The following is a 288,358-nucleotide window of genomic DNA, read 5'->3' on the forward strand; positions in this document are numbered from 1 at the left end:
TGGCTCAAACTAATGTTGGAAATATGTATTCATATTCATTTATCACTGAACATCAAAACATGTATCTTTGCAACACCTATAGGAATACTATTGGGACATGTAGTATCAAAGGATGGAATAAAATTTGATATGACAAAGATCAAAGTGATTTTAGATTTGAAACCCCCTATTAACTAGAAGCAAATAAAAATATTCTTGGGGCATATCAGATACTATAGAAGGTTCATAAGGCATTTCTCTAATATCACATTTCCTATAGATGAACTTCTAAATAAATATGTACCATTTATCCGGTTAAAGGAGTGCGACGAGTTGTTCCAGCTGCTAAAAAGGAAATTAGTCGATGCACCCATACTTAAGTTTCCCGATTGGTCGTAGTAGTTCCATGTACATTTGACACATAAAATGTGGCAAACAGTGTAGTTCTAGTGCAACCTGAGAATGAGTCAATAGGTCATCTTAATGCATACATCACTCGAAAGCTTCATAAAGCTAAAAGGAATTATTCGACAACTAAAAGAGAAGTTATAGCCATGATCTTTGCATTGCAGAAAATATGACATTATCTTCTAGAAAATCCATTCGTATTCTACATTGATCATCAATCATTGAATTACCTCGTTAATAAACCGATTCATCAAGGATGCATCTATCGATGGTTATTGTTATTTCAAGAATTAAAATTTGAAGTTATAGTCTACTTTGGCAAGAAGAATATCGATCCTGACCATCTGTCCTAATTGGAATCTAGAGAAGAACTGACATATTTTGAAGATAGCCTTCCACATGCACACTTGTTCAGAGTCGAAGTAATCCCTATAGAGCTTGTTGAAATAGAAAAAAGTTTACACATGGGAAAAGCACCTGAGGGATTATCTGAAAAGAAGAAAAATATTCTCACTAACAAAGCAACTTCATTCACATTAATAAATGGACAATTGTACAAACTTGGCATTGATGAGGTACTTCGACGATGTGTTTTAGCGCATGAAAGTGAAGATATTATCGATGAGGCACATAAGGGGGATTTGAAGGACATTATCACAATGACACGACCCCAAGGAAGATTCCACAAGCTGGATTATTGTGGCCGACAATATTTTGAGACTTTTGATTACAAGTACACAAATATGATATATGCCAAAGGCTTAGGCAACCATTACCTAAACACCACATGCCATTACATTCCATTGTTTCGTCATTTCCTTTTGATATTTTTGCAATCAACTTTGTCGGTCCCTTTCTAAAGAGATCTAAACATACAGAAGCGAAATACATCACAACAACAGTGGAATATCTGACGAAGTGGGCGAAAGCAGAATGGGTCAAATCATGTACAAAAGAATTAATGTACAAAAGAATTAGCAACAAAGTTCATGTATGAAAACATAGTAACATGATTTGATTGTCTTGTGGTCATCATCAGTGATAGAGGAACTCATTTTGTAAATGCCATAATTCAAACACTAATGAATAATTTCATGATTGAGCATAGGAAGACCACTTCCTATCTTCCACAAGCAAATGGAATTATTGAATCATTTAATAAAACACTACCTAAAGGACTAACAAATATTTGTAATCTCCAAAGAGACGACTGGGATGATAAAGTACCAACCATCCTTTGGGCCTATCGCACAATGTATAAACAATTGACTAAATTGACACCTTTTGAGTTGGTCTACGGGCAGGAAACAATCATCACACTTCAATGTCTAACAAATGCATTAAATGTGTAGACTATATTAAAATACAACAGAAAACTGCAGAATGAACAACTCTATCAATTAAAACATTTAGAAGAAGACTGACTACACACACTCCATCATCAACAAGCTAGTAAATACCAACAAAAGGCATGGCATGACCAAAATACACGAACAAAGAATTTGAAATTTGGTGATTTGGTTCTATTATATGACAGTTGAGTGAAGGGAAAACCAAGAAAACTTTAAATTACATGGCTAGGACCTTCATTATGGAAGACATGTGTGCTTCTGGAGTTGTATATTTGAATACATTGCAAGAGCACTTGCTCAAGTCAGTTGTCAATGGTGTTCGACTCAAGAAGTACATCTCTTATTAACAATGGCATGTTCCTAGTGAAAATATTTTCGAGGTGCCAGGGACATGGGTTAGCTTGAAAACCACCCTGTGGTGGGTTATCTGATCAAACTATTTGTGAAATTAGCAATTTTATTCTCTAATTAGAATTTAGCAAGTTTATTACAAAAAAGTAGTTATATATTAGAAATAAAGTAACTGAAATATCAATTAGAGATTTATTAAAAAGGGGAAACATAAATCAAGCAAAGAAATATGATATAATTATGGAGCAAGAAGTAGATTTGTGTAATCTCTTAAATAACAGAGCTCAAAATAACATGGATCAACATCATTTTAAGGATGAAAGAAGACAAGAACACATTGAAATATTTAGATATTTTTATAAAAGGACTGACATAACAGACAGACTCAACGAACAAGGCAAAAGTCGCTTTGAAGAAAGAAAAATACACTCAACTAAACGAGGCCATAATGAACACTTTGAAAAGATAGGTGATAGGGAGACGAGCATCGACCACACATCATAAAGCAATATCAGAAAAGAAGTTTGTGGTAAATATCATTCACACAAGTTTGACAAGACAACTTATAAAAGGAAAAAAATAGAGTTTAAAAATCAAGGTACTCGAATGCATTAATCAACTCCTAATACACCACATACTCAACGAGTTTCATCACCATTAAAAGCACGTCATCCATCAACTCAAATAATTATGAAATCATTTAATTATATGCAAAGGAGGTGGTGATCAGGTGGCTTGCACGTGCTTCGTGAAGTTGGAAAATCAATTCACAATTCGATGAGACAATTGGCGGAAGAGGAAGTAAGCGAGAATGATGGAGCATTCAATTCAAATTCCATAAAAATGGATGAAATTTTGGGGACACCTTCCATTCTTCCAAAAATATCATTAAGTGTCAATTGCAATCTTGATGATATACCAAACCTCTCGAGCCCTATAATTTCTGACTCTGACTTGTTAGATTGTCTTAGAACATGGGAGTTTCAAGGGGATTTAACGATGCTGAAGAGGAAAGTTCATTTTGAAGATGAGGAAATCATAGTCGAGTCACGAAAAAAAGCAAGGTTTGACCTTGCAAGAAAAACAGAGCTCAAATCGAGAATTCATTACATAAAGTAGGCATTAGATAAAAAGTTGGAGTAGGAAATGGAAACTTATGCATAGTTGATGTAGAATGAGTGCCAATGTCTTAGAGAAGGGAAGAAAGCACATATGGAAGCAAGTAATGCTTCAAAGTTCTTACAAGGAATTCTCATTCAGGTACAACAGTTAGAATAGGTAAAGCCTCTTGACCAAATATTATCAGAAGAAATTCCATTGGAAGAGAGAGTTGAACTTCTTACAGACCTTAAAGAAATGGATGCACAAGTGAGGTTGGTATTCCGTGAATGGTCAATATGTGATGAACACCTTCGACTGCTCGCACCAATTATTTATCAAAGACTTTCCCGAACATGCCAACACCACCGCCAATTGATTCTTCACCGCCTAAACCGTCACATCACACCCATCAATTCTTTGAACCCAATGTTTCAACATATGTTTCTGCTTCAGAATAGCAACCTCATGATGTCGATGTGGATCAAGTAGCACATCAGTCGATAGAGACAATCCATGAAGCACCCACCAAGCATCCATAAGCACCTGTCGAAGAAATTGAAATTCCATACAAGTTTTATATTTTGTTATTTTTTCTCATGTTCTCATCATTTTGTATCAAATTTTGTGATATTTTCAAAAGCTCTTTGAGAGCCAGCAAGGCGAACAAGAAAAATGTAAAATTCAAATGATTTATATTGTAAATTTTTGTATAAATGTTTTTTTTTTGGTTCTCCAAATCTCCCCTTCTTTGAGACGAAGAAGGCTTTAAGAGTGGGGGAGATGTTGGAGCGGCTAGTCGACTATGGAAGAAGGCTTTAAGAATGGGGGAGATGTTGGAGGGGCTAGTCGACTATGTCGACTAGCCCAGTCAAGTTCTCGTCGACATAGTTGACTAGCCCAGTCAAGTTCTAAAAATCATGTTGTAAGTTGGTTAACAAACTTGTTAAGTAGACGACTAAGTCAGATTAATTTAATTATGTTCAAACAGTCAATTGTTGTAAATGTATCGACATAGTATAAATATTTGTCAATGTATGAATGTATTAGTCCCATTTGGGTTTTAAAAGATATAATACAAAGTTTTCTTTTGTTGGTTCTCCACTACTTGTGTTTCTTCTTTCTCTATTTACTTATGTGCTTTGCTATGTGAATGATCTATGTCCTTACTACTGGTAACTATGCATAATTATCCCTAGATTACAACATCTAACATCAAGCAAGGTTCAAGAATGAAGATTTGAAGAATCTAATAATGTGCCTTCTTGCGATTTGATTCTCCAATAGTGAATCGTGAGAAGGAAGATTCCTATTTTAATTAAGAAACTGAGATATCCAATTTTTATTCTAATTTCCAACCATAAGACTCTTAATCTAGTTATGTTGTAAACTATATAAAATGCTTCACCTGGAAGCGAATAGATAACTATAAAGTTGATTTATCATTGCACAGGCTATTGTATTGAAAATTTGGTTTACGCACTTCGATAATAAAAAACTCTTTTATGGTGCTTTCATAATCCTTTGTGGTCTATTTAAGTTCATGTTCTAAATTTTAAAGACACTCTTGCATCTTAGGAGGGTCCCCTGCAGAAGCACGAGATACCGTAATTTAGTTTCTATTCATAATTTATTTAATTTCATTACGCTTTGTTTTCATTCATAGCTTTAGATAAATCCTATGTTCCATTTAAGCAATATAGTTTTCATTTGTAGCTTTAGTTTTTATCCTTTTCTTACTAGTTTTGTTTCCTTTGCACAAGTCAAGCGCTTGAGTAAATTGAAAAATAATAAAAAATATTTCAATTGTTTCTTATTTTGCATAGTCTCAAATTTATAGATATTCATTAGTCATGAATGATTCTAATATGAAACGCACACATCGGTAAACTAAAATTGTTTTGACAAACAAAATTTCATTCCATTCATTTGCTTATTGCTTTAGAATAGAATGCCTTTGTTTTCCTAGTATAAAAATTTATTGCTTTCCTAGAGTTAGAATTTATCGCTTTCATAGAACTAGAATTATTGCCTTCCTAGAAGTAAGATAAGATTTATTTCTTTCTAAAGTTAGAATTCATTGCTTCTAGACTAGATTTATCAACGCTCTTATAATAGACTCTACAATTTCCACAACATAATTCATTAGATTAAGAACTTAGCATAGAATTGTGTTATTTTTCCTAGAATAGAACTGTCATTCCAATTCGATAGATGAAAGGTTCCATTTCTCTCTTGTTCAAAATTTATTGATATCGCTCCTTGAGAAAGAAAGTGTGTGTGCTCATTTGGATCTCTGAAGAATAGGATTTCATTTTAAGTCTTGTAATTTCATCTTTGATAGGTAAGATTGATTTTCATCAAAAAGTTAGTTGCCTAGCATATACTGTGCAAGTGTGCTTCATAAGAATACAAAACTTGTATTTATAATTTAATTCAAGTAATTTAACCAACAATTAAATTACCCAAAAATTAATATCGTATATGTGTTTTTGAAAGGTTTGAAAAAAGGAAGGATGGGCCACTTAGATAAACAAAATGCCCTTGCGACATAAGTTCTCATATTCATATATTTCATGTGACAATATTATTGAGCTTGGAATACACTTTTTGTTAATGCAATGAGTTTATTTAGGGTTTAGTGAAGGATGATATTATTCATAAAGTTAAGCCAAAATAGCTTTATAAAAAGCATGTGGTAAAATGATGAACTTGATATATGAATCTCTAGGTCTTATGAGATCACGACTAAGAAAATTGAATTGACTGTTAGGTTCATGTGGAGGGCATTACATGAGAATGGTTCCCTACCTTTAGGTGGGACAATTAAGTATCCCATGTCATAGTAATACATAATAAATAGAATCCAAGTGTTTAATTTTATGTTCTATTGTCATTTTACGTTTGGAATTCTCACACCTCCAAATTATTAGAGATGTGACATGATGGGGTGTATTTTGAATTTTTATGGGTTTGCAAGAAGTGGATGTCAAGTCCAAGTTTCAAATCCAAATAAAATTTAATATAACTATAATCATGTATTCATCTAGAGTATATGAAGTTTTCATGCCCCAAATCAATTAAATTAACAATTTGCACAAAAAAGAAAGACATGGGGAAAGGCAAATAAGACATAGGGAATGACGTCAAGTCTCACTAATACAATTGGTTGAGGATGGGCCTCGTTAGCAAGGTGACTCGGGATCAAACCTCACAGGGGGTGGTTGTGCCCTGTGCTAGGGGGAGGATAAATGCTGGGTTGGTTTGGCCCTAGATGAGTGTGATCCCCAAGTGACTTTAACGGCTTAGGTGCCCCTAGGTCACGGCTCCTCAAGCCACAGGTCAAGCCTGGATAATCACAGACAAAAAAAAGATACAGGGAATGACAAAAATAAATAAAAGATAATTAGGACAAATGGATTCTTGGGATCGAGTCCTTTATGATGGAAGGACTCTATATAATAAAGGGGGAAGTAAGAAAATGGGCATCTTTTGGGCAAGAGGAAATACTTTGTGAAGTCTGGAAATAGTAGATCGAGGCAGTAATAGCCCTGGTTAAAGATCCATGTAATAAAGTTAATAAAGGAAAAATAATAACTAAGGTCATGGGACGCATATTCCAAGTTGAATGTTGGGAAAAAAAAATAGTGATAGGGATCACATGTGATTAACTAATGGCTATGGTAATCGGCAAAGGCAATGGAAAAGGTTTTGGAAAGGCATGAGGCATTTATTGGCCTTTTATTTATGAAAATAATGGAAAATAGGAGAAAAGGAAGGTGAAAGGTCACAGGTGGCATGTGAGGAGGAAAATGGAGGAAAATAATGGAAAATGAAGAAAATAGAGGCCTCAATGATAAAAAGGCTTCTGAGGATCAATTCATAAATTTTTGTCAGTTTTAGCTTGGAGCTCTCTCTTTTATCTCTCTCTCTCTCATACTCTTGGATACTTAGATTTTTCTTGGAGCACTCTTGGAGAAGTGTGGCATACTTGGGATTTAGAGCAAGAAGGAAAAATAAGAGTAGGAAATCACAAGAGGGCATCTGGATCAGTAGCAACAACAAGTTTTGTTTGCAGGTATCGAGTTGTATGATTCCCTTACTAGTTTTGGCATGCATGGCACATGCATGTGGTTTCTTGTTTATGATCTATCGTTGGCATGGAGGATTGCCTAGATTGACAATGTTCTTTCCTAGCCTTGCCATTTCGTGGATAGCCATAATGTTGTCGGTTTCTTTCCTTTTTTCTTCTGGTTGTTTCTCATGTTCTTTATGGTTGTGGATTGAGTTACTAGTTCCTAGAGCCTTGGTTGGACAAACTCTCTGGAAACCTTGTAACAACTTGGGTTGAGTTACTAGTCCTAGAAGCCTTGGTTGGACAAATTCTCTAGATACCTTTGTGGGTTGAGTTACTAGTCCTCGAAGCCCTGGTTGGACAAACGCTCAGGATCCCGGCTATAGTTGTCGGTTGAGTTACTAGTCTTGGAAGCCTTGGTTGGAAAAAACGCTCTGGAACCCTAGACATCTTGGGTAGAGACCAATATAGTGATGGTTATTGATGTTTGGCTGTGAGGTGGAATCACTGGTTGAAGGTTGAGGTGGTTTGGCCTCTAAAAGCCCTGGTTTGGTTTCATTTGATTTGTTTCATGAGATCCCACATTCATACTTGGAATATGGCGTCGAGGTGGTTGGATGAAAGAGAGATTTGGTTTAGCCCAATCTATGGTCAGGTGGTGCGTGGAAGTCCCTGACTTGGTTGGATTTGCATATGTTAATAAGAGCTCATTTTTCCTTTGGTATTTTCATGAGAAAATGTGCTTATCAGTATGCGGCTTTAATAGTCTTTTTATCATTCATATATCTTTGGTTATTTGTTGGTTATGATCATGTTTTATGATAATATTGGTGTATGGCTATCATCATGTTTTGGTTGGTAGATAAATTAATAATGAATTAATGACCTAATAGATAAAAATACAGTTATTTGGAGGAGATATCAATCCTCCTTGACGATTCTCATATAAGTATGAGATCCCTCAGGTTCAGATCTGTTGTTATGACCTATAGATTTCATGTTTACGATATGTTTGATGAAATGCCTGTCATGGATAGTAGAGTTCAGATCAATTCATTGGTCAATTGTTGCATTAGTAACCTTATTTCCGTGTTAATTATCTTTTCTGGAAGTTTCATGACGTTCTGGGCGTTGGCATGAGTCCTGGCCCTAAAAAAGTGGCACAAAATTTGGGGTCGCTCACACAAAAATGTCTGAAAAAGGCCATAGTTGCATGCATGCATTGTTGTGGGAGTGACTGGAGGGTCTCAGTCACATACATGGCTTTTCATGGGAGCGGCTAGGGGTCTAGATCAACAAAACGTCAAGTTGTCACAGGGGTTTGGCACTTGGAAGGGTTGGCTGTCTCCTAAGCGCTCTGTAGCTCCTAAGGAAGGTCATGTTGGTCTTGTCTTGTCAATTCCACTTCCTTAATTGTACTTGGGGACTTGAATCATATCACAGTAACTCTTTGTCACATGTTTACCCCAGTGGGCCGGTTAGCTTGGGTAAATGTGGGAGGAGGGGGGTTTAAGAGTGGTATCATAGCATGGTTCCATTCTCCTTAGGTGATGTTTGGTTTTCATTCTCCTTAGATGAATGTGTTGTCATGTGTACATGTTGGTTGCATGTGTGTCCTTATGCTTATGGTCTATGTGCTTGTTGTGTATGCATGGTGGTGGTCATGGTTTCCATTGTGATGCCATGCAGAGGTTGATGGTGTTGTTGTCAGGATGTGTTCATTATGAATGCATGTCAGTGTTTATATGTATTATTTATGCATGCGTTGCCTCATCTCCTTCTACAATCTGTACTTGGTAGTATCTTTGCCTTAAGTCCAACTTTGAGAAAACTTTTCCCTTAGCCAAATTGTCAAGACAATCCACTTCCAAAGGTAAGAAGTACTAGTTCTTTATGATTTGCTTGTTCAGTTCATGACATTCTAAACATAATCTCAACTCTAGTGCGTTCTTTGTATTTTTGAAGAGAATTGGTGTGTCATATGATGACATGGAAGGCTTGATGAAGCCATATTGATGAGCCTCATTAATTGCTACCTCAATTCTTCCATTTCTAGTCCAAAAAGTTGACAGGGAGCCCTAGCCAAATGTTGTAACCTTGATTCAAGTTCAAAACAATGATTAACAACATGCTTTAGTGAAAGCAATTTTGGCAAAGACTCAAGCATCTAATCCACAAAAACATCCAACACAACAAGTGTCGTGGGAATAAGTGTCCCACTTCTTCAATAAATAGATCACACAACAAATGTCCAAATTGTTCTCCATGCCAAACCTAAACTTAGCACATTATATAACTCCTTACCCACTTTTGAATGAATGGTCCATAATGAATTATTTTGCATAATGGCCACGTCTCTTTTTATAAGTGGAAGGTTCCTTATTGTTTCCTTTTTCCAATGTGCCTTACACCATGCTCTGCACCAAAGTGGACCCAAATGTGTAATATACTCCATCCATTTGGCAAAACTTTGAACTAGGTCCACATGTTTAACCAGATCGAGGATTCTTGCCAAAGGCATCTCAATCTTGTACAAAAGAAACTCTTGAATAGTTCACCACTCTATCCAATGTATGACACACATTGTCTAGACTTGTTGCTTGCTACTGCAATCTGTTACATCAATGTTAGTTGATCAAGTAGGGGTGCTTATTATTGTCCACAAGCCCTAGAACTGAAGTTTCCAACTTATATAAACATGCCAACAATTTAAAATAAAATCATTAATCTAATTGAAACATATCCACTCTCTAGTTTCATCAAAGTATATTTCCATCATCACCTTGAAATTCACTTTTATCATTCTCAAAATATACCTTGCTATCAATATCATATTAAATAAAAAATGTATAAATATATTGCCTAATCCATCCTTTTACTTTGTAACTTTATTATAAATAATTATAAATTTACCATAATATTTTTTCCTAGTCATTCATGCTATAAATATTAACATAAAATAAATTATTTTATAGATATTTGAAAAATTGATATGAAATTTAATGTATATAAACATTGTATAAGTACTAAGTACGTAGGGATTAAGAAAAAACCTTGATATTTGGAAATGCGAAAATATATTAATCAACTTTTAATCTTATTAGCTAATATATATAATAATTTAAATTTATTTTTAATGTTCAATATAATAAGCCGTTTCTTAATTTCTTTTAACTTTGAGATTCATATCAACATTTGGATCCTACCCTTGGGATTAATTTTCTCATCGAGGGCTCTCTCACGTAGCGTTGCATTGTTACATCAAAAAAGTTGTTATCGCCAACAACTTCTGATAAAACGTTTAATGGGGATTTGAATGGAATTAAATTAAATTGTTACGTCAAAAAGTTATTATCACCAACAACTTTTGATAAAACAAAGTTATTATCGCCAAGAACTTTTGATAAAGCGTTTAATGGGGATTTGAATTGAATTAAATTGAATGGTTTTTAATTACGTTTATATGATTTTATCATTTTATGGTGTAAGGGATTGTCAACTATCAATTTAAATCATATTTTAAAAAAAAATCATGTTGATTTTGTTTTTATGGATCTCGAGTAAGAAATTCGCTATTTTGTTAAGTTTTGTCTTTTCAAAAAGTTTGATGAGATTGTTTACCCTTAGACTGTTATCAAATTGACTGTTATCAAATTGACTGATGACGAATATTTTCATGCGATTTAAATATCTCTCATAGTTAAAAATATAATATCAAACAAAAACGACAAATACCTTCATATGATTTAAATACATCTCATAGTTAAAAATATAATATCAAACAAAGAACATATAGAATATAGAATTTAATTAACACAATTTAAATGAAGGTTCAATTTAATTTTAATTGTTTTATCTTTTTTTGTTTGTTTGGGAATTTGTTTTTTTGTTTTTGTTTTTGTTTTTGTTTTTTTTTTTTTTGACAAGGGAATCAGCCACTGGGACAGCGTCGCAACTCGCATAACACGAGGTCGATTCGGGCCGCCACCACTATAACCCCTAGGAACTGCCCCTGCCCGCTATAACATAGCTCTAGGTAAGTCTGGGGATTTGAACTCGTGACCTCAAATATAGAGTCCGCTTTACAGACGAACTACACCGTAGCGCGATTACCAACTCGCCTACCCCATGGGGCTATTTGAGAATTTGTTAATATAAACTTTTAGTGAGATTATAAATGTTAATTGTTTAAAATGTATTATTAAATGTATAAATGGATTCAATGTTTTTTAGACTACAAAGCTCAAATTTGTGTTTCCAACAAATCCCTACCAAAATTTGAGCAAAATTGATAAGAAAAATGATTAAATCATAGAAGAATTAAACTACTTATTATATTATTGTTAGTTTTAATAAACATTATCACATGGTATAACTTGAGAGGAAGAAAAAGTGTAATAATGTCAATAGTAGGCGTGATAATGATAAAATGTGGCAACAATATATGACAATAACGTGAAACTGTGACAATAATAGGCGACGATGATGACAATATTGGTAATTAAGATTTCTAATTAATGAAACCCACTACGATTGATGTTCCTCATAAACAATGTGTTGGAAAATTTCCTTAATTATTATTATTTTCCACAATTTTCCTTTTAATGATGATAATGATGGTGATTAACGTTCGTAGTTGTCCATATGTGAGACCTTTTGGAGTTTCCAACAAATTTCTGTACGGAATCTGGTGAAAAAAATTGTGGTTAAATCTTGATTTGTGTTGTTTAAACTTGTTTTTTGACTACATATACGGATTCAACGCCCTCAAAACCTCTTGGGGCACTTCTATTGTGAAGGGTTCACCCGTCAAACTTGTGATTTCAATAAATCCCTGCAAGATTCTAGACAAATTAGATTGGAAAATAAACCAAAAAACTTTTCAAAAAATCTCACTAAGACCAAAATGGTCTATCAGTATTACTCATAGTTCTTTAGCATTTTATTTCTATGTTAAAAAGGAATGAAGAGAAGTGTTCCAAGATCACCATGGTTTTTTTGTCTTAAAAGGTAAATAAGGTTGCTAGTGTGACAAATATTTTGAAATTTATATCTAATACGAGTATAAGCTAGACAATTTAACAAAGTGTTTTTCATCTTCAACCTTCTTGGTGTCGCAAAAGTGACATACTCTTTCATCCCATGGTGTTTTGTAAATTGGCCAATGTCCAATTTCATTATGAAGCTCATTTGAATTTATTCTTATTTTTTAAATATTTATTTTCTTCTTTATGCTTAATCAAAACAAAGAGATATTTTAGATATTTTTTATTTCGATATTTCAATGGAGCACCTCCTTATAATATCTTAGTTTCCTTTTCCTCTTTAACTCTTTAACACCCCACATTTTCTCCTTAAATTTTGATGTAATAACATTTTTAATATTATCCTTATGGCACAGTCTAATTAATATACAAAATGGTTTTTTCCTCTAGAATCCAACAATAGAATTTCAGGCGAGATTGTGATTTCTTGTTGTTTAAAATGCATTTTTGAATGCATAAATGGATTCAACACCTTGAAAAACCCTAGGGCACTTGAAATTTGCAAATTAAACAACTTAAAACTTATTATTCTTAAAAATATCTACTAGATTTTCCCCGATCGGGGTGTGGAGAAAAGCAGGTGAGGGTGGCAAGAAGAATTATAATTATGGCAGGATAGAGGAACTAATTCCTATATGTGACGCCGCCCTTTCAGCTAGGGCAGTGTACTGCATGTCAGCGCACATCTCAAAAAATTGGAGTGTAGGAGGTGGAGTGAAGGCAGTAAGCAGTAGTGGTGGCGGTAGTGGAAGAGGGAGTGGGACAGAGGTATTATATCATATGAAGGTGGTGAAGGGTAGAAGGAAGGGCAAGCTACGCTGGGAGGGAGAGGAGCAGAGCGTAACGCAAACAGAAGGAGCATCCAAGGAAACTAGCGATTACGGGTATGTTAATTCTGGTCCCCCTCAGTCTCATTCTTTGTCATGAATGGTATAATGGATGAAACCAAAATATTTGAAGCCTCTGAGGAAGTAAAGAGCAGGCCTGAAGCAGCCCTTTACTTAGTAATGCATTGTGAGGGTGAAATGGGACAGAACCAGGGAAGGGTTCTAAACGAGTGGAGAAAATATTACCAAGCTGATAGTCTGGGAATAAACAGGGAGGGCCGAATCACCCAACCCACAACGAAGGATAAGAGGGAGGCTAAGGGGAGTGACATGAAAACCATGCACCTAGCCCAGCAATTGATTCGTATGACTGAAGACCTTCTTAATTTCCTGCATCCCGATAACAACAAGCATTGTAAAACCCAACCAAATGGAGGTGGCTGTAGCAGGGGAGGAGAGATAAACAACAAGAAAATTGAGGAGGAAGACAGTTATGTTAAACTTCAAAATCTGACCCCTGTGAATGAAAATTGTCAATAGGAAAAGGTAAAAAGAAGGATGGCGCGCCCGGGTCGTGGCAGGGGATGTGGAGGCAGAAGTCGTCCGAGACAAAGGAATCTAGAGGTTCGGCCAACAGTTGCTCCGGATAGCTAACACAGAGGGAGAAGCTCTACTTTGACAGCAGTCGAGGAGGCTACCAGATCTTATAGGGAAGGCACGGATGAGGATATTCGTCAGGTTATTCAAGAAATGGAAGCTAATGTGAGGGAGGAATAGTCTGATTTCGAGATAGAAGAATGAGTAGAAGTTATCAGAGATCCGGGAAATACTCGACGAAGGTTGACACTATATCGGCAAACTCTTCACATATACTGGGTGTTAAAACGCCTTCTTGCGAAGGCTCTGGAGCAGGTAGTGGGGGAAATGGCTGAAATCACACAAAGTATACCAAACCTGCAAAAAGAAATGAAAAATTTTCAGGCAATCATGATAATGCAAAATAATAAGCTAGAGGAGATGCAACAAAAGCTAACCAAGATGCCTCAGACGACTCCAAACCAGGCAAAACCCATGGATACCCCTATTGATACAGATCCGAATACTGGAGATCGAAAGGAATGATCCTTCTTTGTCTCTTAGATTTTTAGTGAACTTCCTTGCTTTTGTTGTCTTATGCTTGCTCGTAGCTTACTAAGTATTTTTAATTGTTTAATGCACATTGCCAGGATGGAAAGACTTGTCAAATTTTGTTTTTGGAATGCTTATAGAAAACTTAGGTGGCCAATAGACCTGGTTTCCCTTTGGGGCAGGTTGAGGCCACCAAAACGATGTATCTGGTCTCATTGGTTACTATAAATAGAAAATGAAGGCACTACCTACACTTATATATATATATATATATATATCTACTAGATTTTGGCAAAATTGACTGGAAAAAAAATGCCCGGAAAGGTTGATTTTGTCTATTAGTTAGACTATACTTTATCCTTATTTAGAAAATGATCTCCTCCTTTATCCCCCATTGGTTTAGCCAAGATTGAGCATTCTTATGTCATCCTTACCTGAGTCAAATGTGGTGGTTTTGACTAGAGTTAGAAGTAATTTTAGGAAACCTATTGTTTTCCAAGTTGTTAAAATTCTTCTTATACATAAAATACGTATTCATAACTATGTTTTCAATGGGGGAAAGACATGCTTCGATCAATGGGATAGATAGGGTGTATTTCCTTTAATCTCAAGATTGTGTGTTATAGACTACTTTCGAGGCTACTCTATCCTTCTTTATGGTTCTTTGGAGATACCACAACCCTGAATGTCACATCAATATAAAATAATAGAAGTGGCAAGAGTTTCAAAGAGGAGTTCTCTTGCATCCTATATCTAATTATTTGTCAACTTACTGTAGAAAATCTACTATAGGTTAACCCGATAATGCAATATAAGTCAAAGCAGAATACTATACCCTACTTCTACTATCAATTTGTGGAAGCTTAAAGATCAAGCTGAACAATATAACCATAATAAGAAGAATCAATGGCACAATACATGGTGGAAATACATAGGAATTATACAAAGCCTTAACTCACACAACTAGCCAGCTTTCAGTACAATCCTCACAGATGCTCACAGGCAATCTTGGCTTCTCTCCAGCCTTCCTCTTTGCCCTCCAAGCTCCTATTTCCTTGCGTTGTTCCTTGTGGATGATTTTCCTTTACCAAGTGGAAAACCAATCTTCAAAACTGCGAAATCCTCAAGGATAAATCCTTGACTGCATGCATGAGTTTTCTCCATGAGAAAACACATGCAACTGATAGTACATTGTCCTTGAACATTAATCTCAAATGGGTCTTTCTCAAAATAGACATGCATGATTTTCTGATGAGGGAATCTTCAGTTAACTGGTGTAGCATTAGTTGAGTGCGTTAATGCATCAACTGACTGTTAACTCACTATTAGTTCCTCAAACAATTTGGAACTAATTTAACTAGACTTAACTAAGTGAACTGAGTTAACTAATTACAACTCAAATATAACTCAATCTTATCTCCTTAATTTAAGGGATAACTCTTGCATGACTTCGAAAGACTTCTAACTTGAATTTCTCCAACTAATTAATTTAAAATAAATTAATTAATTATTTCCAAGTAGCTGTTAAGACTAAATTTGATTTCGGGCCTGGAGTATGCCCTAAAACTGCTTCTGCTTGGCTAAGAGCTCGTCTTCCTCGGACGTAAGGAAACAGGTTAACGGCCCAAGACCCAGAGGCATCTGGCAGGAGTGAAAGTCTGCTCCCTTACGGACCACCAGCGGGTTATTTCAGGTGGCGTGGTTTTCCTTGATAACAGTGATGTGTCAACTGACATTCGCGGATAGCAGCCAGAGATGGTTGTCCTCAATGTTGGTTTGACAAACTGAGTTTGATAGGTTTTTCCACCTTTTGAAAAAAAAAAAAAAAAAAAAAAAAAAAAAAAAAAAAAGACTAAATTTGATTTTAATTCACAATTTAATTCAAGGACAAATTAAATTGGAATATTCTTGTTGCCATATTTCAACACTCCCTCTCAACAAGAAAGGGATTATCTGCCACCCCGATCCTGTCTCTATGGAACTCGAATTTACACTTTGACAATGCCTTTGTCAAAATGTCAGCATCTTACTCCTCTGTCAAAATATATTGTAGCAACATGATCCTCTTGACCTGTGAAAAGCCACGGGCAACAAATCTTGCCTTATGCTTCTCCACACTACCATCAGCAGCTTGCTTTACCTTGTAAAGCCAACGAGAACTCACAACTGACTTGTTCTCCGATCTCGGAACCACGTCCCAAACACTGTTACGAACTATGGAGTCATACTCCTCCACCATAGCATCAAACCAAATCAGCTGCTGCACTGCTTCCTCAAAGGAAGATGGCTCGGTCTCAACACATTCCCTAGCAAGGGCCATGTATCCAGTGTACCTCTCAGGTGACCTCTTCTGTCTGCGCTGAGAAGATGGTGCTCCCACGTTCTCTCTCGCATCCTCCAACAATCTGTCAGCTTCTCTTGTGCGCTTCCGTCCATCTCTGGAAGACTCTGCTTGAGTGGATGTCTCCACTCCTGGAACCTCTACATGCAGCTACTCCGCATCAGTCTGAGGCTCTTCCTCCTTAGGAACCAACAGTTCCTCCACAGCCTGTAGTTGGAGCTCCCTCTCAAGGGAAACTTGCATGGCCTTCTACTCAACAAACTTGAGATCTTTGTGAACCACTGTCCTCCGACTAGTAGGCAAGTACTCCCGATAGTTATGAGGTGTATCAATGTACCCCACAAATATCCCCAACTCTGCTATCGACTCAAGCTTCTTTTGTGCATCTTTTGTCACATGGCAATATACCAATGAGCCAAAGATCCTGAAGTGACCCACATTTGGTCTCTTACCAGAGCAAGCTTCCTTTGGTGTCTTCATCCCAAGTATGCGATGCGGGATTCTATTATGAAAATATACACTGTGTTGCATGCCTCAGCCCAAAAGTGAAGTGGTAGGCCATGGTCATGCAGCATTTCCCGTGCTGTCCCTACAATAGTTCTGTTCTTCCTCTCGGGCACCCCATTCTGTTGTGGGTTATGAGGTGCCGTCAACTATCGTTTAATTCTTTCCGTTGCACAGAAGTTCTTAAACTCTTGAGAGACATATTCTCCACTGTTGTCGCTTCTCAAGGCCTTGATCTTCTTCCCTGACTCTTTCTCGACCAACGCTTTGAACTCACAAAACTTTGTGAAGGTTTGGTCCTTCTTCTGCATGAAATAAATCAAGCATTTACGAGAATAGTCATCAATGAAAATCACATAATACCTTTGCTTCACTGTGGATGCCGTTGAGAATGGTCCACACAAATCAATATGAAATCGCTCTAAGATAGCCTCTGCTCGAATGTCTCGATCATGAAAGGAAGACTTGGTATACTTTCCCAAGGTACAACCTTTGCATGTGTCAACTTGCTCAAGTTTACCTTTGGGAAGCCCTGTAGATATCTGCTGCATTATCTTCAAAGCCCCATGATGCAAATGGCCCAACCACCTGTGCCACAACTCACCAATGTCTTGGCTTTGCACCAATTCTGCTTTCGTACTCAATTATGCACAATCATCTACCTATAGTTTATAGAGATTCTTCACCCGAATCCCTATCCTCTTGGTCTAACCCGTGCTATGTGTCTTAGGAACGCCTTTCCTTTACTGAATACAACATCGTAGCCTTTATCCTCCAACATCATGACCGATACCAAGTTCTTCTTCAGTCCAGGCACATACATCACATATGTCAAGGTGAGAGAAGCTCCATGCTCCCTCTGAAAAGCAACCGTGCACACTCCTGAAACATTATACCTTCCGTCGTCACGCATCTCTATGCACATCTTGAGGTCTTTCTCCTCCAAGGCACTGAATAAATATTTATCACCGGTCATGTGGAATGAGGCTCCATTGTCAAGATACCAGACACAACCCATCATCCATGACACCATGCATGCGATGAGGGTAAAGTCCATTTCAAACTGAGAGGCTAATGCCTCACCTTCCAAGGATCTCTTCTTGGATTTCTTCGATGGGCAATTAGACGCATAATGTCCCATCTTGTGACAATTAAAGCATCTTACTTTAGACATGTCGCCCTTCTTCCCTCCATGAGAAGAATGCGATTTGAAATGGGAAGCCTTCCCCTTCCATTTCCTTGGCTTACTTGCTAAGGCCAGATTTTCTTCATCATCATTCTTGGATGAAGAACCATCTCGTGTGCTCCTCCTGATCTCCTCTTGCATAAGATCCAACCACAGTCATTCCCAATCTGACAGTTTCTCCCTTCCATTCACAGAGTCTTGGTAGCTATTCCAACTCTTTGGAAGGCCAAGGAGAGCGAGGTTCACCATATCATCATTGGCAGTAGTTATTCCCGCACTGCCAAGCTCATCTCTGCAGGTGGTGAGCTTGTTCAGATATGTGGAAATAGTATCGCCCTTCTCCATCTTGATTCTTCGAAGCTTATCCTTGAGCGCCAATTTCCTCTGGTCACTACTGTTCTGGTAGAGGTCTTTCAATGTCTTCCACATTGAAAATGGAGTATCCTTCCCATGGAGACTCAAGACAATATGGTATCGAACTCCCTCAAGGATGATCCGTCTCACCTTTGCCACACACTTCTTCCACTCATCCAACTCTTGTGCATTAGTTGAAGTTGGCTTTGAGATTTCTTGATCAATGAATTCCTTCAAGCCATTGTCTTCTAATACAACCTTCATTCTATATTTCCATGCTATGTAATTCGAGCTACCTTCCAAGGCATACTCGAGTCTCAAGCCATAGAACGCCATTGACCAACCTTGAAGTATGATATGAATTCGATTTGCACCTACAACCCTGAACTTCAAACTTCGAATTCTTTTCTCAGTATACTGTTCACAACTCTGATACCATGTAGAAAATCTGCTATAGGTTAACCCGATAATGCAATATAAACCTACTTCTACTATCAATTTGTGGAAGCTTAAATATTGAGCTGAACAATATAACCAGAAGAAGAAGAATCAATGGCACAATACACATGAAAAGACTTTGGGGAAAGCCTCAACTAAAAACCCCACACTATTGTATTATCATACATGGTGGAAATACATAGGAATTATACAAAGCCTTAGCTCTCACAGCTAGCCAGCTCTCAGTACAATCGTCACAGATGCTCACAGGCAATCTTGGCTTCTCTCCAACCTTCCTCTATGCCCTCCAAGCTCCTATTTCCTTGCGCTGTTCCTTTTGGATGATTTGCCTTTACCAAGTGGAAAACCAATCTTCAAAACTGCACAATCCTCAAGGATAAATCCTTGACTGCATGCATGAGTTTTCTCCATGAGAAAACACATGCAACTGATAGTACACTGTCCTTGAACATTAATCTCAACTGGGTTTTTCTCATAATAGACATGCATGAGATTCTGATGAGGGAATCTTCAGTTAACTGGAGTAGCACTAGTTGAGTGCATTAATGCATCAACTGACTGTTAACTCACTATTAATTCCTCAAACGGTTTGGAACTAATTTAACTGGACTTAACTCAGTAAACCGAGTTAACTAATTACAACTCAAATATAACTCAATCTTATCTCCTTAATTTAAGGGATAACTCTTGCATGACTTCAGAAAGACTTCTAACTTGAATTTCTCCAACTAATTAATTTAAAATAAATTAATTAATTATTTCCAAGTAGTTGTTAAGATTAAATTCGATTTTAATTCACAATTTAATTCAAGGACAAATTAAATTGGAATATTCTTGTTGCCATATTTCAACACTTACAATTGTTTTCAAGTGTATAATAAGTTTTTCATCGTTCATTTATTCTTTTCTAAAAGTTATAATTCTAACCGAGCTTATGATGGATATTGATTCCAACATATTTGTATGAAGAAACTTCCTCCAAGTTCTTGTTGTCATATATGAAAGTATTATATGCGATCTTTTTGGATTTAATTATCATGACTTTTGTTTTTCACTATCAATCTTAGAACAATAATCTTGGAGGATTCTTAGTTTCTTGCCAAGATTGTAATGACTCCTCGCCAAAAGAACAATATTGTTAGCATAAATGAGAAGTGTTATGCCTATACAAATGAGTGTGGGGCCAAAACAACTTGCATCTTCCAAACACTCTTCTAGCTTATCAATGTAAATGACAAAAATGATCGACAACAAGGGACACCCTTGCTTGAGTCCAATATTGTAGTTAATTTCTTCTGCTCAACCTTTGGTGGTCCTAAGCTCAACAATAACATTCTCATACAACCTTATTACAACAACCCTTGACTAGAGAGGAACCATTATCTCTTCCAAGCTCTTCCACGAGTTTGTTTTGGGGAACGGTGTCAAAAGTGTTTCCAAAGCTAACGAAACAAGAGAAAATATCAATTTTATTATTGCAAGCCTTCTCTATAATAATCTTGAGAGCAACAAAATTGTTCACAATTAAATGATATATTATAACCCGAGCTTAACTTATGAGAGCTTAACTTATAATATTTATATCGTGATTTTTTGCAATTTTTTTTTAAATAATTTCATATGACTTAACTAAAATAAAACATCATTAATCATAATAATCCTATATAAGGAATGTTTTTATAAACAAGATCCACATGGTGGCAATGTCACTGTCCTTGTTTTTTTTGGACATTGCCTCCATGTGGTTTGTTGTTTAGAAGACGTGTTATTGAATATATATAAAAGCTAATTCCAATGCATGCAATGTTGTTGTGGGATGTGTTATAAAGCAAATAAAATTAAAGAGGTCTTTGAAAACATAACAAAATTTATTTATGTAATAATTGTGCTATTATTAATAGTAATTTGAAATCTACATTGTGATAGCATTATGTTCATTAAGGACGAATAAAAGTATATTGTCTGATTTCTAATATCAACAATGAGTTTTGATTTTGCAAAGTGTGAATGCCTATGAAGCAACCTTGTACAAGTTAGCGTCCTTTGCAGTAAAAAATGTTGGAAGAAAGTATTTGCTTGCAGGAAAAAAAAAAAAACTAACGCCTTAGCTAGATGAGTATTGATATCACAACACTCCTCCTTTTGCATAGCACCTACACAAGCAAACCACAAATAAAAAGTTCCATTAAAACATTGTAGTTATTGAAGACAATAGGATACGAATGCATTTCTTTTCTAGGATCTTTTCATATGAAAATGAGCAATAGTTAATGTGAAAGGCAAGGAACAGGGGAAAGCAACAACAATTCCAAATAGTATTTACTATTTACATTTCAAAAAAACTAGCAAAAACACTGACCTGTGTAGTGGAGGAAACATGTCCCAAACTGAACTCGCTCTACTAAATGTGAAATTCATAATTACTTAGGCCAGTCCATTTCCTTCTTCCATGTTAAGAATTTTGTTTTTGGAAAGTGCTTCCTTCAAAATCAAGAAACAACACAATTGTCATGAATACACAAGGCACCACAAGGAGCCCCATTTTACAGGTGAAATGACATGTGAATCATTTATCATGATCACATTTGTTTAATTAACATGTCAGAATAAAGGATAACCTTATGTAAAAACCACCCGGGAATGTAAGGAAAAAGCATGTGGTGACAATGTACTAATTCTAGTTACCTTGGAACTGGATGGTTTCAAGTAATAATCGATCCATATTTGAATCACGCCTTTACATAAGGAATTTTGCCTCATGAAACATGAAATGCCTCAAAAGTTGCTCCCCAATGGAAGAATATGCATAAGAGGAGCTTTTAAAGCAACATCCATTGTGATATCATGGTTTCTTAGCCTTGGCGCCCAAGTCTTCACACTTCGTTAGACAGTAACAAGTAATTCATACTTGACAAAAGCCATCTAGCAAATGTAGAAACATCATCAACTTTTGGCTGTTAGACTAACCAAACCAGTAATTTTAAACAGATTAAAAATTGAAATGAAATGAAAAACTCTTCAAAGTTATTCATACCTAATATTAGACATAGAAAAGTATGTATGATAAGCAAATGTGAAAGTAAATGCCTTGCTATCAATATTTCTGATTATGGATATCAAAGTAAGATCTCCACCAGGGGCCAAAACGACACGTAGGCGAAACTCAAAACTACGTGCTTAGGAGCTTTCATTGGTCCAATAGTAAAACAAAATCAACACAAAACACTAAAATAGCCCTGAACCACATTGACAAACAATATTACTTTCATACACAATACATTTTAATTGCTCTATCACTTTGGATAATTTTATGGGTGGGACCTAACCTTGGACCTGCCCTATTCATTCAAGATGTTCTTTTCCTAGACCCAAGGCTACTACTCTAGGTCGTTGGGCAACCGACTGGGCCTTTTGCTAACCTGGTTCCAATTCTTTTTTGTCTAAACATTATTTGTATTTAATATTTATTCATTTGCTTTGCTCGGGTACAATAGGAACAATTATTTTCTGCTTCCATTAAGACCCTTTTAATCCATTGAAAAAAAATCTTGTTAGTTGATATCTCCTGGCATGTGAATCATTTATCATAATCACAATCACTTTTGTTTAATTAACATGTTAGAATAAAGGATAACCTTTTGTAAAAACCACCCGAGAATGTAGGGAAAAAGCATGTGGTGACAATGTACTAATTCTAGTTACCTTGGAACTGGATGGTTTCAAGTAATAATAGGTCCATATTTGAATCACGCCTTTAAATATGGAATTTTGCCTCATGAAACATGAAATGCCTCAAAAGGTGCTCCCCAATGGAAGAATATGCATCATATTAATATGTAGGAGGAGCTTCTAAAGCAACATCCAATATGATATCATGGTTTTTTAGCCTTGGCGCCAAAGTCTTCACACCTTGTTAGACGGTAACAAGTAATTCATACTTCACAAAAGCCATCTAGCAAATGTAGAAACATCATCAACTTTTGGTGGTTAGGCTAACCAAACCAGTGATTTTAAACAGATTAAAAATTGAAATGAAATGAAAAACTCTTCAAAATGATTCATACCTGATATCGGACACAAAAAAATATATGATAAGCAAATGACTTGCTATCAATATTTCTAATTATGGATATCAAAATAAGATCTGCACCAGGGGCCAAAACTACACGTAGGCGAAACTCAAAACTACATGCTTAGGAGCTTTCATTGGTCCAATAGTAAAACAAAATCAACACTAAACACTAAAATAGCTCTGAACCACATTGACAAACAATATTGCTTTCATACAATATACATCAATCAAAATTGTTGGTTGGTACCTGTGGGGCCAAATCTTAACATCTTCATTAGATGGCTTAAGAATTAGTTTGACTGCAACCTTGTTATTCGATGTGTTTGTATGAAAGGCCAGAGGATTTTTGTCAATACTCAGAAACCTATTCCTTGCAAAAGCATGTTGCTCTAGTTCAAGTGAACTACTGCGGCCAAACTGTTACATACAAGAGATATCAACTAACAAGATTGTTTTTCACTAGGTTAAAAGTGTCTTAATGGAAGCAGAAAATCACCGTTCCTAGTGTATACACTGGATTAAAAGTGTCTTAGTGGAAGCAGAAAATAGCTGTTCCTAGTGTACCTGAGCAAAGCAAATGAATAAATATTAAATACAAATAACTTTCAGACCAAAAAAGAAGAAGAAGGGAAGCCTGGTTTGCGAATTTGTTTTGGCCAATGATAGACCGTCAAACTAATTTGAAAATTAACTGATCGCGAGCACTTAAAGCTGCGCCGTGATAATGACGAAAGGATACAGCTCAATTATGGGGAGAAGTAAGGTTGGATTTCTCTCGGCGTTAATATTACACTTTGAAACCTACTTAATCACAGATCTCGGGCTGGTAGACTGCCAGCTCGCCTGATATCTAACGATGGAGATTGACTGGAAAAGTCCGGGAGGTCTGCCCTCCCGGATCATTTTTTACATCTTGTCTGAAAGAGGAGACTCTTGCAATTTGCGATAACTTTGTTACTAAAATTTTGGGGGTTTTTCGTCGGTTCATATTTGTACTTATATGAAGGGTTGATGCAAGATGACCAAGAGCTGAAGGACACCACATCACACCCATTAATTTAACGTCGGTTTCAGGTATGCCGAGATTCCTGGCTCCTCTTGGTTACGCACGCCTGCTTCAATTTTGACTTTAGCTATCCAAAGCCAGCCTACAAATTTCTACAAATAGTATTTTTAATTTTTGGATTTTTTCGTACCCTTTGGTCTGTCTGGCTTGATTCTAGGGGTTTTTGAACTCGGTTACCCTGCATTCAGGGTTTCTTTAACCATTTAGTGCCCTTTTTTATTGCATGAACTGATAAAAGTTGAAGGGCCTAATTATCCATCAGTAATATGATTTTGGTACACTGCGCTGTCTCATCATCTGACAGGAAGAGCGGTTTCCTTGTTTTAAACCTCAATTTGGCTCGAGTAAATGTTAGATTTTTTTTCAAACCTTGGTGAATTGGTAACGAGTCAGCGTTAAATTCTTTGTTGCATGCTAAGTTATTTTGCTAATAGAACGCTGAATGTTTGAGTCTCTTTTAGGTCATACATATAACTTAGGGTTTTAGGTTCACGTGGTTTATTTTTAAGCTGATTTATGCATAGCATGGTCTATCAAGGGTTTAATTGTTAAGAAACAGAGCAAGCACAATAGAATGAAAAAATTGGCGGAAAAGGCTTTAAGCCATATTCAACACACATATTCATACATTGATATCAATATATGGTACATGTATGGTGTATCTGACTACATCTAAATCTAGATTTTTTTGACAACTCATTAGTTGATAATAACAACACCTCATCTATGCACATGGATGACAACTCTTAAGAAGGTGATCTTAGACTTTGTGATTCACATTTAACATCCCCTATCACAAGTTTGAATAATTATACTAATAAGGCAACAATGGCTAGTGCATAAACTGGTATCATTTCAATCTTCAATCTGAAACTTCTAAATTGATCTTCAGTGAAGATATGCCTGAAAAATTGTGATATTGATGCCAAATGGTTCATCTGAAATGAATTTTGAAAGAGAGCAGAAAGTTTGGAAGTGAACAGTTGCCATATTTGCACTTTGAACATTCCCTTGCTATTTTGTGAACAAATAGGACCACCATTCTACTATCAGTGAACAAATAAGATCTCCAAAGTGCTCTCTAAATGTAGACACAATTAGGTGCTGAGCAACATCCTAATGAATTGTTGAAGAGCAACGAGAGGATTCTAGATTCCATTCTAGATCTTCCCAATTTTGCTGATTTGAAGGGATTGATGGAAGTTGATTTAATAGTCGATATCTTGTTGAAGAGACTAATGTTTTTTTACGGTAATGAAAATATTTGTATTAATTTCAAATTTGTGCCTGGATCACAGTTGTACATCATGAGCTCCATTATGATTTTCTTCTATCTTCAGTATCATCTAAAGACTCCTAGACCAAAATTATCCTCCAAAGAGGCATACAACCGATACTAAGCATATATGGGTCTTTAGAGGTGAATACTTTCCAATAGAGCCCAAAAATTAAACAAAACTTGCAGTTCATATAGCCTACTTCAAAATATAATCCTTGATTACAACATATTTTAATGGATCCACTTTGACTAGCAGGCCTCCCCCAATTTTTTGATATTTGAACATAGGATTCGTTCTTAATCCACTAAGGGATGGAGGATGGTCTTAATTGACCATTAACTATCAACTCTCCAAACTTCAAGTTGCGACCTTGGTTGGCACATTGATCTTCTTTTTAATTATTATCCTTTAGAATGTGCCTCAAACTCATCTTTGGGATAACTTTTGATACCTTCTTAATCTGATTTAGGAGATTGTCTAGAACTTTATCTCTAGGGGAAGATCCTTTGACAGAATACTGAATTATTAAAAGGGAGTCACCCAACAAAATGAGAGAATAGACCTGAAATTCTTTGGGTGAGAAGGATGCCTTGGAGTAAACCATAGGCTCCTGCCTGGTTATTTGTCATCTTCCCCAAGCCCCATGATTACTTTACAACTTTGATTTCTCTGGGGCCATAAAGGACTTCTCCCCCTCTTGCCACCCCTTTTTTGAAGACACTAGTTGCCATTGCTGGAATTCCCAAATTTTGATTGAATTTTGGTTGAGAAGACTTTGAAACTTGAAGTTTGATTATCGTTATTGATATTGTTGGAAATATTGAGAGGGGGGGTGAATCAATGTTTCTTTTTCTGACTATTGTTTTACCAGTTAAAACATATATATTCAGAACACAAGATGAACAACAAGAATAAATGCTTTTATTAATATAAATTGTGCAGTAAAATAGATACAATATATAGATGGTTGCAATCAGTTGCCAAGCTCCAACTTGAACTTTGGTGAGGCTCCAACCTCTAGAGCACTAACTCTATTTCGCCAAGACATCAATCTTGGACTTAGGAGCACCAACTCCCAAGGACTTCAATCCTTTTAGTTCCTGAGACACCAGTCCCAAAGACTCCAATCCCTCTTACTTCTGAGGCATCAACCCCAAAGATTCCTATCCTTCTTACTTCTGAGGCACGAGCCCCAAGGACTCCAATCCTACTTACTTTTGAGGCACCAGCCCCAAGGCTTCTGACCCAATCTTGTCAAAGCACATTTGATAGTAATGTTCTGCTCCCAGAACTCTTCTCTACTGAGTTCTGTCTATTTATAGCTTCAATGTAGTCTCCATGCTACAACATCAATGACAGCCAGTATTCTTATGAAGTAGTCTTCCCAATTATTCATACTGCCCACACAGAGTGTCCAGTACCCTTCATGACTTCTGATTAGGCAGTCTACTGTTAGCTGCACTAAGCTCTGCATAAAGAGCAACTTTCTGTTCAAGTTTATGTTCTCTGCTGGCTACTTCTCCCCTTCGACTGTCTGCTGTCTTGTTGGCCCTTCGGCCTTTTTGTTCTGCTGGATCCTCTCGCTGCCTCTGTCTCCTCCAACTTATTTTCCACAGCGTTCAACAGGCTTCAACAACATTCCACATGCCTCTGTCTATTAGTTTCCTCTTTTCACTGGCTTCTTGGCTTCCTCCTCGCTTGCTTTCGTTTCCTCTGACTCGCTTGATCTTTTGGCTTCCCTCCTTGGTCGCTGTGGCTTCCTCTTTGGTCTCTGTGGTTTCCTTTGTCTCTTCGTGCTTCACCAACACTTTTGAGACACGTTGATTCAAAAAGCGAGGACTGAGTCATACGCAGAGGACACATATTCCAAAACTATAACAACGCTCCTGTTTTCTCATGATAGCAGGCATACACAGGGATTGTTTCGTTTAACGGAACTGCCACGTCCTGATCGCAATTGCCATCGACATTAGTTCAGCCTCTTGAACTATCGGGAGTGTTATTGTATTGCATTTCTGCCTCAAAGGCCCGCGCACGACAAATATCAGAGAGATTCTTTTTTTCTTTTCAAATTCACGAGTCGTGAACTGTTATTTCTTAGTAATATAGATGCCCGAGATGAATCCACTAAATGAAGCGTCTCAACTCATATATATATATATATATGACTTTTGCAAATCACTAAAGGACACGTTCCTTGGGAGGAGGGGCCGATTCATGAGTTTTTCTCTTTTAAAATATATAACTCGGAGAGTTTTCCATTATAGACTTATTGCTCACGGAACCCATATAAACGTGGTATACCCATGTGGCGGTCCCACATGCCACGTCATCCTTTTATCGCAATCGCCACTTTCGGAGGTTCTTCTACAAGTCAAGCCTAAAGCATTGCCGATGGCCGATACCGGATGCGATATTATATTAAACTATTTATAATAGGTCCGTCAGGTCCACAGTTCTATCGCAATCGGTGCCTTCATGTGACAAGGCTTTACGGCTTGTGATATAGCGACGGATGCGATATTACAATAGGCGCAATATAATAGGATCATTGGGTCCGCAATTGTATATCGCAATCGGAGGTTTCGGGGATGACAAGCCTTCATAACTTGCGATGCAGTATTCCTTAGCGATCCTCCACCGTTGATCTCTTCAGATCTAACGGTCCCGACTTAACTAGGATAACATTGAACGCGGATACACAGAGTCATGACTCTCCACTCTTTGCTTCTCGCTCCTATGGCTTACGATATGTTAACTCCTCCGTTAACATTGTTCTGTTGTGTCCTCCGCTCTTCCTCTATGCTCCTCTGGTCAGTCTTTCTTTGGAGTCCGAACCTTTGGCATATATTACTTCTCCTGTAGTGCCGATAGCTTGTTAATGCATATATAGATGGGTTTTGGCCTTCGATAGCTGTTAATGCACATATAGATGGGTTTTGGCTTCCGATAGCTGTTAATGCATATATAGATGGGTTTTGGCCTTTGATAGCTCCCGATTGTGTAATCTGCTTCCTCTAATGGCTCTGTTTTGGCATATATATATGTTATATATATATGGCTCCTCCGTTTGCTCCTCTTCTTTGGCATATATATATATGCTCTGTTCTACTCGCTCTGTTTGCTCCTGTAGCTTTGAGAACTCAGTTTTGGCATATATATATTACATATATATATGGCTCCTCCTGTAGCTCCTCTTGCTCCAATGTGGCTTGGCTATCTTGATGGCCTTGCTCCTATCTCTTCATGGATCTGCTCTGCTTCCCCTTGGCTTCATATCGTCATCTAGTATCTAGAATATTGCCATATTGACATCAATGACAACCTAGGTCAAAAATCTCCCCCTTTGTTATTGATGGCAATATTCTTCTTCTCTCCCCCTTTGGCATCAATGGCAAAGGAGTGCTCTGGAACTCCCCCTATTAAACTGCTTCTGTTCTTCATGAATGGTAGATCTTCATGGGTCTGTGACTCCCCCTGTCATGGTGCTCTTCTTCTTTTTATTCAAGATAGAAGGATTGATGCTTTATCATCAATTAGCACATTATTCCCTCTTCATGTCTCAGAACTGCTCTATCATGGCTTCCATCAATGCTTAAAGATGCTCTACTTTAATGCTTTAATTCAGATTGCAAATGGCCATACACCAAGTGTCCAAGTCCAGGCTTTTATGCTTCAATACATATTGCTGTCTTCATAGGCAGAATTGAGAGACCTTCATAGTCCGAATCAGGAGAAACTGCCACCGAGATTGTCTATCTTGCTGTCTTTCTTCAGATCTGAGTTCCTTTGTGTCACTGTGCTTCTCCTTGAGTGATTGCCATCTAGTATTCAACTTCATTGCATTTGGATGAAAAGGTGAGAGGTTGTGCCTTACTGTTGCTATATTTTCTTAGTGACTAGTCTTAGCATAAGTTATATTTGACTGCACCACACTCTCCTTTCTATGAGCCATCTTGTCCTTGTGTTCTTGCACACATCTCTGCATGTTATTTCCCTAGCAGATTCAGATATCTAGTCTATGCCTGTCTTTTAAATCCAATTGCTGATTTGCATCTTCATGCAATGCTTCAGTTTTGTTATATGCTGCCAGCTTCTCTTATTTCAATCTTCATTCCAGATGTATCTGTCGGATCTTATTCTTCAATGGAGAACTCCTGAGACATGATCTTCATCAAAGAATGATTGTTAATATAGCTCAACAAGGATTTCATCAGGACCCTTTTCACTAATAGCTTCTGCAATAGTGATCAAGAATTACAGGCTCCCCCTAACTGTATGCATCATCTCCTTTTGGCAGAGTCTTCCCATCAAATGCTTAGATTGTCAAAATTCAGGCCAATGACATATGCTGTTGGCTGGAGAGCTCAAGGGACTTTCGGATTGTATTTGCTTTCTTCTCCATACTTGTGTAACTTTCTTCTTTTGCATGGTTCTAGCTTGTGTAAGAGCCCAAGTTAAGTTACAGTCTTGTGCCATATGACCAGTGTTATGACACTTTAAGCATTCTACATTGTTCATGAATAAGAATTCATGTTTTCTTCCTGCAAAATTGTTTCTTGGAGATTGTTGGGGACTATAATATCTATCTTTATGATATGCTTTACAGTCTTTTGCCATGTGACCAAAGTTTGTACAAGAATAACAATAACCAAAAAATGAACTTTGGTACCTGGGAGATGGAGATTTCCTTGATGTACTTCTGAAGCCTTTCTGCCTTGAGATCCTTTGATGATAACCATTGCCTCTCGCATCTTTGACATCATCTACATTTCTTCTTGGAGCTGGATTTCTTCTTGGAGCAGGATTTCTTCTATTGTAGTCTTGATTTTTCTCCTTGCCTTTGCTGGAACTGGGAGCATCACCATTTCTTTCTGGCTTCTTCACATCCCTTTTGTTTAAAGCCTTTTCATTCTTGTTTGAGGATTCACCTGCATACCAGAGACCTGATTTATCAAAAGGACATCTGTGATAGCTGAGCATGTCATCCAAGGCTTGAGAGCTCTTCAAGATTTTGTTCATCCCTTCAACCTTTGTTCTGAGGAAGATAATCTCTTCTGCCAATTTTTCACACTCATTATTCTTCTTGGCAAGTTGTTTTTCAGTGTCTTCCTTGCTACGAGTAGCTTCATCTGCTACTATTTTAAGGGAGATGATATCTGACTTCATTTTGAAGATGTCTTCATCCTTTGCTTTTAGTTGACAGATCATTGTGTTTCTTTCCTTTCCTGCTTCATCAACCTGTCCTTCTATGACTTCCAATGCTTCCATGGTCTTTTCAGCTCCTTGTGCTTGTTTCCTTGCTTCTTGTAGTTGAGACTTGAGAGAGGAGACCTCCACCTTGTACTGACCAATCTCTTTTTCAAGATTGTTCAAGCTCTTGTGCCTTTGTTCAAGTTGACTTGACAAGGTATCTTCCTGCTTCTTTGCTTTATTCAATTGATTTGTCATGGATATGACTTCTTCATGATGCTTTCTTTTGCTTTGATGAAATTCCTTCTTAAGCTTGGCAAGCTCGTCATCCCTTTCTTGTACTTGAAGCTTGATGATGTCAACTCTTTCTTGTTTGATCTTGGTCACCAAGTAGTGTTATCTTCTTAAGTTCCTCATTTTTCTTCTTCAAATTGTTAATTTCTTCCATGGTAGTTATAAGTTGAGCAAGGAGTTCTTCTACAAAATCTTTTTCATTCTCTTCATCTTCTAGGTCTGCTTTAGCCTTGACATCATCATTCTCATGTTCAGCTTCTATGATGGGTTCTGGATTTCTTTCTAGATTTCCATCATCTTCTTGACTGATGGTCATGGTCAATGCTCCTTTTGAGTGAAGGTCATGAAGTTTGTCCCATATACCCTTTGCTAATGAACATTTTCCTAGATTGTTCTTTATAGAATCAGGTAGCCCTTACAAGATTGCCTTCATTGCTTTTGAATTGTACTCCTTGGATTCCTCATCCATCCTACTATCAACAATCACTGATTTCCAGATTTCAATGCCTTGAGTCTGTAGGAAATTCCTCATTCTTGCTTCCCATATATTAAAGTTCCCATTGAGCCTTGGAGCCTCCTCAAATTGATTGTCTTCTATTTTAGTAGTAGAGGGAGACACATCCTTAGGAGGATTGGAGACTTTCTTCCTTGACTTCGCCATTTGTGTTCTAAAGGTCAACCTTCAAGCTGTTAGGCTTTGAATGAAGGTACTGGCTCTGATACCAATTGTTGGAAATACTGAGGGGGGGTGAATCAATATTTCTTTTTCCGACTATTGTTTTACTAGTTAAAACATATATATTCAGAACACAAGATGAACAACAAGAATAAATGCTTTTATTAATATAAATTGTGCAGTAAAATAGATACAATATATAGATGGTTGCAATCAGTTGCCAAGCTCCAACTCGGACTTTGGTGAGGCTCCAACCTCCAGAGCACCAACTCTATTTCGCCAAGACACCAATATTGGACTTAGGAGCACCAACTCCCAAGGACTTCAATCCTTCCAGTTCCTGAGACACTAGTCCCAAAGACTCCAATCCCTCTTACTTCTGAGGCATCAACCCCAAAGACTCCTATCCTTCTTACTTTTGAGGCACCAGCCCCAAGGTCTCCAATCCTACTTACTTCTGAGGCACCAGCCCCAAGGATTCCAATCCTACTTACTTCTGAGGCACCAGCCCCAAGGGTTCTGACCCAATCTTGTCAAAGCACATTTGATAGTAATGTTCTGCTCCCAGAACTCCTCTACTGAGTTCTGTCTGTTTATAGCTTCACTGTAGTCTCCATGCTACAACATCAATGACAACGAGTATTCTTATGAAGTAGTCTTCCCAATTCTTCATACTGCCCACACAGAGTGTCCAGTACCCTTCATGACTTCTGATAATGTCTTCACACAACTTTAGTTAGTCTACTGGTAGCTGCACTAAGCTCTGCATAAAGAACAACTTTTTGTTCAAGCTTATGTTCTCTGCTGGCTACTTCTCCCCTTCGACTGTCTGCTGTCCTGTTGGCCCTTCGGCCCTCTTTGTGTTCTGCTGGATCCTCTTGCTACCTCTGTCTCCTCCAGCTTATTTTCCACAACGTTCAACAACCTTCAACAACATTCCACATACCTCTGTCTATTAGTTTCCTCTTTTCACTGGCTTTTTGGCTTCCTCCTCGCTCACTTCCGTTTCCTTTGACTCGCTTGATCTTTTGGCTTCCCTCCTTGGTTGTTGTGGCTTCCTCTTTGGTCTCTGTGGTTTCCTTTGTCTCTTCGTGCTTCACAAGCACTTCTGGGACACGTTGATTCAAAAAGCGAGGACCGAGTCATACGTAGAGGATACATATTCCAAAACTGTAACAACGCTCCCGTTTTCTCATGATAGCAGGCATGCACAGGGATTGTTTCGTTTAACGGACCTGCCACGTCCTGATCGCAATTGCCATTGACATTAGTTCAGCCTCTTGAACTATCGGGAGCGTTATTGTATTGCATTTCTGCCTCAAAGGCCCGTGCACGGCAAATATCAGAGAGATTCTTTTTTTCTTTTCAAATTCACGAGTCGTGAACTGTTATTTCTTCGTAATATAGATGCCCGAGATGAATCCACTAAATGAAGCGTCTTAGCTCATATATATATATATATATATATATATGATTTTTGCAAATCACCAAAGACACGTTCCTTGGGAGGAGGGGCCGACTTATGAGTTTTTCTCATTAAAAATATTTAACTCGGAGAGTCTTCCATTATAGACTTATTGCTCACAGAACCCATATAAACGTGGTATACCCATATGGCGGTCCCACATGCCATGTCATCCTTTTATCGCAATCGCCACTTTCGGAGGTTCTTCTACAAGTTGAGCCTAAAGCATTGCCGATGGCCGATGGCTGATACTGGATGTGATATTATATTAAACTGTTTATAATAGGTCCGTCGGGTCCACAGTTTTATCGCAATCGGTGCCTTCATGTGGCAAGGCTTTACAGCTTGCGATATAGCGACGAACGCGATATTACAATAGGCGCGATATAATAGGATCATTGGGTCCGCAATTGTATATCGCAATCAGAGGTTTCGGGGATGATAGCCCTTCATAACTTGCGATGCGGTATTCCTTAGCAATCCTCCACCATTGATCTCTTCAGATCTAACGGTCCCGACTTAACCCAGTTAACATTGAACGCGGATACACAGAGTCATGACTCTCCACTCTTTGCTTCTCGCTCCTATGGCTTACGATATGTTAACTCCTCCGTTAACACTGTTCTGCTGTGTCCTCCACTCTTCCTCTATGCTCCTTTGATCGGTCTTCCTTTGGAGTCCGAACCTTTGGCATATATTACTTCTCCTGTAGCGCCGATAGCTTGTTAATGCATATATAGATGGGTTTTGGCCTCCGATAGCTCCCGATTGTGTAATTTGCTTCCTCTGATGGCTCTGTTTTGGCATATATATATATATATGGCTCCTCCGTTTGCTCTATTTGCTCCTCTTCTTTGGCATATATATGGCATATATATATGCTCTGTTCTGCTCCTTCTGTTTGCTCCTGTAGCTCTGAGAACTCAGTTTTGGCATATATATATTACACAGTGTTGTGAAAAGCGCGATCGAGATTTTATCGGCGCGGGGAACAAATCGGAAAAAAGCGGGAAAAAATCGTTTGGTACAAAAATATTCATTTTTTTCAATTTTTTTTTTAAATCTAAACCATCTACAACATAAAATAAATACATTGACACATAAATATGATAAAAAAACTAATATATAAGATGTGTAATATCATTTCTAGCACTAAAATCACACATAACATTGAATCATGTCCTGACTCCTGAGTGTCAACTCAGCCTCAAAATATCAACAAAAAATATGATAATGTATCTCATCATGTCATAATGTCATATACAATAAAATGAAAGTCTAATCCTATTGATTTCCTCCGCCCCTCTTGCGAGAAAATGCCATAGCTTTCCCTTTCCCTCTAGATGTAGACGCTGGTGCCCGTGCTGGTGGAAATGGCAGTGGAGTCTGATGTGCTCTAGAAGCTGAAGAACTAGAAGTAGGAGCTATAGGAGGTAGACCACGTCCTCTTACTGGTGGCAGTGGTAGCCCGGGTAGGCAGTGTCACCTCCTCCTCCTGTTCTTCCTGCTGCTCCTCCTCCTCCTCCTCCTCCACCTGCTCCTTCGCCTGCTCCTCCTCCTCCCCCCCCTCCACTACATCCTGCACTAACCAATCATCAGTAGAATCCATGAGAGGCCTCTCGGCCTCAACCCTCCATGCAGCAGTGGTGTCAATCCCATCCAATGAGATGGCATCCACATTAGGTGTCCTCTCAAGTTGTCTCACCCACATTCGAAGATTGTAGTAAGCGTAGACCATGTCATTAAGTCACTGGGACTCCAACCTATACAAAGATCATGAAATAATAATTAATAATTAATATTATAAAAAAAATATTGTTTAATGAATTCAAAAATTTATTTGGAAATTTGCAATATTTTAAATGTTTAAGTGTTAACCTGTTGCGCTTCTTGTTGTGTATTTTTTCAAATACACTCCAGTTGCGCTCACATCCCGAGGAGCTGCATGTTTGGCTGAGGATGCGAATGGCAAGCTTTTGCAAAAGGGGTACCCTGCCACCATACATTTTCCACCATGCATCTACAACAAAATTACAAATAAAATTTTAAATAAACATAAGAAAAAAATGGAATTTGAAGAGACAATGAAATCTGAAACTAAGTTACAAACTAAAAAATACCTGGCATTTTAATCGTCCTATCAGTGATAGCCATCTCAAAGCCAAATGTGCCACCTGTCATCTTATATGTCTCAATTTGTTTAGAGATCTCTATACGTTGTTCTGGAGATCGCACCATCTTCTGGACACAGGATAAGAATCCATCCATGATCTCAACATCAAAATCAAACCCACATGCATAAGAAAATGCAGGGTTTAGGAAAAGCCCAGCAGCATGAATGGGACGATGGAGTGTGTTGTTCCATCGCTCATCAATCACTCCCCATAGAAGGAGTTGTTTCTGAAACCCATCATCTCCCTTATCATCATAGTAGGCCCGAATGGCTTCTTTGGCCTTGTCCATGGCTTCATACAAATAGCCCATTGCGGGCTTCTCACCATCAACCAACCGAAGAACCTTTACCAAAGGTTCAGTAACGGCGCACACCTCCTGCACTCCCGCCCAGAAGTCTTCCTGGTATGAAACTAGTCTGCATACGGCCTCTCCTTCTGGTTTGCGGCTCATTGACAAAGCACGCTACTCCTCTGAAAGAAACATTCTCTTCACATCCCACATAGAATTCAAGAGGGATTGAAGAGATATGAAACTCGTGGCAAACCGTGTAATGGCGGGGCACACCAACTCTTTGTTGTTGGTGAATCTTCTCATCAAGCTAAGCACAGATGTATGATTATATATAAATTTTGTGATGTTTTTTGATGAGTCAACAATATCTTTGACAAAGGGAATTTTCCCTATGTCCTCTAACATCAAATCAATACAATGGGCAGCACAAGGTGTCCAAAATAAAGTAGGATGCCTGTCCATAAGCATTCTACCAGCAGCAACATAATTTGCAGCATTGTCCGTTATGACTTGGACAACATGTTGTTCACCCACCTCCAAAATAAACACATCCAGCGAATCACATAAAGTTCTTGCATCTTTGATTTGATGAGATGCATCAACAGATTTGATAAACATAGTCCCCTTGGGACAACTAACCAAGAAGTTTATAAGGGTTCTCCCCTTTTGGTCAGTCCAACCATCTGACATAACAGTGCATCCTGTTTGTGCCCATGATGCCCTAAAATCCTCCAATCTTTGGGTGCAGTCACGCTTTTCATTTTGAAGAATCCGGCCTCTGAAATCATGATAAGAAGGGATTTTGTACCCCGGGCCAACATTGGCAATAACATCAACAGTGGGTTGGAAAAATGGATTATTCCTTACAACACTGAAAGGAATATCACTCCAGAGGAGAAATTTTGCCATCAACCTTTCAGCTTGTTCTTTATCAGTTCTTTTTAGCATTGAACCGATAGATGGTTGTGAACCAGGTGTGGTTCGAGGAACAAAAAATGATGATGCAGCTACCGGATTGAATGATGCTGCAGTAGAACCAGTGCCAGTTGGCCCACTTCCTTCAGCTGACCTTTTTAGTTGCCTTTTGAGTTCTTCTTTGGCCTATCTAGTGTGCTCTAATTCTTCCAATGCTCTCATGGCTCTTTGGATAATTTCAGGATTTGTATTTATACAGGGCCCCACATCATGTCCAGGGATTTGTGCAAGGTGAAACTTCAACCTGTACACCCCCCCGTATATCTCCTTTCCACACAACTTGCAACTCAAGTTTTGTCTATCATTCGGAGCTTTAGGTTCACCATATTCCCATAAAGGATCCAATTTCCTTGGCATGTTTGTTTTTGAACTTTGAATTTGCAAACTTGAAGTCTTGAATGGTGTTTTGGTGCAGTTGTGAACCTATGGGAAAATAAGGATTAGGATTACAATTTAGCATTTACAAAATTACAAGTTACAAATTTACAAATTACAATTTAGTAATTTAATTTTTATTTTTTACATTGATGATTGTACAATGAAAATCCAAGTTACCCATAACCCAACCTAAAACAACCATTCCAATGTTCAAAGTTTCAAACACAAATTACCCAACCATTCCAGAATCCAAACCCAACTTACCCAACCAAATGGCAAATGCCAAAAACAATGAAAAAAACATAAACAATGTTTAAAAAAAATGAAAAAAAAAAAAATGGTTCCCATAGTCATACCAAGTTACCCATCCCAAATCAATGAAGAAATACAATTTTTTTTTTAAAACAAAAGAAAAATGGTGCCCATACCAAGTTTCCCAACCAAAAACAATGAAAAACATACAAAAACAATGTTTTTAAGCAATGAAAACAAAAAAAAATTAATCCTCATACCGTTTCTATGGAGAAATCGGTGGTCTCCTCTTGATTTTCTCCTCTAAGCACTTAGATTTGGCTGAAAACCCTCTTCAATGGTCTCCAAGAGCTCCTCCTCCCTCCACGCGCGCGACTGTCCAAATGACCAAATGAAGAACCAATTTTTTTTTATAAAATCGTGCTGTCCTGCGCCCCCGCGATATTTTCGTTAAAAATTGTGGTTTTTTAGAAAAAAGCGCGATTTTTTGAAAAAAACGCGATTTTTTCAATAAAAATTGGCAAAAAAAAATTAGGCGATTTTTTCGTATAAAAATCGCGATTTTTTCATTAAATTGTGATTTAATCGCGCTTTTCACAACACTGATATTACATATATATATGGCTCCTCCTGTAGCTCCTCTTGCTCCAATATGGCTTGGCTATCTTGATGGCCTTGCTCCTGTCTCTTCATGGATCTGCTTTGCTTCCCCTTGGCTTCATATCGTCATCTAGTATCTAGAATATTGCCATATTGACATCAATGACAACCTAGGTCAACAATTCCCCCCCACCCCCTAAGGTACAAGGTGAGAATTATGTGGAAGGGATCAAAGCTTGAGTGTTGGATTCTTCAATAGTTCTCTTGTCACTGTATTTGCTGGTTTTGATTGATCACTAACCATGTTCACAATATACTCTCCCCCCTTGAAAGTGAAAGAAAGTTCAATTTTGTCTTCATTAGTGTGCTCCCCCCTTTGAGTGCAAGAGAGTACCTTTCTCATTTCATTTGTGTACTTACCTTAAGGTAGAAAGGAGTACCATTTGGAGTTATGGACTCAATTTTCAATTTTTTTAGAATAGGCCTTGGTACTACAAAATCTAGCAGCCTAATGCAAAGGCTCACTAGCTACTCTTGGTCTTGGGAAACAATGAAATCAAACAACACTGTAACCTTAGTGGTTGTTCTTCTACTTTTTTGGTGGATGGATGTTATCCTCACAAGGGAGGCTTCCCCAACAGGGCTCAAAGATTAAGTAACCCAAAAAATCCTAGCCTAATTACCCTCCTAGGAACCTGTTAAATTAATACCCTAGAATGATGTTCAAATATGAAGGGTTTAAGGTGAAAAAGAGACGACGAGTTTGAAGAACCTATCGTTAAATCTAAAGGGCTAAGATAAGTCTTTAAGATGCTCAAATAGATTCCACATACGTTCCACCATTCAATTTAAGGATTTCTCTTATAAGTTAGGGTTTTAGTTGTACTTTTACATCTTGGAAATTTATGATAGCAATATGAAAACAACCCCCAAAAAATTATGATCTATAATAAAATTTCAAAGGCTATTTTAAAGAGTTGAAAATGCACAAAACAACTAGCAAAACTTGGATGTTAGCCCTAAAATTGTGGCTGAAAAATGCATACAAATGATATTTTTCCTTTTCTAATTTATGATATGCAAGCCTTAAGCCTAGGATAATATTATATAGGTAAATTTTAGCTTTTAAGTGCATATTTTGCCAAAGCCTAACCCTAGTTTACCATGTAAAAGAGAAAAAGATAATTTTATTTTAAAGGATTGACACATAAAATTCTAGTGCCTTATCCACCTTGGGTATATGGAGTTAAGAAGGGCAAGATTAAAAGCAAAGGACCTTGGTTGAAGCGAGCTAGAGAGAGTATACTCTCAATCAAGCCCTAGCAATTTTCAATTTCAATGGAGATTTAAGATCAAGGAATGCAACTCTAGTTTCCTTGATTGATGCTATGTGAAATTTTTTACAAAGGAGATTTTAGAACCATAAAATAATCAACATAACATGAAAACTTCATAGAAACCCTAATTCTACAACTTTGCAAAATGGAAGAAGATATTCACAATAAACTTGCACAGTTCGCCATAAGATCACTTTATTAATCCAAGAAAATAATTCCAAGCCAATTTTGTCCTCCCCAAGGCAAGTCACTATCCTTTAGTGATTTGTTGCATCCAAGAAGACAAGACTATTAGTGTGCATTCTTTCACAAGAGGAAATAAGAGAGTGTGTGTTAATGATCCTCTCCAAATCAACTAGGGTAACCAAGTTGATTTGGCACAAAAGACACTAAAAGCCCTAAAATAATAACTTTTAAGCATTTACAAGTTAAGTAGGTCATAAGCCGACTTGAAAGATAACTCTCATAATGATAAAACATAAGAAATAACCTCTTTTTATCCTACATGTGTGAGTAAAAGGCTCTCCAAGCATGACATCATCCTCCAAAGGTGAAGATCTCCCTCAAGCAAGGTGCTAGAAATGGTCAAAGAGTGCTCCTCACTCCAAGCCATCTGCTCAACATCAAAGGTTCATTCTTAAGCCATATATCTCTTGAACCACAAGTCATCTTCAATGAGCCCCACATCACCACCTTAGGACATCCAAGGGTGATGTCACAAGCCTAGGGCATAACATCATCATCAAGAAGTGTACTATCCCTCCAAAGGGATCACAAGTCAACATCATCATCAAGAGGGTCTAGGAACAAGGCAACGCCCATTAAGAAGGTGCAAGGCCAATGTGGGGGTGTCCTAGGTAACTGGGGTATATCATCATTCTTGGTAATGTCCTGGCTTTATTTTGCAGTGTTTCAACTTTTGGAGAGGGAGAAGGTGACAAACATCAGTGTTGGATCCATCTCATAGTCAATGCTCATCTCAAGGTTGTTAACGTTTTGACTTCAAGGCCCTGAAGTGCCATCACGTTGGGATATATATCCTCATCAAAGTGTTGAAGAAGTGTCAAGTCATCCCTTCAGGGACATCAAATGTACATGGGAAGAAACATTTGAAACATACCCTCAAAATCAAGTGAAATCATCATCATAGGTTTAGTAACCATAATAATATCATAGTGGACAAAATATAATGCAAAAGGCACAAGAGTGCTTCAAACAAGCATTGTCTTCAAATGTCCTTCGAGCTGATGATTTGTGAACAAGTTACCATGGGAGGGTTATCCAAAGGCCCTGTTAGGTGCTTCCAACCCTAAGGGGACGTTCAATTTTTAGGCTGACCCATCAATCAAGAGCTGCATGTGAGAAGCGGACATGGAAGGGGTTAATTTCATCGAAGATGCCCCAGTCTTGGTACCAAATTTTGTAGTTCCAACATCTTGAGTGTAATGATGTGAAGAGGGAGCAATCGTGGGACTTGAGTTACCCCTTTCTCAGCCTTATTTTTACTACCCGCCTTGTGTGCCTTTTTTGTCAATGATTTTCTTTTTCTTTTCATGCATAGCTTGGGTTACAAGCTCATTTTCAAATACCTCTTAAAATTGTAGCTGTTTATTTCTCATTGGGGTTGGGACATTCAAAGTTCCTTTTATGCAGATAGATTATGATATGTCAGGAATTGGGTGAGTACTAATGAGGGGGGTAGAGCTCAGGTTAGGCTCTTGTTCATGCACTATAAATTCGTCCCAACCATCTTTTGCATTTTAACATTTTCTTTCTTGTGTGGCCATATATGCTTTAAACTTTCTTTGAGTAGCATCAACCTCTTAAGGGAAAAATTTCCAAGCCCTTGCTCAACGCTGAGGATAGAAGGGAGATAACAATCAACTCGAAGAAGGGAGGTGGATAAAAGAGATATGCAGAAAGTGTTAATTATAGATTATTATGTCCGCGATATATCAATTAGTGCCTCTTATTTGTGCCCCTCCTAGATAGTGGAAAGAAAGGCCTCAAGGAAGGTTACACTAGACTAGGGGCAGGGGATAACCACCATCTTGAAGTGTGGAAACAAGGATACAACAAGAGCAGCCAGTCATCCAACTCAAACTATGATCCATACTAGAATGCTCTTAACATTAAATGAAAGCACATGATTATAGAAATGGTTAATGTACTTGATATTAAATGACACACCTTCATTCAAGAAGTTAGCTAGATAATGAAAATAATTGACCAAAGAATGGTTGGAGGCTTCGAGGCATATCTATCCATAAATCATCTTAGGGTTGTTGGTTGGCAAGCTGAACAAATAGGAGAAAAGTTTTGTCTTATGGGTAACCCACTTGGGTGGGTAACATATGCCCTAGTGATGCCCAAAATCAACATAAGGAATGACTGATTCAAATGCTTTTGCAATTTCACCATTCAAATGTGTCTTTACTTGTGTTGGAACTAGATGGTAGGACTTATGCAAAACTGTTAATTTTAGGTATGTTCTATGCTTAGAGCAATTTATTTCAATTTTCATAGTTAGCTCCATATCTTTTCCAGATTAGCAATCACATCAGCATTAAAGTAAACTGCAGATAGAACATAAACATAAATCGCAGAAGACAAGCCAAGACAAGAGGACACAAGATGTGGCGCTAGCCAGGGACAAACCCCAATGTGGGGAAACCCTTGATCAATTCTTCTTATATGTTCTTCAATGGTTCAACAGAGAGAGAGAGAGAGATAGTACGTTTACAACAGAAGTCAACACTTTGACTTATCTAGATAAGAGCATATATCATCTCTAAGAAGATGATACATGAGATCAGTTGAAGACATGCTGCTTCAACTAATTCTCCAAGGTGACTCCTTCACCTATCGTTGTGTTGCATTTCATCATCATGCTGCACCTCACCGCGCTGCACCATGCTGCACCCATCATCACTATGCTGCATCTCATCACGCTTCATTAATCATGACTGTACCCATCACTATACTGCATTATGTGCCATTGCTGCACCATGTTGCCATCTTGACCTATGTGTTGGCTGCACCTTGCTTGCTTGTTGTCCCTAGCATGCTTGTTGTCCTTAGCATGCTTGTTGTTGCATGTTAGTTGTCCCTTGCATGCTAGCTATAACATTGCATGCTTGGTGTATTTGCTGCTAAGTACCATACAACTGTCCCAATGTTAGTTAGTTGTCCCTTGCATGCTGCTCTCCTTTGGAGATAGATGCTCTAGCTGCTTCGGCAGTTCCCGACAGTTTTGGCTGTTCCGGCAGTTCCGGTTGTTCCCGGCAGTTCCGGCAGTTCCGGTTGTTCCCGACAGTTTCAGCAGTTCCGGCTTTTTCGGCAGTTCCGGCTTTTCCGGCAATTCTGGCATTTCCAGCTTTTTCGGCATTTCTGGAAGTTCCGGCGTTTCTGGCAGTTTCGACTTTTCTAGCTTTTCTGGCAGTTCCGACTTTTCCGGCTTTTGCGGCAATTTCGGCTTTTCCGACAATTCCGGCTTTTTCGGCAGTTCTGGCTTTCTGGCCTTCGGCGTTTCCGACAGTTCCGGCTTTTTCGGCAGTTCTGGCTTTTTGGCCTCTGGATCAGGGTAATATTATTCCTTAGGATCTCTCCTACTACTAAAACCCAAAGACAAGTAGAGAGAGGAAGAGATCCCAAGTGTGTTGAAATGACTTGAAGACCACCTCTATTTATACTAAAACGTTGAGCACATGTGGGGTTTATTTGGTTGCTAGCCGACCTTGACGAATTGTCTTATAACGCAAATAAATTCATAACTCCATGAATACTTATCAGAATCGGATGATCTTTAGATCAATCCTACACCTCTCGATGAGAGGGATCCAAGAAAAATATCAGCTGCCATAAATAAGATGACCCACATGGAATTTGGCCCTAGTTGTCAATTTTAACAAAAACCTTGACTTGTAGATTCCATTGTCAAGAACTCATTCAACCCTAATGAACTGCCAGCTTTTAAATTTCTTCTTCTTTGACATTTTTCTTGAGAGATGATTTGTCTTCCCATAATGAAGATAAGGATGGAGATCAAAACATTGATGCTTCATGTGACCAACTCAATGACAATATTGGCACTTAGCATTCTGATGTTGAACTGAAATAGATGAAGTGGAATCTCCTCAAAGGTATCCTTACTGTAGAAGTTGACTGGTTTGGAATCATAGGCAATATGAACGGTAACTTCCTTATCATATTTGAGTCCTGTTGCATGTTTGTTGTCGCATAATTCTTCTTAAGGTTTGATGATAGGCTTGAAAGATTGTAATGTTCCCCATTGATTAATGGCCCAAGGGAGGTCAAAGTAGCCTATCCAACCCTATAGGCTATAGTCAGTGATAAAGGGGGAAACACATTATCCAATGTTTTGTGGCAACATGGCGTAAATTTGGGGTATCAGGGGCAAAAAGCCAAAATTGGGGGCTAAACTTGTAACCCCCTCACACTAAAATAAGGAGGGGCCCCATAAGGAATCTATAAATAGGAGAGAGATGGAATCATTTTATCATCATTGATTTGGATTGGAATATCTCTATTTGCCTTGAGCTAAGGTAAGGCTCAGAGGGTTTTAAGACCCCTTTTTCCCTTGATTAGTTTCGGTGGAGATGATCTCACCCTAGCTAATCCCTTCTCTAATCCTCTAAACTGTTTGACAAGATTCTTTGAGGCACTTCCTTATCTATTTGTGGCAAGCAAGGAGAGTTTTTGTCGATCAATTGACATGAGCAAGCTATTTGAGACATACCAACTACCTGCGACAAAACAAAGGGTTTTGGAACAGGGGACTTCTATGGTTTTATAAGGGAAATTTAGAGTATCTTTGATTGCGTTGGACTATAGAAGATCATCATAAAAGGAGTGAGGGCTAGCACCCCCAGGTAGGCTGAAATCCCTATTTAGACCTGCAACTAACCCTGAAAAGAATCATCCATGATACGAAGTTAATTGTGGCAGCAACGACCTAGTTGATCATCCATTCACTTATTAGTCAGTCATCCGGTGGTAGCAAGATTGAAACTAGGACCATTTGAAGCAGTGAGGATCCTCTTCGGGCTGCACTGGCAATTGCTTGAGCTATTTGTGTGGCCGTCAAGCAGTGTAGGAGGCTCCTGAGGTCCCTCTGGGTTGCGGCTCAGCCATAAGTGGCAACAAATATCCTCCAACTCACCATGGTCCTTCCAAAGCTTAGAGTTAAGGCAACAATCTTGCCTTTAAGGCAATTTTGTGGCAACTAGTGTTGATTTTTGGGTAGTTGGGGGAGGTATTCCCCAAATACACAAGTTAAAAGAAAGAAAAATTAAATTTTAAATTAAAAGAAAGAAAATTAAATTAAATTTGTAAAGAGACTTACCTCTTTGTGTGCCCTAATAACACGATAAAAAGACACTTGAACTTCTCATTTACTCACTCACTCATCACTCACATTTTTCTCTCTCTCTCACACGTGAGAAGTAATCTGAGGAAGAGGCCGAAGTTTCCAAGGAGTCGAATTTCTGAGACAGTGAATATTTGACCAGTTGAATTTTCTGAGTGTAATTACTTAATGATGTTCTGGAGTGTGTTAAAGTAATATTATATATCATTGGAAGTAATTACTAGACTTTAGTTGTAGAAAATTGTACTTATATACTTAGCACTAGAAAACCAACATGGTATCAAAGCATAAATTATGGTGGGTAGTGTAAATCTTCCGGGTTGTTACAATCTTTATGTACAACGTATTTACTTTTACTCCTACCTAAATTTATGCAAAAAATTACATAAATTATGGTGGGCAGTAATTCCTGGTAAATATGTTTAATTACCGAAATATAATGAATGTACTACATATTTACTTCTACCTAAATTTATGCAAAGAATTGCATAAATTATGGAGGAACAATTTAACAAAGTCAAACACTATGTGGGTGGATTATAGCCTAATTCCAATGGAGTAAAATATAAATTTTAATATGAGGAGAGATTTATCTTCATAGCACCAATGTGTGATGTCCCCAATTTTTATTTTCCGCATTAGAGGCAATTTTGGAAAGAGGAGACATTTCTAGTTTAGGGACTTAGGAGAAAAAAAGGGAAAATTGCAGCTCTAGTGGAATGTGGGGGCCACAAGAAAGAGAAATTCAACTCAAGGAGGGAACTTGCACTCTTGGAGGAGAGAGAAAAGAAACAGAAGTGTGAATTAGGGGAGAGAGAGAGAGAGAGTGGGGACCACAAGGGGAGAAGAGGCCAACAAATTATAAATAGAGCTTGAGGGCCTCACTTTTGGCATCTTTGGTCATTTTACAATTCAAACCTTAGTTCTCTTGAGTTGTTTAGCCAAGACAACCGTGTTGTTTAGCACAAGGAATTTCCAAGCGGAAATTCCAACTCTTCCTTCGGTGAACTTCGAGTGTCACCCTAGGAGAGAATTTGGGGAGTTGATTCTGAATCATTGAGGAGCTATTTTACAAGTTTCTTTCAGCTGGTGCTTGCTACTCCAAGGGCACAGGAGGATTTCGTAGGGGCTGAAAGAAGCTAGTAATCAATGGAGTATTGGCTGGAGTATTTGCAGAGAGTTATCCTGAGGGAAAACGAGTTTTTCCTTGGTGATTGGTAAGGGTGAGAGTGTTGCATCTTAGAGGGTCGATTTTGTCTATTCCAGGGCCTGCGCAGGGGTTTACTAGCAGCTTCTGTGCACTTGTAGAGATTCAGAATTTAGGGAGCATTCGAGTTGGGATCTGCTTGGTGATTGAGGGGAGAAATTCGCAGGATTTAGGGAGGATTTCTTTGAGGGAGATTTGGTCCTAATTCAACAATATCTGAACTGTGGGGCGTTTTCTGGCCAAATTGAGCAATTTGCACTTGTTGAGGGTCATCGGGGGTCGGTGGATTCAACCCAAACCGTTTCTAGGTTTTTGTGGGTTTGGTGAGAGGAGGATAGGATTAATTTTATAGAATTCTCTGAGTGCTTTTGAGAGCAGAATTGCTAGTTCCATTCAATAGGCAGCAATAGAAATGGTTGGAGGATGGCGCAATTTACCCCAGGACCATTTCCACCACTTGGGTTTGTGAGATATTTTTGGGTTTGGTTGAGCTGGTGGAGTAGTGCCTGTGGTTAATTTCTTAGAATTTTTGGAGCAGTTTGGAGGGATAAATCAGCAGGGCCTTCCGAGTGGCGGTAGTAGTTTTTCTAGGTGGATGCAGATTTGGTAGTAGAGCCATTTCCAACATTTGGGTACCATCATATTCCCTTGGGATCTTACCTTGCTTGTTGTAGCAAGCCCAAGTTCTATCCTTCTTATCATCTGATGTACTCAGTTCTCCACATTAATAAAATGGCTTAGTTATTTGCCCTATTTCTTGTGTTTTATTAAATGGTGTATGTGTAGTAAAATTTATTTGCTATAACCTAGTTCGTGTGTCTATTATTAGTTATAAAGTTCAATTTGGAACATTACAGTGGTATCAGAGCATGATCTTGGCTAGCTGTGGGGGAGCTAGCAAGATCATGGAGGTTTTGGCCATGCATGCATAGTGACTGGTGAATTTATGGGCACTCCCTACAAGAAGCTCGACTGAATTTCATGACATCAAGGAAAGAAAGTGATCAAGCAGCTGAAGGACCCACGAAGAAGAAGTTGCTGATGAAAAGAAGAGTCCCTAATTAAGATGGAGCTTGGGCAAGTCCCTGGTCAAAGGGAACTTGGGTACATTCCTTTACAGGAATGGGCATATCTTCCCTAGTTGAGAGGGAGAGATATACACAACATTCTTGTCTTCACTTGGGAAGAAAGGATGGAGGATTGGGTAATCATCTGGCATCCGATGCTCTTTGAGGATGTGTAGGGAGTGTTGGGAACCCAAGACAAGAATAGTCCTAGAAGGTCATACTCAGTGAACACCCGGGTGGGTATGTACCTTGAGAGACAATGATGAAGGTGTCTATAGTCATTGGTCTCGCCAACATTGTGCTCTGATCTAATGAGAGATAGAGTTGTCAGTCAAGGCCTTGCTGTGAAGACAATGTTGGTTACTATGATGCTATAACAGATGGATTGCCAATTCGATTTCTCTTATGTGAATTCTTCAGATTGAAAATGTCCAAACACCTTGTAATGATTTATGAATACCTCCCTAGTTAAGAGGGAGTGTTGAAGAAAGTGTAACTAGGTTTGGTCTTCATAAATGTAATTTTGATCTTTGTACTTGTAAAAGAAAATAATTATTATTTTTGTAATTATCAAGAATGGGTTTCTTGCCCATTTGATAGGTCAAGCACATGTTTAAGTGCTTCTAGGAAAGTCAAAGAGTCAATGTAATAGTTGAAGACCCATGTGGGCATGTTACACCATGTAAATCTATGTATTAGAGTCAAAGAATGACCTCCAAGCAAAGTCATAAGCCTCCTCCTTATGTCGGCCTCAACAAAAGAAGTAATTCGATATCTTAAGGTCAAGTCGGCCCAAATAGGAGGGATAGACTCCTATATATAAGGCAACTCGGCCTCACAAAAGGAGCAAGAAGTGATCTCTGAAATCAGCGAAGAAGAGGGCTAGAAAGAGGTGCGAAAAAGCAAGAGAAGGGTCTCTATTTCAACGAGTAAGGAGGAGCATCCTAGCCGTGGTTGAAGGACTGATCTTGAGACAAATTTCTATCACACGTGCGAAGAGGAAGGGTTCATTCTGCTGCCATATTAGATCAGCTACTACAATCATAAGAAGAAGCTTGGTTGGGGTGGGAAAAGGCTACTAATTAGGCCTCCTCCTCAAGAGAAGGAAGAGACATCTAAAGTGAAGGAAAAGAGCAAGCAAATCATCAATCCGTGAAGGTATTCTCCCACACGTGCGAAAGAAAGAAGATCATACTGTTGTCATCTCAGATCTGTGATTGTAGTAAGGAAAAGAGCTCGGATAAGTCAGAAATAAGGGCTTCTCCCCAATCAATGAAGGCTCCACCTCAAGCGAAGAAGGAAAGGAAGAATGTCTCTCCTAGTTTATGCATGACTAGGGTTTCTGCAGTAAAGCTATCAGTTGAAGAAGGACGAAGGAAGAGGTCAAGGTACAACAAGAGGAATTGATCTTGGATTAAAGGAAAAATGCTTGACTTGTGCTTGGAGGATCTTCTTGTCAAGGGTCTAGGGTTTGGCATTTGTCAATTGAAGCTTCAATAAGAGAAATTTGCAGAAGGGTTTTCCTCTCTAGGAGAGAGAGGTTTTGCCCTGGCTGAGAGCCAACATCTTGTGTTCTTGTCTCTTTTGTTTTGGTAACTGTTTGATGAAGTAAGAGAACACACACTAATAATAATAAGAGAAGATTGTGCTAATAAGAAAAAGTAAAAAGTACCTCACAAATAGTTATCATCGTCAGAAGAATCTCATCCTACTTAGATGCCCTAGATTCTTCAACATGGGTGAGACATTCTCAGGTGTCTCAAGAGCATCTACCGCAGTTGGTGGACCATATTTGTAGGCGGATGTTTAGACTCTAGGCAGTATTGCGGAGCGCTTCCAGGAGGCAGGACGACAGATTCCACTGTGTGGTATGGCTGGCATAGGGAAATTTCACATGCACTAGATTGGTTTGTGATGTATGGAGTACATATATTGATTGCATGCAAGGGCCTGAGATGTGGTACAAGTTGGTGCCAACAACTGTCAGGACTATGCCACAACCGTTCTGGCTGTGGGATCTAGGGACTTGGTTGGTTGATTGGACACTTTGTTTCATGATGAGCGGGATCAGGACAGAGGATGACCCAACTCACACTTGGTTTGACATGCAGGGGAGCGTTGAGGCCTTTGTCGCATGGCAAGGCTGGTTTTCCTTGTTGCTGCTACGGATCAGGGTGATTGTTGGATGGGCAGGTTGTGACATCATGGAGATGCTTGGGCTAGATGCGTTAGGACTCTATAGATATTTTGCCATTAGGTCCCAGGAGAGGAGGATATAACTTGTGCGTGATGGGCAGACCGTCATGATCAAAGTGGCACAATGACAACATGGTGGCACCCTTTTCAGATTACCTTGGGATCCGAGCATCATAGGACTTGGCAGTACAACTACCCTTGGGGATGAGTTGATTTCTACAGGGGAAGATCATTCAGATCTTCCATTGGGCTTTAGTGACTCACTGATGGCTAGGGGAACTTCACCAACATGGCAGGTTGGTCGGTAGGAGGATATCAGGGGAAGCCCATGCAGGAGAGATTTCACCCCTACGGGGATCGGGTTGTATCTTTAGGAGTTTAACCTTGGAGTGCAAGAGGTGAACTACTCGGTAGGGCAATTTCATGTGGAGTTGTACAAAGTCCTACGTTCTCATGATGCTCTACTTATTGATGGTATGTTGTGGGCTTCTGGTACCTATACCTGGCAGGACAATGAGCAGAGCATGGGGTGCTTCACATTGATCAGGTTGGCTTGGGATCCTGTTATTGAGAGATTCCTTGATGATAGGACAGTGCAAAGGTCAGAGATCACTAAGTGGCACATCTGGGACCCTGGTATTATTGGCGGTGGCAGTGGTGGTCAACAGTGAGAGAGGGCACTTGTTCAGGCATTGCTTGAGGACAAGCAATTTTTTGCGGGGAGTATTGTGATATCCCCAATTTTTATTTTCCGCATTAGAGGCAATTTTGGAAAGAAGGGGATTTCTGGTTTTGAGACTTAGGAGAAAAAAAGGGAAAATTGCAGCTCTAGTGGAATATGGGGGCCACAAGAAAGAGAAATTCGACCCAAGGAGGGAACTCGCACTCTTGGAGGAGAGAGAAAAGAAAAGGAAGTGCGAATTAGGGGAGAGAGAGAGAGTGGGGACCACAAGGGGAGAAGAGGCCAACAAATTATAAATAGAGCTTGAGGGCCTCACTTTTGGCATCTTTGGTCATTTTACAATTCAAATCTTAGTTGCTGTTTAGCCAAAGACAACTGTGCTGTTTAGCATAAGGAATTTCCAAGTGGAAATTTCGACTCTTCCTTCGGTGAACTTCGAGTGTCACCCTAGGAGAGAATTTGGGGAGTTGATTTTGAATCATTGAGGAGCTATTTTACAAGTTTCTTTTAGCTGGTGCTTGCTATTCCAAGGGCACAAAAGGATTTCGTGCGGGCTGAAAGAAGCTAGCAATCAGTGGAGTATTTGCTGGAGAATTTGCAGAGAATTATCCTGAGGCAAAACAAGTTTTTCCTTGGTGATTGGTAGCGTGAGAGTGTTGCATTTTAGAGGGCCGATTTGTTCTATTCCAGGGCCTGCGCAGGTTTTTATTGGCAGTTTCTGTGCACTTGTAGAGATTCAGAATTTGGGGAGCATTCAAGTTGGGATCTGCTTGGTGATTGAGGGGAGAAATTCGCAGGAGTTAGGAAGGATTTCTTGGAGGGAGATTTGGGCCTAATTAAGCAATATTTGAACCACGGGGCATTTTTCAGCCAAATTGAGCAATTTGCACTTGTTGGGGGTCACTAGGGGTCTATTGATTCAACCCAAACACATTTTGGGTTTTTGTGGGTTTGGTGAGAGGAGGCTAGGATTAATTTTATAGAATTTTCTGAGCACTTATGAGGGCAAATTTCCTAGTTCCATTCAACAACCAATAGTAGAAATGGTTGGAGGAGGGCGCAGTTTACCCCTGGACCATTTCCACCAGTTGGGTCCATGAGATATTTTTGGGTTTGGTTGAGCTGGTGGAGTAGTGCCCGTGGTTTATTTCTCATAATTTTTGGAGCAGTTTTGGAGGGATAAATCAACAGTTCCTTACTGGCGGCAACAACAATTTTTCTTAGTGGATGCAGATTTGGTAGTAGAGCCATTTCTAGCATTTGTCTACCATCATATTCCCTTGGGATCTTACCTTGCTTGTTGTAACAAGCCCAGGTGCTATCCTGCTTATCATCTGATGTACTCAGTTCTCCACATTAATAAAATGGCTTAATTATTTGCCCTATTTCTTGTGTTTTATGTACTGGTGCATGTGTAGTGAAATTTATTTGCTATAGCCTAGTTCATGTGTCTATTATTAGTTGTAAATTTCAATTTGGAACATTTCACAATGAATAAACGGTTAGAGAATATGTGTGGGGTAAATAATGACATAGATCCACTAGTGTTCATAAGAAATTAACTTAGGAGATTTAAAGGGCATCTCAGAGGATTCTTCTAGGATCGAGTGTAAACTTAGCAAGAGTGATTTGTGTTCGAGAGGGAGAAATTGTACAAACATCTAGAACCATGCCAGATGACCGAAAGAACTTCTAGTTCAGAGGGAGCAGATAGTCAGGTAGAATGGAAGGATGCAACCTACTAGAGATCCAAAGGGTCTCTCATGATGATGAGGAGCAGGAGGCTCCCAAGGATGTGGGTTCAGGTCCTTCTGTACTTGTGGAACATCCTTTAGATCATCAGGAAGACCTAGAAGGGCCCATTGAGCCAGTGGACCCACTTAGGGTTGTTGTTCTAGAATCCAAGAAGAGGTCGACATGGCTTTGAAGTACATTGAAGGATGCAGAGAGGCATGCAACTCCCTGTGGCACCTTCGGGAAAGTAAACGTCCTAAGAAGTACTTAGGATATGCAACACTGATGAGTCACATCATTGATTCCGAGCCATCCAACTATAAGGAGGCAATAGGCCAACAAGTTTGGAAGGATGCCATGATGGAGGAATATCAATCCATCATGAAGAATGATGTGTGGGAAAATGTGCTGAAACCTGAGGGGAAGTCAATGGTGACGTCTAAGTGGATTTATAAGATCAAGCATGGGATAGATGGAAACTTAGAGAAGTACAAAATGAGATTTGTGGTAAGAGGGTTCTCCTAGAAAGAGGGAGAGGACTATTAAGGACATTTTTTCCAGTCGCCAGATTGAAGAAAGATTTGTATGGACTCAAGTATGCATCTCGGGCTTGGTATTCTCGGATTAATGGATACCTGATGAGTCATGGTTTCACCAAGAGATGCCGATCCTAATATTTACTACAAGGTTGTTAAAGAAGTATGACAGACACTAGGTGAGACCTTCCTTGGTCAAGGGATGTATGTTGTTACAATCCTTCAAAGATTGGGGATGATGGATTGTAAGTTTGGTGCGAATTGTAGAGCAATTAGCAGAAGAAACTTTAGGAGAGCATAACTTCTTCAGTTTTTGGCCAAATTGAGCCCAACAAGAGTCTAGCTAGGGGTTTTTGACAGTTCTGAAGCGATTGAAGACATAATATTTACATTCTAAGCATTATAAATCCATGTAAACACAAATTTGTGCACTTAATGAAAGAGGCTTATCATTGGAAGCTAGACCAGGAGATGTAGCCCTAGAGAGGGGTGAACTCCTTTATCATTTTTGCTGTTATGTGTTTTTGATATGGTAGAATGTCTCTGTTATTGCTGTTAACTAAGTTTAAAAACCATAATTTTATGTGTTTTGCAAAGTGATCCATTGCGTACAATACAAAAATTTTTTACTTGCAATTTTACCATCACCTTCAAGTTTACATTACAAATCATTTTGGTATCGAAGCTCAAGGTTATTGTGAAGGTTTGATTTTGTTTGCAAGTGTTTTTATGATGCTTACAAGGTTGAAGCTTAAAAGAGGAGAAGGAGAATTTGTGGAGCCAAGATCTCAAATTGTTTCAAGGAGAACAAACACACCTCAAGCTTCAATAGTCATGGCACATGAAGAAGGCCTTAAAGGGATGTCTAAAGATGAAAGAACTTTCAGAAAATCTTTCTTGAGATGTCTGAAATGGTAAAGGTTCTTTATGAAGAGAGGAATTCAGGGTTGTATAGAGAGAGCTCAAAACCTCCAAAAGGAGATGGAGGAAAAGGAGACAAGCCTCCAAAAGGGAATGGAGGGAATGGTGACAAACCACCACCTTCACCTCCATCCTCATCCTCATCTTCATCCTCATCTTCTTCCACTTCTTCTACCCTTTCACAAACACCTCCAAATTCTCCAAAAGGACATGGTAAAACTCCTTTGTTAAAGCTTGACATTAAGTTTGAATTGCCTATGTATGATGGAGAGGTAAATGCTGAGAAATTAGATAATTGGATTCGTTAGATTGAAGTGTATTGCAAGATACAAAGAATCAAGGATGATGAGACCAAAATTCAACTTGCTTCTCTTAGGTTGGAAGGTGCAACACTTATTTGGTGGGAGGCCAAAACTCAAGAGGACATGAAGAAACATGGTAAGGTTTTATCCTCTTGGAATGATTTTGTTGTTGCAATAAGAAGACAATTTTATCCATTAGCATACATGCAAAAAACTATAATGGATTGGCAAAACTTTAGGCAAGCTAAGGGTCAAAATGTGCAAAGCTATACTCAAGAATTTAGAAAAAGAGCTTTGATTTTGGGTATATATTTGTCCTCCCAAGATACTCTACTCAAATACATTGGAGGATTGCATAGTTATTTAAGACACACTATTCTCATGTTTAACCCTACAAAACTAGATGAAGTTTGTGTACAAGCAACTCATTTAGAGGCAAGAGGGAAGAATGTTTTTGAAGAAATTAGTGAGAAGTCATTCAAGTTTGGAGAAAATGGAAAAGGGAAGTTCAAAGACAAGGATAAAAAGAATGCTTCAGTGAAGAAAGAAGGAGAAAAACTCACATGTAAACACTGTTCTAAAGAAGGCCATGATGAAGATCACTGTTGGAAACTTCATCCTAAGATGAGACCCAAAAAGTTTAATAACAAGGAGAAAGAAAAGATTGCTGCAACTACACAACAAGATCTAGGATCTGATTCCAGATATGAAACAAAAATAATAGCCATGGGATTGAAAGGTAAGGATTCAATTGCAAGTACTAGTTCTTCTAACAAGACCATTGAAACTCAAAATGAAAGAGAAAGAATAGAGCCGTTCCATATTAGAGTCATCACAAAACATAACAAAGTAGACACTTTGTTTGATAGTGGATCACAAGCAAACCTCATTTCTGAAGACATTGTCAAGAAACTAAATATGGAAACCATTCCTCATACTAAACTTTATCCTTTGGGTTGGGTATGTGAGAATGCCAAGTTGCAAGTGACAAGAAAATGCCTACTTAGATTTGCCATCATTGCAAATTTTATTGATGAGGTAGAACTTGATGTGGTACCACTTGACATTTGTGGGATTGTTTTGGGAAGCCCATACTTATATGACAGGAAATCCATCTTTCATCGCCATGAGAACAAGTATCACTTGTTTAAAGATGGGATTGAGTACATTGTTAGAGCACATAGCAAGAAGTTGAATTTGTCTCTTGTGAATGCTAGACAAATGAAGAGGTTTGTAAATGCTAGTCAGAATTTTGCATTGTTGATGATTAAACATAAAGATGTTGATGAATTTGAAGCCTTCCAAGAATGTGATGCAACATTAAAATCTGATTTAGTTGAAGTTGCTAATACATATGATAAGATGTTTCAGGAATCTAATGTGTTGCCTCCTAAAAGAGGAAAACAACATGAAGTTCATTTGCAGCAGGATGATTCACTTTTGAACATTGGTTTGAACAAGATGCTAGTGTTAGAGAATGTAGGAATCAAGAAGCAGATGCAAGAGCTACTTGACAAAGGGAACATTAGTTCTAATACATCTTCTTGTGGGTCTCCTAGTGTTTTGGCTTTGAAGAATGATGGTGCATGGCAATGGCGAACACATTTGGTAAAGAGTCAAGCCAAAAACAAGGCTAGACATGATAAGCTTCATGTTGACCACAATTTTCAGGTTGGAGATGAAGTAAAGCTTTGCATCAGCAAAGAAAAACTTCGAGGTGAAAAGAACTTGAAATTGGGTAAGCCTCCTTTGATTGAAGATGTAGGAGAGAATGTTCAGATTTCTTTAACAAAATTTTTCTCTTCTAAATATCTTGAAGAATTGCAGCAAGATCCTATCCTTGACAAAGAAACAAGAACTTCAAGAAGAAGGAACGGGAAGCACCTTCATATGAGGATCAAAGGTACAAAACCAGAGAAAGCCAAATGGATTGAAAAGGGTGAGGGAACTGTACCCTCATCTATTTGTTGGCTGGAAATAGTCTTTTGGAGGTCCAAAAGCTTCTAGTTGGGAATGAGTGATCCAGGGGATCAATAAAGTGCTCAAAATTCAAAGTGTTAAAAAATGCTCGAAACCTGTACCAGAGCGTAGATCTCGACGACCTGAATCCAACACAACTTGAATCGCTCAAAACTGATATCATATGCTCAAGACATCGCGTTTTGATCGTTTTCCCAAACAAGTAAAAAAATTGCAGGTTGTATGCAGGACTGCTGACTGGGCAGGGTGACTGGATAGTTGACAGTGTTTGTAAGGGCCAATGGTATTTCACCAAGTGTCCTCATCTTATTGGTCGAAATTTCATTGAGTTTTGATTGGTTGCTAGCTGTGGTGAGGTGGTCCAATGGTTGGAAGCCACGTGGGCCAATGGTTGGCTGCCACGTGGCCTCCCAACGACATATTAAAATTTGTTTAAGGGTCGAATGGACCGCAACAGGATCGAACACCAAACCTCCCACCAAGCAGCAAGGCGCCTTATTGCCACACTATGCGTTGTGACTTAACCATATAAGCTCTAATGTTAAATTTATGTTTGGCGCAATTTGTGTTTGGAGGTTGGGCCGAGGCTGAGCCCTAACCCTGGTCCCCGCGCCCATAGAACCATGGGGCAAGACCATGGGCTAGGGCTTAGCCCCAACCCCAAGTCGCGAGCCCTGTCAACATACGACCATGGCGGAGGCTTCGTGGAGGGGCCAACCTCAGGGCACATGGCTTGTATGTGACCACAACCCTCCAGATTTTGGCGCGCGCGCAAAAATAGGCACCAACACTGGTTTTATGGGGTGTGATGCATCCAAGTGCTAATTCGTTGGGGACAGGGCGATGGGGGTAGGTGCTTAGCCCCAGCCCTTGGGCACGTGGCTCCCATACGACCGAGATTTTCAGAAAATGGGGGTTATAGGACATTTAAAGCGTCTGACAATTTGCACCGATGGGTGGGATTGTAGGCGGAATTTCTGTGTCGGTTCCAGGTTTTGGGCACTGAGCAAGGTTTGGTGCGAATTGTAGAGCAGTGAGTAGAAGAAATTTTGAGAGAGCATAACTTCTTCGGTTTTTGGCCAAATTGAGCCCAACAAGAGCCCAACTAGGGGTTTTTGACAGTTCTGAAGCCACTGAAGACATTATATTTACATTATGGGCATTGTAAATCCATGTAAATACAAATTTGAGCACTTAATGAAAGAGGTCCATCATTGAAAGTTGGACCAGGAGATGTAGCCCAGGAGGGGTGAAATCCTTTATCATTTTTGTTGTTATGTGTTTTGGATATGGTATATTGTCTCTGTTATTGCTGTTAACTAAGTTTAAAAACCATAATTTTATGTGTTTTGCAAAGTGATCAATTGCCTACAATACATAAAATTTTTACTTGCAATTTTGCCATCATTTTAAAGTTTACATTACAGATCACTTGACCTGGCAACAACAACATCAATAGCAACACTTTCTTCAACCCAACAACTTCGACCTTGCTTTGGAGACTTTGATCTTTACTGAAAGAACTTCAATCTTGGCCCAATACAACTTTCTGAAGCAACAACACCTAGCGACAACAACCACGACTTATACTTTGATCTGGTAGCAGCAACATGCAACAACTGGTTACGACATCAACAAGAGAACTTCGATCTTCCAAACCAGCGCACGAGAGAGAGAGATAAATGCACCAAAATTTTGATCTTCCTCCCTTCCTTCTCCTAGACCAAACTCACACTTCCTTTTCTTCCTCTATTTTGCAATTTTTCCAGCTTCAAGAGATATCGAACTAGCTTGTGAGTGAGTGCTTCAAATGGAATTCGAATTGCTTCATTTATAGTCCTTTGGTGAGGTCGAATAGCCCTCTTTGAGGCCGACTTGGTGTGGAGGCAACATAATTCATATTTGACTCAATATTTAACCTTTTTACATGATTCAAAAGCCCAAGAAGGGCTTTTTAAAAGTATAATGACTCTATTAACTCAGAATAAATCCTAGAAGTCCTCAATGGGGACTTTGACCTAAAACATGATGACCCAAGCATGAAACACATGCTTTAATAAGTCATAATAATAATAATAATGATAATAATTCTTTTGACAAGTACATTTCATGATGACTCAAATACATCAATGAAGACCGAACCTAGTTACATTTTCCAACAGAATTTTGGATCACCTCTGAAGTAGAATTCGATCATTTGAGATAGAAAGGAAAGGACGAATTTGAGGCAAAAGACAAGACGAATCCAAGGCTTGTCGAAGGAAGAATCAGAAGCTTAAGTGTAGGACTGAATCTCTGATAACAACATATCTAAATCTCTGTGGAAGGGCCGAATCCTTGAACTCTATGAAAGGGCAGCATGATTGAGTTTCTTCAGACATAGTATAAGGCTGAAATTTTGTCCTAGCAGAATTAACCAGATCTAATTTAGTGGACAAAATTAAGACTTGACTAGAAGGTAGTTGGACCAGGTTTGACCAAGCTTTCTTTGTTGGTTAGTTTGACCTGGTGGTTGACTAGATGATCTAGGTGTCTCTTGTTGAATTGAAGAATTTCTCTAAGGAAAAGGTTGCTAGGTTTCCCCCCTATGTGGGTTTTCCCAGGGTAAATGCTTGTGTTCTTGATTTGACTGTCTCTTTATGATGCTAATGTCTATTGTCGAAGATCTTCTGTGTAATTGCTTAATGATTAATTTGAATATAAAAAATATAAAGTGAATATCATTAGAAGTAATTATTAGAATAGACGACCTACGAAAAATCAACAATTGTTGATTTTTAATGTACCTTGGACAAGTGGTTTCCCATGCGTTAGTCTCTACCTAGGGAAAAGTGTCCAAAATAATTCTTTTACTAAGTGTGACTCTATAAAGTGAAAAGTGACTTTGTAAGTGGTAAAGTCAATGTTAAATTATAAAGTGAAAAATGACTTTAGACATAAATTACAATGTGGGTACTCTATTTAATGGGTGAATTAAAAAATAGAAATTGAGAATTAAATGCACATTTATTCCCATCCCTTGATCTAAATGAATCTGAGCCATTAGATCTTAGGGTTGCCCAAAAGTCATTTAGGGAAACAAAAGGGGGAAAAGAAAAGAAAGATTACATTCATTCTTCATGAGCAGATTGAAGAAAGGAGGTTGAGAGCTGGAGAAAAGTTCCGAAGGAGAAATTTGTTGCAGCAAGCTGAAGGAGTGATTTCTGGGGCAAAGCTGAGCATGAAAATCAAGGTTTAGAAGACAATAGAAGGTACAGTACGAACAACATTGAATGTTGTGAGCTGCACGCCGTTCGAGAGGAGTTTTTGAAAAAAATATATCCGTACAGTCCGTACAGTCAATATCCATACAATACATATTTTCAGCTTCAAGCGGGCGTGAAAATCAAGTCAAAGTGGGCACAATTTTCAAGGAGTTTTGGGCTGAAGAGATAAGTTGTATTTTGTTGTTTTGTTTTGTCTGCAAATGTATTTTTCCTGAACTTGAAAGATAAATAAATTTGAAGAGCTCTCTAACAGGTTTTCCTTGGAGAAGATTAAAGGGGTTTTGCATGGGTCTAAGTTGACCAAAAATCTGTGTATTTTTGTGTGTTGCTGGTTTGGTTATGTCCATATTTATTTTCAGCATGTGTTGACAGTCTCATGTGTAATAATCTGAAAATTTCATTTCTAGAATTTTATATGTTGAATGTATGTTTATGGGAAAGGGCATTTAACTGAATGGGGTTGATAAGGTGAAATTAAAACCGGGTTGGGATTGTTGGAAACTTTTTTTGAGTCATCAAATTTCAATATGGTATCGGAGCTACAGGCTGAAAATTACAGTTTGAACAACAGACAATAGTTTGGGACAACAAACAGCGGTTTGGACAACAAACTGAATTTTTGGATAGCAAACTGATATTTTGGGACAACAAGGTGAAATTTCACACAGATTGAATTTTTGGGATAGCAAGGTGCGCTGGAAAGTTCATTTCTCCATTTTCTTGGTTTTGTAAATTTTGGACAGTAGTCATGGCCATGTTCTTAAGGATAGAGGACAGATTGGATGGGATATCCAACTATGTCGTTTGGAAGGACAAAATTCAGGCAGTGTTTGAGGACGCAGCAGTTTGGGACATAGTGCAGCGAGTGGTTGTACCTTCCACTGCTGTAGATGATCTTGCTGAATTCACAAAAAATTAGTAAAGGCAAAAATGATTTTGATGGACAGTCTGAAGGATCATGTGGTTCCTCAGGTGAGAGGAAACACATATGCATATCAGATGTGGACAACTCTAACCACTCTCTATTAGAGTACCAATGAGAGCAGGAAGATGGTACTCAAAGAACAATTGAAGAACATCAGGATGACAAACGCTGAAAGTGTAGTTCATTATCTTGGCAGGGTCAAACAGGTACATGATGATTTGACTACTATTGGTGAGACAATTGCACCCACAGAGTTAGTCAGGATAGTTGTAGCGGGACTTTCTAAGTCTTGGGAGGTCTTTGGAGATGCTGTTACCTCTAGGGAGAATCTTCCCAATTGGGACATATTCTGGGATGATTGTGTGTAGCATGAGATATGAAAGACTGACAGTGGTGGGGTGAAGATAGCAGATGAGGAGGATGTAGCCTTCACAGCTAGGGGGAAGAACAAAGGGAAGGCCAAGAAAGGGGCCTCATCAGATGGGGCTAAGGCAAAGGAGAAGAAGAAGAAGAAAGATACAGATATGTCTAAAGTCAAATGTTGGGCATGTCAGAAGATGGGACACTATGCTGCTACGTGTCCTGAGAGAAAGAACAAGGGGAAGAAGGGTACTGCAACTTCAACAAAGGTGTAGCAGTTTGCCTCACAGTTTGACCAGGACTTTGCATTTATTACTTATACATCTAGTAGGAGTACATCATCCGATGTGTGGTACATAGACAGCGGGGCTTTCTGCCATATGACAGGTGCACGAGAGTTCTTTTCAGAGCTTGCAGAGAGGGCACTTGATATTGAGATTGTACTAGGAGATGACCGCACTGTGAGAGTTGTTGGTGTGGGGACAATGACCTTTGAGAGGGAGTCTTTGTTTCCTTTGAAGGTCATGGATGTTTTGTATGTTCCAGGGATGAAGAAGAACTTGATTTCAGTGTCTGCTATGGAGAAGGGGTTTGATGCCAATTTCTCAGGAGGGTAGATATTGATGCATCCCAGGGGAGCTTCCATCACTTCGGCCAAATTGATTGGAGTCCACTCTAGGAAACTATACATGTTCAGTTTTCAGTCGATAAGGAGCATTGGTGAGTAGCACATCTGGTAGCGCTCACACTAGAACCACCTGTAATAGAGACTTGTGCGAGTTATGGCACCAGAGGATGGTGCATATGCATCATGAAGTTTTGAGAGTACTGAGGGAGATCACTACTGGAGTTTCTGATTTCAGTGTCGAGCATTATGAGGTCTGCAGAGCATGTGCTTTGGGCAAGTACAACAAGTTACCATTCCCAGCGAGCGACAACAGAGCTACTGGTATACTAGACTTGATTCATACTGATGTTAGTGGCTGTATGTCTCATGTGTCTTTGGGTGGTTATGAGTATTATGTTATATTCATTGATGACTACTTTAGGAGGACTTGGATATAATTCCTGAAGACCAAGGGTGAGGTCTTCAGTCGCTTTAAAGAGTTTAAAGCTCTTGCAGAAAAGTAGACAGGTAGGAAGATTCGGGTCTTGAGGTTAGACAATGGTGGTGAGTACACTGATGGTGGGTTTTCTGACTTCTGTGCACAAGAGGGCATTAGGAGAGAGTTCACGGTTCCTTACAATCCCCAACATAATGGGGTGTCTGAAAGGAAGAACAGAGCTATTGTTGGGGCTGCTAGAGCGATGATTCATGATCAGGGGTTGCCTTTGTTTTTGTGGGTTGAGGCCTGCAATACTATTGTTTATCTTCAGAACATGAGTCCTCACAGAGTATTGGGGAATATGACTCTGGAGGAGGCTTTCACTGGAGAGAAGCCTCATGTGGGACATCTTCGTATCTTTGGATGTCTCACATATTCTTATATCCCCAAGGAGCAGAGGATGAAGCTAGAACCCATGGCAGAGAAGGGTATCTTTATGGGTTACAACGAGACTTTGAAGGCCTATCAGATCTTCATTCCTTCTAAACGGAGAGTGGTGATTAGGAGGGATGTGAAGTTCGAGGAGGAGAGGGCCTATCAGAGATCATGGGAGTATGATGAGAGAGAGTCACAAACTTCTCCTCAGTAGGGAGGTCAGGTACAGGGAGCAGGACCTCAAGGTTTTGGATCGACTGGTACAGGAGGTACTTTAGTGTCAATGACATCTGGGGCACTAGTGGCAAGTTCACCGAGCACTTCTTTAGGGAGTCCACTGGTACAGAGTTCACATGGCACTTCAGCTGACACAGGCACAGGTGCCAGTATAGGTTCTTCGAGGACAGGTGCTGGTACAGGCACACCAGGGTCAGTTGGCAGACCTTTAGGTTCACCAGACTGGGGGGAAGAGGATGAGGTTCCCTATGGGGAAGCTTCTTCAGGGAAGAGGAGGCCCAAGTGGCTTCAAGACACCTTGAAGGAAGCAGAGTCCGTTGGTCCTCCGAAGAGGGTGAACAGGGAGAGTGTGCCACCTGAGCGGTTTTGCAGTTATGTAGCCAAGGCTACCAGCATTGTTGACTCTGAGCCTACTAGCTATGAGGAGGCTGCCAGCCAGGAGGTATGGAGAGAGGCTATGGTGGAGGAGTATGCCTCTATCATTAAGAACAATGTCTGGGAAGTGGTGCCTAGGCTTGAGGGCAAGTCAGTTGTGACTTCCAGGTGGCTCTACAAGATCAAGCATGTTGCGGATGACAACATTGAGAAGTTCAAGGCGAGGTTTGTGGCTAGAGGGTTCTCACAGATAGAGGGAGTTGACTATGATGAGACCTTCGCTCCCGTAGCTCGGTACACTTCTATCCGGTCCCTTATTTCTATTGTTGCAAAAATGGGTTGGCAGATCCATCAGATGGATGTGAAGACCGCATTTCTGAATGGAGTTATAGAGGAGGAGGTGTATGTTGAGCAACCATAGGGATTTGAGGTACTTGGGCGGGAGACCCATGTATGCCGGTTGAGGCGAGCACTCTACGGACTTAAGCAAGCTCCGAGAGCTTGGTATTCGAGGATTGATACTTACTTGCAGCAGATGGGTTTCACGAAGAGTGATGCAGATTCGAACCTATACTACATTGTTGTAGGGGATGATCCGCTCATTCTTGTGTTGTATGTTGATGACTTGTTCATTACTGGGGTAGAGAGACTGATTAGTGGTTGCAAGGAGGATCTTGTTATGGAGTTCGAGATGAAGGACGTTCGACTAATGCATTACTTTTTGGGGCTTGAGGTGTGGCAGGAGGAGGGGCATATCTTTCTGGGGTAGGGGCAGTATGCTGTGGATGTGTTGAGTAGATTTTACATGGCAGACGGTAGACCCATGTCTACACCTATGATCACCAATTGGAAGAAGCTTCATTCATGATCACCTCACCCAATCACTGATTTCCCTCCTTTAGAATTGATTTTAGTTGACTTTGATAACATCCTTATTCAATTTGAGGCCTGTCTTTATGACAATTTGCACAAAGGGTTTGCGATTCCAACCTCTTTATAATTCAATGACTCAACTTTGTGCTTTAGTTTCAATTACTCAACAAACTTATGATCCAAAAGGCACTTAAACTATCTTGTCATGGATCAATTGAAGCATATTTTGCATGGACCACAAATGCTTATGAACTTTGAATTTTTGACAATGCTCAATGAAGATTTGAGGGGTAAATAACTCTTAATTATCTTTGTTACAAGATTTGAATGGACAAGATTTTATGCCTTGTTACTTTGTGTGTATGGCATTTAATAAAAAATACAACTATAATTTAAGTGTCAAAACTAGACATAAATCATCATAAGCATCCAATAAAATATCCACCATCCATGAGCACAAATGTCCTTAGACCCCCTTATTCAAATTTCAAGATAGGTCTAAGACAAGGGTCAAAAGAAATTGATTCTTTTATAAGTATTCTTTTTCTATTACAATGATGTTCCCAAATACACTGAAAACGCTTCATTGGTCTTCCTACCCCAAGTTGTGTTGTGTTTTTCATGCTCTTACTTTATATTTTGAGAAAAAATCAAGAATGCATCTAATCAACATCAACCATTTGCATCTAGTCAACTATGTCACAAGTTGTATCAACCCATGTTCTCAATTTATTGCTCCTTAAGAATTAATTTTAGTTGAAGTGGTTCAATCAATTTGTTTGTGAAGATTAAGAACCAAATTATCCAAATCATATAAGAAGTCTTGTAATTCTTTTCTTTTTTAATTAGCTTTTTGCAAATGTTTTCTTCCTTTACCCATTTTAGATTTTTCACTTGTCATGCTCACTTGTACTCATCTTAGATTTTTTGCTTGTCATGCTCGCGGTACTCATCTCCAAAAACTTTAGGGTGTTGGATATTATTGATATGCACCCAAAGTGATCTTTCACAATGAGTTGACTTTGATAACCTTCTTATTCAATTTCAAGTTTGTCTTTATGAAAATTTGCACAAAGGGTTTGTGACTCCAACATTTTTATAATTCAATGACTCAATCTTATCCTTCAATTTCAATTACTCAATAGACTTATGACCCAAATGTTGGAAAATGTAACTAGGTTCGGTCTTCATTAAATGTATTTGAGTCATTATGTAATGTACTTGTCAAAAGAATAAAGATTTTTTTTTTTACTATGACTTATTAAAGCACGGGTTTCATGCTTGGCTCATCATGTTTTAGGTCAAAGTCTTCATTGAGGACTTCTAGGATTTATTCTGAGTTAATAGAGTCATTGTAATTTTAAAGAGACCCTTCTTGGGTTTTTGAATCATGTAAAAAGGTTAAGTATTGAGTCGAAAATGAATTATGTTGCCTCCACACCAAGTCGGCCTTAAGATGATCAAGTCAGCCTCAAAGAGGGCTATTCGACCTCACCAAAGGACTATAAATGAAGCAGTTCGAATTCCATTTGAAGCACGCTCTCAACAAGCTAGTTTGATATCTCTTGATACTAGGAAAAAGTGCAAAGTGGAGGAAAGAAGGAAAAAGCAATGCGAGTTTGGTCTAAGAGAAGGAAGGAAGGAAAATCAAAATTTTGGTGCATCTATCTCTCTCTCTCGTGCCTTGGTTTGGAAGATCGAAGTTCTCTAGTTGATGTCGTAGCCTGTTGCTGCTGTTGCTGCTGCTACAGGTCGAAGTCGTTAGTGCTGGAAGCTGCTACCTCAAAAAGCTGTATTGGGTCAAGATTGAAGTTTTCGAGTGAAGATCGAATTCTTTCAGTGAAGATTGAAGTCTCCAAAGCTAGGTCGAAATTCCAGGGTTGAAGAAAGTGCTGCTACTGTTGCTGCTACTGCCAGGTCAAGTAGAAAGAGGAAGAAGGTTGACTTGGTGTGGAGGAAAGTTTGTGTCAAGGTCTAGAGTCTTGGAATATCTCACAAAAACTATTGAAGGAAGAATTACTGACTGGGTTTTCTCCTAGAGAGGGGTTTTGCCCTGGATGTGAGCCTATATTTGGTGTCCATTGATTTATGTGCTATTGCCTTGGGTTTTGCTTGATGAACTAAAGGAAAGAAGATATAAAGAAACATAATAAGAAATCAAGAACATCACAAGTAATGATCAAGTATAAGAAAATCTTTTTGCCTTTCTAATTTCCTAACATGGTATCTGAGCTTTTGGTAAAGAAAGAAGCTAAAGGTAGTCATAAGCACTTGATCAATGGATCATTCAAAATGATTATTTCAAGGAAGAAGTCTACTATATTCAAGGAAGATGTCTAACACAATCAAGGCAAAGAATAAACTTGAAGGAGCCTTAAACTACAGATCTTGGAAGAAGAGGATCGACCTCATCCTTGTAAAGAACAAGGTACTGGACTTGGTGAAAGGAAAAGTAAAGAAACCTACAAAAGACTCCAATGATGTCGATAAAGCAAAGTTCAAAGATTTGGAATTAGTGGCTATGAACCTAATGGTAGAAGGAATAAAGGACAACCTTTGTCCCATTCATAGCTAACATTGACCATGCTCAAGAAATGTATGAGGCGTTGTCAAAGCTATTCACTATTAAGAACATTGGTAATGGTCAAATAGCAAGCCTGAAGTTTGAACTAAGGACCACAAAGATGACTAAAGAAGATACAGTGGCCTCCTTCTTTGTGAAGATAGCAAGAATCAAAGACGATCTTTTGGCCATTGATGAAATTGTTCCAGACAAAGAACTTGTGATCTCTGCTTTACTAGGATTACCACCTACTTGGTGTGCATTTGCTGCAGTACTCAATAGTTGGAAGGAAGCTCCCACTTTTGAAGAACTATGGACCGCTTGCAGTGAAGAATTAAGAATTTCATTAGTTACCAACCCTGAAGGGGTGTCAAATGCCTATGCTGCTCAATGCAGAGGAAATGTCAAGAAAGGACCAAAGAGGAAGGTTGACATGTCCAAAGAAGAATGCTATCAATGTCATAAGAAGGGTCACTATAGGAGTGACTGTCCCGACAATCCAAGAAACAAGAAAAGAGAAAGAGATCAAGCCAATGTTGCCGAACAAGAAGATCTAAAGAAAGCCAAACTCGAAGAATCTGATATAAGAGACTTACACTACTAAGTCCTTTGCTTCTAGTCTTAGATATTCTATTTTGTATTTTTTTGATGTTTAGAATTTATAGGTTTTAACATATTTTGGAAAAGACATTTTCTTTTGTTTACATAAGTTTATAGGTATACCTCAAGCTTTGGAGGGAGCCCTCAACATCTTCCAAAGATAAGTATCTCATTTCCTTTCAGTTTTTGGTTTCATGTGCTCATTTAAGTTTTGATTATATTAAATACTAATCACCATTCTCCCTCTATTGTCTTGATTAGGGAAACATCTGCTATATCCTCAAGGAGTATGAAAGAGAGCCTCCCAAGACAAGGTTTGTCAAGAAACAAAGGTATGCCTCAAAACTACAAAACATTGATTTCTTTATAATAAATGTTCATTCATTTGACAATCTATTACTAACATCGTTATGTCTAGCTATATTGAATCTTAATGATTCTTGTTTTGGGTGATTCATCACTTGATAAATCTACCCCCTCCTCATATTCTTAATTGATCTTATAGAACCCTAGACAGGTTCTCTAGAAAACCCTAACCTAAGGGTATGCTAATGTTAATGTCTGAAACCCTAAAATTGCTTAGGATTATTGGGAAATGCTATTTGAAGTTTTTGTTGATGATGTCATGTTTGGGATTTCGGTATGATCATGAAAACCTAACTTGTTAGGGTTGAAATGATGTCTGAAATCCCGAACCTTTGAAATTTTGATATAGTAGAATTTGCTTTGCTATGTTATGAAACCCTAGATCTTTAGGGTTTGGTTGGGCCTATAAGCAAATTCCTTGTTAGGTATTTAAAGTCCTAGGAATGAAACCCTAGGTTTATATATGTGTCCATGTAGTTGAAACCCTAGCTTGGTCTAGGTCGATATATGTCTAATATGTTGCCTAACATATGATATGCTTATGCATGATGATGATGAATTCCTAGATATATGTGTTGACCTAATTATTAATGGTCATAAGTCTTAGGGTTTAATATAAGTCCTTGTCTGAGTTTGATATTCTAGGATGATGCTGAAATGAGAAAATCTAGGGTTTGTAGCTAACCCTAGTGGATGCTAGTCATGTTGTTGATTGAAGTTGTAATTGGTTCTTGGTTGTTAAAGGCTTATATATGATATCTAAGGTTTTGTATGAAATCCTAGTACGAAGTCTAGCATATGAGGTTTGAAAGTTGTTAAATACTTTGTAGATCTATATTTGTTTGAATTGTTTCTAGGGTTTGTAATATGTTGTAGTAGGGTATATCATACCATTGGTAGAAACACTGAAACCCTAGATGTAATGAAAGGTGTTGATGAAGTAGTTTAGGGTTTATGACAAAATCCCTAGCAATATGTTGAAGAGTATGTATCTCTCGTTTGGGTATCTGATATATATAAAGTTGAAATGCTTCCATGATTCTGATATGGCTAACTTCATGCTTCTATAGATTTGGTTGTACTTGCTATCTAATTTGTGCAGGGACCTAATCTTCAAGATAGTGAAGACAATTGCAAGTAAAGTTGATGTGAAAGATGATAATGATGATAACTCTGATGAGATGGATGGAAGCCACTAAAGATTCTCTGATGTCGAAAAGAAGAAGAGATCTCCCTGAGATTAAGAGGGAGCTTGGATAGAGAAAATCTCCCTGGTTGAGAGGGAGAGCATAGTTTTGATTGGAGAATTAAGTTTGAACGATATGTTGTTGTATGAAAAGAAAAGTATCAAAGATTCGGTTGATGGTCTTATCATGTTTGAGAAGCAACATCAGGAAAACCTCGAAGGTTTGTGTTTATTTATGAATATGTGAAAGTATATTATTGATTGGCGTTGTGTTTATATCTCTCGAAGGTTTTGATATCATGCTAGTTACCGATCAGTTTGATCAGGAGAGATTTGTTGTCCTTGATCTGCTGGATCAAGGAGAGGCTTTGTGAGTGAAGCATTGCCTGGGAGGACATCTGGTCGAGACTTTGTGTTGATGTCCAGGTCCCAAAGTTGGAAAGGTGGTGTTGATTGTAGAGTTCTGATTTCGGATACACACCTGGATCCCTAGGTTGATGGTTAGCAAGCCTGATGGTACCTAGAGAGGCAGAAAGCTTGAGTCCATCTTAGTCCCACTTGGATAGATTGCCTTGGTCAGGAATCTAGTCCATGGCATTGCGGTGCCTAAATTGTTGAGAGACCAATGGATAGATTGCCCGAGTCAGGAATCTAGTCCATGGCATTGCGGTGCCTAAACTTCTTCTTGGTTCATATAGTTGAGATCTTCCTTGTACTTGTATATAATGAATACCTTCCTAGATAAGAATTAGTGTTGGAAAATGTAACTAGGTTCGGTCTTCATTAAATGTATTTGAGTCATTATGTAATGTACTTGTCAAAAGAATAAAGAAAATAATTCTTTATTATGACTTATTAAAGCATGGATTTCATGCTTGGGTCATCATGTTTTAAGTCAAAGTCCCCATTGAGGACTTCTAGGATTTATTTTGAGTTATTAGAGTCATTGTACTTCAAAAGAGACCCTTATTGGGCTTTTGAATCATGTAAAAGGGTTCAGTATTGAGTCAAAAATGAATTATGTTGCCTCCACACCAAGTCCACCTCAAAGAGGGCTTTTCGATGTCACTAAAGGACTATAAATGAAGCAATTCGAATTCCATTTGAAGCACACTCTCAACAAGCTAGTTCGATATCTCTTGACGTTGGGAAAAAGTGCAAAGTGGAGGAAAGAAGGAAAAAGGAGTGCGAGTTTGGTCTAAGAGAAGGAAGGAAGGAAAATCGAAATTTTGGTGCATCTATCTCTTTCTCTCGTGCGTTGGTTTGGAAGATCGAAGTTCTCTAATTGATGCCGTAGCCTGTCACTGCATGTTGCTGCTACTATAGGTCGAAGTTGCTGGTGTTGGAAGCTGATACCTCAAAAGCTGTATTGGGTCAAGATCGAAGTTTCTGAGTGAAGATCGAAGTCTTTTAGTGAAGATCGAAGTCTCCAAAGCTAGGTCGAAATTGCTGTGTTGAAGGAAGTGCTGCTATTGTTGCTGTTGCTGCCAGGTCAAGTAGAAAGTGGAAGAAGGTTGACTTGGTATGGAGGAAAGTTTGTGTCAAGGTCTAGAGTCTTGGAATATCTCAGATATTGGACATGTTTTAGGTCGTATTTCATGTCCGACACGTGAAATACGGTACATGTGACCCTGAGGGACGTGTCCAGTGACTTAGTTTCCTAAGTCTAAACTTAGGAAAATGGGTTAATTAATCAGAGTTAATTGAGATAAGGTGTGAATCATCTAGAAAATCACACAGATTGACTCCGATATGATCTTAGCCCTTGATTAAGTTTTAATCTTGGTCGTTGGAGGTCCAACAGAAGATTATTAGAAGAAGTCGATGGGTTGATGGAGAACACACACAAAGTTCGATTTTCCAGAGAGCAAGAGTCAGTTGCAGGAAGAGTTCGAGCTTTAGAAGGGATGCAGAGACAGAGAGCGGCAAGGACAATTAAGCGGGAGGAAGTTTTCTAGATCCGGTGAAGTACATTGCAGAGAGGCAGAGATAGCCATAGAGAGGTTGCGCAGAAGCCTCTAAGAGGTAATTCGATTATGCTGGGGAGAAGCAGAGTTTCAATTCCAGAGGCCAGGAGAGATAGTTTCTCAGTGAACAGCAGGCTAGACGGCTTGAGGAGTAGCTGATTCTGGTAGAGCTTGGAAGGGACTAAGCAAGGGTAACGCAGGCCTGCGCAAAGGCTGTTTGGATGGCTCACTTGAAGCTGCAATCAAAGGCCAAATTGCTTGTGGGGGTGAGGAGAATTCCTCACTAGATTTTTGCCAGTATTTTCTCTGCAGGATTGTACATAGATAATTTCACTGCTGGATAATAAATAAAACCCCCAGCTGTTGCCTCGATTTTCCCGCATTGGGTTTTTTCGGGGACATTTGGCCAAAAATAAATGTGTCAATTTCTATGTGTGTGTGCTAGCATATTTCTCAGTTTCTAGCGCTATTATTTTCCGTAGTATTTTTGTGAAGATTGCAGTGTGTTTATTTCGTTGTTGCCGTAGCAATAAACTGCTAATTTAATTAACAATTAGAAGAAATAATACTAGTTGCTGTAATAGGATTTCAGACTTAAATTTTCACAGAAATTATTATCACCACCATGATAGATGCTTAGTTGGTTCTCAATACAAAACTTATCCACGATTGCAAGTACATATTGTTCTAGATTTATTAAATAGAAAATCACATAGGAAACACTTTTGCACAAAGTGAATAAGAGATTTGCAGCACAACACTTCCACAAAAAATGAATAAGAGATTTGGAGCACAATGTAGCGCTACAAAAAGTATGTTGTTCATTATTATTTGTAAGATTTAAAAGGCTAAAAAATGCAAGTGTAACAACAAGGCATTAGTATTGCACAACATCAATGTGATCATGTATAACAAGATATTAATGTGAGCATGCGAAAAAACAAGGCATAACTATGAGCGCCCTTAATAATATAATCTAAAACAAGGGAAAGGGACATGCTAGTAATTGCTATGTCACAAAAGATAATTTGATACTAGTAAAAATGTCTGAAGTAAAGGTTATTACTAACATCCCACCATAATGTTTACTTCGCGAGGAGGAGAACATTGCAGTTGGAACAACAAGCGAATTGGGAACAAAAAGCCCAAAATCTTGAGTTTAGCCAAAATCAGACTAGAATCAGCCATAAAATTGGGTTGAAGAACCGATTGATTAATAAATACATAAAGTATTTACATTTTAATCAAATACAAAATCTTTATGTACATCCATTTAAATCCATACCATAGACACCAAATATACAAATTATGCTAATGTTAATAGAACGTAAGGGTGAATGTAGCAAAATGCCATAGAGATATAAGATTTTCAATACATATTATTGAAGTTTAGAATGAAAATACATAAACAATGAGGTTCTAAATGGACTATAGACTCCAAAATAATCATATTACATGGTGCAACTATGAACAAATCAATATATATCAAGAAAATTATCCCATAGATGGGGATCCTCATAAACATCCTTTGCATGGGTATCATCAATGCCTCAACTTGATCCTTTAGGAGCAATGCTAGTGATTGGAACTTCTCATGGTGGAAGTGGCTTTAAGTCCATCCAGCTTAAGTCATGTTTTGCAAATGTTGCTTGATAGCCCTCCACGATCCACTTTGAGGAGGGATCTATCTCCTCCAAGACAATGGGATTTGCATTAGGCTTTTTGTTTAGATACTTGATCCACATCAGTCAAAGTTTGTATTGCATGTAGATCAATTCATTCAACCATTGTTTCAAGCAATTTCTCTTCTCAATGTGTATCTGCTCAATCGCACTATAGGTTGGCTCACAACCAAAAGCACTACATCCTTAGCTTAGGCTTTGAACTACAAACTTTTGTAGTTCAAGGCATTGGTTGCCAAACTAAGTTCGACCAATACATTGCAACAAATATTAAAGACACAATTTTCAAGAAATGATTTGAAAGTTTGACTAGAATTTTTCCATTAAAAACTTTGAAATTGCTTATTAGGTTGGTTCTTGTTTTTTTTTTCTCTAATAGCCAAGGTTTTGCCAAAGGTACCTAAAGTTTTGTTGTAATCCGTTTTCTTTTTGTGTTTTTCTACTTGGCCACTCCAATCATGGACCATATACTTTACACATTCTTGCAAGCTATCTTTTACCTCCTCATTTGCTTCAAAGTCTTTTGTGTAATGGTACTCTAGGTTCAAGGAAAAGGTAGTCTTTTTTTCTTTTTTGATAGGTATCTAGAGGAATTGGAAATTGGGTCGGTTTTGTACTTGTGTGACATGGGGTTGATTCTAATCGCTACCACTATAACCTCTAGGTGTTTATGTACACCCCTCATTTGAACCTTGGATCTCATAGTTCACATAATACTTCATAACACAACCATCGCCAATTGAGTTCCCCCCCAAGGGCTTCAAGGAAAGGGTAGTTGCATGTATAGGGTGATGGATTTACTTCTGTTTTTTGTCTTTGTATATTTCCTTTATTTTCTCCTTGGCCTAACCCATGACCTTAGAAGTACAACCCATGGTGGGGTTATCCCCATCCCCCCTCTGCATATATAGAACAAGGGGCTCAATGATTCATACAATCTCATCTTCTATAGTCCAAAAAGAAATCTCATCAACTTTCTAATGGATATCTTTCCCATTGAGCTTGTGACTTCTTTGTGAAAATTCCATTCATCACAAGTAAACATATTCCTCAAGTTGTTTTTTGGATAGTGAGAGATTATGCTATGAGGAAGTTCATTGCAAATCGAGTGATGCCTAGCCTAACAAGCTTGTTTCCCCTTATGTTTTTTTCATAAGGTTCAAAATCCATGTGTGTTGTACATGCATTTGGTAATGCTTTTGGGTTGCACTACAACCCTCTTCACTGAATCAATTTTGCCTATATCCTTAATCATGAAGTCCAAGTAGCATGCAACACATGGCATCTAGAAAACGATGATGTGTTTCTACTCTAAACAACCTATTGGTAGCAACATAGTTGGAGGCATTTTATTAGTGATGACCTCCAGAATTACTTGATTCAAAAGCTAAAATAATCAATGTGCACCCTCACATGAGTGGATGAATCTACATATTTGAGAAATATAGTTCCTTTTTTCTTTTTGCTAAACAAATATCCATGGAAAACCCACCGAATACTTCCCATGGTCCATAGATGGTAAGTGGGTTAAATTGTTGGCCCTTCTATTGATTGAACCGATGACCTCCTCGACTTTGGGGTGAGTATATACGTCTAGCTAAGAAACATAGTTCCTTGTGGGCAAGAAACAAGGAAATTAATTATGGTGCGAGATTTTCCATTAGTCCATCCATTCGACATGATGGTACATCTTTTTTTGCTCCATGAATCTCTAAGTAATGTCAATTCATTATCTATGCATTTAACTTCATTATGCAAAAGTAAACCCCCTTAGCTCATGATGGTTAGGGCCTTTGAAGCTTGAACCACATTCTGTTATGGTATAACTTAAGTCATTGCATTTGTCAAATTTGATCTATAAAACTTGAAATTCTATGCATATGAAGAGAGGTTGCATCAATTCGGTGAAATTCAACCATTAAGTTCGACTATCAACTAGCGGTCTTTTTTTAGAGGGAATCAAAGATAATAGGCATTAAAGATGCACTGAAGTCCCCTCCCATTAAAACCCCTTCTTTTGTCCACCCTCAACTTTCTCTTTTGTCATTTGGTAACATGGGTAGAATGTTTAAAGAATGATAAAACCCTATATTTTTGATGCCTATGAATTTGTAGGTGATTGGAGCCATTTTTTGGAACCCCAAGTTTTCTGAGGAGGGGTTAGGCCCAGGAAAGGGGAAGGACCTCTGTTGACACCCTGGGTAAGGAACCTCGCGCCTTGGGGTGATCAATATCCTCCATTTACCCTTTTAGGGGTACAACCCCCCCACCCCCTTTTTTCTTCTAGTCGGTTAATGTAAAGGTCATGACTTGCCATGTTTAGGAATTAGGAGTAATGATTATCTATATATATATGTTGCAAGAAACGCTGGGCTTGAGCCCGTTTCTAGGCAGAAATGGTACGGAAACGCGAAAATGTGTTTGGTACGGTCTGGAAACGAATTTTAGGCCGTACTGCCACGTTTCACATGGGGGAAACATGGACCAGTATGGCGTGAAACACGTTTCTAGGTTCTACAACCACGTTTCAGTGATAAAGTGACTTCTTTTTTAATTAGTTTTTTTATTTTTTATTTTTCATTTTTCATTTTTTATTTTCGCTCCCTGCCAATTCAAGAGTGATAGAGGGAGCTATTGAAGATTGGAAACAATTTTTTTTGAGTGGGGCAGCCTAATGTTCAAGCCTATGGCCCTAGTGTTGATATGCAGTTCATGGTAATGTTAAATTCTTAAAGTAAAAGTGACATTCTCCTTTATCTTTCATTTTCATCCTTTTACTTAAATTTTTAACATTACCATGTAGTGTTTTCAAAAACGGCCGGCTCGGAACCGACTCGGCCGAGTTGGTCCGAGCCAAACCCCCCAGCTATGACCCGGCCTAGGAAACGGTTCGGCCGGCCGGGTTAATACCGAGCCGGCCGGGTTGTCTAACAACTCGGTCGGCTCAGTATTAACCTGACCGGCTCAGCCGAGTCTGTAATAACTCGACCGGATTGCGTACTGGGCTCTTAACAATTAACACACTCCTAATATATACAATATGTACATATAATTAATAGGAAAAAAGTATGATAGAAGGATTATATGAATATCAATTAGTAGCTAAAAGTGGCTAATGGGATTGTGAAGGTACATTATAATACTACATCTATTTCAGATTCAGCATAGAAGTTAACAGATTAGTGCCTAAATCAGCTATGAGATGATGAAGGATTAGTGCCTAAATCAGCCCAAGCCATCAGTCTTCCTAAAGAGTACATAGTCATACTAATCTCCCAAGATTCTGAAGTGAAAACTTCTTGATACGCAAAGAAATATATATATATATATATATAAATATTTATTAATAATTAATTGACCGAAGATGATTGTTTACAGTGGGGGTTCCTGGCTTATATACCGCCATGGGCACCCTTTGGGGAAAGGGCATGATCTTATGATCGTGCCCTTTCGTCTAATTAACCTAAAATTAAATAATAAACCTAAAATTTAAATAATAAATAATTTTTACATAACATTGCCTTCCTCTCGAAAGAATGCTTTGTCCTCAAAGCATACGTAACGACAGATGTTGTTGACAAAATGATTCATTCTCCCAGGAAGTGTCTTCTTCAGGTAAGTTCTTCCACTTGATCAGATATTCCTTGATCGTACGATGTCGAAGCTTTCTTTCTCTAGTAGATAAAATACCTTCTGGTTCTAGAATGACCCTTCCCTCATCATCCAGAGATGGAAGCGTTGTTTGCGCTGATTGATTGTTGCCTAGTGCCCTTTTAAGGCAGGATACATGGAAGATGTTGTGAACACGACTTGTCTCTGAAGGCTTAAACCATACGCAACTTGGCTAATCTTTTTGTTGATTTGATAAGGTCCCTAGAACTTTGGTGCCAATTTGTTTTTTCCTTTCTGTTTTAAGGATAATTGTTTGTATGGTTGGAGCTTGACAAACACCCATTCTCCGACTTCAAACTCTCTTTCGGTTTTGTTTCGGTCTGCTTGTTGCTTCATACGATTCCTTGCATTATTCAAGTTTTCTTTTAATATTTGGACGATTTTTTGGGTTTCTTCTAGTTGATCTTTAACAACAGGTAGATTTGTCTGGACAACAGCTAGATCCTTCCATTTTGGGGGTTCATACCCATATAAAGCTTGAAATGGCGTCATTTTTGCTGACGTATGATAAGTAGAATTATACCACCACTTAGCGAGATGTAACCATTGAGCCCACTTATTTTGTTTTTCTGTAGCGTAGCAACATAGGTAGGCCTCCAAACATTTATTCACAACCTCTATTTGGCCATCTGTTTGAGGGTGATAAGCGGAACTCATATTTAGGTAGGTTCCTATGTGGTTGAATAACTCCTTCCAGAAATTACCCTTGAATTTGGCATCTCTATCACTCACAATGACTTTCGGAAAACCGTGTAACTTATATATATTTTTGCAAAATATTTCAGCAATTTCTTTTGCTGAGTCTGATTTCTTTATTGCCATAAAGTGAGCATATTTGGTGAGTCTGTTGACTACTACGAAAATCTTGTCCTTGCCTTCAGATACTGGTAATCCTTCGATAAAGTCCATCAAAATTTCTTCCCATTTCTGATTTGGAATGTTTAAAGGGTGAAGTAATCCCGGTGTCGTAATATTTTCACTTTTATTCCTTTGACATGTGTCACATTCTGCTACATACTTTTGAATATCGCGACTCGTTCCCTTCCAAAGTAGGATTGACGTGCATTGTAGTATGTCTTAAAGAATCCTACATGTCGAGCTAACGGTGAGTCATGTGACTCCTTGAGTATCTTAAATTTAAACTTGGAATTTGTATTTAGATAGATTCTTCCCTTGTACCATAGGATATCATTCTTCCACTCAAATTTTGAGTTGTTGGGAAGGTTATTGATTATTGTCGTTATTTCTGGATCCTTGGCGTACTCACTTCGAATTTCGTTAAGCCATTCAAGAACAGCAGCTGAAATTGCAAGTAGTGTTGGTTCTTCATCTTTCTTGGATAGGGCATCTGCTACTACATTGTCTTTTCCTCTTTTATGTAGTATTTCCAAGTCAAAGGCAACGATTTTTTCAATCCATTTTTGTTGTTCTTCGGAAAGTGTTTTTTGTTGAAGGAGGTGCTGGAAACTGTTGTGGTCTGTTCGAATGGAAAACTTACTTCCCAAAAGATATTGCCTCCACTTAGCTAGTGCGTGCATAATAGCAAGCATCTCTTTGTTGTATGTGGATTTGAGGCGTTCTCTTTTGTTGAGCTTCCTACTTTCAAAAGCTATTAGATGCCCTTGTTGCATTAATACTGCACCTCTACCGAATCCGAAAGCATCACACTCAATGATAAATGGTTTAGAAAAATCTGGTGTTGCTGATACGGGAGCATTAGATATAATTTCCTTTAATTTTTCAAAACACCTTCCTGCTTCCTCATCCCATAGAAACGAATTCTTCTTTAAAAGATTTGTCAGAGGTGCAGTTATATGTGCATAGTTTTTAATAAACCTTCGGTAATATCCAGTCAAACCTAAGAACCCTCTTAGCTTGGATATATTGATAGGTTTGGTCCATTCTTTTATAGCCTTGATTTTATTAGGGTCCACCTTTACGCCTTCATGGGATATAATGTGTCCAAGGTATTCTACTTCTTCCTTTCCAAAGGTGCATTTGGATTTTTCTGCATAAAATTGATGTTCTTTTAGTAGTGTAAAAACCTTGTCTAGATGTTGCAAGTGCTCTTTCCAAGTTTTATTGTAAATTAGAATATCGTCAAAGAATACTAATACAAACTTCCTAAGATGTGGACGAAATAATTCGTTCATAGTTGCTTGAAACGTTGCTGGTGCATTGGTTAATCCAAACGACATTACTTTAAATTCATAGTGACCTTCGTGTGTTCGGAATGCCGTTTTTGGTATGTCTTCCAATCTGATTCTGATTTGATAGTACCCTGATCTTAAGTCCAATTTTGAGAAGTACTTTGCGCCATGTAGCTCATCCAACATTTCGTCGATAAAGGGAATTGGGAACTTGTTTTTGATTGTTATTTTGTTTAATCCTCTATAATCAATGCATAGCCTGAATGAACCATCCTTCTTCCTTACCAATACCACTGGAGCAGCGTAAGGACTTTTACTTTTCGAGATGATCCCACACTTTAAAAGGTCTTGGATTAATCTCTCAATTTCCGTTTTTTGGTGATGTGGATATCGGTATGGCTTGATGTTGACGGGGTCTGACCCTGCCTTGACTTCTATTGTATGCTCAATTTCCCTATTAGGTGGCATCTTCATAGGTAGGTCTTGAAATACTTTTTCATGCTTCTGAATTAGATCTTGTATCTCTGGTGACTCTTCACTGATCATATTTGCAGATAACATTTCTAATTGGTGACATTGTACTACATAAGCGGGTGCTCCTTTTCAAATCATCTTCATCATCTGAGATGATGATACAACTTGATTTTCTGGTGCTTGGAATCCGTGTAATTTGTACCTTTGACCTCCCCATTTGAATTTTATGAATTGTACTTGATGGTTGGCGGTATAAGTACCTAAAGTTCGTAGCCATTGGATACCTAAAACTACATCTACTCCTACTAATGGTACCGTGAAGAACGAAGACTTTAAATTGAAGTTTTGAATCTGCAATTTGACCTTATGGCATTTCCCCACCTTTTCAATCTTCTTACCATCAGCTACCATCACCTTCATGTTTGGTAAGGGAAATGAAAAAATATTGAGTCTCTTTGCCATGGTTGCATCTAAAAAATTGTGGGTGCTACCAGAGTCAATGAGAACCACTACGTTGTTCTTCTTTATATGTCCTTTCAACTTTAAAGTTTGAGGTTGTGATATACCTGTCATAGCTGATAGCGACACTTGCAGAATACTTCCGTCGTCTAATTCTGGTGAGAATTCTGGGACATCTTCTGTTTCTTCTATGTCAGAATCTTCACTGTTTGAATCATTAGTTGCTTCACAATTATATAGGTTTTTTGGTTCTTTTCCTTTAGCACATCTATGTTTGGGGTCCCACTTCTCACTACAGCGTTTGCATTTACCTTCTTTTATCCTTTGCATTTTCACATTAGATTTTTCATCTTCACGACAATGTGGTGGAACATATCTTGTATTATTTGAGTCCATATGCTGGGGTATTCTTCGTCTTGAATATGTTTTTTCCGATTTTGACCAAAATATTTGTTTGAATTTCTTTTCGGCCGTTTTTGATTTTCGTGAATGGGTTTTGAGTTCCGAGACGTATGATTGAATTAGACGAGACTCTGATAATCTAGATACTCGTGTTACTAAGGTCTCCCATTCTTGAGTGTATTCGTCCACACTTCCTTTTTGTCGTAATTTGATGAGTTTTGAAAAGAAATCTTCTTCCTTTACACCTTGGAATCTTTTAAAGAATGCATCCTTAAATTTTCTCCAACTAATGACTTGTGTTGTCTTTTTCCACCACATATACCAATTATATGCTTCCCCTTCCATTTTCTTGGATGCGTGCCTGAGCTTTTCGTCATCATCATTGATGTCATATATCTCAAAGTATTTTTCTGCTTTATTTATCCATGCAACATTGTTTTTTTCGTTTCCATCGAATTTGGGCATCTCGACTTTTGCCCTTCGTTGGTATGTCGCTAATGGTTGAGCGAAAAAGGGGTGTTGATTGGTAAAGGTATCCCAGAGTTGCTTATTTGTAAGAGTCGCATTACTCATTTCTTGGTGGGGTGTCGCCGATTTTTTTGGGGATTCAACTTTTCCTTGAGAGTCTGTTGATTTCGTTGAATCTGATGAGTTGTGCTCTTGATTTTCTTCATCTTCTTGTAGTAGTTGTGCGGGTGTAAAATTCATCTTTTTACACATAAGGTTCAGCAATGTTAAGGTCTCTTTTTGATTCACGTCTGATTGGACACGGTGATGCTCCATCTGTATTTCTATTCGATTTGTCGTATCCTGAAGCCTTTTGATATCGTTAGCCTGCCCCTTAAGCTTGTTCTGGAAATCATCTAATTTTTTATTGACCTCATCGGTGTTGTTATTCATCTTATGCTCCGCGTCAACCAATCTTTTTTGGAAATCAGTCATTGTCATTGTCGACATTGAGCGAGTTTGTGGGGGCGTGTATTTATCTGCCAGCTTAAAATTTAATTAATTTTTTTTAATTAATTAAAAAAATTTAATTAATTAAATTAACATTATATATATATAACTTATATATAATTATATTATATATTATATATAAATTAAGGTATCATATACATATATTATAATTAAATTAACGTTATAATTATATTATATATATATCATATACGTCAACTACGAACAGTCACGTCTAATTGTTTGACCGTTCAAAAAAACCAGCAAATATCACCGCAGCCCACCGCAATGAGCAGGGATCACGATTGGCAGCGGATGGAAAGGCGTGTGGGTAGGTTCGTTTGGATGGAGATGGGCCGAGAGGGACGATATAATTTACAAAGGAAAGCAGCGGAACAGAGGCACGATGGGTAACCCGCAACGTCAAGCACTGTGGCCAGTGTTGATCGAGACCCGGAACACTTGGTACTGTGCGGAGGGTGTAGAAGACTGGAAAACTTCTTGATACGCAGAGAAATATATATATATATATATATATATATATATATTAATAATTAATTGACAGAAGATGATTGTTTACAGTGGGGGTTCTTGGCTTATATACTGCCATGGGCACCCTTTGGGGAAAGGGCATGATCTTATGATCGTGCCCTTTCGTCTAATTAACCTAAAATTAAATAATAAACTTAAAATTTAAATAATAAATAATTTTTACATAATAGATTCACTCCAGAATAACTGCAATCTATGGAGAATAATTATAAAAAATAAACAAGCATGAAGCATAGCACCATAGATCATGCTTTGGAATTCAACTTATAGTATCTTTAAATTTGCAATGATTGATTCAATCTAGTTGAACATAATCAACCATTCCCTTGCATTATTGTGACACTTGGAATCTTTGAACGCAATGCAATACAAGAATCAAAGGACATGGCAAGTCTGTGGTTATTAGTCAAATTATGATTAGTTGCTTGTTTAAAGTTTAGTACAGTGCACTGGGTGCCATTTTGATATAATGGATATATTCATGAGCCTACTTTGATCATATGTTGTCTTCTATCTATATTCTAATGCTGTGTGTTTGGAAACATGAATGAAAATCTTTAAAATTATGTTTTTTTATAAAAAAAATAAATATTTAATGTATTTTTTACAGCGACTGAGTCATTGAAATCGAGTTGACCGAGTCAGAGTCGGAGTCATAGTCGACCCTCGACCGAGTCGGAGTTTTAAAACATTGTTACCATGAAATGACTCGAGATGTTTGAGAGTGGTTTCGCCCTCATTGGATTTCATATGGAGAAAGTAGAATTTTAGATCTCACTCAAAATCCAACAGACTTATCATTTTTTCAGGATTTCAGGATTGGGGGGATTGCAATGTTTCCATTAGATTTTGTCATGTACCAGGGTATGAAACTTGTAGTTAATCAAGAGAACCAAGCCCTCTATGTAGGGGAGACTCCCAATAATCAAGAGCACCTAGGGTACTAGGGTATGGAACTTGTATTTAATCAAGAGCACTAAGGCTGTTCGACTATGTAGGAGGAGACTCCCAATCAAGCACGAGACAAGAAATTAGAAATTTCTTGTGGTTGAATTTGGATATTGCTATTTTCATTATGTGATCATTCATGAGTAAATGTGATGTAAATTTAGAGACTTATAGTTTATGCATTGAAATTGGACAATTTAATGTAATCATATAAATTTTGATGTATCATGTATGCTTTTTGATTGCACATATTTCTTAAATGTTCTATATATATATATATATATATTGTGTTTCCCCGTTTCCAAAATTTTGGGGGGTCACGTTTCATACCCGTACCTGTTTCGAAAACTCGTACCCGTTTCCCTGTATTGTGCAACATATATATATATATATATATATATATATAACTGAGTATTGTATATATATATATATATATAGTTGTCAAATTTAGTGGTGAATTTTATCCATTGTATTTTGTATGGTGACATTTTTTTTTTCTTTTTTATTTCCCGAATTCAAGATGAACTTGAACATGAACATGAACTAGGGGACTATGGGTATGACATATGCTGATAATAAGGGGGGTGGCATGGAAATGAAGATTGGAATTGTACCACCATCTAACCATGTATTGGAAAGTTGCATCCTTGTTTTGCTTCTTCCATTGGCTATCATTGGTGGGATGAGAATCAGGGCTTCTGTGGGGTGCATAAAAACCATTGATCTTTTCCCTCTTTGATGTGGTTTATGATTAACTAGAGTTGGGGGAACAGATCTAAAGTGATTTCTAAAAATTAAATGGAGGGTGCTTCATAACTAAGGTTTACACTTTCACTTTCATGCATCAGAATTTCTCTACTTTTCCCTCTCTCATCATTCATTTTGTTTTTCTTGGCTTTATTTACTAGAGCAATTGAATTAGAAGTTCTAGTTTGGCCCTTTATTTCACCTAGGACTTCTAAACATGGTCTAGCTTCTTGTATGCTTGCTAAGTGGCATTTCACTCTATGTTTCACTCTCCTCTTGATTTCCTTTTGACAATGGTTGCATACATATTTCTCCTCAACCATTTCACAACGGTTCCATGCAGGGATACTTTCAAATTCTTGGGAGCAATGAGAATTTCTTTAACAATGAAAGTAAATCTACAAATCAATGTAGTTTGCATTAGCTAAGACTTGTGAATCTTGGTAGATCTTGGTTGGGACGAGTATTGGCCTTAGACTTGCCCTTGAAACCCACCACTTGCTAGACTTATGGGAAACTTGCCATACTCACCACAAACTTGCCATATTTTTTGTGCATAGAATTTACTATATTTTAAGTTGTTTTTGGTATTTCTCATGTCTTTCTAGAGTCATTAAGTCTTGTCAAGTCCCAGGCTAGCAGAGTCTTTGTTTAGTACGAGTGTGACAACATTGCTATAGAAAAATACTCTTATCTATTATCGAAGAGAGACATTAACAAATTATAGAGAAAGACAATGAGGGTTTGAAATGTTTTTTGCATGCCTGCAATTGGGCATTAGAGTTTAGTCTCAAATCATCTCCAAGCTTGTAAATGTAGATCATCCATGTAGATTCTACATCCATTAGAATCAACCCACAAACATCTCTAATCTTAGTCTGAATCAACTCTCTTTGCTACAACTCTCAATTCTCCAACTGCTTTATAGTGAATCTTGGTAGATGAAATTTATAAACTTCAAAATGACAAATGCTTGTAGAGAAACCCTGAAGGTAGGGTAACACAATTCATTACTTCTTATGGAAGGAATCACTCCACACATCATGTTTTTAGTCCTCCATGTACGTTTATACTAGGTGCTTTTCTGGTTCCATCTTGATCCATAGTAAGTCTGTTGATTCTACAGACCTTACCTTGACGACTGTTGTTTCTCATGGTGGCGTGGGTGGCGATGTGCAACAATCTTAGCTATTGTTTTTTATCCTTTGGCTATTCTCCCTTTGGTTACTTTGAGGAATGGTGCTTTGCAAATTCTTCTTCATTTTTATGATTCCCTTGGGGCTCTCCTTCTGGGGCTTTTGTGGACTCTTGTTTTGATTTATCTTCAGATTCTGCATTGGATGTGTTTGTAGGTTTTGCACTTAGTTTCCTTGCAACGATTTCATGTCTCCTTCAAACATAAAGTTGAGGAGTTCTTTTGCTTCATCAAGGTTTCACTGTCAAGAGCAGGCTTTGCAAGTTGGCATGACAAATTTGACAAGTGTGTTATGTGGTAAGGATGAGACAATTCAACATGCATTTGGAAACGTCCCACAGTACTCCCACTAGTAGAGTTTTTGGGGCATGGTTTCAGGCTGAATTTCATTCGTATTTTGTGGCCCAGCTTTAATGGAAGGGACCACTTTTGGTCCCTGTGGGATGCTTGGATGGTTAGGAACAGCTGCAAATTACTATGGCACACAATTTAATTGGTTGCAGTTAGTATTCTGTGGAAACATTAGTGTAAAGTCACATTCAATGGGGATCCTCATCCCATTAGTTTAGGGGAATTGAGGAGCTTTAAGCATGAGTTGGCTTTGTTCCTGAGAGTTAACGCCAGTGCATTTCATTGAGATGTTGAATTCCTTCCCGTGGGGGCCTGGGCTTATATGCTAGCATTTTTAGCTTATGTAGATTGAGACTTCACGGTACCCCTGTTGTCCATATGTAGTAATTACTTTGATTCCTGATGTACTTTTTTTTCTCTAAGTAATATCTGAAGCATTTTCCAAAAAGTAAAAATAAAATTTGCAGATAATCCAAGCATCTTTATTCTTGTTAGTTTTGTCTTCATGGCATACTATCAAATTGTCAATAACGTAGGAGCCATTTTGTATATATAACTTAGTGTCTAGGGGATAATTTTGGGGCATGCTGGTAATAGACATTGATTTTCCCACTAAGTTCTAGTGTGTCAATTTTTGTTGCTGCAACAATAGTAATTCCAAATCTGGGCAATGTTTACAATGGCATTTGTGTATTGCTCAAACTAGTGGTTTGGAATCTGGAGCCTTGGTGAAGCCCAACTCTTCTTTTTGATGAAGGGTCCATATCAAAAGTAGATAGATAACGTTGAAGAAATCTTACCGAACATAAATTTGGAGACTGTTAAGTGCAAGGTATGAAACAGAGAATCTTTTTGAATATTTCACAAATTCCGACAACTGCAGTGTTAGCAGCTGCAAGCTTGAGTACAATGGTTGAATTTTCCCTGATATTGACAGAAGCAGTTTCACGGTTCTACCAAGGAATACTTTTGCAAAATATGTAATCAATATCTTCAAACTCACAGTTGGTAATTGGTGAAAGGGTTGAACATAGGTGCTCACAAGATATCACATATATGAAAATACTACCCTGGAAATCAGATCCACTCATGAAATGAGCTAACATAAATCTAGACAATATATCTTTAACAATATTTAGTCCCGATTCCCTAGAATATTATAACTCTTTCCAGGTATATAGATTCTAGAATCAGATAGTAAACTTTCATTTTTCCACCATAATAGGCAGTGGACTATGCCATATAGCGGACAGCTAACAGCTGTCCAAGGTAGTTCCATACCTTTCACTCCTGTAATAAAGGTGCAAAGTCTTGAATATCCACCAAATACAATATATTTTGAGTTCCAGGAATTTGTTACCTTTGCTCTCAGAGATATGCCAACCTCACTTCAGCTTTTCCAAGCCACATTTTATTGATCAATGCATAGATTTTTGAGAGATGATGTATCAGTGGCACATGGAGTATTTTTTTTCTTACTTTTGTTTTATGGAATTAAATGGTGCATATAATTATTTTGGTCATGTTTACCCTTTTTCTTTTTCATTTATTCTTAGAACACTCAGCTAGTTTGGTGAGTTGTCTGAAACAAATTTTACTGTTTACATGAAGCATGCTATAACTCATAAATTATATGGTGAATTCAAATGATCACGTGTCAACCCGTTTCTTTATGCTTTGGCTTGCAGGTAGACTCTGGGGGAATTCAGTATAATATCTACTTGAAAAGGAAAAATGTCTTCTTTAGGGACTTCCAAAGGGATACTTGAGGTATTCAAGTTTGGGATTTATGTTAGTGTTCCAATTTTCCTCATGTATGCAGTTGCCAACAACCCTGGTAATTTGCAGAAGTTAATGGGGCAGGTAAATGTTTGTTTTGCTTTTTGTTCATCTGTAGAAACCTAAGTTATTGGAAATATTCTATAGTCTCCACCGGGCCATTTCCGGTGGGAACATAATCAAAACGAGAATGCCCAGGAAAAGCAGGGGAAATGCTTGGATATATTTCCCTGAAGTCCTTCCTGGACATTTCCCAGGAAACAGACGTTTCTGAGGTCTTCCCCAAAGGCAGCCATTTCGCAGAGGGCCATATGGGACACTAGGTCTCACAATGGTCCACACAACCTGATTAAAAAATAGAAAAACAGTAAGAATAAAATACAATAAGGCGATAAAAAATGTTAACATCACATAGTTGAGGGAAAAACTTTGGGAAAACTTAATGAATATTTCCATTCAATTTTACATAATGAGCAGTGACTGCAAGCAGTGTGAAAATCTTCTAGCTCATTTGCTTTTGGAGAGTGTAAAGCGTAATTTATGAACTTAGTTATTTTGATCCTGATCATTGATGTAATAGGATGTTATGTAATCCATGGAAGTTATTAGTCGATCATTTTTTTTAATTATGATTTTTCACTTGTCTTCATCAGTAAGCTAATATTCTTAATTTCTTACACATATACACATACATGTTTCAACTTTCTTGGTTTCCTAAATTCTGGTGAGGCCCATTTTTGAAACTTTTTCCATTTCCTTGTTTCACACGACTGGGGTTGAAATTATTTTTTATAAGATTTCTTATTATCAATGTAGTTGGTTGAAAGTTCCATAGGTTCCTTAAAATTTTGGACAAAAAAATAAAAAATGATGTACTTATTTTTGTCATTGTTCAAGTGCTGCTCTACATGAAGTGCTAGTTCTTTATAGATGACTGATATATCAAAACTTTTTGTAACAATGTGAGACTGCATGGTTTTATAGTTAATAATATGAATCCAAAGCACTAAATATTAAATAAAAGTCACAACTTTCTACAATGAACAGAATTTTATTGCTTATAAAATTCAACTTTTGGTGAAGATCTAGTTTGATGGCCAGCCTTATTATTTTCTTTAGAAATTGTAGGGCGTTTATTCTGAATGTTAAAAGGTATGTTATTGAAGGTCTTTAAACTTTGAACTATTTGTTGTTCAAAAGTTAAGAAGTAAATATGTGGGATCTTATTGGGAAACTAATCTTAATGAATAGAGGAGACACTAATTTCTTGAATAAGAGTCATAATATTAAACTAGGGTTAGCTGCTAGATAGACAAATTTCATGGGAGGAATCTCTATAGGTGTAAGAATAATGAGATGGTTTGAACGATTGGTATCCATGCATCGAGATCATGGGTGAGGATTTAAGTGTTCTTACAGAGACTCTATGACAATTTAGAGAAGCCCTTGCCATCTATTACATGATACACCTGGATATGAGCATTGCCATGAGACTAGGAAATTTGGTGGTTTTTGAGGTTTGGAAAGAGTTGCTTGTCTCAACAGTGGTCACATGGAGAGAAGGGATTCTTTGCTTACCTCAAGTTCATTCAAGATTTATATTCATAGATATCAACTGAGGATTCCTCTGCTATGTATATCCATTGCAGTTCACCACTGTCCTACAGTTACCAGTTTGCTACATATAGACATGGAATTGCACGTTGATATGTATTTAAGATTTCATGTAACTCTTCTTAGGGTGATATCATTTTGTGGGGGGATTCTTATTGCTTGGTGTTTCCCACTCACTGTTTGTTAAAAAACACTTTGTTTTATATTGTCATTCTATATTTCCAAGATTTGATGCTTTTCATTACCAACCCCATAAAGGTGGAGGTAATGTTGTTGACTACATACTTATTAAGCTTTCATCATAACCTACATGTACAAACTTTGTGTTTCTTAACAACTTTTTTTTACCCTAAAATGTTCATTGCTATGAGTGATATAGTAATGTACGTTTATTAAGAGCGATGATGTGTTATGAGGATCATGAACACAGGTTCGGATTTTCAGGGTGCTAGGGTATGTACACCTCCGTAGACTTAGTAGTCAAATCAATCCTTGGAGGGTGTTCCTTGTCCTAGAAACAAGGTGGCTTCATATGTCAATTTGGCATTTGGTTAGGCTGTGGCCTTAAATGAGAACATGTAAGTGTAATAATGTGAATTTGTGCATGATTTGCATTTTGTGCCTTGTATATTGGTGAACCAATGTGTTCCCAACATAGATGCATAGTAGTGTCACATTGCAGGAATGAAAAGAGCCCCTAAATATTGAATTGTATCATCACCACTTATTGTGTGTTCTTGGCATTACTTTTTCTGCTCATGTTTATGAAAGAGTTATGAACATCACATGCACACACAATATAACTAAATTTGTTCTTGACTTCCCAAATTGTGTGACTTGGCCAGAGAAATTATGTTCAACATTTGGCCCCATTGTTAGGTTTGGAATTGACAACCTGATTGGTGACAATAGTGAGGCAGCTTGAGCAAAGTATCACACAGGGGATAAGATAAGATAATTATATTAATGTCCAACAAATGACCATAATAGATCAACAGGGCTGTCGGTTACAATGATTACATCATGCCAAGCCGGTGGACCAAACGGTCCCCTTTAACATTTCTTTTAAAAAGCAGAAAATACATCTATAATCTAAGTAAATGTAAATGTAGAAGCTAGAAGCTCTCGGCTTCGAAACAGAGCACTGCGATGAAGCAGAGAAGGAGAAGAAGGAGGAAAAGGAGGAGAAGAAGAAGGAGGAGTCTCTTGCCCAGTGCCTACTCCTAACATCCGAGGTCGAGAGAAGAAAACTGAGAGAAGCTTGTCAAAGTCTGCTGTCCTGTGGGCATACTGGGTTGTCGCTGCTGTTGCTTGGAGGTTCTAGGGCGCCTCCCAGGGGTGGATCCAATCCTGGAGCGCTGGTGCAGTTTGGTAGGTCGCCCCCTCGGGGACCGCACTGATTTGGTCTCAGTGTCTGTGGGTCGGTCAATGGTTCTTTTGGTGCCCTGCGCTGATGGTAGCACACTAGAGAAGTCCGTGATCTTCTGCGTGGTGTCCGATCTGGTGGGGGGCTGGAGAAAACGGGCCCGAAAACTGAAGACCTCTTGGAGATAAAGTGCAAGGCATCTCTGATTTGCAATGCAAAAGAGAGCGAGGTAAGGAAGTGATGAATGCACATAAGGGGTAATGTACTTAGTGATGGTCATGGTGAATAGGTGATGGCCCTAGGACTACTGAAGTCCAGCCAAGGCTTAATGCATATCATTTGGAGGTTATTGTAGCACACCAAAGAAAATTACAAAGAACAATAATTATCTTTTTGTATAGAGACAACATCGTAATAGCACATATTAATTTTCTTATTGCTTATCTAGAAAAGAGAGAATAAGTTATGTGCCAAGAACAGTGCCCCAAGCAAAGAAGAAAGGAGAGAGTAGATGTTTTGCATGTCTTGCAATGAGAACATTATTGCAAGAGCATAGAGAGGTACGAGAGACTTCTTTCTAGGTGTATTGATGAACTAAGAGGATTGGTATAGCAATTATTGAATGTCAGTGAGTTTAGTTCGGAAGAAGAGACAATGGGTGGAAAGAAAGTAATACCTTGCTCTTATATGCATAATTGTGCATGTTTCTAGAATTGAGGAATGACGGGAATGAAGGGATAGGTTTCGAGGATGGATAAAGCACACCTGAATTTCTATTGGATGATATATAGGGATTTAAAAAACATAAAAAATAAAAAGTAAAAAATAGTAAAAAAGTTAAAAAATAATTCCCCCAAAAATATTCATAGGAATTTAAAAAAATTGAAAATGAATGATGAACAAAAACATACTTTTATATTGTAACCCAAATACCATTGCCATTCTTGATTTCATTGACTATTATACTTATTAGGTAGACCTTAAGTTCCAAGGGATGGCTGAATTAGGGTGACTGAAACATTAGAAATTTAAAAATATAAAAATGAAGATTCTAGAACATGGACTATGATACTACTCAATAAAAGAAACAATCCTTAAATAATGTCTAAAAGACGTCGTTTTTGTATATATTAAAATCTTGAAAAAAGAAAACTACATAATAGAACACAAGAACTTACCAAACAAGGGAGCCAAAACTCTTGTTGAGATTATCTACGATTATAGAAACATGTAGTATTTTGACATCTTTAGCATACATAACATTTGCTATGGTACGAATATTGGCCCAGTGAGTAAGAGTGATGGGCACCAAACTTGTCTTGGATGATGGCTTGGGGTATTGACCATTTGCAACTAAGTGTACACTAGAGCATAATGTATCAGACTCTTTCCAACTGTGGCCATTCAAGTGATTGTAAAGTGGGTTCCCATACTTTAGAACTAGATAGAACATTGGGTGTGATAGTTGTGTTGAAAAGATGCATCTTTGAGGATATGTTCTAGAAGTGTACAACGAAACATTGGTTCTTAGGTATTGAAATATGTGTACAATGTGTTGAAGAATGTAACTAGGTTTGGTCTTCATAATTGTACATGAGTCAAAATTGAAATATATTTGTCAAAAGAAAGCAAGAATTTTCTTTTATTAATTAAATTGACTTGTTAAAGCATGGGTTTCATGCTTGGGTCAATTATCATAGGTCAAGCCTCGATTGTAGGCTTTAGGATTTTTATTTAAGTCAAAAATCAATTTTGTTTGGTCAAAAGACTCCTCCATCAAGTCTCCTTGCAAGTCGGCCTTCAAATTAATTGTCAACAAGTCAGCTTCACCAAATAGACTCATGTCGGCTTATTTTAGTGAGAAACTACTATATATATGCGTGTAACCTTTGCTCAACAAAACAGAAAGAAAGTTCGGTGTACCTCAGAGACATAAGTTCGATAATCACAAAGAGAAGAGTTCAGATCAAATTCTGTAATTGAGTTCGGTTAGGAGAAGGTTTGATCTATTGCAGAGAAGCAATTTCGGTTAACTACAGGTAGTGAAGAGACACATATTCAGTGCAATATGATGGGAGGGAGTTCGATGTATTTCAGTGGAAGGAAGTCAGATGAGAAGGCTGTATGACTACAGGCCTAACACAAAACCGAAGTCTAGAATCATTACTAGGATAGTATCATAGAGTTGATGATTGGGCCACCATCAAAAGAACCGAGAGATAACTGTATACAAGATCGTGTTGCTACTTCTACAGGACCAAGCATGTAATCTACTGCAGGATGATGTCATTACATAGAGGACCGAAGTATAACACTGAAACTTGTCAAGGGTGATCATATTGATGCAAGAAAGATGTATTGAGCATAGACTGAAGAATGAAATACTACTCACAAAACTCAGAATTGAAGAATAAACAAGGATGACTTGATGGAGGGAGTTTTTGGTCTAGGTTGTCTCACCTCCCCTTAACCTAGGCTGGGTCCACTTGGTCCCGTTTGGTCCCATACCTTTGACAAGTTAATTCTTCAAGAACCACCTAGGAAGTCAAGTTCAATAGGATTTTAGGGACTGGGAAACTCTTTTACAAGGCATATTCCTTAAACCTAGCCCTTAAATCTTCACCTCCTTCTAGAAAGCTTTGTACCTTGCTTGAAGAGCAAGCAAGCTCCATTCTTAACCTCCTTCTAGGAAAAGTGTCATTAAGGTAACTTCACATCCATTTGTTGATTCATCCTTCACAAGTGACTGTCTATATATTGGGTTTCCTCCCATTGATGAAAGTATGTAAAGAGTAGGGAGTCTTAATTGAGGTGACAGTGGGCTAAGTCTCCATCGTTGCCTTTGACGTAGCAGTTGTCCCTTTAGGAACCCCTTTTAGGTCCCTTGCTAGTTTTAGCAGTAACATGGCTCAAGACACATTTATATTAGGTAAAATTTTCCTTGTCAATTTTGAATTTTATGTACTCTATAGTGTCCACACTACTTGCATGACCATGGCTACCAAAAAGAAATGCAATTCAAGATTGTAGAAGAGACACTTTGTTTTTCAAACAACATGACGAGAAAATATTAATTAATATGAGGGAGCACACAATTAGTAAAGATATAATATCATTTAGTACAAGCACTATTGAGCTTGATGGAGAAACCAAATCAAAATTTGGCGACTCCAATCAAAACTATGCATTGAAAGAAAGGATACTGATGCCAAAAGAATGTTCATAGGATGGTAATGATTTAGACAATGGATTGCTACATTAGAAAATGGAAGTGAATGAATTTTTTTACCATCCTATCTTTATACAACCATTAAGAACCCAAGCAGGGACAATGAGGAAGAGTGTAAAGGGGATCAATTTTCCTATCATAGAGAGTTGACGACGATAAGAATGATGCATTATATGACATGTTATTGAGAGCATTGAGTTCCAAATATTGTTATAGTGAAGGCGTATGGACAAAGCATTGCACAAGGAGGGGCCATGTGTAGAGTAGTGTTGATTGTGTAGAACATAGTACTATGAGGGATGAGCTTGTGGGAACAAGATGGTTAGATCCCATGTGACCACTTTTGAGTCAATGGCTAGATCATGATAGAAATCAAGTTAATTCTATGCCACCTAGAGATACGAATGGGGCAAGGGCCAAAAATAAAGATGCTTATTAATTCAATTCGTTTAGTTGGTGTGGTCACTACCTAAATCAAGAAGTAAAGATAGGTATGTCATGATTAACCCAAAATTAGAGTCACAAAGGAAAGAAAGAAAAATTGGAAATGGTAGAAAACTCTTTTTGTTGAAATTTTTGAACAAAGCAATGGAATTTTTTCCAACAAAGGAAGAAGGTGGAAGGGTTTTTAAACCTTGCAAGACTCCGTAATCACTTAATATCCCAAACAATGTGGGCACCCTCCTAGGTGGTGTAGTGGTCTAACACCCAATGAAGGTGTTGCAATCCCATTGGTGGTGGGGTCCCACTTGGGTAGGTGTTGCTTGATGGGGGTGGTATGGTTCCGCATGGATATGTGTGCTTCTCCTTTTATATTGTGTTGAGAAATCTAGGGGCAACTAGATTAGGTGAGTTCTCTTAATTTGATAACTGCTTGTGATGTATTTTTACTTAACTTGATTAACTTCTTCTTACACTTTATTATTATTAGTGTTATTTATTATCAGACAACTACCAAACAATAAAATCAATGAGACAATAAGACACAAGATGTAGGCGATCAGCCACGGCCAAAACCTCTCCAACTGTGAGGAAAACCCACAAGAATTATTCTCTTCTCATAAAACTTCAATTGACTAATTCCAAGACTTGTGACCCTTGACCAAGACCCTCCAAGAACAAGTCAAACCTTGCTTCCACCAACTTTTGCAATTTTGACTTACCCAACAAATTCTTCTGGAACTTCGATCTTCCCAACAAATTCTTTTGCAATGTCGAATTGCCCGACAAACTCTTCTGCAACTTTGATCTGCCCAACAAATTCTTCTGCAACTTCAACTTGCCCAGCGAATTCTTTTGCCTGACAAATGTAGAAACCCTAACATGAGAGAGAGAGAGAGGTCTGTTACGCACCATTTCGTGGGTGATATCCCTAGGAGAAATTTTCTCTGCAAGATGGTCCTCAACCGGCAGCCAACAGCCCCTTGCAGCCACCAACTAGCTCATTGTTGCATTTCTCCGCCGCCTGAGCCAACCATGTGGTCCCTCACCCATTTGTCATGATCGTACGTTTGAAGGCAGGCCTCTCGAACCTAAAGGTATGATATGTCATTTGGTAATTAAGTATTGTAGTTTGCTTATCATGGACACATTTGGGCATGGATTAATGGAGGGTTTCAGCGGGAAGAGTGGGCTAGGTTTGTGCTCTTGTCCCTAGACCTCTTTTGGATGTTAACCTTGGGCCCTAGTCCCATGGGATCTTTTTTTACTGACCCTTGAGCTTTAGGGATGGTACTACATGGGAAACCTTGGTTTTGGTTGCGTGGTCCCACACCCTCATACACATATATTACTCCCCTTCCACTCATTATAAACCCATTTATCATTTCTCCCACATCCGTCCACATTCCTCCACTGGGTCCACATAGAGTTAGCCTTCCCCTTCCCCTTGCCCACACCTTGGGTCAGGCCTGGAATGATGCCCCAGAGGTTGATGTCGCTGAAAAGAAACGTAAAAGCATAATTTGCCACATCCAACAGGAAAGTGTACCACAAAATGCAAAAGATGGTCGGGACAAACACATTTAGCATGTGGGCAAAAGCCAATACATGAGCTCTACCCAATCATCATGGCCATCACCCTAGTTCCTAGAACCCCTAGATGAGCCTCCTTTATCATTTAGGACCCCATGATTGTCCTAACCCCTAGTGGGCAATGAACCACCCTACCTTAAGGGGGATATCCACTGCTATATCTCACACATCATGCTCTTACCCCTTGAGCCCCGAGCAGTCAATTAAAAAAAAATCATAAAAGGAAAAAGGCATATAAAGAAGAGTGGAAAAACCAACGTCGGGGCACCTCATGTACCACGATTGCTCCCTCCTATACATTATATACCCAAGTGTGGGCTTCCCTTGTACCCCAACATGTGACCTAGAGGTACCCCTTTCATTCCCTACTCCATTCATCTTTCCATCACATGCCACCACCCTTTTAAAGGATGTATCTTGGACATATCCCCTGTAGAAGTAGAAACCACCTAATAGGATACTTGGTTAACCCCACTTGGAGCTTGGAGACATTAGCATTTAGCACATGCCAAAGCCCATTATGGAAGGGCATGCCATTATGAAGTCCCCACTTGTTTTCCATGGTTTGAAAGATCCTTTACTCGATTTCTTTGATGACTTGTTGTACTGGAAGGCTAGGGGATGCATTGGATCTTATGTAGGATTGCAAGTGGTCTCCATCTTGGGTTTGGTCTCCCTATACAGAGTCCTAACCCTGCAGAGGGATACATTGGCACATGTAGGGTGTGTGTTGAGAGCCATGGGCCTCCACATCAGTAGACAACAACACTCAATGGATCCTTAGAGATGTTCAGAGATTGATCAAGATTCACCTATTGGACGAGGAAGATGCACTTGGTTCACCTTTGCCCAGATAGCCCCATAGTTGTACCATGCACTTGGTAGATGAATCGGGACTTGTATGCTGATGTGGCATCACTTACACCATCATCTGAGCCCTTACAGATGGTCTACATGCATCTTCGACTTACTTGGACACCCATGAGGTCACTTGTGTGCCCTCACACCCATTGGGAGCACCACAAGTTTATTATGTGGAGAACAAGGGGCCAACCCCTTGTCCATTACTTTTGGAAGTCCTATTCATCATTATGGCACTTATGGACTTCATCAGGCTTCTTAGAGAGCCCAACGACATGTATTATTGATCACTCGACCTCTTGAGAGGCTTGTTATTTTGTTTATGAGCTAGTTTGGTGGGCTTGTCACCAATAGTTAGTTATCTGCACATTATTTCTATTTTAGGGGTTAATGTAGGCTCAAATAGCTAAGTCGAACTCCTTAGAGGTATATAAATACAAATGATGAGAGTTCATTTCTCATCATCACTTGGTTTGGATTTGTATCTCTCTAGAGATTTTCGCTATTCCTTCTTGGTGGATGAAATTTTGGAGCATGGATGAAATTTGATGTTTGGATTATCCTTTCTTATCTTGGAGCTTCTTGATTGGCAAGTTTATTGATGGTTGGATATATTCTCTTACATGTAAGTAAAAATTTAATGCTATTTCTTCTTTTACTTTGTCACATGCATTGATGATGAGATTTTCACTATACTAGGGCTAATTACTGCATGCATTTACTGTGAAATTGTGGAATTATGTTTCTATGTAGCATCTCTCTATGTATGGGCCATGTATGTTGAATGAATTCTCCTAGGGATAATTTTGTAATTGAATTTTATCTTGAAAAGCCATGTTACCTTGCAAAACGAAGTATAAAAGCTCTTAAGGTCACTCTCCTTTGTCCTAATGACAAGCGAAGTTGATCTTAAAGCCTCCTTGACCTAGAAACGAAGTTCGTTCTCACATTCTTCCTGACTCCAATCTTCCCAAAGGATTAGGCATTAGTCTACCATAAGGTGATCACTTTAAGAACCATTTTTCTTCACCTCTCCTTCTTTATTCTAGGTTTAACCACATTAGGGCTTCTAGGGCATCATTTTCCCGACAAACCACCCATAGAAAAACTTCGATCTCTTGGGCTCTACTGCGCTAATGTCTCTCCTAGGCCTCTTCCAAATTTGAGGAAATTTCGACGGTGGGGTTGTGAGATATCCCAAGCCCTAACTTCGAGAATTGTTTTTGCCCTAGGTTTACCTAGGCTAATTCCTCATAGGGATCATTTTACACCTTTAAGTGAAAATCATTTCTTTGATCCCCTTCTCCTCCTGGTTTAGGTCAAGTTCATCATTGGTTGCTAAATTCACTCCTCTTGACCTAGCCTAGGCCCGCTTGGTCCCATGTGGTACCATACCTCATCAAAATCCACTTGGGAAACCATGTTCTATAAGGATTTTAGGGATTTGGAAGCTTCCTTACAATTCACACTCCTTAAACCTAGCCCTTAAATCCTCATCCCATTTTCCTAGAAAGCCTTGTACCTTGCTTAAGAAGCAAGCAACTCCCATTCTTGAGTCTCCCCTAGGAAAGGGTCCCTGAGATCACTTCACACCCATCTTAGTTGATCTATCCCTCATAAGTGATTCTCTATATATCGGGTCTCCTCCCATCGGTGAAAGTTCGTAAAGAGTAGGAAGCTTCAGCTCTGGTGACAGTCGGATTTAGCTTCATTGTTGCTCTTGACCTAGCAAGTGCCCCTCTAGAATCCTTGCTAGTTTGAGTGGTAACCTTTTGGCGTCGTTGCTGGGGACACGAAATGTGTGTTTTGCTCCCCACACGAGATATTGACATATCATTATTGGCGACTTCGTTGGAAGAACGAAGCCCTAGTTCTTCATTAAGCTTCAAAGTTAATGCTTGTAGGGTGAAGCAAGCATCTATCAAGGCACTTTAATTCACCCTGGTGACTCCATTTTAATCCTAATATGAAAAATCATAGAAAATGGACTATTGTAAAAGAGATATTAATCTTGGTCCCACATTTGCAAAACTCACTGACCAAGACATTCAAGAATTGCAAAAGAATGGGGATAAATATGTAGAATCTTATCAAAATGTATTGGAAGCAGGGTTGCGGGGGAGCGGCTCCCCCCGAACCTGCTCTCCAATCGCGCTCCCTTTGGGAGCGACTAGGGAGCACGCTCCCGAAATCGCTCCCGCATGGGAGTGAATTTCGGGAGCAAATCCAGTAGCGAAATTTTCTCTCCCTAGCCTTTTTTGCAATTTTTTTGTAGTCACATTCCAAATGCAATTTTTTTTCAAAGAAATAAATAATTTTTTAGTGGGGTAGCCTAATTATCAAGCCTATGGCCCTAGTATTGATACGCGATTCATGGTAATGTTAAATTCTTAAATTAAAAGCGACATTCTCCTTAATCTTCATTTTCATCCTTTTACTTAAATTTGTAATATTACCATGAAAGGACTCAAGATGCTTGAGTGGTTCTGACCTCATTGGATTTCATATGGAGAAAGTGGAATTTTAAATCTCGTTCGAAATCCAGCAGACTTATCAGTTTTTCAGGATTTCAAGATTGGGGGGATTGCAATGTTTCCATTGGATTTTGTCATGTATTAGGGTATGGAACTCATATTTAATGAAGAGCACCAATTCCTCTATGTACCTTGATGTTAGTGACATTGGTTGTCGAACTCCTCTATCATGACCCTACTAAAAATGTGACCATCACTCGAACAAAATCTTAACTTGACATGCTATGTTTTTTCTATCTTATGTTAATGATTGTGATACTAAATTATTAATGACAAAGATCTTGATTTTCCAACAAGACTAAAAAATTAGACATTTCTCGCAGCGGCAAGAGACCCAAGCATTAGCAATAGATAATAGATTTACTTGTCTCTTCTAGTTTCTAGTAGTTTTTATAATTGTTGACTCTTTCATATTTATTATGATATTTTTTGTAAACAATATATGACAATTTAAGTTTTAAGTTTGAAGTTGGCAATTATAACTCATTGGTAATGAATTATGAATATGATGCTTCGTGAAAGTTGAAAGTTGTTTCATTTCATTTCATTTTATAACATTTCATTTCTTGTTAGATATTATTTGTTGTAATGGTTACACTTATCTTACAAGTACAACTTTGGTGATCAATAATGATAAATGTTATATATTGAATTTTGAAAGCTTGAAACTTTAAGATTGATGAATCATGATTCATGAGACTCAATATGTTGTATGTTACTAACTTGTGGACGTGGTTGATGAAGATTATAACTTCTAGATGATTGTTGTTATATTGTTCAATCTATGTTTTTTATATTTAATTCATCATTCTACATGTTTTTGTTGACATCTATGCCTCAAAATATAAAAAATTTATATATTATATAAAAAACGCTCCGGGATTCACTCCCAAAGCGGGAGCTTCTGAAAATGTTGCTCTCGCTCCCATTTTCGCTCCTGCTCCCAAGTAACCTTGATTGGAAGGTATGGATATGGAACTCATGCTCAGGTTTTATAGATCACAACAAGTACAACTCAACATGATGAATGACTTCTATGAGAGGGATCCTAGTCTCCTCTTTGACCTGGCTCGCCTAACTTATGCTTTGAATATTCTAACTGACCTAATCAATAACAAATGTTATAGTCAACCAAAGGGTAATCAATTGGATGACATTGAAGAGAGCTCAAGTGCAGGTGAGGATGATGAGCAAGCATCGGTTATAGAATTGGAAGACAATGACAATGAGAAAGGGAATATCTCCTCTGATGATTGCGAAGAGTTGGATCCTGTAAGCCTTCAAATCACGCAAGAGAGAATGGATGAATATAGTAGGTCATGCAAGGGGTTAGTAGGGGAATGTAATTCTAGTGAAGTATTCTTCCATTTACACAAAGAAGAGGTAAAGCTTCATAAGATGAAATGTGAATATAAAGAGAACCCTACTAGTGCTCTCCTCCTAGAAGCATATTACCAAAATCATGTAACAAATACCTTAGCCATTGTTCTTCAAGAGAAAAGGGAAGAAGAAAGGTCCTGCTTGTCAACCAACCAAGATGAAGATAACCTTGAGGATCTCAGTGATGAGCAGGAAGATGAGCCCTAGTTGGGTCCGCAGGATGAGCAGGATGATTTTGAGAGCATGTGTAATGCCGAGACTGACCTTACCTTTCTCGAGGGTATCACTCATGATAACTCTCCTTTTGAAATCCTTGAGGAAGGTGATCCCAGGAGCTCCTTGGAAGATGACATTGTAGTTTATTTCCGCATTGAAAAGGAGAAATGGGAAATTGTTAGGCCTCAATTTGATTGTGCTCCCATTTATGATACCGACAAAGAGGATGGGGCTTAGATTGGTTTTCCCTTTATCCTGGGCATTATTTGCAATGAAATATCCATCAATACCTTTGGGAAGGAGAATTATTATTTTCCCTTGCATGAAGAGGGACAGTTGGAAGTAATCGATTCTCCTTTTAAAGAAAACCCAATCTTTGATGCTTATAATGAAGAAAGCAATGAGGCTCCTACCTATCCTCCTTATGATTATATATTCAAATCACTTGAGCCTTTGGATTATGATTTTGGGGAAGGAAAACCCGTTGAATATGACACTTCACCCTTCCCTTTGCCTTTCCCTCTTGTTCATCATCTTGAGTCTTCCTCAAGTGAGTCCTTCGTCCCTTTTCATATGATCTCAAGTGACCATGAGCCTTTCCCTTCTGAATATGGTGTCAAGGAAAAACCCTTCATGGAATATACCTTATCTCCTTTGACTCATCCCCAGGATTATGATCTCTCTGCAAACTCCCCTCTCCAATGTGACCATCACCGTGGGCAACCTATTTGTTGCACTTCTTTTGTCCCTCGCCTTTCGTTCCCCTCTCATCATGACCTTGTGGCATCTACAAAGCATAATATTATAAGCAATGATTGTGATAGGGAGTTCTTAAGAGTGATCTTTCATTCCATCATTGTGTACTTAGAGGGAAAGCCCCGCACTTCTAGATTGACCTATTCCCCTTCTCTTGGGGCTTCCTTTTACATCAAATGGAGATCATGCTTTCTCACCTCCCACCCACTTCACCCTCCGTGTGATTGTGTCCACATTCACTTCGGGTTTTGTTTCATGAGTAATCATATTGGCAGGCATATGTATAGTGACGTGATGATATGTTGGTTGCAATGGCTTTTTGATTACTCTTAGTATTGCTCTTACCATATGCATGTTAGGGTAGGATGCATTGCATACTGATTTTAGCATTAGAATTAATTTCATATGATATTTCTCATGATAGACTATCTGCATTTTACTTCTATGAGTCGGTTTTATGGGTCTAATCCAAGCATGTGCGATCATGAGACGTCGCGGAAGCATGCTGCCCCGTGTTTTTCATCTATTATATGTGCAAGTAACAAGTCTATGGTAACCAAGAGATTGTTGGAACTCTTGTGACCTCCTGTTCAAGTAGCTTCGTCCACTTCTTCGAGAGATCATGTCCCAGTTGGAGCCAAATGTTATCCACCATTTTGTGGGTGATATCCCGAGGAGATTTTTTTTCTCCAACATAGCCCCTTGTAGCCACCAACTAGCTTGTTGTGCCATTTCTCCACCACCTGAGTCAGCCATGTGGTCTCTCACCCATCTGTCATGATCGTATGTGTGAAGGTGGGCCTCCAAAACCTAAAGGTATGACTTGTCATTTCGTAATTGAGTATTGTAGTTTGTTTATCATGGACACTTCTAGGCATGGATTAATGGGGGTATTCGACGGAAAGAGTGGGCTAGGTCTGTGATCTTGTCCTGTAGACCTCTTTTGGATGTTAACCTTGGACCCTAGTCTCGTGGGATCTTTTTTTACTGACCCTTGGGCTTTAGGGATGGTACTACATGGGAAACCCTGATTTTGGTTGCGTGGTCCCGCTCCCTCATACACATATATTACTCCCCTTCCACTCATTATAACCCTATTCATCATTTCTACCACCTGGGTCCACATTCCTCCACTGGGTCCATATGGGAGTTACCTTTCCCTTCCCCTTGCCCACACCTTGGGTCGGGCCTGGAATGATGCCCCAGAGGTTGATGTAGTTGAAAAGAAAAGTAAAAGCATAATTGACCACATCCAACAGGAAAATGTACCACAAAATGCTAAAGATGGCCGGGACAAACACATTTAGCAAATGGGAAAAAGCCAATACATGAGCTCTACCCTATCATCACGGTCATCGCCCTGGTTCCTACAGGCCCTAGATGAGCCTCCTTTATCATTTAGGAACCCATGATTGCCCCAACTCCTAGTGGGCAATGAACCACCCTACCTTAAAGGGGGTATCCACTGCTATATCTCACACCTCATTCTCTTACCCCTTGAACCCTGAGCAACCAATTAAAGAAAAATCATAAAAGGCAAAAGGCATATAAAAATAAGGGAGGAAAAATCAAGGCCGGGGCACCTCATGTACCGCGATTGCTCCCTCCTATACATTATATACTCAAGTGTGGGCTTCCCTTGTATTGGCTACCTTTGTACCCCATCATGTGACTCAGGGCTGCCCCTTTCATTCCCTACTCCATTCATCTCTCCATCACATGCCACCAACCTTTTAAAGTATGTACTTTGGACATAATATCCCCTTTAGAAGTAGAAACCACCTATTGGGATACTTGGTTAACCCCACTTGGAGCTTGGAGACATTAGCACATGCCAAAGCCCATTATGGAAGGGCATGCCATTATGAAGTCCCCGCCTGTTGTCAATGGTTTGTAAGCGCATTTACTGGATTTCCTTGATGACTTGTTGTACTGGAAGGCTAGGGGAGGCATTGGATCTTATACAGGATTGCAGGGGTTCTCCATCTTGGGTTTGGTCTCCCTATACGGGGTCCTAACCCTCTAGAGGGCTACATTGGCACATATAAGGTGTGTGTTGAGAGCCATGGGCCACCTCAGCGGTAGACAACAATCCATGGATCCCTAGAGAGGTTCAAAGGTTGCTCGAGATTCACCTATCAGACGAGGAAGTTGTAGCTGGTTCACCGTTGCCCAAACAAACCCACAGTTGTACCATGCACTTGGTAGATGACCCAGGACTTGTATGCTGATGTGGCATCACTTACACCATCATCTGAGCCCTTATAGATGATCTATACACATCTTTGACTTACTTGGAGATGCATGAAGTCACTTGTGTGCCCTCACACCTATTGGGAGCACCATAGGTTTATTATGTGGAGAACAAGGGGCCAACCCCTTGTCCATTACTTTTGGAAGTCTTATTCATCATTATGGCACTTATGGACTTCATCAGGGTTCTTAGAGAGCCCAATGATATGTATTATTGATCACTTGACCTCTTGAGAGGCTTGTTACTTTGTTTATGAGCTAGTTTGGTGGGCTTGTCACCAAAAGTTAGTTATTTGCACATTATTTCTATTTTAGGGGCTAATGTAGGCTCAAATAGCTATATCGAACTCCTTAAAGGTATATAAATACAAATGATGAGAGTTCATTTTTCATCATCACTTGGTTTGGACTTGTATCTCTCTAGAGATTTTCGCTATTCCTTCTTGGTGGACGAAATTTTGGAGCGTGGATGAATTTTGATGTTTGGATTATCCTTTCTTATCTTGGAGCTTCTTGATTGGTAAGTTTATTGATGGTTGGATATATTCTATTACATGTAAGTAGAAATTTAATGCTATTTCTTCTTTTACTTTTTCACATGCATCGATGATGAGATTTTCGCTATACTAGGGCTAATTGTTGCATGCATTTACTGCGAAATTGTGGAAATAATCTTTCTTTGTAGCATCTCTCTATGTATGGGCCATGAATGTTGAACGAATTCTACTAGGGATAACCCTATGATTGAATTTATCTTGACAAGCCATGTTACCTTGCAAAACGAAGTGTAAAAGCTTTTAAGGTCATTCTCCTTTGTCCTAATGATAAGCGAAGTTGATCTTAGAGCCTCCTTGACCAAGAAACGAAGTCCCTTCTCATATTCTTCTTGACTCCAATCTCCCCAAAGGATTAGGCATTGGTCTACCATAAGGTGATCACTTAAAGAACCATTTTCTTCACCTCTCCTTTATTCTAGGTCTAGCCACATTAGGGCTCCTAGGGCATCATTTTCCTGACAAACTACCCATAGAAAAACTTCAATCTCTTGCCCTCTACTGCGCTGGTGTCTCTCCTAGGCCTCCTCCAAATTTAAGGAAATTCCGACAGTGGGGTTGTGAGATATCCCAAGCCCTAGCCTTGAGATTGGTTTTTTCCCTAGGTTTCTGTAGTCTAGTTCCTCATAGGGATCATTTTGCACCTTTAAGTGAAAATCATTTCTTTGATCCCCTTCTCCTCATGGTTTAGGTAAAGTTCATCATTGGTTGCTAAATTCCCTTCTGATAGCCTGGGTCCCCTTGATCCCGTGTGGTCCCATACCTCATCAAAATCAATTCTTCAAAAACCACTTGGGAAACCAAGTTCTTTAATGATTTTATGGATTTGGAAGCTTCTTTACAATTCACACTCCTTTAACCTAGCCCTTAAATTGAAACGAATTTGCTATCTTTAGGCCGACTTGTCCCTTCATCTAGGTTGACTTGATGTTTGCACCATGACGATTTCTTGGAGGGTCTTTTGACTCAAATAATATTTCTTTAGAATATGTAACATGTCCAAATGGGTCTTCAATACACGACAATGACTCAATTGATTTTATGACAAACCTAGAAGGACTCAATGGGTGCTTGACCTAAAAATAAATTTCCCTTGAGCATGAAACCCATGCCTCAAGAATGACAATAATAAATTTATTTTTCTCTTTTCATTAAATACATAAAATCATGATTACATATGTCATTATGAACACCGAACCTAGTTACATATTTCAACACTCCCTCTTAACTAGGGAGGTATTCATAATCCATACAAAGTATTTGGACATTCTCAATTTGAAGAATTCTCATAAGTAGAGTCAGATTGGTAACCCATATGTATAGCATCATATCATCCAACATTGTCACATAGCAAGGCCTTGACTAACAACTCTATCTCTCCACAAGATCATAGCACATTGCTGGCGAAACACAATGATTTATAAACACCTTCATCATTGTCTTTCAAGGAACATACCCCACCCGAGTGTTCACAGGGTATGTCCTTCTAGGACTATTCTTATCTTGGATTCTCAGTCCTCAAAGAATATTGGTCCTCTACAACTACTCTTATCTTAGATGCCCTACCACATCCTCAAAGAGTATCGGATGCCAAATGCTTACCCCATCCTCCATTCTTTCTTCCCAAGTGAAGACAAGAATGTTGTGTTTATGTCTGCCTCTCAACTAGGGAGGATATACCCATTCCAATGAAGGAATGTACCCATTCCTATAAAAGGAATGTACACAAGCTCCGTCTTAACTAGGGACTTGTCCAAGCTCCCTATTAGCTTAGGGACTTGCCTCCAAGTTTCTTCTTAATTAGACACTTGCTTCCAGGTGCCTTCTTAACTAGGGACTTGTTTTTAGCAACAACTCTTTTCTCATTGGTGGAGATCATGGGACTTTCAACTACTTGTAGCGTTCCTCCATTTGATGTCATGAATTTCATTTTTAGTGTTATGGAGCCTTCATCTTTGGGACTTCTATGTAGGGCATCAACCATCCTTCACTTTCCTTCTTGAATCAGGGTAGTCAAGTCATTCGTTCTTTCATCGGGGAGTGATCTATTTGACCATATATGGCTTTTCTTCATACAACTACCTTTTCCACATCATGTATCCTTCAGGATCTTCCATCCTTCCACATGAGTATCAGTTGTAGATGACATCCACACTTCTCTTTAGGTAGCTCTATATTAGCCCATCTAGATATTATTCAAAAATCAGAAATGAACATTAAATAAAAAATTACCTTTTGTGATGGCCCTTCATCATGACATCTGCTTGTTGCAACATCAACATCTTGCATTCATATTGACACATCTCCAAGATATTCAATGTCAAGGGTTTCCATTCTTCATTAAAGGCTTCATATCTTTCCCATGGAGATATCATAGTCAATTCTTCTAGTCATTGGATGTTGATTGCCTTCTGCATAGTTGCATCTTTCACGATAATTTTTTTTATTCACATATTACTTCCCAGGAAATTCCAATCATAGTTCCTTCATTTTTTGTCAACCACCTCATATTCCATACGAGGACATATTATGTTGATTTCATCTGGTTAATATGTGAACCATGCCTCCATGCATCCTTTTAATGAAAGAGATCCTTTTCCTTGATCATGCTCATGAGGTAGAGCATGCATCCTTACTATCTGCAACTATATAATGACAGGACTCAATCTTGTCAAATACATGCATACATACCTCATTTCTTCTTTTCGGTCATCTAGACTTGCTTCGACAACTTCCTTGATTGAGAGTACTTCAACCATCTTGACCTGGTGCACTTCTTTGTCATCAGACCATCATCCCATGAATCCCATACAAGATGTAATTCTCAACGAGACACTTGCTTCTTCTAAGAGAGGTGAACCTTCCAATGAAGATTCCAACCAAGGATCTTGATTATCCTCATCCTGCAAATGCTTCTTCCTAATGATGATGATACATGATGAGTTCTTTCTATACTAGATGACTTTTCTTTTCCCATAAGTACTACTTATGTTTTCAATGAGGTTACCAAGAGCTAGTTCGTTTTTATGGTGACTGCTACAATCATGTGGATTTCTACATCAACTATCCTTTCAAGATTTTCTTGTTTTAACGATATGCTTCTAATATGATGCCATCTTCTACTAAGATGCATTCTATCATGCTTCTCATGGCTCCTACCATGCTAGCTGTATTTTACAAAAAGTGAAAAAAAAAAACTAGGTGAAGGAGACTTATCTCAATCATAGTAGAGATCTTTTACTTCTTCCATGGTTTTCTTCTTTTCAGCTTCTTCCACTTACTCGGTGACATGGGCTTCTTCTCTTCCTCTTTTGTTGTTGTCCTTCTTAAGTTTGGGACAATCTCTCTTGTAGTGCCCATGTTCTTGACATCCATAGCATTGAGCCTTTGCCATATTCTTCTTCCTTTTCTGAGGACCAAATTTCCCAAACTTTCCTTTCTTCTTTGCCATGGCAGCATATGCTTGAGTTTGCTCGTTTGATCCTACACCACTTTTTTCCTTCAACCCAGTTTCTTCAATTTTGCATAGTGATCATAGTTCATTGAATGGAGTAGCTTCCTTCTTCCCATAGATGCTTGATGTAAAGTTACCCCATTCCTCCAGTAGTGTATTGAGCACTATAATAGTCATTTCCTTATCATTATTTCTCCCAACTGTTGTAGTTGGTTCCTTATTTCCGATACCCTCATAAAGTATGAGGCTATTCCTTCTTCTTTTGATATCTTCATCTTCTAGAGTTCTTTTCTTAACGAGATCACTTCTCTTGTAGTGCTCACGGAGAATAGTGCTACAAGTTTTGTCATAGATGTTATTTGACTTTTCCAATTTTGCTACATAAGGATGATTTGAGCCCTTATTTCCATTTTCATGTATTCAGCTAGAGTTTGAACTTCTTCCTCTGGAGGTTTAGTGACACAACCCTTAACATGCTCAACGACTTCTTTTTCTATGAGGATCAAATCTATCCTCTTCTTCCATGCAAGAAAGTTTGATGACCCAACCAATTCGTTGCTCTCCTTGCAAAATGAAGTCATTTTGATAGATTCAAATATAGATATAGAGATACTTACTTGTGAAGTGAGGATGATCCTTGATGTTAATATCTTTAACTTGATGCCTTCTTGATTTTGATGATGATAGAGGATGTCTTCCTTCAAAAGTGATCCTTCAACGAGAGGGAGATCACCTTGATTCCTTGATGATGATGATTACGCTTCTTCCTGCTTCTTTAGAATGTAGAGACTTTTAGATGCTTCAGTGTGTAGTTATTGTATGGATGAGCTAGGGTTTTGAGGTCTTTTTACAACTTCAGACTTGGACCCTTCTCCATATTTTCAGCTTGCTGTTGCAGGACTGCAATTTCGGCTTCTCCTGTAGAAACCCTAGGTCACACGTGTGGTTGGAATATGGACAGATTTGCCTCCTTTTGACTTCGCTTGAACCTTGACTCTTGACAATTCGACTTGCTAAATAGTCCTTCTTTAACCCAAACTTTGGCTCCTTTGAGTGTCTGTAATTTTCATATTCTACTGCTACAGGGTGATGCCCTAACCTTTGCATGTGTGGAGGAGATTTAGCCCAAAAACAAATTAGAAAATGCTTTTCTCTTCTTCCTTCTTCCTTCGTTGGATATAAGGCTTCTTTCTCTTTCTTGATCGAAATCTTCTTGATGCTTTACTAGTGCTTCGGTCCTTGAGTGTCCTTCTTTAAGCTACCTTTCATTGTCTTGTCACCTTAGCTCTGATACCATGTTGAGAAATCTAGGGGCAACTAAATTAGGTGATTTCTCTTAATTTGATAACTGCTTGTGACGTAATTTTACTTAACTTGATTAGCTTCTTCTTACACGTGATTATTATTAGTGTTCTTTTTCGTCAAACAACTACCAAACAATAAAATCAGTGAGACAATAGGACACCATAGAAGCCCAACTAGGGCCAAAACCTCTCCAACTGAGAGGAAAACCCACAAGAATTCTTCTCTTCTTATAGAACTTCAATTGATGAATTCCAAGACCTATGACCCTTGACCAAGGCCCTCCAAGACCAAGTCAAACCTTGCTTCCAACAACTTCTACAATTTCGACTTACCCACCAGATTCTTTTGGAACTTCAATCTTTCGAGCAAATTCTTCTACAACTTCGACCTGTCTAACAAACTCTTTTGCAACTTTGATTTGCCCAACAAATTTTTCTGCAACTTTCGACCTGCCCAGCAAATTCTTCTGCCCAACAATTTCTTCTGCCCAACAAATCCTTCTGCCCAACAAATGTAGAAACCATAACACGAGAGAGAGAGAGAGGCCAAAAAATTCAATCTAGTTCTTCTCCTTCTTTTTCATCCTTTTCCAGCTTCTATCTTGAGAAGATTGAACTTTCTTGAGTGAGTCTCCAAACAAGGTCGAGTTCCTTCTTATTTATAGGCTTGTGAGGGGTACAAATTATTATCGTTAGGCTGACTTGCCCTTTCATGTAGGCTGACTTGATCTTTTGCACCATGACGAGGTCTTGGAGGGTCTTTTGACTCAATTTTGACTCAAATAATTTTTTTTTACAATATGTAACATGCCCAAACGGGTCTTCAATACATGACAATGACTCAATTGACTTCATGACAAACCTAGAAGCACTCAATGGGTGCTTGACCTAAAAATAAATTTCCCTTGAACATGAAACCCATGCCTCAAGAATAACAATAATAAATTTATTTCTCTCTTTCCATTAAATACATAAAATCATGATTACATATGTCATTATGAAGACCGAACCTAGTTACATATTTCAACATTGTGAAGCCACTAGGGAAATACAGACCACCCTAGAAGGTGTGGAGTCTGTGGACCCACCTTTTAGGTGCAAACTCACTCGAAGAGGTGCAAACCAACTTGAATGGTGCAAATGCACTTGGTTTGGTGTCTACCTACTTGGGGGATGTGTGGAACCGCTTTATGAAGTTATAACCCACTTCGTTGGTGTTTATCCACTTAGGAAGTGTGAACCCGCCTAGGGAGGTGATAAACCATCCAAGTGGTGTGGTCTAACCCATTAGGTGCAATACCACTCATTTAGGTGCAATCTCAGCTGGGTATGTTTGAACCCACTTAGGGGGTTGTACAAAAGAGAGACAAATGAAAATAAGAAATAAGGAAAAACAAAAATTGTCATTAAAAGTGTTGTAGAACGAGTAAAAGATATATTAAATAGAGAGGAAAGAGATCTTGGGATTTAAAGTGGAGCAATATGTCTTTTGTGACGAGCTCTAAGTTTTGTGTTGAGTTTCCATTTCCATGCACCATTACCAATTTCACAATTTTGTATATTGAGTGCAACTATTTTAACACTAGCATTGTTACCTTCAAAAACAATACTGACACCAACACCTATAGAATGGTCAAGAAAAGACATAAGTTTTCCTTCAAAAGAAACATGATAGATTTTGAAGACGTGGGTGATGCGACACATTTTTAAATGGGGCAAAAGAGGCTAGCCCTAAAATGGTCATTATTGAGTAATATATTTAAATTTTACATAGATGTAATCAAAGTTTTGTTGTATCATGAGGGTCATGTAATATTTGTGATGCATAAAGCAATTAGAACTTAGTGCACCTGTACATGTCATTAGATTGTATTATGCATCATGTACATGGTGAACCAACATACTCCCACCAAAATTTCAGGAGTATGCCACCTCATGGGTGTAAAGAGGTCCCCTAAAAATGAAATTGTATCACCAACATGAAATACTAATATATATATATATATATGGACATTGTGTTAAGTACATTTTTCTAGCAATGCTTTGCATTCATGTGTATGGGTGAGTTATGAATGTTGTACACACGTACCTTTTAATTGTTAGAATTTAGCAACCCAACACTTGGTATTTAATTCCAACCAATAAATTACTAAACAATTACTGCGCGATTCCTAACAAAAATATATAGTAGAAGCAATTAACAATCTGAATCACATGAATCACAAACAAATTTCTGCCCAACAAATCAGTTCATCATTAAAATGACTCATAACCTACTTGGGCTCCCGTCCTAGGATAATGGGCCAAATGAGAAAATACATATTACAATACTCTGGATATGATCTAGCAAATTTGCCCTCTCTTGGAGATTTGGATTTCCAGCCTCTCTACTCTCTCAGACCCAACACACTCACTAAGATGTTCCTCTAAATCTTGTGTTGTTGTTGTGTCTTCTCCTCTCCTCAACCTTGCTTTTATAACTTTACATTGAACTAAAATCCTAACCCTAACCTGAACCCTAATCTCAAAGTGCTTGCTGGCCGAGATTAGATCTCGCCTCACTTGAGATTGATGGCTAAGATTAAAATTTAAAACTTATTCACTCAAGTAAATTACTTTACTTTTCCTAATCTTTATTTGCTCAATTAAGCCAACATATTAATACGTGCTTTTTCTGAAGTTAAAATTAGGCTAAGTTACATTAGCAACCTGCTCAACCTTGAGTAAGTGTTCTAAGGAGATGTGGGTGGCTTCTACACAGCTAGACACAAGGCCTGTGCAAAAGTACTTGCCCGAGCTACAAACTTCAACATTAACTAACTTGGTTTTTGTTGTTTCAACCATTCAACTAGGGTGCATAAATTATGTGCAACGAGCTTCCTTATGATAACCATGGCTAATTATCCTCTAGCTTAGTAGCTTCTATTATCATTCTTGGTTGAGCACCCCTATGCACTTGGTTCTTATGGTGATACACTTTCCTTAATAGGAAATTCCCTAGGTGACATTAACATTGCATAATTACTAGAACATCATTGCAGGGTTGGTTTGGGGGGTGGGGATATTTAGTTGATGATTTATATTTCTTCATTACGGAGAGGGATACCCATCAACCAAGGGTTTCCCTAAGTCTTATTGGTTAATTACTCCTAGATGTGGTGAATTATTTGTGAGGTTTGCTTGCATGGGTTTCAAAGGTTTCACTTAGGTTTCACATAGTTGGTGGATCTTGCACTCATTTTGGATGATGGTGTGAATGGCTATGTGGATCTTTGGCAGTGTGAAAGTGACATGGCATTTTATGATTGGTTGATGTTTAGATTGAGTAGAGCGCTCCCGTTGTTTGCATATTTTCAGACATGTGGGGGCATTTGGACCTAGTTTGCATATGGATCTATACCCTTGCACATTCTCCTAGGGTGCACTTGTTCTCTTGACCATGGTTTGATATGAGTTCACATGATATATGATTTGAGGGCATTTCATGGTTATATTGGAGGGTGATCCACTTCTCTTGCACAATTTCTTAGGATCCATGCATTAGAGATGGCATTTGCACAACGATCTATATGTTGGGCACATTTATTGAGGATGTAACAACCTTGACACATTTTCCTAGTGTGCACCTCTCTCGTTGATCATTTTATATATGGCTTGGTCAATGTGGTCCCATGGCACATTTCCTTATTGAGAAATCAATGCTAGTAGGATTTAGGGTTTAATTCCTCTTTCTTGATAATTACTTGTGAATTATGTTGGCTTCTTTTACTGCTTATTTATTTTATCTTTCATCAAGCAATTACCAAATTATATGTGTATGAAGATCACAAGAACAAGAGACACAAGATGTAGGTGCACAACTAGGCCAAAACCCCTATAAGCTGTGTTTTAAAAACCGACCGGTCTGAATTGCTAACTGGTCAAACCGGTCGGTTAGCTAGCCCACCGGGTCAAATCGGCAGAAAAGGCCGGTTTGACCCTCCATTTCGCCAAAAAAATGAGCAAACCGGTCCTAACCGACCGATTTAGGACGACACCGGTAGGTTTGTGGTCAAATCGGTCGGTTCCGTCCTAAATCCGCTGGTTAGCTGCCACGGTCGCAGAGGACCCACACAATGCTTTTTCCCAAGTGTTTAGGGTGTTTTGGAGGGAAAGTAAGGGTTCTTTCCCTCCAAAAACACCCTCTCCAAGCCTTTAAAAGGCCCTTCTCCCTCTCATTTGTCTCACACATCTCATTTGGAGTATTTGTGAGTTTGATTGGGAGCTTGGAGAGTGTTGAGTTGTTGCTAGAGTAGTCATCTTGGAGGCTTGGAGTTGGAGCTATTTTGGAGATAGTTTGGAGTTGTCAGTGGAGTTGGCGTCTTCAAGAGGAGGCTAAGGAAGCTAGTTTGCATTTCCAGGTAAGGATTTTCACTTGAAAATTCCTCATTTGACTGTTGTCCATGTATTAAATTTTTTTATGTGTTGTAAACCTATAACTTCTATCATATATGCTATCAAATCTCTAGTTCTATGCTATCAAATTTTGTAGGCTACATGTGCATTTGTTTTCCTAAATTTAGCTTTGGTTTTCCATGTTTTTTAGCTACATTTTTTTTCAAATGGCAGATTTCTTTGCAAATTTTAATTATTTCAAGCAAACATGACTCCAAAAGGCAAGGACAGTGCATGGCCTCATTGTGATGTGATTGATGGAAAAATGATATGCAAATTATGCCATAAACCTATTGTAGGTGGGGGTATTCTTAGATTGAAACAACATTTGGCTAGGGTAAGAGGCCAAGTAAAGCCATGTGATGCACCAAATGAAGTGTTAGGTCCTATTAGGGCATAATACCTTTCCAAGCTTGAAAAGTTTCATGAGGATAAGGCTAGGGAGAAGGCCATCCAAGATGACATTGCAAGGAAGAGGGAATTATTAGAAGCCATGAAAGAGAGTGGGTATGATGATTATGAGATTCAAGACTCCTCTTCTATCCCTTCCACCAATGACCCCTTTCACTATGTTCATCCTTCTTTTGGCCAACTATCAAAAGGAACAAAGAGAACAAACATCCAAAGTTATTTCTCATCCTCTACCAACATTGCCTCTTCTAATCCCACTTCCTCCCAGCCAAATCGTCAACCCACTTTGGATCAACATTGGAAAAAACAATGCAAAGAAACTTCTCATCAATACATTGCTAGATGGTGGTATGATGTATATCCCATTTAATGCTGCTCACTCACCTTATTAGCAAACTATGTGGGACTCTGTTATAGCTGCAGGAAAGGGATTCAAAGTTCCTAGTATGCATGAATCGAGGGGAGCTCTTTTTCAAAAAGTGATTTCTTCCATTGATGAGTATTTGGCTGAGTATAAAGATTCATGGCTCAAAACAGTTTGTTCCATCATGTTAGATGGATGGACTGATGGAAAGAACTGCACTATCATTAATTTCCTTATATCTTGCCCTCAAGGAACCATGTTTTTGAGATCAATTGATGCATCTGATAAGGTGAAGGATGCAACCCTTCTATTTGAGATTTTGGATGATATTTTTCAGGAAGTTGGGGAGCATAATGTTGTGCAAGTCATCACCGATAATGCCTCAAACTATGTTCTTGCTGGAAAGATGCTTGAGTCCAAATATAGGACCATATTTTGGACTCCATGTGCTGCACATTGCATAGACTTCATGCTTGAGGACATAGGCAAAGTGGAGTGGGTAAAAAACACTGTAGAGCATGCCAAGTGCATTACAAAATACATTTACAACCACTCATGGGTGTTGAACCTAATGAGGAAAAACACTGGGGGCAAAGAGGTTGTTAGGCCTGCAATTATGAGATTTGCAACTCACTTCCTCACGTTGCAATGTCTCAATGGTTAACATAAAAACCTGTAGAAAATGTTTTCTTCTGATGATTGGACTGAATCTCGGTGGGCTTGTAGACAAGATGGCAAAGACACCAAAAAGAAAGTGTTTGACAATTATTTTTGGAAAAGGTCTGTAGAGCTTGTGAAAATTACTGAGCCCCTTGTTAAGGTGCTAAGGATGGCGGATGGGGAAAACTTGGCCATGGGCTACATTTATGAGGTTATGGATCAGGAAAATGAGCAGATACGGGCAGCTTACAAGGACAGGTAGCTAAATATGGCTGTATATGGGAGATCATTGATAACCGATGGAACAATCAACTCCATCGTCTTATACATGCAACTGGGTATATTTTGAACTCTAAGTATCATTATAAAACTTGGCTAGGAGATCTGCAGGATGGGAAGGTCAGAGCTGGATTGATTGCTTGCTTGGAGTGCATGGTCCATAGCCATGCAGACTAGTTGGAAATACATAGACAACTTACTCTTTTTAGTATGGCAACTGGTACCTTTGGCAAAAACTTGGGAAAGATGGCAAGAGATGTGGATCAACTAGGTAAGCAATTCCAATTTCCAATTTGTTTTTCTTTTCAAGTTAAATTGTTTACAAATTTACAATTCAAATTATCTATAATTACTTGTAATTTGTAAATAAGTAATGAAATGAACTAAGTTATTAATTAATGTCTTTTTCTTTGTAGCACATTGGTGGGAGTCATTTGGCGGCCAGTGTCCTCAATTGCAAAAGTTTGCAATTAGAGTCCTCAGCGAAACTTGCAGTGCTTTAGGTTGTGAGCGCAATTGGTCTGTTTTTGAGTGCATACACACGAAGAAGAGAAACCGTTTGGAACAAAAACGGTTAAATGATCTTGTCTTCATGCAATACAACCTTCGACTAAGGAGGAACCAAATGGTGAACAAAACACTTGATATAGATCCCATTGTGTTGGACGATATTGATCCAACATCAGAAGGGGTGGAGGAGACTGAAGATCCTGTGTTTGATGCTGTTTTTGATATCAACATGGCATTAGCAGGGGATGAAGCAGATTTGGTGGCGCCATCAGAACCAGGATCAATAGTGACATCAAGGAAAGGCTAACAACCAATGGAAGGCACTAGTTGTTAAGCGCGACCAACTCGTGCTTCCATTAGGTCCACTTCTATTGTTATTGGTGGCATTGCTATTGAGGTTGCAGATCAGGCTGAGGCATCCTCGGACTTTGAACTAGATGATGTTTATGTAGCTCCTGATGATGATCCTGTGTCTAGTAGTGGTGATGAATTTTATGATTGATCATGTGTACACTGTAGACTTGTAGTAGGCCAATGGCCTCATAGTTTGCAACATTGTTTTTGGACTTTGTAGGCCATTTAGAGCCTCATTGCTTATGTATTTTGTCGATGATATGTATTGCACGCGGTGCCATTTTGATATATTCACCTTTACATGGTATATAAATGAGCAAACTTTGCATATTTTGTCTCTATTGGCTTGGAATCATGGTTTTAAATCTTAAATATAGTTTTTTCATTAAAAATTAATTATTTAATGTATTTTTTTTAAAACTAGTTTGTTTAGACCTGACCAGCCCTGGTTCGAAACCTGATTCATTAGGTGGACCGGTCCGGTCACCAGTTTCGGTTTTTAAAACATTGCCTATAAGGGGAAAACCCAGTCAATAACTCTTTCTTCAGTAGATTAAATCAAGATGAGACACTTTCAGACTTCTAGACCTAGACAAAGACCTCCTCCAACCACCTAGTCAACCCTCCCTTCTTGTAGATGTCCTTTTCTCAGCCTTTCAAGTGTCAACGCTTCAAGGTGCAACTTCACATCAAAATATCCGCCGCAATAGCAGATTTTTGGTTGCTAGCGTCAGAACTTTGACCCTGTAACAGAGACAGAATTTCGGCCCCAACTTCAGCTTAATATCTTCGCACGTGTGAGAGAAAGGTAGCCCAAAAACTTGATTTTCCTCTTCCCAACTTCTCTCCTTCTCTTGCAACTTTGCACTCTTTTCCAGCTACTGCTTCTTAGAGATTGAACTTGTTGATGATGCTCTCCAAATGAAGTCGAGCTGCTCAATATATAGGCTTCTTGTGAGGTTGAATTGCCCTAATCTAGGCCGACTTGTTGAGGGCAGGGCCGACTTGGTGTGGAGGTGACAAATTACCTTTTTGACTCAAAAATAATTCTTTTTACATGATACACAAGCCCAAGAAGGGTCTAATAATAATGACAATGACTCTAATGACTCAAGACAAAACCTAGGAGTCCTCAATGGGGAATTTGAACCAGAAAACATTGACCCAAGCGTGAAACCCATGATAATGATAATGACTCTAATGATTCAACACAAAACCTAGGAGTCCTCAATGGGGACTTTGAACCAGAAAACATTGACCCAAGCATGAAACCCATGCTTTAATAAGTCATTTTCTTTAATAATAAAATTTTCTTTTGACAAGTACAATTATGAGGACCGAAGCTAGTTACATTCTTCAACACTCCCTCTTAACTAGGGAGCTATTTATAATTTCATATGTATACAATTACATGGAAGATCTTAAAATGATCTTGAACTACAAAGAGTTCTAGCATACTCAATGCTGCAGATTAGATTCTTGACCAGGGTAATCTATTTGGGTGGGACTAAATGGACTAAAGCTTTCAGCCAGTCTAGATACCATCAAGCTTACTAACTAACCATCAACCTAGGGATATAGGTGTGTATCTAAGGTCAAAGCTCCAAGACCAACACCACCCTCCCTCTTGGGGATTTAGACATCAAATACACGTAGCTGACCAGATGTCCTCCCAGGCATCCGCCATAAGATGCTTCATCTCTCTCTATCAACTAACTTTGTAATATCGACCAACCCAAGCATGCTTCTAAAATATTCAAACTTCTTATTTGGAAGAGACTTCGTCAGGACATCAACTACCTATTCATTTGTCAGAATATATTGTAGCTTTATGACCCCATCTTGTACTAGCTCCTAATGTAGTGGTACTTGTTGTTGATATGCTTTGTTCTTGCATGGAATACAGGATCGTCAGACATCTTGATGCTGCTTTGATTATCACAATTTAGTATGGTACAATCCAGAGGCTTTCCAAGCAACTCTGACAAAAGTTTTCTTAACCAAACAATCTCTTTTCCTACTTCACATGCAACAACAGGATCTTGTTTTCTACTCATGCATGAAGTCATTGTGGATCCCATACTAAAACATCCCCTTGTAGTTCTTCTTCCATTAGTCTCACTGCCACCTTGATCAGAATTGGTAGAGCCTGTTAACTTGACTTCTTTTCCATCATATTTTAGGCAGTGATGTATGGTGCCACGTAGATATCTCAAAATATGGTTGGCAGCGATCAAATGGTTGTGACGAGGCTCCAACTGAAATTGACTAGGAACATTTATGACAAAACATATATCAGGTCTTGTATTTACCAGATACATCAGAGAACCCACCAACTTAAAATAGCTAGTAGGATCGACGAGACTAGAGTCAAAGCTTCTCAATTTCTTGAGAATAGTGATCATGGGATTAGTCATAGGTTTGGAATCCATCATATCAAATCTCTGCAATATTTCGATTATTTATTTTCCTTGACCCAAATATATTTCTCTCGGTTTCTGCCAGACTTCCAAACCCAAGTAATAATGCATAAGTCCCAGATCTTTCATTTCGAATTCGACTGCAATCATCTTCTTGCAATTTTTGTATTTTGCGCTCCACACTTGTAATAAACAAATCATCCACATATAGTAGAATATTGACTGGTTCATTGATCACCACCTTGATGTAGAGGTTTGGATCTGTAGAGCTTTTGATGAACCCAATTCTTAAGAGATGCGTCCATCCTTGCATACCATGCCCTAGGAGCTTGCTTCAAGCCATTTAGGGCTTTCTTGAGTCTGCAAACATGTGTGTCCTTGCTATTTATTTCATAGCCTTCCGGTTGTTAAATGTATACTTCTTCATCGATGGTTCCATTAAGAAATGTTGTTTTTACGTCCATTTGAAGGATATCCCATCTCATAGTAGCAGCTAGTGAAACGGAAGATCTTATAGTAGTATACCTAGTAGTAGGAGCAAAGGTTTCTTCATAGTCTATGACTTCCTTTTGTGAGAAACCCCTTGCAATGAATCTAGCTTTGTATTTGTCTATGCTTCCATCAATAACATGTTTGATTATGTAAATCCATTTTGAAGTGACGACCGATTTGTCACTTGGTCTAGGAACGATTTCCCAAACCCCATTCTTCATGATGGATTGATATTCTTCTTGCATCACCTTCTTCCATTCTTCTTGATGAGCAACTTCTTCAAATGTAGTTCGTTCAACTTCTATTAATTTTGTCATATATGCTGCATATGCTGCATATCCTAAATATCTTTTTGGTCTTTTGCTTTCTCTAAAAGTTCCTTTAGTAGCTCCATGTCCTTTGACATCTTCAAGAGTGGCTTTTAACCAATTTGGTCTCTTCCTTGTTTCGGGTATGATCACAGGTTGAATAGGTTCACTTGGTCCTTCTTCTTCTTCTTCTTGGTTTGTAGTTGATTTATCATGGTGCTTTTCTTCTTCAAATAGTGGTATATCTTCGTCATCAGAGTCAATCAGAATATCCTTGGATCTTTTGTAGGCATGATTTTCATCGAATATAACATCCTTGCTTATTTTAATTTGTCTTCCTTCCTCGATGTAGATTCTATATGCCTTTGAAGAAAGACGGTAGCCAACGAAGATCCCTTTAATGCTTGTAGAATCTAATTTCTTTCGCTTGTCCTTTGGGACATGGATGCATGCGGGACACCCAGTGGTTCAGAGATGGTCCACACATGGCTTCTTTCATGTGAATGCTTCTTCAGGTGTCATATTCTCAAGGATTCTATGAGGAATTCTATTTTGTATATATATATATTGCAGTCATTGTTGCTTCTCCCCATAGAAACTTTGGTTGATCTTGATCAAATATCAATGTTCTTATACATTCTTCAGTTGTTCTATTTTTTCTTTCTGCATTCTGCTCGAGATTGTAGAGAACAATGAGCTTCCTCTTAATACCTGCTTCTTTACAATATGCAACTATTTCTTTTGAAGTGTATTCCCCACTATTGTCAGATCTTAGGGTTTTATCTTTCTTTCGGTTAAGGTTTCTGCTTCATATCTAAACTCCTTGAACTCTTCAAATACTTTGTCCTTTGTCTTGAGAAGGTAGAACCATGTCTTTCTAGAGTGATCATCAATGAAGGTCACATAATAAAGATGGCCTCCAAGAGATTTGTTAGACAAAGGCCCACACACATCGGAATGAATGAGGTCTAATATTTCCTTAGACCTTCTATCATTACTTTTAAAGGGTTTCCTTGTATTCTTTCCCAAAGCACATCCCTTACATATTCCTTCACGATCTTCTTTGATATCGGGGATGGCATTTACCATTTGATTAAGAGAGGGGATGACCTTGTAATGTATATGCCCATATCTTCTATGCCATAGTTCGATAGGATTGATCTGGATGTGAATAGGGCTTGAAGAGATGGTGTTATGACTCTATATAACCTTCCTTCATGTACTCCAATAACTTTTGCCTTATCAATGCTTGAATCCTTTACCCACACTAGAACTTTAACATCTACAAAGGCAACCCTATATCCTTTATCTTCTAAACAATAAATTGAAAGTAAATCCTTTTTCAAACCTGGAACGTAGAGTATATTGTTGAGGTGTAGCTTTGCTCCATTTTCCAACTTCAATGATGTAGATCCCAGGCCCTTGACTGCATAACTGTTTTTGTCTCCTAGCTCCATTGCATGAGATGATGGTTCCTTCGATAGAGTATAAAGTTGTTCACTTTCTCCCGTCATGTGCCTTGATGCTCCACTATTAATGATCCATGCATTGTCATCATTGAGAGTACTTGTGAGTGCAGCAAAGAACCCTTCGCTTTTGACTTTATTAGATAAGTTGTAGATGATCCTTCCAATCCAGCTTCATGCAATTCTTATAATATTGAATCCCATCTTCAAGTAACTTGTCACAGAGGGAGTAACCTTTCCTTTCAAGCCAACAAAGTGATCTCCAAACTTCTTTGACCTTAACTCTGATACCATGTTGAGAAGTCAATGCTAGTAGGATTTAGGGTTTGATTCCTCTTTCTTGATAATTACTTATGAATTATGTTGGATTCTTTTACTACTTTTTTAGTTTATCTTTCATCAAGCAATTACCAATTTATATGTGTATGAAGATCACAAGAACAAGAGACACAAGATGTAGGCACACAACCAGGGCAAAACCCCTATAAGGGGAAAACCTAGTCAAGAACTCTTCCTTTAGTAGATTCAAATCAAGATGAGACACTTCTAGACTTCTAGACCTAGACAAAGACCTTCTCCAACCACCAAGTCAACCCTCCCTTCTTGTAGATGTCCTTTTCTTAGACTTCCAAGTGTCAACGCTTCAAGGTGCAACGTCAAATCAAAATTTCGTCCCAAACAACAAATTTTCGGCCCCCAACTTTAGAACTTCGGCCTTGCAATAGAGACAAAATTTCGGCCCCAACTTCAGCGTAATATCTTCACACATGTGAGAGAAGGGTAGCCCAAAAACTCGATTTTCCTCTTCTCAACTTCTCTCATCTTGTGACTTCGCACTCTTTTCCAGCTACAACTTCTTAGAGATCGAACTTGTTGATGATGCTCTCCAAATGAAATCAAGCTGCTCAATATATAGGCTTCTTGTGAGGTCGAATTGCCGTAATCTAGGCCGACTTGTTGAGGGCAGGGCCGACTTGGTGTGGAGGTGACAAATTACCCCCTTTTGACTAAAAAATAATTCTTTTTACATGATACAAAAGCTTAAGAAGGGTCTAATAATAATGAAAATGACTAATGACCCAAGACAAAACCTAGAAGTCCTCAATGGGGACTTTGACCTAGAAAACATTGACCCAAGCATGAAACCCATGTTTTAATAAGTCATTTTGTTTAATAATGAAATTTTCTTTTGACAAGTACAATTATGAAGACCAAAGCTAGTTATATTCTTCAACATTCCCAAGGGCACTTTTATTTGGGAGGTAGTTGGATATGCATGCACATTGATCTATGTTTGGAACACTTATGGAGGAAGATAACTACTATTGGCATAATTCACTAGGGTGCACTCATGAAATATTTTATATTATATGGTCAAGTCAAAGTGGCCTAAATACAACTACCTTGCACAATTCTACAGGGCACACTTCTTGAGTTGTTTGTTTAGTGAAGCACTCCCTTATTTTGTTTTTTGGCACTTTGGTTGTTATGTGGGCACATTTCCACACCAAACCCTAACCATTTATTATTCTTGGTCGTGGTTTATCACCATCCTAGTGGAGTGCTCTCTTCTGTGGACTTTCTATTCTATTTTGGGAGGCGTCTAGGAGCATTCACAATTAGAGGCTTTTGTTTAGCATTTGATGGAGGCTTTTTGTGATACTTTGGAGCCTACTTGACATGGTCTACTGCTTTGGAGGAGATGCATGGCATAACCACTCATTATTTTATTATTGTTTGACTTGTCTCATAGAGTTGGTTATGAGAGAGCATTATTGTATTGTTTTCCTTAGAGAAAATCATCAATCCAAGAAAACAAATCATTGTCTATTCTAAGGAGATGGAGCTCAAATCTATTTAAAGGTAGCTCTCTCCATTGTAATGGGGACGGTGAAGGAGATTGAGGATTGGAGTTTCTCCTCTTGGGGTTCATTGTATATCTCATTAGAAAGCTTAATGGAAAGTTGTAGTATTATTTCTATCATATGCGAGTCCTAAAGCTTTTCATTGTTCTAAATATTGTTGGTTAATTGTAGAAATTCCTTGTAAATAACTTGTTGTGAAGGCCTTGTAATGGAATGTTTGCCATTTGGATGGTTGTAATATGAGGAGGTTTTCTCTCTCTTGTCTTTTGCAGCTGTATTTCAGAATATAATAATCTTGCATCTATCAAATATTTGTTACTGGAATTAATATTTCATTGTAGGACAACACCTTTATAACCTCATTTAAGAGTGGCATTGGTAGAGCTCTCCAAGATTACACTTCTATATTAATTTTCAGCATTATTAAGGATGGTTGTGGCATGCTGTTATCGACTCTTTCTTCTTTAATCATTCGTGAAAATTCTCTCTTTTTATGGATGCTTCTTGACTCCATTTGTTGAATTTTGTAGCTATGGTCGATCTTCATCATTAATATTTTAGCACTTGAAATATATGTAGTGATTAATATAAGACATGTTCTTCATGTCAGTTTTAAAAGAGAAAAAAATTTATTTTTGAATTTTGAATTTTGAATTTTTGGGTCCAAAATTGTCAAGTCAGCCCTCCCTCAAGTCAAGTCGTCCCCAGTTGAAGTGGCACCCATTCAGGGCATCCAAAACACTATATATACTCCACTTGTCCTCCTCCACAAGGCAAAATTCAGATCACACATCAACAAGTTATCTTCTGGACATACAAGTGAAGGAGAAGAAGACAAAAATAACGAAGAAGCATGAAGACATCTGTGGATTTCTCTCTCTCTATCTTGCACGTGTGAAACACTCCTTTTGCAACTTCACACGTGTGGTTTCTAGGCAGTAGGGCCGAGTTTCTAGGAGGCCGAATTTCAGCCTAGGCAGATTAGGCAGGGCCAAGTTTGTTTGGTAGATTGGAGACTTGACAAGAGGGCATTTTGACCAGGTTTGACCAGAGTTGTTTTGCTGGTTAGTTTGACTTTTATATTGGACTAGAAGAATTAGGTGTATCGTTTGTTGAACTGAATAATTTCTCTAAGGAAAAGGTTGTTGTGTTTTTCCCCCAAGTGGGTCTTCCCAGGGTAAATCTTGTGTTATCTTTGTGCATTGTGATATCTATTGTCCTACTGGTTTTATGGTTAAATTTCTGAAGTGTAATTTCTTAATGATAAATTGAAAGTGCTAAAAGAATATCTACATCATTGGAAGTAATTATCAACTTTTAGAAATTAGTGCTTGTATCTATTGCACTTGAAAAATCAACATGGTATCAAAGCTTTGGTGAAGGAAAGGGCATTGAGATCACTCTTGAAGAGACCTACATCTGCAATCTAATTATTTATCTATGACCATGGGTTCCTCTATGAAGTTAGAGAACAAGTTGGAAGGAGCTACAAATTTCAGGGCTTGGAAGACAAGGATTGACCTCATTCTTGCAAAGAATGATGTTTTGGATCTTGTGAAGGGAAATGTTACTAAACCTTCAGATAATGAAGGGAAAACAAAATACAAGAAGGATGGCATCACAACCATGAGTATTATTGTGGATTCTATCAAAGATCATTTGATTCCATATGTCTCAAATCTTGACACTTCAAAGAAGATGTATGATGCCCTAGTTGGATTATATACCATCAACAACATTGGTCAAGCAATGAGTTTGAAGAATGAGCTTCGTGATGTTAAAATGACAAGAAATGATATTGTGGCCTCATATTTCATGAGGATCTCTCAACTAAGAGATCAACTTCAAGTAAGAGAATTTGGTTTCTATTTCATATTTGGAAGATAAAGGATCTAGAGTAGCATTTGTTGATGGTCAAGTCCTTTTATGGCCCAAGGGCTCAAGTATATGCTTTGCCAGAATAATTGGGGTTTGTGAAGGAAGGTTGTATAAACTCTTGGGACAACTAGCTGAAGCATTAATGCGTAATGATATCAATCCATGTGAACTATGGCATAGAAGATATGCTCACCTCCATTATAGAGCTTTGCCAACTTTAAATTAGATGGTTTCAAGTGTTCCAGAATTGCAAATGGAGCATGGAGGAGTATGTAAAGGTTGTGCGTTTGGAAAGAATGTCAAGAAGTCTTTTCCAAGCATTGATAGTAGGTCCAAGGAAATCTTGGATCTAGTTCATTTTGATGTATGTGGTCCAATGTCAGTGAAATCCCTAGGAGGCTCTCTATTATGTAAAGGTTGTGCGTTTGGAAAGAATGTCAAGAAGTCTTTTCCAAGCACTGATAGTAGGTCCAAGGAAATCTTGGATCTAGTTCATTTTGATGTATGTGGTCCAATGTCAGTGAAATCTCTAGGAGGCTCTCTATACTATGTAACTTTTATTGATGATTTCTCTCGCAAGACATGGATTTACTTCATGAAGACCAAGGATGAAGTCTTCAACAAATTTCAAGAATTCAAGGCTGAAGTAGAGAACTTGACAGGAAAGAAAATCAAGATTTTGAGATCAGATAATGGAGGAGAATACACTTCCAAGGAACTCATTGCCTTTTGTAAAGAAACTAAGATTAAGAGGGAGTTGATAGTCCCTTATAATCCACAACAAAATGGAGTTGTTGAAAGAAAGAACAGGTCCATTTGAAGAATCTGTCAAGGAAATGATGCATGATCAAGACTTTCCCATGTTCTTATGGAGCGAAGCATCCATGACAACAATCTATATTCAAAATAAAGTCCTAATCGGATCATGGAAGATAAGACTCCTGAAGAAGTGTTCACTGGAAAGAAACCAAAGGTTGGACATTTGAGAATCTTTGGTTGCCCAACTTACATACATGTACCCAAAGATAAGAGGAAGAAACTAGAGCCTTCAAGAAAGAAAGGAATATTTGTTGGATACAATGAGTCATAAAAGGCCTATATAATTTATGTACCAGGATAATGACATGTTGAACTCAGCAGGGACGTTACCTTTGATGAGAATGTTGCCTCTTGGAAGTCCAAAGTTCACATGGACTCGAATGATGATGAAGAACATGAAGCTCCCAAGGAAGAGGGTTCATGTCATTCAAATTTTACAAAACATCACGTGGATCATCATGAAGAGCCAAAAGGGCCTAGTGAGCAAATGGATCTAGTTGTTGTTGCTCAAATCAAGAAGAGGCTAACTTGGCTTAGATCTACCTTGTAGGAAGCAGAAGGACATGCAACTCCACATGGCACTGTAGGGGAAATTAAGAGACCTAAGAAGTATTCTAGGTATGCAACACTAATGACTAATCTCATTGATTATGAACCTTCCAACAATGAGGAGGTAACTAGCCAACAAGTTTGGATATGATAGAAGAATACCAATCCATTATGGAGAATGATGTACGAGATATTGTGCCAAGACCTGAAGGGAAATCAGTGGTGACCTCCATATGGATATACAAGATTAAGCATGTAGTGGATCACAATATTGACAAGTATAAGGCAAGATTTTTAACTAGAGGATTCTCCCAGAAAGAGGGAGAGGATTACGAAGAGACATTGGCCCTAGTTGCTTGGTACACTACTATTAGATCTATTATTTCTATTGCTTCTTCTATGGGTTGGAATTTACATCAGATGGATGTAAAGACTGCTTTCCTCAATGGTGTGATTGAGGAAGAAGTGTACATAGAACAACCTCAAGGTTTTGAGGTTCATGGGAAGAAGTCTCATGTTTGCAGATTGAAGAAAGCCTTGTATGGACTTAAGCAGGCACCTAGAGCCTGGTATTCTCGAATTGATGGCTACCTGACAAGACTTGGTTTCTCCAAAAGTGATGCTAATCCAAACCTATATATCAAGGTTGAGAAAAATGAACCTGTGATTTTATTATTGTATGTTGATGACTTATTTCTAACAGGTGTAGAGCATCTCATTATTCAGTGTAAGAGGGAGTTGGCCTTTGAATTTGATATGAAGGATCTTGGCTTGATGCACTACTATTTGGGACTAGAAGTATGGCAGAAGCCTGGTGAAATATTCCTTGGTCAAGGAAAGTATATTATCAAGATCCTTCAGAAGTTTGGAATGATGGACTATAAATCTATGGCAACTCCCATGGTGACTAATCTAAGGAAGTTGAGAGACTCTGAGTCAGATTTGGTAGATCCATCCATGTATCGAAAGTTGATTGGCTCCTTGATGTATTTGGTTAATACCGGGCCAAACATTTGCTTTGCAGTGAACACTCTGAACCAGTTCCATGTGGAACCAAGACATGATCATTGGATTGCAGCAAAGCATGTATTGAGATATCTACGTGGTACAATTAATTATGGTTTGAGATATGTCTCAAATGGTGATATGCATCTGCAGGGATATACACATTCTGATTGGGTAGAGAGGGTAGAAGACGGAGAGAGTACATTCAAAGGTTGATTCAGTTTGGGCTCTGCTATGATTTCTTGGATGAGCATGAAGTAGACATCTGTTGCACTCAGCGTTGTTGAGGCTGAGTATATTGCAGCCAGTTTAGCGAGTTTTGAAGTTGTGTGGCTTGGGAAATTACTTGCAAGACTATTTGATCAGGTGTTGGAACCGACTGATATATTGTGACAATCGAACCTATGTGGAGCTTTTAGATAATCTAGTTTTCCATGGCAGGTTGAAGGACATCGAGATCAAGTACCACTTCATTTGTGACGTGGTACAAAAGGGAGCAATGAAGCTCCAATACATCTCTACTAATGAGCAGATAATTGGTATTCTCACAAAGCCCATGTCCAGAGAAAAGTTTGTATACTTTAGGGACAAGCTTGGATTTGTTGAGAATGCCTCCCTCAGTGAAAGGGAGTGTTGATGTGATAGCATCAGGGACAACCATTTTTCTTGGGTCAAGTATGTTGACCATGATTAGGGAGAATGTTTGCCAAAGGATAGTCATTTTTCTTGGGTCAAGTAAGTTGATCAAGATTAGGAAGAATGGTCCTAGAGGCCCAAATCACTCAACCATAGAGTTGAGTGGGTGCCTTTCAACATCAGGCTCATGATTACTCTCCAGATAGGTTGAGTGAGCCCATTTAGCATTGTGGCCTAGAATGAGGCCTTTGGATTTTATATGAGGATTACTCAAATGGATTGAGTACGTCCCTAGGTTTTCACCATGGGTCAAAGAGATTGACTAGGATGATGGTGAACTAGGACTATTATGTATACCATGGGTCAGAGGTGCTGACCAAAATCATGGTGACTAGTTGATTCTAATGATGTAACATGGGTTAGAGATGCTAACCAGAGTTATGGTACCTAGTTGATGCTGCAGATTTTACCATGGGTCAAAGTCGTTGACTAGGATTATGCTAATTAGATGATGCTGATGATGTTTTTTAACATTTTATTGGAGAAATTTGTCAACAAGGGAACATCTGGATAGTAATTATGAATACCTCCCTAGCTAAGAGGAAGTGTTAAATTTTGTAACCTTGGTCGGTCTTCATAATTCATGTTTTAACCCTTAAAATATATGTAATGATTAATATAAGACATGTTCTTCATGTCAGTTTCGAAAGAGAGAAATTTTGATTTTTGAATTTTTGGTTCCAAAGTTGTCAAGTCGGCCCTCCCTCAAGTCAAATTAACCCCAGTTAAAGTGGCATCCATTCAGGCCATCCAAAATACTATATATACTCCACTTGTCCTCCTCCACAAGGCAAAATTCGGTTCACACATCAACAAGTTATCCTTTGGAGATCCAAGCAAAGGAGAAGGCGGCAAGAAGGACGAAGAAGGGCGAAGACATCTCTAGCTTTCTCTCTCTCTATCTCACATGTGTGAAACCCTCTTGCTGCTGCTTTGCACGTGTGAAACCCTCCTCCTGTAGCATCGAATGTGTCGTTTCTGGGTAGCAGGTCGGAAGTTTCTGGGCAGCAGGGCCGAGTTTCTAGGCAATTTCTGGGAGGCCGAATTTCGACCTAGCCAGATCAGGCGGGATCGAGTTTGTTGGGCAAATTGGAGACTTGATAAGAAGGCAGTTTGACCAAGTTTGACCAAAGTTGTTTTGTTGGTTAGTTTGACCTTTGTATTTGACTAGAAGAATTAGGTGTATCTCTTGTTGAACTGAATAATTTCTCTAAGGAAAAGGTTGTTAGGTTTTCCCCCAAGTGGGTTTTCCCATGGTAAATCTTGTGTTATCTTTGTGCATTGTGATCTCTACTATCCTACTAATTTTATGGTTGAATTTTTTAAGTGTATTTTCTTAATGATAAATTGAAAGTGCTGGAAGAATATCTACATCAATTTTCATAAATTAGTGCCTCTATCTATTGCACTTGAAAAATCAACACCATTTTTCCCAAGATTCGATAGGCATTGGTTTTGGTCCTCTATCACCTCACTTTCTCATTCCACTTGAATTTTACTATGCTACATCCATTGTTTTGTTAAGGATGACTCTTCATATCACTTTCTGGCTCCACTTCTTAGTCTTGGCAATACTAACTTAGTGAAGCTTCCCTTGCATTGGAGGAGAGCTAGCCTAAAGTGGGAAAGATTTGCTATGGTAACATTGGGAAGCCTTCTTGATTTGCCTTGTGATGCACTCTGTGTTTTAGGACTTTTCCACTTTGAGAGCAGATTTAGGAGTTAATAGTTTGATGAGAATCTACTTTGTCGAGCAATAAATGAAATCTTTGCAACACTTGGGACTTAGGCTACTGTAATGTACATGATTATACCATCTTGGGTGCATAAAGTTTTTGGCTTGTCATATGAAGGCAAGGAGGTTGAATTGGAAGATTTTGATGTTCCCTTTGAAGTATACTCATAATTTTTATTATTTATTGTGAAGCAATCTTAATGGAGCATTAAGGGTTCAAGTTCAAGAATGTTTAACCTCAAGGATAGGTATCCTTCTTGGGCTTCTAGAAATGGCACCTACCTAGTATTCACTGTAGTTCTATAATAACTTGTGCCCATACAAACACCAAAGGCTTACCAGTATGAGTTGAAAATAGTGGATGGAGACCCTCACAAGCTCATGCCTTTAGTTGGGTCCATTTTACTCTCGACCAATTGGCTAGTCTTGCGCATGATGTCAAGTATTTGGACCCTATTTTCTGTTGAAATTTGTAACTAGGTTCAGTCTTCATTAATGTATTTGAGATGTACTTATCAAAAGAATGAAGAAAATATTTTTATTATTATTATGACTTATTAAAGCATGGGTTTCATGCTTGGGTCATCATGATTTAGGTCAAAGTCCCCATTGAGGACTTCTAGGATTTATTCTGAGTCATTAGAGTAATTGTACATTTAAAGAGACACTTCTTGGGCTTTCGGTTCATGTAAAAAGAATTATTTTTTAGTCAAAAATGAATTTTATTCTCCTCCACATCGAGTCGGCCTTAAGACCAAGTCATTCAACCTCATAGAAAGGCTATAAATACAAGGAGTTCGAATTCGTTTGGAGCATCTCATTCTCTCTCTTATAGTTTGATCCTTGAAGCTAGAAGCTGGAAAAGTGCGAAATAGTTTAAACGCTGGAAAAGAAGCTAGAAAGAAGTACGAGTTTCTAGAGGAAGATAGAAGGGCTCAAAACCAAAATTTTGGGACAAGTCTCACTCCATTTTGAGTTGTATCAAGGGAGATTGAAGTTCTCCAAGGTGGGTCAAAGCTGCTGCTGCTGGGTCAAAGCTGCTACTGGGTCAAAGCTGCTGCTGCTGGGTCGAAGCTGCTGCTGGGTCAAAGCTGCTACTAGGTCGAAGCTGCTACTGGGTCAAAGCTGCTGCTGCTGGGTCGAAGCTGCTACTGGGTCAAAGCTGCTGCTGATGTTGCCAGGTCGAAGTTGCTTGTGAAGGGTTGTAATTTGCAAGAAGGATTGAGGGTTGACTTGGTGTGGAGGGAATCTCTGTTTGGGTCTAGAGTCTTGGATTATCTCGAGAAACTATTGAGGGAAGAATTGTTGACTGGGTTTTCCACTAGATAGGGGTTTTGCCCTGATTGTCCGCCTACCTCTGTTGTCCTTGTGTTATTGTTTTGGTAATTGCTTGATGAACTCAAAGATAAAGAAGAACATAAAGATAAAAGAATCACAAGTAATAATCTATATAAGAAAATCTTTCTGCTTTTCTGACTTTCTAACATGGAATCAAAGTTTTGGTGGACGAGGAAAAAAGGCAGTCTTGAGTATCTACTAGAAGGAATCTAAAGAATTGATCTAGGATCATATAAGGATCTCTTATAAGAGAAGAAGCTAATTATCTTCAAGGACAATGTCTAACACATTAAAAAGTGAGAACAAGTTGGAAGGAGCATCAAACTACAGATCTTGGAAGAAGAGGATTGATCTCATTCTTGAAAAGAACAAGGTCTTGGATGTGGTCAGAGGGAAGGTGAAGAAACCTACCGAAGAATCCAGTGATGTAGACAAGGTGAAGTATAGGGAATTGGAAATATTGGCTATGACTCTGATGGTAGAAAGCATTAAGGACAATCTTGTCCCATACATTTCCAATATAGACCATGCTCAAGAAATGTATGAAGCATTGACAAAATTATTCACTATCAAGAACATAGGTCAAGTAGCAAGCTTGAAGAATGAGTTGAGGACTGCAAAGATGACTAAGGATGATACTGTGGCTTCCTTCTTTGTAAGGATATCAAGGATTAGAGATGAACTTCAAGCCATAGATGAAATAGTGCTAGAGAAGGAGCTAGTAATCACTGCACTATTGGGATTACCACCTACTTGGAGCTCTTTTGCTTCAGGTCTCAATAGTTGGAAAGAAGCTCCCACCTTTGAACAATTATGGAATGCTTGCACCCAAGAAGAAATGAGAATTTCATTAGTATCCAACAACAAAGAAGGAAATGTGTCAAATGCTTACTCTGCCTCTCACAAGAAAGGACACTCCAAGAAGTCAAGAGAGTCAAGGAAGAAGGTTGATATGTCCAATATAGAATTCTACCAATGCCACAAGATGGGTCACTATAGAAGTCACTGCCTCAAGAATCCGAAGAACAAGAAGAGAAGCAGGGATCAAGCCAATTTAGTTGAAGAAGGATCTCGAAAGAAGAGTAAACCCGAAGAACTGGATTTAAGAGACTTACACTACTAAGTCCTTTGATCTAAGCTTTTGTTATTATTTCTTTTTGATTTCTAGTTTTTGTAGGTTTAACATTTTGGAAAAACATTTTTATTTGTTCTTAAGGCTATAGGTATCCCTCAAGCTTGGAGGGAGCCCTCATTTAACCTCCAAAAATAAATATCCTATTACCATTTTCATTCTTAGTTTTCCTTACTAATCTGGTTTTGTTTGCATAAAATACTAATCACATTTCTCCTCTTATTTTCCTTGTCTAGGAAAACTTGTTAAACACTCAAGGAAGAAGGTTTCACAAAACAAAGCATTGAAAGTGCAAGGTTTGTTAAGAGATATGAGGTATGTTTTGATTCACAAGTTTTGCTTCCTCCATATTCATTCTTGATAAGCTATCACTAACATCATTGTGTTTAGCTTCCCTGAATCTTAAAAGATTCTTGATTGGGTGATTCATCATTAGATAAATCTACCCTCCTTATATCTTTGATTTCTCTTGTGGAACCCTAGAAAGGTTCATTGTGAATAACCCTAACCTAAGGGTATGTCGATGATAGTGTGTGAAACCCTAATTTGCTTAGGTTTATTGTTGAAAGAAAATGTTTGATGTTTTGATAAAGTCTAAAGTAATTCACTGATGATGTGTTCTTTGGGGTTTTGGTAGGGTTGAAGGGTAATGTATAAAATCCCGAATCTTTGAAGTATTTAGGGTTTTCTATATTTTTGTGTTGAAACCCTAAATCATTAGGGTTTGGTAGAATGTATAAGAAAGACCCTTATAAAGTCTTAGAAATGATTTCCTTGGGATGTGTGTGTTTGTGCGATCAAGCCCTAGTATGATCAAGTCTGTTATATGTCTAACTCTTATTGATATGTGTAGTTGGGTTTGACTAACACATGTTGTGATATGCTTGTGCATGAAAATGAAATCCTAGATGTATGAGTTGACCTAATTGTTGATGGTCATGAGCTCTAGGGTTTGGAAGTAAGCCCTGGTCAAAGTTTGTTTCTCTAGGATGATAGTATTTGTGAATTCTAGGGTTTTGGTGTTAAACCTTTGTAGAAGTGAAAATCTCTGATGTATGATGACAATCTGATAATTTGAGATTTGTGTAAGATTGTTGAAATCTGAGTTTTAGTTATGATTGATGAGAAAATCTAGGGTTTGCAACAAACCCTAGTGGAAGCTAGTCATGTTGTTGATTAAACTGTGATTTTGATTATTAAATCTCATGTATGAAATCTAGGGTTTGTATGATAACCTAGTGGGAAGTCTAACATATGAATTTTGAAAGTTGTTAGATACTTTGTAGATCTATATTTTTTTGAATTGTTTCTAGGGTTTGCTATATGTTATAGTAGGATATGTCATACCTTTCAAAGAAACATTGAAACCCTAGATGTAATGAAAGATGTTATGAAATGCTCAAAGCCTTGATGAAGTAGTCTAGGGTTTATGGCAAAATCACTTGCAAGAAGTTGAAGAGTATGTGTCTCTTATTTGTAAGTTTGGGCATCTGATATATAAAGTTGAATGCTTTCGTGATTTTGATATGGTTAAACTTCATGTTTCTAGGGATTTGGTTGTACTTGCTATCTAAGTTGTGCAGGTACGTGATCTTCAAGATAGAGAAGATGTTAGTAAAGAAAAGTTGATGTGATAAGCATGATGTGAATGGTGATGGTAATGATAACTCTGATGAGAAGGATGGAAGCCACGAAATCTTCTTTGATATCGTAAAGAAGCAGTAGAACTCCCTAAGTTAAGAGGGAGCTTGAATGAAAGAAATCTCCCTAGATTGTGAAAGAGCATGGATGAAAGGAATCTCCCTAGGATAAGAGGATGGTCGAGAATATTCTTTGTACAAGAATGATTAGATCCTCTTTGATTAAGGGGGAGTGACATATATGGTTCTCTACTTCGTGTGACCAGGATTAACAACCGTAAGTTTTAGTGAAGATCATGAGTGAGAGAAGAAAATTGGAGAATGCATTTTGAAGGGCTGTTGAGATGAGAAAAGCCTGATCAATTTGTGAAATATGTTGTTGCATGGGAAGTAGGAAAGGACGTTGCATGGTTGAGGAATCTTTTGTCAAAGATTCATTGTAAAAGTTCCTAGTCCTACTATGAAAAGTTGAGAAGCAACATCAAGTTGTTTGGAAGACCTCGAAGGTTTGTATTTATGTACATTTGAAAGTTTGTTACTGATTAGGGTTTGTGTTTGTATAGGTAAATCTCTTGGAAGTTTGATGGCATGTTTTCACATGCTTAAGTGTTGTCAATCAGTTTGATTGGAGAGATTTGTTGCCGATCTATTTGATCGGGGAGGACTTGTTACCGATTGGAATAATCGAGAAGTGGAGGCTTTGTGTGTGAGACATTGCCTAGGAGGACATCTGGCTGGCACTTAGTGTTGATGTCTAGTTCCCGAAGTAGGGAGGGTGGCATTGCTCATGGAACTCTGACCTCGGATACGCACCTAGATCCCTGGGTTTATGGTTAGTAAGTAAGGCTTATGGTACCTAGAGAGGCTGAAAGCTTTAGTCCATCTTAGTCCCACTTGGATAGATTTCCCTGGTCAGGAATCTAGTCCATGGCATTGCGGTGCCTAAAACTGTTAGAGGACCTTGGATAGATTTCCCTGGTTAAGAATCTAGTCCATGGCATTGTGGTGCCTAAAATTCTTCATGGTTCATGTGTTATGAGATCTTCCTTGTACTTGTACTGATGAATACCTCCCTAGTTAAGAGGGAGTGTTGAAATTTGTAACTAGGTTCGGTCTTCATTAATGTATTTGAGATGTACTTATCAAAAGAATGAAGAAAATATTTTTATTATTATTATGACTTATTAAAGCATGGGTTTCATGCTTGGGTCATCATGTTTTAGGTCAAAGTCCCCATTGAGGACTTCTAGGATTTATTCTGAGTCATTAGAGTCATTGTACATTTAAAGAGACCCTTCTTGGGCTTTCGGTTCATGTAAAAAGAATTATTTTTGAGTAAAAAATGAATTTATTCTCTTACACACCAAGTTGGCCTCAAGACAAGTAATTCGATCTCATATAAGGGTTATAAATACAAGGAGTTCGAATTCATTTGGAGCATCTCATTCTCTCTCTTATACTTCGATCCCTGAAGTTGGAAGCTGGAAAAGTGCGAAATTGTTTAAGGGTTGGAAAAGAAGCTGGAAAGAAGTGTGAGTTTCTAGAGGAAGATAGAAGGGCTCAAAACCGAAATTTTGGGATAAGTCTCACTCCATTCTGAGGTGTATCAAGGGAGATCAAAGTTCTCCAATGTTGGTCGAAGCTGCTGCTGCTGGGTCGAAGTTGCTACTAGGTCAAAGCTGCTGCTGATGCTACCATGTCGAAGTTGCTTGTGAAGGGTTGTCATTTGCAAGAATGATTGAGGGCTGACTTGGTGTGGAGGGAATCTCTGTCTGGGTCTAGAGTCTTGGATTATCTCGAGAAACTATTGAAGAAAGAATTGTTGACTGGGTTTTCCCCTAGATAGGGATTTTGCCTTGGTTGTCCGCCTATATCTGTTTTCCTTGTGTTATTGTTTTGGTAATTGCTTGATGAACTAAAAGATAAAGAAGGACATAAAGATAAAATAATCATAAGGAATTATCTATATAAGAAAATCTTATTGCCTTTTTGATTTTCTAACATTTTCAGATGCGATGGATCCTTATATCATTACTTTATGATGTTTCCATTGAAGACATTCCCTCATTGAATGATGGCCGCTTGGCATTTGGATGTTACCACTCATTGCGACACCAATGTAGGGTCCTCACTTATTACCAAAGGTGCTACTTATTTGACGATCATTGTGCAAATAACCCAATGAGCCTTTCTAGGTTTTCATATTTTTCCCCTATCAAATGCTTAATGTGTTAAGTCAAAGGTTGTAGAATTATTTATTGAGTGCATAAATTGCTTCTTGTGATTTAATCATTGTTTGTTGTATGTTTTGGTACCATCAATCTGTACTTGAAGTTGCATTAGTATATGAGTTATGAAGAGACTTTTTATGAGTTGGGTAGGCAATACTAGAAGGCTAATGTAGATAATTAGTGCACCAATCATGGGACACAATTTGCATTTGATGATAAGGTTATTGTTAATGGACATTTTGATGATAATGATAACCTAGGGAGCGTTTGTATTCCTCGTTGGATTTTGAAGAATGTTTGAGATGGGATTTGAAAAACATCAATATAGCTAAAATAGTGACAAGTAGGCTTGATTATGTTGGGCCCTGTTACCCACCATTTTGTGGGTGATATCCCTAGAAGAAATTTTTTCTCCAAGATGGTCTTCAGCCGACAGCCCCTTGCAACACTAGCTAGCTCGTTGTGCCATTTCTCCGCCACCTGAGCCAGCCATGTTGTCCCTCGCCCATCTGCCATGATTGTATATTTGAAGGTTGGCCTCTCGAACCTAAAGGTATGCCTTGTCATTTGGAAATTTAGTATTGTAGTTTGCTTATCATGAACACTTCTAGGCATTGATTAATGGGGGGATTTGGCGAAAAGAATGGGCTAGGTCTGTGCTCTTGGCCCCTAGACCCCTTTTGGTTATTAACCTTGGATTCTAGTCTTGTGGGATCTCTTTTACTGACCATTTGGCTCTAGGGATGGTATTTCATGGGAAACCTCGATTTTGGCTGTGTGGTCCCACTCTTTTATCCTTTTATAGTACCCTCTTTCCACTCATTATTACCCCATTCATCATTTCTCCCACCTGGGTCCACATTCCTCCTCTAGGTCCACATAGGGTTACCTTGCCCCTTCCCTTGCCCACACCTTGGGTCATGGCCTGGAATGAAGCCCAGAGGTTGATGCAACTAAAAAGAAAGATAAAAGAATATTTGGGCCACATTCAATAGGAAAATGTACCACAAAATGCAAAAGATTGTCGGGACAAATATATTTAGCACGTTGGCAAAAGCTAATACATGAGCTCTACCCCATCATCATGGCCATCACCCTGGTTCCTACAGGTTATGAACCTCCTTCATCATATAGGAACCCATGATTGTCCCAACCCCTAGTGGACAATGAACTGCCCTACCTTAAAAAAGGGTATTCATTGCTGTTAAGTTATGGTATGTTCTATGCTTATAACAGTTTACTTCTTTTTCTTATTATATTCCACCGATTAGCAATCACATGTACATAAAGTAAAGTGCAGATAGAACATTAAACGATCTACAGAAAACAAGCCAAGACAAGAGACACAAGATGTGGCGGCTAGCCAGGGACAAACCCCACAATGTGTGGGGAAACCCTTTGATCAAATCTTTTTTTATCTTCAATAATTCAGCAGAGAGAAATAATACAATAAATCTGATTCATATCAGCAGTAGCAAACCCTAGATCAGTAGCATCAGCATTAGCGGCTTCATTATCAAACTAGGGCAGACCATATCTCACAAACCGACAGTCGGATTGGCTTCATTCCACCACCAAAAGTTTCGGCTTCCAGAGGAGGTTCAGATGAACCTACAGTGTAGTTCAGATGAGGAGATCTTCTAGGCCACACAAGTCAATCTTTACTTCTGCAGTTGCAGCTTCAGTTTCAGCAGTTTCCAGCTTCAAACTAGGGCAGTTGATATCTTGCAAACTGTTCGTCGGATTGACTTCATTCCACCACCAAAAGTTGCGGCTTTCAAAGGAGGTTCAGATGAACCTACAGCGCAGTTCCAAAGAGGAGATCTTCTAGGCCACGCAAGTCAATCCTTACTTCTGCAGTTGCAGTTTCAAATTCAACAGCTTCCGGCTTCACGTGTGAGAGAGAGACCCATTTCAGCGCAGTAGAGAGAGAGAGATGTGATGAGATGAGTGAGTCTAAATGAGGAAAAGTCCTCTTATATTTATACACAACGTTGATGGGTGAATAGATGCAACTGTTGGGCTTCTGAGCCTACATGAGTTGTAGGTCGGCTTGATAATAATTCCATAATCAAAATAAATTCATATCTCCATGAATACTTATCGGAATTGGATGATCTTTATATCAATCCTACACCTCTCGACGAGAGGAATCTAATAAAAATATTACTAGCCATGAATAAGATGACCCACATGAAGTTTTGCCCTGGTTGCCAATTTTAACACTCCCTCTCAACCATGGAGAACTTCATCTGCAATCTGTCTATTGGTCGTTACCATTCATCCATCAAATGCATTGCCTTGTACAACCTGACCCTTGCCCTGCTCTGCTCTATTTTGCCTGTTCTGCTTTGACTTGTTCTGCCCTACACTGATCTGTACTGTTTTGTTTTGTTCTGCTCTGCTCTTGCATTGTTCTGTTCTACTCTGCTTTTGTCCGAATTATGAAGAAGAAGAAATGATTGAGGATGTATCATACTGAGTCAAAGTCAGTTTCAGAGTATGTACCACTGGTCCCAGACCAGTCTCAACCAACCCAAAGTCAGCGTCATAGTGAGTACAACTCCAATGGTCCCAGACCAATATCATCCTCCACTGACTCAAAGTTAGTCTCAGAGTATGTACCACTGATCCCAGACCAGTCTCAACCGACCCGAAGTCAGCGTCATAGTATGGTACAACTCCTACCACTGGTCCCAGACCAGTATCATTGATCTCAGATCAATGGAGGTCATCCTAGCTTAGGGAGTACGGTAGTTACAACGATGTGTCCATCGGTACTACTATGGTCCCTAACTTCATTTCCCTGCTCATTGATTAGATGAGAGGTACTTCCCATGAGTCCCGGACTGCATGGGTAGGATGCCTCGACAGGAGAACTAATCAATCCTGTCCTCACAGGAGAACACATCAATCCTGCTACAATTGCCATGGAGAACACATCAATCCAGGCCTCACAGGAGAACACATCAATCCTGCTACAATGTCGCCACGGGATGTACGTGTATAAAACCAGGGGATAGTGAATAATCCTGTGGTCATATGCTACTCCAAGAAGCACCCCGCACCCCCCTGGAGCTCTCAGAGCTCAATGCATCATACATGACCCTCATCGGAGGGTCTTTGAACAACTCCAAGTTGTTCACGGAAAGTCAGAAATTTTACTTTCCCAAGGGGTTTTGTCAGAATGTCGGCGACCTGTTCATCTGTATCGATATGATGGAGCCTTATAGCTCCCCGTTGCACCATATCTCGAATATAATGGTATCTGATATCAATATGCTTGGAGTGATCATGGAATACAGGATTCTCTGACAAACGAATCCCACTTTGGCTGTCACAAAGGATCACAGTGGTATCCAATGTGAATCCAAACAACTCACTGAAGAGCTTTCGCAACCAAACTGCCTCACAAGAAGCCATGCTAGCAGCAATATACTCTGCTTCGGCGGTGCTCAAAGCCACCGACTTTTGTTTCCTGCTCATCCAGGATATCGAAGCAGATCCCAAGGAGAAACAACACCCGGAAGTGCTCTTACGGTCCTCCACATTGCCTGCCCAGTCAGCATCTGTGTATCCAAATAGTCTCACATCTCTGGCAATGTATCTTAACCCATAAGTGATAGTGCCACGAAGATATCTCAGCAGATTCTTGGCACCAATCCAGTGTATGTGGTGGGGTTCAACCATATGCTGGCTCAACGTGTTGACTGCAAAGCATATATCTGGACGGGAGTTCACTAAGAACATTAATGCTCCGACGAGTTGCCTATACTCGGTAGCATTTCGTAAAACAGGTCCAGCAGCACTATCGCTTAACTTCTTGAAGTCAAGCTCCATCGGAGTAGTTACAGGCTTGCAGTCCACCATTCCGAATCTTTCCAATATCTTCACCACATATTTTCCTTGAGATAGGAAAATTTCTCCTGGCTTTTGCCACACTTCAAGTCCTAGGAAGTAGTGCATCAGTCCTAGGTCTTTCATTTCAAATTCAGAGGCCAGCGCCCTCTTACATTTGTGAATGAGAGGGTCTGCACCTGTTAGAAAGAGGTCATCCACATACAACACCGGTATGAGAGGCTTGTCATCTTCAACCTTAAAGTAAAGGTTAGGATCGGCTTCACTCCTAGTGAATCCCAACTTTATCAAGTAGCTATCGATCCTCTCATACCATGCTCGGGGTGCTTGCTTCAGCCCATAGAGAGCTTTCTTCAACCTGCATACATGAGATTTTCGATCATAAATCTCAAATCCTTCGGGTTGCTCCACGTAGACCTCTTCTTTGATCCAGCCATGCAAGAACGCAGTCTTGACATCCATCTGATGTAGGTTCCATCCTTGTGAAGCGGCAAGGGCTATGATCGAGCAAATGGTCGTATATCTGGCAACAGGTGCAAATATCTCATCATAGTCTATACCTTTTTTTTGGGAGAAACCTCGAGCAACAAAACGAGCCTTATACTTTTCCGTGCTTCCATCTGCTGCATGCTTTATCTTGTAAAGCCATTTGGAAGTAACAACAGTCTTGTCCTGGGGTCTGGGAACTACTTCCCAAACATCATTCTTTATGATAGACTCATATTCTTCGGTCATAGCATCCTTCCATACTTGATGCTTGACGGCATCTGAGAATGACGAAGGCTCATTTTGTATGATCGTGCTCATGATGGTCAGGTATCCTTGATACCTATTAGGTTTCTTACTTTCACGAAAGGTTCCTCAGGGTGCAGCATGTCCTTCAGCATCATCAAGTAACCCCTTAAGCCATGAAGGCCTCTTCCTAGAAGAGGAAGGCTCATATGGAGGAGGATCAATCGGATCCATGGGTTCTTCTACATCAGGCATTGATTCATCATCCTTTTTTTTCGGTTCCCTGGTGTCGGCTTCTTGAGAGCTCCTCAAAGTCGGAAGATTGATCACCTTGCTGAGAGCCATATCTTCGTCTAAGGTGACATCATGACTAATTATGACTTCCCTTTGACCGGCTACATAGATTCTATAGCCTTTAGTATTTTCACCATAGCCCACGAAAATTCCCTTCTTTCCAGATGCTCCCAATTTATTTCTTTTCTCTTTCGGCACATGAAAGTATACAGGGCTTCCAAAAATTTTAAAATGAGAAACATCAGGTTTCTTACCGGTGAATTTTTCTTCAGGAGTCTTGGAACCCAATGCTTGATGAGGGCATTGATTTTGTACATATACGACAGTGTTTGCAGCTTCAGCCCATAGAAACTTAGGAAGACTTTGATCATGTAGCATGGCCCGGACAACTTCCATAATTGTGCGGTTCTTCCTTTCTGCCACATCATTTTGTTCAGGATTATATGGTGTAGTAGTCTCCCTCTTGATGCCAGCCTCTTTACAAAAATCATGGAACTCATTAGATTCATATTCAGTCCCATTGTTAGTTCTTAAGATCTTGATCTTCTTTTCGGTTTGATTCTCGATTAGGGCTTTGAAGTGTCGGAACCAAGGGAACACTTCATCCTTCTTTTTCAAGAAGTATATCTAGGTCTTTCGAGAATGGTCATCTGTAAAAGTGAGATAATATGAGTATCCTCCCAAGGAGTTCACAGGCATCATACCTGATATGTCTGAGTGAACTAGTTGTAATATATCGGAGGTCTTGCTTTGACTTGAAGGGAATGGTCCCCTTTTGAGCTTTCCTTCAGCACATCCCGGACATACACCTTCTTTCTCTACTTGGAATTCAGGCATCCCTGTTACCATCTGTCTTACATCGGGTAGAGCTTTATAATGAAGGTGGGCAAACCTCCGATGCCAAAGTTCGGACTGAAGCGATGTGTCACAAGACATGACACCTAGCGGACTTCCACCGACTTGATATAAAGAATCAACTCGAAACCCAAGAGTGAAAGCATCTTTAACATTATTTTTCCATATGCGTACCTTACCATCGCTGAAGGTTACCTTATAGCCTTTGTCTTCCATTGCCGAGATGGATACTAGGTTCTTTTTGAGATCAGGTACATAAAATACATCTTGTAAGTGAATCGTATTACCTTGATTCAGTTTAAGAGAAACATTGCCTACACCTTTCACTGGGTATTTCATGTCATCTCCAAGGACAATTTCCAGGTTAGTTTCTTTCTCTACCAGATTATAGAGTACTTCTTTGTAACCAGTGAAGTGTCTTGAGGCACCACTATCAATGAGCCAAATTCCCATTGAGTCCGAAGGAGCGGAGGTAGATAGAGCAGCTGGTAGATAATATTCAGCCTGCTTATCGTCAACAGTGTTAGATTCATACCTGGAATTTCTAGCCTTCTTGAATGGTTGCCCTCTTCCTTGATTTCCCGCATTCCTTTTTCCTTTGTTGTTGAATTTTCCATTCCTTCGATTACCATGAGAGAGATTTTGATCATCGTCACGGTGAGAGTCCTTTCTATCAGGGCATTCCCTTGCATAGTGACCTGCTTTATTGCAAATGAAACATCGTCCTTTTCTTCCACCCTTAAATCTAGCCTTTCTTTTCGATTTAGACCCAGAATTATTTCTTTTCTTAGCATGAGAAGAAAAAGCAGCAGGAGGACCTTTAGGCAAGGGCATTTCCTGCTCTTCTACCCTTGTTTGTTCTTGAATGCATCTAGCCATTAATTCCTCGAAACTAGGAATTACATTATTGTTCAGAAGAGTAGTCCTGAACACATACCATTCAGATGGTAATCCTCCGAGAGTTGTGAGTGCCATTTCTCTGTCAGTAATGGTTTCCCCAATAGATAGGAGATCGTTCTTGATCTCGGTGATTCTTAAGAAGTATGCTTGCATACTTTCATCTTTACCCTTCTTGATTTCCCTCAACTTATTTCTAAGAAACAAAACTTGATTTGCATCATTAACTTTAAATAAACTCACCAGTCTGTCGTAGATTTCCTTGGAGGTGTCTAGATCAGAGATGTAGGCCACCAAGCGCTTGTCGATAGAGTCCCGGATGATCTTCTTTGTTTTGACTTCTCCATTTTTCCATTTGTTCCAGGCAACAGCAGATGCATTTGATGAAGGCTCAACAATATTGCCTCTTACATGGTCCAGCACTCCTTGATCTTCAAGGGTTAGATCGATAGACATCTTCCATCCGTGATAGTCAACTTTCTCACGGAGCTTGTCTTCGGCAGGAAAGAGTGTTGAGGACCCCATAGTTCTTTTAGGATAGCCTTGCCAATCTTCTCTTCAATGATTGCTCTTGCTCTTGCTCGGGCTTTGTCTTCACCTCAGCTCTGATACCATGTTAAGTTATGGTATGTTCTATGCTTATAACAGTTTACTTCTTTTTCTTATTATATTCCACCGATTAGCAATCACATGTACATAAAGTAAAGTGCAGATAGAACATTCAATGATCGACAGAAAACAAGCCAAGACAAGAGACACAAGATGTGGCGGCTAGCCAGGGACAAACCCCACAATGTGTGGGGAAACCCTTTGATCAAATCTTCTTTTATCTTCAATAATTCAGCAGAGAGAAATAGTACAATAAATCTGATTCATATCAGCAGTAGCAAACCCTAGATCAGTAGCATCAACATTAGCGGCTTCATTATCAAACTAGGGCAGACCATATCTCACAAACCGACAGTCGGATTGACTTCATTCCACCACCAAAAGTTTCGGCTTCCAGAGGAGGTTCAGATGAACCTACAGCGCAGTTCAGATGAACCTACAACGCAGTTCAGATGAGGAGATCTTCTAGGCCACGCAAGTCAATCTTTACTTCTGCAGTTGTAGCTTCAGTTTCAGCAGTTTCCGGCTTCAAACTAGGGCAGTCGATATCTTGCAAACCGTTCGTCGGATTGACTTCATTCCACCACCAAAAGTTGCGGCTTTCAAAGGAGGTTCAGATGAACCTACAACGCAGTTCCAAAGAGGAGATCTTCTAGGCCACGCAAGTCAATCTTTACTTCTGCAGTTGTAGCTTCAAATTCAACAGCTTCCGGCTTCACATGTGTGAGAGAGAGAGACCCATTTCAGCGCAGTAGAGAAGAGACTCATATCTGCGCAGTAGAGAGAGAGAGATGTGATGAGATGAGTGAGTCCAAATGAGGAAAAGTCCTCTTATATTTATACACAACGTTGGTGGGTGAATAGATGCGACTGTTGGGCTTCTGAGCCTACATGAGTTGTAGGTCGGCTTGATAATAATTCCATAATCAAAATAAATTCATATCTCCATGAATACTTATCGGAATTGGATGATCTTTATATCAATCCTACACCTCTCGACGAGAGGAATCTAATAAAAATATTATTAGCCATGAATAAGATGACCCACATGAAGTTTTGCCCTGGTTGCCAATTTTAACACCATGTATCACCAAGAAGTAGATTCACCAATCAAAAGTGGCTATCACACATTTGCATGGGTTTGTGCCAATTCCACATTCAACTATTGGTGAAGTTGGCACCTCTTTAGTCCACGAGGCCGTGTTCACAAACAAGAATGCTTCTTATTATTAACGGCTTGCTGAGGTTTCCGCCTACGACCTTGTTGATTGAGCCTCAACTAATGCTAAGTATTGCGATGAGTGCAACACAATGCTCCAAGAGTTGAACTCATTCCTTCAAACTTAGTGAGCTTTGGCCATCCCTAATAGGGTTGTAATGCAGCTGAGGATGCTGCTACACAGAGATATCGATGGGTTATGAAGATTTTAGTTGATGAATTGCTTAGTGTTGAGGATGATGTGGGGTGTTGGGCATATCAACTCCCTACTCTCTAGGCTATACATCACAAATGCAACAACTTGGCATTGCCATGACTTCATGGATGGCCAATTTGGTTGCCAAGATGTAGACCCGTGGTCTAGAAAGTGCATTGATGGATGATTCTACAGAGGCTGAGTTCCAGAGGGATATTGTAGAAGTATGGTGATGGATACACTCACTAGGCTCAAGTGCTCTTCGACACAATGCATTTGCTAGTGCCACCCCCTTACTTGAACAATGTCCTGAAGTTCATGATAACTCCCAACTTACTTCCCTGTGCAGTTTTGCTTCAACTTGGGACCCTACTCACATGTTCCACGGGGACTCATTCCCCAGGATGGGCAGGGCCCGCCCTTGCTCCCCCATGCTTCTGAGCCGGGGAAACTCTTGGGTAAATGTTTCCCCATGTCCCCCTTTTGGGGAAACGCCGGAGGAAACGTTTCCCTGGTGAGGGAACACGTTTCCCTTGTAGGGGGGGCGGGACGATGCAAGGGGGACACCGGTTTTGTACATTGTTGCCAAGGACCCTTTGAACACATTTTTTTTGCAAAAAGGCAATGATTTAGGATAGGGGAAGCCTATTATTTGACCATATTTCCCTACTAATGCTATGCAATTCATGGAAATTTTAAATTTTTAAAGTAAAAGTGACATTCTCCTTTATCTTTCATTTTCATCCTTTTACTCAAATTTTTAACATTACCATGAAATGACTCAGGATGTTGAGAGTGGTTCTGACCTTGTTGGATTTTATATGGAGAAAGTAGAATTTTAGATCTCACACATACTCCAACAAACTTAACAGTTTTCTAGGATTTCGGGATTGGGGGGATTGCAACACTCCATTAGATTTTGTCATGTACGAGGGTATGGAACTAGTATTTAATCAAGAGCACCAAGTCCTCTATGTACCTTGATGTTAGTGGCATTGGTTGTCAATCTTCTCTATCATGAGCCAACTAAAAAAAGTACCCATCGCTCAAACAAAATCTAGATTTGACATGCTATGCTTTTGCTATCTTATTTTAATGCTTTAAGGGTAACATTGATGATGATCCCAATATAGGCAATGATTTTGATGATATGTAGGTATTTGTTGTAGCATGATTTGTTTTTAATGCTAGAGGCCACTTGGAGCTTGTTTGTTGATGTATTTTTGGCTTGGATATGGATTGCACTCGGCGCTATTTTGGCTATGTGCACCCTTACATGTTATATAAATAAGAGCTTTTGCTTATTTGTGTATAAATGGTTTGGATTCATATGGATGCACATGAATATATATATTTTTCTTTAAAATTTCAATATTTTACGTGCTTTTGGTTGACTGGTTTTTTTATTGGTTCGGGTCCGGTTCTGACCGGTTTCTAGTCTAGGGGGTCTACCGGTTCTGATAACATTGTTTTAGACTTCAACATAATGTCATTGTCATATGATGAATTTACTTTTAGATGTGCATTGTATAATTTCAATTGTCAAATAATGAATTTAATTTAGATGTACCTTCCATAATGCCAACTGATGAATTTAGATGGAACATTGCATAATGTCAAATGATGGATTCAATTTACTTTTAGATGTACATTGCGAAAATGAGAATTCATAATAGTCTATAATGTGAAATGAATCAATGGCGAATTTCAATTTAGATGTACATTTCATAATTATTAAGATTTACTATTTAGTTATTGACATATTGTTGGGATTTTATTTCATATTTTTATATATTAAATTTTTAATTTTTATGACTCCGACATCCCCTCGTTTCCTTGAAATTTCCCTAAATTTTGAGGTTGTTTATATGCATGCCCCTTGTGCATATCCCCGCTTCCGCACTTCCCTGTCACGGAAACTTGGTGGAACATTGCTGTTTGTTGAAACACTCTACAGTTCAGTACCATCTAAAGGAGTATCTGTAAACTTCTTGGCTGCTGTTGCACTAGGGTTGATACAAGAGCAGAAGGCCACTAGGGTTTTACGTTGTTTCCAGGACACTCCCATCTCCCTGCCCCTTCTGACCCTACACCCACTGCAGTGTATCTCTGCCAGTTGCTATGAAATGAGGGTTCTACTCTACTTTTTGTATTGACAATGCCAAGGTTCTTCTGGCTTCGATGGTTTTACTGCTTTGGTGATCATTTTGGCAGGGTTGTCTCATGTTCTCAGGTTGTCAGTTTGTAGGTTCCTATTTTGAACAAAATCCTTGGTGATCAACGCCCGTTGCCCTGTGCTCTTTCTGTTACAGCATGGTTGGCCCTGTTTTACAAAGTGGCCTGCTCACCATTGATTCACCATTTTGTCCACCAGTTGCTCACTGTGCTGACATATCAACAGTATCTATTAACACTAGATATTGTGAGGGATGATTCAAGGATGACTTAAACTTCCATGGCTGGATAGTGTTGAGCGCTATTTTGAATAAAGTGCCGTTCTTGAACAGTGCGCCAATACACCAAGCAACTGGCATTTTGGGATCTTCATGTTGCCCAACTGCTGCGCATGTTGGCGCTATTCTGACAGAATCTTCTGATGTACCAATGGTGTGTCTTTAGCTGACTTTTTGGCACATGTCCCTTGCCTCTTGGCTTCGTCTTTTCCATGTTAAGTCAACTATTATGGTTCCATGTATGTTGTATTTATTCTGTTTTCTCTTTTTGTGTCAGGGTAGTGTTTTAGGCACTGGGATTGTATAAAACCGTGCTCATTTTCTGATACGAGCATTTGCCAGAGCTAGGGATGCACTGAGCATTGTATATCTTGCTTATCAGATAGCAAGGTGATTTCTGACCATAGCTCTGGTGTTCATGGTGTGATTGCCACTGCTCTTTCTGCTCTTTGCATGCAGTCATATTTTAGGGTTGTTACGAAGTGTAGATAAGTAAAGAGTGGACTGTAATCAATTTAATTAATCCGTTAAGCATCCAGGTTCTCCTTAGTGCATCAAACGAGACAATCACAACAGAATCACCTAATGGAATTGAACGAGTGCTTTAGTCTTTGAATGAAAAATAATTTAAGTTCTAGTGTTAATTCTTTCTTGCGATGATATTATGCATGCTTCTACCATTTTAACTTCACACATTGATGATTTTTTAATATGGAATCCCTGAAAAGTGTAGTGCCCACTATGGACAAACATTTAAATAAGAGAGACCATCGCTTTCTGTAATAAAAATGGCTTTTGTTGTTTTATAGTTTTGCAGCATACCTATGGTTTATTGACCTATGGTTGACTATGAGGAGAAACCACGAAAATATTTTGATGGTTTCTCTATTATTTTTCTTACTCCTTTATGGTTTCTTTATTATTTCCCTCACCCCCCACCCTTATGATCTATTATTTCTTAGGGTGGGGGATAATTCTAAAAACATAAAAACTATTATTTCCTGGTTTTTTCTCTTGGGGGTGGGCGTGGGGGTGGTGGGGAGTGTAAATAATTGAGAAACAATAAAAACTATTATTTATGAGGTTGTGGGGGTAAGAGAATAATAGAGATCATGAAAATATTTTTATGATTTCGCTATTATTTTGCCTACCCTTGACCCCTATGATCTATTATTTCTGAGTGTGGTGGGGTGGGCAGAATAATAGAAACCATCAAAAAAATATTACTTCCAAGGGTGGGGGTTACGGGGAATAATAGAGAAATCATAAAAATGTTTTCATGGTTTCTCTATTATTCCCCCCGACCCTCTCTGCCACCCTCGCCTAATCCTAATCCTCATGATTTATTATTTCGAAGTGTGGTGGGGTGGGCAGACTAATAGAGAAACCATAAAATAATATTTTTTCTAAGGTGTGGGAGGTAGGGGGGATAATAGAGGAACCATAAAAATTCTTTCATGGTTTCTCTATTACCCCCCCCACTCCACCACCCTCATTATTTAAGGTTGGGAGGTGTGGGGAATAATAGAGAAACCATAAAAAACATTTTTATGGCTTCTCTATTATTTCCCACCCTCAAAAATAATAGATCATGAAGGTGGGGGTGAGCCAAATAATAGAGAAATAAAAACATTTTTATGGCTTCTTTATTATTCCCTCTGTTGGAATTCTAACTAGGGTCGGTCTTCATGATTGTCATTGTACTTGTATCAATATGTATTTTATGTAAAAGCAAAAGAAGAAAAAATATTATTATTTCTAGCATGTTCTTCATGCTTTGTTTTGGTCAAAAGAAAATGTAAAAGAGCATGTTCTGTTGAAGAGTCTAACAATTAGGTGTAGTGTGATTTTTCGTTACTTGATAACAATTTGTGGAGTCTTTTTACTTTTTCTTGTTAGCTTAATCTTCTTCTTATTATTAATGCGTGTGTGTGTACTTCATCAAATTACTACCAAAACATAAGAACAAGAACACAAGATGTTGATTCTCTGCCAGGGCCAAAACCTCTCTTCTCTTGAGAGGAAAACCCTTTAGTAAGCTTCTCTTATTGAAGCTTCTTATTGATCAATGCCAAACCCTAGACCCCTGACTTGAATATCCTCCAAGCACAAGTCAAGTCCTTCCGACACTTTGTTTCTTTGGCACTTCCTCCTTCCGGCACTTCGACCTCCTTCCGGCACTTCGTTCTTCTCCAATTGTTGATAGACCTTGTTGCACTTGCTCTAGAAGATACACCTTTTGATAAGTCCCTTTTCTTGTGATGATCCAGTTGACCAAATGAGCTCTTTCTTCAAGGTGTAGGTGCAGACTTGATATGACTGTCCTGCAACCCTAGATTTTTGCACGTGTGGTGATTTCCTTGATATGGTAAGCTCTTTTCTTCCTTCACTTGAGTGTCCTTCTCCTTCGCTTGATTGGGAGACCTTATAGGTCTAGTTTCCTAGCTCAATTAGAGAGATATGCCAACTGTGAGTTTCTGCTGTTATGACCACAGACAGCCTTCCTTGTCCTCGCACGTGTGACTGTAGGTTTCCCTAGAAACAGTCCTTTAAGCTATGTTACCGGATCCGGCAGAGGCAGGAGGAATATTGTCAGATCCACGGATCTGAACCGGATCCGGATACGATACACCAAAAATAAGTCTAAAATACGTATTTTATAAATATACAGTTTTTGGAAACGGTAAACTTTCCCAGGATACGGATCCCGCTGGTGGCTGCCGGAAACAGTGAAATGGTCGCCGAAAAGTCAGAAAAAGCGGAATTTTTTTAGGTTTCGATTGTCGCTGTAAGTTTAGATATGCGTCCTCAGCCAGCCAAGAACGCTGTCATCAGTCAGCGGTTGTCCCCATGCTGCCGTCAGTCAGTCATTGCCCCAGCCAGCAAGGCTTAGCCATGGTGCTCAGCCACCGCCTCGTTGCTGCCCGTTGTTGCTCAGCGGACAGGTTAAAAAAAAAAATTTCAAACGTCATATAAAATACACAAGAAAATTATAATCGCTTATAACTTCCGAATCCTGGTAACATAGGAAAATTATAATCGCTTATAATACAAGACATTATAAACTTTAATGAACGTGGATGTGACGAAAATTATAATAGACTTATTGTTAATTTAAATATTTAAAGTTTAAAAAGTAAGTTTTTATTTTAATCAATTTTAAAATTTCTCTTCATGTTTAAAAAGTAAGTTTTCTAAAATAAGTTTAATAATTTGCTTAATATAAATATTATAACTAATAATTGATTTTTAAATATTTATAAATGATGCATTAATTTTATTATAATTAAATTAATAATTATTTTAAATATTTATAAATGATGCATTAATTTTATTATAATTAAACTAATAATTATTTTTAAAGTATTACATTGAATTATATATTTAAGAATTCACATATGTTTTTTATTTTTATATAAATTTAATTAATGTTTAATTAATATTAATATTAAAACTTGTACTTGACGTTTCCTTGCCGTTTCTGGATCCTGGCTTTTCAAAAAATTAGCGGATCCGTATCCGAATCCGTATCCGTATCCGGATCCGGATCTGAATCCTGGTAACTTAGCCTTTAAGATTCAATGTTCTTCCTTCCTTCGATGGTGCACTAGAGGCTCCTTTTCTTGTCTCTTTTTCACCCTTTACTTGCTCATTTTCTGTGCTGATTTCAGAGGTAAGTGAGTGCGTTTTGGTGGAGTGGACAGCCTCTATATATAGAGGACTGTCCCTCCTTTTAGGCCAACTAGAAGGCCGACTTGAGGACAGTTTTCTGGCTGACTTGTTGTGCTTGCTTCAAATGGCTTCTTTGGTGGTGTAACATGCTTGAAGGAGCTTCTTTGATGGTGCCTTTGCATAGGAGGGGGCTTGACTTTGCTTGGAGGTATTCTCTTGACCCTAATACATAATCATACATGGTGTAACATGCCTTTAAGGCCTTCAACATTTCCTTTTGACTATTTGACTCACCTATAGCACTTAACATGTGCTAGACCTATTTCAATGAGCAAGAAACTCATTGATATATATTATAAAAATAATATTTCTTTTCTTGAATAAATACAAATATCAAAAGTACATTTATGAAGACCGAACCTAGTTACATTTCCTTCAACATGTTCTTTGTGACCCTTGTAAAAGAAGTAAATTTGAATTTTTGAAAGTGTGATTTTTTTGAAGAATGTAACTAGTGTCGGTCTTCATAATTGTATTTGTCAAAAGAAAGAAAAATATTTTTTTATTGTAAAAGAAAAATGACTTATTAAAGCATGGGTTTCATGCTTGGGTCATTGGTCAATAGGTCAAAGCACCCATTGTGTGCTCTAGGATTTTTGTACTAAGTCAAAGTCAAAATCATTATGTAAAAGACCCTTCTTGGGCTCATTATGACAAAGAAAGAAAATATTTTTATGTCAAAAATTAGGTCTTGTTTCTCCTCCATCAAGTCGGCCTCCTCAATAGTCTAGTCAGCCTCATGAAGGGACACGTCCACCTTGCAGAAGACTATATATAAAGGAGCGTTTGACCTTGTGAATATCACCTACCTATCATCTATTCAATCTGTAATTCCTATTGAAAAAGGAAAGACATAAAAAGGAGAGCTATGAAAGTGTAGGACCAAAGTTTGTCAAGAAGGATTGCAGAACCAAAGTTTGCCAAGAAGGATTGCAGGACCAAAATTTTTGTTAGTATGATTGTAGGAGCCGAGGGTACAGAATGACAGAGAGGGCCGAGTTTCTTAAAGAGCTATTTGATGTTGATTCGTGAAGAAATGAACCATGGGATGTCTGATCTATATGAAAGGTTGACTTGATGGAGGGTAGTCTTGGTTAAAAGGTCTTGGATATGTCTCAACTTGATTTGATTCTACTAAAGGAAGAGTTTGACTGGGTTTTCCCCTTCATATGGGGTTTGCCCTAGCTTGGAGCTTATCTTTGGTGTTTTTGTGATCTTCTTGTTTGACATTTGTCTTGATGATGAAAATAACATAATACTAATAATGAAAATCTAATATAATCACAAGAACTTTTCAAAGTATAAGAGAAATCAAGTTTAGGAAAATCAAATTATACACTACCCTAGATTTCTCAACATGGGATCAGAGCTCAGGGCATTGGCATAAGGGTAATAAGGTCACATAGGCTTCCATACAAGAAAGAAAGGCTAATTCGCTAGGACCGAGCACCTAGAGGAAACAAGAATGAGTTCTGGGCACATTCTATTAGCCCTTACCATAGTCACTAGGCCGCAAGCCTGTGCAAGGAGTGCAAGGGGTTTTGGGGAACCCAGAGGCTCTATTTCAAGAATTTGAAAGGCCAAATCAATAGTCCTAACTAGGCCAAATATCTTGGAGGAAATAATGAAGTCCTGTACGGAGGTGATAAAGTCTGAAATCACCATTAAAAGGGTTTAAATTTTGGTGCCATCTCGGAGACCTAAAAGTTTAGAACCTTGGGCATAATGGTGAATGACCAAACTCCATTTGTGAGGACGAGCATTATTCCTATTGACCAACGAAGTGTTTCTAACAGAGACTGAATTAATTAATGAAGTTGTAGGCCTAGTTGGAAGGGAGCCAAGACTCCTTCTATAAACTTGGGCATAAATATATTTTGGAAGGCCTGAATTGAAGCCTCCCTCACCTACAAAAGTGTCAAAGACCTGTGCACATAAAGGACTCAAGAACAAATCTACAAAATTGATCTATCATCGAGTTTTAGTCCCCATTCTTGGAGTAAAAACACTATTCCATACTAGTGCTGTACATTGGTGTAAAATCCGGGAAGAATGCAGATCATGCATATAAAGGAAGGCCGAATCATCACAGTTTAATAATAGCCGACCCAAGGAATCAAAGGAAATTTTCAGTGGTTGCCTATTCCTGTAATCAAAGTAGTGTTGTAGCAACTTTTACATCCTACAACAAATATTGAGAAGACGCAGTCTATATCAGTATGAGGAAAAAGTTTATTTGAAGACTTGTGGTAGCTCATTCTTGGAAGCCTCTACTACAGTGAAGAAAGGGCATCTAGCACTTCGAGACCAACTTGAAGTCCTCATCTAAATCAAGTAAGTATTACTCTTTATTTTTTAGTCATCTAACAATATGTCTTCATTTTGCAAGGAGAGCAATAAGCTCAATAGAACATCAATCTTTCAATCATGAAAGGCAAAGGTATGTAATCTTGAGGTATGTATAGCATGTCTATTTGTTAAGAGTCTAACCTTTTAGGGTTTAATTGCTTGTATGATCCTAGGGTTTGAAAGTTATTATTGTATCTGGTGATTGTAAACTCTAGATAGTCTATATGAAAACCCTCACCATATTTCTTAGAAACCCTATTCCATAATAGGGCTTGCAAGTCGTCCAAGATATATGGCATCCTTAGCAAGAATGAAATTGAATGGTGTCTAGGTTTTGTACTCAAAATTCATCTTCTAAAAACCTTAGATCATAGTCTTGTACATGTATACTTTTGAAGGTACTTGTCAAGAAAATGTTGCAAGTATATTCTAAAAAGAAGGATTGTGGCTAGATTCAGAGGGAGCCCTTCTATAAAGGAAACCCTACAAGGTTTGTAAAAGAAGCAACTCAAGATATGTTCAAGATCACATGATTTGTAGCTAAGTCTTCTTCATTTAAAAAGTACGATCATTCTGAATTACTAACTCTCATGTCTAGGGTTTTGAATCATCAAGATTCTTATTTAGGGTGATTAATATTTGGATTAAATCAACCCTTACTATACCATTTGTAATATTCCTAGGGAATATTTACAGTAAATAACAAAGCAAACATAGACATAAAAACCATGAAAATCAAACACATGAATCAGTCCATGAAATTGCACCAAAAACTGCTTTGCTGAGCCATTTTATTATAATATGAAGAGGGTACAATGAGGTGCTAGAAAGAGTGCACCTAGGCTTGCTCAAGGCAAGCTAGCTAAGCCCAAATGAACAATAAGAAGTCCCTCCAAAATCTGATGCGGCTCTTTCCTTGCTTTGCGCTGAAACTGCCAAGAAATATGCTGTTGGCTGTGAAGAACTGTTGTTAGGGCCTCCTTTGGTGCTCAGAAAATCCCGGGAAATTAACCCCAAGATCTCCACCAAAAACCCACAAAAACCCACGAAGGAATTGGCTAAATTTTGACCTCTGAATTTTGGCCCAAATTTCCCCTAGCTCCACTTGTTGCTGGTTGAGTTGGGACCCCTGTTTGACCCCACAAATCTGCCCAGAAAATTCTACAATTTTAGATATGAGATCCTTGTCAAAATCCTGGAAAAACCCAGAAAGGGTTTCCCTTGGTTCCAGCCTTCAAAATTTGACCCTTCACAGTTTGGTCCTCCACCAAATTTGAATTTTGTTATTGTGGCTGCTCCTATCAATCTCTGCTCTCCAAACTACAACAATCCTCCTCCAATGGCCCTCCAAATGAAATCCCAACAACTCAACTCCTAAATCCTTCTCTCAAGCCTCCCCACAATCAACTCCACCAATGTCTGTGTAGTCCTGGGAAAAGTCTACATAGGCCCAACCAAATAAATTTGTCTTGCTGAGAAGGGCACTCTCAACTCCCGTAAATTCTCTTCCTTCACCTGCAATTTGGACAAGGAATTGCCCAGTAATGGTATAGCCTCTAATTTTAGTACCCCACTTCACCCAAGAGCTATGTGGTTCTTCTTCTGCATCCAGGCTGAAGCCGAGGCAAGTCGTACCACCTGAGACTGGTCCCCCAAGTCTTAATAAAGTCGTGACAATACCTCCCTAGGGTGGCACTCGTGGTCTACTAAAGAAGAGGGTGAGATTTCCTCTTTGAAACCTATGGTGCTAAACAACACCTGTGACTTAGCTGAACAACTAGAGCAACAATGGGTAAATGTCAAATTATCAAAAGGTTCCCAATGCTTCCTTCAACCCTCTATTTATAATGGTTGCCTCACCTTTCCTTGTGGGTCCCTCATCCAAATATTTCAACCTCCTTTCCACAAAATCGATTTTTCCTCCAAGGTGTGCGTATTCCATGAGGGGTGGCCCCCACATTCCACTAATATTGAAGTTTATGATTTCTCCTAAGTCCCATGTACCAAAAATGTCTCGAATGCTCAGATTACAAAATTGTGCTATGCTTAGCACTTCCCCAATAAACTTAGTTAATCCTGTTAAATAAAAAAATCAAAATTGGGGATATCACACCATCTATCTTTTGTTCACTTTGGTAAAACCCTAGCCTTTAGGGGTCACTGTAAAACCCTAACCTTTTGATGCTTAGGGTATGTTGATGTTAATGATGAAGCCCTAGTCTTCTTAGGGTTTGTTGATAAAGTTTAGATCACATGATGAAATCCTACTCTCTTGATGTTTAAGGTTTTCGTAATGTTATAATAAAATCCTAGTCTTTTAGGGTTTGTTATCGATGTCTAGGATATATGATGAAACCCTAGATTTTTAGGGTTTGCTAAAATAGGGTTTATGATAAAACCCTTGTAGTTAATGTAAAAGCCTAGGAATGAAACCCTAGGTGTATGTATTTCCGCATGATTGAAACCCTAGCTTGGTCAAATTTGTTGAATATCTAACATTGAAATTTTTATGTTTGAATCTAGGGTTTATAGCAAAAACCCTAGTAGAGATTGATATGAGATTCTAGGGCATGATAATGAAACTCTAGATGTAAAATGCTTTCGCTATGATTAAATTTAGTTACTAATATCTAAAGTTTAGTTTTTGTTGAAGAATCTAAGGTTTGTGACAAAACCCTAGCATAAATTGCTGTGAAAGTCTATGGCATGATAAGTGTAGCCCTTGCTGGTAAACCTAACTAGGTTTAGGTTTTGCTTTCTAAAATCTGATTAATTATGCTCCCATTGTATCGACATGCCTATATTGATAAAGTTGACTTCATGCTCTATATTTGTGCTTGGTTGAACTTGTTGAAGATTTGCAGGTACATAGTCTTTAAGGTGTTGAAGATGCTTACCTACCTCACACTTGTTGATGACTTGGTAATGATGATTAAGCATGATGGAAAGAGGGAGCTGTGAGAACCTTAATGACATTAAAGCTTGATAGATGACCTTGTTACCATAATGATAATGTTTTGGAAGGTCTAAGTTCTCCGGTTAAATGATGATATGAAAGAAAGAACCTGTGTGGCTGGAAGAATAAAATTGTTGATGGACTTGTCCCCTAGTTGAGAAGCGATTTGGATAAAGCAAAGTGCATATCTCCCTAGCTGAGAGGGAGCTTGGTTAAAAAGTGAATCTCCTTTAGTTGATAACTTGATGTAAAGACCATAAGGATGTTTGAGATCGAAGAATAGCTAAAGCACTACAAACGGTTATTTATGACTAAAGAAGCTGTGAGCAAGATGATTTGAAGAAGTGTTGAGGCTGAATTTGGTGCTGCTGAAGAAGTTAAAGAAGAAAGCTTTCGACAAGATGTGTTTGATAATATGATGATGATCTAAACAACATCAAAATGATTGAGGATCTCGAAGGTTTGTGCTACACACACACACACACACACACACACACACATATATATATATTGAAAATTTATTACTAATTGGGGTTGTGATCTCTTCATAAGAAGGTTGAATATTTTGAAGCATGCTTGGACTAGTGGATATATCTGATTTAGTTGATAGGGAGAGATGAAGCATCTTGGGGCAACAAGATGCTTGGGAGGACATTTGGCCGGCCTGTGATGATGTCTAGATCCCGAAGTAGGGAGGGTATCATTGGTCTTGTGGAGCTCCAACCTTGGATATGATACCTAGATCCCTGGGTTGGTGTTAGAGTTGAAGCTTGATGGTACCTATAGTGGCTAAAGCTTGGAACACACCTTAGTCCCAACCGATTAGATACCTTGGTCAAGTATCTAATTTGTAGCACTGCGTGTGCTATGACTCTTCGTAGAACATATCATTTTGAGTTCATCTATGTACCTATGTATATATGTAATTATGAATACCTCCCTAGTTAAGAGGGAGTGTTGAAGATGGTAACTAGTGTTGGTTTTCATAATTGTATTTGTCAAAAGAAAGATTTTTTTTTTTTGTTTATTATAAAAGAAAATTGACTTATTAAAGCATGGGTTTCATGCTCGGGTCATTGGTCAATAGGTCAAAGCACCCAATGTGTGCTCTAGGATTTTTATACTAAGTCAAAGTCAAAATCATTATGTAAAAACCCTTCTTGGGCTCATTGTAACAAAGAAAGAAAATATTTTTATGTCAAAAATTAGGTCTTCTTTCTCCTCCATCAAGTGGGCCTTGCCTCATATCAAGTCGACCTCCTCAACAGTGTAGTCGACCTCATGAAGGGACACGCCCACCTTGCAGAAGACTATATATAAAGGAGCATTCGACCATGTGAAGATCACCTACCTATCATCTATTCACTTTGTAATTCCTATTGAAAAAGGAAAGACATAAAAAGGAGATCTATGAAAGTGCAAGACCGAAGTTTGTCAAGAAGGATTGCAGAACCAAAGTTTGCCAAGAAGGATTGTGGGACCAAAATTTTTGCTAGTATGATTGCAGGAGCCGAGGATACAGAATGACAGAGAAGGCCGAGTTTCTTGAAGAGCTATTCGATGTTGATTCGTGAATAAATGAACCATGGGATGTCTGATCTATATGAAAGGTTGACTTGATGGAGGGTAGTCTTGGTCAAAAGGTCTTGGATATGTCTCAACTTGATTTGAGTCTGCTAAAGGAAGAGTTTGACTGGGTTTTCCCCTTCATAGGGGTTTTGTCCTGGCTTGGAGCCTATCTCTGGTTTTTTTGTGATCTTCTTGTTTGGCATTTGTCTTGATGATGAAAAGAACATAATAATAATGATGAAAATCTAATATAATCGCAAGAACTTGTCAAAGTATAAGAGAAATCAAGTTTAGGAAAATCAAATTATATACTCCCCTAAATTTCTCAACACATTTGTCCCTCCAATTTGCCAAGTTGGCCCTCCAAGCATCAAGTCGGATTTTCCCTTAGAGGCACCTTTTCGGATGAGGCAACCACTATATATTGGCATCATTACTGCACCACTTGGCAAGCAATTTGGTGGTCATCTATGGAAGAAGAATTCAGATGTCTGAGGCATATTTTTTGTGGTATACAAGCTTATTGAGGTACTACTTTTCTATGATAATGAGAGTTATAGGAGGACCTTTATCTATGAAGAATGCGAGCTATCTGAGGCAACGAAATTACAGACCCTCAGGAAATGAAATTGCAGACCTTGAGGCAGTGAAATTACAGACCTTGAGGCAATGAAATTGCAGATCCTAAGGCAGCCAAGTTACAGAACATGAGGCAGCGAAGTTACAGACCATGAGGCAACAAAGTTAAAGAATATGAGGCAGGAAGTTTAAGGTCTCTGAGGCAACAAATTAAAGGCTTCTGAAGCAATGAGATTATGGATAGTTTGAGGCACCTTATCTCTGTGGTATAAGATTAAGCATGTGACTTCTTGTGGACTGTTGAAGGCTATTGCCTCATGGAGGGCTGACTTGGCACTTGGATATTTGGTCTACTGGTCTGGTGAGATATGACTTGGATTTCTCTTGTTGGCAAAGATTCTATAAGGATTGTTGGGTTTTCCCCTTGTGGGTTTTGCCCTGGCCACTAGCCTAATTGATGGTGTCTCGTTTTGTGTGTGTATTGTACTTGTATAATTGCTTGATGACCTAATTGGATGAAGTAAATGCTAAATGAAAACATAAATTACGGTCACAAGTAATTATCATGTTCATAAATTCATCATTGTAATTGAATTTCCAACATGGTATTAGAGCTAGTTGAAGAACAAGTTCTATCTAGGCTGAGTTTGAAGAGCTACTGAGTTCCTAAGGAGAAATTCTGGTAAATACTGTGATTAGGCCAAGGTAATCACAGGCCTAGTAGAGAGGGTCGAGACCTTTACGAAGACTAGAAATGCAGGACGAGTCTAGGACAAGAATTCTTGAAGGGCAACGAGGGGTTTACAGAGGCAAAGAAAGGGTATAACCGCAACAAACAAAGTCTATATACTAGATTGAGCTTCGAACCTTACTCTCTGAAGTGTGACCAGTAGTTCAAACCTATTCAAGATATGCAATTCATCCAAGTTCTGTAATGAAAAGTACTGAAGTTTATTATCTCTGTGATTATATGAAGATTTCTTAGTGATCTGAAAATTCTAAGGCTATGGAAGAGGTCCTATTGGAAATCTATAGAAGCCTGACTTTATTGTTGACTTGACACTTTCATACTGCTGGTTTTAACCTATTAAATCAGACTGAATTATGTCTCTGTGGCATTGCTCAAGTATGATGAGGATTATTATTGCAATGATTATTGTAATTTCAGAAAAGATCTCCCTTGAGAGCAATCAAAGAATGATGGGCGACCCAGTTAAGAACCATTAAGAGTCTGCAAATAAAAGGGTCATTACAATGCTTTGGAATCTCAACAAAAGGTCTGCTATATCTGAAGACGTCACTTGTGAAATCTTAAGCTTTGAAGATCAATGTCTCCCTTATTGAAGTCCTACATAACTAAGTGTTGGCATGTTGACGTTGTAAGAGGGTTTCTTAGATCTGTTGAAAAAGTGTAACTAGGTTCGGTCTTCATAATGACATGTAATTATGATTTTATGTAAAGAGATGTAAATAAGAAAAATGAAATTATTATATGGACTTGCTTCATGGGTTTCATGAGCAAGGGATTTTATTTTTGACTCAATACTCCCATTGAGAGTCTTTAGGGTTTATTCATCTAGTCATAAAAGAGTCATTGTCATGTAAATGAAGTCATGTTACACTTGGCAAAAAATCAATATTGTCTATGTGAAGTATCCTCCAAGAACTTGTCACCAAACCCCTTCAAGTCGGCCTACAAACTATAAGGAAGCTGCAAGATGAAGTCGGCCTAAACTCCCGCTGTCAAGTTGGTCTAAAGGGCAGCGAAGAAGGGTATATATATCACTACTCGGCCTCATTTGGAGATACACAATTCGTACAAGCATTCACTGGAAAAGTGCAAAGTAGAAGGTAGAAGAAAGATGACTAAAAGGAGGACGAAGAAGAAGCAGCAAAAGGGTAGGACAAAGATTCTTTTGGGTCATCATCTACTGGGTACAACGAAGATTCTTTTGGGAAGTGTGAAGTCTGGGCAGCAAGATCTTCTGGGAAGTGTGAAGTTTGAGCTATAGAATCTTCTGGGCAGTGTGAAGTCTGGGCAGGAGATTCTTCTGGGAAGTACGATGTTTGGGTAGCAGATTCTTCTGGGGCAACAAGAGAGAAACTCGACTAAGTGATCAAAGTAGAGGCCGAGGTTCTCTCTGGAAGAACTAGAGACTGAGATTCTGTAGGGAAGTAGTGAAGGTGCAGTACAACGAGATAGAGACTGAGTTTCTCTAGGATGAAAGACAGAAAGGGAGAAGCAGATCAAGGTGGGTGACAAGTTTCTTAGAAGGATACTATAGTCAAGGGTTTAATGTCATGGTCTTGGTACTTATCAATTGAAGATCTAGAAGAAGAATTTTATCGGGTTTTCCTCTCAAGAGGTGAGAGGTTTTGGCCCTGGCTGGAGAAGTCAATATTTTGTGTCACTTGTCTTGATGAAAAAGAACACGCTAACAAGCTAACAAAGTGAAAGATCATAAGTAAAAGAAGAACAAGCATATCACAAGCAATTATCAAGCAGAGAAATTTTTAACATTGGATGCCCTAGATTTCTCAACAAGATCATGGCAAACATTGGATGACTATTGAAATCTAAAGTTCAAGATTGAAACCCTAGCTAATCAATTGTAACAAGACAAAATGGATTGAAAAAGAAAACCTAGTAAACCCTTGAATCGATCTGTAGAGAAGCTTGTTGTGATGATCTGGATTATGATCTCTCTGTGAGAAAGGTCGAGTGCTTGTGGGAGACCAAAGATCTGTAACTAACATCTGAGCCCACTATTGTTGTATCTCTATGGTCCGAGTTTGTATATCTGAAGTTTGAAGGTTATTCTACATACAAACACTGAGCCTCCTTGCTGTGTCAAAGCAAGATCTCTGTGGAAAATATAAATAAGAGTCCTATGATCAGAACTAAATCCAAGATCCGTGAACCAAGGCATGGTGTGAATCTATGGCATCCATCTTCTTCTCTAAAAAGGATCAAGTTTGTCTCTATAAGTATAATATGAAATTCTACAACGAGCTAATCTATATCTCTTTGGAGGAGCCTGAAGAAATTGTGATTTGACACCATATTCAAAGGAAGAAAAGGAGGACAGCTAAGGTTGAAGTATTACTTCTCATACTCTGCAATTTAAGAGGTACGCATAATCTTTTTTTTATATCTAGGATAGCAGAAATCTAGAATATAAGTTCATTTCAGAATTCATCAGAAATTAGTCTACTGGATTGTGTCCTCTCGCTCACAAAGACATAATCGATATAGTAGATATTGCTCCTTTACTTGTACATGAAGATTAAGTTTTCAGCTCCATCTCATGAATAGAAGGTATGCCAATGACACAATTCTAGGGTTTGTAGCCAACACATTAGTATGCTTGTAGAACTTGCAAATATGGAATATTCTAGGTTTTGAAGATTTTGGATCTTGAAGCATCTAGGGTTTATAAACCCTAGCAAAAGTATGAACTAAGAAAACCCTAGGATTAATCATTTCCACCGTAAGAAGAATCCCTAGCTCTTGTGAATGACAAAAATGACATCATGTTGATGTGAGGACAAAAATGGTGAAAATTACAAAAGGTCCAAGATTAAGAGGGAGTTGACTCTTTTCAAAAAGATAAGTACTCTGCATCTCCTTTCTTTGATTACTACTGTTGCTATTGTGGATAGTCTCTTGTCTATGTACTTTGCTTAATTGTATTTATTCTTCTATAGCCTCCTAATAAAGTTTGCAGGTCAATGATAAGAGTTGTCTTGGCTTTTGCAACAAGATAAAGGAAATGGAAGAACGTAGTAAATCAAGAGGGTGTTCTTGAATACAGGAGGAGCAGGCAGTTTGAAATATGCAATATATAGCATGCACTAGATGGCAACATGAAAGCAAGAAGGTTCTCCCAGTAAGATGAAGAGGATCATGATAAGATGTTTCTCTCAGTTGGAAGAGTTACCCATGGATTTTGAGAACACCTCACGATTGAAGAAGACCTCGTAGCTAGAGATTAATTGAGAGTAAGAATGATCTTAATGATTTGATTTTTGACGATAGGACTCTTGTGTCAGAGGAAAAGATGTTGCCTTCAGAGGGAGTTGGGAGCAAATCTCAACATGAAGAATCTTGGATTGATACACTACTTGACACTTAAGGATGGCAGCGTTGACGATGAAAGAAGTACTATTGGTTGTTGTCTCTGCTTGGGATTTGCTATGGTTTCTTGGAAAAGGATGAAGCAAGATTATGTTACACTGTGCATTGTAGAGGAAGAAGATATGATAGTCTATGCTGTTAGTTGTGAAGAAGTTTGGCTCCGAAAGATGTTTAATGAACTGTTTGATGGTGTGTTGGATTCGACCGTGATACCTTGTAATAAGTTGTATGAAGATTGACAAAAAAACTTGGTCTCTCATGAAAGGTCAAAGCACATTATGATTCAAGATGTGATGCAGATAGGAATCGATAGATTACAACAGATCTCCACGGTTGAACAGGTAGTTGATGTAAGGGAAGTATCAGTGCATCCAAGACAAACTTGGGCTTGTGGACTTCTCCTCCCAAGTCGAGAGTGAGCGAGGTTGGACACCTAGTCCCCCCTGTGTCATGTACTGTGGCTAGGACTAAAAATTGTAAGTCAAGTACATGGACATGGATAGGGAGAATGGTGGATTGGATAAGCATCTTGGATAGACATTCAAGTCATGCACTGTGGCCAGGACTAACAACCGTAAGTCAAGTACATGGACTCGGTTAAAGAGTGGTCTGATGGGCTGACATTTTCTTGTGACAAGTAGGAAATGGTCCTGTGGAGGACATACTATGGTGAACTTAGGTGGAGTATGTGCCTCAGAGAGGCAGTGTGGTGTCCTATTGAATGCCTCCTAGCATTGTGCTTTGATCTAGTGAAGAAATGGAACTTACTTGTCAAAGCCTTGGTAATTTGACAATTCTGGTTATGATGATGTTATCATCAATTATGCTTATCAATCTGGATCTCTTCTTATAGAAGTCTTCAACTTGAGAATATCGTGATGAGTCATTATGAACACATCCCTAGTTAAGAGGGAGTGTTGGAATTGTAACCATGGTCAGTCTCCATAATTGTTATTGTACTTATATCAATATTTATTATATGTAAAAACAAAAGAAGAAAAATTATTATCATTTTCTAGCATGTTCATGCTTTGTTTTGGTCAAAAGAAGATGTAAAAGGGCATGTTCTTTATGACCCTTGTAAAAGAAGTAAATTTGAATTTTTGAAAGTGTCATTTGTCCCTCCAATTTGCCAAGTCGGCCCTCCAAGGAACAAGTTGGCTCTAGCCTCTGCCCTTAGAGGCACCTTTTCAGATGAGACAACCACTATATATTGGCATCATTACTCCACCATTTGGCAAGCAATTTGGTGGTCATCTGTGGAAGAAGAATTCGGATTTCTGAGGCATATTTTCTGTGGTTACAAGCTTATTGAGGCACTACTTTTCTGTGAGAATGCGAGCTACAGGAAGCCCTTTATCTCTGAAGAATGCGAGTTATCCGAGGCAGCGAAATTGCAGACCCTGAGGCAGTGAAGTTAAAGAATCTGTGGCAGCAAGTTTAAGGTCTCCGAGGCAGCGAATTCACGGCTTCTGAAGCAGTGGGATTATGGACAGTTTGAGGCATCTTATCTCTGTGGTATAAGATCAGGCATGTGACTTCTTGTGGACTGTTGAAGGTGATAGCCTCATGGAGGGCTGACTTGGCACTTGGATATTTTGTGTACTGGTCTGGTGAGATATGACTCGGATTTCTCTTGTTGGCAAAGATTCTATAAGGAAAAGATTGCTGGGTTTTCCTTTTGTGGGTTTTGCCCTGGCCACTGGCCTAATTTGTGGTGTCCCTTGTCTTTTCGTGTATTGTACTTGTATAAATGCTTGATGACCTAATTGGATGAAGTAAATGCTAAATGAAAACATATGTAACAGTCACAAGTCATTATCATGTTCAGAAATTCTTCACTGTAATTGAATTTCCAACACCCTTCACCATTTTTATTGTTTCTCTATTATTTCCCTCACCCCCCAACATTTTTATGGTTTGTCTTTTATTCTCCACCCTCGGAAATAATAGATCAGTGGGGGGTGAGTGAAATAATAGAGAAACCATAAAAACATTTTTATGGTTTCTCTATTATTTCCTCAACTGTTTTTATGGTTTCTCTATTATTCCCCATCCCACTTTAAGGGTGAGGGAATAATAGAGACCATGAAAATATTTTTATGGTTTCTCTATTTTTTTTCTCCCACAGTTTTTATGGTTTCTCTATTATTTCCCTCACCCTCTACCCATCTCTACATTACACCTATGAAATTTTACATGACAACTTTTGATATATTGAACAGTAAACTGCCACCTTCATCTTTGATGGCAACTTTTGAGGTATTGAATAGTAAACTGCCACCTCCATCTTTGATCACTCTTCGCTATGCAGGACAAAAAGACATGACTAATTTTAGACCAAGTCTCTCTTAAGAAACCGACCTGGCACTGCTTATTCATCCTTATGCCATTAACCGTCCTCAGTGTGGGGGAGACTGATATGCAGTTATTTTTGATATTTCATTATCAAGTCTATGCATGTGTGGAGCATTTATAACACTATATGATCATACGTCAATTACATAAATTGTTCTCGTGTTATCGCAATACATTGTTCTTTATAAAATGTTCAAGATGCAGATATTGTTTGTTTGGATTAATGCGAGTAATTTAGAATTTTAATAGAAATTTATTATTCAAATTTAGTTGAAATTACCGTTGATAAAGCGTTTGATCTGATACCAATTTGGTGCTTTCTTCGAGCAGCGCTCTTATGTGGTATATCCACCAGAAGGACCTCGCCCACCTTCTCCGGAAGAGATACGAGAATTGGCACGAAAGAACAAATTTCGCTGAACTTTTATCCTTATCACGATTAAAATATATATATATATATATATTAAACAATTTCTTCTGTATTTATGAAAGAGCTTATTTTTCTCTTTATCACTTCATAAGCACATTGGATTTATTGATAGAATCTTGTCCGAGCTGTTGCTGGTTATATAAAAGTAACTTATAACATTGTAGAGACAAAATAATATATAGGTTAGAATGTGATTGCTGCCTACGATAAGACAATATTTGAGAATTGCTCGTGGTAATAAATGTAATTCAAAATCAGCTCTAGATTGATTTATTTTTTAGTGTTCATTTATGTTGAGATTTGCTCGTGGTAATAAATGTAATTCAAAATCAGCTCTAGATTGATTTATTTTTTAGTGCTTATTTATGATATAGTTTAAGGGTCACATTCAAGTTGATGGTAAAATTTAAATTATGCTGACTTATGAGGTGTAGATCAGTTGGTTTGAGCAGGGTTTAGGTTTCATCAGGGTTCATGTTCAAACCTCATGGGGAGGGGTTGAGGATGGAAGCTATTTTTGGGGGAACAAAACTGTCCCATGGAACGTCCAAGCTCGATTGAGCTTCGAACAATCCTAATGATAGCATCCCACTAGTGGGTAGGTAGTTCTTTCATCCCATAGATGGGTTGGCCACAACCTTAACTCAACCTAATTTAAAAAAAATTATGCTAAGTTATAAATTTTGGAATTTCAATATTGGAATTCCATTTTTTTTATTGGAGTGGTAGCTTGAAATTTGATGTACCTGAAAATATGGTGAGCAATTTTCTTTTGATGATGAATGGAAGTTAAAGAGTGAGTCAATAGTTATATTTAATGCCTAGGTTTTAGAGTTGTAATACTACAATTACATTTATTTTCCTAAAATTAACTTGAAATTTGACACATCTCAATATGGTTGATAGACAATTTTCTTATAATGGTATTGAATGCATTAGTTAGTGTTATCTATATATTAAATTTGAAGATTACAATTTGATTTCTAACAATCTTTTATTGATTTTATTTTTTTTATATAACAATTTGGAATTTTCTTATGGTAAATGTATTTCAGACTAAGATTTGAATTTTTATTTTTTTTTATTTTTCAGTGTTTATATATGATGTAACTCTAGGGTCACATTCAAGTTGGTTAAATTTACATGACACCAAGCCAAATATAATTTTTAAAGTATCAATAGTACTATTTTGTTCTTTCCTAAAGTAGTAACTCAAAATTTGATGTACTTAAATATGGTAGATTTTTTTCTTATAATGCTGATTGGGAGGTAAAGAATGAATTAACAATAGGATCAAGTGCATTTATGTTGCCATTTGTTAGTGTCATCTATGTTTTAATTTCAATTTATTTTAGATTTTACATAAATGTAAATGTGTATGCATAGACACATGTTTGTTCAAAGCTAAAAAATACATTCAAGTTGAGAGATGTGTCTATTATGTAAGCTTTGAAAGATGCAATTAGCATAGCATGCTTTCCTTGTTCTTGATAGAGATTTTACTCCATGTGTGCATGGAAGAGAAATCAAATTCAATTTATTTCTTCAAAATAGAAAATATTCTTATAATGCTGAATCAGAGGTAAAGAATGAATTAACAATAGTATCAACCACATTTATGTTGGCATTTGTTAGTGTCATCTATGTTTTAAATTTCAATTTATTTAGATTTTAAATAAATGTAAATGTGTATGCATAGACACATGCTTGTTGAAAGCTAAAAAAGCCTTTCAAGTTGAGAGGTGTCTATTACGTTATCTTTAAAAGATGCAATTAGCATAACATGCTTTCCTTTTTCTTAATAGAGATTTTACTCCATATGTGTGTGGAAGAGAAATCAAACTCAATTTATTTCTTCAAAATCTCAACCTAATGAGAATAGTTAATGAGTATGATCATTTATTGAATTTTAAAATAAGTGAAGCCATTTTTGAAAAGTTGAATTGCATAACTATTTCAACAAGATTGGATTTTTTTATTAAGATTTGTATTTGATTAAAGATTAATATTTACTATTGGAAATATTGAGGGGGGTGAATCAATATTTCTTAGCTATTAATAACTTATTAATCTTTGGCATCAATTCAAAACATATATAAGCAGTAGACAATAGACACAAGAATTTTTAGATGGAAACCCCTTCTAGGACAAAAACCATCGAATGCTTCTATAATAATTTATGTGTACATCAAATGATTTAGCACCAATGGAAAAGGGAAGCACCAACTCAATAGTACTTAAGAAAAACATTTAATTTTCCAGCGCCAATTGGAAGGACGCTCAAACGTACTATTTTTGTTAGCAAACATTGAAAGGATGCTCCAACACCTTAGCATGTTTCAACTTGCCCTAGCACCACCCTATCACCTTGAAGTGTTTTTAGGCCCCAACTTGAAGGTGACTTCAACCACCTGCCTAGCACCACCCAACCACCCTGAAAAGGAAAATGAATTTTGACAAACTATCTTGGGCTCTTGTACCAAGGATGATGACCCACTTTACGACAAATAGGCTGCTGCAACTATAATGGGCTCCTGTACCAGGGAAAATGGCCCATTTACAATGAATAGCAATGACAAACCTTATAATCAACTTTCAAGACTTTGTTCCAAAAACCCTACTACAAAACCCTTACTGCTAGACATGAAACAAGTTGCCCTTCTAGCCATATTGCTGTCACATAATAATGAGGGTACCTGTATTTGGAGCAACTCTGAGAATGACTAGACAACTGTAAGATAATGAAAAATCATAAAGCCCAAATTGCCTTTGTCCTTATAAATAACATTGAAAATTGTGCTATTGAGGAGACTATTGCACACCTTTGTTGTGCCTTTCAAGTCCTCAAGCCTTTAAATGTTGCTTCAAATAGAGGTATGCTTCAGTAGATGTCCATCCAATATATATATACTTATGTGATGCTTCAGAGGGATGAATGTAGGACTACAGAGGATGTTCTACTCCATAATCTTGCCTCAAGAGTATCCAAAATTCAAATGAGTATTGTGTTACTGAGTGATGACCTAATAAATTTTCGAATTGTGCACATGCTTTTGTATTAGAAATTAGCCCTTGATCATATGGCCTTCATAGTTAGGATATGCTAAGAGTCAAGATCGCAAAGATACAAGGTTGCTATCTCTGTCATTGTTTTGAAGATGAAACAAGGTTTAATATTACATTGTTGTTTCACTGGCCTTTAAACCTCAGAGATAAATAGGCTTCCGATCTTTGACTTATTGATAAGGCCACAAGTATCCTAGATTATTACATGGACTTTTAAGAGCTCAAACCTTTGAAATTTTATGCAAACAATAGGGCAAAAAATAGCTTGTTCAATCTTCGCTGGTCTTGAAGGTTCCTTTCAAAGCTTTGACAAGAAGAAAACGTTCAATGCCATATGTTCTTTAGATCCATAAATCACGAAGGTGACTTAAACATATTTGAAGAAGACATTGCTTCCTTCAAAGCTATGTCTCTTCGAAAAATGACTGATTGTACCTTCATTGTTTCGGAGAAGAGGAACCAAATAAACCTTTTGTTGTCTTTAAAAACCTTAGAAATTGGTGTCCTAATGAGGGTTGAATTAGTGTACTGCGCCTTCAAACTTTTGCAACTTAGAGCCTAGAACTTCCACCTAAAATAGAGCTTTTGCCCAAATGAATTCCAAAACAAGCCAACTCAAAAGAAACCCTAGCCTCTTGTTTGATGAAACCTTTATCCATAGGGTCGAGTTTAATTTCAAAACTTATTCACAAGATATTTTGCAATGAAGTGCATACATTGGAGTATAGGTCAAATGTCTTTTTAGACTTTGGAGGGGCACCATAAGAGGCAACAAGCTCCAATTTTGGAGGGAGACTTCACATTATAAATTCAAATTTTGAAGAGGGAAACCCATTGAGGGTTTTAATTTTGAATTTTACCTTGCCTTCTTAAAGCAAAAACCCTCTCACACCCTTAAGTATAAGAATACATATTCACAAATAATCCTTTTTCCACAAGATATTTTAATTTTTGGTAAGGAGCCCTATGTTTTGATAATTTGCCTTGGCTAACGAAAAGGTGCAACATCATCACACTTTGGGTTTTTACCCACAAGTTGGGATCTTCAACTTCAAATAGGGATATCTCTCAAATTGTGAGGGCTCTTGGGGCGTGCCACATACCAACAGAATCAACTCAACAAGGAGAATTCAACAAAGATGATCTAGACTCGAAAAACCATGATTTGCAACGCGACATCTTTGGTGTTGCTTGGGTTGACATGAATGCTAGCCATATTTCAACAATCTCCCCCTTTGTCATTGATGGCAACACACGTACTCCCCTTGTGATCACTGCTCCCCTTGACTTCATGCCTTTGATCTTCTAGGCCTGCTTTCTCACCCCCTTTGACACCAATGGCAAAGGGTGACTCCCATTGATAGTTTGGAGGCCACTGTGAACCTGTAACCTACCTCTGCTCCCCCTGTTTGCTTGGATGGATAAAATATATTTCAATGTGAACTTTTGAGAATCCCAAGTTTTTGTCCAAGATAATACTCAAATGTCTCACGTGGTAATGGTTTAGTGAAGATGTTAGCTATTTGTTCCTTTGTCCAAATATATTCCACTTTTATATTCCTTTTTGCAGCTTGCTATTGAATAAAGTGATATTTGACAAGAATTTGTTTTTTTTAAATGCATGACATGATTCTTGGAGATGCTTGTGGTGTTGTTGTTGTCACGAAACATTGGAAGGGGCTCATCAAACTTCACTTGAGGATCTTGCAATGTTTGTCTCATCCATAATACTTGAGTACAAGCTGCTGTTGCTATATATTCTGCTTCCGCCGTGAATAAGGAGACTAGTGACTGCTTCTTGCTCAACCACGATATAAGACAACAAACTAGATAGAAAGTCGTTGCACTGGTGCTTTTACAATCATCAACAATGCTTGCCCAATCTACATTGGTATAAGCTGTAATGATTAAGTCATTTCCTTTTGGATACCATAAGCCAAAATCTGTTGTTCCCTGGAGATATCGAAATATTTATTCACTGCAACAATGTGAGACTCTTTTGGTGCTGCTTGGAAACATGATACATGTCTAATTGCCTGCATCACATCTGGCCTGGAAGTTGTCACATACAATAGACTGAAAATCATAGATCTATACAACCTCTGGTCTGCATCTTTGGGTATATCATCTATGCTCAACTTTGGGTGTTGACCAATTTGCAATCTTCCACCTGAAACCTTTTCAACATTTCTTTGATATACTTTGTTTGACAAATGAATATTCCCTTGACTTTCTGAGATATCTGAAGTCCCAAGAAGAAAGTCAACTCTCCAAGTAGTGACATCTCAAACTCACTTCGCATATCTGTTGCAAACTTCTTGCTTAACCTGTCATCATCGCTCCCAAAGATTATGTCATCCACATATACTTCAATAATGGTCAAATTGTCATGTTAAACCTTTACATAAAGGTTGCTATCGACATTCTTATCTCCATCTCGCCCAAAAGATCCTTTCTGAGAAAGATGAGATGTAAACCTATAAAGTGGCGGAAGAAACTTGTTCTAGGTATCTTAACCCCAAATTATTATGTATATCGGGTCCACGAGAGAAGAAGCTATGTAATGAAATTAAGTGATGTTAAAGCTTTTGGCTAACGGTCCAAAGGTTTGATCGAGGCTTATAAACCATGCAACTCAGGGCCCGGGTTGCCCGCCATCCTAATCCGCTGACACATAACCTCAACTCCAACAACATACATGTGAAGGGGTTAACAAAGGCACAGACCCCCGACGTTGAAATGTTAGTGCTCACCCAATGGCCACGATTCATTCCAACACCCAACGAAGGATGCTTTCGATCCATAGTACACTCCGTCTTAACAAGGTGGGTACCTCTTGACAGGTGGTCTTCTCCTATTAGCTCGTTAATGCAGAAGGTATCATGTATTAGGTATCTGGTTAAAAGGTGAATTGGTAAGTAATTGATAAAGTTATGAATAACTCGCCCCTCCCCATAAGCTCATCCTCTATCATCCCAAGCCAATCCGCGACTGTCACGTGTTTCCCTCACCTGCATTCGTCTCCCGCCACCTGGGCATTTATCCTTGTCCTTTGCATAAATCCCTTAAACCCTAAAGCTACCGCCTGACAACGATCTTTCAACCCCAGTCAAAGAACCTCTCGCTTGGACAACAACGCAGGATTCCTCTGTGCACACTCCCAAAGGTCAAGGACGCCCTCCCAAGTCGTTTTCATTCCTCCCTGCGGGCTCTAGGTAACCTGACACCCCGACCTCATTGTTTGATTGCTTTTGTTTTATTCAGAAGGATGAAGCATGCGGTGCCTACAACCCCCAACACCCATGAGGTCAAAATCACTGGTGTCGGGCCTTTAACAGACACCGAAGCCCAAATAGTTGACCCTATTTGTCCCTTTCCACTCGCAGACCTTCGTTACGAAATGTTCGTTGACCATGTGAGGAACGAGGACCCTTTTAGGGTTGTGACTTCTGGGCTGTACTATCAGATTGCCCCTCCAGTCCATCACCTCCCTGAGTTTGTAACTTGGCGGATCGACTCTTATCAAAAGGAGAGAAACCTCTTCATTTCTACTTCAGGGGTGGTAGTCCTCGAGATAACCCCTCTCTTAATCCAAAGAGCTCTTAATTTCCCTGCATCCTTTGCCATTTACACATTCACTGATGCAACCCTAGCCGGTCATTTCACTGCACTCCCAACTCGAGAGCAGCAAGCATTCTTGATGCAGGAGCATAGACTCGGGAAAATACTTTGTATTTTTATTTAAATCTAGGGGTTTCATGTTTTTGAGAAATTATTAATTTTATGTAAATATTTATGAGATTTTGAGTGATTAATTATATTTTTAATTAATTATATGAGAGGATTTGTAATGTTTCCAAATATTTGGAAAACATGAGAGACATTAGCCTTGAGATAATTAAGAATTAATGATGGAGCCTAAATTAGAATTAGTTTCAAGGTTTTAGGGATAAAAATCTAGATTATAGGGGTGTTGAGATATTTGGGGATTTTGTTGAGTGATTAAAGGGATATGAACCAAAATTGGTTCAATTCAATTTGTATAAATTTATGAGCCTCAAAGGCATATTGGAGTAGGTAGAATAGAATAGAGAGGAGAGGTGAGGCTTAGACAACCAAAGTTTATAAGCCTCCGGCAATTGGAAGGCCATTAATGTTGAATATCTGGCAAAGACAAAGTTTGTAAGTATTTTCATTATTAATGTGAAAAGTGTTTTCAAAATTGTGTGTTTCGATTTATTGAGTAGGTGTATATTTTCTGTAATTGGGATTGTATTGAGAATGCATTCTAACACCGAACTGGAAGTAATAACGAAACAAATGTTGGCACAATTACTGGAACTGATTGTAAGTGGAGTCATTGAAAGGTGCAAGTTCTATATGGAATAGAGTTTTTGCAAACATTAGTTGTTAATTAATAGTGAGCCTTCAAGGTCAGTATTGAAATCGACTTTCAGTCTCAAAATGGATGCTGGATATCTGGGTATATCGGTTGAAAACCCATATAATGCAGTAAACTGGGATTTAATTAATAGAGATTAAAACTCTGTTTGGCAGAAGGATGAAATCGACTTATATGTTAGTTTGGGTTTTGGATCTGATGGTATTGTTGAGTGTTGTAGACACAGGTCCTGAGCATTGAACAAGATGGAATGAAGAAAGGGCGTAGAATTTGTTTTCTGTCTATTTTGAATCAATGGAACAATAATCGATAAATGTCGGAGGTGCAGAGTGAAGATTCAAAAGTCGATTTGTGAAATGCCAGAGAGTAGTTGAAATGAACTAAATGCGTTGGATTGGTAAAAGGTAAATGTGTTAAGGACATAGAGGGAGCGGTGTTGCATCAAACGCAGAGCAGGAGTGTTAAATTGCAGCATTGGGAAATTTGTGAACCTGGTCATTTGAAACTGTGTATGGAGCGACATCAGTCAAAGAATTGAGGAAGGGAACGATAAGAATGAGATTAATTCAAACACGGGAAATGTTGAGTTGCAGCGTTAGCGTGAACCTGTTTGTAGCAGATTGAAATCCGACTTCAAGCAATCAGAGGTCATATTGTTTGATAAGCGAACCCGAATGAAGGATGCAGAGAATTGATGGTAGAATCATGAAGTTGCGTGGATGATAACCAAGTATGCGTATCTTGTGAACTTTGGGAAAATTATAACCTGCAGTTGAATGTGCGTGGGACTGCATTACAACTCATGGGATTGGGTTAAATGTTAAATGAAATTAAAACTTCGTGAGCCAGTTTGATGTTTTGAGACTAAACCAAATGTAATATGTTTAATGTCAATTGGCAAACATATGAGAATTGAGCGCATGACTAAATGAGAAGCATTGGGGGTTTTAAATTATAAAAGCCTGGAAATTAAACAATGAAACTGATGGTTGGTTAAAGTCTTTATGAGACTTTTTATAAGGGGTTTTTAATGCTATTTGAAACCTTTGAAAAGGAGATTGTTGGGTTGTGGTTTTTGAACCATATGTTTGACAAGCTTCCGCATATGTTGAACCATTGTGATAGTTGTGAAATTGCCAGATTGGAATTTTATTTTTCAGAGGTTTGGAGAAACATTTATATATGCATAGTCTTGGAGCGAGATTCTGGGTTTATGCAGGGTAGACTTGCATCATTTTTGGTATCAGAGCTGGAATAGCTCTGTGTGAAGAATCGAGTTTTTTATTTTATTTTAAATTGAGTTAATTGCATGTGATGAATGAATGTCAGATTTTGAAACTAATGAAGATTGCAGCACAGGGATGCAGTGCAGTTGAGGAAGGAAGCAAGATCAATAGGATCTTGAAGGTGAGTTGACAAAGTATTATTTAACTCTAGTTTGAAGGTTATGCTTGAATAATTTGGTTTACAGGCATAGTGAAGAAAGTCTCAGCGGGAAGAAGCAGATCACAGCTGTAGAGCAATGATAGAGGAGTCCAACAAAGGATTCTAAGTGAATGTGGTAGAACCTGAAGATTCAACAGAGGTTGAATAAAGTTGCAGATGAGTGAAGCCTGAAGGAGCAGTGGAGAAATGCTCGAAATGTTCCAGCAGAGGACCGGTGATTACCAAAAGACCAGATCCAGAGGAAGGGATTGGTGAGGTAAGTGGCAGTAGAAGAGTTTACTGTCGCAGAGGCTTGGTGCAACTCATGGGTGAGAAATTCATGGCGAAGAAGATGACTACTGAAAGTCATAAAGGAGGGAGCAGAGGTTTAGAAAGAAGCCACAGTAGAAAGAGGGAGAAGGAAGATGCCAAGGCAAATGGCATATTGAAGCAGTTGACTAATGAAGAGTATGAGAAAGAGAAAGCTGAGATAGCAGTTCATCTTGAGTTATTGATGAAACTGTTACAGGAAAATACGAAAGACTAGAGACATGGTTGGACCATGAGGAAGAGAGTGAAGTGGCAGAGGCTACAACAGAAAAGAGATCGACAGATAAACATGCAGTTAACAGAAGAGCTGAAGAAGCTCGAGCAAATGATGAGTATACAGTTGAGTCGTGAAGAACTCAGAGCAGCTGAGTTGAAAGTGGAGGTTTCCATTGGTGAAACAGAGGAGGAGATCATTGATGATTTCTTGAACTATTAGGCAGATCCAGATCAACTGGATAATGTGAACTCTTGTATTTTTATAGCTGACAATTGTGATGTGATTACAGGTTTTACGGAGGAGGATGCGCAACCTTGTGAAGTTGTCATAAGTGTGGAAAAGAAACTTTCAGGAAGGATGTTACATGATGATGAAATGCTGCAACAATGCCACAGAGAAATTGCATTGTTGGAATATTTGTTGGAGAATTCAGAGTATGATAAAGAGATTGCAGCAGAAGGTAGAGTTCATTATAGTGAACGAGAACAGAAAGACATTATGGAGACAGATGGTATGAGAGGAAGACTGGTTGATAGTCTTGAGAGTTCTTCAGAGAATTCTTTGGGAAGAGAGAATCAACATACTGATGTGCTGATTGAGATGGAAAATTTAGAACAACATACTGAGGTGTTGGCAAAGGGAAGTAAGGCACTGATGCCTTATGATTTTTGTTTTAACAAGTGTTTTATGAATGCAGGGATTGTTGCGGGCGCTGAGGAACATTTGACTCAGTTGAGCAGTCAAATGGAGGAAGAAGAAAATTCTATGGAAATTTCAAAACCATGGGATGAGGACGTTATGTTGCTGGAAATGGCGCTGAATCGTCAAAATTCAGTACAGGAAGAATCTCAATTTCAGAGTTGGGAATTGCAGATGCAGAGAGATGAAGATAGCAGAAAGGAGTACATAATGTACCAGTCTAGTAAGTTGCTGATAGGAGGAAGCAGAAAACAAGAGGGCATGGATGATTGGGTGTCAGCAAGAAGTCAACAAGTGACAATAAAAAGAAGTCAACAAGTGACAGTAAAAATTGAATGAGTAAGAACTGAGCAAGCCATCTTAGCTCAACAGACAACAAGAAATCAATAGCTTGAAGATTTATTGGACCAAGAAATTGAATTAATCAGAAGAATCATGTTGAAAGTGTCTCAAAGGAAGACATCAGCAAGAAAGAGAAGAAGCAGCAACAACAAAATGAAGACAGAGACAGGTTGTGAAAGTGCAGCGAGTGGAGCAAGACAACATAAGATATGGAGACCTGGAGAAAAGAAGCAAACAACAGATATAGATGATGAGTTACAAAACAAAATGTGGGATCCAGGCGGACAAAGATTTAAAACGCATGATCTGGAGATCATGATCATTTTCTACCTTGGGAGTCTGATGCAGGAGCATAGACTCGGGAAAATACTTTGTATTTTTATTTAAATCTAGGGGTTTCATGTTTTTGAGAAATTATTAATTTTATGTAAATATTTATGAGATTTTGAGTGATTAATTATATTTTTAGTTAATTATATGAGAGGATTTGTAATTTTTCCAAATAATTTGAAAACATGAGAGAAATTAGCCTTGAGATAATTAAGAATTAATGATGGAGCCTAAATTAGAATTGGTTTCAAGGTTTTAGGGATAAAAATCTAGATTATAGGGGTGTTGAGATATTTGGGGATTTTGTTGAGTGATTAAAGGGATATGAACCAAAATTGGTTCAATTCAATTTGTATAAATTTATGAGCCTCAAAGGCAAATTGGAGTAGGTAGAATAGAATAGAGAGGAGAGGTGAGGCTTGGACAACCAAAGTTTATAAGCCTCCGGCAATTGGAAAGCCATTAATGTTGAATATCTGGCAAAGACAAAGTTTGTAAGTATTTTCATTATTAATGTGAAAAGTGTTTTCAGAATTGCGTGTTTCGATTTATTGAGTAGGTGTATATTTTCTGTAATTGGGATTGTATTGAGAATGCATTCTAACACCGAACTGGAAGTAATAACGAAACAAATGTTGGCACAATTACTAGAACTGATTGTAAGTGGAGTCATTGAAAGGCGCAAGTTCTATATGGAACAGAGTTTTTGCAAACATTAGTTCTTTATTAATAGTGAGCCTTCAAGGTCAGTATTGAAATCGACTTTCAGTCTCAAAATGGATGCTGGATATCTGGGTATATCGGTTGAAAACCCATATAATGCAGTAAACTGGGATTTAATTAATAGATATTAAAACTCTGTTTGTCAGAAGGATGAAATCGACTTATATGTTAGTTTGGGTTTTGGATCTGATGGTATTGTTGAGTGTTGTAGACACAGGTCCTGAGCATTAAACAAGATGGAATGCAGAAAGGGCATAGAATTTGTTTTCTGTCTATTTTGAATCGATGGAATAGTAATCGATAAATGCCGGAGGTGTAGAGTGAAGATTCAAAAGTCGATTTGTGAAATGCCAGAGAGCAGTTGAAATGAACTGAATGCGTTGGAATTGGTAAAAGGTAAATGCGTTAAGGACGCAGAGGGAGCGTTGTTGCATCAAACGCAGACTCGGAGTGTTAAATTGCAGCGTTGGGAAATTTGTGAACCTGGTCATTCGAAACTGTGTATGGAGCGACATCAGTCAAAGAATTGAGGAAGGGAACCATAAGAATGAGATAAATTCAAACACAGGGGAAACGCTGAGTTGCAGTGTTAGCGTGAACCTGTTTGCAGCAGATTGAAATCCGACTTCAAGCAATCAGAGGTCGTATTGTTTGATAAGCGAACCCGAATGAAGGACGCAGAGAATTGATGGTAGAATCATGAAGTTGCGTGGATGATAACCAAGTATGCGTATCTTGTGAACTTTGGGAAAATTATAACCTGCAGTTGAATGTGCGTGGGACTGCATTACATGTCATGTGATTGGTTAAAATGTTAAGTGAAATACCTGCGTTGATGCGTGAGACAGCTTGGTATGCGGAATGGAGAAAGGTGCATATGTATATTGGAACCTTGTGTTTGGAAAATGAATGTAAGCGCTGGGGAGTTTGAGTCGAATGCAAAATGCTGTAATGGTTACCAGATATATGAAAGTGAAGTTTGGATATGCGTTGGGCAATGCAGTGTTAACATTGGTGAAGTTGATGCTATGTCGGTGAATGGGTAAGATGCGTTGAATAGCCACAAGAGCTATAGTTGCTGGTTAATAAAGTGCAATATATATTTTGATGTGTAAGATGCATAGCGATAGAGCATAGATATTTGTTGTTAACATTTAGATGGTGAGAGTTTAGTTGGGAATGGTGAGCCCATTAAAGTCGAAAGATGTGAGTTGGGTTTAATCACATGAAGAAGTGATTGTTGGGAGTATAGTTTTTATGAACCATAAAATTTGTGAACAGATGTTTGAGAAGCTTCCGCAAATGAATGGTGTAGAATTAGCCCGGACTGGGAGTCTTACTTGGGCAGTTATTGAAGGTGCATTTTTATATGCATGAGATTGGGAAAGATTCTGGGTTATGCAGGTTTAACCTGCGTCAATTCTTGGAGCAAATTCTCGCTCCAGAGGTCAAAACCCTGCTCTCTGACAACCAATTTCCATTAACTGTCTTTAAGACATCTGTTCAACCTGTCCTAACTGCTATTGCTTGTCTATTGGGTGAAGACACCACTTTGAAAATAAGTAGGGTTTCCCTAGGGTGTTTACATAAGATGAAGCAGTCCGGGTGTCAACTAAACATCCCAGAATATCTTTCAACTTCCATTTGCTTCCAATTCAACTACTTCAAAGTCTCCTCCTTCTTCCGCTACTACTCATTGTTGTTTTACTTGTTCCTCTATGCCCATATTGAGGAATTCCAATGTCTTCACCTGGATGTGTTTGCTCCCAATAAAGAGAGAAATTCAGTCTTTGATTGGAATATCTCTCTAAGAAAGAGGCCTGGCTTGGGTGGGTACTCTCATTTCCTCTCGTCTTTTATGGCCTTTGCTTACCAAATCATCCATTGGGTCCTGCCTCCTAAAATCTTCCCAGAGCAAAAAGAGTTCCTCCAACTCAATGAGAAAGCTACCATTAGAGACTGATATCTCTATGAGGATCACACAGAAATTTGGGTTTACAGGTGTGAACTCCCTCCTTATCACCTACCAATGTTTCTGCCAATGAGGATATTTGCCCTCAAGTTCATCAGGCAAATCCTGAGTGTTGACTTACTCCACTTTGTACCAGCAAAGAAAGGTTACATTTTTAAAATGGGACCACTGGTAGGTCCTTTTGTGATACCAGACAAGCCTTCAAAAATGGTTGAGGCCCTACTCAAAGCCATGGAGTTTGAGAAAGGAAAAATTTGGCATTATGATCCCCGAGGCATCCTTGCTTGGAGAAGGGAAAAGATTAAAGCCTCAACTTATGTGCATGATCCTAAGCCCGAGGTTGAATGGAAAGCTAACTTTGATTCCTGGCCTCTTAATACAGAAATGGAGACCGAGTCCCCAGTTAGCACGGACAAAGCACAAGAGGACTGTTGACACTTCAGGGACAACTGACATGGAAGAAGGACCGGTTCATAAAAGGGCAAGAAGTCAAGGGCTAGAACAGGAACATGAATAGGAGGAGGAAGAACAATGTATCCAGCTTGAAGCACAAGTGTTTGATAACCCGGGTTTTCAGATCAACTTGGAAATACCACTAGTTGCCTCATCAACATCCTCGACTGAGGTAGCTGTCCCAGAATCCGAGGAAAGCCTTTATGCTGCAGGAATAGGTTGGTCACAAGATAAGGCCATCCAAGTGAGAAACATGAGAGAAAAAGAAAAGTTGCACCAAGAAATGGCCTCCAAGATCACTCCTCGACACACCAGGGTACTAGCTGCGATGGACTTAGAGAAAGAGGAGATGAAAATAAGATTGAAGCATCCCTCCATCCAAACCTGCCTTCTGGCTCCTAGTTCTAGGATTTGGATGTGTCTTTGGATTTGACTAGTGTCCCTTTAGCAGACAAAGTCAATTTACACAGGAAGGTGGGAGAGATGTTGTACAACGACATCAACAAGCACTAGATGACCATTGATCGGGCTCAAGTCTATATAGAGAAAATCTTTGAAAAGGTAAAGACAGAGAAGATCAAGTCCCGTGCTATTTTTCAACAGAAGGAAGTATATAAAGAACTGATCATGAAGATGGGGATGGACCTCGAAGATAAGGCAACAGTGGCAACTATCTTACAGGCCACTCAGAAAGAGAATTTGGAGTTGAGACGACAATTAAAGATGCCTGGGGGTGAGCACATTCAAACTCTTGAGTTGATCCCAAGCGAAAAGGAGAAAGAGGTTTTAATGTAGGATCTGAACGAAAACAAGAATAGAGTTACTGCCTTAGAGCTGACAGTAACAAATTTATAGAATATAATCACTTCGCATGTTTGCACGGTAGTTGTCCCTAATGATCCTCAAAACCCCACTGATTGCCTTACCCAGGCATTAACCGAGCTGAAACTATCTGAAAATGAGTTAATGAAAGCTCAAAGTGACTTAGATGCAGCCAAAGTTCAAGTAGCCCAGAAAGAGAAGCTACTCCAAGCTTCGAATGAAAACACAAACAAGCTCACGAGGGATCTACAAAGTGCCACTCAAGAAAACAAAGAACTAAAGACTTAACTCAAAGGAAATCTGGCTCTCATTGAAACTAGGTAGTTGGTCTGGGACAAGATCATTTATGAGATCAACCAAAGCTGGGAACAAATAACCTTGATACAAGATCAAAAGACTCTCAGTGTTGAATGTTCCCCTTCTCTCCTAAATGGAAAGCAAGCTAGCATCACCAACTCTCAGTATGCTAAGAAATATATTCAGTTCCTGACTGAGAGATCAATTGAGGAGCTAAGGCCACTTGATATAGCTGACAGAATGGATGCAGTGGCAGAGATTTCAAAGGTTATTTTGAAAGAAGAAGCTAAAGCTAAAGCAGAACAAATCTTAGCAAAGCTACAAAAGGAGGTGGCAGCCTTTGATGGTAAGTTCAATCAACTCCTTGAAGCCAGGTTACCTAACTTGTGGGGAGCCAATGGAGAGTTGTTCACACAGGAGTTATACACCCAAAAAATGACTGAGATTAAAAGCAGGACTAGAGCAGCTCTCGAGAAAACATTGGTCCTTAAAGGAACAACCATAATGAACTTCCTTGAGAAATAATTTCACCTTCTCGAGATGGTTAGAGGTATCTTTTAGCGGAAACTGGATTATGCAGGGGTGATCAATCTTAGGCTTCATTATAGATAGTTCAACTCTATCCCTTCGCCTCCTCCAACCATGTGGCAGCGACGCAAACAATTTTCCAACCCCCCACTACTTCAGATGGTTCATCCTCGAGTTTCAACTACTTCTCACCAAGCATCAACATCATCTCGTTGTCCCTGAAAGATCATGCTTATTGTGCCAGTTATGGCCTTTTATTTCACTTTCTAGTTATTTTTACTCTATGTTTTACTATGCTTTTGACAAGACATTTTATTATGATTAGAAGGGTTGTGCCCTTGTGCATGTTATAATTTTGATACATGATTTTTTGCAATGATGGCAAAGATCAAGAAAGAATATTTCTTTAATGACCTATGTTTTAAGGTCTTTGTATATATATATATATATATATATATATATATATATATATATATATATATATATATATATATGCTCTCGACAAAGGAAAATAGGTTCAGAATTTTGGAAAGAAAACTCTATGTTATTTTTTAGAACGTCTCTACTCTTTTGAAGTATGTATCACTCAGATTATTAATGAAAATCATGGTGACTCCTTTGTTCGGGGATTACAATATGTCTTGTCTCTGTTACAATTTCATAATGTTCATGTTCTTCTTAGATTCCACATTATGTAGCTGCCATATATGTTTCCTGCTTTCTTACAGATTCATTTGAATTAAGATATTAGCACAAATGCCTATATGAGTCTTTGGAAACTAAATCTTTAATTGTGCTCCGTGAATCTTTGCATTCATTCCTTCTGCATATCCATCATGTCTTTCCTAACTCAGATAAGTGTAGAATTCTCGATATTTCGAGCTCTACGTGTTGGTTTATTTCCTTCTTTTTGTCTGCTTTCATACTACTGCTAAAGTAATTGATCTGTAATTCCTTGATTTGTTTGGCCTTCTCGATTTATCATTTATGTTTCTAAGTAGCATATATATGTGAATGTACAAAGAGATCGTGGACTATGCCTTTCTTTGATGATTGAACCAATTAAATTCTCTGTGTAAGAAAAGTTATAAGTGATGTCTCTATTCTTTGAGGAACTACTGGAGACACATCAGATCTAGATGTTCTAGGCATATGTCTTGTAGCAATCAGAGGTTGTATCTAGAATCGAGAACATACACTTCCTCTCTTAAACCCTTGTTTATGCAAGTATCTGTCAAGATGAGCATACCAAGCTCTAGGATCTTGTTGGAGACCATATAATGCTTTCTTCAACCTGCAAACATAATGCTTCTTGTCAGAGAGCAGAAATCCCTCAGGTTGTTCTATATAGACTTCTTCTTTTAATTCTCCATTCAGAAATGATGATTTTACATCCATCTGATACACCTTGATCTTCGTCCAACATGCATCGGTCAAGAACATTCTAATGGCTTCCATCCTGCTGACGAGTGCAAATGTCTCTTCAAAATCTATTCCTTCAACCTGTGCATACCCTTTGCAGACCAATCTTGCCTTGTTCCTGGTAACATGTCCATCCTCATTCAACTTGTTCCTGAAAACCCACTTTGTGCTAATGACATTTTTGGCCTTTGGTCGTGGAACCAATTTGCAAGTATCATTCTTTTCAATTTGATCCAACTCTTCGTTCATAATTGCTACCCAATGTTCATCATGACTAGCTTCTTCAAAGCTGCTAGGCTCAAATGTAGCCAAGAGCACAAGATGGGCTTGTTTTGGCATGCGTAGCTGTCGGTTTCTTTTGGTACCTATGCTTGCATTGATGTCCCCAATGATCTGATATGAAAGATGGCTCTTTTGATACCATTTCACGGGAGTCTTCGAAGGTGTCTATTGTTCATTTCTTGATTCTTCTTGGTTGACAATTGTTTCCTCATTTGATTGCACTTGATCTAGGGCTTCCTCTTTGACATTTTCTAGTTTTGCCTTTTATGTCTCTGGTTCACCTGAATATAAGCTTCCTTGTTCAATTTTTGGTCCACAAGCTTCATCAAATATTACATTGATGCTTTCAACTATCTGGTTGAGTCTTTGATTATAACATTTGTATGCTTTTCTTTTGCGTGAGTAACCAACAAAGATGCCTTCATCTACTCGAGAGTCAATTTTCATGTCTTCTAGTCTTCCCTTTTAATGTAGCATTTGCTTCCAAAGACTCGAAAATGTTTGAAATTCGTTGGTCTTCCCCTCCATAGTTCATATGGAGTCTTATCACAATTGCTTCTAAGCAATCCTCTGTTCAAAATGTACATTGTTGTATCAACTGCTTAAACCCAAAATTTGTTGTCCAATTTTGAATCATTCAACATTGTTCTGGCCATTTCTTCTATTGTTCTATTTTTCCTTTTGATGACTCTGTTTTGTTGTGGTTTCCTAGATGCCGAGAACTGTCTCTTTTTTCCATGTTCCTCACAGAAGTGTTGAAATGCTTTAAAGGTGAATTCTCCAATGTTATCTGATCTCAAACATTCGATCTTCAAATCTGTTTCATTTTCAACCATTTCCTTGTAGATTTTGAAACATTCAAATGCTTCAAAGTTTTTCTTCAAAAAGCTGACTGCTATCATCCTGGTATAGTTGTCAATCATTAGCATGAAGTATTGTTCATCATCTAGTCCTTTAGTCTTCATTGGTCCACATAGACGCGTATCAATTCCAATGGTTTTGATGTAGAGTGTTCCTTGGTCTTGAATTCAACTCTTGTTTGTTTTCCACATATGCAATGTTTACAAATAGCGATGGTTGGTTTTAATATCTACAACATTTCTCTCACATCCTCCTTTTTACTGATTTTGACACGGTTATCAAAATTTATATGTCCCATCCATCTGTGCTAGAGCCAACTTTCATCTTCTTTTGCCAAGAAACTATCTTCGTCAATAGTTTCATCCAAAGTATATAAGTCGTTTGGAGTCCTACTTGCAGTAGCCACTAGCTTGCTAGATTTTTCTCTCTTTATTTCACATTTCTTTGAATCAAAGAGCAACGTGTTTCCCTGATCACACATTTGACTTACACTCAACATACTATGATTCATATTTTCAATGAGAAGCACATCCTCTGCTATATCATCCTTGCCTCCAAGCTTGACTGTGCTTGTTCTTATAACGTTTGTAGATTCGTCATTTCCAAAAGACAATGTTCCATCCTTTCCTTCTTTTAGAGATATAAATCTATTCATATCTCTGTTCATATGCATTGAGCAACCACTATCAACATACCACATATTCTTCTTCTTTTGAGCTTTTAGGGCATGTGCACATCTCTCAGTTTTCTTCGTCCAGACTTGAGCATTTTGATTATGTTGTGATTCCCTTGGGGGAGGGGTTAGTCTATAGCCTTTAGCCAAATGTCCAAAGTTGTTGCATTTATGGCAGAGTACTTCATTTCTTAAATATTCAATCCTGTTATAGTTTTCACTGTAGTCATCTCAAGAATTTATGGGATAATAATTCTTGAATGACCACCTAAAATTTCCTTTGTTCCTATCATAGGCCTCTTATGGCTTTATGTCCAAAATTTCCACAAGAATAACAAACACCAAGAAAGATGGTTTGATACTTGAGAGGGGGAGACCCCCTTCGTGAAACTGTTCTCCAAGAGTCTTCTTACTAATTTTGTGTATCTCGATCCTTTTGTTCTATTAGATAATCTATCTTCTTCTTGATATATCCTCTAGTAATTTCTTCATAAGATTTTTGTCCATCTCCTTTTTTTGTCATAGAGGAGGTAGAGTCTTTTACAAATGTTTCCCTGTCGCCCAATCATGTCTTCTCATTGTACGACCTTTCACTATTGATAAGTTCATCCAATGCTTTGGAGCTATTTGCAAAGTTCCATTGAACATTTCTTCTTTACTTTCGTAGAGATACTATCTATGCTTCTAGGTCTTCCCGTGCCTTGTTGCTTTCTTCCAATTCTTTCCTGAGTGATTCTTCAATTTTTCTAGCCTCTTGCAATTGTACTTTAAGGCTAATGATGGTTTCATTCGATTCTTCATTCTTCATGTTGAGGCTTCTAGCATGTTCTTCTACTTCTTTCAATTCCGCTTCCAGAGATTTGATGTTTCCTCTTTCAACCTTGAGATCCTTTATAACTTTGACCATCTCATTTTGAAATTCGATCTCGTCCATCTCTTCTCCTTCTTCTTCTTTAGGTGCTTCCTTCCTGTTGTCCCTAGCCATGTATAGCACTCTTCCTGTGTCGTATTATTCATCAGTATCACTTTCTTCTTCAAATGAGGAGCTACCTTCTTTAGAGAAAAATATTTTCTTAAAGCCTTTCTTCTTACCTTGCTTGCTGAATCTTCTTTGACCATTCTTCTCTTTCCTGGGTGCTTCATCTTCGTTTTCATAGTTCTTATGAGGACATTTGGCTGCAAAGTGACCAATCTCACCATAATTGAAGTATATTAATGGAAGTTTACCTTTGAACTTATTTGTTCCTCTTTTTAACTTTCTCACAAAGTTAGCAATTTCTTCATCTGAGTATTCTTATTCTCTGTAGCAACTGGAGCTTGGACTTGATTCTTGTTTGTTTTTCTGGGTCTTCTTGGATCTTATGAATGCTACTTCGTAGTTAGATGGACCATCTTGTTCTTTCCTCATTTCATATGTTGTAAGTATTCAATGCAAATAGTCCATGCTGAGCTTTTCCAAATCATCTCTTTCTTCTAGCACAAAGACTTTAGCAACGAATCTTTCTGGTAGAGATCTTAGAACCTTTTAGGCAACTAACTTGCTTTTAATTGGTTCTCCCAATGCTTCTATAACATTCATTATTTCATCAACACGAAGGAATTAAGCAACAATGTTTTCCTCTTCATTCATTTTTAGTTGCTTAAATTGACTTCAGTGGATCTGGAGCTTGGCCTCATTTACCTTCTTGTCTCCTTCATATGTATTTTGAAGCTTGTCCCAAAATTATTTTGCTGATTTGCAATGCATTGTTTTGACATATATAGAATCTGTCACACTAGTGATGAGGGCATTTTTAGCTTTACCATGGATTTCGTAAACCCTTCAGCCATTACCATTTGAGGGAGGTGTTGTAGGTTCTGTGTATTCAATCAACACAACATTCCAAACATCAAATCCTTGTGATTGGAGATATGCCTTCATCTCTCCCATCTATAAAGCATAGTTGTTCCCATTGGGTATTGTAATTCCCGGCTTATTCCACTCCATGATCTCTTCTAGTTGTTAAACTGCTAGTGAAAGACCCTGGCTCTGATATCAATTGCTGGAAATACTAGGAGGGGAGTGAATCGATATTTCTTAGCAATTATTATCTTATTAATCTTTTCAAAGAATTAATTAATATTTGGCATCAATTCAAAACATAAATAAGTCGTAGACAGTAGGCACAAGAATTTTAAGGTGGAAACCCCCTCTGGGACAAAACCACTGAACGCTTCTCTAATAATTTATGAGTACATCAAATGCTTCAGCTCCAACTGAAAAGGGAAGCCCCAACGCCCTAGTTTTATTAGAAAATGCTGAAAGGATGCTCCAACACCCTATTAAGCTTCAACTTGTCCTAGCACCACCCTACCACCTTGAGGTGTTTTCAGGCTCCAACCTGAAGGTGACTTCAACCACCTGCCTAAAACCACCAAACCACCCTGAAAATGAAAATGAATTTGGACAAACTATCATGGGCTCCAGTACTAGGGATAATGACCCACTTTACAACAAATAGACTACTGCAACTATATTGGGCTTCCATACTAGGAAAAATGGCCCATTTACAGTGAATAGCAATGACAACTCTTATAATCAACCTTCAAGACTTTGTTTCAAAAATCCTACTACAAAACCCTTACTACTAGAAATGAAACAAGTTACCTTTCCTGCCAGACTGTTGTAACATAATAATGAGTGTACCTGTATTTGGGGCAACTTTGAGAATGACTAGACGACTGTAAGATAATGAAAAATGATAAAGTCCAAACTGCCTCTGTCCTTATAAACAACACTGAAGATTGTGCTAGTGAGGAGACGGTTGCACACATATGTTACACATTTCAAGTCCTCAAGCCTTCAAATGTTGCTTCAAATAGAGGTCAGCTTCAGTAGATGTCCATCTAATATATATACTTATGTGATGCTTTAGAGGGATGAATGTAGGGCCATAGAGGATGTTATAGGCCGCAAGCTTGCCTCAAGACTATCTAAAATTCAAATGAGTATTGTGTCACTGAGTGATGCTATAATAAAAGTCCAAACTATTCACATGCTTTTGTATTATAAATTAGCCCCTATCATATATCCTTCATAGTTAGGATATGCTAAGAGTCAAGACCACAAAGATACAAGCTTGCTATCTCTGTCATTGTTCTAAAGATGAAACAAGGTTTAATATTATAGTGCCCTTGTGCTAGCCTTCTAAGCCTCATAGATTAGTAGTCTTCCTATCGGTCTCTGACTTATTGATAAGGCTGCAAGTATACCAGATAATTACATGGATTTTTAAGAGTTCAGACCTCAAAATTTTTATGCATATAATAGGGTCGAAAAACCCTTGTTCAATCCTTGCTGGTCTTGAAGGTTCCTTTCAAAACTTTAACAAGAAGAAAAAGTTCAATACTATTGGTTCTTTAGATTTGCAAATCACAAAGGTGACTTAAACATATCATAAGAATACATTGCTTCCTTCAAAGCTCGGTCTTTTCCAAAAATGACTGATTGTATCTTCTATATTTCAAAGAAGAGCCAAATAAGCATTTTCTTGTATTTCAAAAACTTAGAAATTGGTGCCCTAATGAGGGTTGAATTAGTGTGTTGCTCCTTCCACCTTTGGTAGCCTAGAACCTCGGACTTCCCCTTGCAACAGAGCTTTCCCAAAAGAATCCCAAAACAAACCAACAAAAAATAGACCCTAGCCTCTCGTTTGATGGAACCTTTCTCCGTAGGGCTGAGTTTAATTTCAAAACTTATTCACAAGATATTTTGCAATGAAGTGCATACATTGGAGTATAGGTCAAGTGCCTTTTTATAGAATTTAGAGGGGCACCATAAGAGGCAACGATATCCAATTTTAGAGGGAGACTTCACATTTTAAATTCAAATTTTGAAGAGGGAAGCCCCTTTAGGGTTTTAATTTTGAATTTTAGCTTGACTTCTTAAAGCAAAAACCCTCTCATGCTCTAAATTATAAGAATAAATATTCACAATCCTTTTGCCACAAGATATATTATTTTAATTTATTGTAAGGAGCCTAAGGTGCCACATCATCACCCTTTGGGGTTGTCACCCACATGTTAGGATCTTCTACTTCAAATAGGGATATATCTCAAACTGTGAGGGCTCTCGGGGCATGCCACATGCCATCAGAATCAACTTGACAAGGAGAATCCAACAAAGATGACCTGGACTCGAAAAACCATGATTTGCCCTGTCATTTTGGTCGAAAAAAAGGCAAGGCATCTTTGGTGTTGCTTGGGTTGACATCCATGGCAACCATATTTCAACATTTACAATGTACCTTGAGACACTTTATATATATATATATATGATATTTTACAAAAAAATCGTTACTAATGAGTAACTATTTTGTCAAAATATCCTGAAGCTCACCCATATTTGTAAATAACCCAATTTGGGTATTCATTTTCACTATGCCAAAGTATCAGTATCCCATTTCTATTTTTTGATAATTGACACCAAATTTGCATGCTTAATGCAAGACAATTCTTATTATATGTGCATTAACTCCTAGAGTCACAAGCTTCAACATTGCTGAATTTTCGTAATGGCATTCTTCTGGGATGTTGCAATGTATGTTGTACAAACATATCAACCTCAACTTCAAGAATTGTAGGAGGAAATCTTAAATAACCAAAAAGTTTTTACTTTTTATGATGAGAATATTTGTTGTTGGGAAGAAGAGGCTAGATTTGTTTTATTTCTGCAGCTTTAACTTAATCTCCACACTTATGTGAATACACATAACTTCAACAATGATGACTTTGTGAATCTTGCATCTTGAACCACCTTTAATAATGATTTGGTATTTACACCCATGATTTATGTAGCTTTAGAGGATTGCCATATACATAATCATTCTCTCATGGTTAACACTATATATATATATATATATATATTTTGTAGAAATCCGTGTCTTTCCAACTTTCTACAAATTGAGGTTGTACATTAAATTTGTGTAAAATTTGTTGTATTAAATTTTTGTAGTGCTTTACAAACTAATTTTCATGCAAAATATCAATCCAATGAGATTTAGGATGAAAATTAAGTTAACAATTGTATCTCTATTTTAATATTTATTATTAAACCTAATTAATCATTACCTTAAATTTTACATTGAAAGTTAAATTAGGACCTATTGATGGCGCTGGTACCTGCCAACATACAGGGATCTCCCCGACATGATGTCCAAATTAGATCTCACACCATTTGGTGTAGGAGTCCCATCTAGAAATATGACCCAACTACCATTTAATTAGATATTTGCCTTGGCTTAAGCAATTATCATGAGAGAGTAGCACACATGTTTTTTTGAATGAGCAAGAGAGTTTTCCTTGTGGACTGTTCAATTGTAAATGTATCAAGGTTATTTCATTGCAAGGAAGAAAAGCGAGTCCCTAAAAGAGAATTAATAGTACTAATCTAGTAAAGACGCACACACATAAACATGAAATAATCGTTAAACATCAAGTGGAACAATTCACATAGATGAAACAATCCTTAGATTCATCACAACACATTTCCAACAAGTTTAGCACCAAAGTCACCGAAATAGTTCAATTAATTTAGTAAATATGAAAGCCAACATAAACCACAAACATTAGAAGAATAGTCTCAAAACATCCACAATTCATGCATGAGAATGTGCTGGCCGAACAGATTCAAGCATTAAGCAAAAGTTCCAAGATACATGAATACAATGAACATCACTAGCTTGAATAGTGAAGCATTAGAGCCACTACTTGCTCCTCAAAAGTACCATCTCTATCTCTCTAATGCTTTGTGAGAGAAGCCAAGGCGATTTTGTTTTTATTGAGTAATAAGGCTCCTTTTATAACTCGAGTCATGATATTTCATATCCTCATGACTCTTGAGTTTCTCTTATGACTTTTCAACTTCTATTGACCTTTGGACTTCTATAACTCTTGAACTTCCAAATGACTTTTGGAATTACATATGAATTTTGGAATTACATGTCTTTTGGACTTCTTTACATGGCTCTTTTGTCCATACATGACTCTTGGACTTCTACTTCTTTGTCTTTACAATAATTACATGATTACATCATGATTGCCACATCATCATGACAAGTCACTAACATTGATGACTTGGACTCATGGTGACTGATGACATGGAATTTCTCTATAGGTGACAACATTGCCACTTGTATCTCTGATCTTGCATGCAGCTCCCGTGTTGTTGATGTCTTCACCCTCCAAAGGATCTTTGATCATATGGATTCTTTTGGGTTGATTCAATCATCAAGATTTCAATGTTCTTCATTTGTGAGACCACACATTCTTTGTTCTTGAATGCTTCCTTTGATTGCCCTCTTTACCTGATCTCTTCATGCATCTTTTCCATGCTGTTATGGAATACGTGCAACTGAAATCACTCATGGAAAGAAAACATCAGTCTAAAAAATGTCCTATTCTAACAAGTCTTATGAATTTTTTTTGTTCATGGCTTAACAGTGCACTTGGGAAGAACAAGGGAAACTTTTGGGCGCAGGGCGCACATCCAAGGAGGGAAGGATGAGTTCTTCGAGGCTTCAGGGTGCACTTGTGCGTTCAACTGGAGAGAGGAGGCTTAAGAGAGGGTGTGGGTCACAAGTCTGAAGGGGAAAGGAAGGCCATTGAGGCTTTGGAAGTGCACTACACGCTCAAAGAAAACAAGGAGGGCATAGGGCGCACTGCTAAACGCTGAAGGGATGAAGCTTCGACCTTCCCAAGTGCACTATGCGCTCAAGATAAACCAGGAGGGTGTGGGGCACAAGTTTGCAGGTTGAAGGGGTTAGTATTTGGCCTTACCAAGTGCACTATGTGCTCAAGGGAGCCAAGGAGGGCGTAGGGCACAAGTTTTAAGGACGAAGGGATGATGATGTTGCTTTGATGGTGCGCCATGCACTCAGAAAGGAGGAAGGATTTCTTTAAGGGCGCAGTTCAGAACAAGGAAGGGGAATGATGCTTGGGAGTGTACTATGCGCTCTTGAGGGGTGCAAGGTACACTTCAGAAAAAGGAAGGGATCTCGACTAAGGCTTAAGAGTGTGCCATGCACTCTCCTAGCCTTAGTGGGATAACTTGTGCAACCAAAATTTGTCTAAGATTGAAAGATAAAACAAGGGGTGAACACAATGAGTTTTAGACGTAAAATCAAGTGCAACATATAACAACTCATCAAAAGACTTATACAGGTGAACAATGAGAACTACACATTAAAACACTAGTTTACAAACACTCTCCAAGTACAATGAACAAAGTGTGTGATTGCAACCAAAAGTGTTGTTTTACAATGAACAAAGGTGTTACAACCTTGAAGTGCAGTAGAGATGTTCTAAACATTGCAACAACACTTAGGAATTATCAAGAACACTTGAAACATGTGGAATGAATTGAAATGACACTTGACGACCAAAGCGACACTTGATACGATAGTTTGGTAGGCTCCAAAATTTGAATGTAGTAAAGTTTTGGAGGGTGTTGTGGCAGTGAAAACATGACCTCAATTTCAAAATGTTTGGTAAGGAATTAAACCCATAAGATAGTCACATGAAAAATATAAATTGAAATGCTTTTTAAAATAAAAATAAAAATCCGGGGAAGGCAGGAGTGGGGAAGGGGGGAGGGAGGTATTGTTTAGTCCCGATGAAAAATTTGTGTATTATTTTCCTTGGGGTCTTTCTCATGCATCCAATAATCAAGTGAAGTTTCTTGCTCCATGGAAAGGTATAGAAACAACTTTGGCAAAGGAAGTTTTTAAACTAATGGTTTTTGGCAATTCTCAACTTTTTATTCGACAAGTGATAAAGGCCTCAAAGGTTCCATGCTCAGATCATCCTCCAATTATCCAAAGGATATGCTTAATTGTCTCTCAGTTCGAGCATTTGGATTTTTTTCATGTCTATAGACATCTAAATTCAGTCATAGACTCCTTAGCAAAAAAAAGTTCAACTATGGAGCAAGACAAAATGGAGATGGATAATGGAATTTTCAAAATTTCCCCAATTCCTTAGTCATGTCAGGAACTCCTAGCCTTTTAATCAATTAGGAAATGACAGGAAATTTGAATTGTGTTGGGGATGGATCATCTAATTTCAATGTTGTTCGGCCTTGGCTCGCATATTAAGAGTAATCGGCATTGGGATTAGATGCCCTCATATTTCTCAACATTGGTCCATAAAGACTCTCTCCAACTGTCCTATGATTTTTATTAAGTGTCAACTAATCCACCCTCCCCTTTTCTCAATGTGGTACAAACATTTATATCACTTAAGGTGGGAGTGGCTAGAGCTCGTCGTGACCATGGATCTTCATGCATCGAGCAGTGAGTTAGTTTTAATTTCGTCGTCCTCCGTTTTCTCTCAACAGTCACTACAATATACTCCCGAGGATTTTGGTTTAGTTATGGAAATTTTGATTTATATTGGCTCGTGTTAGGGTCATAGTCATTATAATTTAAAGGTGTATATGGTCTCTCTGTATTTACATGCGAAGCCTTTGCTTGTTGGACTTGAAGAGTGGATTAAGTTTTCTATTTTATTAGTCAATCGTGTGCAATGGTTTTTTCTTGAAATGGTAGATCCTCTGCCAAATTCAGAGAGCCTGGAAGTTGTCTCGTTGTTAGATAGGTTTCTAGATTCCATGGAAGCGTTACAGGTCACCAAGCAACAACATGATGACATGGTTGAAAGGAAAACACAATCTTCTCTCCTTCTATTGGAAGCCAAGTTTCTTCACCTCCTTTGTAGTTTGGAGCTTTCATTGAGTGGTTTGCATGAGGAATTCCCCTCTCTCAATGCTCAAATTTTAGCCTTGGAGGATCTTATGGCCGATGAATCTTAGCCTGATATGACAGGCAATGGTTCCAGCATCACCTTTGGGAAGAAGAAACATTGTTGTCAACAGGGATTGATCCCCCTAGTTATGGAAGTTGTTGATGGTTTGGTTCACTGTTAGGTCGTCCTATTTTTTTGTTATCACCTTTGAAGTTTAATGATACACTATAAATATCTCTTGCTTCCTGGGTATTTTTGGTGAATTATAGGGATACATGTTTTTAGTATAAGAAGAATATGTAGCTTAAGAACTAACATGATCTGAAATCACTCGTGAATGGTCTCAGCTAATTAATGAAGGTATTACAGACCCATGTGCTGGGATGTGCCTATGTTATTTTAAGCAACAGATCGATAAGATTGTGAAATACATAGGCACTTGAAATAGTAAGAGAAACACAGTAAGCAAATACAAAAAACAACAAATTTAATAAGGAGTTCACCCAATCCTCCTGGGCTACGTCTCCTGGTCCAGCCTTTAGTGGTGGCCTTTTCTATTGTGTCTTAAAGCAGATATTTTACAATAAGGAGCTCAATTTGAGTCTCACTTAACAGAGAATGATCAGTAGGATTGTACTTGGATCCCCCAAGTCTCTAGAGTACACAGACTCCCCCTTACTGAATCTCGACCTCACTGGTCTCAGTGATATGAGTCCAATTTGGTACTCAATACCTGACAGGTCTACATAGAGGAGTTGCTTGAACCTCTCAAGCGTTCTCTAGAGTTCATAGACTCTCGGATTCCCTCTGTTCTATCTGCTCGATGTTGCCTTTGCTCTGCAGGTCAGCTCGACTTCTCTGTTCTCTGCAATTCACTTCTTTCTCTTTACTTCTGCTTCCTTCTTACTCTTTGTTTGTTCATGGCTTAAAGCCAATTTGCTCCCTGACTGTTCGTTTCTACTTCCCGACTCTCTGGATCGCTTGCCTCTATCCACTGGAATTCCCCTGCTCTGCGTCATCATCACTGTGTAACGCTTCGCAAAGAGGTGGCCACATGTTTCCTCACGAATTGAGTCTCAGTTCTTTCTGACGGTCGTTATTTCTATTGCTCCAAGATTTCCCGCGAAACTGTTCCTCTTCCAACTCATCGGACCTCAAATCTCATGTACCTTAGTCTATTTCCTCGTCAAATCCGGTCTTCCATCGGGTTGATTCTTTGCCGTTGATCTGGAGCCTCCAGATCCTACGGTCTTCGTTTATATTGCGCGGGTAAGTTGTTCAACCGTTACTCACGTGATGTAAGTGGTTTTCTCTCACATCTGCTAGACGTGTGTCACTCGGTGTGTGGCATCGCGCTGAACTTAGCCAAACCCGCTTACCGCTTAAAGTGCACGCGATATCCCGCCGGTTTTGGGCACGGGAGCTGCCTTCTAACGATTTCCGCGTGGTTTCCTGTTTTCCTCGTGACCGAGCGCTTGGGGCTTTCCTTCACTGAGAGTTTTGCCCTGCGAATTGCGTATCAGAAACTACCTCTATTTTTGGATCTGGGCTTCCGATTTCCAATTTGCATCCATGCGCGGTCTCCATGGGCCAACGGTCAGCGTGCTTTGACTGAGGGTCCTCGTTGTCTCATGCTGGCCACAAATTTCCATTGTCTAGAGGTCATTTCTAATAAGCTCGTCATTCATAAGATTTTGAAGCCTGACATAATTTGAAACAATCATGGAGATGTTTTAAGGATCCAATTCGGATCACGGCCTTCCCACTGAAAAAGCTTTTGGACCACCAAAAGTTGGTTTTCAAGCATCGACTAAGTGAGGGTATAGTTGTCTCACTTGTCCAATCTCTATCCATTTTGCACTGCTTGGCTTTGAACCCTTGAGTCCAATCTTGAGGTACTCAACATCTCCCCTGCGCGTCGTCCTCACCTTCCTGTCCAGAACTGTATCTTCCTACAATTCATTGAGATATTCAGGTAACAGATCATCAATAGAAGGCAATTGACTTTGCACTTCGGGATCTTCAATAATGAAGGTTCAAATAGTCTCAAGCTGTCTGCATTAATGACTAAGTAGATCTACATGTAAGCTGGTAAATCAAGGCAAAAAGCATTCTCACCAATTTTCTCAAGTATCTTGAAAGGTCCATACCTTATTGGATTTAGCTTTTTACCTTCACCTTGCATTATGTCTTTGCTGATATACAACCAGACTTGATCACCAACTTGGAAACTATGCTCCATCCGATGCTTGTCATGCCTTGCCTTGTATTTGGCTTGGCTTTTTTCCAGTTGTTCATGTACTGCCTGGTGAATCTCTTGGATTTGTTCAATGAACTTGGTTGCCTTGTCCACATAACTGTGTCCATCAACTTCTATGTCTTTACCAAAGACAAAATCCAAGGGAGACCTTGATGTGAAACCAAAACATGTCTCGAAAGGAGATCTTTGTGTAGAAGAATGTTTTGCTCCGTTGTAAGCATGCTGCACATAACACAAATGTTCATCCCAAAGTTTGGGATGCTTGTTGCAATAGCCTTTGAGCAACTGGATCACTGTCCTGTTGACCACTTATGTCTGGCCATCTGTTTGTGGATGAAAGGCTGTGCTTTTCTTTAGTTTGGTGTCCATAAGTTCCCACTGACTCGACCAAAACTTCCCAAAAATTCGGGTGTCTCGATCAGATATAATGGAAGTGGGTAATCCAAAATGAACCCATACATGCTAAAAGAACAACTTTGCAGTTTGTTCAGCTGTAATCTGTTTATTACAAGGTATTAAAATACACATTTTGCTGAACCTATCCACAACAACATATAAATAGTCAGGACCTTTCCTAGATTTAGACAGTCCTCCAACAAAATCCATGGAAACACTTTCCCAAGGATGAGAAGGAATTGGCAGTGGAGTGTACAAGCCTAGTTTTCTATTGCTGGGCTTGATTTTAGCACACATGGTACACCCTCTTACATATCTAGAAACTGTCTCATTCATTTTTGGCCAATAACAAAATCTTTGCAGCTGTGCAACTGTTTTACTTACACCAAAGTGACCTGGTATTAAAGAAGTGTGTGCTTCCCAAATTATCTTTACTCTTTCAGTTTGTGGAAACCATAACTTCCCACAATGATGCAAGAGTTGGTCCTTAATGTGATAATCCAAGTCTTCTACTCATTTGCCTTGACTTAAAGTTGCATACATATCTTTAAAATCTATATCTTGAGCATATTGTTCAATGTAGCTCTCATGCAATACTGAATTATGCTTAAGTATAGTAGATGCATTTATAATCGGTCTAGATAACATATCTGCAACTTTATTGTGTATGCCCTTTTTATATCTGATGACTAAATGAAACTGTTGTAGCAAAACCCATCCATCTATAGTGTCTTGATTGTTGCAACTTAGTTTGGGAGTGTAGATATTGAAGGGGTTGATGATCAGTATGTATAACTGTCTCTTTGCCCATTAATTAATGTTTCCACTTTTTCACACTCTGTACTAATGCATACAATTCTTTATCATATGTGGGATAGTTAACTACCGCGGAATTAAATGTCTCAGAATGATAACATATGGGTTTACCGTGCTGTATCAACACTGCTCCCATGGCATAGTCATGGCATCCATTTGGATCTCGAATGGTCTTTGAAGATTAGGCAGTGCTAGTACTGGTGTTGTACTAATCTTTTCTTTCAAGGTGTCGAAGGCTTTCTGCTGTTTTCCTCCCCACTGAAACACCTTGTTCAATCCTGTTAAAGCATGTAAGGGAGCTGCAATTAAGGAAATGAACTTTCTCCAATATTGTGCTGCTCCTAAGAAGCTTCTGACTTCTGTAGCAGATTTGGGTTTAGGCCAGTTTAAAATGACGCCACCTTAGAGGGATCTATCTTCAATTCACCACCCCCTACTATATGACTCAAATAATTCAAAGATGTTTTGCCAAATTCACATTTTGAGAGTTTAACATAAAGTTTTTCTCTTTTCAAAACATCTAGTGTCTGCTTAACATGCTTTAAATGTTCTTCACACGTTTTTCTAAATATAAGAATGTCATCCAGATATACAATAACAAAATCATCAAGAAAAGGTCCGAGTACATCATTCATTATTCTCATGAAAGTAGCAGGAGCATTAGTCAAGCCAAAAGGCATAACCAACCACTCATACAATCCTTGCTTTGTTTTGAAAGAAGTCTTCCATGCATCTTGTTTTGCAACTCTGACCTGATGATATCCACTATGCAAGTCTAACTTGGAAAAATAAACAACGTCTTTCAATTGATCTAATAGATCATCTATGCGAGGAAGGGGATAACATTTTTTGATTGTTATCTTATTCAGTGCTCGGTAATCAATGCACATTCTCCATGAGCCATCTTTCTTTCTCACCAAAACGATTGGAGACCCACATGGTGAGGTCTGATGAACCCCTTCTCGAGCAACTCCTGCACCTGCTTCTTGATTTTTGCATTCTCTAAAGCGGACAACCTTTTATACCTATGGCTGCAATGGTTGTTTCATCTCTTGATTCCGACCCCAAATCTTTCTGAATAGCTGCAGCAGTATTCTTCTTCTTGCCCTCAAAATTCTTAGGTCTCAGCTCCGGATGCAGAATCCAACAGTGCTCATCATCATGCCCATCCTTCTTACAGTGAGTGCATGAAGACTTGCTTTTCTGTGCAGTGTTGGCCTTCCTCTCTTTCCATTTCTGTTTTTTTTCTCCTTATTCTTGCTTGCAATGGGCTTGGATGATCCTCCAACTTCTGAGTTCCCATTCTTTCCTCTAGCTTCTAGATGTGTACCTTGAACAGATACCTCATCTATACTAGTGGGATTAAATATGAGGATAGTGTGCCTCATCTAGCTGTGTAGACCACCTATGTACTTCAACAGAGTCTAATGAAATTCCTAGAATCAAAGCTCTTTTCCTAAATTCTTAGGTGTAACCTTGTACAGTTTGCCCTTTCAATTGGCGAAGAGTTTGCCAGCTCATCATGGCTTGCTGCATGTAAGCTAGTGGATAGAGCTGCTTTTTGATTGCAGAAACAAATTCACTCTAGACAAAAAGAATCTTACCATGTTTCTTCATGTCAGCTTGTGTCCTGCCTTCCCACCATACCAAGGCAGTGCCTCTGAGGCGTAGGCTGGCCAGTTGAATCTTACTCTTGTCTGAGTCGATACTCTGCACTCTGCAATAAACATCAATTTCTTTGATCCAATTATCCAGCTTCTCTGCATTCAACTCTCCCTCATATATTGGTAAGTAAAATTTAATATCTAATTTAATCAAAGATGTCTTCTTTTTATGTTCAGGGCTATTAGGAGGTGTGAGAAAGTTTTCTTCTCTCCCTTTGCCTTTTGAGTGGTCATGGAGGAGAGATTCTTCTTCTCCTTTCTCTTTGGAGCGTGATGAATCTTCATCTTTATCTTTCTTAAACTCCCTGTACATTTCCTCTACCATGGACCTCATGGCCAGGAAACTATCTATGAATTGGGGGTCTGGTCCCAAGGGACTTTCTTCTGACATTTTCTTCTTAGGACATACTTTTCCAATTTCCAGGTTAGTTTTGACCAACTCTCCTTCTTTTAATTTAAGCTTTGATCTAGTTAGCATTCAACAACAAAATCCAACACAAGCTTGTCTAACCTTAAACAACCTAGATGCTCTGATACCACTTGATCTGAAATCACTCGTGAATGATCTCAGTTAATTAATCAAGGTATTACAGACCCATGTTCTGGGGTGTGCCTATGTTATTTTAAGCAACAGATCGATAAGATTGCGAAATACACAGGCACTTGAAACAGTAAGAGAAACATAGTAAGCAAATACAAAACACAATAAATTTAATAAGGAGTTCACCCAATCCTCCTGGGCTACGTCTCCTGGTCCAGCCTTCGGTGGTGGCCTTTTCTATTGTGTCTTAAAGCAGATATTTTACAATAAGGAGCTCAATTTGAGTCTCACTTAACAGAGAATGATTAGTAGGATTGTACTTGGATCCCCCAAGTCTCTAGAGTACATAGACTCCCCCTTACTAAATCTCGACTCACTAGTCTCAGTGGTATGAGTCCAATTTGGTACTCAATACCTGACAGGTCTACACAGAGGAGTTGCTTGAACCTCTCAAGCCTTATCTGGAGTTCATAGACTCTCGGATTCCCTCTGTTCTGTCTGCTCGATGCTGCCTTTGCTCTGCAGGTCAGCTCGGCTTCTCTGTTCTCTGCAATTCACTTCTTTCTGTCTACTTCTGCTCCCTTCTTACTCTTTGTTTGTTCGTGGCTTAAAGCCAATCTTCTCCTTGACTGTTCGTTTTTGCTTCCTGGCTCTCTGGATCGCCTGCCTCTGTCCGCTGGAATTCCCCTGCTCTGCATCATCATCGCTGTGTAACGCTTCACAGAGAGGTGGCCACCTGTTTCCTCATGAACTGAGTGTCAATTCTTTTCGATGATCGTTATTTCCGTTTTTCCAAGATTGCCCGCGAAACTGTTCCTCTGCCAACTCATCGGACCTCAAATCTCATGTACCTCAGTTTATTTCCCCGTCAAATCCGGTCTTCCATCGGGTTGATTCTCCGCCGTTGATCTGGAGCCTCTAGATCCTACGGTCTTCGTCTATATCACGCGGGTAAGTTGCTTGACCGTTACTCACGCGATGTAAGCAGTTTTCTCTCACATCCGCTGGACGCGTGTCACCCGGTGTGTGGCATCACATTGAACTTCGCCAAACCCGCTTACTTCTCGAAGTGCACGCGATATCCCACCGGTTTTGCGTGCGGGACCCGCCTTTTGACGGTTTTCGCACGGTTTCTTGTTTTCCTCGTGACCGAGTGCTCGGGACTTTCCTTCACTGAGAGTTTTGCCTTGCGATATGCGATTAGCGCTTTGCTAATCTCGTTTCAGAAATTGCCTCTGTTTTTGGATCTGGGTTTCCGATTGCCAATTTGCGTCCATGCACGGTCTCCATGGGTCAACGGTCAACGCACTTTGACCGAGGGTCCTCAGTGTCCCATGCTGTTCACAAATTGCCATTGTCCAGAGGTCATTTCTAATAAGTTCGTCCTTCAAAAGATTTTGAAGCCTGACATAATTTGAAACAGTCATGGAGATGTTTTAAGGATCCAATTTGGATCATAGCACCACTTTTGTATGGACTAATGAACTTTCTATTGTCAAAAGCTAGAAAGATTTTATAACGGTTCTGGATCATAATCCAGTGTTTATTAATACAAACCCTTACTCGTTTTTTAAAAATAAAAAATAAAAATAAAAAAATTAATAACTATTATCTCAACATTTATTTAAAACGAAATCATCCAACACGGCCTTTTGCACTTATTGAATTGGGAATATATGAATTTTATATTTTAAATTAAGAAATTAACTTTAAAATCAAACTTGACCTCTAATAAGAGTAAGGTTACTTGATTTTCCTCTCCACCTTTAAAGATATGAGACTTTCATCTCTATTAAGAATTTCTTTCTCCTAAAAAACCTAATACTTGACATTTCAAAGTCAATGTTATTTTGTTTATAGAAGTTAAATTTGAAATTACCTACTTGAAGATACCTTGATTGATGTAGAAATCAAGGTTTATGTGGGAAATCTTTTTGATGAAAATTCACTGAATGTATGATAAAATTTATGTCAACAATTGTATTTTACTTTTAGTATTTGATCCTTGTTAAATTCATTAACTTATATGCCAACAATATAAAATTTAAAGATAAACTTTCATTTCAAGATGTTTTTTTGGTGAGTTAAATCCATAAGAGCTCACGTGGAGTATGTGTTTTTAAGCTTTGAATACGATTAGTAGCCTTTTTGGCATTTCAAAATTTATGTAACTAAACCATATAACATTGAATTTTGTTGAATTGGTAATTAAAGGAATTTGATACTTACAGTTACGAAATTAACTTTAACTTGAATTATAGGTCATCAACTTCAACAATTCTTTGAAGAAGTTTGAGTTCTTATTCTCAAAAGCTAACGCTAGACATATCATTGCGAGTGTTATGTTTTGTAGAGTCGAATTTTCAATGAACCACTTGAGGTTATCTTGATTGTGGTGCAAGACAATGATTGAAAGAAAAAGTGTATTATGAGAAAGTAGCATTCAACTATAGACTCCGTGACTTTTAATGTTCTCACTTGGTAGTTTTTTATTTAAAAATGAAGTATGCAAGTGTAGAGATTGAAAATGGCTTCAATAATATTGCTAAAAGACAAAACCTAGAATTGTAAACCAAATTGGGGAAAAGCTATCGAGGAGTAGCAAATTTTAATATGAGTGGGTTCCACCAATATAGTGTAACCTAAACATGAAGAAGAATCTTGTAACAACAAATCCTTCATAGGAGATGTGGCTAATGGAGAGTAAGGATGCCTTGAAAGGAGTTTGTCAGAGTTATTGTTACTTACACTGGGCTATGAGAAAACTTAATTTCAAGGCTTAGAATTTCTAAAAAATAGAAGTACTATTAATAATTTCTCTATCTAAAAACTAATGTTGCATCAATATTGAACATATATATAGGCCATTAAATATTTAATAATCCTCAATACTCTTAGGTAAAGTAGAGAGGGAACTTGAGTGGCATAAACCCCACAAGGTATAAACCAATATTGTGTGGCATCTTGAAATGATTCATGTTGGTATTGTAACATGCATACCTTGATTTACCTACTATAATGATCATGGTGGCTTCTTCAAGCTATAAAGGTTTGTTTCCTTTGTATGAGACAATTACCATGAAATTAGCTTGATTATTTTGTTTTACTGCTTTTATTACCTTTTCTTCCATATATGTTTCTATAATTTATATTAATCTCTAAGGTATTATATGTTCATTACTTTTCGTCATTCATAATCCTCTAGACACTTGTTTGTACTGGTTAACTCCATATAAATAATGCAACAACACATATGAACCTCAATTCACTAAGTTGATTCAACTCCATGGTCAACACATTTAGTTGAAGCTCATGGATTGGAATAAATAATATTCTTAGTATGTACAAAAAAATACAACTATTGTAGATACAAAAAGTAATTTTGGTTTCATGGAAACCCTTATACAAGCACTATTAATGAAATTATCCCTCAATCCTTGTTTACAAATGTTATACAATAATTTAAGGTAGAAATAACTAATACTAGTATAGGCATTACACCTATGATCTTCATTCATTAAAAAAATCATAATGCCACCATTGGGTTTTTAATGGACACAACTATCTACATATTTTAGAATGAATTCCCTTTTTGAATATGAGCTGTCACTGGATATGTAGTCAACATTCTAGATGTAGTTGTTCCCAATTGATAGGAAGCTTGTTGATGCCAGTTGAAAGAAACCTAGATAGACATTCCTGTTGCACCATCTAACTCAATTACAACATGGCCTTTGTAGGATGAGATCACATTGCATATTCCATCCATGTGTGTGGAATTAAATGAGTAAGAATACAATAATAAGTTTACTATGTGGCAACTATTGGACAATTTTTTCTTTAATTACATAAACCTTCTTCACTAATTGCAATTTGCATCAATGAATTAAGTTTCCTATTATGGGACAAAATATTATACCATATGGTGATATATATCATGTATAATGAAATGAAAGGTGGGAATATAAATGGAAACAAAGACACACACATAAATGTTGTAGAAGCACAATAATATAATAAGACCGAGATTCTATTAGTGAAGAAATTGGAAGCATTGTAAAATGCGAAGAAATACAAACTAACTAGAATGGTGGTAGCTTATCTCTAAAGAGAAAGGTGTTGGCTATGATAATTTACAATATGCATTACAAGAGGTTGAAAATGGCCTTTTAACATAAAGTATTAACCATAAGAGGCAAAATCCCTAACCCTAAGAGATGAAGGCCAAAAAGATTATGGGCGTCAAGGTCGTTAGTCAATATGTCAACTTCTAAAGGGCACAAATTTTGCATATAATATTTATTTGGGGCACACAGTAGCTCAATGGAAAGATCTAAATGAGAAGTAAAAAGATTTAGGCCTAGGTAGGCTTGTAGTGAACTTAGGTCCCCTAACTGTAAAAAAACATTGTTCAAGGCCCTAAAATGACCCTAGAAGTTTAAGACTAAAAAATATGTAGATAAAAAAAATGTCAAGATGGAGAACTGTGTTGAGTTAGTGGAAGAGGTGGGTGGAACCTATTTCCATTTGGATCAATCCTCCCCCTTTATGAGAAATGGTTTCTATCACATCAAGTTCCCTCATTAGATAGGGAAACTTCTATTGAATTTGAATCTAGGTGAGCTACTTGCTTTGGTAAGGAAGTTGTCTTGTTTTTATAAGTCGATAAAGTTGTATGTTTTATTGGTGGGTGCCCTTTGTCTTGGTGTCCATGATTTGATCCATTGTAGGTTGCTTAATGCATTCGAAATTGAGTTATAAAGGGGCCAAATACTTAGTAATCTTTGAGATATCTAGTAGAGGTGAGAAATATGGTTGATGTATCTCCACATTAAATACTGGGTATAAGCCAAGGAAAGGGGGAATATTTAGTTCAAAAACATTTTCACACACAACCTTCGTGATGGTGTAAGTCCTATATTAGAGTGACTTAGAATTTTTGTGGGGATTTATGAGGTGATATTTTTGCAAATGTACCACACCTTATCACTAAATTGAAACTTGTGTGGAAACCTATGTTGATTATATCATTGCTTGTACTTGGCATTGGATTTTTCTATGATATCATGAACCTATTGTTGGAGGTGTTTGATCCATTCAAAAAATGTGACTGCTTTATTTGTCATATGTAAAGCATGGGAGGACTCTTACTTAGAAGATCTAATGGGTAGAGCTATATCAATGTGTACCAATCGTTGGAACCCCAAGCACATGCAAAATATTATATGGCCAATAGAGCCATATATGGCTCTATTTTAACTATGTTGAACATATACGGAGATTTTTAGTTGTACATGCATATGATATGCATTATCGTCATATTGGATTCTTTTGTTTTCCCTGTTTGGGAATGGAATGTAGTTGAATTGTTGAACTTTTATTCCATAGGATACCACAAGCTGGACCAGACAATATTGAGTAACTAATGGTCTATGATAGTCGAAAATGAATCGAAACTATTAGTAGAATTTTTTAGAGAAATTGAGCGAAAAATATTCTTTTAAGCTATTGGTGACAAATAACCCTAATAACGATAGATAACATGTAACTTAGTGTTCTTTAGATCTGAAAAACAATTGTTAGAAACCATGCCAAAGACAACATGCAAAACATAAAGAGATATAATAATGAACAATGCAGTAGAAACCCAATGGAAATATATTGATTTGAATTTTTATTATTAAAGTAAAATAGATTACACCTGGTGAGGAGAATAAGAAGACTTGGATCTACAACATTCCCCTTCGTGGGATGAGTTATTTATGACCTTGTGCTTTAGTTACATCTATCTCTCTCTCAATGGATGCAACGAGAATAAAGGAAAAATGGTGGCTTGAACTCAATGATGGGAGCTTAGAAGCTATAGGATGATAATGACGATGATGAAATGGTCATGTGTAGAGAGTGAGGAGAAAACCCCTTTATTTATAATAAACTATTAGGATAGATCTAGACCTAGAAAAAAAAAAAAATCTTAGACCAAATCAAGATCTTGCCGTTAGGAATATTTTATTATATTTTCGAGAGAGAAAAATTATTTGAAATGATCAAATATATTTATTTATAAACTAACTCTAAAAATAATGATTTATTGAGTTAATTTAGAAAATTGTTAAAGTAATTAACAAATAAAAATGATTTATTAATTACTTTAAGAAGATATGGTCAAAGTGAGTTAGAGATATTTACTAAATAATGATTTAATAATTATCTCATGAGAGAAATAAGGGATAAATAAGGAATAATAAATAAATAATGATTTATTTAATTATTCCTAGATGATTTAATCAAAATGGTTTAGAAATAATCATTAAATAATGTTTTAATAATTATTTTGAAAGAATAATAAATAAATAATAATTTATTTAATTATTCTTATAGGTTATTTGGGTTTTAATAGGAGATAATCTAGGAAAATGTTTTCTAAATTATTTCTTAAGGTGAATGTGGGTTTTAATGTGTAAAACCCATGCTAGATGGTGTATTTTGATCATCTTAGTAGAAGATGGCTAGGTGATCACTTTTTAGGTGATAACACAAATACACTCAAAAAATAACTCACTAGTGGCTTCTAGTGTGATATTCTTCTCACATGGTGCCAACATGGCCACTTAGAGAACTCTTCGACAACCACAAAGACATAGTCATTACCTTGCTTGGTGCAGGGAAAACCTGAAATGTGAACCATGGACACTAACTTCGAGGAATTGTTTGGGGTAGGTAGAGGAGTGTACAACCCTTGCTTCTTAATAACAAGTTTAGCGATAGCATGAGCAGTGCAAAATTCAAGATAGTAACTAATGTCCTACTAAACTTTTGGCCAATAAAAATACTTCTTAAATATGCTGTTGTCTTCTCCACACTGAAGTGTGTAGAAATTTTGAATAATTTAACACATATTCAACAGAGATTATCCTGATCATGTACTATTGCGGAATACATACACAATACATAAGCTCCTCTACGTTGATCATCAATATAGCAGCATCAATAACAATAAAACATCAAGAGCATTCACACATTAACACAGTATGTAACCCGGGGAAAGCATCTCGCTAAAAACCCCAACTATATGTATATTAATGATTGAGAACATGTAACATTACAAAGTACAATGCTTATCACAAGAAATCCAGTACCAGCTCCACCTGTTACACACAATACAGCTAAGATCTGATCTCCAAATCTATTCCACTGCTTGCCCGCCTCCACTGCTCAATACCTGCTCAAGAATGAATGAGAATGGTCTACCAAACTCGTATTTTACCTCTAAAGAATCACTCACAATGTGTAAGACGTGAGCATAAGCTACAAACTGGGCAAATACATGAGCAAACTCATTGGCATACTCAATCCCTTGATTGTGCAAGATCTGGTGCACAACTATAGTCACAACTGATAGCAATCTGATTCTCTACCACCTGTCCCTGTTGAACTGAACATGCACTGACATGCAACTGAGTTAACTGATGTATTCATTAGTTGCATCATGAGTTAATAATTAGTTTAACAACTCATCATTAGTCTATTTGCAGTTAGACTAATTACAACTAGTTTAACCAAGTCAAACTGAACACAACTCCATCAACTCCACAATCAACTCCATCAAACTCAACTGATTGAGTTCTAACTGAAGTCATGCATGCAACAACTCAACTGACTCATAAGAAAAGCGTATTTCCTTTTGACAGCTGCATATGCCACCTCTGTAGCTCAAACTGAAGTGCTCCAAGAGAATAAGATCAAGTTTATAGTCCAAATATTATTATGAGACAATAATATTTGACTTTTCTATTTTTGACAACCAGCCTAAAAATAGACTTTGATCACTCACACTGTGATCACTCACATTTTGATAAAAAATAGAAGTCCATCTATTTTCTCCAACTTGACCAATCATCCATAAACAGCAACCTGCAATCCATAGACATGATCCATATGTCTAAAAATAGACATAGTCTAAAAATAGACTTGCGCCAAAAATAGCCTGCGGGCCCACTTAGTGAAGGCGACTCTTTTCACTAAGCTCCATCATCTTGTTGCAATCTCAACACTCCCTCTCGACAAGATATGGATTATCAGCAACCCCTATCCTGCCTCGGTGGTACTCGAATTTGCTCCTGGTGAGAGCCTTCGTCAGAATATCAGCATCCTGATCCTCCGTTGGAATGTACGAAAGTAACATGATCCTCCGCTGCACACAATCTCTGATATGATGGTACCTGATGTCAATATGTTTAGATCTATCATGAAATACAGGATTAGCCGAGAGTTTAATGCAACTCTGGTTATCACAGTAAATCACAGTAGGATCCAAATGAGAACCGAACAAACCAACCAGGATCTTCCTCATCCATATAGCCTCGCATGCAGCCAAACTTGCTGCCATATACTCGGCCTCTGCTGAACTGAGTGCCACGGATCTCTGCTTCCTGCTGTACCAAGAAACTGCTGTCGATCTGATACTGAAGACCCCTCCTGATGTGCTCTTTCTGTCCGTTGGGCTCCCTGCCCAATCTGCATCCGTGAAGCCACATAGCTTCACCTCATCCTCCTGTCTGTACCACAAACCATATCCCGATGTGCCTCTCAAGTAGCGCAATACATGCTTGCCCGCCTTCCAGAAGAGCTTGGTAGGCTTAACCATAGCTTGTGAAAGCTGGTTAACTGCATAGCATATATCAGGTCGTGTATTGACCAAATACATCAACGACCCCACCAACTGTCGATAAACAGTGGCATCCACTTCTTCTCCTGAAGTGGCATCCTCCTTCCTCCAACCTCCAGGAAGAGGAGTATCAACAGGCTTGCAGCCATGCATGTTGAACTTCTCCAGTATCTCCCGAGCATACTTGCCCCGAGAAACAAACAGTCCACCACTGCACTGCCATATTTCCAATCCTAGGAAATAGTGAAGGAGGCACAAGTCCTTCATCTCAAACTCTGTAGAAAGATCCTTCTTGCATGACAGTATCAACAGCTCATCACCCGTTAGAATCAAATCATCAACATACAGTACAATGATAAGCAACTTACCCTCCACCACAATCTGGTATAGGTTAGGATCCGCCTCGCTCTTGGAGAATCCAAGTCCTGTGAAATAGCTGTCTATCCGTGTGTACCAAGCACGTGGTGCTTGCTTCAACCCATACAGTGCTCTCTTGAGCCTGCACACATGCGACTCGCTGCTGAAGACCTCAAAGCCTTCGGGTTGCTCAATGTACACCTCCTCCTCAATGACTCCGTTGAGGAATGCAGTCTTCACATCCATCTGATGAATGTGCCATCCCATCTGCGCTGAGAGAGCAAGAATCGTCCGTATGGAAGAATACCTTGTGACAGGTGCAAAGGTCTCCTCATAATCGATCCCCTCTATTTGTGAAAAGCCTCGGGCAACAAATCTTGCCTTGTACTTCTCCACACTCCCGTCAGCTGCCTGCTTGACCTTGTAGATCCATCTCGAACCCACCACTGATTTCCCTTCCGGTCTAGGAACAATCTCCCATGCACTGTTTCTGACAATAGAATCATACTCTTCCACCATGGCGTCTACCCATGCGGGATCCTCCACAGCTTCCTCGAAAGAGGATGGCTCAGTCACAACACACTTGCTCATCAGAGCCATGTATCCAGTGTACTGATCAGGTGACTGTCTCTGCCTGCGTTGGGCTGTAGGTGGTCCTACAACTTTCTCTACATCTTGAGCCAGTCGCTCAACTTCTGTCAAGCGCTTTCGCCCTCTGATGGTTGGCGCTGCATGAGTGGTCTCTTCCACTCCATGAACCTCGTCCTGTGGCTGATCCACATCCTGAAGCTCATCCTTAGGAACTAATAGCTCCTCATCTGCATGCAAGTGTAGCTCCCTCTCAAGCGAACACTTCATGGCTTTCTCCTCCTGAAATTTTATATCCCGTCGCACAACAGTTTTACCACTGTCTGGAAAATACACACGATAGTTGTGGGGCGTATCAGTGTACCCCACAAATATCCCAACCTTTGCGGTCGGCTCCAACTTCTTCCTGGCATCCTTCGTCACATGCATGTAAACGTTAGCACCAAAAATCCTCAAATGAGAAAGATCAGGCTTCTTACCAGAATAAGTCTCCTCAGGTGTACTCATGCCAAGTATCCTATGAGGACAACGGTTCTGCACATAAACTGCTGTATTGCATGCTTCCGCCCACAAGTGAAGGGGTAGGCCCTGATCATGCAACATTGCCCGTGTAGCACCCACAATCGTTCTGTTCTTTCGCTCAGCTACCCCGTTCTGCTGTGGGTTATGGGGAGCTATGAGCTCTCTACGAATCCCTTCTGCCTTGCAGAAATCCTTGAATTCGTCCAAGATGTATTCACCACCATTATCGCTCCTAAGAGCCTTCACCTTCTTCCCTGACTCCTTCTCGACCAGTGCTTTGAATTCACAGAACTTTGAATATGTCTCGCTCTTCTTCTGCATGAAGAAGATCCAGCACTTACGAGAGAAATCATCAACAAAAATCACATAATACCTGTGTTTTGCTGTCGAAGCAACTGAGAAAGGTCCACACACGTCTGTGTGAATTCTCTCAAGGATCGTCGTGGCGCGACTATCCTTCTCGTGAAAGGTGGCTTTCACAAACTTCCCCAAAGTACACCCCTTGCACTGATTTGACTGCGCAAGTGTGCCTTTAGGAAGCCCTCTAGTGATCTGCTGCAGTATCTTCAAGGCTCCATGGTGAAGGTGACCCAATCTCCTGTGCCACAACTCGCCATCATCCCGGCTCACCAATCCTTCTGCCTTGCCCGCCATTGCTGCGCATCCATCTACATGCAACTGATAAAGGTTCCTCACTCGAACCCCTATCTTCCGGGTCTCACCGGTTGTCTTGCTGCACAGGAAGGCCTTTCCCTCGCTGAAAACAACATCATACCCCTTGTCTTTTAACATCGCCACTGAGATAAGATTCTTCTTCAATCCTGGAACATGCATGACTTCCTTCAATACGAAGGGTTTACCAGACTCCCTCTCAAAGGAAATGGTACCGATACCGGTCGCACTATATCTACCATCATCGCCCATCTCGATGTGCACTCCAAGATCTTTGTCCTCCAGATCAGAGAACAAATCTTTATCTCCCGTCATGTGAAAAGACGCACCACTGTCCAAGAACCACACTGATCCCATCACACTTGAAACCAAGCATGCGATCAATGAAAAATCAAGCTCAAACTGTGAGGCTAGAGCCTCTCCTGCTGAAGATCCAGCAGCCTTCTTGTTCTTCTTCTTCTGCGGACAATTAGTGGCATAGTGTCCGTGCTGGTGACAGTGAAAACACTTCACCTTGGACATATCCTACTTCTTGCCTTTCACACAGGAATGAGAAGCTTTCTTGTTCTTCCCCTTCGTTGCTTTGGCAGCCAAAGCACAATTCTCTTCATCAGATACCTTTGATGAAGATCCATTCTCACCTTTATTGTTTCTGAGTTTATCCTTGAGCGCCAGGTCGCTCTTGCTTTGGAATAACATTTGCAATCCGTTGAAAGACATTTTCAACAACACTGCTGCAAATTCGAATTCCACCAGCTACCAACTCAACCGCTTCCGATCTAAGATTCGTGAGAACACAATATTTCTCGTACAGAGATTGACTGTATGGGCATTCACCGGATATCTCACCTTCCAAAGGAAGGATGAATCCAGAGGCTACCTGGCCCGATTACAGACTCTGCCTGAAGAAATAGAATGTAAACACTTCCTGAATAGTAGATCTGATGATCAATCCTCGCTTGATATCCTGTAAAAATCTCTTCTACAAATCAAGCAGCTCTGATACCATGTAGAAACTTTTTCTACAATTATCTAGCTCGCTCCGATACCATGTAGAAATTTTGAATAATTTAACACATATTCAACAGAGATTATCCTGATCATGTACTATTGCGGAATACATACACAATACATAAGCTCCTCTACGTTGATCATCAATATAGCAGCATCAATAACAATAAAACATCAAGAGCATTCACACATTAACACAGTATGTAACCCGGGGAAAGCATCTCGCTAAAAACCCCAACTATCTGTATATTAATGATTGAGAACATGTAACATTACAAAGTACAATGCTTATCACAAGCAATCCAGTACCAGCGCCTCCTGTTACACACAATACAACTAAGATCTGATCTCCAAATCTATTCCACTGCTTGCCTGCCTCCACTGCTCAATACCTGCTCAAGAATGAATGAGAATGGTCTACCAAACTCATATTTTACCTCTAAAGAATCACTCACAATGTGTAAGATGTGAGCAGAAGCTACAAACTAGGCAAATACATGAGAAAACTCATTGGCATACTCAATCCCTTGATTGTGCAAGATCTGGTGCACAACTATAGTCACAACTGATAGCAATCTGATTCTCTACCACCTGTCCCTGTTGAACTGAACATGCACTGACATGCAACTGAGTTAACTGATGTATTCATTAGTTTCATCATGAGTTAATAATTAGTTTAACAACTCATCATTAGTCTATTTGCAGTTAGACTAATTACAACTAGTTTAACCAAGTCAAACTGAACACAACTCCATCAACTCCACAATCAACTCCACCAAACTCAACTGATTGAGTTCTAACTGAAGTCATGCATGCAACAACTCAACTGACTCATAAGAAAAGCGTATTTCCTTCTGACAGCTGCATGTGCCACCTCTGTAGCTCAAACTGAAGTGTTCCAAGAGAATAAGATCAAGTTTATAGTCCAAATATTATTATGATACAATAGTATTTGACTTTTCTATTTTTGACAACCAGTCTAAAAATAGACTTTGATCACTCACACTGTGATCACTCACATTTTGATCAAAAATAGAAGTCCATCTATTTTTTCCAACTTGACCAATCATCCATAAACAGCAACCTGCAATCCATAGACATGATCCATATGTCTAAAAATAGACTTGCGCCAAAAATAGCCCGCAGGCCCACTTAGTGAAGGCGAATCTTTTCACTAAGTTCCATCATCTTGTTGCAATCTCAACAAAGTGTCTTTCTAACCTATTGTAATGTGCCTCCCAAATTATCTTTGCACACTCACTTGAAGTAGCACAAAGATGACCTATATTTCACAAAGGTGCATCATTGAGGTGAAAGTTTGGAACTTGTTTACCTAAAACCAATGTCTCATATGTAGTAATGAAGTTGGGGTCTTTGTCTTATAATTGGGGCCACTTGGAGGTATTGTACCCATACGAGTCAAGAACTGTGGTTATAAACACAACTAGGGGTTAATTGAGGTAGTATGCAACCCAACTTGTGCTTCCATTATTGTACTCAATTTTCAAGTGGAATTGTTGCAAGAACATGGACCACTTTTGATGGCAATGATTCTGTCAATTTACCTATGTTTGAATGAATTGTAGCAATTTATAATCAATGTTAAAATATAATGCTTCCATTTTTTACATTCCTACAGAATGGAGTACATCTCTTTATCACAAGTGGGATGTATGCAAACAAAATTAGATATTGTTTTGTTGTGATAGGCCACTGGATGTCCATGTTGAGTGAAAATTGCATTGATATTATAATAAGAGGAATTTGTCTCAATCTTGAATGACTATTGCAATTCTGGAAGAGTAAGGATTGGTGTAGAGTAGAGACAATGCTTTAGATCCTAAAATGATTTCGAATGTGACTCAGACTAAGGAAACTTGGATTTAGTTATGCCCTTGGTTATTTGACTTAAGGGACAATAAATATGAGAGAATCCTAAGACAAACTAATGGTAGAAATTGGTAAGGCCCAAGAAACTTTAGAGCTTTGTCAAAGTCATTGAGGTTGGCCAATTGCAAATGAGTTGGATCTTGTTTGGATCCACATGCACCCCATGTTCATCCATGATATATCCCAAAAACTAATTTCTTTGCATTCTAAGTGAACATTTCTCCATATTAGCATATAACTTATGTTGTTTCATGGTGCTCAACATTAGCTAAATGTGCTACAAATGTTCTTCCTAGTTTCTACTTAATATAAAACCACAAAACAGTTCATGAACGATCATAAGATATCATCCATCATCCTCGTGAATGTTGTTGAAGCATTAGTTGAGTTAGAAGGCTTGACCAACCACTCAAAAAGGCCATTTTTAGACTTGGAGGATATCTTCCATACATTAGTTTGTTTAATTTGAACCTAGTGGTAGCATGGCTTTAAATCAATCTCAATAAAGGACCAGACACCCTTGAATTGATCAAGAATATCATCAATATAAGGAAGTATGTATAGATTATTGACCATGATTTTGGTTACTACTTTATAGTCAATACACATTCATCATTTCCCATCCTCCTTTTGCACCAACACAATGTTGAAAAATGTAACTAGGTTCGATCTTCATAATGACATATGTAATGTTGGTTTTATGTATTCAATGAAAAGAGAAAAAATAGTTTTATTATTATTGTTCTTGAGGCATGGGTTTCATGCTCAAGGGAAATTTATTTTAGGTCAATCTCCCATTGAGAGCTTCTAGGATTTGTCATTGAGTCTATAAAGTCAAAAGAGTCATTGTCATGTATGAATAACCCTTCTTTGACATGTTACATATTTATTTGAGTCAATAGAATCTAAAATTGTAAAGGAAACCCCTCCAAGATCAAGGATGCAAGCCACAAGTCAACTCGGCCTAGATACCTCATCAAGTCAGTGTGCCAAGATAATTCGGCCTATTTTGGAGCCTAACAACGCCTATATAAAGGAGGACTCAACCTCTCTCAATGGACACATTCAAGGGAACACAAAAGTTTGATATAGTGACAAAAGGAGTCTCATACTATAGCAAAGAAAGGATAAGCAAGGGAAGAACGAAAATCAGAATTGTTTAGGATTGTTTTGAGACATATTTTTTCACATGTGTGATCTACAACTAGGGCGCACTTTCAACTTTCAAAGGAAGAAGATTACAGTCACCATAGAAGCACGAACTTAGGTAGAAAAGGACTTATCTTGAAGGCCGAGTGGTTGAATAAAAGTATCTCACCAAGAGAACAAGAAAGGAAGGCAATTTCTCCATTATCTTGATCACATGTATGGTCTAGGGTTTCTGTAGTTAGGCCGAATTACAGACAGAAAGTGACAAGTCCGAAAAAGAGGTCGAAAGAGAAGCTATTGTCATTGGAAGGCTTGTTTGACTAAAGCTGACTTTGTGGAAGAAAAAGGTTCATTAAGGAAAGACATTGAATTGATCTTGGAGGGGTTGTGGTCATGGGTATAGGTCTTGGAATTCGTCAATTGAAGATTCTATAAGAAGAATAATTTGTTTGGGATTTCCTCTCAATATTGGAGAGGTTTTGGCCTTGGTTGATCGCCTACATCTTGTTTCCTATTGTCTCATTGTTTTATTGTTTCGGTAGCTGGTTTATGACAGAATAACATTAATAATAATAAAAAGAGTAAGCTAACCAAATAAAGTAAAAATACATCACAATCAATTATCATATCAAGAGAAATCATCCTTATACTACTGCCCTAGATTTATCAACATGGTATCAGAGCTAAGGTGACAAGTCAAGAAAGGGCAGCTCAATAAAGGATACTCAAGGACCTAGAAGATTATCAAAGGAATCAAGAAGGACCACTCATTTCAAGAAGCACCTCAAGGACACAGATCATATCATTATCTTAAAGGAAGTCAAAACCCTAATTTGCTCAAACAAGGACTCTTCACTTAAAAGCATTCTTGGGAACTGTTGTACCTTAAGAAACCAATTTCCTGGATGTGTAGAAATTTTTCTTAAGACATTAATGTTTATAGTTATTGTCACTTAATTGTATGTTATGTTCTTAAATGAAAGACCTGCAAGACTTGGTTTTTAACCCTCAATACTTAAGTGACCAGAAAATATCAGAATTCCATTTGATTGTTGAATATAAATGATGAATGAAGAAAGCTTGAATAAGTCAAAGACAATATGCTGTTTTACACAGGACCTACTGTCTGTGACACTTGGAGAAGCTATAGATGATATGCTGCCTTACATAGAAACTACTTTCTGTAACTTAGAAGAATTGTAGAGGTGTGAACTTTAAGTATAGGAGTGCTCTTTTAAGGGATTTTAACTTCATTTACATAAGCAAATAAATACCTACAACGTCATTACCATACTTAAAGGAAGAAAACATAAGATGACACATAACAGAGAAGTCACAAAATCATACCCAACAATGTATGGAAAACTTTTGATTCTTTAATTAATCAACAGTTGTATCGGGAATTCAGTGGCCAAGTATCCAGGTTCTCCCAAAATTCGAACCCTTTATTTCTAAATTTTCCTCTTTTTATACACTATGAAACAGTTGGTGGTCTCCAAAACTGTTAAACTACTTAACTATTTCCCTAACTGTCTAAGTAAAAACTATTACAGAATATTACACAGAGGGTAAAAGACACCTCATTCTAAAGAACATAAAATAACAGGAAATAACGGAATTTAAAAGATGATGATCGTTCTTTGTTTGAAACTGTAACTTGAGCCTTAACCGAGCAGTGGATGAAGGGCGGAAGGCTTTGGGAGCACCGCGGGGGTTAAAGAGTGTGTGAGAGCATCAACGAGGTTGAACCCCCATAATGATTTCTGGCCACACATTCCGGTCAGCCGTGCTAACGTCACGATCAACTGTGGAGGTCGAGCTCTGATTATCCCTCGTGCTCATTACTTCCCCGCAGTGCACCTTAAAGAGCTTATCAAACTATCACCTGATCGCGCTTGTCGAACTTGTATGACATTTAAACGATGGTGGGCCCACAGAACTTAAAAAGAATTAACACTGGTTCATAGAACCTATCGCATTCACCTTTTCAACGCGCCTTTGACTCCCTTATGGACTCGATAAGACGTAAAACTGTATTTAATAATTCATCAGGTCCGATATTAAGGACTGAACTTGATGAATTCGCCGACCCGATATCCGGACCCGATAGGACATAAACTAAAATTTAATGATTCATCAGCTTCGAGATTAAAGACAGAACCCAATGACTTTTCCGACCCGATCTTTGAACCCGACAGGAAATAAAAATGAATTTGATGATTTATCGGGTCCGATCAAAAGATGAAAATTGATCACTTTTCGACCTGATATTGCGACCCGATATCTGACGGATCCTGCCTCTTCCGATGGACGACTGAGATTAACCTGGACTTCAACAAATTTAAACTGTGTTTGATACACCGTCGTGTCCGATCTCCGAAATGAACCCATTCTTAGTTAACTATGCGATTGCCGTTGGATGTGTGGCTTGTTGATCGGACGACCTAGATCTTCTCACAAGTTTATTACTTTCAAAGCCCTTGAAAATATATAATCAACCATTTCTTTCATGTTTTTGATTTTTCTCTCATTTTGTAATAGACTGAAAATAAGACTTAAATAACAATGGACAATGAGTGTTACAACACGAACCTCGCTCTATCATCACTTCGAAGAGGGATACCTCAAAGAACCTATCTATACTCAAATAAAGGACTAAAAATCAAATCATCTTCAATTCTACTCATCCAAAGGGAATCTAGAAGAAAGGTGTTGTCATCATCAAGAATACAAGGTGATCTACCCTCTTGGGAGGATCATCTTTTGAAGGAAGAAATATCCATCAAGAAGACATCTCCATAAAGAAGTCATCAAAATCAAGAAGGAAAAATATTGAAGATATTGTAATCAAGGAGTATATTTGCAAGTAAGTACATTTATATCTACATTTGAATTAGTCAAAAGGTATTTTTGGAAGGAGAGAAATAAGTTGGTTGGGTCAGTTAAATTTCTAGCATGGAAGAAGAGGACCAATTTGATCCTCATAGAAAATGAAGTTGTGGAACATGTTAAGGGCTCAATAACTAAACCTCCAAAGGAAGAATCTAAAGCACTTTAAAAGTACATGAAAGGGGACGTAAGTGCTCAAAGGATTCTCATTGAGTCCATCAAGGATCCCCTCATACACTATGTATCAAAGTTGGAAGCAACTAAAGAGATATATGACAAGGTGGTGGAACTATTCTCCGTGAGTACTGCTGGAGAAGTAATATCACTAAGACAAGAACTCTACAAAATGAAGATATCCAAGGAAGAAGGAATAACCTCATATTTTATGAGGGTGTCAGAAATAAGAGACCAACTCCAAGAGTTGGGAGAAATAATGTCTGATAGGGAAATGACTACCATAGTGATCAATGCACTACCAGAGGAATGGGGCAACTTCACATCAAGCATATATGGAAAGAAGGAAGCTACTCCATTCAATGAACTATGGTCATTGTGAAAAATCGAAGAAACTAGGTTGAAGGCAAAAATCAATGTAGGATCAAGTGAACAAGCACAAGCATTTTCTACCATGACTAAAAGAAAAGGGAAGTCTGGGAAGGTTGGTCCTTAGAAAAAGAAGAAGAATATGGCCAAGGTTCAATGTTATGGCTATCATGAGTATGGGCACTATAAAAGAGATTGTCCAAAATTCAAGAAGGACAACAACAAAAGAGGAAGGGAAGAAGCCCATATCACTGAAGAAGTAGAAGAAGATGAAAAGAAGAAATCCAAGAAGGAGGAAGTAAAAGATATCTACTATGATTGAGATAATCTTCCTCATCTATTTATTTTCAAGTTTCTGCTTCAACTTTTTTGTTGTAAAGTATAACTATCATGGTAGGAATCATTAGAAGGATGATAGGATGCATCATGGCATCATATAAACATATGATTGAAAGCAAGATCTTGTGACATCATCATAAAAGAATCATGAAAGATAGTTGAAATAGAATTCTATGACTGTCACCTATAGAGGGATGTAGCTCTTGGTAATGTCATTAGAAGCATAAGTTGTACTTATGGGAAAAAGAAAGTCATCTAGTATAGCAATCATCATACATCATTCAAAAGGGAGAATTTGCAAAATTAGGATGATCAAGATCCTCCGTTGGAACCTTCATCAGAAGGTTCACCTATTGGAAGAAACAAGTGTCTTGCCAAGAATTCCACCTTATATGGGATTCATGGAATGAGTGTATGATGTCAAAAAAAGTGAAGCAGGTCAAGGTGATTGAATTTCTTTCAATCAAGGAAGAAACTGAAGGAAGTATAGATGACCAAAATGAAGAGATGAGGTATGTATGATTGTATTTGATAAAATTGAGTCATGTCATATAGTTGCAGATAACATGGATAAATGATCCACCTCATAAGCATGATTAAGAGAAAGGGGCCTCCTCCTTTGGAAAGATGCATAAAGGAAGAGTTCACATATTAACTAGATGAAATCAACATAATAAGTCCTAATATGGAATATGAGGTGGTTGATAAAAATGAAGGAACTATGAATGGAAGTTCTTGATAAGAAATATGTGAATAAATTAAGGAGAGATCGTGAAAGGTGCAACTATGGTCACATATAAAATGAAATCAACATCTAATGAACTAGAAGAATTGACCATGACATCTCCAGGCAAAAGGTATGAAGACTCTGATGAAGTTTGAAAGGGAAAATGGCCCTTGACACATAATATATTTTTGGAGATGTATCAATATGAATTAAGGATGTTAATACAACAAGCAGATGTCATGATGTAAGACCATCACTAAGGTAATTAGATGGTTTTATTTTTTATTTTTGAACAATATCTAGATGGACTAATGTATGGATTCCAAAGGAAGAGTTGTAGATTTCATCTACAACTGATACTCATGTGGTGGGATGATAAAATCTATAAAACCCCAAAAGTTAAAAATTTCAAAAAATCTAGCACACCTTAGTGTTCCGATTAAAAATAAACTATCATCAAGAAAAAGAACACAAGGGATTTGAAAACGTAGCCATTTTATTTAATTAATAACTGAAAATAATACATGCCATAATGATTAACATAGAAACTCTTGCCAGCGGCATGCAAGACTGCTCATCAATAGACTCAACCAACTGAACTGTGAAGCACACTTGTGGACCCTGGATGGATCCAACAGAAAAATTCACCCACGGGGTTTTCGTCCCTGGGATCAGATTAGAACTAGATTCGCCTAGTTCTCCATAAAGACAAAATAGATAGATAACTCAGGATGCTCCCACTGTCAAGTTCCTATCCCCTTTTATAGTCTTGATGGACTCTCTAGAAACTTTGTTTTATTGTTTTCCCTCGAAAAATGAAGGAAAATACCATGGGTCGATATCATGGGAAAATACCACGGTTAATACCATGGGCATATTCTGTCCACTTCGACCATATAAAAAAAGGGAATATTACAAATCCTCCAGCCCAAAGATTGCTTTCCCTTAAGCAATCCCATTCTATCCATAATAGAGGCATTTTTACATTGATACGAGGATCCCATACAAATGAGTGTGCTATCTCATGCTTCCATGCTAAATGATCCTGAATGGCTCCTCCGATACCTAGATCCTAGACAATCCTCCAGCCAATCCTGCCCTCAATAGATCGACCCAGATCCCAATGCCATCTAAGTCTTGGGACTTGTGGGTTAGGATACAACCTCAACCCTCCAACACTGCATGTGCCTAAGGGCCCCTGCTGTGATATTCCCTTATCTGAGAGTATCCTCCTAAGAATCATCCCATCAATGGAGTACCAACTCATAATCTCTTTCCAATCCATGCTGTGGGAAAGATGAATTCCTGCACACGGAAAAAATCTACTATGGTGATGTTTTTGATGCCCCACTCATGCTGCTCCACCTAGTCACTCAACATGATCCATTTGGATAACTTTGCCTTGCTCTCCCCAATGTATAAAGGTGGGTTGGTAACGCTGCAAGCCTTATCTATGTATTCTTGTAGAGGGCTACTCTAGAACTCCCAACTGTGTTCTTCCTGTTGCCTTGTGAGGGACTTGAGACATTCCTCTACACTAGATAGTTTGGCTACTGACTCGGCACATACCCTTATGAGCTCCTCAAATTTTCTATTCTCATGTAAGGTAGTGTCTCGGGTTGTCCCGACTCTTTGTTTTAACATCATAATATTTGTCTTGAAATGTGTGATCTTTCCCTCAAAATCCTCTATTAGTGATTTTGGTGCCCTGCTAAATATCTTTGTACTTGTCTGTACTAATGCCCTACGACCACCACTTCAACTTGAGCCTTTGACTGACTCTCTAGGAATGGTTCATCCTGCACGTTATGTCTGTCATGCTTCCCTTCATGATCATGTTCATCATGCTGGTTTACCATTACTGGCTCCTCATTTAAGTCTCCTTGAATGTATTCTTCCTGGCCTTCTCCACCTGTGGGTATAATTTGTTATCCATCCTCTTTGGTTTTCAAACATGGATGCACCAATGGATTCTTATTTACACTTGATTTCTCATACTCTTCATGGATGAACGCAAGTCTACAAGAGTCTACCACATCATTAGGAATAATTACCTTCTTCCTTTTCCCATGTATTTTATCAAGTTGACTGATTATCATCGGCTTGTCCTGCAAGTCTCTCTGAATAACATTGTGTTGTTGCTCACCATTTGTACTTGGTTGCTCGGCTCCTTCAGATGAAAGATTATGGTTCGAAGGAATCTCTTTTTGTTTTGTCCTTGTTTCCTCCTTCCTTTCACCTGTACATGAATGGTTAAGTGCCCAATATCCCTTGCAGATAAATCATAGTCCTCTCCTTCTTAGTTCATTCTTCATACAAGTTTTATTTTCTTTGTTCTTTCTTCCTTCTTCAATCCTCTTTAGATCCTTCCTGGTCAACACTCTTCTGAGAAAATGAATGTTTTGCATGACCAACTTCTTGACTAGATCATAGGCGACTGGTGATACCATTGGTTCCTTCCTCCAAATGGTCAACAATTTGGATCTTAGTATCTTGCATACATCAACATCTCCTTTTAAGAACATGGACACAATATTTTGCATGCATTTCTTGACATGGTCTGAATGAGCTGATCTAATACTGGTGTAAAAGTTTTGGAACACTTGAAATATTAAGTCTTCACATTCCAAATTTAGCATGAAAGTGCCAAAGCTGAACTTTGCCATGATTTCTAAGATTCTACACCGCTTTTGAAAGGTAAGAAGCATGATATTGTTCAACCCATGAAGGGACATTATGGCTTGGCATTAATGGCAAGCAAGTCGTGATTGGAGTGTACTCAACCTTCTAGTGTAATGATAATGTAGTGACATTGCCCTCATGCAACTAGTACTTTGACCCCAACCTCTGGCAAGGTTTGCTGTCTGATCAATCTCCTTGAAAATAATCACCAATTCAAGTTATGAAGCAACAAGAAGATTTGACCCCATTGCAAAGATAGATTCGGTCCTTAAGACAACAAATTGATCTCTATAATACAGGGACTCAACCTGCAAATATTTCTCAAATTCAGCCCACAAATACAACTCGTGAAAAACACACTTCAGTGCAATTCGACCCTTCTATTGGTCATGAACTCAGCTCCAAAGTGATAATAAGTTATAGATAATCTTCTGACAGTAGCTACAGTATAAAGAATGAGATTCTCGCCCTCCAAATTCTGGGAGATGATTGATATTCAATTGATGCTAATCGGTCTCTAAAGACTAAGCAGAATTCTGCCCCAAATCTGTGGTGTCTCGGTCCTCCACGATGTGCAACGGACATCCACCATCGCTCCTCCCTTTGCGTAAGAAATAACCCATTAATCACCAGTAAAATAGAGTAGTCGACCTCGATTTATATATTGACTACGTGGTCCTTAATGGCGCCATCCATGATAACTTCTTCGTAAAGCACAAACCAAGTAAACCATTAGTTGCACCATATTTTATAAGGTTCAAACATCTTCAATTAGTTATGGCAACCAACTAATACATTTAATTTAATATGGTCATTGACCAGGTACTTGTGCTGCAACCCAACGAGAGAACCGTTGTGGTTCCTCAATGTTGACATTCACCATTATTACACCCATGTTATGATCAATATTGCTGTGAATGGCTCGACACTCCTGTACGATCTATGGCCTCAATTTGATCTTTTGTATAAACAATTACTTGTTATCTAACAACAGTGATGCGCTCATCCTTCTGAATAAAAGGATATCTGCTTCAATTTTTAGAGAGATTCGACCATTTCTTTTTTCCGCAATTTTCTCAACACTTGGCAGAGAAAATTCACCAATAGCTAAAGCGACCTCTTCAAAATTCAATTCGTCCTCAATAAACCCTGGAAGAGTCAAAGAACTTGGCTTCTATATGCATCGAACTGCCCCTCTAGACATGCTTGATATGGCCTGCATTTAAGGTGAGTTCGGCTCCAACGAAAAAAAATGATTTCGTCCCCTTGTTCTGCTACATCAAGCAATAATTTTTGCCTCAGCGAAAGGTTATACATCAACCTTCTTATGATTATTGGAATATGAAATTTGGCTGGATATGAAAAATTGCTACAAATCGACCTCTGCAATGCATCGCTCTTGTGTTGGTAATTCAGTTTCTTACATCTTCAATGTTGGTGCAAAAAACTCTCGGTCTTTTGACAGTCAGTAGAAGGATAACCTTCAACTCTTGACGTGATAGTCACTTGTGCGGAAACAATACCAAGCCCGAATGATGACCTTGCCTCCTTATTCTCCTGGGATGGTTTGCACTCAGAGGTATCTTTACCCCTCCCTTCGATCTTTAACAAGCGTGACGAGAATATGTCGACCTGCGATCTGCCCTTCGAACCAGTTCGACTTCTGTTGTCTGTCCATCGTATACCGCTGTAACCAGAAAACGACCTCCCACTCTTGACCCAGTCACCATGACCCACGGCCAATGTTGTGGATCTGCTGTGCAATAGATTCTGTGCCCTTCAAGATGCTATGTTATTGCGACCCCCACAATTGAGCAACACCCGTCAACTCTGCAACAATCGAGGATGATGCCCTCCTTAAAAAGGGTTCATGACCCCTTTTTGGTCTGGACAATTACGAAAATTCTAAAGAAAATACCAAGCACCTGTTGCTATAAGAAAACACCTATTATTTGAAACATGGCAATGTATATATATGTCGAGGGCAGCGGGCTTAAATAAAAAATGATCAGATCCAGACAAATCTATATGACTAAGATATTAGGATCGACTTTTTCACTACGAAATGCAATGGGTAAATGCCTTGTCTTTAATGAGATATCGCCTATGTCCGGTTGCAACCTAGTCCAAATAGAGTCGCTCTACAATATGATGATATGTGTTCTGTAGACCTCTGAGAGGGACAATAGATCTATTCCGCAAACCTGCAAAATCTATAAGTTGTTTGATAGGTATGGAAATATTTTTGCAAACATCAACTAGGATGGATGTGAATAACCCACCAAAATTGATAGATTACTAGTTAGGGTGATTCTGGTGGATCACAAAAACTATTCTATAAATTATTGTGCAATAAACCTTCAGGCTCGCAGGAAAACTAGCTCTGATACCACTATAAAATCCGAAATGTTAAAAAAATCAACAAATCTAGCACACTTTAGTGTTTTGATTAAAAATAAACTATCAGCAAGAAAAATAACACAAGGGATCTGAAAACGCAAACATTTTATTTTATTAATAACTGCAAATAATACATGCCAGAATGATTAACATAGAAACTCTTGCCAATGGCATGCAAGGCTGCTCATCAATAGACTCAACCAACTGAACTTTGAAGCACCCCTCTGGACCCTAGATGGATCTACCAGACACATTCACCCACGAGGTTTTCGTCCTCGGGATCATATTAGAACTGGGCTTGCCTAGTTCTCCACAAAGACAAAATAGATATATAACTCAGGATGCTCCCACTGTCAGGTTCCTATTCCCTTTTATAGGCTTAATGGACTCTCTAGAAACTTCATTTTATTATTTTCCCTTGAAAAATGAAGGAAAATACCATGGGTTGATACCATGCTCAATACCATGGGCAGATTCCGTCCACTTTGACCATATCAAAATAGGGAATATTACAAAATCTTGAAGAAAATATGATGTGGAGAAGGTAGCTATATGAAGGGAAGGCATATATGGATTAGTGAATCACTTTCCAATGAAAGAAAAGATGACATGATTAACATGATTCATGAATGAAAGCAATGGATGGTCGATGCCCTACAAAGAAGTCCCAAAATATGTAGGCTCCATAACAAAGAAGAAATTCATGACATCAAAAGAGGGGATCCTATAAGCAACTAGTTGTCCCATGATATCCACCTAGAGAGGTGCTGGCAAGAAGTCCCTAGTTAAGAGGGAGCTTGGTCAAGTCCTTGGTTAAGAGGGAGCTTGGGTACATTCCTTTTATAGGAATGGGTGCATTCCTTCATTGGAATGGATATATCCTCCTTAGTTGAGAGGGAGAGATAAACACATCATTCTTATCTTCGGTTGGGAAGAAAGAATGGAGGATTGGGTAAGAATCTGACATTCGATACTCTCTGAGGATGTGGTAAGGAATCCAAGATAAGATTAGTCATAGAAGACTGATATTATTTGAGGATTTGGAATCCAAGACAAGAATAGTCCTGGTAGAACATACTTTGAGAGAACCCGGGTGGGGTATGTATCGAGAGAGACAATGATGAGGGTGTCTATAAATCATTGATCTCTCCCGAATTGTGCTATGATCTTGTGGAGAGATAGAGATTTTTGTAAAGGCCTTTCTATGTGACAATGCTGGATGATATGATGCTAAACATATGGGTTACCAATCCAACTCTTATGAGAATTCTTCAGATTGAGAATGTCCAAGTACATTGTATGGATTATGAACACCTCCCTAGTTAAGAGTGAGTGTTTAAATATGTAACTAGGTTTGGTATTCATAATGACATATGTAATGTTGTTTTTATGTATTCAATGAAAGGAGAAAAATAAATTTATTATTATTGTTCTTGAGGCATGGGTTTCATGCTCAAGGGAAATTTATTTTAGGTCAATCTCCCATTGAGAGCTTCTAGGATTTGTCGTTGAGTCTATAAAGTCAAAAGAGTCATTTTCTGTTATGCAACCAGCGCAGAAAATAGAAGAAAGAGATAGATCAATGACTTAAAATGTAGCCTCTTCGAGGGGGCAACCTCCTTTACATTACACAAATGAACAATTCTTGGATGATACAAATGAAAAGACCTCCTTTCTATATATAGGAGTCTAACGGGTCACAATATAATTAGAGCCGACATAACAATAATAATGTAAGGGCACAACAATAACAATAAGGGGTACAATGATAATACTAATAAGGGAATACACTAGTATTATAGGGACCTAACATGCCCCTCTCCTTAAAAAAAGTGTTGTCCTCTACGCTTGAGTAGTTCTGCATGCTTTTGTATAAAATTCTCATTCTCCCATGTAGAATCTTCATGAGTAAGTTCTTACACTTGATGAGATACTCTGAAATTAATCGATTTTGCAGATATCAAGTTCTTGTTTCTTTGAATGCTTTAGGTTCCAATATGATTTTTCCTTCCTTGTCAAGCTCTGGCAATATTGTTTCAATTGGGAGCTTGTCGTTTATAACCTTCTTTAAGCATGAAACATTGAAAACTTAGTGCACTCAGGAATATGCAGGAAGTTCCAATTTGTATGCCATAGTACCAATCTTTTGCAACACCTTGTACAGACCATAATACTTAGGTGATAATTTATTATCCTTCTTAGCTTGCTTGAGGGACATTTGTCTATATGGTTGTAGCCGTAGAAATACCCAGTGACCTACATCAAAACTTCTTTCGCTACGATGTTGATTTGCCTGTTGTTTCATTCTATTCTGTGCCAAAGTGAGGTTATCCTTTAAGAGTTGGAGAAATTTTTGTTGATGCTCGATGTGATCTTCCACTACTTGAACCTTAGAATTTTCTCTTAAATATGATGTGATGGACGGTGGATGATATCCATAAAGCGCCAAAAATGGGGTCATTTTTGCTGCAGTATGGAAGGAAGTGTTATACCACCATTCAACGAGAGGCAACCATTTTTCCAATTGTGTCTGTTGATCAGATACAAAGCAATAGAGCTATCCTTCCAAACATTTGTTCACTATCTCAGTTTTCCCATCAGATTGAGGATGATAAGATGAGAAATGAGCTAACTGAGTACCCAGACAAGAAAATAATTCTGTCCAAAAATTTCCAGTGAAAATAGGATCTCTGTCTCTTACTCCATAAATGTAGTAGCAACTGTACTGGATTTAAATGGATGAGATAATGCACCAAAAGTGTGCATACTTGTTAAATCTATCAACTACCACCATGATGACACTCTTTCCTTTGGACTTGGGTAAACCTACGATAAAATCCATTGAAACCTCCTCCCAACATTGACTTGGAATGGATAAAGGTTGTAATAGACCTGGGGCCTTAATTGTCTCAACTTTATTTTGTTGGCAAACCAAACATTCTGCCACAAACTTTTGAATATCATATTTAAGGCCATTCCAAAAAATTTTCCTTCTTAACCCTGTGGTAAGTTTTAAAAAATCCTGAATGCCCTCCTAAGGGAGATGTGTGCAATTCCCTAAGAATATTTTGTTTGAGTTGGGAATTATTACAGATGTATAAGTGATCTTTGTACCATAACGAATCATTTTTCCAGCTAAATGTATCAGATGTACTGGGATCTTGCTGCAACTTTTGAATGAGTGCCCACACTTCTTCGTCATTCTTCCATTCATCTCTTGCTTCGTTTATCCAATCTGGTTGGATAATAGAAATGGCACAAAACACTGCTTCCACATCCTCATCCTTTCTTGAGAGTGCATCTGCAACAACATTTTGCTTCCCTTTTCTGTAGATGATTTCAAAGTCATAACCCCCATTTTTGCTACTCTTCTGAAGATAACCTCTGTTCTAAAAAGTATTTAAGACTATCATGATCTGTTTTTACCTTGAAGTGTCTTCCCATTAGATAAGGGCGCCATTTCTCAAGTGCATGTAGTATTGCAAACATTTCCTTCTCATAAATATCTTTGTGTATATATTTTCCTTTGATTTGACGACTTTTGAAGGCAATGGGTCTTTATTCTTGCATTAAAACAACACTACTTCTATTTCCCGAGGCATCACATTCCACAATAAAGGTTTTTGTGAAGTCTGGCGTAGCTAAGATCGATGCATGGTACATTGCCTCTTTAAGATGTTCAAAGGCCTTCGTTGCTTTTGGAGTCCAAAAAAATGCATCTTTCTTCAGTAATGTTGTTACAAGTGCCGCTATTCTCCCATAATTCTTAACAAACTTGCAATGATACCTTGTCAACCCGAGAAATCTTCGCAGATGCTTTATGGATGTGGGGATTATCCATTCCTTAATGGATATAATTTTGCTAGGGTCTACCTTAACACCTTCATGAGATACAATATGACCCAAATATTCCACGTCTTGTACTCCAAAGAAAAATTTGGAGGTTTTTGCATATAATTATTTCTCCTCCAATAGTTTGAGCACTCTGTCAACATGTTGAACATGATCCTTCCAAGACTTGCTGTAGATTAATATATTATCAAAAAATACTAACACAAATTTTCTAAGGAAGGGTTTGAAAATGGAATTCATCAAACCTTGAAATGTAGAAGGTGCATTGGTAAGGCCAAAAGGCATGACCAAAAATTCATAATGACTCTCATGAGTTCTAAATGTTTTTTTCAAAATGTCTTCAGTCTTCATTCTGATTTGATGATATCCTGAATGAAGGTCTAACTTGGTGAAGTAAATTGCTCCATGCAATTCATCCAATAATTAATCAATGATAGGAATGGGAAATTTATCTTAATAGTGAGCTTGTTGAGCTCCCTATAATATGGACACATGCGCCATGATCCATCCTTCTTGTGCACCAATATTACTGGAGCAGAGAAAGAACTTTGACTAGGTTGGATTATACCAGCTTCTAGAATTTCTGCAACCATACTTTCAATTTCACTCTTTTGGGCGTAAGGATATCTGTAAGGCCTAATGTTTGGAGGAACACGTCCTGGAATCAAATGAATAGCATGATCATGATCACGAATAGGTGGGAGGCCTTTGGGAGTCTTAAATACCCTGGAATGATTGTCCAAGACTTTTTGGAGATCTAGAGAAATAAATGTTTCCAATATGGGAACCTATAGCGAACATAATTGTGCAATTACACCTCGTTGTTCTTTTTTTAAAAGATTTGTCATGCTGTTAGAGTTGATTAAATTTCCCGGTTTCCCTGTGATACTCCTTAATTCAACTTCCTTTTCTTCCGAAACAAATTTCAAGAAAATTTCTTGAAAATTAAAAGTTATTGTACCCAAAGATTGTAGCTATTCGACTCCTAGTACAACATCATCACCGCCCATTGGAATGGAAATCATTAGACTATTCAACACATATTCTCCCATGGATAGCTTGATATTATGGCACTTTCTAGAGAAATTTATGGTTCCTCTATTTGCAACCATCACTTGACACTCTGGTGCTAGATATAGGAAGCTATTCAATTCCTTTGCTATTTTACAACGAATAAAATTATGGGTACTGCTTGAATCAATCAACACTATTACCTTTTTCTTCTTGATATGTCCTTCTATATCGATAGTTTGAGGAGTGGTAATTCCGACCAATGCATTACAAAATATGGTTGGATTCATTTCTTCTTTCTCTAGGGTTTGTTCCTGGTGTGTATCCTCTTCTTTTGATGTTTCTTGTTCACTTTCTTCCTCCTCTTCACAATCTATGTAAAATAATTTCTTCTTAGCACACTTATGACCTTTAGTGTATTTGCTATCACAATTTTAACAAAGCCCTTTTTCTCTTTTTTCTTCCAATTGTTGTGGTGTCAACCTTGTAGGTTGTGGAAGGCTAGGCGCAACAACACTTCCATGTTTATAGTTGTGAGTGGTAGGCTTCCTTGTTGCCATAATTTTTCTCTCAATTTTTCTTGCTAACCTGAATGCCTTCTCCAATGAATCAGGTTCCCAAAGGTGAACCTCATGTTGGATGTTGTCCTTTAAAGTCCCTATGAACACATCAATCTTATGCTCCTCTGGAATATCTTTTACCCTTATATTCAATTTTTGGAAGTCCTCAATGTGCTCCACCATTGAACCCTTTTGTTTGAGATTTATCAATTGGCTAAAAATGTGTTGCTTTTTGTATCCTCATATTGTGCTATCATTTCTTCTATAAAAATTTCCCAAGTGACAATTTGTTTATGAGAGAAAAGCCATTGATACCATACACACTGATTGGGTTGCAAATATAAAGTTGCAATGCGTACCTTTTGTGTGCTTTGCACATTATGGAGATCGAAATATTGATCCATCTGTAGTATCCATGTTACAGGATCCTTGCCATCAAAATTCTTCATATCGATATTTGGAACATGGTGGGTCTTCAATCCAACGTTAGAGTCTATGAAATCATGACTAACATTTCTTTTGTTCTCATCACGAGTTTCCTTTACTACCCTTTCGCCATTAGTAAGCATTTTTTGTAGCAACTTTGTCAAATCTATCTTCAAATCTTCCATGTTGCCTTTAAGTTTTGCTTCTATACCATCCATCTTAGCTTCCATTCCATTCTTTAAACCATCCATCTTAGCTTCAGTTACTTTTTGTGAGAGCGAAATTTGTTGCACTTGGTCTCGTAATTTTGATATATCATGTTGCATTTCTTCCTCTTCTTCATGTGTCATAGTAGAGATTTTAGGTTGCTTACTAGGTGTTTCCATTTTCTTTCTTCGGGTCATCAATGAATAATAATTATGCTTGAATTTTTTTTTTTTTTTTTTATTTTTTATTTATTTTATTTTTTTAATTAATTAATTTTATTTTATTTTTTATTTTTTATTTTTATTTATATATTATTTATTTATTTATTTTTTGTATGAACTCAATCTTGAAATGCCTGTAACTCTGTAATTTCGGATCTCCAAGTTCTGAAATTTCATTCTATAGCCCTCTGAGTCTTCTTTCCAACCCCGCAAGTCTTATTGCAATTGGATTCCCGAAGAAAGTGTTATGCCCAATCTCCTGCGATGGCCTAATTATAGATTGGTTTAGTAGAGTGAACTTGTATGATGTGTCACATTTCACTGTTTCAACCTTAGGTTCTGAAAACGATACCCAACAAACTAAATTTCGTGTGATTTTTTTTCGCTTTTTACGAAATTTGAATTAGATGCTTAGAGATAAAGTTATGACAATTTTCCCATGGTGACCGATTTGAGATCCAATTCGGGAACCTACAAAAACCCTAAATTCCTCAGTTCATATCTCTGAAAATATAATGAGACAAGATCTGAAATTCGGTCATGCGGTTCATCATGATTTCGTCTCAAATGGGTTTTAATTTCAGATTCCTAAGCTTTGTAGAAAGAAAATTATAGCGAAAATTCCACAATGGCTTGTTTGAAGCGGCGAAACCCTAGAATCCAAAGCTCTGATACCAATTGTTATACAACCAGCTGACAAAATAGAAGAAAAAGATAGATCAACAACTTAAAACATAGGCTCTTCGAGGGGGGAATATCATTTACATTACACAAATGAACAATTCTTGGATGATACAAATGACAAGGCCTCCTTTCTTTATATAGAAGTCTAAGGGGTCATAATATAATCAAAGCCAACATAACAGTAATAATGTAAGGGCACAACAATAACAATAGTGGGTTTCTATGGGGCACAATAATAACAATACGGGGACAAAATGAGCACAACAATAACATTAAGGGGTACAATGATAATAATAAGGGAATACACTAGTATTATAGGGACCTAACATTTTCATGTATGAATAACCCTTCTTGGCATGTTACATATTTATTTCAGTCAATATGAGTCTAAAAATGTAAAGGAAACCCCTCCAAGATCAAGGATGCAAGCCACAAGTCAAGTCAGCCTAGATACTTCATCAAGTCGACCTGACAAGAGAAGTCGATCTATTTTGGAGCCTGGCAGTGCCTATATAAACGAGGACTTGACCTCTCTCAAAGGAGACATTCAAGGGAACACATAAGCTTGATCTAGTGAAAAAAAGTAGTCTCATACTATAGCAAAGAAAGGATAAGAAAGGGAAGAACGAAAATCACAATTGTTTGTGCTTGTTTTTAGACATCTTTTTTCACACGTGTGATCTGCAACTAGGGCACACTTTTTAGCTGTCAAAGGATGAAGATTACAATCATCATAGAAGCCCTAATTTGGGTAGAAAAGGAGTCATCTTGAAGGTTGAGTGTTTGAAGAAAAAGTATCTCACCAAGCAAAGAAGGGAAGGAAATTTCCCCATTATCTTGATCACACGTATGGTCTAGGGTTTTTGTAGTTAGGCCGACTTGTAGACAGAAAGTTGCACATCTGAAAAAGAGGTCAAAAGAGAAGCTATTGTCAATGGAAATCTTGTTTGACTAAAGTTGACTTTGTGGAAGAAAAATCATCATCAAGGAAAGGCATTGACTTGATCTTGGAGGGGTTGTGGTCAAGGGTCTAGGTCTTGGAATTCGTCAATTGAAGATTCTATAAGAAGAAGATTTTTTTTGGGTTTTCCTCTCAAGATTGGAGAGGATTTAGCCCTGGATGATCGCCTACATCTTGTTTCCTATTGTCTCATTGTTCTCTTGTTTTGGTAGCTGGTTGATGATAGAAGAAAATTAATAATAATAAAATGAAGAGGGTAATCAAATAAAGTAAAAATACATCACAAACAATTATCATATCAAGATAAATCATCCTTATACTACTGCCCTATATTTATCAACACACAATAGGGATCTTATAGGGTGAGAAGCTTGGTTGAATGTGGCCCTTTTGGCTGAGCTCATGAATTTGGAATTTTATTTCTTCAATTTCTATAAGAGATCATTTTCATATTTAGCCATTCGTTACAGAAGCACCAAGTATCAAGACAATTGTTTTTTTCCTAACAGTATAGAGGCATCCCTACAGGTGAGGTAAAGATATTTATATATTCCTCTACAATATTGTCCACTTGCTTCTACTATGTAGTGAAGGCCAATTTCGAGGTCATGGCAGTTACAATCACCTTTTGTTCACCTTCTAATTAAACCCTTTAGAGGTCATTTTTTCCTGTTTGAGAGATTACCTTTTGGCACTGCTTTGTTAAGATCAGGATATTTTAGTTGTAAGAATTAAATTTGGTACCATGTAGAGCTAGCCTCCTAAATTAATAATGACACTATGGGCTGTGGAATCATAAACAACATGATGTCTCTAGATATATGGTTTCATAAAAGAACATAAAAGAATTTGAGAGGGGAAACATATGATCCATGATATTTACTTCAATTATATTTTTATAATTGCATGAAAGAGCATGTAAAAACCATATATGCAAGCACTTAAAGAAGAAGCAACATAAAAGTACCATAAAGACAATGCACCCAATGTTTGATAATGGAGTTTGTCTAGTGTGGACTACGTCTCCCAGATCAGATCAAAGTGGGGAGGCCTCTTCATTCATCTCAAAATAAACGAAATGAGTACATGGAAAAATAGAACATTATACCTCTAATCTAGGGAGTGACCTGAAAATGGGTTGCGAAATTATGAATAAAATGAGTATAAACTTAGTTGGGTTCTATTACTATCAAATCTGGACCCCTAGGGAATCTCCATGATTCCACAACAAATTCTGTATAGAATATTCTAAAAATATTATAAGGAATATTCCCATAGAATATTCTCCTCTCAAATTGTGCGACCACAAGGTTCCACTTGTGCTTAGTTCCCTCAGCCCCTCTGTGTTTCGTCGACCTCTGTTTGGTTCCACTCCACCCTTTCCCCATCAAATGCAATGGGAAAGGTTTAAATATATGTGGTGCATTAGTCATTACAAAGCCCCACCCGTTGGGTAGTTGGCTAGCATGGTGCATGTTAAGGGTTACGGGTTATAACCCTATGAATCTGCAAGTTTTTATTATAAAACAAATGTTATAAAATAATTTATGACCCTACCATTACATTCCATTGTTGACCATATATATAAATGGTTTGTAATATATATATATGTATATATATATAGCTATATATATTACAAAATTTGTTTTATAATGAAAAACAAGGGGTCTGTGGGGTTGGAACCTGTGGCCCTTGCCAACCTAAACCCCTAACATGCACTATGCCAGCTAACCACCTAACATGAAAGGATTTTTAATGATTGCCACACCACATATATTTAAATCATGGCCATTGAATTCACGAGGGACGAGCATAGTGGAATGAAATAGAGGCCAACCGAACACAAAGGGGTCAAGGGAACGAGGCACATGTGGAACCTTGCAGGCACACAGTTTGAGAGGAGCATATTCTAGGGGAATATTTCTAGTATATTCCATGCAGAATCTATTGTGGAATCTTATAGATTCCGTGGGGTCTAGATTTGATAATGATAGAACCCAACTAATTTATACTCATTTTACTCAAGATTTTGCCACAATTTCACTAGTGCATTCTATTTTTGGATTTGAGCAACCCAATCTGAGGTCACTCCTAGGATTGGAGGTAGAATAATGTATTTTTCCATTGATCCTAGTGGATCTTTGATGGCTCAAAAATCAAAGTCTTCAAAATGCAACGAAACAAGGACCAAATTGTAGTGATATTCGTTACAATTCTAGTGGCACAAACGACACTCAAATTTGAGTCTGTATGGCCAACTCATCACAGTAAGAAGTTCACAAGTTAAAGCAAGAATTTGAAACCCATAAAACATACGTGGCAGCTGAATGGCCAATTAGCCAATGACACATGGAACTCTGTCATTGGCTCCTTGCCCCTGCAGAAAAGACAAAAAAATAACAACATTAAAATAACCATATACAACAACACTCATATATATTAAAAAATATGGTTATAACAAAATAATTTAAAATACCATATATTAAAAAATAAAATGGTTATAAGAAAATTGGTTACAAAACCAACGAATATTTGAAATTGCATAAATGGTTGACCATATCTATGAAAATTCCTTGGTACAAACCATAAGTTGGAATGGTTGTATACAAGTAAAAAAAAGTATGGTTTGTTTAAACAAGACATATGTAATGTTATGGTCAAATGGCAAGCAAACCACTTATATGGAAAACAAAGCATATAAAATGAAAAAATTACCAACGAATTGAGTTATTTGTATGGTAGCCACCGAATGGTTAAAATATATGTCATACATAAACTGGCAGTTACACAACGTTCCAACTGATAGGTGAATTTAAACTGATCAACCTAATTTTCTATTCAAAAAATAGATGTGGGTGGTTTTGAACCCATGATCACCGGGACCAATAGCTTTCCAAATATCAACTACGAACCAAAACCACCATCCAACGTGACTTTGGTTAGTCCGCCGATGGTGCAGATTTAAACCCTTTCATTCATTTTCCAAGGGGAGAGCGCCAGGCGGAGAGAGAGCATGAAGAGAATGTCAAGACTGAAAGGGTCCACCATGGGCACATTTATTGAGATAGGAATATTCTGCAAAGTATTCTAGGGGTAATATTCTAGATTCCAAAGAATATTCTAGTAGCAAAATCTTGAGGAATCTAAAGATTTCCTGGGGCTAGATTTTGACGGTGTCAGAAATCTGTCAAGTTTATGTTGGATGGCGTTGTCATTGATCTCAACCCATGGAGGTGAATGGGTTTGAATTTGACCAAAAAAACCAGTCATTGATGTCAAATGGTTAATGAACGCTTCTTAGTAATTGTCGGGTTACATCAAGAGCGCAATTATTTTGTTGGATGGTTAAAAACCCAAGTCCTATGGTTTGGGTTCCCCAGACTAAGTATTTACTTGAATTTGTCGAGGGTTTTTGGAAGGACAAATCATTGAGTTTGGGTCATATATATATGTCATTAGATTCTCCTCAAAAATATGTTTCTATTGATATGTGGTACACCCTGAGAGGCCTCCTAGTTTGAGAGATATTCATAATTGAAGTTGGTGACCCTAGTTTCTACGCTGAAACCCCAAATGGTAGTGACATGACACCTCCTGTTAAGGTTGTCAATATATGATATTTTTGATCACCGTAACCTCAACTCATACAAGTTACATAACTCCCAGAACCAAAGGCAATGAACCAATCATTGACTTCACAATAGGACCATATGTTCTTAGCCAATCATTGATTTAAAATTATAGTAGAATTAAAAATATTTCTAGGAATAATCCTTAAAACAAATATTTAATTAAGGCTATTAAGGGTTATTTATTCTATTGAGTGGAAAAGTCAACCCTTGACTAACTTAATTCCTAATTATAAAGGGTACATGGGCTTTACTTAGGGTTTAAGGCAACCTAATAAAGTATGTTTGCTAAATAAATTAACATTATTAGAAGGGGTTTAAGCTATTTAAGTCATGTCCAACGTATTTTGCATGAAGCCCCTCCTAAGCCTAAAATTTATATAATCTTAGGAGTATTAAATTAGTTTTCCCATATGAGTATTAAATTCAAGTACTAATATTCTTCCCACATAAGCCTCATGACCTTTCTTAGTGCACAAGGTATATAATTTTAAAGGTTCTATGTCATCAACATTTAATTCATGGATCCCATGTAGCTCTAACGTTCACCTTTCCTAAGTCTATAAAAAGACATCTCATGAAAACTCATCAAGCCAACAAATTTCCTATGTCTTAAATAAGCTCTGAAATTCTTGGTTTTTTTGAGGAACAAAACAATGAAGAAATACAAGAGCACTAGGGTTTGGCTTTTTAATTTTGTTTTGGTGGTTTGTTTGAACTTTACACTCTAGATCTATCTTGAGGAAGAGCAAAGATCATTCCAAACCTATTCATGAGTCTAACTTAATCGGCGAAGGTATTTTGGCATTGGAATCTTCGACCTCCTGAGGTAAAGAAGTTTTTAGCACTGTTTCGAAGTTTTTTATTATTGAATATCACCTTGCTAAAAGAAAACGAAGATATGATTTTTTTTTTTGACTTGAATGGGCATAATTTAACTAGGATTTGTCCAACAAAAGGTTACAACTACTCTTATCTAATAATGCCTTCAATCAGAAGATAATAATGATCTCGTATTCCCCTTATTTCTGTGTGTTAGGGTCTGAACACTCCAACAAGTTTGTCTGATATAGAGGTATAAAGACACTTGCTTTGTTAAGTTTTTTGTAGCATATCAATAGTCATTGATTTGTTATGAGACATCAATCCTTGTTTTCTATATCTTGAGTCACAAATGAGTTCTTGTGAAGTTTAATATGACAATATCCCTGTGATTGTCCTAGTGAAACAATGATCACCTACGTTTGTTAATATATGCCAACAATTCTCACTGTAATCTTATTGTGTATCAATGAGTATTTTTAAGGAATAAATGCACTAATATAATCATTAAATTTTGTTGTGATTTGGTTCTATATATAATTGGCATAAATAAGATTTAATAGTAACATCTATTATCCTTTGTAATCTTGCATACTATAGTAATCCTATCTATCAACATCCTAGACATAAGACATACCTATATAAGGGACTCAACATTTAGATTTGACCATATATCTTGACTGTGAGATAAAGACTTAGTAACATAGTGGAAAATGATTATAATATCATAATGCTTACTTTATGTAATCTTGCAACAATATAAAGCATCTCACATGAACTATGATATGCCATATTGTGCATTAATTATATATGCGTATTGACTATGAAAAAACATCTTGGCTTAACATGTTACAATTACCTACAACATTACAGTGATCATATTCACATGAAAAAAGAGAATTAACCTTAGTATCTTAACTATAATAATCCTTTGGTCTCTTGATTTGAGTTCACCAATGGTTTATGACAGCGAGTTGACATATGACTTGAAAGTGATATAAAATGTCATAGAGTGATATAGATTGACATTAACATGATGTATTGAGTTTGACCTGAAATTTAGGACAACGAGTTGACACTTAGCCATTGATATGATATCTTGACCTTGACAACAATGAACCAATGACTTATGTCTTTTGGGAATGTCCTTGTGATGACCAAGATTCTTGTCTTAAGCATGTTGTAGCTTTCCTAATTGGTGTGATGTGACAAAATTTATGTAACAATGTTACAATGTGTTTGTGACAAAATTCTTGAACAATGATTGAAGTGGATGATGATGGATAAATGGCATTGACTATTTGAGCATCAGTAATTATGCATATGATGGTAGCTCTCCAAGGAAAAAGTTTGAAAGCACTGATTGCAAGGCATTATGACAACCTGAGGCACCTTGGTTTGTGTCATTATTTGATAATAATGCCAGATGGTTGCAACATAGAGTGTAGCTTGATACAATGATGACAATGGTTGTGGATCGATGACTATTCATTCATGAGCAATGAAATTCAATGGTAGCCAATAGTTTTGCAGTGTGTAGTGATAGTGATGTGAAGTTGAGCAATGACAACTTAATGTGTTGTACAGTGATCAACTTGTGGGGACAGTGATCAGTGGCTACCGGTATTCGACATGTATTCTACATATTTCTTACAACTATTATGCATTGATTGAGATTATGAGGGATCTAGTATGAAAATTGTGAAATATGGTCTTCTGGCTCATCAAGGCAGGTGATTAGAGTCACCTTTAGGTTGTGGCATGAGAACACTTCAACATGGCAGGGTGGTGCTATGGAAATTTGTGGCTTGCACAGGGCGTTGTGGCATCCATTCAGTTGTGGTTGGTAAACTAATAGGGTAGCGAAGAATCCTCTTTGATAACAGCTGGTAAACAGAGTGTTTGGGCACTCATCAGGTTGTAGCCTGATCTACAAGGTGTTGGGGCATCCTTCTTGTTACAACATGATATTAGGGTTTAGTAGCATCCTATAGGTTGTAGCACATGAATTAGGGGGTTGACACCTCCATCAGTTGTAGCTGAAATCTTGATGTAATCAATTTACTTTTAACGGGGAGAAGACAATTACTAAAGAAGCGTTCGGTGGTTTTTTACCTAAAGGGGGCTTTCCACCTAAAAATAATTGTGTCCTTTGTTTTATCTTTCTGCATTGATTGCATGGTGTTGTCTATGGTTGATTATTGTTTATGATCGTTTGAAGAAGAACAATAATAATAGCTGAAACTTAACTAATTCTCTGAAAAATATTAAAAAGTACTAATTGCTAAGAAACACTGATTCACCCCCCCTCTCAGTATTTCCAAAAATTGGTATCAAAGCTTGGTTCCTTCAATAACAACTTAACCACTAGAAGACAATTTTCAAAGCATAGAGATGGGATAGTCAAAGAAGCAGGTTTCAAGAATTTCAAAGGAAGGTACAGGTACAACAAAATATGAAGAAAGTGAGTATTGTGTACCAACCCTTTATTTTGATGCAGATAATTATTAGATATGGGAATCTAGGATGGAAGTACATTTTTAGGCACATGGAGTATGGGAATCAATTGTTTCTGGAGACACATCTACCAATGAAGCTAAAAAGTATAATTCAAAGGCCATGAATGTAATTGTTAATGTTTTTCCAAATTATGTGAAAACAAAAGTTAGTCAATGTTCAACAACTAAAACTCTTTGTGAAAAGCTTCATAATATCTATTCAACAAAGAAATCAGGTCAAGATGTTATTGAAAATTTGGATCCTTCTGATTGTGATGAATAAATTGAAGAAATGAGTAAGATAGAGTTTCAAAATCAAGTGATCAAGGTGATAAAAGAACTCAAAAGCCAAAAGGAAAGGGAAAGCCATCTGGAAGCAGAATTGGAAACAAAAAAAGAAATCAACAAGAAAAATGAAGAATCAGGGAAGGTCATTAGCAGTCTTCAAGTACAATTGGAAGAAGTAAAAAATACAAAGACAAAAGACCTCAAGAGAGAAGTCCAATAGAAGAAACAATAACTCGACACAACCTTTGCAGAGATTGACAGGCTCAAACAACAGATGCAGGAGGCATAAATCGAAAGGAAGGAATATGATCAAAGATACATATCCATAGTTGACAAAAGGCAAAAGGAATTAGAAACATCTTCAATAGAAATAAGTAGACTCAGGATTGAAAATGAGAAGAATAAGGAATAGATACAAGTTCTCAATAGAGAAGTAGAGAATTCCATTCTTATCAAGCTACAGGTTAAGGAGGCAAAAAAAAGAAGGGAGATATTGAAAAGATGGTTTCAATAAGATCTTGCTCAATAACAAGAAGAACTTGATGCAACTCGTGATGAGATTAACAAACTCAATGGATCACAAAAAGAAAACTTGCAAGATAAGATAGATGAAGCAAAAACGAGGGCAATTAAAGCTGGTAAGGCTCCAGTTGATGAGGGTACAAGCTCCACATCTTCCCAGGATGATTCTAATAAGGAAGTTGATATAAGTGAAAAGCCAAAGAAGAATGTTGCAACTACAAAGAAAAAGACCAACACAGTTAAGAGAAAAGGACCACAATAGACTATAACACTGCCTCCAATGAAGAATGAAAATATTCCAGGTATGTTCGTTTATTTAATAGTTATTGTTTTTCGTGTGTTAACTATGGACACATGGCCATGGATTGTAAAGTTGTTGACAAGTACAATTTCATCTGAATGAACCGTTCAGGTAAGCACATTTATTTAATTTTTATTTCTTTTTATGTGCTAATTATGGACATATGTCTAGGGATTGTGAAGTTTATGGTAGGTACAACTATTATTGGCAAAACCCTAGAAGAAATTTTGCAGGATCACAAGACAGACACCAAACAAAATCTTCTATGAATGACATTGAATATTACAAATGTCATAACTATGGACACATAGCTTGTCACTATAGGTACAAGATGGAATCAACCATGAATGAAAAGCTTGACGACGAGAATAAGAAGGTTTGGAAAAGAAAAAAGGTACGAGATGAACAAGTACAAGATGAGAAAGAAAAGTAAGAAGGCAAGAAGGTCTGAACAATTATGCTTTTAGGATTCATATTAGGTTGTAAGGAATCAATTGTTTCTTTAGTTAATGACTCGAGTCAATATAGTCCATTAGATGACTCATTATTCTGAATGATTCAACTCATCGACTTCTTGAAATTTGAAGAGGAGGAGTCTATGCAACAATATATGGCACAAGTCTACGATTGAAAAACATATAGTTTGAATAAGATGGCAGTTTCATTACAGGTTCAGGGGGAGTAGAACAATTTAAGGATTACAGGTTCACAAAGGAAGGTTTCTCTTCAAGGGAAGCACATACAGGACACAGGTCCACAAGGATTGCCATTGACAAACTATTACAAGAAGGCTTCTCATTAGGGGGAGCACAGGTAGATAACAGGCCCACATGAAGCAAGAAAATTCTCAGGGGAGTAACCCTTTTCCATAGATGTCAAAGTGGGAGAGAAAAACTTGAGAAGGAAATTGAAATCTTGAGAAGGAGGTGAAGAAATATTTTAGGGGTAGTTGTACTTGTAGGATGAGTATGTGTATTTCCACCGATGACAAAGGGGGAGATTGTTGGATGGTGTTGTCATTGATGTCAACCCATGGAGGTGATTGGGTTTGAATTTGATCAAAACACCAGTCAGTGATGTCAAATGGTTAATGAACACTTCTTGGTAATTGTTAGATTACGTCAAAATAATGGTTATACTGTTGGATGGTTAAAGACTCAAGTCCCAGGGTTTGGGTTCCTTGGATTAAGGATGTTCCCCGACTTTGTCGAAGGTTTTTGGTAGGTCAAATAATTGATTTTGGGTCAGAGATATATGTCATTAGGTTCTCCTTGAAAATATGTTTTTTTTTTTATATGTGGTATGCCTCGAGAGGCCTCAAGGTTCGAGTGATATTCACAATTGAAGTTGGTGACCCTAATTTCTAGGCTAAAACCCCAATTGGTAGTGACATGACACCTCCTCTTACAGTTGTCAATATATGACATTTTTTATCACCGTAATCTAACCACGTACAAGTTACATAACTCCAAGAACCAAAGGCAATAAACCAGTCATTGACTTCACAATAGGACCATATGCACTAAGTCAATCATTGATTTCAAATTCTAGTAGAATTAAAAATATTTCTAGGCATAATACTTAAAACAAATATTTAATTAAGGTTATTAAGGGTTATTTATTCTATTGAGTGGGCAAGTCAACCCTTGACTAACTTAATTCCTAATTATAAAGGGTACATGGGATTTACTTAGGGTTTAAGGTAACCTAGTAAAGTATGTTTGCTAAATAAATTAACATTAATAAAAGGGGTTTAAGATCTTCAAGTCATGTCCAACGTATTTTGCATGAACCCCCTCTTAAGCCTAACATTTATATCATCTTAGGAGTATTAAATTAGTTTTCCATATGAGTATTAAATTCAAGTACTAATATTCTTCCCACATAAGCCTCACGATCTTTCTTATTGCACAAGGTATATAATTTTAAAGGTTCCATGTCATCAACGTTTAATTCATGGAGTCCATGTATCTCTGATGTTAACCTTTCCTAAGTCTATAAAAATATTTCTAATCAAAATTAATCAATCCAATGACTTTCCTATGTCTTAAATAAGCTCTGAAATTCTCGATTTTTCTGAGGAACAAAACAGTGAAGAAATACAAGAGCTCTAAGGTTTGTTTATTTATTTATTTTGTTTTGGTGGTTTGTTTGAACTTTACACTCTAGATCTATCTTGAGGAAGAACGAAGATCATTCCAAACCTATTCATGAGTCTAACTTAACCAACGAAGGTCTTTTGGCACCAGAATATTTGGCCTCCCAAGGTAAAGAAGTTTCTAGCACTGTTTTGAAGTTTTTTTTATATCTAATATCACCTTGCTAAAAGAAAACGAAGGTCTGAATTTTCTTTATGACTGGAATGGTCATATTTTAGCTATGATTTTTCCAACAAAGGGTTACATCTACTCTTATCTAATAGTGCCTTCAATCAAAAGATAATAATGATCTCTTATTCCCTTTATTTCTGTGTGTTAGGGTCTGAACAGTCCAACAAGTTTGTCTTACATAGAGGTAGCAAGACACTTTGTTAAATTTGTTGTAGCTTATCAACAATCATTGAGTTGTTATGAGACAAAAATCCTTGTTTTCAATATCTTGAGTCACAAATGAGTTTTTGTGAAGTTTAATGTGACAATATCCCTGTGATTGTCCTAGTGCAACAATGATCATCTATGTTTGTCAATATATGACAACAATTCTCTTTGTAAACTTATTGTGTATCGGTAAGTATTTTTAAGGAATAAATGCTCTAAGCCAATCATTAAATTTTGTTGTGATTTGGTTCTATATATAATTGACATAAATAAGATTTAATAATAGAATCTATTATCCTTTGTAATCTTGCATACTATAGTAATCCTATCTATCAACATCTTAGACATATGACATACCTATTAAAGAGACTCAACATTTAGATTTGACCATATATCTTGACTGCGAGATAAAGACTTAGTAACACAGTGGGAAATGATTATAATATCATAATACTTACCTTATGTAATCTTGTAGTAATATAAAGTATCTCAAATGAACTATGATATGTCATATTGTGCATTAACTATGTATGCGTATTGACTATGACATAACATCTTGGCTTAACATGTTAGTGACACCTACAACATTATAATGATCCAATTCACATGAACAAAGAGCATTAGCCTTAGTATCTTAATTATAACAGTCCTTTGGTCTCTTGATTTGAATTCACCAATGGTTTATGACAGTGAGTTGAAATATGACTTGACAATGATATAAAATGTCATAGAGCGATATAGATTGGCATTGACATGATGTATTGACTTTGACCTGACATTTAGGACAACGAGTTGACACTTAGCCATTTATATGATATCTTGAACTTGAAAACTGTGAACCAATGACTTATGTATTTTGGGAATGTACTTGTGATGACCAAGATTCTTTTCTTAACAAGCATGTTGTAGCTTTCCTAATTGATGTGATATGACACCATTTATGTAACAATGTTACAGTGGGTTTGTGATAGACTTCTTGGAAAATGATTGAAGTGGGCGATGATGGATCCAGGGCATTGACTATCTGAGAAACAATAATTACACATATGCTGGTAGCTCTCCAAGGACATAGTTTGAAAGAACTGATTGTAGGGCATCGAGATGACCTGAGGCACCTTGGTTTGAGTCATTATGTGATAACAGTGCCAGATGGTTGCAACATTGAGTGCAAACTGATACGATGATAACAATGGGTGTGCATTGATGACTATTCATTCACGATAAATGACATTCAATGGTAGCCGACAGTTTCTTAGTGTGAAATGACAATGATGTGCAGTTGAACAAAGACAACTTAATGTGTAGCTTTGTGCAGTGATCAGTTTGTGGGGATTGTGATAAGTGGCTACTAGGATTCGACATTTATTCTACATATTTCTTACAACTATTCTACATTGATTTTGAGTACAAGGGATCCAGTTTCAAAATTTTGAAATGTGGTCTTATGGCTCATCAAGGCAGGTGATTGGAGTCGCCTTCAGGTTGTGGCCTGGGAACACTTCAGGGTGGCAGGGTGGTGCTAAGGAAAGTTGTGGCTTTCACAAGGCATTGTGGCATCCATTCAGTTGTGGATGATAAACTAACAAGGTAACGAAGCATCCTCTCCGACATTGGCTGGTAAACAGAGTGTTGGGGCACTCATCAGGCTGTAGCCTGATCTACAAGGCATTGGGGAATCCTTATGGTTGCAACATAATATTAGGTTCTAGTAGCATCCTACATGTTGTAGCCTATGAATTAGGGGGTTGACACCTCCCTTAGTTGTAGCTAAATTTTTTTAATAGGGATAAGACAATTACTAAAGAAGCATTCAGTGGTTTTTGACCCAGAGGGGATTTTCCACCTAAAAATCTCTATGTCCTCTGTTTTATCATTCTGCATTGATTGTATGGTGTTGTCTACTATTGATTATTGTTTATGATCATCTAAAGAAGAACAATAATAATAACTGAAGATTAACTAATGCTTTGAAAAAGATTAAAAAGTGCTAATTGCTAAGAAATACTGATTCACCCCCCTCTTAGTATTTCCAACAAGCTTATACTCATATGAACTGGTTTTTCACCAAGAGTCTGATGGTGCAGTTTGTTTCTTCATTTGAGCAACTAATTTTCCACCCATCTCCATAAGAGAATCTTGTGAGAAATCTAAAATATTATTAGGGAGCCCATATTTGACTGTGACAGAAAGAGGTCATGTTTTTACACAAATTTCATGATTTTTTTGTCACAAATCTGATGGTGTATATGGTTTTCTGATCCGAGCATCCCATTTTCAAGCCTTCCCAAGATTTGGAGGTATAAGGTGTATTTTTTCCATGGATGCATTTTGATTTTGTTGCTGAAGAATGAAGAGGCCTCCCCACTTTGAGCAGGGCCTAGAGACGTTGTCCACATTAGACGAACTCTGTTATCAAGTTTTGTGTGTTCCTTGTCTTTATGGTTGCCTTTTATTTTCCTCTTCTTTAATGTGGATGAGAAAGTTGATTTCATGCTCTTTTACATGCAATTATAAATACATCAATGAAGTAAAAGACCCCATATCAAGTTTGGTATAAGAGTGGGTCTTCTGATAGTGTGAATTGTAAGTTGTACGATAACTATGGCAAAATTCAAATAGGGTGAAGGTAAACTTCAATCATTTGATCCAGAAGCGAGGTGTGTAGCATGAAGAAGGAAAATGGCAGATCATGATGTTCATTTGGAGGAACATAAATATTTTCACAAATATTTTTACAGCATGGTCGATAAAATGGGCAAATTGTTTCCAGATTATGAGAGGAAAATGATCAAGAAGGAAAAGAAAAAGGAATAGAAAGTAGAGGATCATGCTTCGATAAATCAAGGAGAAGGAGGAGAGAATACTAAACCCCCATCTCCATATACCAATGAATGATCCACTTATTCTTCATATTCTTATCATGCTAACAATAGAAAAGCTCATAAAAAACCTTTTTTTAAAGTTGTATGTAAAGTTTGATTTGCTTGTGTTTAATGAAGGGTTCATTGCAAAAAAGATGAATAATGGGATCAACTAGATTTAAGTGTATTACCACATTCAATGAATTATAGAAGATGAGGCCAAGATCTAGTTAGCATGTCTTCGATTGGGAGGCATCGCTCTCATATGGTGGGGGAGCAAGCTTCAAAAATGTAGTAAGCATGTGGGTAAAATTCTTTCTTCTTGGTATGAATTTGTTTATGCTTTAAAAGGATAGTTTTATCCATTAGCATATCGATATAAATCCATGATAGAATGACAACATTTGAAACAAGGAAAAGGACAATATGTGCAAATATTCATAGAGGAATTTATGAAACAAGCTTTAACATTGGGAATTCCTTTATATTCACCTGATACTTTGATGAAGTATATTGGTTCTTTACATGATTATCTTCAACATTATTTATTACTATTTGATCCCACTACTCTTGACTCTCCTAGTGAGAAAGCCATTCACCTTGAAAATAGGGGAAAGTATGAACATGACAACTATGCAAAGAAGGCAATGAAAACAAGTAAAAAGGAGGCAAATACCTCTTGTACTCATTATGAGAAACAAGGGCATGATGAAGAGAATTGCTGGAAACTTCATCTAGAATTGAAGCCAAAGAGGAATGGAAAAAAAAAGAAGAAAAGACAATAGCCACTATACAACAAGACCAAGAATCCGATTCAGATGATGAGGTGAAGGTCACAACTGTTGGGTTTATAGGTGTTGGACCAATGGACCTAGGATCTAATTCAAGTGATGAGATGAAGATCACATCTCTTGGGATTGCAGGTGATAGACCTATTGACTTGGGTTTTGATTCATACGATGAGATGAAAATTGAAACAAATGTTGTGCCAAAGATGAAAAGAGCACCAAATACTACATGGCTCCAAGAAATTGAGTAGATCAACCAAAGAATTCAAGCAAAGAATGCTAAACTGAAGAGAATCATACAAGAATAAGAGGAGGAGAATTAAATTTTGCAACATCAGTTACAAGCTAAAGAGGGGGCCTTGAAACAATTGTAATGTGACAAGCCATCATCATCCACTTCAGATTTGACACATGAGGTAAAAAGTGATTCTTCAGTTTCCTGTTCTCTTTATGATGATGATTTTTCTACTTTCGAGAAATACACTACAAGAATTGGTTCAAAATTGACAAAGAAAATGGAGTATCAAGGAATGGGCATCAACATCAATGTCCAAGGCATTGTGAATCCCATCAAAGTGGAGGAATTTCCTCACTATGCAGGACTTGGTTATGTCAAGAAGGAGGTTGGAGGATGCTTCAAGACAACCAATGACCAATCAACGATGGATGATGAGAGAATATCATAACCTTCCAGTGATAGTGAGGATGCCACAGAAAGAAGTACAAAAAGTTATCCTCATCAGAGACGCACCATAAATAGTTGTTCAAAGAAGGTCAAGAAAGTCTGGAGGAGGAAGAACCATTGTAGTCATGGTAACAAGAGTGGACATCAGAGAGCCACATGTTGGGAAATTCATGACCAGAAAGAATCTATGAAGGAACCAATTGGTGGATTTTTTCAAGAGAAGGAAGAAGACCCATTCACCTTGTTGATTTTGAAATGATGGCATCAAAGATTTTTTGAGCATCGCCACATTTTGTAAGTCACATGTTGCACTTGTTTGTAAAAGTGATGAAGTGTTTTCCATCACTTATGAAACAAACATGGTGATATTTTGGCCTTTTAGTTGATAACTTGGGATGTGGTTTCTATTATGATTATGACGTAAACTTAACCAAGAGTGTGTTATAAACTATTGGCAAGTATGGGGTTTTCTTAGGCCATGATTGGTCTTGTAATTGAACATGTATTAGCAGTTATGAATTTGCAAATGATATAGCTGTCAACTTCATCATTCCAAGTTCCAAAGTACAAAGGTGAAGGGAAGGTGGCATGTCAGGTGCAACCGTTGTGCAGATCAAGATTGTAGTTATGTTTATTCTTTTGGAGGACCAAAAGCTCCTCAGTGGTGAGAAATGATCTAGGTGGATCTCTGATAGATCAAAAATCAAAATATTCAAAATTCAACGCAACTAAGACCAACCTGTAGTGCTCATCGTTACGATTCCAGTGGTACACATGACGCTCAAATCTGAGTTGGTATGGCCAACTTATCGTAGTCAGAAATTCACAAGTTAAAACAAGAAAGTGAAACCCATAATTCGTATGTGGCAACTGACCAGCCAATTACCCAACAACACATGGAACTCCATCATTGGCTCCTTTCCCCTACAGAAAAGACAAAAAAAAAAACAATACACAACAAAATTCATATATATTAAAAAATATGGTTATAACAAAAATAATTTAAAATAACATATATTAAAAAAAAACGTTTATAAACAAATTGGTTACAAAACCAATGAATATTTAAAAAGGCATAAATGGTTTACCATATCTATGAAAATTTGATGGTACAAACCATAAGTTGAAATGGTTGTATAAAAGTAAAAAAAAGTATGGTTTGCTTAAACAAACCATATGTAATGTTATGGTCAGATAGAAAACAAACCACTTATATGGAAAACAAAGTATATAAAACAGAAAAATTGCAAACTCAACTGGTTGTTTATATTGGGGTCACCAAGCGGTTAAAATATATGTCATATATAAATTAGCAGTTACACAACATTCTAACAGGCGAGTGAATTTAAACCAATCAACGTGTTTTTTTGTTCAAAAATAATATGTGGGTGGTTTTGAAGCCATGATCACCAGACCAATTGTGTTCCAAATCTTAACTGCTAACCAAAACCACCAACCATCGTGACTTTAATTAGTCTGCCAATGGCACATATTTAAACCATTTCATTCATTCGCCATGGGGAGAGTGCTGAGTAGAGACCCAAGCGGAGAGAGAGCTTGAAGCGAAGGTCGAGACTAAAAGGGTCCATCTTGGGCACATTTATAGAGAGAGGAATATTTTGTAGAATATTCCATGGGGAATATTCTATATTCTAAAGAATATTCTAGTCACAAAATCTTGAGGAATCTAAAGATTCCCAGGGGGCTAGATTTTGATGGTATTAGAAATATGCCAAGTTTATACTCATCTAAACCAGTTTTTCACCAAGAGTCTGATGGTGCAGTCCATTTATTCATCTCAGAAACCAATTTTCCACCCATCTATAGAAGAGAATCTTGTGAGGAATCTGAAAGACTCCTGGGCTGCCTAGATTTGACTGTGACAGAAAGGGGTCGTGTTTATAATCAAATTTCATGATTTTTTCTTCAGGAATATGATCGTGTAGATGGTTTTCTGATCCGAGCATCCCATTTTCATGCCTTCCATAGATTTGGAGGTATAAGATGTATTTTTTCCATGTATGCATTTCAATTTTGCTGCTGATGAATGAAGATGTTATACGATTTATTTTTTTCATGTATTCATTTTGATTTTTATATTGAAGAAATAATTCACAAGGAAGCAATGATTGTTAAAGAAAATTCAACACACCTTCAACAAGATAAGTACCAAAGCCACCGAAATAGTTCAATTTCCTTAGTAAAGATGAAAACAACATACATTATAAACATTCAAAGAATAGTCTTACAATATTCATGACATATGCATGAAAGTGTGCTAGCTAGGTAAGCTTTTGAATTAAGTAAAAGTTCCAAGATACATCAAGATAGTGAACACCACTAGCCCCAATAGTGAAGCATTAGAGCATTCACTTGCTCCTCCAAAATAATTATCTTTCTCTCTAATGCCTCGTATGAGGAGTCAAGGTGAAAATTTGCAGTTACTACCCCCTTTAGTATGGGACAGCTCATCACCCATTAAGGATTGGGACATGCAAGGGGTCCTTGTTTTATATGAGATAGGGAAAAATTGGCCAAGGAAACGAGTGATGACCATATGATAGAGGTAGAGCTCATGTTTGGCTATTGGACACATGCTAATTTGTAAGTCCCAACCATCTTTTGCATTTTGATTTTTCTTTGTCTCCCTTGTGGCCACTTTGAATAGGGCCCAGAGATGTTGTCCACAATGGACGAACTCTGTTATCAAGTTTTGTGTGTTCCTTGTCTTTATGGTTGCATTTGATTTCCATCTTCTTTAATGTGGATGCACATGTGGGTTTCATTCTCTTTTACATACAATTCTAAATACATCAATGAAGTAAAAGCTCCTGGATCATCCATGTACTCATTTTCATTTATGATAAGATAAACGAAGTGGCCTCCCCATTCTGAGACGGGCCTGGGGACGTAGTCCACACAGAACGAACTTCGTTATCAAACATTGGGTGCATTGTCCTTATGGTCTCCTTTTATGTTGCTTATTTTTTAAGTTTTTGCATATATGGTTTTTACATGCTCTTTCATGCAATTCTGAAAACATCATTGAAGTAAGATCCCTGATCATGTTGGTATCAAAGAGGTCTTCTTGTTGATGTGAATTGCGAGTGTGGATGATAACTAGTGCCAAACTCAAAAAGGATAAAGGAAAACTCAATTCCTTTGACCCAGAGATTGGATGTGCAACATGAAGAAAGAAAATGGAAGATGATGATACCCGTATCGAGAATGAGCAACTTTTCGTAAAGATTTATACAACATGGAAAATAAGGTAGATAATTTGTTTGCAGATTATGAGAAGAAATTGTTGAAGAAGGAAAATAAGAAGAAAGAGAAAGCATAGGATAATGATTCAGTAAATCAGGGAAATGGAGGAGAACCTCCTAAACCTCCCTTTTTATCTTCAAGTGAATGTTCTACTTCATGTTATTCTCACCATTCTAATAGACATCATAGAGATTCTTCTAAAAAGTTTTATTTTATATTTATTTAATTTTAAATTTGGATGTAAAATTTGATTTTTTCCATGTTTAAATGAGAATCTAATGCAGAAAATCTAAAAAATTGGCTTTGATAGGTTGAAGTATATTGCAGAATACAACAGATTGAAGAGGATGAGGCAAATATCTAGTTGACATCTCTTCAACTGGGAGGCACAACCCTTGTATGGTGGGAGAGAAAGCTTCAAAAATGTAGTCAATGTATTGGTAAACTCCTTTCTTCGTTGTTCGAGTTTGGTTTTGCAATAAGAGGGAAATTTTATCTATTGGGTTACCAACAGAAAGCCATGATGGAATGTAAGAAATTGAGACAAGGAAAAGGTCAAAAAGTTCAAAGTTTCATAGAGGAATTTAGGAAGAAAACATTAGAATGAATTATTCCTTTAGATTCACATGATACTTTGATGAAATATATTGGCGCTTTACATAATTATCTTTGGCATTAATTGTTGTTGTTTGAACCCCCTACTCTTCATTAGGATAGTGTGAAAGTTATTCATCTTGAAAGCAGGGGTAAACATGGATAGGAAGATCATCCAAAGAATTCATAATCCAAGCCTCATAACAAAAAATCAAAGGGAAAGGAAAATGAAAGGACAAGAAGACAATGACAATAAATAAGGAAGAAGGAAAGCCATTGTGCATTCATTGCAAGAAATAAGGGCATAATGAGGAGCATTGTTGGAAGCTACATCCAGAATTGAAGCCAAAGAAGTATGGTGTAAAAGGGAAGTCGAAGAAATTTTCTACATTGCAATAAGACCTTGGATCTGATTCTGGTGATGAGGCAAAGATTACAATAGTTCGAATACAAGGTAACAGTTCCCTTCATGTTAATTCAAGCTCTAGAAATCTTGCTAGTCCAAGTTCTACAAATAAATGTCATGTTGATGAACTAATAATAAGAGAATTGTTCCATATTAGGGTTGTACCTAAGCATACCAAAATAGATACACTATTTGATTTGGGTTCTCAAGTTAATTTGATTTCAGAAGCAATTGCTAAAAAGTTGGGTATGGAAACCAAACCTCATCCAAAACCCTACCCTCTTGGTTGGGTATGCGACAATGCAAAACCCAATGTAACCAAACAATGTTGGGTTAAGTTTTCCATTGCTTCAAAATTGATATGAGGTTGATCTAGATGTTGTCCCACTAGATATTTGTGGCATAGTCTTTGGAAGCCCATATTTGTATGACAATAAAGAAACCTTTTTCAGGCAAGAGAACAAATACCATCTCATCAAGAAGGGTGAAATATATTGTCAAAGCTCACATCTTGAAGGTTAAATCAACTCTTATTAGTGTAGGATATATGAAAAGGCTCACCAACTATAGTAACAAGTGTATGGTCATGGTTGTGAGGGACAAAGATGATGAAGTATCTGATGCTTTGAAAGGTTGTAGTCCCTTTCCCAAGAAATAAATATTTGATATTGTCTCTAATTATGGTGGGATTTTTGAGGAACCTAGTGGGTTGCCTCCTAAATGGGAGATCCAACATGAAATTTATCTTCATCAAGATGTGCCTTTGAAAAATGTGGGCATGTACATGTTGTCATTTGCTAAAATGGAAGAAATCAAGAAGTAGGTGTAGGATTTGTTGAACCAAGGGGTCATCAAACCTAGCTCATCTACGTGTGGTTCACCAATTTTTCTGGTGCCAAAGAAATATGGCACATGGAGGATGTGTGTGGACTATTGGGCTCTCAACAAGATCACTATGAAAAAATAATATCCTCTCCCTCATATAAATTATTTACTTGATCAATTGAGGAATGATGTTTATTTCACTAAGTTGGATTTACGTAGTGGCTACCTGTTAGGGTCCAACCCTAACCCCTTTATTTATGTAATAAACTCAATGGGGTCGAGTCATAGTCATAGTTAATTAAAGAGTCAATAAAGCTTGTATTAATAGATCTAAGTGGTTGACCCACATTTAAGAAAGGGACCACGGTTAGTTGCAAACAGGTCATAATTAATAAATAAAGTGGTTAACCCATGTTATGCAAATGACCACTAGTCGTTAGGTTGTTCAAGGTCATTTAACTATAAATAGTTGTAGTTAGAAGAGAAGATCATCGAATCTTATTTGTAATTGAGCTTTGCTCTGCTGGAGGTTGCCCCCTCGAAGAGGCAAGTGAACATTGCATCTATCTTTGAATAATACAATACTTGCTGTTTTTTCTCATTTTATTCTGTGTTCTGGTTTGTATTTCTTCGCATATTTGGCATTCTGGAATTTATCGCAGGTCAGGAGCATACAAAGTGGTATCAGAGCACTTTCTAGGGCTGGTTGTACCTCCATTTTTTACATAATTTTTTTTAGGCTAGAGACGTGTTCCGACGTCTTTAAACCATGGGATTTGTCATTGAGCGCATAAACCTGTAGATTTTGGGAGGCATGCACACATGAAATACAAGAGGTGGTCATGCTTGTTGGACTCCCTTGTAACCCCTGTGGGTACCCCTTCGAGTAGTAGCAAATTAGACATAACCGCGCATAGACTACACTTCCACGTACCCTTTGGGTATATTGAAAGCCCCCTAGGATCACCTGAAACCTCGCCTTAGATAAGCTGTCGACCGTCTTGCTGCTACAATACACTAAGAACAACACCCGGGGAGATTACTCGTGCATATGATAGGGTATTTAGGTAGTATGGCTAAGGGTATGGTTGATCCTCCTTAGTTAGTGCCCTGAAAGATTGGGCCGAGTTTTATTGTTGGACCCTTATGTATATTGCGATTTGTAGCACCTGACTCTCCTTTGTGACCATAGTTCCCTCTACTCTCTGAAGATCGCCCATTATCTTATCTTCCAGATCAGATCCAGCAATTGGGGTTCTACTTCCACAGTACAATTCAGATCTAGCAGTTCGGGTTTTGTCGCCGCCACACCAATAAGATCCAATAGTTGGGGTTCTACCGCCACAGTGAAACTCACATTCAATAGTTGGGGTTTCGTAGGCAGATCTGAATCTTTGTGCAGTGAGGCTTGTTGCTACTATTGTCGGGCCCGATTTTCACAGGACATTGGGCAGGATCAAGTTTTTTGGAATTCGTCCACTGCAGTATTGATTAACGGGAGGTCTGAGGCCTTCCTTGGATGCTTACAAGAGACTTAGCCCATAAGATTCAGGATGGCGAGTTGATCACAGTGGTACCATTCACTTGTCAAATTCAATTTTTTGGTGGTCCCAAATTTTTTCGGAGTGAATTCAAGCGACTGAGATCTATGTATGGTAGAAACCAGAGCTCAAGTCATGGCAAATGAGAAGATCAAGTGCCTTGAAACAAGATTGGATGATTTCAAGGAACAACTGGACAAAATTGCAGCATCGATTGCACACCTCACTAAGAGTACGTCGGGGATTCATTAGGAGGCACATAGTATTGATGAACACCTTGAAGGAGAAGCTAGCCATCATATTCACTTCCATGGAAATCACCAACATTCCCACCCTCGGCCACCCAAGTTGGACATGTACAAATTTTATGGCTCTAATCCAACAGTATGGGTAGTACAAATGGAACAATATTTCACTTTGAATGATATCCGCGATGATCAAACTAAACTACGTGTGGGAGCCCTTTACTTGGACCAAGAGAGATGGCAATGGTGGTAGTGGCATGTGAAATGTTATCCTGGGAACATAACTTGGCACATGTTCTCAAAATCCCTTTGTGACCGCTTTGACAGGGAATCTAATTTTTTGGGCCATCTTACTAAGCTCCGACAAACATGCACAGTAAAAGACTACATTGCAACCTTTGAGACATTGGCCATGTGAACAGATGGTATAGGAGATGAATTCTACTTAGAGTGTTTCATCAGTGGTCTCAAAGAAGCCATCCAAGCACATGTCTAGATGCACCACCCACCTACATGGATAGACGCTTGCACAAAGGCTATCGAAGTGGAACTTGCTTTAGCTTCCTAGTCTACTCATCCAAATTTCATAGCCAAGGGGCATCCCACCCAGGCTCAGGGCCCTACCCAAACACTTAAGGTTCAAAAGGTGTCTCCAACAGAAATGGCTGAATGAAGAAAACAAGGATTGTGCTACTACTGTGATGACAAATACTCCCCAGGGCATAAATGCAAGGAACCAAAATTATTTCAAATTGATGTTACTGATCACAACTCATCTGAGGAAGCCCCACCCCTTGGGGGGCCAGAGGACGAAGCTGAGGAAACCCAGCATGAAAATGATCTCACAGCTATGCCAGATGAACTAGTTATCTCACTACATGCTTTGGCGGGCATTTCTCTGCCCCAAACTCTCAAAATTCAAGGCTTTCTTAAACATCGCCCAATAGTGGTATTGATTTATAGTGGCAGAACTCATAACTTTATCCATAATCGAGTTGCCGAAGACGTTCATTGTTTTGTACGGGCAGGCTCTAATTTCTAAGTCCTTATTGCTGATGGGGGGACAATGAAATGTGAAGGCCACTGCGAAAATATTAAGCTTCATATGGGAGACTTCAACCTGAAGACACATGTTTGCGATTAATATGGGTGGTTGTGACATTGTCTTGGGTGCTGAATGGCTTCATACATTGGGCCCGATCACAATGGATTTCCAGGAGTTATATATGAACTTTAAGTAGCATGACCACATTCATAAACTACGGGGACTCCAGGCAGGTGCTCACACTATCATCAACTCACATCGAATGGAAAATTCATTGAAAAAGGGCCATCATGGAGTCATCACCCAGTTTAATGCCATCCAGGCCATTGAATCCACTACTCTTCATATTCATCCTGAGATGCAATATGTCTTAGAATACCACCAACAGGTATTTGACAAACCTAAAGAGCTTCCACCCTCTATAGGTGAACATGATCATAACATCCCTTTGGTCCAGGGGGCCTAAATTCCTAATGTACGCCCATATCAATATCCTTTCACCCAAAAGAATGAAATTGAAAAAATCATCAAGGAACTCCTTGAAGCAGGTGTTATTCATCCTAGCATTAATCCTTATTCACCACCAATGGTCATGGTGCTAAAGAAAGACGGAGAATGGCGCATGTGTCTGGACTTTTGGGCCCTCAACAGGCTCACTGTCAAAGACAAATTCCCTATTTTGGTTGTTGATGATCTGCTTGATGAAATACATGGTGCTCAATTCTTTACCAAGCTCGATCTTTGCTTTGGCTATCACCAAATACACATGAAAGAAGTAGACATTCCCAAGACGGATTTCCGAACTCATGAAGTCCATTATGAATTCTTGGTCATGCCATTTGGTCTCTATAATGCTCCATCTACTTTTCAAAGCCTCATGAATCACCTGCTGAAACCATATCTCCAAAAATTTGTCCTCATCTTCTTTGATGACATTATCATCTACAACCTAACCTGGGAAAAACATCTTCAACATGTAGACCTGATCTTGCAACTACTCTGGAATCACAAATTATTTGTCAAATTGTCCAAGTGCTCTTTTGGCGTGGAATAAGTCGAGTAGTTGGGACACATTGTGGGTCATGAAGGTGTCAGGGTTGATCCAAAAAGATACATGTAATGCAAGATTATCCCCAACCAAAAACCTTTAAGAGTTTGAGGGGATTATTGGTTCTCACTAGCTACTATCACAAATTTGTCCGCAATTATGGTAGCATTTCTAGACCCCTCACTAACCTTCTCAAGAAAAATTCATTCCTTTGGACTGATGCAGCACAACAGGCGTTTGTGGCTCTCAAACAGGCCATGTGTTCCACTCTAGTATTGGCATTACCAGACTTCACCAAATCTTTTTTGATTGAATGTGATGCTTCCGATACTAGTATTGGTGCTGTCTTAATGCAGGAAGGTCGACCCTTGGATTTCACCAGCCAACAACTCTCAAAGAAAACATATCTCAAAGAAAATGGTTTTCAGAAACTAGCTCAAATTATATGGACCTTATCAAATACTTTAGCGCATTGGATCAGTAGCCTACAAGTTGGCCTTGCCACCAAATTCCAAAATCCATCCAGTCTTTCATGTATCATGCCTCAAGAAAGTGGTGGGGAACAATTGTAAAATTCAAACTAGTCTACCTGAATTGGATGAGGAAGGTTCACTCTGGCTCCAACTAGAACAGGTCCTCGACACTCGTGAAAGATATTTTCGCAGTCGCACGATCAAGGAAATCCTCGTCAAGTGGAAAGAAACCTCTCTAGAAGATGTGACCTGGGAACCAACCACTATTCTTCAGCAGTTTCCATAGCTTCAACCTTGAGGACAAGGTTACTTTTGATGGGGGAGGGCATGTTAGGGTCCAACCCTAACCCCTTTATTTATGTAATAAACCCAATGGGGCCAAGTCATAGTCATAGTTAGTTAAAGAGTTAATAAAGCTCATATTAATAATTGTAAGTGGTTAACTGCATTTAAGAAAGGGACCATAGTTAGTTGCAAACAAGCCATAATTGATAAATAAAGTGGTTAACCTATGTTATGCAAAGGACCATTAGTCATTAGGTTGTTGAAGATCATTTAGCTATAAATAGTCGTAGTTATAAGAGAAAGATCATCGAATCTTATTTATAATCGAGCTCTGATCTGCTGGAGGTTGCCCTCTCGAAGAGGCAAGTCAACATTGCATCTATCTCTGAATAATACAATACTTGTTGTTTTTTCTCATTTTATTCTGTGTTCCGGGTTGTATTTCTTCGTATATTTGGCATTATGGAATTTCTCTCATGTTAGGAGCATAACACTACCATCAGATCATGATTACAAAGAATGATGTGTGGAAAACTACCTTCAAGACCAAGAAAGGGTTGTTTGAGTGGTTGGTAATGCCATTTGGGCTTTGCAATGCACCAATTACATTCATGAGGGTAATGAATGATGTCTTTCAGAATTTGCTAGATGATTTTGTGCTTGTGTATCTAGATGATATACTTGCTTCTAGCAAAACCTAGGATGATCATGTAAAACATGTCAAACGAGTACTTGATATTTTGCAAAGGGATAGACTGTATGTAAAATTGTCCAAATTTGAATTTGACAAAACTTATTTGGTGTATTTGGGTCATATTGTTGGAGGAGGCCAACTGAAGATTGATCCTTCTAAAGTTGTTGTAATTTTTAAATGGCCTAATCTAACCAATGTAACAAAAGTGTGAAGCTTCTTAGGAGCAGTACAATATTGGAGGAGGTTCATAGCTAACTTATCCATCATTGCATATCCTTTGCATGCACTAACTAGTGTGAAGTAGACTTTTCAGTGGGGAGGAAAGAAACAAAAGGATTTCGACACCCTAAAGGAAAATATTAGTACTGTGCTAGTACTAGCCTTTCCTGACCTTCAATATCCATTCAAGTTCAAGACAGATTCTTGTGGTTATGCCATAGATGTAGTGTTGATGCAACATCAAAAACCATTTTTTTACAATTCAAAGATCTTCTCTCAAGATTTTGTAATCTATCCCACTTATGACAAGGAGTTGTATGCTTTGGTTCAAAGCATCAAGAAATGGAAGCATTACTTGATCGAGAAGGAGACTATCATTCATACAAACCACCAACCTTTACAGTATCTCTACTCACAAACCAAGTTGAAACATGCTCTTCATTTCACATGGATGGGATTTCTTCAAAAATTTCATTTGGTAATCAAGTACAAGAAGGGTACAAGTAACAAAGTGGGATATATACTCTCTAGACAAATTGTTTCTGCATCTATTGTTTCGAAAATTTCTTCTTTATCTCATGAAATATATGTTGAACAATATGCTGCTGATGAAGATTTTAAAGAAGTTTATGAGATGCTAACCCATGGATCACAGGTGGAGAACTAACTTTAGCAAGATAAACTACTTTACCACCTTGGCAAGATATGTATTCCTACAAGTGAAATAGTCCTTGTAATTCGAGAAGCTCACACTTCTCTTGTGTTTGGTCATTTTGGTGTTGGAAAGACTATGCACCACTTGCAAAGGTTTTGTTAATGGACTCATATGAAATAAACTATAACCAAATATGTAAAGGGGTGTGTGACGTGCTTTGTTTGTAAGCCCACTAAAATAAAACTGGGGTTGTACACACCACCCCCATTCCTCCTCATCCTTGGGAGAGTATCTCCATGGATTTTGTAGGAGGGTTTCCTTTGCCAATAAAGGGTCATGACTATTTGTATTTCATGGTGGATATATTTAGTAAGAGATGCATCTTAATTCCATGTAAGAAGCATATTACTGCTGAGTAGATTTCTCAACTTTTCTTTCGGCATGTATGGGTCCATTTTGGAATAACCACATCCATCGTTTTAGATCGAGACTCTCAATTCCTTGGAGAGTTTTGGAAAAGATTGTGGAAGACGATGGACACCAAGATAAATAGGAGTAAGAAATTGCATCGATAGACTGAATGACAGACAAGGCTCATCAATAGACCAATGGTTCATTTACTCTGAGGGTATTACAACAAGCATCCTAAGTTATGTGATGAATAGATCCATTATGTGCAACATGCATGCAACAAATATTTGCAATCTTCTACTCAAAGTTCAACATTTAAGATTTGATTTGGGTACCTACTGAAAGAAGCCTTAGATTTGGTATTTGGGAAGGATGAGGATTCCAACAAGTGAAGTGACGAAGATAGAGATCGCAAGTTCATTCATCAAATCCAAGTGATTCATCAAGAAATGTAGGAACACTTGGAGAAGACTCAAGCATTGTATAAAGCTCAACATGACAAACACATTGTTGATAACTAGTTCCAGGTTTTATATAGGGTATGGATCCATATTAGCAAGGACATGATGAAGGGAGAAGGTAAGAAATTGAGACCAATCATATATGGTCCTTTCACCATATTAGAGAATATTGGGAACACTTCTTATCACCTTGATATTCCAGCATAAATGCAGATGTATTCAATGGTTAATGTTGAAAAATTGAAACTCTATGAACCTCCCATGATCATGGATATAGAGGAGAGTGGTCAAGTTCCATCAGTGGATGATTTGTACCGGAATACTTCGACAAGTTTCCTGAAAAAATCATTGAAGTAAAGATCCCATATCAACATCGAACATATCATAGGGCTTGATGACATAATATAGTTTTGATGGTGGTGGAAATCCGTCAACCAAGGGGTCTCCCCGATGTGAAGTCCTAATTAGATCTCACACCATTTTTAGTAGGAGCCCCATCCGGAATATCAACCCAGTTTCCATGTATTCTTATATATTTTCGATGGCTCTAACCGTTAGCAAGGCAGGAATGTGTGGTGCCCTTGGAAAGAAATAAGGTATTCCTGGTGAGTGTTCGGTTGTACGTGTGTCAAAGTTCTTCTACTATGGAGGGAAAGAGTAAAGTGAGCCTCTAAGAGAGAGGTAATAGTACCACCCAAGAAGAGGCATACACAAACAAGAGGGATCCATCTAACATCCAACGAAATAGTCCACAAAAGATGTGGCAGTCATTACAACCAATTAATAAGAAGGATTTGTCTAGCATCCTACGGAATAGTCCACAGGGATGGGACAATAATAACAACCATTAAATCACATTCTCAATAAGATAAGTACTAAAATAACTGAAATAGTTCAACTACTTTATCACATATGAAAGAAAACATGAAATAAAAACATCCAAACAATAGTTTTACAAATATTCATAGTCCATGCATGAAGAATGTGCCATTTGTGAAGGATTCTATTATTAAGTAAACGTTCTGAGACACATGTATAAAATGAACATCACTGGCTCCAATAGTGGAGCATTGGAGCCACTCCTTACTCCTCAAAAGAACTAGTTTGAATATTTAATTCCTTGTGGGAGGAGCCAAGGTGAAAATTCCTTTGCTCATACAATGAGGGTGTATATATAACCAAGAGGTGATGCTTCACCTTCCTTGTGATTCTTTGACTACCCTCATGACTATTTGACTTCCTATGAATTTTCAACTTTACATGACTCTTCATTTTCTGAATGTGTCCTTTGGACTTCCACTTTTCAATACACTTCAAATAGGTAATTACATAATGCACAATAATGAAGTTCCATATGATGACTTGTGACAGGACATGACATGACACTGATGACATGAACTGCATGATGATGTGACAGTGCCAAGTTGTCCTTCTTGCTGCTTCTTTCTTTGTGTCTTCTTGAAAATATGGTACATGTTCTTCTTCTTCCTCCTCCTTATGACTTGAAGATGAGGAGTCTTCCATGTGATCTTGATCTTCATCTTCTGTTAGAGTTCGATGTTCCTTCGTCTTCTCACCTGATGATCATCTTATCTCTTCAGCTCCATATGTGTCTTCTAGCATGTCCTCCTTCTCCATCTCCTTCTTCATCATATTTCCATAGAATGATAGAGTACCTGCATCTGCAATCCACTCATGACAAGATGAAATCATTCCACTAAACCCCTAGTCTAAGATTGTTTATATTAATCCACTCAATGAGATGGAACCCAGTGACAAGTTGGGAAAGAGGCTTAGTAACTGTGAAATTTTGCAACTCAGGTAGTCAGGAGTGAAGCTTGAGCCTTGAGACTGCACAATGCATAGTTCAAGATGGATTGAGGAAGAAATTTGTGCAATTTGGGAGCTCAATGTCATAGGTTGAGGGGATAGGCACTAGATCAGGCTATTTTACAGTTTTGGAGGATAGATGAGCCCAGGTGATTGGAAAATTCCACAGCTCAGGGATTCAATGGTGAAGCTTGAGCCCTAAGACTAAGTAGTCCGTAGTTTAGGCATGATTGGGGAGACAAACAACACAGTTTCTGGACTTAGTGAGCTTAACTGCGGGGTTTTACACTGCTTGGGAAAAATGCACAGTTCTGGGAGGTAGAGGAGGTTGGGCCATTGCAAAATTTCTCAACTCAGGAGCTCAAGGAATGACTTGAGGCTAGAGATTGCGCATTGCATAATTGAGGCCGGGTTGGGAAGATGAATTGCACAATTATGGGAGGCAAGGTCGGGCTTGAGCACTGGAACAACGCAGTGCAATAGTCTTGGGAATAAGGAATTGCGCATTGCGCAATGTCAAGGGAAAAGGATGCAACTTAAGGGTTGGAACTGCATAATGCATAGTTTAGGAAGGCCGGATGAGGTTGGGTTGCTGAGGAATTCATGAAAATTGGCTAAGTGTGGGACCGAAAAGACTAATGTGAATAATGATATGAATTGGCTGTGATCACACACTTGAAACAGTTTGACAACACAACAACATAGATCATACAGAACATGTTAACAACATATTTCCCTCAATCTGACAAATTTGTGATGACTTTACAACAAGTGCGACACTAAAGGTATACTTTACGACGACCATGACGACACTTGTGTGACAATGCTTGAAACTTTGGCAATGAGCACGACTGATGTTTACATGGTTAAACCAACTCATTTACGAAAATATAACCCATTGAAACCACCATAACAAGTATACATAGATTGTGCGACAACTAACATGTGAAAATACTCCAATTGATAAAGTGCGAATGACTCTTACGATATGTGGACGTCGGTGAAAGTAACACATGCCAGTGTGAAGATAACATGAAAATGACACTAATTAGAGTGAAGGAAAGTGAAAGCGATAGAATAAAACATGAAAACGACACTCATGAAAACAAAGGTGCATGAAGGCGACAATTTGCAAAACTCACCGAAATGGTAGTACGAACGTAGCTAGAATGAGAAAAAATCTCATTGTCAGTGAGAACTGACTGTTGACATGGATTGAACATCGCACATACACAATATTTATGGAAAATTCTATGTTGGTCCAAGATTACGTAAAATAATGCACTCATGAACTTGATGCAGATTGAGCATGTGTGGGCAAGTGACTTCGACACTTCCGATCCAAGAAGGGAGATCAAGGCATCAGCTGACGAAGAAGTGACTATGGAACGAATGATCACAAGATCCACAATTTGCTCCAAAATTCAAGTCTACGCAAAATTTTGGAGTGTGTTTGTCACAACGACAACATATAAGTGACATTGTTGACTGACATGAATGTCTTGACCTAGGGTCACTGATTGTGGTGTATGGCTAGGGGTGTGGCATTGTTGAGATATTTAATCTCTTTATTAACTAAGTTGACATTAGGTTCTTTTGGATACTATTATTAAGAATTAAATTTAGTGGAGTCCCCCTCACCCATATCTATCAATGGAAGAGGCATTCCTCTTCCTCAAACTCCTCTATATCTTTTCGTTGGATCTTTGCAGTTGAAATGATAGCACTAGGTTCTATGTCAATGAATAACTTTCCCTTATCCTACTTTGAATTGGAATTTGAGCTAGTCTGACTCTTATTATTTAATCTTGACCAATAATGACTATTTTGAATGACATTCATTAGTGTTGTTCTAGTGGATTTTGTGGAACTCACACAAATTTCCAATGTTATCCTTTAACTTACTATTACCTTCCTCTGCCTATGGATTGGAATGGTAATATTGAGCTTGGATATCCTTGATTTATCCTTTATCTTATGAGTTACTGCCATCTTTATCATGGTTTTATTGCGATATATTTTAATACTTGAACTCCACTTATTTCTTTTCTTGATTGTTTGTTCAATTTTGATAGTATATAAATAAGAGACTGCTAATGAGGAGATTCCCAAGAAATACATCTTTGTTTGGATGTACTCCTGTAGTATATTATGGTACTTAAAAAGCACATGCTACTTGGAATCTATGATACCTATCCTTGAGCACAAGGTATGGATATATTGATGAACTCTAACACTATCTAGTCTCTCTCTTGATGTAGAGTTGTCCATCTTGTGTATATATCATCATAATTTCCAATAGGAAAGAATTATTCTTTGAAGAAATTGACAAAGGCCACCCAAGTGGTTTTATCCTAATTGTGATATGTAAACTATCATGATATTCAAATGGATAGCTTGCACAACAGATTTATGAAAATAAATTGAAATCTATAATATGAAGGGTCAATTCCTTTTATATTCTGAATTTATTTTACTATTTTATTGTTTATGCATAAAGTAGATTAAAAGAAAAAATAGGGAATAGGTAAATACTATAATTGACAAGCCACAATGAACACCATTATGCTCTAGGAAACCATTTTATGAGAAAATGCAACTGGAAGGTGAGGCTGATTTGCGCCCCTTTGTCTAGAATGGAAAAGATACAAATACAAAGGAAAATATGCTCTCTATGGAGTTGTCTGAGACTTGTGGCCCGTGGCTACTATAGAATGCAAAACCCCTCTTTTATGCTCTGTCTTTATCCACACTTAACTATTTTTCTCTACTATGGAATGAAATTTAAGCAAATAGAATAGAACCCCTTTTCCTCGAGTGGCTTAGTTGTTGTAACACCCCCTCCCTGAAATTTACCTACTTTTACAATCCCTCCGGGTAAATGTGAAGAGGATTGTCACTATGACACGACTCGACCTTCTAGCTCCAGTTAAGGAAGTGGGGCCTACACCTGAGAATTACTGACTACCAAGTAACATCCTACAAGGCTTACAGGACACTCGGGGGCTAAAGAGCTACCCTAGGTGACCAAATTCTAAGTTAGATAGATTTTCACTGACTTGGACCCACAACTGGATGCACAAGCCTGCAAGGTTGTGGTTATGACCCTCCAAGTACATGCACAAGAGTCCTTCACTGTGGTTATAACCCAAATTTTCCAGTTCAAAGGGTTCGATCCTGAGATTTGAGCGAATTTTCCAGGCCAACCTCCAGACCATTGCCCATAATTGCCTGTAACATCGTAGAGTGACAAATGACATAATCACAATGCTATTCATACAAAACTTGAACAAGAACTTGACCTAACCAAGACTAACCATGATAATCATTTCATCAAACATATAAACTATAGGTCATGAAAGCATATCTAATCGTAGGAGTCTAAAACTCATTTGAGAATAACAAAGAAGGTCTAATGCCCTCTCATAATAGATGCAATAACACTTGTTATCCCGTGCATTTATTAACCATAAAATACTTATTAAATTATGAACAAAGCCATAACTAGAGTACATTACCAATCCATGATTATAAACAACATATAACTAGATTACTAACCATGATAGAAAAACCATCAAATCACCATAATAATAAGTAAAAGTGCTCATAGATTACAATACAAAAATAACTCTTATTAATTGAAGCAAAAGCCAACCAAGTTAGGGACTTCCACGTACCACCCGAACATATATTGGGTTGAACCAAATATTTCTTTCATCCAATCACTTCCGTGCCATATTCCAAGCATGCCAATGTGGGATCTCAAGACATAAACAACCAATGATTCCTGGATATTAAACTACCTCCACCCTCAGGCTATCTCGATCTTGCCAAAACCAGTCAAGAGATCACAAAGCCTAAAACAAGTCTAGATGCCTCAAAGTTTATTCACCATTACCCTGAGGATTTTTCTCGTCTCCACCCACTTTTCGAGGGATTCCTCAATATTAATCCACCTCCATTCCCAACCCTTGGGAATTTTCCTGAGGGGAGCTCACCTAGTTCCAAAATATTTAGGAAATCCAAATCTCAACCAAGAAAAGAATCCTATCACACCATGGCTATCGAGGAAATGGAAAGGCAAGGCTGAAAGCATTATCAAACTAGGAAAACCCATGCAAATGAAAGTAAATGAACTAAATAAATAGATGCATGTACTATGCATTCACACCTCAGCGATGAAATCACACATGCAACTTGTTACCTGCAAAATATTCCTGCTGAAGCTGCTTGATCCAACCTTCCTTTCTTTTCCTTTCTTTCCTTTCTTGTCCTCTTCCTTCCTTTACTTTCCTCGGTTTTCCTTTCCTTTCATTTCTCTAATGCTAGAGTTCTCCAAGAATGCTCTAAGTGTGCAAGATTATGAGAGAATAGAGAGAGCTCCAAAACTAAACTAAAAATAACCGTGAACTGATCCTTAGAAGCCTTTTTATCATTGAGGCCTCTATTTTCTTCATTTTCCTCTATTTTTCCTTCAATTTCCCTCTCATGCAAACTTGTGACCTTTCATCTCCCTTTTCTCCTATTTTCCTTTATTTTCATAAATAAATGCCAATTAATTATTCTTTTCTTTTGCCAATTTCCTTAGCCATAAATAAACTAAAGTGAAATCCACTACTATTCTTTTCCCATCTTTCAACTTGGAATACATGTCTAGTGACCTTTGTCTTATTTTTCCTTTATTAACCTTTATTACATGAAATTTTAACCCAAGGTTGTTACAACGCCCTCCCCCCTAGGGGAACACTATCCTTGGTGTTTGATGACACCTATGACTAGAAAGACCATTGAAAACCAAAACATAATGCCCATGGAGCTTTATAACTTAGCTCGATGCAATATTTACAATGAATAACCTGCTAAAAACCATGACCAACATGTCAAACATGACAATCATACCAGTTATTGGAGCTTTATAACACAACTCATTGTGGTATCTACAACCATATGCATATATACATATACATATACATATAACAAAACTCATTTGCTTGACCCAACAAATAATGAAGGATACAAAGCCCACATCTGATCAACCATCTCCCATGTAGCTTCAGTGGGCCCAAAATTCCTCCACTGCACTTTAACTTTCTCTATTACTCATTTCTGGAGCATGAGTTGTTTCCAGAACAATATGCACTGAGGTTCTGGCTGGAGTTCTCCTTTTGATTCGACCTACAATATAGAACAATCAATCACATGATCAACATTCTTCACATATCTCTTAAGTAATGAAACATGGAAAACATCATGGACTTTCACTGTCGAAGGCAGTGCAAGTCTATAGGCCACTGGTCCAATCCTCTCAAGGATATCAAAAGGTTTGGAATAACTAGGTTCCATCTTGGAGCATGACCCAATCCTTAAGGATCTCCTCTTGGGCTTGATGCGTAAGTACACATGTTCCCAAACTAGGAACTCATTAAATGCATTCTGTTGATCTGCATAAATATTTTTCCTTTCCTATGCTGCCTTTAGATTCTTCTTGATAACTTACATTTCATATTCCATCTCTCCCAACATGTTTGACCCAATCAATACCTTGTTCACTGAATCACTCTAGTTAATAGGACTATTACAAATCTGCCCATAAAATGCCTCAAATAGACTCATCCTCAAGGACTCTTACCCATTATTGTGTGTAAACTCTACTAGTGGAAGATACTCCTCCCACCTCCTCTGCTGATGCATGACATACATCCTCAACATGTCCTCAAGAATCCTGTTGACCCTCTCTGAATTTCCATCTGTTTACAAATGATAGGATGTACTAAAAGCCAATTCTGTCCCAAAACCTGCAAACAACTCCTTCCAAAACCTGGAAGTGAACTTGGCATTTCTGTTTGATATGATCTTCTTAGGAATACCATGTAATCTGACTACCTCCCTAATGAAGCTCTGAGCTACGTCACTAGTCGAATTAGTATACTTGACTGGAATGAAGTGAGCTACCTTGGTCAACCTGTCAACCACAACCATGATGTAACCATGTTGTCTAGATTTCCTCAACAAACCTATGATGAAATCCATGGAAATGAGCTCCCATTTCCATTCCAGAATCAAAATTGGTTGCAATAAACCACCTGGAGGCTTGCACTTTTCCTTTACCTGTTGAAAATCCAAACTCAACTGGCTCTTCCTTCAAATTCATCCAGTAGTAAAAATTGTTCGCAGATTTAAATGTATTTTGATATCCTGGGTGAAATGAATATGGATTGACATGAAATTATCTCAAGATAATATTATTGAGCTCACTATTTTTTTGCACATAGATCTTGTCCTTAAATCTCACCAAACCATCTATCGTGAGATGATAATCCACATCCTAATCACATGTATTCTACTGTTGTAACCTGTGCTTAATCTTTTGGTACCTATTATACTACTTCCCTACCAGTAAGATCCATTCCTAAAACTCTATCCCATATGAACTCATAGTTGCAATGTGATTTACTTGCACTCTTCTGCTAAGAGCATTTGCAACCCTGTTCTCCTTTCCCTTAATGTACCTGATCTCAAAGTCAAACTCACTGAGCGTGGAAAACCATCTAGCTTGCCTAGAATTTAGATTAGGTTGGTCAAACAAGTATTTTGACCCACTGTGATCACTCATCAAACCAAACTTCGTGCCAAGAAGATAGTGCCTCCACATATTTAATGCATGAATGATCACTTCCAACTCAAGATCACGAGTCACATAATTATTCTCATGCTCATTCTATTTCCTTGACTCGTAGCATACCACCTATTCCTATTGCATCAAGACTCCACCAAGTCCTCTCTTGAAAGCATATGAACATACCACAAGCTCTTTGTTACGATTTAAAATAATCAATATCGAAGCATTTGTAAGAAAATGCTTCAACTACTCAAAACTAGTTGCACACTCCTCAGTCCATTCAAAATTATTCCCTTTTCGCTGCAAAGATGTAATAGGATAGGAAATATGTGAGAAGTTCCTGATGAACTACGTATAATAACTTACCAATCCCATGAATGATATGATCTCATCCACATTCCTAGGATTTTCCCACTCCATGATATCTCTGATATTTTCCTGGTCCACTGCTATACCTTGGAAACAACATGTCCCAAGTAATGAAATTTTGTCTGAAAGGAATTGCACTTCCTGAGCTTGGCATACAACTAATGCTCTCTCAGCAATATTAACGGTGCTACCGGGTGTTTTGCATACTCTTTCTCATTATTAGAATATATCAATATGTCAATAATGAATACTATCACAAAATTGTCCAGATAAGGACACAAAACACTATTCATCAAACACATGAAAGTAACAAGAGCATTAGTAAGACCAAAAGGAACCTCTGCAAACTCATAATGCCCATACCTAGTACGAAATGTAGTCTTGTAAATCCCCTCTTCTTTGATGCATACCTGATGATATCCTAATCTGAAATCAATATTCTAGAACAATGCTTCTCCCTTCAACTGATCAAACAAGTCACCAATTCAACATAATGGGTACCTATTCTTGATGTTGCCTTGTTTGAATGCCTGTAGTCAATGCACAACCTAAGAGTACCATCCTTCTTCTTCACAAACAACATTGGTGCACCCCAAGGAAATACGATTGGCCTAATGTATCCCTTGCCAAGCATTTTCTTAATTTGTAACTTCAATTCCACTAACTCTGGATTGATCATCTTGTAAAGTTCCTTTGGGGTTAGTGATGCTCCTGGTACCAAATGAATAGAGAAATCCACTTCCCTATGAGGAGGAAACTCTGAAATATTTTCTGGAAATACATCCTGAAACTGTTGTAAAACCGGATACCTCTTCAAGGCTTTCACATCCTCAACATCCTTACCTTTGTCATTGGAAACCCACAATATAAAGAATGCACACCCTTTCCTACAAATGTGCTTTTCCTCCATAGTTGTAACCATTCCTATTGATGTAGGCTTCTTCTTTCCCTGCAAGATTCTCTTCTCTCCATCATCATTCAAGTAGTCGATAACTTTCTCATAATAATACACCTTAGTCCTACGAAGGTACAACCAATCCATACCCAGAATCATGTTGTATGATCGCAATGGAAGTAAATTTAGATGCAATGATGTTGGAATACCAATAAGCTTAAATGCAAAAGATATTACCCAATGATGAAATAATTTATTAGTACTTATAGCCAAATGTACCAATCAAGACTTTGTGTACACTTCTGTTCTCAAACCACATTTATCCATCGGGTCAGGAATAACATAACTATAATTAGATCTAAGATCAATCAAAATGGAAACAACTCAATCACAAAGCTTACTTTCCATCTTAATAATTGATGCCTGGTGGTCCGCCTGCTTGCTATCAAATGCTGAATAGATCCGAGGAATCTTATGGTCCACATCCCCAACTGTCTGTGCCTCTTGAGCACTGTAGATCTGTGATCTTCCACCTTGATACAATGGAAAATAATTCTTGTGATGATCCTTGAAACATATCTAACACTACAACGATTATATGTCACTACCCTTATTTCGCTGCTCTCTAGTCTTAGGTCCATATCCATTTTCTACCACATTAAACTTATTGTAAGGAGCAACACGTTCCTTCTCACGTGCATCTTGAGGTATTCCCTACTTCAGCGACCATTTTCCTTTAGTATTGTAATTCCCTTTCCAATATCTCTTAGGCTCATACTTACTCTTTAATTGATCATAACAATGCTTCAACTTCCCAATGACTTCCTCCAACGACTGATGCTCATCATTCTCAATTTGATCCTTGAATGCTAATGGCATTCTACTAATAAATATCTAAACCTTTGTCTTCTCATCCTTGAGGTAAGGCACATACCTCAACAACTCTAGGAACTTAGCGGTGTACACCTCATCTGTCATAGATCCCATCTTCAACTCATAGAACTCCTTAGCCTTACCGTCATAGTACCTCTGAGACAAGTACTTCTTCTTGAAGAGTCTTTTAAACTGATGCCAACTCAACCTCTTTGTCTTGATTCCTCTAACACACTTCACATATTCCCAACAAATGCATGCTTTTCCCTTAAGACTGAACATAACTATCATGGCTTTCATGTTCTATGAATAATCATGCAACTCAAAGAATTTCTCCATCGCAATCAACCATGCCTCTGCATCTTCTGGTTTCTTCAACTCTCCATCAAATGTAGGAATATTGGCTTTCTTGAACTCATTCGGAAAGTATCCCCTATCAATCCTCCTGTAAGGATGATAATGATGATGACCATGACACCTGTCTGAACTAGAGCTAGAATAGAATCCATGACCACTTCCTCCCCTGTCAAGTGTATCCAAGAACCTATGATCTATGACTATGTCATCCTTGTCCAACCTGTGCCCTCTATGAGACTTGCTACCATATGCCCCATTAGTCCTATCCTCCTACCCATAACTGATCCGTGGCTATCCCCATCTTTGCGAATTTGACAAAATATGAAGAATCAATGAATTGACCTTTGCTTTCTTTTCCTGAGCCCTGGCAAGCCTTTCCTATAACTGAATGATTCTGTCATTATCTGCCTTGAAACTTCTGATTCCTACTTTTAGAATTATTAAGGTATCTTCTATGTCAGGAGGGTACTCATCTTTGTGCTGCTCATATGATCTGTAAGGAGAGTCACATGAACTATAATCCTCCATATTGATAGTCATCTTTGATCCTCTTGTTCTTCCTGCAAACATACCATGTCAGTTAACCAAATATAAAAATAATCAAAATACCTCAGTGAAGTTCAAGGGAGGTTATCTCATCCACAAAATTAGTCCAAATAAGCATGATACATGTATATACATAATCCTATCAATATGTTGAAATCATGCATGATAACACTAACTTCATACAATGACCTCATGCACGACAACCATAACCATGACAATGCATGCATAATGATATGCATCTAGCCCATCCAGTCCAAGTATTTGAACCATGATTTGATACCAATCTGTAACACCTCCTCCTTGACATTTATCCACTTTTACAATCCCTCTAGTAAAATGTGAACATGAGTTCCACTATGACATGACCTGACCTTCTAGCTCCAATTAGGAAGTGGGGCCTACAACTGAGACTTACTTACTACAAGGCTTACAGGACACTCAAGGGCCAAAGAACCACCCCAGGTGACCAAACCCTATGCTAGATAGCTTTTTCAATGACCTAAGCCTGCAAATGCATGCACAAGCTTGCAAGATTGAGGTTATGACCCTCCAACTACACGAACAATAGCCAAAAATTGCTAGTTTAGAGGCTACGGTCCTAAGATCTGAGTGAATTTTCTAGGCTAGCCTCTAGACCACAGACTAGAACTGCCTGTAACTTCTCAAAGTGATAAATGGCATAATGACAATGCTAACCATGACAGTCATTTCATCAAAAATATGGTAAACATATAAGCTACAAGTCATGAATGCTTATCTGATTATAGGAGTCTAAAACTTATCTAAGAATTACCAAGGTGTAATGCCCTCTCATAGTAGCTGCAATAGCACTTGTTATCCCATGAATTCATTAAACATCAAATGCTTATCAAATCCTAAACAAATCCATAGCTATATCACCATGACCAACATATTACCAAATTATTAACCATGACAAAACAACCATTAAATAACCATAATAATAAGTACAAGTTTTCATATATTACAATAGGAAAATAACTCTTATTAACTGATGCAAAATCCAACCAAGTGAGGGACTTCCAAGTACCACTCAACCATATATTAGGAAAAACCAAATCTTTCTTTCAACCAATCGCCCCCGTGCCATATTCCAATCATGAATGTGGTATCTCAAGACATAAACAACCAGGGCTTTCGAGAGATTAAACCACCTCCACCCTCACACTATCGTGATCCCTCTAGAATCAGTCAAGAGATCACAAAGCCCAAAACAAGCTTGGAAGCCTCATAGTTTCTTCACCATTACCTTGAGTAATTTTCTTGTCTCCACCAACCTATCAAGGGATTCCCATAGATTAAACCACCTCCACCCCTACCCTTGGGAAATTTCCTGAGACCACCTCAGTTGGTTCCAAAACCTTTTGGAAATCCAAAGCTCAACCAAGAAAAGGATCCCATCACACCATGGCTATCCAGGAAACGGAAAGGAAAGGATGAAACCACTATCAAAATATTCAAACCCATGCCAATGACAACAAATTAACTAAATAAACAAATGCATGTACCATGCATTCACACCTTAGCTAGGAAATCACACATGCAACCTATTACCTGTACAATCTTCATGTTGAAGCTACTTGATGCAACCTTCCTTGCTTATCCTTACTTTCCTTGCTTGTTATCTTCCTTCCTTTACTTTCTTGGTACTTCCTTTGCTTTCCTTTCTCCAATGCTAGAGTGCTCCAAGAATTCTCTAAGTGCGTAAGAGTACGAGAGAATAAAGAGAGCTCCAAAACTGAATTGACAAAAGCCGTCAACTGATCCTTAGAAGCCTTTTTATTATTGAGGCCTCCATTTTCTTCATTTTCCTCTATTTTTCCTTCAATTTCTTTCTCATGCAAACTTATGACCTTTCATCTCCCTTTTCTCCTATTTTCCTTTGTTTTCATAAATAAATGCCAATTAATGCCTCTTTGCCTTTGTCAATTTCCTTAGCCATAAATAAGTGAAACCCACTAGGATTTTTTTGCCAACATTCAACTTGGAATACGTGTCTCGTGACCTTGGTCTGATTTCTCCTTTATTAAACTTCATTACATGAACTTTTAACCTGGGGCTATTACAGTTGTAACACAACCTGATAGCCAACTAAGGGTTAATTGTGGCTGCCTCAAATATTAACTAGAGTTACAAATTTGACCCATTCTAGACTATTTTTCATACTCTTCACATGGTTATCCCATTTTCTGTTGGTAATAGGGGTTGACATGGTGTCCTTTCAAGCTATGGTGGTCAATTACAATAAAGCAACTTCCGAGAAGCATAACTTTTGCGTTCAAACTTCGATTGATGTGATTCTTGCATTGTTGGAAAGATATTCAAGGGTAGAAAAAGTTCATGGAGGCCTACATCTAAGAAAGAAAGTTTTACCCCTCAAAAGACATAATTTAAGGCCTCAAACTATCCCTGGAAGGTTCCAAAACCCAATTCTCCAAATTGGATCCCACCAATAAAATAGTTCATGTAAGTTGATTCCTTCAAATTTTCCACTCTTAAAGCATCCATATGGATAAAAAATTATAGATTGATCTAATATAGATAAAAATTCCATAGAATCATACCTATTATGTCTCTCCCAATAATCTTCCCACCAATCTATAACACGGGGAAGGGATTTAAGGAGCACAAAGGTGATATTTTCAATGGCATTTTTGTTTTAACATAGAATAACCCTTTAATATATTTAAGTATTTATCTAAATAATTCGCATCTATATGGTATTGAAGTTAAGGGACATAAAAGTTAAATTCTATCTTGAAGGGTGTTACACCTTCGAAATTGATGCTTTTTGAAGATTCCTCAATTGTAGTTGGTAGTCGTCAAGGGATTTGGGTGAAATTTTCCATCATCTCATTTCTTTATTGTGTGAGGGATTCCTCAAGCAACAATTTGATAAGAAATTATTTTCCATAATCTATTTTTTCTTCCACCATGTGGGGTTGCGTGGGTTGGTGAGAGTGGTTTTCCATAAGTGAAATTAGTTTGAGATCCAACTTCATATATCCTAACCTCATCGGGGACATGCATTGAGAAACAACGAGTAGATTGATTTGATACCAATATTTTAGATTGTATAGAGAATGAAATGAAAGGTAGGAATAAAAATGGAAATAAACATAGAAATATTGTAGAAGAATAGTAATACAATGAAACTTATATTTTATTAATGAAGAAATAGGAAAATACTGTAAAATGCAAAGTAATACAAACTAGATTGAACAATGGTAGCTTATGTATGAAGGTAGACATTTTATTTATTCTCATCCATAATATGCCATTACTAGAGCTTGAAAATGACCTTTTAACATGAATTACTAACCCTAAGAGGAAAAAACCCTAAAATTAGGTGTTGAAGTTCCTCAGGGTGGTTAATTGATATCTCAACTTCTTAGGAAACAACTTTTGTATATGATATTTGTTTTAGGCACACAATAGCTTGTTGAAAATATATAAATGATGAATATAATTTTTGGCAATCCTAGGTAGGATTATGATAACCTTAGCCCCCCATATGGTCAGAAAATATATTTTCATTCCTCAAATTGACCTCAAAATTATAGGATATGAAAAACCGCAGATAAAGAAAGAAACTGCCAAGATGGAGAATAATGTTGAGTAAGTGGAAGAGAAGGATGGCCATTGATTTCCATCTAGTTCATATGGTAGGTGTAACCATACTCAAACTCCCAACCCTTGATCTTATCTTAGGTATTGAAATGTGTTGAAAATTGGGTCAACTATGGGATGAATTTCCCATGAGAAATCCAATTACCTCAAGGAGAACCCATCTACCCCAAAAATAAGCCCATTGTGCCTTAAAAGAAGAATTCAAAATTGAATAAATATTAATGTTCTTAGAACTATTCTCATTATCATTTAATATGGAAAAATTGAGCAAGCAATCATTAAGGGAAAATGTATTTAAATGTGAGCAAATTATCAAGGGTCACAATCACAAAAAGTTAAAGTTGGATTGACTCCTTTGGAAACCATTAAATCTTGAGGAAGGCTACAAAAATAAGATCAATCCTTATTTCCAATAAGAAATTCATATCTCTTATATATATTTTGATTTTGGTGCGAAAGAATGAGGTTACAATTCCTTGGAAAAGGATGAAACTCTGAGTGGCTCACATTTATATTTCTATGATTCTGTTGATCACATTCTTTGTAGCTCACTATATATTTTCTGTGGATCACATTAATAATCAGTGGCTCACATTCTTTGTAGCTCACTATATCTTTTCTGTGGATCAAATTAATACTCAATGGCTCACATGACTCTATGGATCACTTTTTTTTTTGTGGATCTAATTTTTCAGTGTCTCACATACTTTACTCTATGGTTCACATTCATTGCAGAGGCTCGTATATATCTTGCTATGGATTGTATTAATTCTCAGTGGCTCACATATAATCTTTTTTGTGGTTTGTATGCTTTTGTCTCACATTAATTCCTTGTGGCTTGCAATTTGCATTTCTCTATGGCTTGCAGTATTCTCTGAGGCTCTCATAATCTCTATAGCCTGCAATTTCTCTGTGGTTCTTGCACTTCTATGTGGCTCACAACTTATCTATGGTTTGTATTACTTTTATGTGATTCACTATACTCTCTATGGGTTGAATTGTGGCTCGTATACTTCTATGTGTGACATAAATCTACATGACAATGACCTTTGATGTATGACAATAGCCTTATATGGCAGTGACCTTTGATATGGAATTAAATTTAACATGGAAGTGATCTTGATATGGGAATGACCTTGACATTACAATGACCTTGTTCTATTATGGTGACCTAATGATATATGACGATATGAAAATCATCTCTGGTGTTTATAGTAGTGACACTTATGCCAATTATACACAACAACAATATTTATGATGAATGGACATTTTTTCTCTCCTATGGCCATAATGTTTGGGCAACGAATCCTACTTTTATAACAGTGACCTTGATGCATATGTAAATGGCAATGACCTTAGTATATGACACTGCCCTTGATCCTCATGACAATGCCTTTGATAAGTGCCCTTGATCTTCATGATAATTCCTTTGATATGTGACAATGATCCTCATGATAGTACTCTTGATATGTGACAGTGATGGGTGACAATGCCTTCATGAAAATATTGGCAGTGATGTTTTATTGACAATGGTGTGTGACAATGTGATAGTATTGACAATGATGTGTGACAGTGCCATCATGACAATAATGCTGACAATAACCTTATGGCAATGGTATATGGTGTTTAACAATGTATGATAATGGAAGTGTTACTTGTCCTTGTATATGACAGTGATATCAGTGCCACTTGAAGCAAATATCTATGCTATCTACAACAATTTGGAGACAACCCTTTCAATGGTCTCTTTGCTTGATTTATGAGGATCATGTATGATCTAGGTTTAACCATAGGTGGCCTAATGTGACGTAAGACTTATGTCTCATGATATTCATTAGAGGAAATTTTAGCCTAAAAGTGTTCATGAAATTTTCATGTACATAATATGTAAACCAATTGTTATACAACAAAATGACCTCTTCATCAACTCAGAGGTGAAAGACAGGATGACTAAAGCAAAGACCACAATTGCAGGCCTTGATTCCACACTAATGCTGGTTGCACACTGAAAACCTGATTTATAAAGCTTGTTACCAAGCCTAAGGGAGCGTTAGTGACCCCACTAACTCATGTTATTAGTGAAGGGGCAGCATTAGTGAAACTAATGGAAGTTCAATGGGTCAAGCCAATGAATTGACTCACAAATATCTAGATATTTATCCCTAAATTTGCTCAAGAAAATCAAGGAAACATCCAAAATCAAGATATTTGGAGGATTTCTAATGTAAGAAAAGAAGTAAAATGGGAAAGAGTTGAAAAGCGGAGCAAGTTCATTGCTTTTTCCCTAGTGAACTCTAGGAGGAGCTTGGCAACCCTAACTCGATTACTATATAAGCAAAGTGAGCGTTATTGTGAAAGGGGTCAGAGCATTTGAAAGGATAGCCCACTAAGCTATTGTGAACTGTCATACACTTGAAGAAGTGAGCTGAAAGAGAGAGAGAGAGAGAGAGAGAGAGAGAGAGAGAGAGAGAGAGAGAGAGAGAGAAAGATAGAGAGAAGAAGAAGAAGGGGCAAGGGAAGACTGATACAACAAATGGTTGTAATCACTCTTCCATTATAAATACAAAACCGCAGTTGTGTTCCCTACTCCATAGTGTCGGTAACATTGTTCATTTTGATAATTGTTTAGATGAGTGGTTTAGTTTTATGCAAATAGATGTTCATTGTGCATTCTTATATTAGTTTTCAAGATTGTATGTTGTGATTGTGTTTGCCTTTCCTTTGTGCAAGAATTGATTTGGAGCCGGCTTTGAGGGAGTTCTTCTTGGCTACATAGCGATCTCCAAACAAATCTAGAAGGAGACTTGAGGTAATCCTCTTTACATACTTTGTTAACTTATATTTGATAGATGAACATGTGTATAACTTGGTAGCTTCTGCAGATAATCTTATAGTCTGTTGAAGGTCCCGGGAAGGCCTTTGAGGGTAGTTTTCATTCTCCGTACACCGTGCATTTTACCCCATAGCACTCCTATGTTTATAGACATCAGAAAATGTCTTCTGACCTAGAACCACACTACTATTTGGTTGACTTAATTTTTGATTGATTTTAAAGTTCCTATTTTCATTAGAGTTGATTTTATATTATGTGATGTGTTAGTGTCCTATGTTATAGTAGTCAACAACCAAGCTTAATATTTTCTATTATTTTGGTAAATTTGTAAAATATCATTATGATATTTTAGAGATCAAGTTATTAGTTTTTTGAGAGAAGTGTTAAATCATATGATTAGTTTGAGTCTGAGTTAGGTGATGTTAAAAATGTTTCCAGTAATGGTGGAAATAGTCATTGATTTTCTAAGGTTTAGGTTTAATAAGTTTAGGGTCATGTGTAATCCAAAGTCATGAATAAAAGATAGTGCTTGGTCATTATTCTCTCATCATTGAGGCAAAATAGTGGTATCGTGTTAGTCAACGCTTTTTCAAATCAAGAGTCATCGCCACCTCCATCTTGTTGTGTTTTCCTTACTGTGCATGAGCAATTAGCTGCACTTTCACACAGTCGTTGCATTACTGTCATAAGCATGAAGTTTAGTAGAAGATGGGGTTTTTTTGTGATATTTCAGTTCATGGAGGCTCAAGGAGGTTGTTAAGACTTTCAACATCATCATCAAGCTATTTTATTAATTTAGAGACCCTAGTGCTCAGGCAAACCTATGCAGGTGAAATTACACCGCACTTCCATTGTAGATGATCTTTTTTTAAGGATGGAGGGTCTGCAATATGAAAAGAGGTTAGTCAAAGGGTATATAATGATTTTAATGTTATATTTTATATGTGTGACTCATTCAGAAGCATGAAAATCATGAATTTGATGCGCTTCTGAAGTAGTGCAGCAAATGCATTGTGCTTCTAAAGTAGCGTAGCAAATGCGCTGTGCTTCCACACAATCAACAATTTGACCATGAAATTTGTATCTAGACCTCATGTAATTGACACTCATGATTATGAAATGTGTCCTTAAATGTATTTCAGGCTCAACATTCAAGCATTTATCATATAATATGAAGAGGAAGCTCGTTGTGCTTTTACTACAGGGGATTTTATGCAATTTTTACTATTTTAGCAATTAACTTAAAAATATGTTTATGCTCAAATAGAGATGATATTTGAAAAAATTAAAGAGGTTTTTGTCAAAAAAAATCTCACCTACAAAAAAATCCTTCATTTTTTTAAACTATGTCATTATTCGAGAGATATGATCTAATATTTGACCCCTATTTTCTAGAAATTCGGTCCCTATTTCCTAGTAGGCAGTTCCAAATTTAATGCAACTCATTCTATCTTTAGGGAAATGGTTAAGCTCGACCCCCTAATTCAAAGGATGATATAGTTGTATATATTTAATGAAATTTAGTGTGCAAAATGTTGGTTGATCAAGGTTTGAGAAAGAAGACATTGTGTATTGTATATCTTCATTAAAGTTTTCAGTGAATGATGAAGATCGAGGTCTGTTTTCTCAGGGATTCATGTGTCAATTTCTGATGGTGATGTTTTCTCCTGTGTATGTGAGTTTTTATCTTGTTACAATCATGCTTGAAATGTTATGTCTTCATGTTTAATTAAGCAAAATTTGTTTCAGAATTCACTTTTTAAGTGCTCTGTTATGGCTTATTGAACAATTTAGTGTTTTTCTTCCATTGAGATATCTAGAATTCATCCTCAGCTAGATGCTTTATATGTTGTTAATTCCACAATTCCTCTGCTCACCCCTCTGCAATGAAATTCAATTAAAAACACCAGAAGGATTTCCTACCTTACCCCTGTCTAAAGGTTCCTCATTTTTTTCATTCTCTCACTAAAAATCATTAGCTTAATATGACTCCATGCCCAATGGATTTTCCCTCTTCCCTGTTATCAAACTATTAAACTTGTTCCTCTCTAATCTTAATGTCTAGCCTAAGACATAAGTGACTGAAGAATCATATAGAGAGAGCCCTCTCTAAATATAGAAGGGCTAGATTCTATTTTTAAAGCGGTTTGTGGTTACCTTTGGGTTCCTCTCCTCAATTTGGAGGAACTACAAAGTGCTAACATGATGTAAATGGTATAAAGGTTTCAACTCCAATCTAATGCAACAAGTATGCGAAAATAAATTCTTTAATTCGATGAAATTCTATTGATGGGAAGGAGAAAGTTCTTTTGATATTCCAACAAAATGAAAGAACTCAACATTCATCATATTCCTTCTCCCCAAATGCATAAATTTCACTTTCATATTTCAATTCATCAAATAACACAATAATTACAAAAATCTCTTTTCAATCACAAAACCATGAACTTCAAAATGCTAAAGAGAAAGCCAACAAACTCTTAAAAACAATAATTTCAAATTGATGTAATGAATAAAAAATCACTATAATAAGAGTTCTACGTTGTTTTATAAAAATGAATAATCACTATTCTTTTCAATTCAACAAAAACAACCAGTTGTGAATCAAAAGTGCTCACTTTGAAAAATTCTAACTTTTCACTTATGCTAATGATTCTTTGCAAGAAGGTATACACAAGTATTTAATTTGACCTATTGAGAGAAGAAATACAAACTCACGCTAACCCAAAAATGACCATTCTTTCTTTTGATAAATCAACAGATCAAACTGGTGAGCCCCAGTATTGTAGCAATAAGGCTACAACTCCTGGAACTCCCTTCTTTAATTTTATCAACCCGGTAGTTCGTAACAAACTTGGAAGCGACGGTGCTGTATGCACAAGTACTAGCTCTTGCCACAGCTGTCACTTGGTCAGCTGGCACAAGTCCGCTAGGGGCTTAAGCCAACCTCTATGAGCTCTTAGAAGAAGCTTTTTAACTGATGGATGAAAGCTAACTCAAAGGAAGCTAATCTACTTGCAGAAAAAAACTGAAAGCCAAAAAGAAACGCAAACCCTAGCAAACCCTAATTCTACCAACTAGTCCTACTGATGCAACGATGAGAATGAAAACTACTAAAAGAGATGCCATTACTTCTATGAAGGTTAAATACATGTGCTTAGACTACCTCTACCTGAAGAAAACATCTTTTTGTATTTTTGAATCAGTTATTAGAATTATCATGCATGTGCTTTTAACTAGCTTTTTACTGTGCAGAGGTGGATCAAGGAGGAGAAATGCTTGGAAAAGGTTGAGAAGGTACAGAGAGGGCCTAAGGGGTCCCTAGCACCCTTCCATAGAGTTTCACAGAGTTTGGCTATCAAGAAACCTCATTCGTGAGCTTCTATAGGAAGTCTGCAGGGGTTCTACAGGATGTTCTGTAATTTTTCTACAGGATGTTTAGAAATGGAATTTTGGAGCATGGATGGAGGGAAAAAGGTGGAGGAATGAGTATGGAGGTGAAATAGGGGTGTAGGGGAGTTCAAGACTTGGAGGATGGAGTTGAGGAGAAGGTGTAGATGGCTGGACTTGTTCTAAGAAGACTGGAATAATGCTGCACAAAAGGTAGGGTTATGAGGGCAATGTGGCAACGTGAGGCAAGAAAACAGGTTAGGAGATGGAGAAGATGGGTTTGAGGGAGCCTGGCCAGATAGAGAAGTGGTACAGGTGCTCTGCAATTTGTGTTTCCAACTGAACCAACAAGGACATGTAAGAAAACAAAGATCTAGTTATGCTACCCTAATATGATATGGCTAATAGTAACGAGAATGGACAACAGCTTTATTTGCAAGGAAACCATGTATATTAACTATGAAATGAAGCATTCAAAGATCTGAACATGTAACCAACCTCTGCAAATGAAAACAACACACTAAGGATTGCATGGTAAAGCAAACTAGTGTTTTTGTTTGGGACAACACGGTTACTTCAACTCCAGCCCCTGATCCAATAAGGAAGAGGTGAAACCAAAAGTGTTTGCTGACCCTTTTTTGGAGCCTTTTTCCTGTTATTATCCTACCAATCTATTCTAAACATGAAAAGCCTTTTTTACCATCAAAAGCAATCTAAATAACAAAGCAAAATTTAGATCTAAATAGCAGATTTTATTCTAAGAATGCAGCAAAAACACATAAAAGTAAACACAGGAGGCACTGGGCACTTGAGATGGGCCCAACCCCAAGAGCTACAGCCTCCTAAGAGGGATTTAGAGCTGGTGCAAAGCTGGATTCATCTTTATTGATCAAAAGAAATGTTACATTCCAAAAACTGTCCACAAGGAGAACTTGAAAATGTGCTGAAAGCAAAGCTAATCTACTGCCTAAAAATCAAACTACAAAATGACTACAAAATGAATACAAAAATGACTAACTACTGGCTACAAAATGATTAACCACTAGCTAACAAATTGAATAACTACTAGCTAACCAAAATGAGGCCCTAAGCCTTCTTATTTATACAAATTGAGGTCCCCAATAGTCCTCCTAAACTTTAGGGACTCGGCTGCCCAAAACTTGTAGTTAACAGCAGTCCTACTTGACTTGCTTGGCTGCCCTTGTGCTAATTGATTTGGTGGCCCTTGAACTCCGAGCTGATGGTGGAGAATTCGAGGTAAGGGCCCATAAATGAAGGGGACACCTTCCTACAAATCCTCTCCCTTGTTCTCCCACGAATTTGGCTGCCAAGTGCTCATTAAGACCTTCAATTTTGTCTCCAAATTGACCACAAAGGCTACACAAAGCACACATTAGACTTGTTGGCATAATGACTAACCCAATTCACTCTATTAGCATAAATATAATAAAAAACATGCAATAAACTAATGAGAATGGTGGATTAAGTTGAATTAGGAGGTTGAATGAGCCCAAATAATTATCCATTTTTGGGGCTCATCATCACCCCCCTACTGAAAGTGTTGCTCATCCTCTGAGCAACCAATCTATCTCCTCATCTCTGATGGCCTTGGCGGCCTCCCTGTCATGCCAAGATTCTGAAGTGATGTCCTCTTCTCTGTCATGAAACCATGCTTTTCTCTTTGCTTCTTCCCACTGCTTGCTCCTTTTTCTAGAGAATTCTCAGCTTTGGTATGATTGTGCAAATATATTCAATCTGATGGTGGAAATGGTGGTGAAAGGAGATGAAATCAGTGGAGGATGGAAGAAAAGAGTGGTTGCATGCCTCCTCAACAAACCTCAAGCTTCAAATCCCTCTCCATAATTGATTCTGGCCTACCCAAAGGCTTCTACAGGATGTTTCTGGTAAAAATACAGAACTTCCTGTAGAAAGTCCTGTAGCTTCCTGTAGAAGGTTGAACCATGACTAAATTGTGTCTGAACCCTGAAAACATGAGTGTTCATGGAGGGGATGGATGTGAGGATGCCTGGGAACTTGGTAGGGACCCTTCTGCTTGTGTTGGGAGGCCGTTTTCTGGCTTCCTGTAGAAGCAGTCAGTTGGCTTCCTGTAGAAACAGTTTTCCTTGATTTGGCTTACTTAGCTGGGGGTGCCGTCTCTTTGAGTTGTGTTTTGGTTGCCTTGGCTGTGACCTTACTTGTTTGGACATTCTCAGTCCTCTCTGCCCGTGTTTGCAATCGTTTCTCCCTTGGTGTTTGTGCCTTCATTCCACCCACAGTTTTGGCCTCAGCAGCTTGGCATTTCACTCATTCTTCTTGTTCCTTCTGTGGTGGTTTGTCTTGTGTTTCTTTTCCATGTCCTTCCACTGCTCCTCCTATTATGCTTGTTTGAATTCTTGTGCTTTTCTTGGCCTTAATGCAGCAAGCACAGCTGCTGCTTCCCTTGCCAACATTTCAGGGGATTTCTCTTTTTGTTGTTCTTTCCCTTCACTTCCTGTAGAAATCTCTATGCCTTCGTGTTGCTCTAACTGCTTTTTCAGCAGTGCATTTTCCTCCTGTAGCTGGGATTTTTGTAATGCTTTCAATGTGTCTCACCATGGCCAATTGTTCTCTTAATTCCTTTAGCTTGTCCTCCATGTGGTGTTGAGTGTTTTTTTTCTAAATAAAATGCTTAGGTGAGAAAGCAGGTAGAACTGAAAACAGAGGGATAGCTAAATTTTCACCTTTTTCTGAAACCAAACAAGGAATTTCCCCATGTGCTTCTCCTTACAACATCAAATTGCAATATTTCCCTTTGTTTTAAACTGCTTTTATCCTGAATTTGACTCTCTGCTTTTGAAAAGAAGAATTTTTTTTTTACAGACAAAGTACAGAGATCAAGTTTTCTTCTTAGCACACATACAAATATGCAAATTTAAAATTTTTCATACACAGGCTGGCCTCCACAGCTGCATATATCTTCCCTATAGGAGAATTTTTTTAAAAACAGGAAACGTGGAGGAGAATCTTGATGCAGAAACAACTGGGAAACCCAGTGCAATACACAGGCAAACATTTTTCTTCCAATTCACAGGCAGATTTTTTCTCTGATTCCCCAATCTTATGCTGTTCAATTCACCACCTTTTCAAAACATACCATGCATAGAGGAGTTTTTTCGAGCCTACCTCGTTTTGAGATTTCCAATTCCGACGCAACAAACACGGGTTTCTCTGCTTTAGAAGGATATACTGTATTTCCTGTAGGACGTCTTCCTGTAGAACGCTGGCCGGATTCTGTAGGATGTCTCAGCGCCTTTGAACGATCTTGGTATGCGGGAGAATTTTGAACAAGCCAAAAAACTTGGCGAAGGACGTTAGTTTAACAGAATTCAGAGGTAGAGGATTCAGCCAAAGAGGTTTGCAAGTGTAAATGAATCAACAGTTAACGTGAGTCTTCAACCGAGCATTCCTTTAATTACTGCGTGATTTCTGGTGAGGTGGCAGAGACGTGCAATGCTCATGCAAACTGTTGGTCTCCTGCAGTGCCATCTGCCTGTAATCCCTTACCATTAGTTGCACTGGTGTTTAAAATATCCACAACTGTCTGTGTTTTTTCAAATTTCACGTGAATGACCATACATGTATGCTACGTGATTTTTGCCTGAGCGCTAGAGAACTGTATGCAGGGTTAACCTTGCTAGATTCATGGCTTACCCCACCATTCCATTCGTTCATGCATTTCTTTAATTAGATTCATGCAATAAAGGAACAAGTTTTAGTCACGTACCTGAAAGTCGTGCGTGGTTGCTGTGAAGTGCTGAGATCTTTCATTTGCTGCATGCATTTGTTTATGTGGTTGCATGGTGGCTTGGTTGATGATTCATGGTTGTTTTTTCCTTGTGCAGGTGTCCTCTGGCCGGATCCCAGCTGCAGGAGTTCATTTCCACGTTCAGATCTGCACCTTCAAGCTGCTGCTGCTGAATTTTCATAGGACCAGAACTTGTTTTCGCCATTGCTCCCAAACGGTAAACCGGATCGATCTGAAAATTTTCGAGCATGTTCCTATCATCATGATGCACCTCCCATAGAAAAATCGTGATCAATGGATGCACATATTTCGAGAAAAATGGAAAATGGCTGAAGATTTCAGAGATCAATTTCTCGGAAACCGTGCATCAGAATTGGCTGAAACTGCTTGGGTAGGCTACTATCACCTATGTGCATCTCCCCATGAAACAAGTTTTAAAACGGATGCATGGATATGGAGAAAATGCAAAAATGGCTGATGGTGATGGAGGCTGATTTCTTGGAAACCGTGCACCGGAATTGGCTGAAACTGCTCAGGCATGTTGCCATCACCCCTGTACAATTCCCTGTAAAATGGTTTTTCAAATGGATGCATGGTTTTCAAGTTATGGAAGAAACAAATTCTGTTCTAGGTATTTTTGCTTCAAGGCATTTTGCAGTTTTGTTGCATGGTATGAAAAATTGAGCTTGGGTTGTGATGCAGGCATGGAGATGATGGAGGAGGAGTTTGAAAAGTGCAGGAGGACTTCTGAACCCTTGAGGAAGCTACCATGTTCGCCAAACCACCTTTTTGAAATCCATTTCTAGCTTCCTACAATTTCTACAGGAACTTCCTGTAGAAGCACAATGAAGAAGCACAATGAGGTGGAAAAGATGATGGAAAAGGGTGAGGAATGGGAACATGGATGCTTGCAGGCATAACCAATGGATTCCAAGCTTTAGATCCCCTTCCAAAATCGAATCTGGCTCGCTTGAAGGTTCTACAGGATGTTTCCTGTAGAAATATAGAACTTCCTCTAGAAGGCACAAAAACTCCTTTGTCTTTGTTTTGAGTGATCCTCCTGACCTGCAATGTCATTGCTGCAAGATGAAATTATTCAATGGAAATTAGATTTATTTTTATTTCTCTTTTTCTCTTTTTTTTTTTTTTTTGAAAAACAACTAGGGTGCCTAATGGAGGTTTTCACCCTAATTGCCTGCCCTGGGCGCCTCCAAGGGAGGTTTTCACCCAGAGATCTTATTCTCTTTTCTCTTTTTTCCCAACCCATTGACTGCCTCATGAAGGTTCCAATCTAAGGCACCTCCAAGGAGGTTTTCACCTTAGATTTTTATTCTCTTCTTATTTTCATTTTTTTCTCTTTTTTTTTTTCTTTTTTTTTTTTCTCTACCCTACCCTACTTGAAAAACAAAATCATTTTCAAGTATAAGAATACTTCCAATGGAGCCATGTGCACATCGAGATTAGATACAAGATGATGTGAAGGCTCGAAATGCATGCTTTGACAGCTATCCAGATTTCAGAGACAAAATGATCTGACTTTGAAGGGATCAAGCATAGCTGAGGAAGAGAGTACTGTTGCAACTTAGTGACTGTCTGGAACCATGTCTCAATATAGCTTTGAAATCCTTGGTCCTTTTGCTGATTTGGATCATTCTTCATGTCACCTTCTATCATGACCTTCTCATCTTCCTCTTTTTGCTGATCTTTCTCTTGAGTACATGGAGGATTTGATGGTAACCATGAGGGAACTCTCTCGATCTCTGATTCTGATCTCTTCTCTTCATCAAGTGCAGCCCATGGTTCTTTGATCTACTCTTTTGAATCTTCTTTTTCCGGATGTGGTCCTTCAATGATTTCAAGATAATCTCTTTTTTGCAAGACTCTTCCTGAGCTATGGTGAACATCTTGGAGCTCAAGAGGAGTTGTTTGGACATGTTGTGTCTCAGCATTGCAATTTTGTTGAGCTACTCCAATGGACAAGTTTGGAAATGGTGGTATGGGTAGCTGAGTGGGGGTGTATATTTGAGATGGATGTGGATGGGGTTGTGGTTGGGTAGGCATTTGGGGTTGCCTTGGTGGAGCAGGAGGCGATGGTTGCGGTTGAGCAGGTGGTGGAGGAAAAGAAGTGGGAGGAGTGTTGTACTGGGGCCTCCACCCCTGATGAGGTGCATTCCACTGAGGCTGTGGCTTAGCATAAGAGTGAAACGAATGAGCAGCTGGTTGGGCATAATATGGATCTATGAAGGAACAAGGAGGAGGTGTGAACTAGGAAGGATGAGCAGGGGGACCCCAACAAGGCATGAAAGTGGCTTGATAGGGGTCATAATAGGTCTCGGATGTCCCTTGCAGTTCCTGCTGATAAGATCTAGGTTCATGTGGCCTCCTTTGGTTCATATAATAGAGTGATTCAGTGGCTCCTTTGGCTCTCTGATATGCAACTTTGATTCTGGGTAAGGAAGGGCACTGATCTGTAGGATGGTATTCTTCACATACAAAACACACTTCTATGGAGTACAATGGACATTCGTTCCTAGGATGATTTCTAGTGCACCTATGAAAAAAAATGGCCAAAGCCCTCTTGGCTTCTTCTTGCTTCTTTTGGATCCGCAAGGTATCCAGTTGCATGGCAAGAAACTGCCTCATATCACTCTTGAAATCTTCGATCTGATTTTCAAATTCGTCTTTGGACAAGGTGCTGCTCCCAACATTTCTGCTTGTAGCCATTTGCTCCAGAGGAATGGTTTCTTCTTCTTCTTCCCTTGAGGTTCTTCAAATATGTCTTGCTGTCCACCTAAGGGTTCTTTAATCACAGCCATCGAAGAAGAGAGAATGTTGGCTTTGTGAAGCAGTGGGGGTGTTGTGCAATCATTTTTCTAACTTATCTCTACTCCTACAAGGCATGAAATGAAATCTTTTTGGTTGATTTTTGCTTTTTTCTACTTCTACCTACAAAACTGAAATAGATTGAACTACAACTAACTATCTTGCTAAAATGAAAATGCGGAATTGAAATGAAAGCAGGAAAGGACTAATCTATTTTGCTCAAATGAAATTGTAGGAATGAAATGCTAGTCTACGCTTGCGAAATTGAAATGCTAATCTACGCTTGCAGAAATGAAATTGCGGAATTGAAATGCTAATTTATGAAAGCGAGAAATGCTAATCTACTTTTGCATAAACGAAATTGCATAATGGAAATGAAATAAACTACTTAGCAGAAGATTGTAGTGGAAAATAGAATAAAAGCAGCAATCACCAATACTCTGACGCTCCCCGGCAACGGCACCAAAAAGATGGTGAACCCCAGTATTGTAGCAATAATGCTACAACTCCTGGAACTCCCTTCTTTAATTTTATCAACTCGGTAGTTCGTAACAAACTTGGAAGCGACGGTGCTGTATGCACAAGTACTAGCTCTTGCCGCAGCTATCACTTGGTCAGCTGGCACAAGTCCGCTAGGGGCTTAAGCCAACCTCTATGAGCTCTTAGAAGAAGCTTTTTAACTGATGGATGAAAGCTAACTCAAAGGAAGCTAATCTACTTGCGGAAAGAAACTGAAAGCCAAAAAGAAACACAAACCCTAACAAACCCTAATTCTACCAACTAGTCCTACTGATGCAACGATGAGAATGAAAACTACTAAAAGAGATGCCATTACTTCTATGAAGGTTAAATACATGTGCCTAGACTACCTCTACCTGAAGAAAACATCTTTTTATATTTTTGAATCAGTTATTAGAATTATCATGCATGTGCTTTTAACTAGCTTTTTACTGTGCAGAGGTGGATCAAGGAGGAGAAATGCTTGGAAAAGGTTGGGAAGGTACAGAGAGGGCCTAAGGGGTCCCTAGCACCCTTCCAGAGAGTTTCACAGAGTTTGGCTATCAAGAAACCTCATTCGTGAGCTTCTACAGGAAGTCTGCAGGGGTTCTACAGGATGTTCTGTAATTTTTCTACAGGATGTTTAGAAATGGAATTTTGGAGCATGGATGGAGGGAAAAAGGTGGAGGAATGAGTATGGAGGTGAAATAGGGGTGTAGGGGAGTTCAAGACTTGGAGGATGGAGTTGAGGAGAAGGTGTAGATGGCTGGACTTGTTCTAAGAAGATTGGAATAATGCTACACAAACGGTAGGGTTATGAGGGCAATGTGGCAACGTGAGGCAAGAAACCAAGTTAGGAGATGGAGAAGATGGGTTTGAGGGAGCCTGGCCAGATAGAGAAGTGGTACAGGTGCTCTGCAATTTGTGTTTCCAACTGAACCAACAAGGACATGCAAGAAAACAAAGATCTAGTTATGCTACCCTAATATGATCTGGCTAACAGTAACGAGAATGGACAACAGCTTTATTTGCAAGGAAACCATGTATATTAACTATGAAATGAAGCATTCAAAGATCTGAACATGTAACCAACCTCTGCAAATGAAAACAACACACTAAGGATTGCATGGTAAAGCAAACTAGTGTTTTTGTTTGGGACAACATGGTTACTTCAACTCCAGCCCCTGATCCAATAAGGAAGAGGTGAAACCAAAAGTGTTTGCTAACCCTTTTTTGGAGCCTTTTTCCTGTTATTATCCTACCAATCTATTCTAAACATGAAAAGCTTTTTTTACCATCAAAAGCAATCTAAATAACAAAGAAAAATTTAGATCTAAATAGCAGATTTTATTCTAAGAATGCAGCAAAAACACATAAAAGTAAACACAGGAGGTACTGGGCACTTGAGATGGGCCCAACCCCAAGAGCTACAACCTCCTAAGAGAGATTTAGAGCTGGTGCACGCTGGATTCATCTTTATTGATCAAAAGAAATGTTACATTCCAAAAACTGTCCACAAGGAGAACTTGAAAATGTGCTAAAAGCAAAGCTAATCTACTGCCTAAAAATCAAACTACAAAATGACTACAAAATAACTACTGGCTACAAAATGACTAACCACTAGCTAACAAATTGACTAACTACTAGCTAACCAAAATGAGGCCCTAAGCCTTCTTATTTATACAAATTGAGGACCCCAACAGTCCTCCTAAACTTTAGGGACTCGGCTGCCCAAAACTTGTAGTTAGCAGCAGTCCTACTTGACTTGCTTGGCTGCCCTTGTGCTAATTGATTTGGTGGCCCTTGAACTCCGAGCCGATGGTGGAGAATTTGAGGTAAGGGCCCATAAATGAAGGGGACACCTTCCTACAAATCCTCTCCCTTGTTCTCCCACGAATTTGGCTACCAAGTGCTCATTAAGACCTTCAATTTTGTCTCCAAATTGACCACAAAGGCTACACAAAGCACACATTAGACTTGTTGGCATAATGACTAACCCAATTCACTCTATTAGCATAAATATAATAAAAAACATGCAATAAAATAATGAGAATGGTGGATTAAGTCGAATTAGGAGGTTGAATGAGCCCAAATAATTATCCATTTTTGGGGCTCATCACAAACTATGAACCCTAATTTGCAAAGATAAGTAATTTTTTAAAATGATGATCCAAACCATCAAATCAAAATACAATTGAATTTTCATAATGTAAATAGATGCAAGAAATCATAGCAAGCAAAACATTTCAGACCCAAATTGCAAAAACTCTAATTGTTTTCAAAATTTTGCTCTCTATGTCATAGGTGATAAATTGGCACCAGTGCAGTGTCACTCTACTTCTAAGGACAAGCCTACGCAATTGTTTCTCTATTGCTGAATAGCAAAGTGTGACACCCAATAAAAGCAAATAAAAATAAAAAATGCAGCCACAAATCTAAAAATTTAAATTTTCAAGCATCTAAATACAGTCAATCAAGGTAGTGGAATACAATCACAGAACACAGGAAGGCATATAGAAGAAAAAAGGATCCCTAGTATGGTCGCTAATTTGTTGTGTTGACAAATCTCGACTTACAGACAAGGCAAGATCTACCTAGACTCAGTGACTAAATCTAATAACAAACAAGAAAACTAGTAAATCTTTCCCTAGGTCCATTTCCATTGAATCGTAAGCAAGAGTAATCATAGTATGAAATCTATACCTTTCAAACAAAATGCTTGATGAAGATCCTCGCTATGGTTTGACAAATCCTTTAAATAATCAGAATCCAAACTTGCAAATACACAAAAAATATAAGGATCAAATGAATATGATATATAAATGATTTAATACAACATATACTAGTGATCAAGGAGACTAGTACCTACTATCATAACCAATGGACAATGAAAGTGAACATTCAATATATCGGATCCAATGGATAATATAGTGAGAAAGAAATACTCCTTTGTATTATACTTGAATGAAAATGAGAGATACAACCAAGCCTTATGTTGATAAATATCCTCCCAATAGTCTCCAATCCTCGCTTAAGTCACAATATTCTAGCCTCAAATTAAAAACATAAGTTTACATAAAAATTCAACCCCTTTCCCTCTGTTTTGTGTTGAATTTATAGGCCAAGAGGAGGAGGGTTGAGATCCCCTTCCTAAGGATCAAATCCACAAATATAGGGATTAGGGTTCCATAATGAGAGGGAATATATTCATGAACCATGGGACAAGGCCCAAATAGGTAGGGGCTAGAGTCCTTCTTGTTAGTATAATATTCCCCAAAAAGTCTTCTAGAAATTGGCACAGATAATTGTTAGGAAAAGTGCAAAAATTCTTGAAATTAGTTTTTTAAGCAATGTGATCAAGGATTCTTGTTGTTTTCAGAATTATTTTCTTCCAACATTGTAGAGGATTGCTTACAAGAGTTCATTGGATAGTGAGACATCCATATTTGCGGTGATTTTCCAAATGGTGACAAAATCATGAGTAACAATTTGGCACTAGATGCTTAGGCAAAGTTTATAAAAGACACAATTTTGCAGAAGAGGTATAGAAATATGAGACAAAGAAAGCATGACGTTTCGTAGATTGGGTTGAAAGGACAACTTCCAAGAAAATCTAAATGGTACACCTAAGCTATTTTATGTGTCCATATCTAAATAATGCAGAAACATAAGAAAATGTAGATCAACGACTTGATAATAAACCACTTCAAGGGGGAACCTCCTTCTACATCACATAAATGAAAAATTATTGGATGATCCAAATGACAAGACCTCCTTGGTATATATCAGTCTAAAGGGTCAAAATATAATTAGCAACTACATAACAATAATAATGTAAGGGCACAACAATAACAATATAGGGCCTACACTAGTATTACAGGGACTTGACATGACCCTCTCCTTCAAAAAAATGTTTTCCACAATTCTTGAGTAGTAATGGATGCTTTTGTATAAAAGACTCATCCTCCCATGTGGAATATTTAATAAGTAAGTTCTTCCACTTAATGAGATATTCTAAAATTGATCGATTTCATAGCTACCAAATTCTTGTTTATGTGATTGCTTCAGGCTCCAATATGATTTTCCCTTCCTCATCAAGTTCTAGCAATATGGTTTGAAACAGGATCTTGTCACTTATAACCTTATTTAAGCATGAAACATGGAAAAATAGGTGTACTCGTGAAGATGTAGGCAACTCCAATTTGTATTCCATAGTATCAAACGTTTTTAACACATTATAAGGGCTATAGTACTTGGGTGATAATTTATTATCCTTCTTAGCTTGCTTGAGGGAAATTTGTTTGTATGGTTGTATCCATAAAAATACCCAATTTCCAATGGCAAATATTCTTTCACTGGGATGATGATATGCTTGTTTTTTCATTTGATTCTACACCAGAGTTAGGTTATCCTTTAAGATTTGGAAAACTTGTTTTTTATTCTTGATGTGATCTTCCATTGCTTGAGCCTTAGAATTTTCTCCTAGAGATGATGTGATTGACGGTGGATGATATCCATAAAGCGCCATAAATGGGGCCATTTTTGTTGTTGTATGGAAGGAAGTGTTATACCACCATTCTTCCAGAGGTAGCCACTTGACCCATTGTGTTGGTTTATTAGATACAGAGAAAAAATTATATCCTTCCAAACATTTGCTCACTATCTCAGTTTTCCCATTAGATTGAGGATGATAAGATGAGCTATGAGCCAATTGAGTAAAAATATAAGAAAAAAGATTTGTCCAAAAATTTCAAGTGAAAATAGGATCTCTGTCACTTACAATAATCTTTGGGTTTCCATGTATCTTTTGCATTTTTTTCACAAATTCAGTAGTTATTGTACTGGCTTTGAAAGGATGAGATAGTGCACAAAAGTGTGCATACTTGTTAAGTCTACCAACTACCACCATGATGACAATATTTCCTTCGGACTTGCGTAGAAATGTGATAAATCCATTGAGACCTCCTCCCAACACTGATTTGGAATGACTAATGTTTGTAAAATACTTGAGGTCGTAATTGTCTCAAC

At 38.0% G+C, this 288,358-nt stretch overlaps 1 protein-coding gene across 1 annotated transcript; it reads left to right on the top strand.

Annotated features, from left to right (window-relative positions):
• The first annotated feature begins 23,825 nt into the window (after window positions 1-23,825).
• Window positions 23,826-162,377, top strand: LOC149202634 (uncharacterized). The gene is made up of 3 exons (XM_089400017.1): window positions 23,826-24,253; window positions 84,649-84,823; window positions 162,005-162,377. Exons 2-3 carry the CDS (start codon window positions 84,695-84,697, stop codon window positions 162,092-162,094), a joined length of 219 nt encoding a protein of 72 aa, XP_089256143.1. The 5' UTR covers window positions 23,826-24,253; window positions 84,649-84,694; the 3' UTR covers window positions 162,095-162,377.
• The last annotated feature ends 125,981 nt before the right edge of the window (window positions 162,378-288,358 follow it).

Source organism: Pinus tabuliformis, chromosome 2_1 (genome assembly GCF_031772625.1).
Source record: "Pinus tabuliformis cultivar Carrire ecotype Pingquan chromosome 2_1, CPIR1, whole genome shotgun sequence".
NCBI lineage: Eukaryota > Viridiplantae > Streptophyta > Pinopsida > Pinales > Pinaceae > Pinus > Pinus tabuliformis.

What these genes read in the sequence shown, in the direction of transcription:
- LOC149202634 (XM_089400017.1), top strand. Translation starts at nt 84,695, where the DNA reads ATGTCTTCTTTAGGGACTTCCAAAGGGATACTTGAGGTATTCAAGTTT. An exon ending in TGCAGAAGTTAATGGGGCAG is followed by an intron (nt 84,824 to 162,004) that starts GTAAATGTTTGT and finishes TTCTTCGAGCAG; the next exon opens with CGCTCTTATGTGGTATATCC.